At 43.4% G+C, this 288358-nt stretch overlaps 8 protein-coding genes across 12 annotated transcripts; 3 read left to right on the top strand and 5 right to left on the bottom strand.

The window, feature by feature from the left end:
* The first annotated feature begins 95399 nt into the window (after window positions 1–95399).
* LOC115203288 (bromodomain-containing protein 7-like) lies at window positions 95400–103226 on the top strand. Its single transcript, XM_029767848.1, has 16 exons — window positions 95400–95505; window positions 96531–96636; window positions 96814–96871; window positions 97460–97604; window positions 97786–97896; window positions 98243–98418; window positions 99281–99407; window positions 99567–99642; window positions 99845–99952; window positions 100344–100479; window positions 100815–100917; window positions 101017–101076; window positions 101761–101863; window positions 102161–102301; window positions 102665–102805; window positions 103063–103226. Exons 1-16 carry the CDS (start codon window positions 95500–95502, stop codon window positions 103122–103124), a joined length of 1659 nt encoding a protein of 552 aa, XP_029623708.1. The 5' UTR covers window positions 95400–95499; the 3' UTR covers window positions 103125–103226.
* Window positions 103227–103304: 78 nt separating this feature from the next.
* Window positions 103305–180416, bottom strand: LOC115203287 (adenylate cyclase type 2). 3 transcript variants are annotated; one of them, XM_029767845.1, is made up of 27 exons: window positions 179952–180416; window positions 143889–144764; window positions 129383–129580; window positions 127585–127752; window positions 127138–127287; window positions 125575–125735; window positions 122788–122899; window positions 122264–122391; window positions 120288–120446; window positions 120018–120150; window positions 119727–119915; window positions 119443–119483; window positions 118606–118665; window positions 115560–115637; window positions 115186–115255; window positions 111780–111877; window positions 111527–111611; window positions 110481–110618; window positions 110139–110243; window positions 109668–109852; window positions 109253–109367; window positions 109000–109158; window positions 107031–107177; window positions 106811–106918; window positions 106503–106617; window positions 105159–105283; window positions 103305–105005 (listed from the first exon to the last, which is right to left on the bottom strand). In XM_029767845.1, the coding sequence occupies exons 2-27, from the start codon at window positions 144051–144053 to the stop codon at window positions 104859–104861; spliced, it is 3339 nt and encodes a 1112-aa protein (XP_029623705.1). In that variant the 5' UTR covers window positions 144054–144764; window positions 179952–180416; the 3' UTR covers window positions 103305–104858. The 3 variants fall into 3 exon arrangements, with proteins under 3 accessions (XP_029623705.1, XP_029623706.1, XP_029623707.1); XM_029767846.1 differs by lacking the exon at window positions 179952–180416 and adding an exon at window positions 169186–169207; XM_029767847.1 differs by lacking the exon at window positions 118606–118665 and having other exon boundaries at window positions 179952–180415.
* A 3485-nt stretch (window positions 180417–183901) lies between these two features.
* Window positions 183902–216200, bottom strand: LOC115203286 (terminal nucleotidyltransferase 4A). Its single transcript, XM_029767844.1, has 12 exons — window positions 215373–216200; window positions 197379–197502; window positions 195076–195122; window positions 189333–189453; window positions 188131–188238; window positions 186602–186730; window positions 186189–186399; window positions 185805–185931; window positions 185554–185657; window positions 185168–185319; window positions 184882–185025; window positions 183902–184680 (listed from the first exon to the last, which is right to left on the bottom strand). Exons 1-12 carry the CDS (start codon window positions 215885–215887, stop codon window positions 184525–184527), a joined length of 1938 nt encoding a protein of 645 aa, XP_029623704.1. The 5' UTR covers window positions 215888–216200; the 3' UTR covers window positions 183902–184524.
* Window positions 216201–217473: 1273 nt separating this feature from the next.
* On the bottom strand, window positions 217474–224524 carry LOC115203283 (HEAT repeat-containing protein 3). Its single transcript, XM_029767838.1, has 15 exons — window positions 224247–224524; window positions 222967–223139; window positions 222550–222637; window positions 221873–221976; window positions 221553–221662; window positions 221299–221439; window positions 220801–221102; window positions 220363–220453; window positions 219982–220136; window positions 219692–219774; window positions 219295–219431; window positions 219056–219144; window positions 218755–218898; window positions 218411–218587; window positions 217474–218293 (listed from the first exon to the last, which is right to left on the bottom strand). The coding sequence occupies exons 1-15, from the start codon at window positions 224388–224390 to the stop codon at window positions 218180–218182; spliced, it is 2052 nt and encodes a 683-aa protein (XP_029623698.1). The 5' UTR covers window positions 224391–224524; the 3' UTR covers window positions 217474–218179.
* A 311-nt stretch (window positions 224525–224835) lies between these two features.
* On the bottom strand, window positions 224836–227660 carry LOC115203285 (nuclear envelope phosphatase-regulatory subunit 1). Of its 3 annotated transcripts, none has more exons than XM_029767843.1 (6): window positions 227565–227660; window positions 226718–226789; window positions 226418–226491; window positions 226168–226277; window positions 225442–225496; window positions 224836–225277 (listed from the first exon to the last, which is right to left on the bottom strand). In XM_029767843.1, the coding sequence occupies exons 1-6, from the start codon at window positions 227587–227589 to the stop codon at window positions 225236–225238; spliced, it is 378 nt and encodes a 125-aa protein (XP_029623703.1). In that variant the 5' UTR covers window positions 227590–227660; the 3' UTR covers window positions 224836–225235. The 3 variants fall into 3 exon arrangements, with proteins under 3 accessions (XP_029623703.1, XP_029623702.1, XP_029623701.1); XM_029767842.1 differs by having other exon boundaries at window positions 227553–227654; XM_029767841.1 differs by lacking the exon at window positions 227565–227660 and adding an exon at window positions 226945–227137.
* A 143-nt stretch (window positions 227661–227803) lies between these two features.
* Window positions 227804–229276, bottom strand: LOC115203284 (arylamine N-acetyltransferase, pineal gland isozyme NAT-10-like). The gene is made up of 2 exons (XM_029767839.1): window positions 229166–229276; window positions 227804–228903 (listed from the first exon to the last, which is right to left on the bottom strand). Exon 2 carries the CDS (start codon window positions 228895–228897, stop codon window positions 228025–228027), a length of 873 nt encoding a protein of 290 aa, XP_029623699.1. The 5' UTR covers window positions 228898–228903; window positions 229166–229276; the 3' UTR covers window positions 227804–228024.
* Window positions 229277–236419: 7143 nt separating this feature from the next.
* On the top strand, window positions 236420–240011 carry sdr42e1 (short chain dehydrogenase/reductase family 42E, member 1). The gene is made up of 3 exons (XM_029767837.1): window positions 236420–236551; window positions 236942–237007; window positions 237631–240011. The coding sequence occupies exons 2-3, from the start codon at window positions 236946–236948 to the stop codon at window positions 238727–238729; spliced, it is 1161 nt and encodes a 386-aa protein (XP_029623697.1). The 5' UTR covers window positions 236420–236551; window positions 236942–236945; the 3' UTR covers window positions 238730–240011.
* A 482-nt stretch (window positions 240012–240493) lies between these two features.
* Window positions 240494–277347, top strand: LOC115203281 (Wilms tumor protein 1-interacting protein homolog). The gene is made up of 8 exons (XM_029767836.1): window positions 240494–242581; window positions 261097–261198; window positions 266007–266074; window positions 271630–271692; window positions 272018–272148; window positions 272311–272362; window positions 272924–272992; window positions 274164–277347. The coding sequence occupies exons 1-8, from the start codon at window positions 241066–241068 to the stop codon at window positions 274314–274316; spliced, it is 2154 nt and encodes a 717-aa protein (XP_029623696.1). The 5' UTR covers window positions 240494–241065; the 3' UTR covers window positions 274317–277347.
* The last annotated feature ends 11011 nt before the right edge of the window (window positions 277348–288358 follow it).

The following is a 288358-nucleotide window of genomic DNA, read 5'->3' as shown; positions in this document are numbered from 1 at the left end:
TAATATGAATGGAACATACATTTCCTGAATTGATGCCCATCCTCGGAAGGGAAAAAGTCAATGGAGCATCTATTTCTTTAATGGCACTTATGTTTATTAAACACAAGAGACACAAACAGAGCTTAACCCATGAGATGAGCCTACAAGCCTCAGATGCCCTTGATGAGGAAAACTTTAACTGACATGTCAAGGTTTGATACTGCACACCTAAAATGTGTCAATCTTTAATTTCCCCCCATTTGAACATTTGGATCACTGGGGTAGCCTAACTTGATCTGTCTTACCTTGGACCCTGCGTTTGTTATTGTGATATGTGTGTGTCACGTCCTGGCCAGTATAAGGGTTAATTGGTATGGTACTTTGGTCAGGACGTGGCAGAGGGTATTTGTTTTATGTGGTTCAGGGTGGTATGTTAGTTAGTAGGGCGTTTGATTTATTATTTCAGGGTTTTGAGTTGTGGTCTATGTTTATGTATTTCTATGTGTAGTCTAGTGAGTATGTTTCTATGTTGGGTTAATTGGGGTGGACTTCCAATTGAAGGCAGCTGTTTGGTGTTGCCTTTGATTGGAAGTCCTATATTAGTTGGGTGTGTTTGTCTGTGCATTTGTGGGAAATTGTTTCTTGTTTTGCTGAGTGAGCCTTTCAAGACTGTTTCGTCGTTCGTTTCGTTTTGTTATTTTTGTATGTTCATTTTGAGTAAATAAATGTCAAGATGAGCGTACACATACCTGCTGCGTTTTGGTCCTCCATTTCCAACGACAAGCGTGACAGTGTGAGCACTGACCAGGGGCAGGTGTAAGGGTCTATGCTGCGTCTAGAACAGGGCAGGACTGGGACTTTGTCCTGTGCAGCCAGGTGGAAATCTCTGCTTCCTCCAGGAGCCGATCAAACACTCTCCCCCAGTTCCTCCCTGTCCATTTCCCTCTCAGCTCTCCTCTGCCTCTGTTCCTGTCCATCCCAGCCCTGTGGCCCTGCACTCCTGAAACGTTCCACAGATGTCTGCCACTCCACCTCCCTGAGTTAGCGTGCCCACTGCCTACTTTTCTTTCCACAATGCAGCGGTGCTGAGTTTACAACTACATACAAGGACATGTTGCTGGCTGGACCTGAACAATGAGCAGAAAACATCCCGTAACACACATGCACACACACAATGGCATGCGCGCACACACACACACCCCAGCAGCATCTGTTTGACTGTCTCTAGTCTTTCAATGCAGGCGCCAGCCTGAATAAAGCACACAGACACACACACACACACACACACACACACACACACACACACACACACACACACACACACAAAGGTCAGTTAGCCTCTGGACCCCAAAATACCCTCGCTACCCATCATCAAAGACCTTAAGGCCTCTCCTGTCGGCCATACCCCTTAGGAGACAGCCAGAACTTTATTTCCTGCAGGATATTGTTCACAAAGACAAAGTCAAACTTTCCGACAGGAAGCAAACCGTTCAGAGCACACTGCCGCTGTGTAGGGAAGGAAAAACACAGATCTAAGTCATTAAAGAAACATTCAGACTATTTATGACTTTCACTCTTCACCTTTGTTCTTGTTCATATTGTTTAGTGTGTCCTCCAGAGAATCCAAATACCACCAGCTTAGCACTTCAGGCCCTCAACTGTTCCTGGCTCTGAAGTCAAGCATCGAAGCTAGTAGTGTAGTTGTGAGCAGGGCTGGCTACAATACTTGAGGGTTCAAATGTTAACCTATTCCCTACCTCCATCCCAGTTGATTAGCTGGTAAAATGGCACCACTAACTCTGAACTGTTAACACGGTTACTTTTGGTAACCAAGTTTCAAATTGTATTAGTCGTATGTACGGGATAAGCATGGTATACATCGTCCAATGAATTTTAATTTTTTTTATTTCACCTTTATTTAACCAGGTAGGCAAGTTGAGAACAAATTCTCATTTACAATTGTGACCTGGCCAAGATAAAGCAAAGCAGTTTGACACATACAACAACACAGAGTTCCACATGGAGTAAAACAAACCTACAGTCAATAATATAGTAGAAAAATAAGTCTATATACAAAGTGAGAAAATGAGGTGAGATAAGGGAGGTAAATGCAAAAAAGGCCATGGTGGCGAAGTAAATACAATATAGCAAGTAAAACACTGGAATGGTAGATTTGCAGTGGAAGAAAGTGCAAAGTAGAAATAGAAATAATGGGGTGCAAAGGAGCAAAATAAATAAATACAGTAGGGGAAGCGGTAGTTGTTTGGGCTAAATTATAGATGGGCTATGTACAAGTAAAGTAATCTGTGAGCTGCTCTGTGCTTAAAGCTAATGAGGGAGATAAGTGTTTCCAGTTTTAGAGATTTTTGTAGTTCGTTCCAGTCATTGGCAGCAGAGAACTGGAAGAAGAGGCGGCCGAATGAGGAATTGGCTTTGGGGGTGACCAGAGAGATATACCTGCTGGAGCGCGTGCTACGGGTGGGTGCTGTTATGGTGACCAGCGAGCTGAGATAAGGGGGAACTTTACCTAGCAGGGTCTTGTAGATGACCTGGAGCCAGTGGGTTTGGCGACGAGTATGAAGCGAGGGCCAGCCAACAAGAGCTTACAGGTCGCAGTGGTGGGTAGTATATGAGGCTTTGGTGACAAAATGGATGGCACTGTGATAGACTGCATCCAATTTATTGAGTAGGGTATTGGAGGCTATTTTGTAAATGACGTCGCCGAAGTCGAGGATCGGTAGGATGGTCAGTTTTACGAGTGTAATGATTATCTTTAGGAGAAGTAGAGGAGTCAGGCGCAGGACACAGGGATCAATGTAAAAAAACGTGTTTACTTGAAAAATCAATAAATCTTCTCGTAGGAAAATACATATTGCGGAGAAACACCTCCGACCACACAAAACAGGAAACAATCACCGACAAGACAAACAGGAAATGCAGAGGTTTAAATAATGAACATAATTAGGGAAAATCAAAAACAGGTGTACACAATAAAGACAAAACCAAAGGAACAGTGAAACATCGATCGGTGGCAACTAGTAAGCCGGTGACGTCGAACGCCGCCCGAACAAGGAGAGGGGCCGACTTCGGCGGGAGTCGTGACAACGAGGGTATGTTTGGCAGCATGAGTGAAGGATTCTTTGTTGCGAAATAGGAAGCCGATTTTAGATTTAACTTTGGATTGGAGATGTTTGATGTGAGTCTGGAAGGAGATTTTACAGACTAACCAGACACCTAGGTATTTGTAGTTGTCCACATATTCTAAGTCAGAACCGTCCAGAGTAATGATGCTGGACAGGCGGGCAGGTGCAGGCAGCGATCGGTTGAAGAGCATGCATTTAGTTTTACTTGTATTTAAGAGCAGTTGGAGGCCACGGAAGGAGAGTTGTATGGCATTGAAACTCGTCTGGAGGGTAGTTAACACAGTGTCTAAAGAAGGGCCAGAAGTATACAGAATGCTGTCGTCTGCGTAGAGGTGGATCAGAGACTCACCAGCAGCAAGAGCGACATCATTGATGTATACAGAGAAAAGAGTCGGCCCAAGAATTGAACCCTGTGGCACCCCCATAAAGACTGCCAGAGGCCCGGACAACAGGCCCTCCGATTTGACACACTGAACTCTATCAGAGAAGTAGTTGGTGAACCAGGCGAGGCAATCATTTGAGAAACCAAGGCTATTGAGTCTGCCGATGAGGATGTGGTGATTGACAGAGTCGGCTGCACAGTATTGTTTCTTATCGATGGTGGTTAAGATATCGTTTAGGACCTTGAGCGTGGCTGAGGTGCACCCATGACCAGCTCTGTAACCAGATTGCATAGCGGAGAAGGTGCGGTGGGATTCGAAATGGTCGGTAATCTGTTTGTTGACATGGCTTTCGAAGACTTTAGAAAGGCAGGGTAGGATAGATATAGGTCTGTAGCAGTTTGGGTCGAGTGTCCCCCCCTTGAAGAGTGGGATGACCGCAGCTGCTTTCCAATCTTTGGGAATCTCAGACGACACGAAAGAGAGGTTGAACAAGCTAGTAATAGGGGTTGCAACAATTTCGGCAGATAATTTTAGAAAGAAAGGGATTGTCTAGCCCGGCTGATTTGGAGGGGTCCAGATTTTGCAGCTCTTTCAGAACATCAGCTGACTGGATTTGGGAGAAGAAGAAATGGGGAAGGCTTGGGCGAGTTGCTGTGGGGGGTGCAGTGCTGTTGACCGGGGTAGGGGTAGCCAGGTGGAAAGCATGGCCAGCTGTAGAAAAATACTTATTGAAATTCTCAATTATAGTGGATTTATCGGTGGTGACAGAGTTTCCTATCCTCAGTGCAGTGGGCAGCTGGGAGGAGGTGCTCTTATTCTCCAAGGACTTTACAGTGTCCCAGAACTTTTTTGAGTTTGTGTAGCAGGAAGTACATTTCTGCTTGAAAAAGCTAGCCTTTGCTTTTCTAACTGCCTGTGTATATTGGTTTCTAACTTCCCTGAAAAGTTGCATATCACGGGGGCTGTTCGATGCTAATGCAGAACGCCACAGGATGTTTTTGTGTTGGTTAAGGGCAGTAAGGTCTGGAGAGAACCAAGGGCTATATCTGTTCCTGGTTCTAAATTTCTTGAATGGGGCATGCTTATTTAAGGAAGGCATTCTCCACTGAAGGGATGAGGTCAATATCCTTCCAGGATACCCGGGCCAGGTCGATTAGAAAGTCCTGCTCGCTGAAGTGTTTCAGGGAGCGTTTGACAGTGATAAGTGGAGGTTGTTTGACCGCTGACCCATTACGGATGCAGGCAATGAGGCAGTGATCGCTGAGATCTTGGTTGAAAACAGCAGAGGTGTATTTAGAGGGCAAGTTGGTTAGGATGATATCTATGAGGGTGCCCGTGTTTACGGCTTTGGGGTGGTACCTGGTAGGTTCATTGATAATTTGTGTGAGACTGAGGGCATCAAGCTTAGATTGTAGGGTGGCTGGGGTGTTAAGCATGTCCCAGTTTAGGTCACCTAGCAGCACGAGCTCTAAAGATAGATGGGGGGCAATCAGTTCACATATGGTGTCCAGAGCACAGCTGAGAGCAGAGGGTGGTCTATAGCAGGCGGCAATGGTGAGAGACTTGTTTTTAGAGAGGTGGATTTTTAAAAGTAGAAGTTCAAATTGTTTGGGTACAGACCTGGATAGTAGGACAGAACTCTGCAGGCTAACTCTGCAGTAGATTGCAACACCGCCCCCTTTGGCCGTTCTATCTTGTCTGAAAATGTTGTAGTTAGGGATGGAGATTTCAGAGTTTTTGGTGGTCTTCCTAAGCCAGGATTCAGACACGGCTAGGACATCCGGGTTGGCAGAGTGTGCTAAAGCAGTGAATAAAACAAACTTAGGGAGGAGGCTTCTAATGTTAACATGCATGAAACCAAGGCTATTACGGTTACAGAAGTCATCAAAAGAGAGCGCCTGGGGAATATGAGTGGAGCTTGGCACTGCAGGGCCTGGATTCACCTCTACATCGCCAGAGGAACAGAAGAGGAGTAGGATAAGGGTACGGCTAAAAGCTATGAGAATTGGTCGTCTAGGACGTCCGGAACAGAGAGTAAAAGGAGCAGGTTTCTGGGGGCGATAAAATAGGTATAATGTACAGACAAAGGTATAATGTAGGTAAGGTATAATGTACAGACAAAGGTATGGTAGGATGTGAATACAGTGGAGGTTAACCTAGGCATTGAGTGATGATGAGAGAGATATTGTCTCTAGAAACATAATTGAAACCAGGGATGTCATCGCATGTGTGGGTGGTAGAACTGAGAGGTTGGATAAGGTATAATGAGCAGGGCTAGAGGCTCTACAGTGAAATAAGCCAATAAACACTAACCAGAACAGCAATGGACAAGGCATATTGACATTAAGGAGAGGCATGCTTAGCCAAGTGATCAAAAGGGTCCAGTGAGTAGTGAAATGCTTACTTGCAGGTTCCTTCGACAATGCAACAACAATAAGAAATAATAAAATATACAATTATGAACATAAAATAAATGGCTCAGTAGATATATAATAAATATTTTAGCATTAGTATAATACAGGAAGGCACAATTATAGTCCAATATTTACATGTGTATTGGGGAAGGGGGGGGGCAGTGTATAAACAGAGCAGTATAATAAGAGTCTGGTAGAAGCAGTTGTGATGTGTGTAGCATGAATGTATCTGTGTGTGTGTATGTCTGTGGGTGTGTGCATGAGAAGTGTGCATGTGTGCTAGGTGTGGAGAATCAGAGCAGGTGGTCAGTCCAGGTCAAGTGTTCAGCAGTCTGGTGGCTGGTAGATTGAAACAGTCTTTGAGCCTGTTGGTATCAGACCTCATGCGCCGATACTCTCTCCACGATGGTAAGGAAGAGAACAGCTCATGGCTGGGGTGTGTGGGGTCCTTGATGATACTGTGTGCCTTCCTCAGGCACCGTTTCGAGTAGATGTCCTGGACGGGTGAGAGCACGGTCCCAGTGATGAACTGGACTGTCTTCACCAGCCGCTGGTGGGCCTTGCGGTCGTGGACGGAGCAATTCCCTTACCAAGACAAGTTTCACTGCACTTTCCATAATTTGGACCTGAATGTGATTTATTAACAATTATCATTATTGTAAAAAACAACTATTTAGCTACACTTACCAAATATCAACCATTATGATGGGACTCAAGCTCCTCAGGATATTGTAGAGAGAGGGTCCCTCTGAGTCCTAATGAAAGAAGCGGGGGATCCAGTGATCCGTTACATGAGATGTTTTTTAAACACTGAGTGAACTGACCCCTGAAGCAGGGTCACTGCAGGATGCCCTGATGTCCAGCGAGCATGGCTCCACACTGCTCCACCCTCTCTTCTCCTGTGAGATGGGCAGTTGGATCCACACAATGAGACAATTCATCTCCCCAATGAAGTTATGGGTAAAGCTGTAGGGGGAGGGTCTGGCAGACAGCCCTGGCCTCTGTCTCAGCTGTGCTGGGTCCCCTTTGTCCAGGCGTGGGGGTGAGGTTGGGGGTTGGGGTACGGACGGTGAATGGGGGTCCGGTCTGTGAGGCCATTGATGTCATCTTACTTAATGCCAGCTAGGCTTTTGGTTGTGCTCTGGGAAAATGTTGCACGCTGCAGCGAACACTGGTGGATATCAGTTTATTTTATTTAACTAGGCAAGTCAGTTAAGAACAAACTCTTATTAATCTAGCAACCTTTCGGTTACTGGCCCAATACACTAACCACTAGGCTCTAACCACTAGGCTACCTGCTGCCCCAGTTGAGTGGAATGAAACAATCCCACGTGAAATGCTGCTGCTGAAGGGGAGGTGGCTTCTGTTCTCTGCTCCAAGACAGTGAAGGGAGAGAGATGGGAAGTGAGACTAGATGTGGAGGAAAGAGAGAGGGGGAGAGAGACAAAAATATAATTACTTGACACATTGGAAAGAATTAACAACAAAAAAATTGAAAACTAGAATGCTATTTGGCCCTAAACAGAGAGTACACAGTGGCAGAATACCTGACCATTGTGACTGACCCAAACTTAAGGAAAGCTTTGACTATGTACAGACTCAGTGAGCATAGCCTTGCTATTGAGAAAGGCTGCCGTAGGCAGACCTGGCTCTCAAGAGAAGACAAGCTATGCGCACACTGCCCACAAAATGAGGTGGAAACTGAGCTGCACTTCCTAACCTCCTGCCAAATGTATGACCATATTAGACACACATATTTCCCTGAGATTACACAAAACCACAAAGAATTAGAAAACAAATCCAATTTTGATAAACTCCCATATCTATTGGGTGAAATACCACAGTGTGTAATCACAGCAGCAAGATTTGTGACCTGTTGCCACAAGAAAAGGGAAACCAGTGAAAAACAAACACCATTGAAAATACAACCCATATTTATGTCTATTTTCCCTATTTGCACATCGTTACAACACTGTATATACAGTACACAAAATATGACATTTGAAATGTCTTTAATCTTTGCGAACTTGTGTGAGTGCAATATTTACTGTTCACTATTTCACTTTAGTTTATCCATTTCACTTGCTTTGGCAATGTAAACATATGTTTCCCATGCCAATAAAGCCCCTTGAATTGAATTGAGAGAGAGAAAGAGAGAGAGAGAGGTCATGATCAGATGAGCTCCTGCATTTTTCAGCATGTTCTTTAAAAAAAAGATAGATTTAGAGTTAGATAACTTGGATTTTTTTGTCAGGAACGTATATAGGGTGCTACCCTATACAACATAACCTTCACTCCAAATTAAAACTCAAAACCTACAACCTGATTTTGGACAGAATTACGGAATCACCTGGAAGGCTTACAACTACCAAAGATTACTATTCCAAAACTATACAGCAAATGCTCTGGAAAACAACAGAAACCTGAAAACACCATCCACCTGGAACTGGGTGAGTAATGTTTAGTCTGAAGCAATATTTTATTTCCAAAAGCCAAGAAGAAAAATACATTACATTACTTTATAAGGACTGAATGCTAAATAAAGGCTGCCAAGCTTGATACAACTTCAATTAGCACTGACGTGTCAAGTGAGAGGTGTCAAAGCCCTTTAGCCCAACAATGGCAGGAGAGTCGCACAGTCTACTCCAACCAAATGGAGAGGCCTTAGAAGCTGCCTCCCGCTGTTCAGAGGTAATTCAAATACAGTACCCTGTGTATGTAACGAATGATAAGGCAAGAAAAGATCACAAAATGAAGCTCCTTATGGAAAATCTAAAGACACTTTTTGCAGACTATTATAAAAATGGGCTATAAACTATCAAAATAAAGAAAGTCGCACACTGCATATATTAACTCCCAGCAATTTAATGGGTATTTACCAACGTTTTGCCATCACTGTGCCTTCCTCAGGGTAATGTCATGAATACTTGAACCAGGTTATGTTAGTAGTAGATGTTTTATAATCTACTATTATAAAAATCGGAACATCAGCAACCTCATCTTCCACACAAACCATCTCCTGGCATGGCACAGTGCTATATTAACCAGACCATCTCCTGGCATGGCACAGTGCTATATTAACCAGACCATCTCCTTGCATGGCACAGTGCTATATTAACCAGACCATCCCCTGGCATGACACAGTGCTATATTAACCAGACCATCCCCTGGCATGGTACAGTGCTATATTAACCAGACCATCCCCTGGCATGGCACAGTGCTATATTAACCAGACCATCTCCTGGCATGGCACAGTGCTATATTAACCAGACCATCTCCTGGCATGGCACAGTGCTATATTAACCAGACCATCTCCTGGCATGGCACAGTGCTATATTAGCACACTACCCCTCTGTTAAGAGGGGAGGGGGGGGTGTTAACGAGGGGTGGAAACTCAGGATAATAGACAACGAGGACTCTGAGTCAGCTAATATAAATCTCTATAAGTCTGGAACAGTATTGGTACAGGACAACCCCAAACAGTTCCAGCTGGACTTTCACCTAATCAAAGAATTAGCCCAGCAGGAGAAGCTCACCCTTGAAAAAGGTACCCCCACCCCAAGCGGGTCAGACCTGACCTCTTCATTATATAACCCCACAGACGAGCAACCCCAAGCGGAAAGTCAACCTCCCAGCACAGAGTACTACCCCCTCATTGAAATGAAGGATACATTTACCCAGCTGGAGGTAAGGCAGGTGGAGCTGGAACAGCAGGTGATTACACTCCAGTCAGCACAGACCCAGACAACAGTCCAGCACAACAACACCCCCTTAACCAGACCCGGAGAGCTGGAGATGGAGAGAGACATATCTGCACTCTGGACTGTGGTGAGACAATTTCAACAATATAAAAAACAAGAGCAGGAGAAGAACAGAGCACTAGAAGAGAGGATCAGATTGCTAGAGGAGAGGGTGAGGGGGATGGCCTGTTACAGAGAACAACCCTCTAGAGAGGTGGCCACCTCCGCAGAGAAGCCAGCAGAACAGCCCACCTCAGCTCCCGACAAAAGTCTCGATACCACAGCAGAACAGTTCACACCAGACCCTGACCATAGCGTCGACATCACAGCAGAACAGACAAATGAAGAACCCCAAGCCCAGGGGATCTCACCCCCTCTGAGCACCCCCCCCCCCTGTCAGCCACCCTGATAGCCCTCCTGACAACCGCCACACACCCACTGAGGACATACACAAGACACAGATTGTACTCAAATGAGAAATATATACAAGAAAAAACACTTTTTCCCAAACACAGTGTGTCTAAACTCTGGTGTCCAAACACCCAGCATGCCCTAGACCTTCTGTCTGAGGACCAACTAGGTTCACCTAGCCACATAATAATACACCCAGGCACAAATGACCTGAGAACACAGCAGGAAAGGGTGGCCACAGCACAAAAGGAGTGATTGAAAAAGCTTCTTGTACTTTCCCCAATGCACAATCTACATCCTGCTACCACGAAAAGACTTCCACCCTGCTACCATACAGCGGGTAAACGCAAGTATTTCACATGACAGTGCCTCAAAACCAAATATTTTACTGACCCACCACTCCAACCTGGACTTGAACAGCCTCTATGACCAGGTCCACCTATACAAGGCAGCAGTGCCCACCTTCGCCCGGACTTTAGCCTCTTATGGCTAGGGGGCAGTATTTTCACAGCCGGATAAAAAACGTACCCGATTTAATCTGATTATTACTCCTGCCCAGAAACTAGAATATGCATATAATTATTAGCTTTGGATAGAAAACACTCCAAAGTTTCTAAAACTGTTTGAATGGTGTCTGTGAGTATAACAGAACTCATTTGGCAGGCCAAAACATGAGAAGATTCCAAACAGGAGTCGCTCTCTCTGACCATTTCATGGCCTTATTGATCATCTCTAACAAAAACAGGGGATCTCTGGCATGACGTGACACTTCCTACGGCTCCCATAGGCTCTCAGAACCCGGGAAAAAGCTGAATGACGTAATTCCAGGCCCTGGCTGAAAAACATTAGTGCATTTGCTAAGTGGTCTATCAGCGGACAATGAGACTCAGGCTCGTGCACGAGACGACCCCATGTTTTTATTCTTTCGTTTTTGGACGGATACAACGACTCCCGGTCGGAATATTATCGCTTTTTTACGAGAAAAATAGCATAAAAATTGATTTTAAACAGCGGTTGACATGCTTCGAAGTACGGTAATGGAATAATTAGAATTTTTTTGTGACGAAATGTGTCGTGCTCGTAACCCTTCTTTACCATTCGGATAGTGTCTTGAACGCACAAACAAAACGCCGCTATTTGGATATAACTATGGATTATTTTGAACCAAACCAACATTTGTTATTGAAGTAGAAGTCCTGGGAGTGCATTCTGACGAAGACAGCAAAGGTAATAACATTTTTTCTTATAGTAAATCTGACTTTGGTGAGTGCTAAACTTGGTGGGTGTGTAAATAGGCTAGCCCGTGATGGCTGGGCTATCTAGTCAGAATATTGCAAAATGTGCTTTCACCGAAAAGCTATTTTAAAATCGGACATGGCGATTGCATAAAGAAGTTCTCTATCTATAATTCTTAAAATAATTGTTATGTTTTTTGTGAACGTTTATCGTGAGTAATTTAGTAAATTCACCGGAAGTTTTCGGTGGGTATGCTAGTTCTGAACGTCACATGCTAATGTAAAAAAGCTGGTTTTTGATATAAATATGAACTTGATTGAACAAAACATGCATGCATTGTATAACATAATGTCCTAGGGTTGTCATCTGATGAAGATCATCAAAGGTTAGTGCTGCATTTAGCTGTGGTTTTGTTTTTTGTGACATTATATGCTAGCTTGAAAAATGGGTGTCTGATTATTTCTGGCTGGGTACTCTGCTGACATAATCTAATGTTTTGCTTTCACTGTAAAGCCTTTTTGAAATCGGACAGTGTGGTTAGATAAAGGAGAGTCTTGTCTTTAAAATGGTGTAAAATAGTCATATGTTTGAAAAAGTTTTCGGATTTTAGAGGAGTTTGTATTTCGCGCCACGCCCATCATTGGATATTGGAGCAGGTGTTCCGCTAGCGGAACGTCTAGATGTAAGAGGTTTTAAGGACATCGCTCTCAAAAACAGCCCCAACACTTCACACAGGAGCAACAGATCAATAGACACCCTGCCCAGACCAGCGAGACACTCTCTCAGACCCGCGGGACCCCCCCCGGACCTACACATAGAGGACCCACGCTGAGAGGACCTACATCCAGACCACAACACCACCAGCCACATACACACCCCCACCCCATCAACACCCCCACCAAGTCAACCATGCCCACACACCATTTAGGTCCCCTCAGATCAGACCTATGCCGATCCTGCCCACCCCATGCACTAGAAGTCGACCAAATAATCCGAATGGCCGATTAATTAGGGCCGATTTCAAGTTTTCATAACAATCGGAAATCGGTATTTTTGGACGCCGACTTGGCCGATTAATTTTTTACATTTAAAAAAATATATATATATTTTTTAGACCTTTATTTAACTAGGCAAGTCAGTTAAGAACACATTCTTATTTTCAATGACGGCCTAGGAACGGTGGGTTAACTGCCTTGTTCAGGGGCAGAAGACAGATTTTTACCTTGTCAGCTCGGGGATTCAATCTTGCAACCTTACGGTTAACTAGTCCAACGCTCTAACCACCTGCTTTACATTGCACTCCACGAGGAGCCTGCCTGCTATGCGAATGCAGTAAGAAGCCAAGGTAAGTTGCTCGCTAGCATTAAACTTATCTTATAAAAAACAATCACTCAATCTTAATCACTAGTTAACTACACATGGTTGATGATACTACTAGTTTATCTAGCCTGTCCTGCATTGCATATAATCACTTAGGTACACGTTGCTCCAACCATAAACATCAATGCCTTTCTTAAAATCAATTCACAAGTATATATTTTTAAACCTGCATATTTAGCTAATATTGCCTGCTAACATGAATTTATTTTAACTAGAGAAAATGTGTCACTGCTCTTGCAACAGAGTCAGGGTATATGCAGCAGTTTGGGCCGCCTGGCTCTTTGCGAACTGTAAAGACTATTTCTTCCTAACAAAGACAGCCAACTTCGCCAAACGGGGGATGATTTAACAAAAGCGCATTTGCGAAAAAAGCACAATCGTTGCACGACTGTACCTAACCTTAAACATCAATGCTTTTCTTAATATCAATACACAGAAGTATATATTTTTAAACCTGCATGTTCAGCTAAAAGAAATGCAGGTTAGCAGGCAATATTAACCAGGTGAAATTGTGTCATTTTGCGTTCATTGCACGCAGAGTCAGGGTATATGCAACAATTTGGGCCGCCTGGCTCATTGCGAACTAATTTGCCCGAATTTTACATAATTATGACATAACATTGAACGTTGTGCAATGTAACAGGAATATTTAGACTTAGGGATGCCACCCATTAGATAAAATACGGAACGGTTCCGTATTTCAGTGACAGGAAAAACATTTTGTTTTCGAGATGATAGTATCCGGATTCGACCATATTAATGACCTAAGGCTCGTATTTCTGTGTGTTATTATGTTATAATTAAGTCTATGATTTGATATTACATTTACATTACATTTAAGTCATTTAGCAGACGCTCTTATCCAGAGCGACTTACAAATTGGTGCATTCACCTATAATATCCAGTAGAACAAACACTTTACAATAGTGCATCTAAATCCTTTAAAGGGGGGGGGGTTAGAAGGATTACTTTATCCTATCCCAGGTATTCCTTAAAGAGGTGGGGTTTCAGGTGTCTCCGGAAGGTGGTGATTGACTCCGCTGTCCTGGCATCGTGAGGGAGATTGTTCCACCATTGGGGTGCCAGAGCGGCGAACAGTTTTGACTGGGCTGAGCGGGAACTGTGCTTCCTCAGAGGTAGGGAGGCAGCAGGCCAGAGGTGGATGAACGCAGTGCCCTTGTTTGGGTGTAGGGCCTGATCAGAGCCTGAAGGTACGGAGGTGCCGTTCCCCTCACAGCTCCGTAGGCAAGCACCATGGTCTTGTAGCGGATGCGAGCTTCAACTGGAAGCCAGTGGAGAGAGCGGAGGAGCGGGGTGACGTGAGAGAACTTGGGAAGGTTGAACACCAGACGGGCTGCGGCGTTCTGGATGAGTTGTAGGGGTTTGATGGCACAGGCAGGGAGCCCAGCCAACAGCGAGTTGCAGTAATCCAGACGGGAGATGACAAGTGCCTGGATTAGGACCTGCGCCGCTTCCTGTGTGAGGCAGGGTCGTACTCTGCGAATGTTGTAGAGCATGAACCTACAGGATCGGGTCACCGCCTTGATGTTAGTGGAGAACGACAGGGTGTTGTCCAGGATCACGCCAAGGTTCTTAGCACTCTGGGAGGAGGACACAAGGGAGTTGTCAACCGTGATGGCGAGATCATGGAACGGGCAGTCCTTCCCCGGGAGGAAGAGCAGCTCCGTCTTGCCGAGGTTCAGCTTGAGGTGGTGATCCGTCATCCACACTGATATGTCTGCCAGACATGCAGAGATGCGATTCGCCACCTGGTTGTCAGAAGGGGGAAAGGAGAAGATTAATTGTGTGTCGTCTGCATAGCAATGATAGGAGAGACCGTGTGAGGATATGACAGAGCCAAGTGACTTGGTGTATAGCGAGAATAGGAGAGGGCCTAGAACAGAGCCCTGGGGGACACCAGTGGTGAGAGCACGTGGTGCGGAGACAGCTTCTCGCCACGCCACCTGGTAGGAGCGACCTGTCAGGTAGGACGCAATCCAAGCGTGGGCCGCGCCGGAGATGCCCAGCTCGGAGAGGGTGGAGAGGAGGATCTGATGGTTCACAGTATCAAAGGCAGCAGATAGGTCTAGAAGGATGAGAGCAGAGGAGAGAGAGTTAGCTTTAGCAGTGCGGAGAGCCTCCGTGACACAGAGAAGAGCAGTCTCAGTTGAATGCCCAGTCTTGAAACCTGACTGATTAGGATCAAGAAGGTCGTTCTGAGAGAGATAGCAGGAGAGCTGGCCAAGGACGGCACGTTCAAGAGTTTTGGAGAGAAAAGAAAGAAGGGATACTGGTCTGTAGTTGTTGACATCGGAGGGATCGAGTGTAGGTTTTTTCAGAAGGGGTGCAACTCTCGCTCTCTTGAAGACGGAAGGGACGTAGCCAGCGGTCAAGGATGAGTTGATGAGCGAGGTGAGGTAGGGGAGAAGGTCTCCGGAAATGGTCTGGAGAAGAGAGGAGGGGATAGGGTCAAGTGGGCAGGTTGTTGGGCGGCCGGCCGTCACAAGACGCGAGATTTCATCTGGAGAGAGAGGGGAGAAAGAGGTCAAAGCACAGGGTAGGGCAGTGTGAGCAGGACCAGCGGTGTCGCTTGACTTAGCAAACGAGGATCGGATGTCGTCAACCTTCTTTTCAAAATGGTTGACGAAGTCATCCGCAGTGAGGGAGGAGGGGGGGGGGGGAGGGGGAGGAGGATTCAGGAGGGAGGAGAAGGTAGCAAAAAGCTTCCTAGGGTTAGAGGCAGATGCTTGGAATTTAGAGTGGTAGAAAGTGGCTTTAGCAGCAGAGACAGAAGAGGAAAATGTAGAGAGGAGGGAGTGAAAGGATGCGAGGTCCGCAGGGAGGCGAGTTTTCCTCCATTTCCGCTCGGCTGCCCGGAGCCCTGTTCTGTGAGCTCGCAGTGAGTCGTCGAGCCACGGAGCAGGAGGGGAGGACCGAGCCGGCCTGGAGGATAGGGGACAGAGAAAATCAAAGGATGCAGAGAGGGAGGAGAGGAGGGTTGAGGAGGCAAAATCAGGAGATAGGTTGGAGAAGGTTTGAGCAGAGGGAAGAGATGATAGGATGGAAGAGGAGAGAGTAGCAGGAGAGAGAGAGCGAAGGTTGGGACGGCGCAATACCATCCGAGTAGGGGCAGAGTGAGAAGTTTTTGATGAGAGCGAGAGGGAAAAGGATACAAGGTAGTGGTCGGAGACTTGGAGAGGAGTTGCAATGAGATTAGTGGAAGAACAGCATCTAGTAAAGATGAGGTCAAGCGTATTGCCTGCCTTGTGAGTAGGGGGGAAGGTGAGAGGGTGAGGTCAAAAGAGGAGAGGAGTGGAAAGAAGGAGGCAGAGAGGAATGAGTCGAAGGTAGACGTGGGGAGGTTAAAGTCACCCAGAACTGTGAGAGGTGAGCCATCCTCAGGGAAGGAACTTATCAAGGCGTCAAGCTCATTGATGAACTCTCCAAGGGAACCTGGAGGGCGATAAATGATGAGGATGTTAAGCTTGAAAGGGCTGGTAACTGTGACAGCATGGAATTCAAATGAGGAGATAGACAGATGGGTCAGGGGAGAAAGAGAGAATGTCCACTTGGGAGAGATGAGGATTCCAGTGCCACCACCCCGCTGGCTCGATGCTCTAGGGGTATGCGAGAACACGTGGCCAGACGAGGAGAGAGCAGTAGGAGTAGCAGTGTTATCTGTGGTGATCCATGTTTCCGTCAGCGCCAGGAAGTCTAGGGACTGGAGGGTAGCATAGGCTGAGATGAACTCAGCCTTGTTGGCCGCAGACCGGCAGTTCCAGAGGCTGCCGGAGACCTGGAACTCCACGTGGGTCGTGCGCGCTGGGACCACCAGGTTAGAGTGGCAGCGGCCACGCGGTGTGAAGCGTTTGTATGGCCTGTGCAGAGGGGAGAGAACAGGGATAGACAGACACATAGTTGACAAGCTACAGAAGAGGCTACGCTAATGCAAAGGAGATTGGAATGACAAGTGGACTACACGTCTCGAATGTTCAGAAAGTTAAGTTTACGTTGCAAAAAATCTATTGACTAAAATGACGAAAATGATACAGTACTGCTGGCTGGTGGAGTAGGCTAGCTAGCAGTGGCTGCGTTGTTGACTTTGTTTGACCGTGTAGCTGGCTAGGTGTAGCTGGCTAGGTGACCTCGATAGTTTCAGTACTACACCTTGTCATGATACAAAGCAACTTTGTAGCTAGCTAACATAACACTAATCAAGACGTTCCTTTGTAATGTATTTTAGTTTCTACAGTGTTACTAGTTGGCTGGGTTTGGAAAAAATGGCGTCGCGGGGGACGGCAATAGCTGGCTAGCTAACCTCGGTAATTACTAAACTACACAATTATCAAGCTGTGACAAAGACAACTATGTAGCTAGCTAGCCAACACTGCACTAGTCAAATCGTTCCGTTGTAAAGTATTGGTGTCTACAGCGCTGCTGGTCGGTAACGGTTGGCTAGCTGTTGGCTAGCTAGCTAGCAGTGGATTAATGATGACTAGGTGTGTTGACTACGTCTGGCGTCGCGGCTGGCTACTTACTAATAATTACTCTAAACTACACAATTATCTTAGATGCAAAGACAACTAAGTAGCTGGCTCACTAACACTACACTAGTCAAGTCGTTCCGTTGTAATGTAATAGATAGTGCAGCTAGTCGGTGGAAGTTGGCTGGTTGGCTAGCTAGCAGTGTTGACTAGCTAGCTAGCAGTGATGACTACGTTAGGAGGACGAAGATAGCTAACTTCGATAATTACTCTAAGCTACACGATTATCTTTGATACAAAGACGGCTATGTAGCTAGCTAAGAAAATAATTGCTCGGATCAAACAAATCAAACCGTTGTAATGTAGTGAAGTGTAATATTACCTGTGGAGTGAAGCGTAGTGCGACTGCTCGCTCCAAACCGGAAGACAGATGACATATTGATAGAGCAGTCTGACTGAGTCTGACTGAGCGATGGCAGGCAGCAGCAGGCTCGTAAGCGTTCATTCAAACAGCACTTTCGTGCGTTTGCCAGCAGCCCTTCACAATGCATTGCGCTGTTTATGACTTCAAGCCTGTTAGGCTGGTGTAACCGATGTGAAATGGCTAGCTAGTTAGCCGGGTGCGCGCTAATAGCGTTTCAAACGTCACTCGCTCTGAGACTTGGAGTAGTTGTTCCACTTGCTCTGCATGGGTAACGCTGCTTCGATGGTGGCTGTTGTCGATGTGTTCCTGGTTTGAGCCCAGGTAGGAGCGAGGAGAGGGATGGAAGCTATACTGTTACACTGGCAATACTAAAGTGCCTATAAGAACATCAAATAGTCAAAGGTATCTGAAATACAAATTGTACAGAGAGAAATAGTCCTATAATTCCTATAATAACTACAACCTAAAACTTCTTATCTGGGAATATTGAAGACTCATGTTAAAAGGAACCACCAGCTTCATATGTTCTCATGTTCTGATCAAGGAAGTTAAACGTTAGCTTTTTTACATGGCACATATTGCACTTTTACTTTCTTCTTCAACACTTTGTTTTTGCATTATTTAAACCAAATTGAGCATGTTTCATTATTTATTTGAGGCTAAATTGATTTTATTGATGTATTATATTAAGTTAAAATACGTGTTCATTCAGTATTGTTGTAATTGTCATTATTACAAATAAATAAATAAAAAAAATGGCCGATTAATCGGTATCGACTTTTTTTTTGGTCCTCCAATAATCGGTATCGGTGTTGAAAAATCATAATCGGTCGACCTCTACCATGCACCCCACCCCCACAAAGAGGGCCTCAACATGGAAGTCACACATACGCCCAGGCCATGAGCGGGCAAACAGGCCCAACCCCGGCTCTTACACTAGCCCAAGCCAATGGTATGTACCAGATGCTCAGCAGGTTCTGCTCACACTTACTGGCCTGTGACCAAACCACACGACCAACAACATTGGACACTTTATGGAACACAAAGTCTTCACTATCTCATCCTGGAATATCCAAGGCCTGAGGTCATCTGCCTTTGGCCTAAAGAGCAGGAACCTGGACTTCATCGAAGAAATCGGAATTACAGACATTATCATCCTACAAGAAACCTGGTATAGAGGAGACGGACCCACTGGTTTCCCTCTAGTTTATAGAGAGCTGGTAGTCCCATCCACCAGGTGTGAAACAGGGAAGGGACTCAGGGGGTATGCTAATTTGGTATAGAGCAGACTTAACTCACTCCATTAAATTAATCAAAACAGGAACATTTTACATTTGGCTAGAAATTCAAAAGGAAATTATCTTAACACAGAAAAATGTCCTCATGTGTGCTACCTATATCCCCCACTAGAATCCCCATACTTTAATGAAGACAGCTTCTCCATCCTGGAGGGGGAAATCAATCATTTCCAGGCCCAGGGACAAGTACTAGTCTGTGGCGACCTAAATGCAAGAACCGGACAAGAACCTGACACCCTCAGCACACAGGGGGACAAACACCTGCCTGGAGGTGACAGCATTCCCTCCCCCATGTACCCCCCTAGGCACAACTATGATAACATAACCAACAAAAACGGGTCACAACTCCTGCAGCTCTGTCGCAATCTGGGGATGTACATAGTCAACGGTAGGCTTCGAGGGGACTCCTATGGTAGGTTCACCTACAGCTCATCTCTTGGCAGTAGTACTGTAGACTATTTTATCACTGGCCTCAACCCAGAGTCTCTCAGAGCGTTCACAGTCAGCCCACTGACACCCCTATCAGACCACAGAAAAATCATAGTCTACTTGAACATAGCAATACACAATCATGAGGCATCATAGCCAAAGGAACTGAGTAATATTAAGAAATGCTATAGATGGAAGGAAAGTAGTTTGGAAACCTGCCAAAAAACAATTAGGCAACAACAAATTCAATCCCTTTTAGACAACTTCCTGGACGTTCCTGAAACGTTCCACTGTAATAGGTGTAAACTTGGCAGTAGAAAATCTTAGTATATTTGACCTCTCAGCTTCCCTATCAAATCTAAAAATCTCAAATAGAAAACCGAAGAAAATTAACAACAATGACAAATGGTTTAATGAAGAATGCAAAAATCAAAGAAAGAAATTGAGAAACTTGTCCAACCAAAAACATAGAGACCCGGAAAACCTGAGTCTACGCCTTCACTATGGTGAATCACTAAAACAATACAGAAATACACTACGGAAAAAGAAGGAACAGCACTCAAGAAATCAGCTCAATGTAATTGAAGAATCCATAGACTCTAACCACTTCTGGGAAAATTGGAAAACACTAAACAAACAACAACACGAAGAATTATCTATTCAAAATGGAGATGTATGGGTAAACCACTTCTACAATCTGTTTGGCTCTATAACAAAGAACAAACAGCAAAAACATATACATGATCAAAGACAAATCTTAGAATCAACTATTAAAGACTACCAGAACCCACTGGATTCTCCAATTACCTTGAATTACATTTTTTACATTTTAGTCATTTAGCAGACACTCTTATCCAGAGTGACTTACAGTAGTGAATGCATACATTTCATACATTTCTTTTTTCTTTTTTTTCCCTCATACTGGTCCCCCATGGGAATCGAACCCACAACCCTGGCGTTGCAAACACCATGCTCTACCAACTGAGCAACACGGGACCGAAGATTGAATGAACTACAGGACAAAATAAAAACCCTCCAACCCAAAAAGGCCTGTGGTGTTGATGGGATCCTCAATGAAATGATCAAATATACAGACAACAAATTCCAATTGGCTATACTAAAACTCTTTAACATCATCCTTAGGTCTGGCATCTTCCCCAATATTTGGAACCAAGGACTGATCACCCCAATCCACAAAAGTGGAGACAAATTTGACCCCAATAACTACCGTGGGATATGCATTAACAGCAACAGAAAATCCTCTGCATTATCATTAACAGCAGACTTGTACATTTCCTCAGTGAAAACAATGTTCTGAGCAAATGTCAAATTGGCATTTTACCAAATTATGGTACGACAGACCACGTATTCACCCAGCACACGCAAATTGACAAACAAACAAACCAAAACAAAGGAAAAATCTTGTCATGCTTTGTTGATTTCAAAAAAGCCTTTGACTCAATTTGGCATGAGGGTCTTGTTAGGAGTGTGTATCGGAGGCGAAGTCAGGTGCAGGAGAGCAGAGTGTAGTGAACAGGCGTGCCTTTTATTCCGGTCAAAATGACAGCACAAAAATAACATAAAATGTGCACAAAACACGGAACATAGACAAAATGTAATGCACGTAACAATATCCACAATATCAAAATACACGTAACACAAACAATCCTACACAAAGACCTGATGGGGAACAGAGGAATAAATACATATGAATTGATTGGGGAATGAAAACCAGGTGGGCAGGGAACAAGACAAAACAAATGGATACATGAAAAATGGAGCGGCGATGGCTAGAAAGCCGGTGACATTGACCGCCGAACGCCGCCCGAACAAGGAGAGGAGCCGACTTCGGCAGAAGTCGTGACAGGTCTGCTATACAAATTGACGGAAAATGGTGTTGGGGAAAAAACATATAACATTATAAAATGAATATACACAAACAACAAGTGTGTGGTTAAAATAGGCAAAAAACACACATTTCTTCCCACAGGGCCGTGGGGTGAGACAGGGATGCAGCTTAAGCCCCACCCTCTTTAACATATATATCAACGAATTGGCGAGGGCACTAGAAAAGTTTGCAGCACCCGGCCTCACCCTACTAGAATCTGAAGTCAAATGTCTACTGTTTGCTGACGATCTGGTGCTTCTGTCACCAACCAAGGAGGGCCTACAGCAGCACCTAGATATTCTGCACAGATTCTGACAGACCTGGGCCCTGTCAGTAAATCTCAGTAAAACCAAAATAATGGTGTTCCAAATACAAATTCCATCTGGACACTGTTTCCCTAGAGCACACAAAAAACGATATATACCTCAGCGCCACAGGTAACTTCCACAAAGCTGTGAACGATCTGAGACAAGGCAAGAAGGGCATTCTTTGCCATCAAAAGGAACATAAAATTCGACATACTAATTAGGATCTGGCTAAAAATACTTGAATCAGTTAAAGAACCCATTGCCCTTTATGGTTGTGAGGTCCGCTCACCAACCAAGAATTCACAAAATGGGACAAAGACCAAATTGAGACTCTGCATGCAGAATTCTGCAAAAGTATACTCTGTGTACAACGTAGAACACCAAATAATGCATGCAGAGCTGAATTAGGCCGATACCCGCTATTTATCAAAATCCAGAAAACAGCCATTATATTCTAAAACCACCTAAAAGGAAGCGATTCCCAAACCTTCCATAACAAAGCCATCACCTACAGAGAGATGAACCTGGAGAAGAGTCCACTAAGCAAGCTGGTCCTGGGGCTCTGTTCACAAACACAAAAACACCCTACAGAGCCCCAGGACAGCAACACAATTAGACCCAACCAAATCGTGAGAAAACAAAAAGATAATTACATGACACATTGGATAGAATTAACAAAAAAAACAGAGCAAACTAGAATGCTATTTGGCCCTCAACAGAGAGTACACAGTGGCAGAATACCTGACCACTGTGACTGACCCAAACTTAAGGAAAGCTTTGACTATGTACAGACTCAGTGACCATAGCCTTGCTATTGAGAAAGGCTGCCGAAGGCAGACCTGGCTCTCAAGAGATGACAGGCTATGTGCACACTGCCCACAAAATGAAGTGGAAACTGAGCTGCACTTCCCAACCTCCTGCCCAATGTATGACCATATTAGAGACACACATTTCCCTCAGATTACACAGATCCACATAGAATTCGAAAAACAAACCCAATTTTGATAAACTCCCATATCTACTGGGTGAAATACCACAGTGTGCCATCACAGCAGCAAGATTTGTGACCTGTTGCCACAAGAAAAGGGAAACCAGTGAAGAACAAACACCATTGTAAATAGAACCCATATTTATGCTTATTTATTTTCCCTTTTGTACTTTAACCATTTGTACATCGTTACAACACTGTATACATAATATGACATTTGTAATGTCTTTATTATTTTTGGAACTTCTGTGAGTGTAATGTTTACTGTTCATTTGTATTGTTTATTTCACTTTTGTATAGTATCTACTTCACTTGCTTCGGCAATGTTAACATATGTTTCCCATGCCAATAAAGCCCCTTGAATTGAATTTAATTTAATTTAATTGAAAGGGCAGGCGGGAGATTAGGGGAGAGGTGGGAGGAGACTAAGAGGGAAGAGAAGGGGGCCGAGACAGGGAAAGGAAAAGGGGTGGGAAAATAAGAAATGTCTGATGCAAGTGGCAGATATTGTTCTCTCTGGACTCTGCACAATCCTCAGTTAGCTTTTTACCTGACATGGTAATATGACATTAATGGATTCACAATGTCAAGGACATTTCTAAAACCTCATGCTTATTGGACTCATTCCAGACATGGAGATCGCCCATCTCAAAAGACTGGACATCGACAAGGGTATTCTAAAGTAGATCTTAATGGAGTCCTCCTGGTTCTCTCTGAAGCAGTAATGCTGTCCAGCTCCTCCAAGCTGAGGAAAGGCGGGCCGGGTCAGGGCCGTACCAGGGGCCTCTAACCCTGCCAGTCTCCCCCGCATGTTGATAGACATCTGGACAGCATATGGGTCTCAACACCACCCTCCATGCTTTAACTCAACAGCCTTTACAATCACCTGTGAAAACACAGTGTGTGCCAGCTACTTACTTCACACTACAGTTACTTAACCCACTTAGTCTTATCAGAATGAAGGCATCGCCATGCCTGTGGACCAGGATTATACAGGCAAGCTGTTGGATGGTTTCAATTAACCTCTTTACTAAATCCCTGTTTCTAAGTAACTTGCTGTTACATTGACGTATTGTCATGCTGCGTACTGTTGTGGAAAACTCAATCCAAAGATTAGTCAGAGACTAATTTATAATTATAATAGTGAATCTTTAATAAACACAATCAGCTGCAAGGTAGATCCCTCTCTGATCGCAGTCAGGGAAAGAGCTTGAAGAATAAATGGTTACATGTCCCTTATATAGTGGGAGGTAACAATACAATCATATTGTTAAACAACAGTTATTTTATACAAGCAACAGTTCCAGAACACAATGGCCTTGTGTTAGAGTGCCAGGAGTCTATGACATGCATAACATCACAGTTCAACACAGAGCAGAGCATACACATGAACAGTTAGTGGCTTGCGAAAGTATTCACCCCCTTGGCATTTTTCATATTTTGTTGTCTAACAACCTGGAATTAAAATTGATTTTGGGGGGGGGGGGTTTGTATCATTTGATTTACACAACATGCCTACCACTTTGAAGACGCAAAATAGTTCAAGAGCTCAAGAATTTCCCTGTATTTAGCGCCATCCATCATTCCTTCCATTCTGACCAGTTTCCCAGTCCCTGCCGATGAAAAACAGCCCCACAGCATGATGCTGCCACCACCATGTTTCACAGTGGGGATGAGTTTCTCGGGGTGATGCGTAGTGTTGGGTTTGTGCCAGACATAGCGTTTTCCTTGATGGCCAAAAAGCTACATTTTAGACTCACCTGACCAGAGTACCTTCTTCCATATGTTTGGGGAGTCTCCCACATGACTTTTGGCGAACACTTATTGTTTTCTTTAAGCAATGTTTTTTTTCTGGTGACTCTTCCGTAAAGCCCAGCTCTGTGAAGTGTACAGCTTAAAGTGGTTCTATGGACAGATACTCAATCTCCTCTGTGGAACTTTGCAGCTCCATCAGGGTTATCTTTGGTCTCTTAGTTGCCTCTCTGATTAATGCCCTCCTTGCCTGGTCTGTGAGTTTTGGTGGTCAGCCCTCTCTTGGCAGGTTTGTTGTGGTGTCATATTCTTTCCATTTTTTAATAATGGATTTAATGGTGCTCCGTGGGATGTTCAAAGTCTCTGATATTTTTTATAACCCAACCCTGATCTGTGCTTTTCCACAACGTTGTCCCTGACCTGTTTGGAGAGCTCCTTGGTCTTCATGGTGCCACTTGCATGGTGGTGCCCCTTGCTTAGTGGTGTTGCAGACTCTGGGGCTTTTCAGAACAGGTGTATACATACTGAGATCATGTGACAGATCATGTGACACTTAGATTTCACACAGGTGGACTTTATTTAACTAGTTATGTGACTTCTGAAGGTAATTGGTTGCACCAGATCTTATTTAGGGGCTTCATAGCAAAGGGGGTGAATACATATACACGCACCACTTTTCCATTTAAAAAATAATAATAATTTAAACAATTTATTTTTTAAATTTCACTTCACCAATTTGGACTATTTTGTGAATGTCCATTACATGAAATCCAAATAAAAATCCATTTAAAATCCATTTAAATTACAGGTTGTAATGCAACAAAATAGGAAAAATGCCAAGGGGGATGGATACTTTTGCAAGGCACTGTACAACAGCTCACTCCAATTCTGCCACAACAATACTAAGGAAATGTAGCTTTACACCACCTACAGTGATATACGGGAAGCTCTGGTCTAAATAGATTCAACAATGGTTTTCAATCTCAACTCTGGTATTCCTTTCTCTTTGTACTGCCAACCAATATGTTCTGCCTGTACAAGAAGTGTTCATCTTAATGACATGTCAAAATGTGTTTAAATCCACCACATCATCTACTAGCTGTAGGAAACTGTTGGTTTGATATCTGATATTCTTGACAGCCAGGTATTTACAGGGCATTTCATTTCATCTGTAGCATATTTTATCTACCGTATCAACATTTATGCTTGATGTCCTGTATAAACTGAAAGAACCATGACCTCCCAATGTTAGTGGAGCTTAATCCATGATTAAGAATGTTCTCTGCCCTCAGTACAAATTTCTCCCTATCTGTAATCTGAGGAATGCTTTTTAAAACATTGCAGAGCTCCAAAAAGAAAATGAGACAAAATAATTCAGCCGAGACTAAGAATGTAATGTATACAGTATAACGGACTCGAATAACAACATGGTGGGAGACAAAAATGCAAGAATGCCAGGGTCTTTTTAATGGTTTTGTTTGACCATTGTATTTTGATGGCTTCTCAGGGTGTATTTCATTGCACAGGACAACCAGAACTGCCCAGGGTTCAAGTACAGGACAAACAGACAGACAGGCCTGCCCTATGATTCTCACGCATCCTATTCCCAGTATAGTGCACTACTTTTGATCCGAGCCCTATGGGCCCTGGTCTAAAGTAGTGCATCACATATGGAATAGTGTGTCATTTGGAACACAGTCACAGAGACTGAGAGCAGAGATAACACATGTCAAGGACATTAATCCTGTAGCGACTTTGTACTTGAGGTAGTTAAGGTAGTCAAGTGCAGGGGAGCAGAGATGTCAAAGTAGCGTCTTAGATAGGCAAGTCCAAAAATGGGTCAGGTACAATATCAATTAACGCCCAAGACATAGGAACAAACAGTCATTCACTGAAGGAGGAAAAAACAACGCTCCTTACATATCCTACAACACTGTACACATGTTAATAAACTGAGGAAAACCTCAACGAGCTACATGAAAATAATGCCGCACAAACCTAAGTGGGAAACAGGGGTAAATATACACACAGAAATTAAAGCAAATGAAAACCAGGTGTGAATGAACCAAAGACAAAACAAACGGAAAAAGAAAAATGGATCGGTGATGGCTACTAGGTCGGCAACGCCGAGCACCGCCCAAACAAGGAGAGGAACCACCTTCGGCGGAAGTCATGACAAATCCCATTTTCTTACTGTACTGCTGCTCAATCCTGACCTGTCCTATTTCAGCTCATCCTACTTTCCCCATATCTAATCCTAACTCCCTAATACCACTGCATGCTAGAGACAATATTCTGTAATGCCTGGCCCTTTATATAGTAGATGTCCAATATTTGAGTGCCGTTGAATGTTGTTAGAGGACCACATTAATTTCTCTCAGCCTGCCTGTCTGCCTGTCGGACTCAGACCTGAACCTGCTGGTGGGGCTAGTTGGCGGTTTGTTTTCTCTTGGTCTCAGGTTTTTCCTCCTGGTTTCATAACAGTTTGAAATTTTTCCCGTTGAGGAGGAGTCGAGGAGTTAGTCCTAGTGCAGGGTCGTAATTGGAAGCAGACCCAAAGAGCCCCAGTCCCAGCCAACATGCCTCCCCGGTGATGTCAGTGTTGGCTCTGCCGTGGAAAGAGGATGGAGGGATGAAGGGGAGGATAGAGGGGCGTGGCGGGGGAAACGTGCGGTGAGCCGGAATGTCTGAAAGGCTGCAGCAGGTCTCTAGTAGGCCACAGCCACAGCAGACGTAGCAGAACAACCTCCCCTCAGAGAGCTGTGGAAACAAGAGCAAAAGGGGGACACACACACACACACTGATACACACACAAACACTATCACGTCAGATACCTACAGCGAGAAAATAAAAAAACGTCCCTCGTTCAGAACTCAGAAAAAGGAACTGCAGATGTGTATCAAAGGTAATTACAGTGCAAGTCAATATTATGATAATACTGCTGCTCACAAGATCATTGGGTCAGGCCTGCCTCATTCTCATTATGAAATACCCTCTCTTCCTGCTGATTCAGTTAAATAGAGGATGATTATAACAGGCCCTCGATTCATTTATGTTATATGTCAATGTGACAGCTAATTATCCATCGTTCTATTTATCTCATCAAAGCCAAGTCAGTTGTGTTTAGCCTTTGTGGAAGCCCTTTGAGCACTAAGTAATAACAAGGCTGCCTTTTGTGTTGTGTTTTGTTTTTGAGGTCTCTATGATTTAAAATGTAAATGCTCCTCATTAAGCGCTTTGCTCCATCCTGGTAAAACACAAACTGCTCTGTACCACCCAGCGCTGCCATGACCCATTTCACTGCATGCAGGACATTTGCATGAAAGGACTGTGGAACTCGATGCCAAAATAAACATTAATTATAGCTGTCATCCACCATCAAAACAGCTGCAGCTTTGAACACCCCAGAGCAGCGGGCTTCAAACGCAGGCCGCCTTTAAAGGACTATTTCACATATACCAATAGCCTGGCTGAAATTAGACCAGCATAGGTTAGATCGAAAATCACCCCTGCAAATGAACTCCGACACCATGGAAAATTCAACAAACTCCAACTGCAAATCCTTCCTTATAGTGACAGATCACCTTGTTCGTGATATGACAACTTGTACATTTCTTAAGAAACATAATTAACGAAGAAGGACCTATGGCTAGCTAATGGTGTTTTAGTGTAAACAACTGATGTGCTAACTGGTCTAGATTTCACATGCCAAGGCAACTAGGAGCAGAAACTTCCCTCAGAGCAAATTAAGTTTTTTTCCCTCTAGAATACAGAGTCTGAAGTTGAATCACTGGTCAATAGTGTTTTTAGGGTCTGATAGTAATCCACTATGGCTTCTTTCCTTTCCTAATTTGCTCATGCAGTGTCCAAACAGTGCTCCCATCTGCCATGTCTCATTACTGCTGCAGCCAGTTCAGATTTAGGCTGATACACTGTTAATATTTCACATTATGCATAAAGAAGGTGACAGAGGAGGGAATGGAATAAGTACAGGAAAGTTGTGTTTTTACATGGACGTCATGTGAGAGAGCAGACAGAAAGAGGGAGGGAAGGAGAACGTGTCAAGAAATGACAGTGCAGGTCACTGTACATAATTAGCAGGACCTAATCAGATTTCATTTGATAACGTTACCCGGTATCTGCTATACAGTGAGGGAAAAAGTATTTGATCCCCTGCTGATTTTGTACGTTTGCCCACTGACAAACAAATGATCAGTCTATAATTTTAATGGTAGGTTTATTTGAACAGTGAGAGACAGAATAACAACAAAAATATCCATAAAAATGCATGTTAAAAATGTTATAAATTGATTTGCATTTTAATGAGAGAAATAAGTATTTGACCCCCTCTCAATCAGAAAGATTTCTGGCTCCCAGGTGTCTTTAATACTGGTAACGAGCTGAGATTAGGAGCACACTCTTAAAGGGAGTGCTCCTAATCTCAGTTTGTTACCTGTATAAAAGACACCTGTCCACAGAAGCAATCAGTCAATCAGATTCCAAACTCTCCACCATGGCCAAGACCAAAGAGCTCTCCAAGGATGTCAGGGACAAGATTGTAGACCTACACAAGGCTGGAATGGGCTACAAGACCATCACCAAGCAGCTTGGTGAGAAGGTGACAACAGTTGGTACGATTATTCGAAATGGAAGAAACACAAAAGAACTGTCAATCTCCCTCGGCCTGGGGCTCCATGCAAGATCTCACCTCGTGGAGTTGCAATGATCATGAGAACGGTGAGGAATCAGCCCAGAACTACACGGGAGGATCTTGTCAATGATCTCAAGGCAGCTGGGACCATAGTCACCAAGAAAACAATTGGTAACACACTACGCCGTGAAGGACTGAAATCCTGCAGCGCCCGCAAGGTCCCCCTGCTCAAGAAAGTACATATACATGCCCGTCTGAAGTTTACCAATGAATATCTGAATGATTCAGAGGACAACTGGGTGAAAGTGTTGTGGTCAGATGAGACCAAAATGGAGCTCTTTGGCATCAACTCAACTCGCCGTGTTTGGAGGAGGAGGAATGCTACCTATGACCCCAAGAACACCATCCCCACCGTCAAACGGAGGTGGAAACGCTTTGGGGGTGTTTTCTGCTAAGGGGACAGGACAACTTCACCGCATCAAAGGGACGATGGACGGGGCCATGTACCGTCAAATCTTGGGTGAGAACCTCCTTCCCTCAGCCAGGGCATTGAAAATGGGTCGTGGATGGGTATTCCAGCATGACAATGACCCAAAACACACGGCCAAGGCAACAAAGGAGTGGCTCAAGAAGAAGCACATTAAGGTCCTGGAGTGGCCTAGCCAGACCTTAATCCCATAGAAAATCTGTAGAGGGAGCTGAAGGTTCGAGTTGCCAAACGTCAGCCTCGAAACCTTAATGACTTGGAGAAGATCTGCAAAGAGGAGCGGGACAAAATCCCTCCTGAGATGTGTGTAAACCTGGTGGCCAACTACAAGAAACGTCTGACCTCTGTGATTGCCAACAAGGGTTTTGCCACCAAGTACTAAGTCATGTTTTGCAGAGGGATCAAATACTTATTTCCCTCATTAAAATGCAAATCAATTTATAACATTTTTGACATGCGTTTTTTTCTTGATTTTTTTGTTGTTATTCTGTCTCTCACTGTTCAAATAAACCTACCATTAAAATTATAGACTGATCATTTCTTTGTCAGTGGGCAAACGTACAAAATCAGCTTTTTTCCCTCACTGTATCAACAATTTCAACCTATGGTTCAGTCCAATCAATTACAAAGGATCAATTATGAACATGAGCTGTAAATATGTTCGCACAAAATAACACTGTCTATGGCCTATTGCATATGTCAACTGAGCTCAAAGTATCTTCTGTTCAAGGGTGCTCAGGATGTGATGCATCAACAGAAAAGTAAAACATCAGGGCCCTGAACTGACCACCATATCAGCTCTCTGAGAGCAGCATACCTCTCTCAGTCTGGTCCTTCCTTTCACACATTAACACATTGGTGTTGAGTACATTCATATTCAAAAGACCAAAATAAACATTGGTTTTGTCGCTGTATTTCGTTTGGAAAAGTAAAGCAGACTGGGCCCTGGAGTCTTTCTCCAAACACTGGAAGGTGCCTCGCTAGACACAAGGGAGATCACCAATTAAATGATCAAATTAACACTGAGTAGAAAGTGGAAGAAGAAGGGGGGGATACTTCAGACTTTCTGCTTTGAAGCTGGTGTTCTTTGGGAGGGATCTTCTCTGCAAATGTTAATCTACCCTCCATATTGCAGATTAGCTTCCCCTCTCTTCAAAATGTGACTGTTCTCAGTTGGTCAAGGTAATTCTGGCCCACTTAGCCAGCTTTGATCCAAAACTCCTTTTCACAGATCCTCCACGCAAGAGTTCAAACTGATTTTGTCACTGCCGACCACAGCCCTCCCTCTCACTAAGATTCAGACTAGAAGCTAAGCTCTTCCAAGCTGCCAAAGCTGCTGACAGCCAGCAGAGTTAAAAGCACTTTCTAATGCTGACGATCAGTGTGGATGACTAGCCGCTAATGGGTTGCACTCACACTTTTTTCTTCCTCTCTCTATATCTCTCTGTCTTTTACTTCAGGACAGGAAGAGTACTTTATTTCCTTTCAAGAAAATTATGAAGTTTGCAAATTATCTTGTTTGTTCTTGTATTCCTTTGGCTTTCTCTCAGACAGGGTGACAGCCCACTTTTAATGCGTTTTACCTTTTAAAGTCTCTCTTTTTCTCTTCGCTGTGATTCTCACTGCTCTGCTCTGAGCTGCAGGAGGATCGGGCTGAGACTCACAACAACAGTGCTTTACAGTAGCTAATGACTAACGCAACTATGGGACAGCAACAAAGCAATGCATAGTCACACTAGTGGAGCGATGGCATAGGGAGGGATGGTGATTAAAGAACTGGATAACAAGACTAAACCACAATATAGAGAGTAAAGACTAGGCTGTCTATGCATCTCAAAAATAATCTCAAGCCCTCCACTTCTCTTTCAGAAACCTGTTCCCTGTCATCGCGCTTCACTTAAAAATGTGTTACCACCACTGTCGACTTAATTCAGGAAATTGTTCCCACCCTGCTTCAGTTAACTTAAAGCCCTCTCAACTGATTGAAAACCTAACTGGAGAGACCTGTTCTGTTCTCACTCAGTCCATTTCACCTTGGTACCTGTGACAACTTAGTCTGTTAAGGTTGTCCAGTTTATTTTCTCTATATTCAACTCCTGACTAAATAAACAATATCAAAGTAATTTATCCAAAAGGGATCTATCGTACTGGGAAAGTGTTTTTATAATGAAGCCATTTGTCATCATCTAAATAACCCACACACCATAGCCTAAGTGCTGTTAGTTAATTGATTCATTCAACAGCTGTTGCACGGACAATTCTGTAGACTTCAAATTCTTTGGGCCCCCAGTTTGGCAGCATCTTTGACAAGAAAGAGCCCAGTAAGGCAGCAGGGTCAGTTCCCACAGTTTTGCCTTGCCTCTACCCTGGACCACGTCTATCTCTCCCTGAGAGAGGAATGTTCCCAGCTCCTCAGTGAAGGAAGCGCCATGCTTTCAACTGCTTTCAACTACCACACAAATATGCAAAAAATCTGCAAAGAATTTATGATTGTCCTCTGGGTCACATTTGCACATTTATGGCTAATGAAACCATTTTCAGTCGTTGTTTCGCTTGGTCTTTGGAGTGCAGCCCTAATGGTAATTAATTGATTCCTAACACAACTGTATGGCAATTACAACATTTCTGGGGAGAATTGAATGAATGAGGCTGCCAACATGTTCTGCATTTACAGCATAACCTTCATTTGAACAGAAAGCTGAATTTGTGATGTCTCACCATAGAGACTTCTCATTAGCAGAAAATGTGTCGAGTTGTTATTAATTGTGGAAAATTTTCAACCCTAATTTCCCTCATTTGCCTGAATAACAACAATGAAGACAAAAGACAGGCCACTTTATTTCACATAAGTTGTTAATGGTAAAACTCCTTAGACATTTGTTTGGAGTGTAAATAAGTGTCCATTCAACATCGTTCTCTTTCTCTAGTTTCGGAAAAATATATATTTTTAAATTAAGTTAAAAGCTGCTTTTATGCTAATGTCTAGCTTAATTGGCATTAGAAAAATTGCTCTGGCATGCTGAGGGGCTCTAAGATTAGCCAGAAGAGAAAGAACAAGATAAAGCCTTCAAAAGGCCCATTTCAGAGGAATTATGGTTTCCTTTGAACATCTTCCAAGTTTTAAATACATTAAAAGCCTGTTGGCATACATGTAAATTAAGCAGTACCAAAGCGTTCCAAAGAATTCATGGTGAATCAGGACCAAGGGTGCTGAGGACAAATGCAGGAGGAGAGCGGGCAGGAATCCTGCCATCTCCCAGAAGCCTCTCTTTCTCTCCCTTTCTTCCCCCTGTTTGCTCTATCCGTCTATTACTCTCTCTCCCTCTCCCACTCCATCCCTTCATCCATGGGCCAAGTGGCTTAGCAGATGAAAAGAAGAACGGTTTGGTCTGGAGCTCCCTGAGCAGCAGAGAGAGCCGGCCCATCGTCCTGCTCGGTCTGTCCAAGCCCAGTGATGGAGCGTAGCACCACACAAAGCCCATTTTAGCACCACTGAGGGACCTGGGAGGGATACCCCTGATTGCTGAGGTCAGTGGTCCAAGCACGGAGGGACAGACCTGGTTGTGCCAGTGGCCTGTAGTCGATGTAGTAGACAACATGTTATGCTTATTCCCACCACAGTTACGTCAATGATGAATATCTGGGCATTCGACCATTGGAAGATAGGGTACATCTACTAAATTCAACACATTTACAGTAGGCCCATCATGAAAACTGCAAATACTAGAGAGGAATGTGTGAATACCCCTGAATTCTATCACCTGCATGGCTTTGGTCCAGTTGAGTGTGATCAATGGAGATGCATACTGTAGCAGCTCTCATGCCTGGAGGAACACAGTACACACACACACACAGTACACACACACACCAGCTGTTGGGTTGAATCCACTGAGCCCCATATCTCCACATTCACACAGGGAAATACAAAACCTTCTCTGAGGCTTTGTGGTGCTCCTGGATCCCGGTGTGAACATGTGGGGGAAAGACATCCATCAGTGTCGAACAGACCTGGGTTCAAATACTATTCAAAATCATTTCAAATGCGTTGTTATCTGGGCTTCAATGAGCTTCCCTGGCTCAATGGAACCAATAGAACAGTCGCAAGAAGGAAAACCCTGAACATCTTTCACTCCAGGCAGAATAGATCAAACCCTAAAAGTTTTTGATAGATTTCAAATAGTATTTGATCCCAGGTCTGGTGTCCTAGCATGCATTCCAATGAACTTCAGATTCTTCAGATTGAGCTGTGATGTCATGGGGCGTGATATTGTGTTATCCTATCAGGGTGTGTACTCAAGAGCCAAAAGTTCCTGTGGTAGTTAGGGTACTCAGAACCTTGGTGCTTTAACACTTAGGCCACCACAATAACACCTCCATGCTAATTTTGGCAAGATAATAGCAAACAGGCAAGTAAATGAGAGGAGAGAAAGAAAACATTCCCTAAGTGATTGGGTTGTTAGCTAAATAGTGTTGACTAATGTTTTCCTCAGTAGGTGATTGGTTAACTTAATAGTCCTTTAGTTACACAAGTGTTGTGTATAATTAAGAAGAGTAAGTTAGTCAAACATTATCTTCCCCTATTACTTCCAATGTCAAAGTTGTTACAGGGAGATAAACTTCTAAGTGATTTCTTCCTTCATTTAAAAAGATGAGGTCATGTCTGATAGTTGAATATGCTGATGACAGAGAGATTGAACGTCCACATTTATGTTCTCCACTGTGCTTGATCAAATGATCTATTTTCCATTCGTCTCGAGACAAATAGTGACTTGAAAGCTCCAGAATCTTCAAGAGGCTGAAGGACTTCATTTAAAGTTAAGAAGATTTAGATCAAAAGGTTGGAGAAAAAACATTGAAACTCTCTGAAAAAACGTGGCCCTCACCAGTTTTAAGCTGTGCAAGTTCACGGCCATAGCAGGACACAGTCCATTCCTTCACAGTTTCAGGGAGATGAAAGGGGAGATTGTCTGCTGGCTGAGGACGCCAGGGCTCCTTTTGATTCGAGGCTAAGGCGCAGCGACGTCTAAAGAATGCCTGGCAAAGTTTGTTTTCTGAAAAACCTCAGAGATGCTTTTTGAAGTCCCCCACCATTAGAAGCGAAGCGAGCCGAGAGAATTTGTACAATGTTAATTACTTTGGCTTGCTGTGATTCAGAGCTCAGAGCTGGGGCCGCCATTGTGTTAGCTGAGCTGTTTGAGACCAGGCGAAAGGGGATGATGACAGAGAAGCCTCGCTTTGTTGGAACACTTGATCAACAAACACCCTGAAAACTGTAAACACCACGATCCTCTCCTCCATGTGTATCCAAATGTGATAATATATTTTTGGAGGGAGAATAGAAGAGCCCACACTAAACAATTGTTATGTTGTGTATCCCACTCTACCACCTGGTGAGAGACAATAGAGGACCGACTGAGCCTTTCCTGGCATCCCTTGTGCGTCCCTCATCAAATTCTAATTTTGGTTATCGTCATAGCAACTCAGGAGCGCATAGAAGAGAAAGTGTTCCTCTATTTTTGTGGGAAAGTGAGGTCACCTGTAAAGTAGCCTACAGACAGAATTATAGAATATGTAGCAGTTGGATTATATAAATCTGTCTGCAGATGATGGATATTGCTAAAGGTTCCCCAGAGACCTTTAATGATTAGGTTAGCCAGCTGTATAAATTGATGTTATGTGAAATGTGAGAGCCATATTAATGATCTTACATTTACATTTCCGTCATTTAGCAGACGCTCTTATCCAGAGCGACTTACAAATTGGTGCATTCACCTTATGATATCCATCTTCAAGAGAAAGTGGTGCATGTGTATAGAGGGACATTTTGTAAAGAGGGACATTTTGTAAAGAGGGACTGTAGCCTGTGTTTGAGAGAACATTTTGCAAAGTTTGAGTTCAATCACTTTTTATGCTGCCTGGCTCTGGGAGAAATCTCACATTTCTAAAATTCCGAAGCTTTAGATCAGTCTGACAGAGTATCTGTTTGAAATTAATCTGTCAAATAACTTTTCCACAAAAAAATGAAACCATGAGCTTCCATTGTACAGTCTTTCTGATGTAGATCTCAAAGTGTTTCCATGGTGATGAGGGGCTCTTTTATACTTGTGTGAAATAACTTTAGACATTCCCAAATTAACAATAATAGGAAACAATATTTAATCATATGCGCTTGCTTGTGTTCATGTCTACACATCAGAAAAGCCTGTAATTGTGATTGTTGCGGTTTATTTCAGCCGTACTTCCAATGCAGATCACTTTAATTGACACAGTGTTTCATCTTCAAACTACCTTTGACAATCAGCCGATTCAAGAGTATAATAATGACATAAACAACACATTTGAAAGGCCTGTGCTGTGATTCTGTAGAATGTCTCAAACTCCATTATCAGAGAGTACACAGCTTCCCTGTGATCAGAGCACCCCCAGACTCAGGCCGTCTGCTGGGAAGGCAGGAGGTAAGATTACAGCAACGTGGCCTTTTTATTTCACATTTATTTAGCCTTTGAGCTTCCGGGCCGGCACTCTCCAACACAACATACATTTTTCACAGAGCTAATTAACCAGGCAATCACTTAGAGACGTCTATCGGCAGGTTGGCTTTGTAGTCGTGTGGAATTACAAACTCCCGTCCCTAAGGAGACCGAGACTGCTATCACAATAGATCTGTTCAGAGTTCAGAGTCCCGGTGTTGTTATCTCTAAACTGGATCAATCCCCAGATGCCTTCTGTTCCCAAAACAAAACAGGCACCAAATCTGAGAGGAACAAGGAATTATAGGAGACAGTGTCAGTGTTGAAGGAATGGAGAAGTTAGGCTACAGCGTGTTGTTCTGCATATTCATCTGTCACCCCTTTTCCTCCCAAGAAAGGTTGTGTTGAAATGTTGGCGTGACTCTTGAGAGTCACAGAAGGGGTTGGGAGTGTCCTGTAGTGTTTTAACATGAGGAAGTTACTCCTCGACAGCACTCAACTGCTGTCCATCCTTACTCAAACACTGCATGGGAACAGCAGTTAATGGCACTGGGGAACTGCCTCCTCTCCTGGACTCACTCTCTGCACTGGGTGTCACCCAATCCAAGGACATACAGTACCTCTTCAAGCAGACACTGTGCCATCCTTTTTCTATAATATAAAATGATGCTGCAGATTACTGCATCTGACATCTCTCTCCCCTCTTTAATCTGTGAAATATGGGGTTCCACAATCCCATTTCAAGTTGGCTCTATCACTGTGCGAGTTTAGAGTTCCTTCCTGGAACATGTTGACAAAAGAGGTACAGTGTTTATGGCCTTTCTATCCACCTCCACCCACTCTACCACCCCTGGGCTCAACTCAGTCAGTAGAGACTGCAGCGTTGCATGTTCTATTACAGCGCACCCAGCACTCGGCAGCATCCGGCAATTTAGAGCCACACGCTAGTGCTAAGACAGCTGAAACAGAGCTGGGACTTAATCATTTACATTACATTTTACATTTAAGTCATTTAGCAGACGTTCTTATCCAGAGCGACTTACAAATTGGTGCATTCACCTTATGATATCCAGTGGAACAACCACTTTACAATAGTGCATCTAAATCTTTTGGGGGGGAGGGGGGGGGGGGTTAGAAGGATTACTTTATCCTATCCCAGGTAATCAAGATGATGTCTGAGAAAAGAGACATCTGGAAGCATTCTGACAGAGTACCAATGTGGCAATGTGGCAGAATGCATGGGGGGAGCTGATAACTGAAGCACTTTACTCAGGAACAGTGGCTGAACTCTATGGGGAGGAAGTTTTCCCAGTCCTGCATGCACCACCAGGGTTGGGGAGTAACAGATTACATGTAATCCATTACATGTAAGGGAATATAAAAAAACGTAATCCGTTATGTTACCACCAAAAATATTGAAATCAGATTACAGATACTTTTCAAAAACTAGATGATTACTTCTAGGATTACTTTTAAGAAAGAATGTTTCTGTAAAAAAATATTTGACACTTCTGTTTTCTCAATGACATTCAAATCAGCATTGAAAAAAGGTGCAATTTTAAGTTTGTTCCACCTGAGCAGGTCAGGGATCACTATGATGGACAGATCACAGGAAAAGAGCAGGAATAGGGTTTTGTAGGCTACGGTCCAAGCTATGTCTTGATATCAATAATAACTGATGTCCGTATCTCTGTAGACTACACCACTGCTGTCATCCTTACCTCCATGCTGTCGGCATCCAAAGATGAACCAACTTGAATAAACGCTTGGAGGTAAGGATGACAGCAGTGGTGTAGTCTACGGAGATACGGACATCAGTTATTATTGATATCTATGTACATAGTGCATTGATGTGAATCACACTGCTGCTCCCTCATTTAGCCATTTGTGCCTTACGAATTGGGGTTGTTGTGGATGGCTGTTCACAAATCTAAATGTGCATTTGAACCCAATAAAGTTTGAATTCAAGAAGTTTAAGCTGCCTATCAATCATTGTTTTTGAAACCAGTGGACAGCCAGTGAAAAATGTGCTCTTGCAACAGCTGCATAGTGCAGATCCCAGCCTATGGAATAAAAGTGGTGCTTTTATTGCTCAATCTAATTAATGCTGATTAAAAAATCCATAGGCCTAATGGACACATGCTCAAACTCGCACACTTTTGATAGACTTAAAGGGGCAATCTGTAGTTGCTACATCCATTTTGGATTTATAAATTATATATATATATATTAATGTAAATATATAATTTAATCGTATTATTATATGTAGTAGAAAGCGATGGGTTAGAAGAAGCCTACATAACCAACCCATAAAGTACAATTTTACATCCATGTATGGCCAGCTATGTAAACTTCAACATTGATTTATCCTGCAATAGATGTCGTTCAATTGGTAACATACGTTTTTGTCTTCTTCTAATGCTTCTTAAAAGGGGAAAGTCATCTAAAAGTATCTGAATTTAATCAGATACTATTACTAAATTTGGGTAATCCAAAAGTTACATTACTGATTACAATTTTGGATAGGTAACTAGTAACTGTAATGGATTACATTTAGAAAGTAACCTGCCCAACCCGGTGCACCGCTTGGTTTTGTTTTCTACGACAGAGAGAACGATGGGCCAAAATTAGGAAGTTAGGAAGAATTGATTTATTGTATCTAATGATGGTGATGGTAGTGTGTTAAGATCTACAGTATTTGTGAGAACTTGTGTTATCTGCCAGCAATAACAGCCTTGAGTCTTCTTGGGTATGACGCTACAAGCTTGGCACACCAGTATTTGGGGAGTTTCTCCCATTCTTCTCTGCAGATCCTCTCAAACTCTGTCAGGTTGGATTGGGAGTGTTGCTGCACAGCTATTTTCAGGTCTCTCCAGAGATGTTCGATCGGATTCAAGTCCGTACTCTGGCTGGGCGAGAGACTTGTCCCGAAGCCACTCCTGCGTTGTCTTGGCTGTGTGCTTAGGGTCGTTGCCCTGTAGGAAGGTGAACCTTCGCCCCAGTCTGAGGTTCTGAGCGCTCTGAAACAGGTATTCATCAAGGATCTCGCTGTACCTTGCGCCGTTCATCTTTGCCTCGATCCTGACTAGTCTCCCAGTCCCTGCCACTGAAAAACATCCCCACAGCATGATGCTCCCAGCACCATGCTTCACCATAGGGATGGTGCCAGGTTTCCTCCAGATGTGACGCTTGGCATTCAGGCCAAAGAGTTCAATCTTGGTTTCATCAGACCAGAGAGTCCTTTAGGTGCCTATTGGCAAACTCCAAGCAGTCTGTCATGTGCCTTTTACTGAGGAGTGGCTTCTGTCTGGCCACTCTACCATGAAGGCCTGATTGGTGGAGTTCTGCAGAGATTGTTGTCCTTCTGGAAGGTTCTCCATCTCCACAGAGAAACTCTAGAGCTCTGTCAGAGTGACCATCGAGTTCTTGATCACCTCCCTGACCAAGGCCCTTCTCCCCTGATTGCTCAGTTTGGCCAGGCAGCCAGCTCTAGGAAGAGTCTTGGTGGTTCCAAACTCTTTACATTAAGAATGTTGGAGGCTACTGTGTTCTTGGGGAACTTCAATGCTGCAGACATTTTTTAGTACCCTTCCTCAGATCTGTGCCTCGACACAATCCTGTCTAGGAGCACTACGGACAATTCCTTCAACCTCATGGCTTGGTTTTTGCTCTGACATGCACTGTCAACTTTGGGACCTTATATACACAGGTGTGTGCCTTTCCAAATCATGTCCAAATCAATTGAATTTACCACAGGTGGACTCCAATCAAGTTGTAGAAACATCTCAAGGATGATCAATGGAAACAGGATGCACCTGAGCTCAATTTCGAGTCTCATAGCAAAGGGTCTGAATACTTATGTAAATAAGGTATATCGCTTTGTCATTATGGGGTATTGTGTGTAAACTGATGAGGGGAAAAAAACAAATTTGATCCATTTTAGAATAAGGCTGTAACCTAACAAATTGTGGAAAAAGTCAAGGGGTCTCAATACTTTCTGAAAGCATTGTATGTACATATCTACCTCAATTACCTCGTAACCCTGCACATCCTGACCCGGTACTGGTACCCCGTGTAGATAGCCAAGTTATTGTTACTCATTGTGTATTTATTCCTTGTGTTATTATTTTTATATTATTCATCTTTTTTTCTCTCTGCATTGTTGGGAATGGCTCATAAGTAAGCATTTCACTATTAGTCTACACCTGTTTAGCAAGCATGCGTCAAATAAAATTGTATTTTTTTGTTCTCCAATCTCATTAAACATTTTAGAAAAAGGATCAGTATGGTTATCCTGGCAAAGGGGGTGTGCTGGAGTATTGAAAACAGTTATTTCGACGCCTATCTTTTTTAGGTTTTGTTTTATTACTTGTTAAACAAAATCTCATTCTTTGAGCAATTGTATTAGTATAAAATATATTTTTTGCTAATCTTTATCAAGGGTCTAAATAATTCCGGACCCCACTGTATATTTGATCCCAGAGGATATATGTGGTCTTTTGTCTGAAACTCTGGGTGCAGTATGTATCAGAGCTGGGACTTAATCAAGGTGATCGCTGGGAAAAGGGACATCTGGAAGCATTCTGACAGGTAGGCTACCAGTGGGACAGAATGCATGGGGGAGCTGATTACTGAATCACTTTGCTCAGGAACTGCATACCACAGGGTTCTTCAGCTGTCCCCATAGGAGAACCCTTTTTAGTCCCAGGTAGAACCTTTTTGGGTTCCATGTAGGGGTTTTACATGGAACCCAAAAGGGTTCTACCTGGAACCAAAAGGGTTCTTCAAAGGGTTCTCCTTTGGGGACAGCCAAAGAACCCTTTAAGGTTCTAGATAGCAACTTCTTTGCTAAGAGTGTATGGTAGAGAGAAGGATGGGCTGAGGTTGTGAAACGAAGAAGAATGGATTTATTGTATCTAATGACGGTGGTGGTAGTGTGTTAAGATCTACAGTATTTGTGAGAACTTGTGTTATCTGCCTATGTGCATAGGACATTGGCCAGCCTCGTCACATGGTGCATACATGGAGTGCTAAGGCGCACTGCCACAACATGCTAATTATTTAACCATTTGCTTGTTTCATGTCCCTCCCTCCCAAATAAAGCCAATCAAATCAATCAAACCAGAGACCATCTTACTGGGAGTTGACTGAGGGCAGACGAGATGAGCTCTCCTCAACCTACCCACTCACCCAGCCAGACACGCTCCAGCAGCCCTGCTCTTGTCTGTTGTTTTGACATGAGAGACAGGGCTACTATGACTCATTGTTGTCTGTCCATGGTGTCTTCCTTGCAGTTTTAAAGTGCTTGCTTGGCTGGTTGATGGGTGGTTCAACCCCTCTCTCTACCTCTGTGCTCGGCCTAGCTGTTGTTCTGCCCACTACATGCTTTTAGGAGATGTATAATGGGTTACAAACATTACTCACCCCCTCCATGTCCTCCTGCTGCCTGTCCTGCTCCACCCCATGTCAGAGCTGGAACTGTCTAATAACGGAAAACGTCACACTATTACAACTTTCAAATCACAATGTTTTTCCGTCCAAGTTAAGCATCCCTCCAAACTTTTGACGACTTTTCTTTATATGTGCAAGGTATTTCCGCCGACAAAGCCTCTACTTTTATTTCCGCCAAATGACCTAGTCAAGATTGCGCTAAAGTTCTGCCTACGGCTTAGTATGTAATGTTGCCGTAATGCTGATGTGGCATTGGCACGCACTACGCTCTTAAACTCAAGGGTTGCTGGGCAGCGCCCGTTACTACTATCCACCTGGCAGTTCTAAACTTTGCAAGACATGTCACTTCACCCATCTCTTCGCATAGACCACCATATGAATTGTTTTCTTAACCACAACTGGATGAAGCCATATAGAATTACTGTGTGAATAAATATCACTGAATGATGAAAATATTGGAATAAAGAAGGCTAATGCGTCATTGTAAATAAGAATTTGTTCTAAATTGACTTGCCTAGTTAAATAAAGGTTAAATAAAAAATTATGCAATTGAAGGCATCTAATTGTTGCTTACTGAAACTCCCAAAATCATCCAATTGTTATAATCAGCTTACATGTGTATGTCACAAAAAATTTCGTACTGGAGAGAAGACCAAGGCGCAGCAGGTATTTGGATACTCATATTTTAATTTAAAAAAAGGAGTAAAGTATCCACTGGACAAAACAATAAAGACGACAGCAACAGGTTTACAGGCTATACAAACGCAGTGCAAAAACAACTACCCACAATCCCAAAGAAAAACACACCCTTCTATATAGGACTCCCAATCAAAGGCAACTCAACACACCTGCCTTCAATTGGGAGTCCCATCCCCAACACAAACCCTTAACATACAAACAACCTGTCACATCCTGACCACAACTGATACAATACCTCCCTCTGCTGGTCAGGACGTGACAGTACCCCCCCCCCTCAAGGTGCAGACCCCGGAATGCACCTAAAAAAAAGACAACACAAAAAAACAATCCCCAACAAAACCAATAAACAATAAGGGAGGGTGGCTGCCGTCACCGACGGCACTGTGCTACACCCTCCCTCCCCAACCCACCTATCCTGGAGGTGGCTCAGGTGCAGGCCGTGGACCTCGCTCCACCTTTGGCGTCGTCCACTTCGGTGGCGCCGATAGCTGCGCCGGGCAGACGGGCCACTCGAGCTGACGTTGGCAGACGGACCACTCTGGCTGGACCGGAAGACATGCGTGCCACTCTGGCTGGGCCGGAAGACATGCGGGCCACTCGGGCTGGGCCGGAAGACATGCGGGCCACTCGGGCTGGGCCGGAGGACAGGAGGGCCACTCGGGCTGGGCCGGAGGACAGGAGGGCCACTCGGGCTGGGCCGGAGGACAGGAGGGCCACTCGGGCTGGGCCGGAGGACAGGAGGGCCACTCGGGCTGGGCCGGAGGACAGGAGGGCCACTCGGGCTGGGCCGGAGGACAGGAGGGCCACTCGGGCTGGGCCGGAGGACAGGCGGGCCACTCGGGCTGGGCCGGAGGGCAGGCGGGCCACTCGGGCTGGGCCGGAGGGCAGTCGGGCCACTCGGGCTGGGCCGGAGGGCAGTCGGGCCACTCTGGCAGACCCGGGCAGTCGGGCCACTCTGGCAGACCCGGGCAGTCGGGCCACTCTGGCAGACCCGGGCAGTCGGGCCACTCTGGCAGACCCGGGCAGTCGGGCCACTCTGGCAGACCCGGGCAGTCGGGCCACTCTGGCAGACCCGGGCAGTCGGGCCACTCTGGCAGACCCGGGCAGTCGGGCCACTCTGGCAGACCCGGGCAGTCGGGCCACTCTGGCTGATCCGGGCAGTCGGGCCACTCTGGCTGATCCGGGCAGTCGGGCCACTCTGGCTGATCCGGGCAGTCGGGCCACTCTGGCTGATCCGGGCAGTCGGGCCACTCTGGCATCTCCGGGCAGTCGGGCCACTCTGGCATCTCCTGACTGGCAGGCAGCTCTGGCGACTCCTGACTGGCAGGCAGCTCTGGCGACTCCTGACTGGCAGGCAGCTCTGGCGACTCCTGACTGGCAGGCAGCTCTGGCGACTCCTGACTGGCAGGCAGCTCTGGCGACTCCTGACTGGCAGGCAGCTCTGGCGACTCCTGACTGGCGAGGCTGGGCTGACACACTAGACGCCTGATGCGTGGGGCTGGTACTGGACGTGCCAGCCTGGAGACACCCACCTCCATGCTAGTGCGTCTAGCGGGAAACACCGGACTGTCGAGGCGCACTGGCGGTCTTGAGCGCAGGGTTGGTATCACCCCTTCCGGCTCGATGCTCCCCTCACCCTGACAAATGCGGGGTGCTGGTACAGGGCGGACTGGCCTGTGCGTCCGTATAGGCGAGATGGTGCGTACCTCAGCGTAACATGGCACCCTCCACCTCATAGGCACCTCCCTGTAATCACGGGTAGCTGGCTTACGGCTCTTCCTTGGCCTGGCCAAGCTACCCGTGTGCCCCCCCCAAAAAAATTATTGGGGGTGCCTCTCCGGCTTCCTCGCCAGCCGTGTTCCAGCATAACGTTCCCGTTGGTTCCTCTGTCCAGCTGCCTCCACTCTCCTGAGTGCCTCCACCTGTTCCCATGGGAGGCGATCCCTTCCGGCCAGGATCTCTTCCCAAGTGTAGACTCCCTTGCCATCCAGGACGTCCTCCCATGTCCATTCATCCACCCTGTTCTCCTGTGGCTTCCTCCTCTTCCGCTGCTTGGTCCTTTGGTGGTGGGTAGTTCTGTCACAAAAAAAATTCATACTGGAGAGAAGACCAAGGCGCAGCAGGTATTTGGATACTCATATTTTAATTTTAAAAAAAGGAGTAAAGTATCCACTGGACAAAACAATAAAGACGACAGCAACAGGTTTACAGGCTATACAAACGCAGTGCAAAAACAACTACCCACAATCCCAAAGAAAAACACACCCTTCTATATAGGACTCCCAATCAAAGGCAACTCAACACACCTGCCTTCAATTGGGAGTCCCATCCCCAACACAAACCCTTAACATACAAACAACCTGTCACATCCTGACCACAACTGATACAATACCTCCCTCTGCTGGTCAGGACGTGACAGTGTGGCAGGTAACCTAGTGATTAAGAGTGTTGGGCTAGTAACCGAAAGGTTGATGGTTCGAATCCCCGAGCCGGCAAGGTGGAAAAATCTGATTTTTTTATTTAACCTTTATTTAACTAGGCAAGTCTGTTCTGCCCTTGAGCAATGCAGTTAACCCCCAAAAACTGCTCCCCCAAGCTTATGACATGGATGTCAATTAAGGCAGCCACCCGCACCTCTCTGATTCCTTTAATGCAACTGACTAATAAGTATTTCCCTTCCATTCCCTTCCCCATTTAAAGCAATAACCTACCCGTGTGTGGTCAGCTGTTTCGTGCAGCTTTGTGACAACCGTGGGCTCTGGATAAATCAATCAATGTCAGATTTTTTTTTTTCAGTGAATCTCCGTTTTGATATTGGTTGGGCTAAGTAGCGGAGCCTAGTTAAAATCACTGGGGAAGCCAAGGCAGAAAAAAAGCCATATTACAACCTATGTGATAGTTGCGTTGTTTGCTCTATTACCTGATAGTTCATATGCCTTGACACCATGATATATATGTAACAGTATAGCTTCCGTCCATGCTGGTTAAGTGTGCCTTGAATTCTAAATAAATCACAGACAGTGACAGCAAAGCACCCCCACACCATAACACCTCCTCCTCCATGCTTCACGGTGGGAAATAGACATGCGGAGAGCATCCGTTCACCCACACCGCGTCTCTCAAAGACACAGCAGCACCAAAAATCTCTAATTTGGACTACAGACCAAAGGACAAATGTCCACCAGTCTAATGTCCATTATGCGTGTTTCTTGGCCCAATCAAGACTTCTTCATATTGGTGTCCTTCAGTAGTGGTTTCTTTGCAGCAATTTGACAATGAAAACTTGATTCACACAGTCTCCTCTGAACAGTTGATGTCGAGATGTGTCTGTTACTTGAACTCTGTGAAGCATTTATTAGGGCTGCAATCTGAAGCTGGCAACTCTAATGAACGTATCCTCTGCAATGAGGTAACTCTGGATCTTCCATTCCTGTGGTGGTCCTCATGAGAGCCAGTTTCATCATAGCGCTTGATGGTTTTTCCGACTGCACTTGAAGAAACTTTCAAAGTTCTTGAAATGTTCCATATTGACTGACCTTCATGTCTTAAAGTAATGATGGACTGTCATTTTTCTTTGCTTATTTGAGCTGTTCTTTCCATAATATGGACTTGGTCTTTTACCAAATAGGGCTATCTTCTGTGCAAATTAATTTATATGCTGATGACACTGTCATGTACTCTATTGCTTCAACGGCTGACCAAGCATTATCACTATTGGAGAAAGATGTTAAGATATTACAAGGGTCTTTTATACAGCTGAAACTTGTTTTAAATGCAAAGAAAACACATTTTATGATTTTTAATAGGTTCAAAAAGTTGGTTGAAAATACACTTGCTCTTACGAGCTTAGATGGTTCTCGAATTAATCAGGTATCTGCATATAAATACTTAGGGATATGGTTGGATGATAAACTGTCTTTTAAAATGCATATTGACGAACTTTGTAAACGGCTAAAAATGAAGCTAGGCTTCCTCTATAGAAACAGGACATGTTTGTCCTCTACAAATAGAAGACAAATTGTGCAAGCTACTTTTATGTTTGTTATAGATTATGGGGATATTATCTACATGCATGCTACGGCATCAACACTTAAATCGCTGGATGCTACTTATCATTGCACACTTAGGTTTATTACGGGTGCTAGCTACAGAACTCACCACTGTGTTTTATATCAAAATGTGGGTTGGACTTCGCTGTCCATGAGACGAGAACAACATGCTCTCGTGTTTGTCTATAAAGCACTTCTGAAGAAACTACCTTCTTATTTATCATCACTCATCAATATTAGAATTCCTAAAACCAGGTTTCAAGCATGGATTACACTTGAGGCCCATGAGATTTCCACAGAGTTGGGTATGGCTGCCTTTTCCTGTTACGCTTATTGCCTATGGAATAGCCTGCAGACTAAACTTAAACTTGAGATTCTTGTCCCCCTTGCCCATTTTAAATATTTATTGGAGGATTTTTATTTTTGTATTGCTTGTAACTGTTTCGGGTAATGCAAGTTCTTGTGCTGTTAGGGGAATAACCTGTGTAAATGTAATAATCTGCGGCTGTATTTTTTTGTGTAATCTGTTATCATTTTGCTTGTCTTGTGTAGTTTCTTAATCATTGTACCTAAACTGTATGTGTAAACATGTATACGCAGGGCCCAGCTGTAAAAGAGACCTTGGTCTCAGTCTGTGTTCCTTGTTGAAATAAAGGTAAAATAAAAAAAAATCCATGTGTTATTTCATAGTTTTGATGTCTTCACTATTATTCTACAATGCAGAAAATAGTAAAAATAAAGAAAAACCCTTGAATGAGTAGGTGTTCTAAAACATTTGACCGGTAGCGTACAGTATACGCTTTTCCTGCCTAAAATGCTCGCTCGCTAGCCTAACTTCCTTTCATGGGAAACGATTAGCCAGCTAGTTAACATTAGCCTACTGCATCTAGCTACATATTGAACTTCCATCCTCTCAGGCCAGAGGCACAATGTATGAGTTTATGGTTGGATCAGTATGGATAATTAAGTAAAACCACATGTCTGAATCCATATCTCCGTCCTTGGCTAATTTCGGAAAGGAACATTTTTTCCATCCATGGCTAGTTTAGGAAAGGAACAATTTTAGTTAGCTAGCTAGCCACCAGAGGAAAACAACACAACGAGATGCAACAATTCAAATTTTCTTGTCAATGACATTTGGATTGATGTGATTGGTCTGAAGCCAAATCCAAAACTGGCTTCCATTTACACTTTTTTTTGGTGCACCAGGACCATTCACAGTTGAGCTCACTTAGTTTAGCACTACGCTGACTGGCTATTATTATAGCCAAATGTTCACTGGCTTCCCTTGCATTCAACACTACGTGCAGCAACAATATACTCTTTTTGACCAGACAGCATCAAATAGATGGATTACACATACAGACACAGAGGGGCACTGTTTCTCTCGCTCAGATGCTTTCACTGGTAAGATACATTCAGCCTCTTGCGAAATGAAGGAAAATTATGAAACACAAAAAGACAAAAGATCAATTCATTTATGTTTGTTTCTTTTTTTATTGAAAAATGTGTTGGAAGCCTGTCTTCGCTTGGCATCCACAAATATGCATCACTGGTTAGGCTGCAATTATGCTGTGGAAATCTTAGCTACATTTTAAAAAAACATTTTAGTCATTTAGCAGACGCTCTTATCCAGAGCGACTTACAGTAGTGAATGCATACATTTTTTGTACTGGACCCCTGTGGGAATCAAACCCACAACCTTGGCGCTGCACACACCATGCTGGCGTTGAAAACACCATGCTCTACCAACTGAGCCACAGAGGTGAGTGCTGCTCATGATCGTCTTGTCTAGTTGGCTCATTTAATAGCACTGACCAGAACATTCTGCCAGCATGTTATGTAGCTAGTTAAATAAAGGTTGAATAAAAAAGTACAAATAAATAGCTTAACAAGTGGATTAGCCTAATTTGCTCTTCACTCAACGTGATTTTGTTTCACTGCATATTTGGTTAATTCTCTGGCTGGGCAAAAAAGTGGAGGTGGTATAGCTCATCTATCACTGATCAGAAACATTTAACATGTAATAATGTAGCATAAATCACGTGTAAGCTTAATGCTCGATCATGTATAGGCAACTCCAAAAGCCTGCAGAGGTTGTGAAATATGAACACGAGACTCATGCTTTTAAAAATAGAGATTGCTATTATTTTCCATCGGTATCATCATAAAGATGGCCTACACTCAATGTAAGACCCTACACCTGCTCCCTAACAAAGCGGAGTGAGGGTAGGAAAGAGATGAAACGTGAATCAAAAAGCATGGGCTTGCCTTAGGCTTTGTTTAAAAATATCCCTTTTTTTATATGACAGCGGTTCCACACATTCCAGTGACGCAAGTTAAATATTGATGCAAGGAAAAATGCTATTTGTATTTTATTCTGTGATATTTCATTATATTCTTAACCTACTGTAAAATAGCCTATCCTGTCTGTGTGTTGACTGTGATCAGGGTAGCCTAAGTGTGTCTTGTACTGTTGGAAGGTGAACCTTTGCCCCGGTCTGAGGTCCGGAGCAGGTTTTCATCAAGGATTTCTCTGTACTTTGCTCCGTTCATCTTTCCCTCGATCCTGACAAGTCTTCCAGTACCTGCAGCTGAAAAACATGCTCACAGCATGATGCTGCCATCACTACGTGACACTTGGCATTCAAGCCAAAGAGTTCAATCTTGGTTTCATCAGACCAGAGAATCTTGTTTCTCCCTGTCTGAGAGTCCTTCAGGTGCCTATCAGCAAACTCCAAGCAGGCTGTCATGTGCCTTTTACTGAGGAGTGACTTCTGTCTGGTCACTCTACCATAAAGGCCTGATTGGTGGAGTGCTGCAGAGATGGTTGTCCTTCTGGAAGGTTCTCCCATCTCCACAGAGGAGCTCTGGACCTCTGTCAGAGTGACCATTGGGTTCTTGGTCACCTCCCTGACCAAGGCCCTTCTCCCCCGATTGCTCAGTTTGGCCGGGCGGCCAGCTCTAGGAAGAGTCTTGGTGGTTTCCAAACTTCTTACATTTAAGAATGATGGAGGCCACAGTGTTCTTGGGGACCTTCAATGTTGCATTTTTTGGTACCCTTCCCTAAGATCTGTGCCTCGACACAATCCTGTCTCGGAGCTCTATGGACAATTCCTTCGACTTCATGGATTGGTTTTTGCTCTGACATGCATTGTCAACTGTGGGACCTTATATTGACAGGTGTGTGCCTTTCCAAATCATGTCCAATCAATTACATTTACTACAGGTGGACTCCAATCAAGTTGTAGAAACATCTCAAGGATGATCACAGGAAATAGGATGCATCTGAGCTCAACTTCGAGTCTTAATTTCGTGTCTGAATACTTATGTAAATAAGGTTTCTGTTTTTTATACATTTGCAAACGTGCATGGGAGAATTAAAATACTTATCTCACCAAGAATGTGGTAAAAATGGGATTGTATGAATTGGGCTCTAAAAAAACATAGGCAGATTCTTTTTTTAAAGGCAACATACGGTAAAGCTGTGGTATTCAAACTTTTTCAGCGGGGACCCAATTTTTTCGGCCAGAATTTCTGGGGACCCCATTGTTTTCCCATAGATTTCTTGTGACTGGACCCCACTCTAAATCTAATTACACAACCTGAAAATAGGTACATTTGATTTTTACATCAGCAAATAATCTTACATTTATTGCATTTGTCTCATCAAAATGAAAAGAAAGCAATGAATAAATGTACTCAATAAAATTGTATTTTTGAAATTATCTTTCTCAAAAACGTTTGTATATTGTCCCTTACAATAATCCCTCCCTCTACTGCAGTTCCCTCGCGCTAGGGTCACGACCCTGACTTTGAATAACACAGCCCTAAAGTCTGTCTGTAAATGTATTTAACCTTTATTTAACTAGGCAAGTTAGTTAAGAACAAATTCTTATTTACAATGACGGCCTATCCCGGCCAAACCCTGACGACGCTGGGCCAATTGTGCGCCCACCTATGGGACTCCCAATCATGACCGTTTGTAATACAGCCTGGAATCGAACCAGGGTCTGTAGGGGTGCCTTATTCCACTGCGCCACTCGGGAGCCGAAGTGTATATGTAATTACAAAGCAGTCAATGATTGTTAATATAATGCTTATAGGATAATTACAATGCAATTACACAGGTAAAATAGCATTTTTAAGAAAAAGTTGTGCCAATACAGGAGGCTAGACTTCCCTTTTCAAGGAGTTATACAGCAAAGTCCATTCTAGGTATTGTAACTTTGAATAATGAATCAAACATCTACAAGCACTCATTCCCTATGGGAACCGGTAATGACACATGGCCCCTCAATCCTCGTATGCACATTGCTGCTCTCTCTGTCTTCTCACATATTGAACACATCTGGAGAGCAGAGTGCTGCCAAGGCCAAACGGAATGAACAAGAATTAGCCTTCTACGCATTGATGTCATTGTTTGAAACCAGAGGCAAAAAAAAAAAAAAAAAAAACTCAACCAAAAATGTGAACAAAGGACAAAAGAGAAAATAAAGAAGATTTCGGTCCATTTGCTGTCAATATATCAATAAGATCAATAAGCTCAATAAGATACAGTTGAAGTCGGAAGTTTACATACACCTTCACCATGTCACGTCCTGACCAGTAAAAGGGGTTATTTGTTATTGTAGTTTGGTCAGGACGTGGCAGGGGTGTGTTTGTTTCGTGTTGTCGGGGTTTTTGGATATTGTTCTGTTTTGTATTTCTATGTTCACATTTCTAGTTGTTCTATTTCTATGTTAGTTTTGGGAACGACCTCCAATTAGAAGCAGCTGGTTGTCGTTGCTTCTAATTGGAGGCCAAATTTATATGGGTTTATTTTCTCTTGTGTTTGTGGGTGGTTGTTTCTTTGTATAGTCGTAGTACCGTACAGGACTGTCATTCGTTTTCTTGTTTTGTTTAGTGTTCAAAGTTAAATTAAAATATAAGTATGGACACTTACCACGCTGCGTATTGGTCCGATATTTCTTACTCCTCTGAAGACGAAGCATATGACACGCCAAATACATTTAAACTCAGTTTTTCACAATTCCTAAAATTTAAATCCTAGTAAAAATTCCCCGTCTTAGGTCAGTTAGGATCATCACTTTATTTTAAGAATGTGAAATGTCAGAATAAGAGACAATGATTTATTTCAGCTTTTATTTCTTTCATCACATTCCCAGTGGGTCAGAAGTTTACATACACTCAATTAGTATTTGGAAGCATTGCCTTTAAATTGTTTAACTTGGGTCAAATGTTTTGGGGAGCCTTCCACAAGCTTCCCACAATAAATTGGGTAAATATTGGCCCATTCCTCCTGACAGAGCTGGTGTAACTGAGTCAGGTTTGTAGGCCTCCTTGCTCGCACATGCTTTTTCAGTTCTGCCCACACATTTTCAATAGGATTGGGGTCAGGGCTTTGTGATGGCCACTCCAATACCTTGACTTTGTTGTCCTTAAGCCATTTTGCCACAACTTTGGAAGTATGCTTGGAGTCATTGTCCATTTGGAAGACCCATTTGCGACCAAGCTTTAACTTCCTGACTGATGTCTTGAGATGTTGCTTCAATATATCCACATAATTTTCCTACCTCATGATGCCATCTATTTTGTGAAGTGCACCAGTCCCAGAACGCGTCTCATACCTGAGCGGTGTGACATCTGCGTGGTCCCATTGTCACGGTTGTCGTAAGGATTGGACCAAAATGCAGCGGGAATATGTATACTCATCTTTTTAATTTGAAGAAGGAGAAACAACTAAATACATATACAAAAAAGAACAAAACGAAACAGTCCTGTCAGGTGCAACAAACATTAAACAAGGAACAACTACCCACAAATCCCATAGAAAAACACCCCTCTTAAAAAGGACCTTCAATTAGAAGCAATGAGGAGCAGCTGCTTCCAATTGAAGGTCCACCCAATAAACATCACATAGAAATAGACATACTAGAACTAATAGACTAACAAAGAACATAGCCCAACAAACCCCGAAACAGACAGCTCTGCATGGCAAAACATTCCCCATTTGTACTGCCGCCTGCATGCATGTACTCCCAGAGTTTCCCAAGGACTAAACCTGTGGCTATAAATGATATTCCCAACAAATGCTTTACGATGTGTGATGCTTAACATTGGGGGACACTATTAATGGTCGAGCCCACTACTGCATCAGTAAACTGATTTAAGCCATAGCAGGTGCCCCAGAGCACAGAGAGCACAGCAGAGTCACTGCACAAAGAGCGCTGCTGTCTCTGTCTGGGCTTTGTAGACAGGATATCCACAGATGTGGAGCCAGACCAGATGGCATGTACATCTGAGACAGAGCAGACAGCGGAGACACTAGAGACAGAGGAATAAAGAGACACAGAGATGGATGAGGGGACAAGGAGTCAGAGAGAGTAGTGGGGGAAAGAGAGGGCCAGAGCTCAGGCCCAGACACATATGTGAGCGGAGCGTTCCGAGTCGGCGGCCATGTGAGGGTGACATTTAACCAGCCCCCGACTCTCTCGCTCCCCATTGACTCACTCTGCATAGCCTACAACATGCCTGCAGGCTATTGGGGACAATGGCTGCCTTCTCCTTTAGCCGGCATCAAAAGAACAGATTAATGCAGCCACACGATCAAGGGGCCCTCAGAAGTATAAAACCAAAATGTAATATCTGAATTATGTCCCTGTGGTGGGCTCCAGCCCTGGACGTTATTCTCTAGTTTATACAGTACAAGCTGGCCTTGTCTTACCCCGCCAAACAGACCCCTAATCATTTCAGTGACATAATTTGTCTACAGAGAATGCAAGATATGAGAAAAAGAACATATTAATAAAATCAAAAATGCTTTTTTTCTTTGTACTGCGAGTGATGTTTTTTAGATCTGAACCGAGAACCCCTTGCAGTTGCACAACAATAGCACGAAGGGAATATCAGATGAAAGCATTAGCGATGTAAATAACTATTCTTCTGGTGAAAGTGAGAGAGCGAGAGCGAGAGAGCGAGAGCGAGACAGAGAATAATCCAATTAAAGGTCCAACGCAGCCTGTGAGAGACAGCCAGACAGAGCCCATTGCCAAAATATAATAATCAGGTGAGGGACAGACAGCTCTAATCTGTCTGTAAGTAAATGGATATACTTGGCAGGACGGGATGGCAGGACAGGCACACACACGCACACAGACGGACAGGCAGGCATTCGGACAGTACATCCCAAATAGAGCTGTATGACTCAGAAGGGAGAGGTGTACACAGCTGCAATTGGCAGATCTGAAGATGGTGATGATAAGGCCGACAGACACAGAGAGACAGAGACCCCTGGGCTGGTCCGGGACTCTATGTGATAGGATGACTTGTGTCCTCTCTTATATTTACCTAAGCTCTGCAAGTCATTCTGGGTGACAGTGTAGGGCTAAATAAAGATATAATATCAAGATGATACCATGAAGACATGAGACAGAAGGGCAGACAGCCAGGATGAGATAAAGATCTGGAGCTGAGAGTAAAGACTCCAGTACTCTCCACTCTGTTTGGGGAACTCTTAATGTGACTTCCTATCTCGGTGTTTAAACAGAGTTCTGTTGAAAGGAAGATCCATTTAACATGGACTTTCATTCCAATTTGTCTTCAAAAGAGGGTAAAGAAGCTCATTATGTAGGCTCTGCTCTTCCTTGACTATTAGATTGGCTAAGAAAGAGAAGTTAGTAATGCCTGCTTATCTCACAACCTTATGAGCACAGGATTAAAAGATCAAAGGCCGGACTTGGTTTAATATTATAGAAAATGTAAGCCCTTTATATACGCTTTTTAGACCAATGCCTTTTATCTACTTTCAATACTTGGATCAAAATAACCAAAAATTCATTTTCATTTCCATTTATTGTTCAATATGAAATTTACGTCCACACCTCTCTCATATATCCAGAGCGAGGAGCGAGGCAAGGCAGCAAGTGTCTACTGATGTATTTCAAAGAAGGAACCTTAAAGACCTTTAAGTCAGTTCACTGTTAATTTCACGCACTTCAAGACACATTTTAGTAAACATAGAACATAGAAACATGAGTTTAAAGGGAAACTGGGTTGAAAGTGAACCTGAACCATGCTATGCCATAGTTGGACTAGTCACTTGCGGTAGGCTATCCAAATTGTGAGTTAATGAAAAGATCCAGTAAGCACTCAATTACACACTTGAATGGGGACTGATACAAACACAATGACTTTCAAAGTGCTGGGAGATGGGAACTTTTTGTTCTCAGGGGCTGCGGGCCACTCTAAACTCTAACGAGGATGGATGTGCGTTCCTGGCACTCACTTCACATAGCAAATCCAGCTTTGCAGTCTGTCTGACGGCCTCATGCTCATTATTCCACCAGGGGAATATGCTCCAGCTCCACAACAACAAAAAGGGGACACTGACTTTTGTGGCAGACAGTGTGTCTCTGTCTCTCACTGAGGCCAACTAGGGTTGACTACAGAGAGTTTTCAAACCAACGACACTACAGTGTAGCCACTCAGCCTCAAACTTAATTTCCAGGAAGAAGACCTAGCTGGAACCGAGGGCAAACAGCATTGCCAGCTAAACAATGTGCTGCTACAACTTTGATGTAGTCATCTTTTAATCTGTTACATCGGCCACTTGCCAAGGCTTGAACATGCTCTGAAAATGGCCTGTTTGATGACTTCTGTAGAGCCTCGCTGATGACATCAACAAGCCCTCGTCCTTCGAAAGGCAGCAGCACAGACACTATGAGACACAGGGCCCAGTGAAATAAATAAGCCAACCCTGGAAGGTTGTTGGATACTGGTCAATCCTAGGTTTATGTAACTAACTTTGAAAGTTAAAAGGATATCCCACTTGTTAACACAACAGGCACTTCCTGCCATACTCGCAATAGCAATTGTGAAAAGCTCCCTGAAGATGGCCAGTATTCGAGTAGGCAGGCTATTGAAATCAATGCCCAGAGGAGCTGTTCAGTTTGAACAACCAAGACAACTACTGTAACGGGCTACATCTATAATGAAACCTACTTCAGAGATAATACTTGAGTTGTGTTCTTCTTTTTTTTTAATGAAACCTAGTGTTAGTCTGTCTCTTGAATTGAGGTAAAGTGTTCGTAGACTAGCATCAGCACCATCAGCTAGTAGCATCAGCAGAAGCCCTGTTGTCAGCTGTAGGGGATGCTGGTGCCACTCACTAGTATGTGACCCTCAGAATCATTTAGTACTGATGTGACAGCTGTGCTATTCTTAAAGTGAGTCATGCTGAGGCATGCAGGGCTGGATGTCACTCTGATTCCCTCTGCCATTTCCCCACAGAATGGCACAGTTGAGCTGTAGGCTACAGTATGTACAATACTATAAGTAACTGATTGGAAGGGCCTGAGAAAGGCTGTGTGTTAACAGATGTAGGATCTTAATTTGATCACTCTTTTGTTGCTGAGAATGTTCCTGCATAGCAGGAAATGCAAACGTGTAGTGTATTTGAGTTTTAAAAAGGCTTCTAAAGTTTGTCATTTCCACTTTGACATTTCAAACTTAATGTGCCCTAATTAAAAATGTATCACCCCTACAAAAATGTCAAATGAATTATAGTCCACATAATAATTCACATTTCCTGTTGCTGCAGGGTTGTTTTCCTGCTGTAGTAAACTGGCTCAAATTAAGTTCCTACATCTGTATGTTGAAGACGGGGCTTGAATGAAAAGCTCTCAGGGGCGTCCTCAGCTATGACGTTGTCAAAGGCAACAGCACACAGTGCAATACCCTGAAGAATGGATGACCTGACTGGTTATGCAGGATTTTCCTTTTGACGGTTTTGACGCTGGGCCACTGCACATCATTAATGGTTGAAAGGCTAGTGATTTGCACTTCACAGAGAGAGGGGGCTGTGTGCAGACAGTACAGTCTCAGGCTCTTCACACACAGACATCCCAGGCCTCCAGGTCCTTGTGGCGTGCTGTGGTGTGTAGGGGGTCAGGGTCGTCTCTCTTTCTCCTTTCTCCTTAGGTAACATCAACTCTGGCCCATCGAGATAAGAGGCACATGCTCTTAATTACCCAGGCTTTCAATCTCTCTCTCCAGCCTCCCTCCCTCGCACATCTGGCTTCAGCTCTCTGAGGATGGACAGGCCAATAAAAGCATAGAGGTCAGAGAGAAGTAGAGGGAGGCAGGAGGGGATGGGGGGAGTGAGAGAGAGAGGGGGGAGAAAGAACATGGGGCAGGAGAAGGAGATAGAACACAACGTAATGGGATAGGGGGTGAGGGCAGAGAGAGAGGGGGAGAGAAGCATGGCGGCAGTACACCTTGATCATATCAAAGCAGACATTATCCAATGTTATTCCAGTAGCAGTATAAAAAGATCAATCAATACATTCTTACCATCTTCCTCAATACCCAATTTACAGTAACTCCTTTTCCAATTATCCCTTTCTCCTTCATGTGTGAGATAAGACTCATGTTTAGATCTGGCAGTGATCCTTAGACCAAAAAACCCTGTGAGATGGACAGACCTACCGATACAAGCTGTGAATTCTGTGGGCTCCCTGTGTTGAGGCCTGCTCTGTTTGCCTTGGTGTAAGTACTGAGTAGGTCTTGGTGTAAGCGAGTATTGGTGTGAATGAGTTGGAAGAGCACAGAACAGGAGATAGTCAGGGCTGTGGATCATTACAGCTCGTTAGTGTCCCTGCTGCCTGCCCAGAGGCCTGGCGTGGGGCCTCTGTTCTGCTCAGAGAACCTCTGCTGAGATGGTGGGAGTGCGGAGAGGAAGGACGAGGGGAGGGATGGGGGGATGACGGGGGGAAGGGGTCCCCGCCACTTACAGCAGCAGCCCCAGAGACATATCCAAAAGATCTGCAGCTCAGCTCTCATTTCATCTGTGTCATCCCCACAGCCACTAGGCAGTTTAGCAGGGAAATGGCTTCTAAAATATACATCTGTCTTCATGTCAGCACATACCAAGCTCTCCTCAAATCCAATGCGTGCATACGCCCACAGGTTTTGTACGATCAATTCAAAATTTGAAACGTCAGTTGGTGGTGATGAGGCGTTTGATGTGAGCTCTATAACGAGCTATATAGTTCATGCTGCCTGGTGGAGAGGTGGATGGAACGAGGGATTGTTTACTCTCAGAGAATGAAAACAGTTGAAAATGGTCTGATGAGACGATTATGTTTGAACTACCACAAAAGGACTTCAACAAAATGTGCCGTCCAGCAAATTCAGCGCACTACTTCAGCATTCCTACAGTACTTTTTTACTCATACTATAAAGTATTTCCATTGGAATCAGAGAAGAAATATGACATGCATGCATGCATATCTACTGTTTGCATGGTCACGTTCAAAAGATATGCTTGCCATCAGTTTAGAACCTTGCATGAGTTAAAAACTTGCAAAAACTCTACAGGTAACTGCAGGTATTGTTTTTTTTTTTACTTTTTACCCCCTTTTCTCCTCAATTGGTAGTTACAGTCTTGTCCCATCGCTGAAACTCTTGTGTGGACTCGGGAGAGGCGAAGGTCGAGAGCCATGCGTCTTCCGAAACATGACCCAGCACTGCTTCTTGACACACTGCTCACTTAACCCGGAAGCCAGCCGCACCAATGTGTCGGAGGGAACACCGTACAGCTGGCAACCGAAGTCAGCATGCATGCGCCCGGCCGCCACAAGGAGTCTCTAGAGCACGATGGGACAAGGGCATCCCGGCCAACCAAACCCTCCCCTAACCCGGACAACGCTGAGCCAATTGTGCGCCGCCTCATGGGTCTCCCGGTCGCAGCCGGCTGCAACACAGCCCGGGATGGAACACGAATCTGTAGTGACGCCTCTAGCACTGCGATTCTGTTCATTCGTCCGCTGCGCCACTCGGGAGGCAACTGCAGGTATTGTTAAGCCAAGCAGATGATCTATAAATGCACATAGTTTATAGCCCTTTGTCCCATGTTCTTCTCCTTAAATCTTAAACAGTGTGCACTCTTCTGCTTCATGTTTTGGAATTGTAAACCCTCATTGTCGGCAGGTGGGGCGGCAGGTAGCCTAGTGGTTAGAGTGTTGGACCAGTAACCAAAAGGTTGCTAGATCAAATCCCTGAGCTGACAATGTAAATGTAAATGTTGTTCTTCCCCTGAATAAGGCTGTTAACCCACTGTTTCTAGGCTGTCATTGTAAATAAGAATTTGTTCTTAACTGACTTGCCTAGTAAAATAAAAAAATGTCTAGGAGGGGGCTACATGGGGCAGAGTGACTCCAGCTAACATGTAGTGTGTGCACAGTGGGGCCAACTGATGGGATTAGCATGTGAGAGCCCTGTTCCCCTACACATTCAATGTGTAGCCCCCTGCTGCTATGTTGTCTTACACAGCCTGACCTCTGGTAACTCAGCTCATAAACCTGCCCTTTTACACAGACTGACGGTCGGTAGGGCGCACATCTACCCCCCCCCCGCGCACCAGTGGAGGCTCCTCAGAGGAGGAAGTAGAGGACCTACAGTAGCCTCAGCAGCACTCTGTAGGTTAGCACCATGGTAGCGTCTGTCCTCCTCTGGGTACATTGACTTCAATACAAAACCTAGGAGGCTCTTGGTTCTCACCCCCTTCCAGATTTACACAGTAATTATGACAATTTCCAGAGGATGTCCTCCAATTTATCAGAGCTCTTGTAGCATGAACTGACATGTTGTCCACCCAATCAAAGGATCAGATAATTAATCTAGTACTGAAAGCAGAAGCTACAGATAGCTAGCACTGCAGTGCATAAAATGCGGTGTGTAGTTGACTCAAAGAGAAAAACAATAGTTGAACAGTTTTGAATTTTTTTTCCAAAATTAAGGAGAAGCAAGAGAGAGAGAGAGGGAGATACAGTCATGTGAAAAAGTAAGTACACCCCCTGGAGTTCTTTTTTTTTTTTTTTACATATTTGGACAGATGGATATGTAATCTTCACTTCAACACGATTTACAGATAAAGGTAACCTAATTTAACAAATGACACTGAAAGATTATACCTTGCAATCATTTATTCATCAAAAATCAACAGAAATTAAATTCCATGGTGCGGAAAAAATAAGTACACCCCTAGCTTCAATAGCTTGTGTTGCCCCCTTTGGCTGAAATAACTACACGTAGCCATTTCTTGTAACTGTCTATCAGTCTCATACATTGACTGGGGGGAATTTTTGCCCGCTCTTCTTTACAGTACTGCCTCAACTGTGTCCTGTTTGAGGGTTTCTTGCATGCACGGCCCGCTTCAAGTCCCCCCACAGCATTTCGATAGGATTGATATCTGGGCTTTGACTCGGCCATTCCATAAACCTCCATTTCTTATTTTTGAGCCATTCTGTTGTAGCTTTGCTTTTATGATTTGGATCATTGTCCTTTTGCAAGATCCATGTTCGGTTCAGCTTCATCTTTTTGACAGATGGCCTCACATTCTCCTCAAGAATTCTCTGGTGCAATACAGAATTCATGGTTGACTCAATAATGGCAGTTGGCCAGGCCCTGAGGCAGCAAAGCAGCCCCAAACCATATTGCCACCGCCTCCATACTTTACGGTTGGTATGAGGTTCTTCTGTTCAAAGGAAGTGTTTTGTTTTCGCCAAACATGGCATCTGACATTGCGGGCAAACAACTCCACCTTTGACTCATCTGTCCAGGGCACATTGTTCCAGTAGTTCTGGTCTTTACCCAGGTGTTGTCTGGCAAACATCAGTCGTGTATTGATATCATTTTTTTGAGAGCAGAGGCTTCTTCCATTCTGACCTCCCATGTAGGGCAAGTTTGTGCTGTCTCTTTCTGACAGTTGACTCATGCACTTCAACATTTATTGTGGCAAGAGAGGCCTGTAGATCCCTTGATGTCACCCTGGGGTTCTTAGAGACTTATATGAGCATCTTCTGGTCAGCTCTTGGGCTGAATTTGGTGGGACGATCTGTCCTAAATAGATTGCCAGTGGTCTGGAATTTTCTCCATTTGTAGATGAGCCGTGGAATGATGTACTTCAAATTGTTTGGAAATGGATTTGTAACCACTCCCAGACTCATGGGCATCAATAATCTTTCTTCTGAGGTCTTTTGGTCTTTTGATCTTGGCATGATGTGTTACCACACACCCATATGGTTAAGACCAAACCATACCAAGTTTCTAATCTCTATGGCAGGCTGGACCCTCCTAAGTTTCTCTCTAATGATTTTCTAATCATTTGCACCTGTTTTGGTGCACCTGATTCTAATTTTAGCAATTTTTGTGATGGTGAAAGTAGGGGTATAATACATTTTTCTGCATAAGGAAAATAGATTAGTGTTTATTTTAATTGCATAACATTTTCACCCCCAAAAAATGTGTGTGTGATTTGTTAAATTGGGTTACCTTTATCAATGAATGTGGTGGGAATTTAGCTCAAATATCATGTGTCCAAAATATGTAAAAAAACAAATAATCCAGAGGGTGTACATACTTTTTCACATGACTGTATATGTTTGGTTGTATTTTTTAAAACTTTCACTTTCACTTAGCTAGCTTAAGAACACATTCTTATTCACAATGACGGCCTAGCAGTCATGATATGAAGGTTTGGCTTGGTAAGGTTTTTCGCCTGGTCACAGATAAGCTGATGTGTTGTGCACTGAAGTCTACAAGTGAAGAGAAAAGATGAGAGGAGGAGAGCTCGTAGATACAGTAGTTGTGAGAAGGAATTATATATACAAGGAGAAAAGTGATTGTGCTGGTTTTTTTTGGGGGGGGGGGTTAGGGTTTTTTTTAGGGGTGGATCAGCTTAATATTGCGGAAAGAATATTGCTTCCATCAATGTAATTGTCTGCATCATTTCCAATCCCCCATATATTTTTGGGGTAAATATATATATCCATACACGCATGCATACATATACACATATATACATACACATACCTATATTGACATACATACTTTTTTAAAGAATATACGTTTATTATTATTCCCCGCAAACACTACCACCGATCCCCCAATTGGAGTAAACTAATAAACACTTCGGCTTTTACCTTCAATTTATTCATCTCATACACATTTTAAAGACAAAGCCTATTTTACAATAGTTATTTTTTGTTTGTTTTTAGTCCTTCCTCTATTTCTGATGTCCATCCAGTTTGATTTCTCTTTGTAACTGTGCTATTTCACAAAAGTTCTGAACCTATACACATTTTACAGACCCCGTATGTTTTACATGGTTTATCTTGTTATTAGTCCCACCCTTCAGCTCCATTCAACCCCTCCCATCTATCTCTCAACATCATCCATTTCGGATTTCTATTTGTCATATATTTTTCAACTGTGCTGTGATGCTTCACAAAACAATTGAACCTTTATTCTCATAGCTTCTACAGATTGTAAATTAAAAATAAACATTTTTGCTAAAATAATTATTATATTATTGATTGATTGACTATGGCTTTTCAAATCACCCAGTATTGCTATCTGCAGCGTTAGTTCTAGGCAAATGTTGCAATTCTTCAGCCATTCCTGGATCTGTGACCAAAAATGAGCTACATACGGACAGTACCAAAATAAATTATCTAAGGATTCTGCCTCCGCACAGCAGAATCTGCAGAGCTGGGAAGATTGTATCCCCCATATATATAACATTCTATTAGTTGCAAGAATTTTGTGTAGTAATTTAAATTGAAAAATTTGAAGTTTTGAATCCGGCGTTGTTTTGCGTATCAATTCATAAACCATGTGCCATGGAATGAGTACATCGAAAATCTCTTCCCAACTATTTTGCAATTTATATGGCACAGCTGTCAGTTTTTTGGTCCTTAAATGAAATTGATATATATTTTCATTTATCACACTTTCTTTAACCATTTATGTTCTTTAATACAGGGCCGACATACAAGTTCTTTACTTTTTTCCCCTTCTACTTGCCTCTTCCATTTTTGTGGTAATGCTGCAATTAATTGGTTGTAATTTTGGATAGAGCAGACATTTCCTGCATTAGCTGCATGTGTGACATCATTCCACCAGTCCTATTTCTAATATCATTCACAGAAAGTATACCTTTTTTATTACATTTCTTAGAAAAATACAGTTTTTTTAATAAATTACTATATTTGAATTTAACCACAATATTTGTTGTATTATTTGTTCTGTATTTTCAGGTGGATTAAACTGAAATTGCAACCAACTTTCTAAGGCTTGTTTAAAAAATAAAGATATTTTGGAGATTATTTCCTTTTCAAACAACCGAAAGTGGGCAGGTGTAATCTGAATAAAGGGAAAAAGGCCCTTCTTGAACATAGGATGAGACATTCGTACCAATTTACTAGAAAACCAGTTTGGATTTAAGTATAACTTTGGTATGACTGATGCCTTTAGTGAGAGGTCTAATGCTTTAATATTTAATCCTTTCTGCCCCCCGAATTCATATTCGTTATATAAATAGGCCTTTTTAATTTTATCTGGCTTGCCGTTCCAAATAAATCAGAATATTCTTTGTTCATAGGTGTAGGCAAAACCATAAGCAAATAGGTAAACTGTGATATGACTAAAGAGTTAATCAGGGTGATTTTTCCACAAATAGGTATTTTCCTTTCCATGGTAGCAAGATCTTATCTATTTTTGCTAACTTTCTATAAAAATGTATTGGAGTGAGATCATTTCTTTCTTTTGGGATTTGTATACCGAGTATGTCCACATCTCCGTCAGACCATTTAATTGGTAAACTACATGGTAATGTAAAATTTGCATTTTTTTGTGATCCAATACGTAATATCATAATTTGGTTTTAATCCAGAGAGGATAGCAAAAGTATCTAGATCCTCTATGAGGCCGTGGAGAGACTCTAATTGTGGTTTTGAAAGAAAAAAAAAAACATGAATCATCGGCGTACAATGACACCTTCGTTTTTAAGCCACGGATTTCTAATCCCTTAATATTATTGTTTGATCTAATCTTAACAGCTAACATTTCGATGGCAATAATAAATAAATATGCCGATAGTGGACAACCTTGTTTTACTCCTCTGATAGTTTAAAACTTTCAGAGATGTAGCCATTATTTACTATTTTACACCAAGGGTTACTATACATAACTTTAACCCATTTTATAAGAGATTCCCCAAAATTGAAATATTCTAGGCATTTATATATAAACTCCAGTCGTACTTTATCAAAAGCCTTTTCAAAATCAGCTATGAAAACCAGGCCTGGTGTCCCCAATATTTCATAGTATTCTATTGTTTCCAGTACTTGTCTTATATTATCTCCAATGTATCGTCCATGTAAAAAACCTGTCTGATTAGGATGAATAATATCTGACAATACTTTTTTAAGTCTATGAGCCAAGCATTTTTCTAGGATTTTTGCATCACAACACTGAAGTGTAAGAGGTCTCCAATTTTTTAAATGGACTGGATCTTTATATATACCATTTGGGTCCTGTTTCAGTAATAATGATATCAGACCTTCTTGTTGCGTGTCTGATAATCTACCATTTATATAGGAGTGGTTAAAACATGCTAATAATGGTCCTTTGAGTATATCAAAAAAAGCGTTGTATACTTCCACTGGTATGCCATCCAGCCCTGTAGTTTTCCCATCCTTAAAGGCCCCAATTGCATCAAGCAGTTCCTCCTCTGTAATTTGGCCTTCACATGAGTCTTTCTGTACAGATGTTAATTTTACATTATTATTAGGAAACAAATCCATACAATTAGTTTCAGTTAGTGGAGATGGAGGAGCCTGAAACGAAAACATATTCTTAAAGTACTTTACTTCCTCTTTCAAAAAATAATTTAGTGAATCATGCGTGACTCCATCATTTGTAACAAGTTTGAATACATTTTTTGGGGGAGCATTTCTATATTGAAGATTGAAAAAGATTTTGGTGCATTTTTCCCCATATTCCATCCAGTTCGCTTTATTTTTATAATATATTACACTGGATCTTTCTTGAATAAGTTCCTCCATTTCTTTTTGTTTTTCCTCTAACTTATTCTGTGCCTCTATGGTACCATTTTTATTGCTATCTAACTGTACTGTTAGTCCTTCAATTTCCTTTGTTAATATGGACTCTTTTGATCTAAATTGCTGTTGTTTTATAGATGAGTACTGAATTGCATGGCCTCTAAAGGCACACTTAAAAGTGTCCCATACAATAAGGCCTTCCCTGTAGCTCAGTTGGTAGAGCATGGTGTTTGCAACAACAGGGTTGTGGGTTCGATTCCCACGGGGGGGCCAGCACAGAACAAAAAAAAACGTATGCATTCACTACTGTAAGTCGCTCTGGATAAGAGCGTCTGCTAAATGACTAAAATGTAAATGTAAATAAGGGGATCTGCTGTACCTATGTTATGTCTGAAAAAGTCAGTAATAAATTCTTCTGTCCTAGTTCTAAACAATTTATCATCTAGTTGGCTTTGATTAAATTTCCAATATCCTTGCCCACGTGACAATTCTGTAAGAGTAATATATATGCCAATTATGTGATGATCCGACCGCATTCTGTCCCCTATCAACACTTTTTTCACTTTTCGTGCCAGAGAGAATGGCATAAGAAAGTAGTCAAGACGACTAGCTTGATTAAGCCTCCGCCATGTATATCTCACTAGGTCAGGGTATTTAAGTCTCCATATACCCACTAATTCCAGTATATCCATGACATTTATGATTTCCTTAAGTGCCTGAGGGTGATAGTTTGTAGTGTGATTTCCTTTCCGGTCCAGTTGTTTGGACAATTTGCACATTTGGATCAAAATTACTGTTAATTAAAACCATCACCCCTTTTGAGTTTCTTTGTCCATGAGAGAAATATATTTCGCACCCCCCCCCAGTTCTTTTTCCACAAAACTTCATATAAAATTGTTGAATGGGTTTCCTGTAAACAATATATATTATATTCCTTCTCTTTTAACCAGGTAAATACTGACCGTCTTTTCTTATTATCTGCTAGGCCATTACAATTGTAACTGGCTATACTTATTTCACCACATAATGAGACACAACTTTAAATTCTATTTATGAAAATATATGTTTGTAAACGTACCATTAAAAAGTAACATGATGATTGAGAGTCTATATAGCTGTACCATGATATTTGCATTGCTTCTAAGTAAACCTCCAATTGGTCCCTACTATTCCACCCGCTAAAAGCCTTCCTCATCCCTAGTTGGGTTGTCATCCCAATGCCCGGCAGACCATCCCCAATCCTCCGTATCCCATAGCCCTGAACAGACTGGGATCCATCCTTCGAAAAGAGCACACAGTGCCATTTACCGAATTGAAGTAAATCAATTACCAAATGCATTTCCATCGCCCTCACCTCGATTTGTATTATATATAGCTATGGATCATCCTCCATTGTCCCTAATATCTTTTACTCCTTCGCAACAGTTGTGGGATACACACATACACCCACACACACTCAACCCTTTCCCCCCACACCAGTAAGCTCACATTCTCAACAGTTGCACCATCCCAGAGCCCAACTCAAGAAAGGTCTTGATTTACAAATGCATTTACAGTTGCATTAGAAGCCTGCAAGACCGCGCAAAAAAAATGGGCAGAAATTGAGAGATTTTATTAATGTAACGGCTGCCGTAGAGAGGGGACCAAGGTGTAGCGTGTTGAGTGCTCATTGTGAATATTTATTTTAACTCAGAATACTAAAGACAAAATAACAAACAAACAGCCAACAGTTCTGTCAGGTAACAGATAACTAAACAGAAAATAACTACCCACAAACACAGGTGGAAAAAAAAAACCCTACTTAAGTATGATCGCCAATTAGAGACAACGAGGACCAGCTGCCTCTAATTGGAGATCATCCCAAAAAACAACAACATAGAAATAGAAAACTAGAACTAAACATAGATATAGAAAACATAGAAAAACACAAAACACCCCCTGTCACGCCCTGACCTACTCTACCATCGAAAATAGCATCTTACTATGGTCAGGACGTGACAATTAACCATTGTCACATCCTAGATGATGGAGGTCAAATATACACCTTTTCCCTGAAACACCCACAATACGGTCACCCGTATTGACCATATTCCCAAGCATCTCCATGCAGTCAGACTTTTGATTTTGTGCCACCAGGGTCGCAATAATATACCCCCTCTCTGAATGTTCGAGTGTGACCCCCTCCCCATGGGTTACTGCAGCTAGTGTTGCCAGCATTGCCACTGCCTGGGTGGGAGCACCCCACCGGAATCCCCACCGGCTAGATACAAGGTCGTCAAGGTTCTCATTAGCAGCTTTGAGAATTTCCTTGTGTAGTATGCTCTCCCTTTAGGGGGCTTTGGCTTTGCAGGACCAACCCTGCCAAGCGGGCTCAGAATCTTGAGGGGGCAGTGCTGCTCTTGGTCTCTGACCGCATTTTGGCTGCATAGAGACCGCTTACAGCAGGCACATAAAACAGTTAGCGACTTCTCCTTAGTATCTGGGTCATTCAGGTGGGTGTCTAGGGTATAGGGTTGTTGACCGTACCATTAAATTAGGATCATAAATAAATAATTAGATATAATTTATTTTAAAAATGTAGTTCCCCATGATAGGACAATAAATAAATTAAATGTATAATTTATTTTAAAACTGTTCCACCATGATAGGACAAGAAAGAAATAAATAAGACATATAATTCATTATAAAAGTATATCCATCATCTGAACAACATTGAATGCCCTCTCATACCCCGGCTCACAGCAATACATTGGTTCTGGGATATGCAACCATTTCATTACTCACTCACTCAACTTTCCCAAACATAACAAATAAAATAAAATGATAAACACATACCCACCATCCACACATACTGTGCCTTCTGTTTACTTAGTTTTTATCTTCACCATGTTGAATTAGTGCTTGTGTGTTCCAATTAGTTATATGTGAAGATATATACAAAAGCTATTTTTTTTATTGTATTGTGTAACACTTTGGGCTTCGTGGGTGTGGAGTCAGGCGCAGGAAGCAGGAAAATGTTTGGTACAATATGTAATTTAATAAGTACTGAAAACCGAGGAAATATGTCCAAACACAACAGGGCGAAACAATAACCCCGAAGTCCAAAATACATGTACCACAAAACATACAAAGTGACAACATGGAACAAGCCCGCACACAGAACAGGTGGAGAGGCGGGCTTAAATAATAAAAGTAATTACTAATGGGAAACAGGTGTAACTCATAAAGACATAACAGAAAAACGAAAAAGGGATCGATGGCAGCTAGTAGGCCGGTGACGACGACCGCCGAGCGCCACCCGAACAGGGAGAGGAACCCTGCCAAGTAGTTAGCTACCATTTAAGTCGCTCTGGATAAGAGCGTCTGCTAAATGACTTAAATGTAAATGTAAATGTAACCGCCCTCGGCAGTAGTCGTGACATATTGTTACAATCCATAACCGGGCTAGAATTGTGTTTCATTATTTTCCTCATCTATGAGAACTTTGTAATTTTTAAAATAACCATGGAGTAGTCTTTGTGTCTCTGAACAACTGGTTATCAATGTATAGTTTATCAACGTGCTGTTTTTATATGGCTGCTGTGAAAGTATTCATTCTGCCAATTCTGTTGAAAACGTTTCTTAAACAAAAGCAAACAGAACGAAACGGGGATAAACATACCTGAATTTGTCCAGTAGAAAGTCTCATTTGCAACTGTTGGACAAATGATTACACCCTAGATCAGCTAGATGCAGGCAAGAGTGTGCAAGGCAGTATTGAATGTGTCACTGTCTGTCACCTTGATTTCTCAAAATTCTCTCAACCTAAGCAGCTACATTGTAAACTTTAATTCATAGGTTAGGTTGTAGCAACCTCATGCTGGGTATAGGGGAAATTTGAGTATCATGTAGTAGCCTAAACCCATCGATGTTACATTGAGCTGGGTGAATGGAATATACAGTCATCCAATATGCTATAAAAGAAATAAGGCAATGCTCATAAAAAAATGTTTTTAAAACATTCTCCCTCATCTTAAATGGCACCGACCGCCACTGCCGTGCACAGTTAGCTACCACGTGGGTGGCTGCAAAAGGGAGGATGGGAGTAGAAACAGAGAGGGCAGTCAAAACAGTGTTGTGTAAAAGAAAATTGTATTTGTCACATACACAGTTTACAGCAGGTATAAAAGGTGCAGCGAAATGCTTGTGCACTAGCTCCCTCAACATTGCAGTACAATAATCAATATCAGTGGCGGCCCGCCCATTAGGACGTTAGGGGCGGCGCCCCACTTGTGATTGGTAAAGATGTGTTAAATGTCTACATTTTCCTGTTTCAAAAATATACTGTTCAAAACAAGCTGTTCAGTTACTTACTACTCTGCCCCTCAGTGACTGCCAGCAGCAGAAGCTCCACCTCCACGGGCACATAGGCATGCGAACATTACTTGGATTGTTTTGCCAGCTATTTGCTATGAGAGAGCACTGCTAGCACACTAGATCTCATGGCGGAACTGGTAGGACAAAAAAGCATGACGGTGGCTTATTGTTTTCCCCCATGTTGTTTATCAGATTCTACTGTAGCTAGGTGACAGGGCGACATGTTGTGTGGACTAAAACAGCATAAAACTGGGTGTATCACAGAGCATGAATTAGCCAGCTACAGTAATTTTGAGAAACAGTGAGAAATTGTTTGGTTGATTTTTTGTTAAAGTTATCTGCCTTTGATAAGCAGCTAGCCACTGTAGCTATAGCTAGCTGGTAGCTTGCTAGCTATTTATCTCCCATGCCAATTTCAAGTCTTTCAAGTCTAATATCTGACTGACTCAGAAATATAAAGTTATTTCAAAATGAAAAGTTAACTGGCTAGCGCATCATGCTTTTGACATTATGTTAGCTAGCTATCCCCAGTTAGATAATGTGTTTCCACTTATTGCATCTGCATGCTTGTCGCGTTCTTCCTGGTGCACTCATTCGTTCTTGACCTGGCTGCTCGTTCTAAATAGTATAATCTAATCTGTTCAAAACAGTGGCAGCATGTGCAGCAGTGGTCATTAGTGAAATAGGTATATTTATGCTTTTATTTAAGTGCACAGATCACATATATATATTCTCAAAGAAACTTCCAGTAGTTTAAAAACTTGGCATCATATTTCTGTCATGCTGCTTTGGTAACAACTCCAAACACCTCGCGCCCTGTGCATTCAGCCAATCAGCGGCCGCCACTGATCAATATCAATAATAAGAGTCAAAGCAAATAAAGTAAAAATTACTCTAAAATAAACAAGACTGCAAAGTTGGCTAGGAACTAGCAACAGGGCGACCGTGTCTGCCAGCGCCATCTTGTCATCAATGTTTAGCAAAACGCTTATAGGCCTACTGCACAATGCTATTTGGAGACCTCAAGGCCTAGGCCATTTTTAAAGAGGAATGTATCTTGCTGTGCATATGGAAGTGGGGAAACAAAGACATATTGTACAAACATGATAGACCAGAGGCCTGGAGAACATCAGTCAATAGACAACCAGACAGATGTTTGGGCAATATCATTGTGGACGCAACATCTGACAATCAAGCAATGAAATTACAGTTGAAAACAAGCTCATAAGCTTTCACTGTTGCAATCTCTCTCTAACCCCAAACCCACTCAACCCCCCACTGTCCACTGTGAACACCCTATTCTTAGTCATCCACTAACCCCCTTTTCCCTCTTTACACTGTGATGCAGCACACGTCACCTAGCTCTCTCCCTCTTCCAGGACGCTGGTGGAGAGGAGAGGGCGTGGGCCTCTGGAGCCCAGCGTTGCGCTGCGTCTCCCCTCAGCAGGCTCTCTGCCTCTCTGTGGGCCTCCCCTGGGGCAGAGGGAAGATTAAAACAAACAGGAGTTTAATCAGTAGGGCCCCCGCTCTCTCCTCCACTCAGCCGCCAACAGAAGGAACCCCTCTCCAGGAAGGCTGCCTCAAATCAAAGCTTCCTGCTCGCCACTCGCTGCTTTGCCGATCCGTATCACAACAACAAAACCAGCAGAAACAATTATTTATTCCTTTTGATGTGGGTTTTTGAAGTTACCCCATCTCCCCTCCTCCCTACCCCTACCCAGCCTGCTCCCCTCCTCCCTCTCTTTACCCTCCTCCTCTCTGCTCTCTCTCTCCCGTTTTTTAACTCCAAGGAAACAAGGTCACACAGAAAGCTTCTTTAGAGAAAGGAGGAGGCTTCTGCTTCTTTTTAAAGAGGTAGAAACTCGGGAATTATCAACCACCCACACATCTCTTCGTGGAAAGAGCAACTTTCTTGTTCGATCCAGTTCAATTAGAGGAAACATGTTTCTGTGCAATGCTCTTCCTTATAATGGGGTATGAAGCAGGCTGATGGTCTGCACACATCCTGCAGAGAAAGACTAGAGACAGTCAGACAGATGTTGCTGGGGTGAGTGTGTTTTTTGGGGAGAGGCTATGGGGGGGTGGGGTTGATATGCTTCTCTTCCATGGATGTGCATGGTGGATGTGCATGGTGGGGGTGTAATTGTGTAAACGTGTGCAGGAAAAGAGGGACCCAGTTATGGCTCAAAGCTTCAACCAAACCAACAGTAACGCCACCTGATAGTGATGACATTAATAAACAAACAAAAAATAAAAGAAAAAGGAATTGCAAACAATTGACCTTTTTATTACATAGTTGTTACATAGTATGACAAATAGTGATGGGGAAAAAATGTATACAGTTACATATCGCAATATTATTTTCAGTTGATATTATATCAATATTTGACTCCAAATAGATATACACTGAGTGTACAAAACATTAAGAACACCTTCCTAATGGACTCCGCAAGGTGTCGAAAGTGTTTCACAGGGATGCTGGCCCATGTTGACTGCTGGCCCAGTTGTGTCAAGTTGGCTGGATGTCCTTTGGGTGGTGGACAATTCTTGATACACAAGGGAAACTGTTGAGTGTGAAAAACCCAGCAGCGTTGCAGTTCTTGACACCAGTGCGCCTGGCCTGGCACCTACTACCATAACCCGCTCAAAGGCACTGTCACGACTTCCGCCGAAGTCGGTCCCTCTCCTTGCTCGGGCGGCGTTCGGCGGTCAACGTCACCGGCCTTCTCGCCATCGCCGATCCACTTTTCATTTTCCATTTGTTTTGTCTTTGTCTTACACACCTGGTTTCAATCCCCCAATTACTTGTTCATTATTTAACCCTTTGTTCCCCCATGTTTGTTTGTGAGTAATTGTTTGTCTTGTATACGGTCCGTTATTGTGGGCTCGGTATATTGTGTTGTATTTTGTGAATTACTTGAGTAAATACGTTGATTACTCATATCTGCTGTCCTGCGCCTGACTCTCTACACCAGCTACACACAGGCCGATTACAGGCACTTAAATCTTGTATCTTGCCCATTCCCCCTCTGAATGGCACACATACACAATCCATGTCTCAATTATCTCACGGCTTAAAAAATATTTTTTACCTGTCTCCTCCCCATCATCTACTCTGATTGAAGTTGATTTGACAAGTGACACCAATAAGGGATCATAGCTTTCACCTGGATTCACCTGGTCAGTCTATGTCATAATGTTTTGTACACTCAGTGTATATATCGTATGTGTAGGATATATCACGGTTGTCGTAGGATGAAGGAGCGGACGAAAGCGCAGCGTGTGTATCGTTCCACATTTTCTTTATTAAACTGTGAAACTATGCAATACATACAAATAAACTGAATGAACAAAAACAACAAATCATGACGAAGAGTTACAACATACACTTACTCACAATCAATCTCCCACAAACCCAGGTGGGAAAAACACCTACTTAAGTATGATCTCCAATTAGAGACAATGATGACCAGCTGCCTCTAATTGGAGATCATCCCAAATGAAACCCAACATAGAAATACAAAACTAGAACATAACAACATAGAAAATCTAAACTAGAAAAAAACCCTGTCATGCCCTGACCTACTCTACCATAGAAAATAACTGCTTTTTATGGTCAGGACGTGACAGTACCCCCCCCCCCCCCCCCCCAAAGGTGAGGACTCTGAATGCACCTAAAACAAAATCAAAAACAAAAACAAAAAAAGGGAGGGTTAGGGTGGGTGGCTAATGTCTATGGCGGCTCTGGTGCAGTACGAAGAACCTTCTCATCCCGCGGATCCTACAGCAGAGAAGGCGGCTCCGGTTCGGGGCGTAACCCCCGCTCCGCCCGCTGATCCCTCCGCTTTGTGTCACCGGACCCTGGATTGTTACCGAAGGACCCGGACCGTGGATCATCACCGGAGGTTCTGGACTGCGGACCGCCACTGGAGGTTCTGGACTGCGGGCCGTCTCAGGAGGTTCCGGACTGGGGATCATCGCTGCAGGCTCCATCCCATGGATCATCACTGGAGGCTCCGGGCCATGGATTATCACTGGAGGCTTCATGCCATGGATCATCCCTACAGGCTCCGGGCCATGGATCATCCCTACAGGCTTCTTGCCATGGATTATCACTGGAGGCTCCGGGCCATGGATTATCACTGGAGGCTTCGTGCCATGGATCATCACTACAGGCTCCGGGATGGCATCATCATAGGATGCAACCTTTCCAGCAAGTCAGTTCGGCAAATTTATGCCCTGCTAAAGCTGCCTCGGTCAACTGTAAGTGCTTTTATTTTGAAGTGGAAACGTCTAGGAGCAACAACAGCTCAGCCGGCGAAATGGTAGGCCACACAAGCTCACAGAATGGGACCGCTGAAGTGCGTAATGCATAAAAACTGCCTCTGGAAACAACGTCAGAAAAATACTGTTCGTCGGGAGCTTCATGAAATGGTTTTCCATGGCCAAGCAGCTGCACACAATCCTAAGATCACCATGCTCAATTCCAAGCATCGGCTGGAGTGATGTAAAGCTCGCCGCCGTTGGAGTGATGATTCAACTCTGGAGTGATGAATCACGCTTCACCATCTGGCAGTCCAACAGACTAATCTAGGATTGGCAGGTGCCAGGAGAAAACTACCTGCCCCAATTCATAGAGCCAACTGTAAAGTTTGGACGAGGAGGAATAATGGTCTGGGACTGTTTTTCGTGGTTCGGGCTAGGCCCCTTAGTTCCAGTGAAGGGAAATCTTAACACTACAGCATACAATGACATCCTGTGATGATGATTCTGTGCTTCCAACTTAGTTGTAACAGGGAAGGTCCTTTCCTGTTTCAGCATGACAATGCCCATGTGCACAAAGTGAGGTCCATACAGAAATGATTTGTCGAGATCAGTGTGGAAGAATTGACTGGCCGGCACAGAGTCCTGACCTCAACCCCATCGAACACCTTTAGAATGTATTGGAACGCCGGCTGCAAGCCAAGCCTAAAAGCCCAACATCAGTGCCCGACCTCACTAATGCTCTTGTGGCTGAATGGAAGCAATGTTCCAACATCTAGTAGAAAGCCTTCCCAGAAGAGTGGAGGCTGTTGTAACAGCAAAGAGGGGAACAACTCCATTTTAATGACCATTATTTTGGAATGATATGTTCGACGAGCAGCTGTCCACATACTTTGTAGTGTAGTGTATATATGCAGTAGCGTTATCTAGCACTAGCCGGTTGTACCTCGCCAAAACTCTGGTGTTTGTCATCCTATAGCTTGTTCTCCATATTCTTTTTAAATGGTGAGCCCTTTAATTTCCCTGACTGATCAAAACTTGTTTTCTCATGCTCTCTCATCTCTCTGAATCGCAGTATCAAATCGCAATACATATAGAATCGTGAGAATCGCAATACATAGCGTATTGGCACCTAAGTATCGTAATAATATAGTGAGGTTTCTGGCAATTCCCAGCCCTAATGACAAATGTGCACAGAGGGAGAGTTTGTATACGCATTGGCTTCAACAATAGATCTGTCACCCAGGTTAAAAAGAAAGCTGTTTTTCCAAGAGGATAAAAAGTTCTTAGAATTGCCTTTGCCAAAGTCTTCCCAGTTGAGTATACCACAACATCTGCTAGAGGTATTAAACGGCTCTGGTTCCTCATCAAAAGGTTTAGCAATGACCTCTTCAAAAAACAGATGGTAATCATGTTTTTATCATTTGCTGAAAGTTGTGATACACTAAATATAATTTGTATTTAGTTAGGCGCTACACAATTCAAATCTTAACAACTGTTTACCAAACATATTTTTTCAGGTCAGATATTATTATGCCAGGAAGAAACATCATTCAATATTCTTACATTTAGACTGATGTCCATATGGCACATACATTTGAAGTCGGAAGTTTACATACACTTAGGTTGGAGTCATTAAAACTCGTTTTTCAACCACTCCACAAATTTCTTGTTAACAAACTATAGTTTCGGCAAGTTGGTTAGGAAATCTACTTTGTGCATGACACAAGTAATTTTTCCAACAATTGTTTACAGACAGATTATTTCACTTATAATTCACTGTGTCACAATTCCAGTGGGTCAGAAGTTTATATACACTAAGTTGACTGTGCCTTTAAATAGCTTGGAAAATTCCAGAAAATTACGACATGGATTTAGAAGCTTCTGAAAGGCTAATTGACATCATTTGAGTCAATTGGAGGTGTACCTGTGGATATATTTCAAGGCCTACCTTCAAACTCAGTGCCTCTTTGCTTGACATCGTGGGAAAATAAAAATAAATCAACCAAGACCGCAGAATAAAATTTGTAGACCTCCACAAGTCTGGTTCATCCTTGGGAGCAATTTCCAAAAGCCTGAAGGTACCATGTTCATCTGTGCAAACAATAGTATGCAAGTATAAACACCATGGGACCACGCAGCCGTCACACCGCTCAGGAAGGAGATGAGTTCTGTCTCCTAGAGATGAACATACTTTGGTGTGAAAAGTGCAAATCAATCCCAGAACAACAGCAAAGAACCTTGTGAAGATGCTGGAGGAAACAGGTACAAAAGTATCTATATCCACAATAAAAATGAGTCCTATATCGACAAAACCGCCATAAAAAAGCCAGACTACGGTTTGCAACTGCACATGGGGACAAAGATCGTACTTTTTGGAGAAATGTCCTTTGGCCAAAATGACCATCGTTATGTTTGGAGGAAAAAGGGGGAGGCTTGCAAGCCGAAGAACACCATCCCAACCGTGAAGCACGGGGGTGGCAGCATCATGTTGTGGGGGTGCGTTGCTACAGGAGGGACTGGTGCACTTCACAAAATAGATGGCATCATGAGGGAGGAAAATTATGTGGATATATTGAAGCAACATAACAAGACATCAGTCAGGAAGTTAAAGCTTGGTCAAAAATGCGTCTTACAAATGGACAATGACCACAAGCATACTTCCAAAATTGTGGCAAAATGGCTTAAGGAGTCAAGTCAAGGTATTGGAGTGGCCATCACAAAGCCCTAACCTCAATCCCATAGAAAATGTGTGGGCAGAACTGAAAATGTGTGTGCGAGCAAGGAGGCCTACAAACCTGACTTAGTTACACCAGCTCTGTCAGCAGGAATGGGCCAAAATTCACCCAACTTTTTGTGGGAAGCTTGTGGAAGGCAACCCGAAATGTCTGACCCAAGTTAAACAATTTAAAGGCAATGCAACCAAATGCCAATTGAGTGTATGTAAAGTTCTGACCCACTGAGAATGTAATGAAAGAAATAAAAGCTGAAATAAATCATTGTCTCTACTATTATTCTGACATTTCACATTCTTAAAATAAAGTGGTGATCCTAACTGACCTAAGACAGTGAATTTTTATTAGGATTAAATGTCAGGAATTGTGAAAAACTGAGTTTAAATGTATTTGGCTAATGTGTATGTAAACTTCCTACTTCAACTGTATAATTTCATGATTGGGCGGATCTGTTTCACATTTACACCACTCTTAATGAGTTGAGAGATTAGATTCAAATAAATTCTGATGTAAAACTGAGGGGAAACGGCCATGATCTGCACATTGACTGGCTCTGTGTTGCAGAACTGTACTTCTCTCTATTGAACAGGCAGCCATTCTTCAGAATGAATTCATAATTTTAGGTTCAATATGTAGTTTTTTTGTCAAATGATTCATTTCAAGAGATTTGGGCAAAGACTTGCCCTGTCCCAGGACACCAAAAACCAATCACTACATGTCTCTGAACGTACGCTCCCCAGTGGCGCCCAGTTCAGAGCCTGCCCAGTACATGGAGTGATGACAGCCCACTCTATCTTTGACAGGAACCGGGCTGGCTGTGGCCTGCTGGCCTCTCCTTCAAGTGAGTTCCAGGAGCATGTTCATGTAACACTGCTGTCTGTCCAGTGCGCACTGAGTGCTAGTGCGCAAACGTAGTAATCCCAGTAAGAAAGATTGCAGGAACCTCTAAACGGTTTATGCGAACGTGAATACATTATGTTGAAAACAACAGTTGGCCATCTTGGACGCAGTCTCTAGTTCTTTTATACCCAGGGTGAAAGTAAGGCGGTACAGTCTGGTATGGCGTCCTGGCAAAATAAATAGTGGGGGTACGCCGTACCGGTAAAACATGAGCCTATCACAATAATGAAAACAAAATGTCAAGAAAACTGTAGACAATTAGACCACTTTTTATCATTATTACAAGTCAGAGGCATGACAAATGTGCAAATGGACTTGGAAAACGGGTGGTATAGTCTACGCTCCAAAATGCGATGTGGTTCCACAAGAACACTGACATTTTGCCAAGGCAGAGATGAGTGGCCAAAGCGCTGACAGCAGTGGATGCATAAATTCTGGCCCAATGACTATCGCCAAATGTCATTACACTTTGTGGTGTTTTGTGTAACAGAAGTCTCTTTCCATTCACCACTGTTTGGAGGTTGGTAATATGTTGCGAGTGGATGAACATGCGCAGGTAGCCTAGTAAAGGAGTCCTTAGAAGTGATTGTTTGACAATCAAAGGTAGTACATTTTAAAAGTTAAATGACAAATTACGACTAGGCCCACAGAGATCATATTGAACTAATAGGGATTCTATGATTAGGCACATATAGGAGCTCCCGTACCACAAATAAATGAATTCTACTTTCACCCCTATTTTAATATACTTCAATGCTATAAATACCCAACAGCCATAGTGAGGTTAGAGACTCCTTGGGCACATGTACAGTGTTTGATTTAAACTAGTGGCTCTTTCTACATGCCTGCTCCAGCAGATTGCATTGTCTAAGTAAATTTCAATCACATTTTTTACATTTGCAGCAATTCAATTTGTTGTAGTATTTGACAACTGTGTCAAAATTATTCTCACAGTAGGAGAAAGAAAGCTTTTGACATGTTATAAAATATTTTTGGTCTCATATTTTAAATATAGCATCAGTTTTATCACAACAGTGTAGTAACTCGGAACCCACAAAACTGTAAACATTCTAACTGTAAAAACTCTGCCATTTAAATAATGTTGTTGAAGAGTGATATTGAGCTTGTTAAGCATTTCATTTCTGTTTTATAAGCCTTTTTAATTTGCCTTTCAGTCGCCCATTTCAAATTGGTCTTTAATTAAACTCTAGCTAATTACACACCTCTTGAATGGCTCTTGAATCTTTCAAAGGAAAGTATGTAGGGAGGGCCTGGGCCTGGGCCTGGGCCTGGATGTGTTGTTGCTGAAAGTGAAACACCAGCTGACACCCAGACATTTTCAGCTTTCTGCTTTCTTTACTCAGAGCCAGCGACTACAAGTGTGCCTCCCAAATGGCACCCTATTCCGGATACACTGAGTGTACAAAACATTAAGAACACCTTCCTAAAATGTAGTTGTAGTCAGTCTGTCATGGAAAGAGCAAGTGTTCTAAATGTTTTGTACACTCAGTGTATAGTGCACTACTTTTGACCAGAGCCCTGGCTCTCAACAGTAGTGCACTATAGAGGGAACAGGGTGCCATTTGGGACACAGACCCCAAAATATACCTTCCCAAAATGGGATAGATGGAGGAAAACAGATTTGTGAGTATGGGATGAACTCTAGTCTTCACTTTATGACATTTTACAACATCATGTATAGTTTATATAGTAATTAAATTCCCAAAGTGGTACTAGTGTGGTACAGTAGGACTATACTGTCAATTTCAGGTGATACTATGTTAAAATGTAATTATCTAAACCCACAAGGAAGATATTGTTGCTATTACTGTATCTCCATAATAACATAAACAGGGGAAGGTGGCTGAGGACCAACTACAGATGGCGGACGACTGCTTTAAACATTAAAGCCTCCCAATGGGCACAGACATCAGTTTAACATATAGTTTTGATTTACATTTGGTTGAGTTGTCAACTAACGTGTATTCAACGTCCAATCAACAAAAACTGTTGCCATGTCAATGGATTTAGGTTAAACGTTGGGTGAAAAAAAGACAAAATGACCTTACTTCGATGAGTTTTTGCAAATTCAATCAGTTTTCCATGTTGATTCAACGTCATCACATAGTTTTTTGGGTTGAAATGATGTGGAAACAATGTTGATTCAACCAGTTTTTGCCCAGTGGTATATCAACCATCATCAACTGACAGGAGTAACAGTGTTACACGAAAGAGATGAATAACATATGTCATCATCTCACATTTAGCATGAACTACATAAGAGGAATCGTATAATCATCATAAGCACTTTGAAGAGATGTCTGTAAACAAAATAGAATCAGGTAATGACCTGGATTTAAAGCAACCTTGCAGAACCCATGAATATTCAAAAGAGGAAGTTCAAGAGGATCAACATTTTATTTGTCACATGCGCCGAATACAACAGGTGTAAATAAACGAAAGTAAAAATAAAAAGTAACACAATAAAATAACAATAACGAGCCTATATACAAGGGGTAATGGTACCGAGTCAATGTGCGGGGTTACAGGTTAGTCAAGGTAATTTGTACATGTAGGTAGGGGTAAAGTGATAATAAACAGCGAGTAGCAGCAGTGTAAAAACAAAGGGGATGGGTGTGTCAATGTAGATAGTCCGGGTGGCTATTTGATTAATTGTTCAGCAGTCTTATGGCTTGGGGAAAGAAGCTGTTAAAGAGCCTTTTGGAACTAGACTTGGCGATCTGGTACCCCTTGCTGTGCGGCAGCAGAGAGAACAGTCTATGTCTTGGGTGACTTTGGAGTCTTTGACAATTTTTGGGCCTTCCTCTGACACCGCCTAGTATATCATAAGGCTAGGCCCCTATTTTCTCCACTTCCTGTCTGACTGACGTGCCCAAAGTAAACTGCCTATTGTTCAGGCCCTGAAGCCAGGATATGCATATAATTGGTACCATTGGAAAGGAAACGCTGACATTTGTAGAAATGTTAAAATTATGTAGGAGACTATAACACAATAGATACGGTAGGAGAAAATCCAAAGAAAAACCAACCGGAAATAAAAAAAAATTGAGAGCCCATGCTCTTCCATTAGAACGTATAGGGAAAAAATGTAATCCAGCTCCCAGTATGCAATTCCTATGGCTTCCACTGGATGTCAGTAGTTTCAGGCTTGTTTCTTCCCAAACGAGGAAGAATTATGAGTTTTAGTATTGGGATACAGACTTGGTAATCAGTCTGTGCGAGCGACGAAGAGGACGAGCACCTGCTAATATCATTTTCCTATTGAACATACTTCTTTCCGTATGAAATATTATAGTTTAATTACATTTTAGGGTACCTGAGGATTAAATAGAAATGTATTTTGACCTGTTTTAACAAAGTTTAGAGGTAGCTTTTTGGATTCCTTTCTCTGCATGTTGAACAAGTGGATTACTCAAATCGATGGCGCCAACTAAACAGACTTTTTGGGACATAAAGAAGGATTTTATCTAATGGAACGACACTACATGTTGTAGCTGGGACCCTTTGGATGACAAATCAGAGGAAGATTTTCAAAAAGTAAGTGAATATTTAATCGTTTTATGCGAATGTATGAAACCTGTGCTGGTGTAAAAATATTTTGATGTGGGGTGCCGTCCTCAAACAATCACATGGCATGCTTTCACTGTAAAGCCTATTTTAAGTCAGGCAGTGCAGTTAGATTAACAAGAATTTAAGCTTTTAACCAATATAAGACACTTGTATGTACCTAAATGTTTAATATCCATAATTTGTATGATTATATATTTGAATTGCGCGCCCTCCAGTTTCACCGGAAGTTGTTCCACTAGCGGAACGCCTATCCCAGAGAGGATGGCAGGAAGCTTGGCCCCAGTGATGTACTGGGCCGTACACACTACCCTCTGTGGTGCCTTATGATTGGATGTCGAGAAGTTGCCATACCAGGTGGTGATGCAACCGGTCAGGATGCTCTCGATGGTGCAGCTGGATAACTTTTTGAGGATCTGGGGACCCATGCCAAATCTTCAGTCTCCTGAGGGGGAAAGGTGTTGTTGTGCTCTCTTCACGACTGTCTTGGTGTGTTTGGACCATAATAGTTTGTTGGTGATGTGGACACCAAGGAACTTGAAACTCTCGACCCGCTCCACTACAGCCCCGTCGATGTTAATGGGGGCCAGTTCAGCCCTCCTTTTCCTGTAGTCCACGATCAGCTCCTTTGTCTTGCTCACATTGAGGGAGATGTTGTTGTCCTGGCACCACACTGCCAGATCTCTGACCTCCTCCCTATAGACTGTCTCATCGTTGTCGGTGATCAGGCCTACCACTGTTGTGTCGTCAGCAAACTTAACGGTGTTGGAGTCGTGCTTGGCCATGCAGTCGTGGGTGAACAGGGAGTACAGGAGGGGACTAAGCACGCACCCTTGAGGGGCCCCAGTGTTGAGGATCAGCGTGGCAAGTGTGTTGTTGCTTACCCTTACCACCTGGAGGCGGCCCATCAGGAAATCCAGAATCCAGTTGCAGAGGGAGGTGTTTAGTCCTAGGGTCTTTAGCTTAGTGATGAGCTTTGTGGGCACTGTGGTGTTGAACGCTGAGCTGTAGTCAATGAACAGCATTCTCACTTAGGTGTTCTATTTGTCCAGGTGGGAAAGTGTGGAGTGCGATTGAGATTGCGTCATCTGTAGATCTGTTGGGGCAGTATGCGAATTGGAGTGGGTCTAAGGTTTCCGGGATGGTGTTGATGTGAGTCATGACCAGCCTTTCGAAGCACTTCTTGGCTACCGACGTGAGTGCTATGGGGCCATTTAGGCAGGATACTTTTGCTTTCTTGGACACAGTGACTATTATGGTCTGCTTGAAACATATAGGCATTTACAGACTCGGTCAGGGAGAGGTTGAAAATGTCAGTGAAGACACTTGCCAGCTGGTCCGTGCATGCTCTGAGTACACGTCCTGGTAATCCGTCTGGCCCCGAGGCCTTGTGAATGTTGACCTGTTTAAAGGTCTTGCTCACATCTGCTACGGAAAGCTTGATCACACAGTCATCCGGAACAGCTAGTGCTCTCATGCATGCTTCAGTGTTGCTTGCCTCGAAGCGAGCATAAAAGGCATGTAGCTCGTCTGGTAGGCTCGCATCACTGGGCAGCTCGTGGCTGGGTTTCCCTTTGTAGTCCTTAATAGTTTGCAAGCCCTGCCACATCCGATGAGCGTCAGAGCTGGTGTAGTAGGATTCAATCTTAGTCCTGTATTGATGCTCATATGTACATACTGTATTTTATACCATCTATTGCATCTTGCCTATGCCGCTCTGTCATTGCTCATCCATATATTCTTATTCCATTCCTTTACTTAGATTTGTGTGTATTAGGCAGTTGTTGGGGAATTGTTAGATTACATGTTAGATATAGCTGCACTGTCGGAACTAGAAGCACAAGCATTTCGCTATACTCGCAATAAAATCTGCTGACCATGTGAAATGTGACCAATAACATTTGATTTGATTTGATGCTTTGCCTGTTTGATGGTTCGTCTGAGGGCATAGCAGGATTTCTTAATGCAAGAATGATGACACGGGGCGGAGGGGTGGGCCTGGAAACAGAAGACAAAGGGCTGTGAGACACGGGCTTAATCCTAGACACATGGAACGTAGGGTGAATATGGAGGGTACGGGGTAACAAAAGACAAACAACAGTGGAACTAAGGACTCTAGAGATGGGGAAAGGGCCAATGAAACGGGGGGAAAGTTTGAGGGACTCCACCCGAAGGGGCAGGTCCCGTGTGGATAGCATATCATCTGCCAAATGTGATAGCAAGGAGCTGGAGTCCGGCAGTGGTCTGCTTGTTGACGACACCTGGAGTTGGGCTTGAGAAGCGCCGCCCGGGCTCTTCTCCAGGTACGCCGACAGCGGCGGAGGAACATCTGGGCCGAGGGTATGTTGACTTCCTGCTCTTGTACTGGGAAGAGCGGAGGCTGATACCCCATGGAACACTCGAAAGGGGAGAGTCACGTGGCAGAACAGGGAAAAGTGTTCCGGGCATACTCCACCCAGACCAGTTGTCGGCTCCAGGTAGTGGGGTTGGTCGAGACGAGGCATTTTAAGGTTGTTTCCAGGTCTTGGTTTACTCGCCGTTGGATTGGGGATGGAATCCGGAGGACAGGCTGGCCGACGACTCAATAAGGGTGCAGAATGCCTTCCAGAACTGAGACGAGAACTGAGGACACTGGTCGGAGACCATGTACAACGGGGGTCCGTGGATCCTGAAGATGTGCTGCACCATGAGCTGGGCCGTCTCTTTGGCAGACGGTAGTTTGGGGAGAGGGATGAAATGGGCGGTCTTGAAAAACCGATCCACTACCGTCAGAATGACGATGTTGCCATCAGACGGAGGGAGCCCAGTGACAAAGTCCAGGGAGATATGGGACCAGGAACGATGAGAGACAGGTAGTGGCTGAAGGAGGCCGGAAGGGGCTTGCTGCGGAGTCTTATTCTGAGCACAAACAGTACATGCGTCGACAAAGGCAGAGGCATTAGGAACCATTGTGGGCCACCAGAAACATTGTTGGAGGAAGGCAAGGTTCGACGGTAAGCCTGGAGGAATGAGCCCATTCCAGGACCCAGGACCGGACTGAATTATGGACGAACAACCGGTTAGCCGGTCCCCCTCCAGGGGTAGGCTGGGAACGTTGTGCCTTGTGGACCAGGGTCTCAATACCCCAGCCCACAGCAGCCACAAGGCATGAGGTAGGGAGGATGGTCTCAGAGTCAGAGGATGTGGCAGCGGGACTGTTCAGGCGAGAGAGGGCGTCAGGTTTAACATTCTTGGACCCTGGGCAATAGGAAATGGTGAAGTTGAACCTGGTGAATAACAGAGCCTACCGGGCCTGCCTGGAGTAGAGGCGCTTAGCTGTGCGGAGATATTCCAAATTCTTGTGGTCGGTCCAAACCAAAAACGAATGTTCTGCTCCCTCCAGCCAGTGTCTCCACTCCTCCAGTGCCATCTTGACCGCCAGAAGTTCTCGGTTACCCACGTCGTAGTTTCTTTTTGCAGAGTTGAGACGATGAGACAGGAAGGCACAGGGATGGAGGTCCTGGATGGATCGCTGGGACAGGATTACCCCCACTCCAACGTCAGAAGCATTGACCTCAACCACAAACTGACGGGACGGTTCCAGATGGACGAGGATGGGGGCTGTAGTGAACCAATGCTTCAGGTCCACAAAGGCTCTGTCAACCGCTGGGGACCATATGAACGGTACCTTGGGAGACGTGAGTGCCAAGAGGGGGGCCGCCAGGGTGCTGTAGCCTTGAATGAAACGCCGGTAGAAATTGGCAAATCCCAGGAAATGTTTTAGCTGCATCCTGGACGTAGGTTGGGGCCAATCCACTACCGCTTCATCCTTTTTTGGGTCCATCTGGACATTTCCTTCAGCGATTACATATCCCGGAAAGGAGAGGGTAGAACGGTGGAACTCGCATTTCTCTGCTTTCACAAATAACTGGTTCTCCTGGAGGCGCTGAAGTACTTGACGAACATGGAGGACGTGTTCTTGGGCAGAATGGGAAAAAACAGGATGTCGTCGAGGTAGACAAACACGAAACAATTTAACATGTCCCGGAGCACATCATTTACCAGGGCCTGGAAGACCGTGGGGGTGTTGGTGAGTCCAAACGGCATGACCAGGTACTCATAATGTCCACTGGCAGTGTTGAAGGCTGTCTTCAACTCATCCCCTTCACGTATATGTCATCCGTATCCGAACCAGGTTGTAGGCATTCCGAAGGTCTAGCTTGGAGAAGATGGTAGCCCCCAGAGAGGTTCAAAAGCTGAGGAGAGATGTGGTACGGGGTAACGATTCTTGATCGTTATGTCATTAAGGCCCCGGTAGTCAATGCACGGGACGCAGGGTCTTGTCCTTCTTTTCCACAAAGAAAAACCCTGCACCGGCAGGGGATGCAGAAGGACGGATGCCTCCAGCAGCCAGAGAGTCCTCAATATACTCCTCCATGGCCTTGGTCTCCGAGCCGGATAGGGAATATACCCGACCATGAGGCAGTGTGGTGCCTGGGAGAAGGTCAATGGCACAATCGTAGGGACGATACGAGGGAAGAGAAGTAGCCTGTGCCTTGCTGAAGACCTCCAGGAGGTCTTGGTACTCTGCGGGGACGGCAGAGAAATCCGAGGCTTGACTTAAGCCCTGAGGAAACCGTCTGCGCTGCTTTGAGGCAATGGGAATGGCAGAACGGACTCCAACCCAGGATTGAACTCGTGGGCCAGTCAATAACAGGGTTGTGTTTTTGGAGCCAAGAAAATCCCAAAACAGGAACATGGGGGGACTCAATGAGGAGAAGCTGTATAGCCTCACTGTGATTTCCTGAAACCCACAGATTAACAGGAACAGTGTTGTGGGTAACTCTACCAATGGAGCGGCCGTTCAGTGCTCTAGTGTCCATGGGAACAGATAAGAGTTGAGTGGGGATTCTTAATTCAGAAACTAGGGCAGCATCCATAAAACTCTCATTCGCCCCAGAGTCAATGAGCACCCGGAGAGACTTAGACTGGCCTGTGTATCTGACTCACCCATCGGCGATGATTCTCGAGGGAACTCGGGTGGCTTCGGGTCTTCTCTGAAATATTGCCTTCAGGGACTTCCGGATTCCTTCGGAGATGAAAGAGCAGCAGCGGATGAACGAGTGTGCCCAAGACCAGACCTCCTCTCACTCCTGCATTCCTGTAGACGCCCATCAATCCTAAGAGTAAGGGTGATAAGGGAATTGAGGCCCAGCGGCAACTCCCGAGCTGCTAGCTCGTCTTTTATTTCCTCTGAAAGTCCTTGAAGGAAGGTATTGAATAGGGACTCCGGATTCCAGACACTCTCGGCGGCCAACGTGTGAAAATCTACTGCGTAGTCTGCCACACTACGGGAGTCTTGACGTAATTCAAGTAGTTTTCGGGCCACCTCTCTACCGGATACCGGAGAATCGAACACCTTCCTCACCTCTGCCATGAAATCTTCCAGATGACGACAAATGGCGGATTGTTGCTCGCAAACTGCCATAGCCTAGGAGAGCGCCCTTCCCGACATTAGCATAATAATATACGCGATCTTCGACCGGTCGGAAGGGAACGAAGATGGCTGTAGCTCATAAGTAAGGGAGCACTGAGAAAGAAAACCCCAGCAGGTTCCAGGATCCCCAGAATATCACTCCGGAGGAGGTAAGCCGGGTTCTCGGGGAGCCAGGGTAGGCTGTACAAACCCACCACTGATAGTAGACAGGTTACTGGGTGGTTGGGAGGGCGAGACACAGATGCAGACATGGGAGGCAGATGGTTCGAGTCTCTGATATTTATTATAATCCAAGGGGCAGGCAAGAGAATGGTCGTCGAAAGGCAAAAGATCATAACAAGGTCAGAGTCCAGGAGGTACAGAGTGGCAGGCAGGCTCGAGGTCAGGGCAGGCAGTATGGTCAGACAGGCGGGTTCAGAGTCAAGGCAGGCAAGGGTCAAGATGGGTGACACCTGGAGGGGTGGAGACAAGCATAAGGACAGGTGAAACAGATCAGGGTGTGGCACATTATACTGAAGCCTATCTGCACTACCACGCTAAATATGTGTGGCTCTTAACCCTTGGAAGGATGGGGAATGAACGGGCAACCTAAGAAACCTGCACAATCTAAGTTTTGAAAGCTGGAATCATTAAGAGCTTTGACAGGCTGGCACAGTCCAGTTGCTTGTCAAGACGGTAGGGAAATCTGCACTGTAGGCCTACCATAGGAGTGGAGAATAGCTGCCCAGACAAACGGTAGCTAAGCTAACAAGTCCCCAGGCTCTGGAACAGAGAGGGGGGCTGCAGACTATGGCAGATCCATCCATGCGAATCTAGCCCACTGAGCAGCTCCAGCTTCGTACGCTTGCTGTTACCCCCAGTCTAGAGCTGGTCTCCTGGGACAGAGCTGTCTACTACATCCCCCATCACACCACGTCAAACATGTGGAGCATTAGGGATCAAAAAGAGTTTCAGAGAGAGGTGGAGAGGATCCTTGTTCCTAAATAAATCAATGGGATATACAGTGTAGCTAGTCTCACACGAAGAGTATTAGCGCCTATGTGTATCTATAGCAATGCCTAAATGAATGCACCATCCATACAATTGTTATAATCACTAAATATTCTCCAAGAATTTCGTCCCCTTCCAAATTAGGAGGAAGGTAGTCTTGCTTGTAAGACTCATGGTGCTACAAAGCGGCTGTGGGGAGAGACTAGGGGAAGATAACGTCGGTCTACATTTGACATTGTTCCCTTATCAATCATAAAACCATGGTACAACTGGGGAGAAGGAAACTAAATTACACTATGCTACGCCTTTGATATTGCTGGTATCATCAGGCATCAATGTGTCCCTGGAATAAGACATAAACCTGCAGTGAACTGGGAAGTCACTTTAAAGTCAGATGTAATTAGTCCAAATGAAGTGAGGGATCCACACAGCAGTCAGCAGGTGGCATATGAATACAACATGGAGGTGACAAAGACCTGAGTTCCTGTCTGATTAGTACTGTGGTTGACAGCAGACATCAGGCCTGACTGGCACATCAAAAGAAACTGCAACACTTGTAAGTAACTTGTGGTATTTATCATGCTTCCTTCCACCACTGAATTTACCCCATACCCCTACCTTACCTATCACAGTGTGTCCATTTTTCGACTCAATCGAGTAATTATTTGTTGTTCGCTGTGTTCATGTTTTTTTGGGGGCGTATCACAAAATAACTGACTTGATCATTTATCTGCAGATTCTTAAAAGAAAAAGTAAAGCGGGAAAGAAGAAGAAAGACTATCTTACCTCTCTACCTGATGTTCTTTTTGTGTGTGAGGCTTAGTCGGCCCTGGCTGCCTGCGCCTAGCGATCCCAACAATCCCTTTATCTGCCTTTCATTACGGTCTCACTCGCCCTCTTAGCAGAGCGGGTGTCTAGGAGAGACAGTCACTTTCTCCTAGCCTGTGATGTTCCTGCAGATTACAGAGGTGCTTTGAAGCCGCTGCACTCCTCGATGCCGGGGCCTCAGACAGACCCATGCATCTGCCAGATTGACGCCGAAGCAGCAGAATGGGGCAGAGACGCCCTCTGTTGATCTAGGCCTCTTTTGTCTTTCATGTGTCACATTCGGATGTCGCACCAAAGCCACACCTATGCAATCTGAATCTGCAGTGGGGCCCGCCTGCCCGAGAGACCAGCACACAAACACATAGACCAGATGTACGGACGGGATGGGGAGTAATGGGCCTCTGTAATTACTCTTACCTGTGGGCATCTGTCTAGAAATGAGACAATTACTGCGGTCGTCCCTACATGGTATTCTCCCTCTCTGCCAAGGCCTTGGAAATCACATTCATGTGGGCTATTTATTCCTTACCGGCAGATTTAATTTTATAACAGCGTAAGAGCATTAGAGGACAGCATGTAGGCTCATTTTCTAACAGTCCCGGTCAATGCTGCAGAAAGGTATAGATGTTACAACCCTTAGGGCAGTTAGTATAGCAGATGGTTCACTCTGATAAAATAGGCCTTACAGATTTTTGCCATCTTTAACAATTTGGGATGAGTCAATACCTCCTCTCATTATTGGGTGTCAAATTGGGAGTCACAACCTTTGGTTGGAATGTCAGGTTAACTCCCAAAGTTGGAAGTTCCTTCCCTGTAAAATGTGGAACGTCAACAAGTGCACAGACAGTGTTACCCCCTCATACAGTACCAATCAGTGTGTCTGGATGGTAAACTCTCATTGTGTTTGCAGACTCAGAGACCATTTCCTAATGGCTGCTTTACAGTTTATATGAACGTTTCATGCAGCTTAGGATGTGAAAGAGGACCATCACCAGGCTTTGAACACTGGTCCCCTGTGTATTCTCCCCACCCCAGGACCACTGTCTTCAGAGGCTAAAAGAGAAAATAGGCCAAGAGTGACATAAATCACTGGTTGAAAAGACACACACACCTCCTCCCCCTCCTTCTCTTTGTCATATACACATGCAGACACTGTCAACCCGCAACAAGACTCCCCCGCAGTCACACATCAGAGTACTCTCCACTTACACAGAAAATAACTTCCACATCCATTGAAATGGAGCTTTCAAAAACAGAAAAATACGTTAAAGCACCTTAAAGCACAAGACGTTAAACTACAAAAAACTGAAGTAAAGCCCAATAAAATATACATTACAGTAATTGGATCAGAGAAGACTAGGTCTGATGATGGGAAGCGGGAGATGCTAATGACAGCATATCAAATGACCTCATGCAGCACTTCAAACACGGCTCTGCATCGATTCTCCTCTATCTGTAGCAGGACATGGTACACTGGCTGTTGAAACTAGTTTTACAATATGTTTGAGCGAATAATCACAAATTCAACACAGTACAGACTACAGTAGATGATGATTTCATAACCATAGTGATTGATGTACAGTGCTTTGCTCCAAGTTGGAACTTCCAACACAGAGCCAGGTCATATCCAGTGACTCCAGTGGCTCAAGACTGTATTAGAGATATTGGGACATCTGCCATGGTGAATGTTGGGAGTAATACAGTCTTATAACAGTCTAACAGAAAACAAAAGCTACACACAAACACCGTGAAGGCCGTAGATAGGAGTAGAGTTAAACGTAATTCTGTGATTGAGTGAGTGATGGAGTCTCAAAGCAGCCATCACAGTGACAGATTGGCATCAGTCAGGACAGACAGGCAGGAGAGAAAGAACGATTGGCGTCGACTCTTTGATGTTTATATCTCTTTTATCTGATTGCTGGTTATACATTTTCAAACCCCGTTCGTTGTTGACAGACATGGTGACCCTAAACCATCATCTCTGTCACATCTGAATAGGATTCAGCTTGCTTCCCTTTGAGTTCGCAGTGTTTATCTCTGTCAGGGAACAACTGAGGTGCCATTCATTCTGTGTACACGACCAATAACATTTTCTTTGATTTGATTACATGCTTTCAGGTCATTTAGAAATAATTACAGTGGGTGAAAAAAGTATTTGATCCCCTGCTGATTTTGTACGTTTGCCCACTGATAAAGAAAGGATCAGTCTCTAATTTTAATGGTTGTTTTATTTGAACAGTGAGAGACAGAATAACAACAAAAATATCCAGAAGAATGCATGTCAAAAATGTTAGAAATTGATTTGCATTTTAATGAGGGAAATAATTATTTTACCCCCTCTCAATCAGAAAGATTTCTGGCTCCCAGGTGTCTTTTATACAGGTAACGAGCTGAGATTAGGAGCACACTCTTAAAGGGAGTGCTCCTAACCGCAGCTTGTTACCTGTAAAAAAGACACCTGTCCACAGACGCAATCAATCAATCAGATTCCAAACTCTCCACCATGGCCAAGACCAAAGAGCTCTCCAAGGATGTCAGGGACAAGATTGTAGACCTACACAAGGCTGGAATGGGCTACAAGACCATCGCCAAGCAGCTTGGTGAGAAGGTGACAACAGTTGGTGCGATTATTCACAAATGGAAGAAACACAAAAGAGCTGTCAATATCCCTCGGCCTGGGGCGCCATGCAAAATCTCACCTCGTGGGGTTGCAATGATCATGAGAACGGTAAGGAATCAGCCCAGAACTACACGGGAGGTTCTTGTCAATGATCTCAAGGCAGCTGGGACTATAGTCACCAAGAAAACTATTGGTAACACACTACGCCGTGAAGGACTGAAATCCTGCAGCGCCGAAGGTCCCCTTGCTCAAGAATACATATGCCCGTCTGAAGTTTACTAATGAACAATCTGAATGATTCAGAGGACAACTGGTGAAAGTGTTGTGGTCAGATGAGACCAAAATGGAGCTCTTTGGCATCAACTCAACTCGCCGTGTTTGGAGGAGGAGGAATGCTGCCTATGACCCCAAGAACACCATCTCCACCGTCAAACATGGAGGTGGAAACATTATGCTTTGGGGGTGTTTTTCTGCTAAGGGGACAGGACAACTTCACCGCATCAAAGGGACGATGGACGGGGCCATGTACCGTCAAATCTTGGGTAAGAACATCCTTCTCTCAGCCAGGGCATTGAAAATGGGTCGTGGATGGGTATTCCAGCATGACAATGACCCAAAACACACGGCCAAGGCAAGAAAGGAGTGGCTCAAGAAGAAGCACATTAAGGTCCTGGAGTGGCCTAGCCAGTCCCCAGACCTTAATCCCATAGAAAATCTGTGGAGGGAGCTGAAGGTTCAAGTTGCCAAACGTCAGCCTCGAAACCTTAATGCCTTGGAGAAGATCTGCACAAAGGAGTGGGACAAAATCCCTCCTGAGATGTGTGCAAACCTGGTGGCCAACTACAAGAAACGTCTGACCTCTGTGATTGCCAACAAGGGTTTTGGGCACCAAGCACTAAGTTATGTTTTGCAGAGGGGGTCAAATACTTATTTCCCTCATTAAAATGCAAATCATTTTATAACATTTTTTACATGCGTTTTTCTGGATTTTTTTGTTGTTATTCTGTCTCTCACTGTTCAAATAAACCTACCATTAAAATTATAGACTGATCATTTCTTTGTAAGTCGGCAAACGTACAAAAATCAGCAGGGGATCAAATACTTTTTCCCCCCACTGTATGTACTGGAGATCCTGGATGATAGTGCATTGCAAAAGCTTATAGAGAATAACATAGAGGCTGTATGACAATTTTCAATGGACAATAGCATAAAACTGGGTTGTCCAAGGTCATAAAAAAGCACTACCAATGTCTGTACAAAAATGTTACAACACGGTTCTATGGTATTCAAAAACTGTAGAAACTGGATTGTTCCAATGGCTTAAATTTCAAATGATGATAGTATTTTGGCCATACAGTGGCATTTAAACACTGTATAACTCAAGTGCTGATGGGTTGGTCAAATCCAAACCATGTGCAAGACAGATAAACCATTTCAAACCCTCTTCTGTGTCCCCCTGTTTGTGTTTTTGTTGTGAATGTATGGAGACCAAAAATGTTCATTCCATACAGGCCACAGAGTGGGAAGCGGTTTCCCATGGTTCCATTAGGATGCTGCATGCTTTCATGTGAAAAATAATCTCTGGGTCCCCTCAGCCCCTCTGTTGTGACAGGGGATAATGAATTTCACAACATCTGCCATTTGTTAGCCCTGTTCGGTGTAACCGATCTCCTTTTAATCCCGAGACGTCCATGGACTTCCAAAGCGTGTGCAGAGCCACAGATGAAATGAAACAGATGGATCCCATGGCCTCTCTGGGCTGGGAGTAGGGGTACAGAGTACAGACAGGCAAGCAGGCAGAGGATGGGGCTGGGAATAAGAGCTGGGGCTGGGGAGTAGGGGTACAGGCTGGGACACACGCTATACAGCTTTCTATTGAGTTACAGTACATCCCTTAAAATGCACTGAAAGTATAGGACCTCTGTCATATGTTTATAGGTATTCAGTGTAATGGTAGTGATTTTCAGCCATAATGTTAGCTTATTCAAGCTCTTTCCTCAAGAAAAGTGAAGATTTGACATGTCAGTGTTAAATGGTTTGAGCCTTATCTCAGTTTCAAGGGACACCGAGTACTGGACAGTGATTCTCTCTCCCCAAGGCTTGTGAGGGATAGAGAGTGACAACACAGGCAGATAATAGTCGAGACTATTGACAAAGAAGCTGGGACACTGCTCCTCCTTTAGGCTTCTGTATCAGAACTCACCAGACAGTATTAAGCCTGAGCTGAACCAGAGTGATGGGTTTTAAATCAACTGACATGATTTACCTCACTGCTTAAAACGGTTATCCTTAATAAGGGCAATAGAAAAATTGTGTTTGCTTGCGTGGGCCGGGCAGTGATAACGCTAAACTGTTTTGCTGTACAGATAGAATACAACTAAAATCCTCAATGATCAACTTTGAAATATAAAAATATGATCACTTCACAAAAATGTAAGAGGCGTTGATATCCAGATAAATTATATTTCGTTGAGGATTGTTTTGATAGCCATACATGATTATACATAGATGATTATACAAATTATACATTCATCAGAGCCTCAGAATCACCTTTCCATCTGAAAGGAAGGTATGGTCGGAATGGCCGATTCTGTTTCTTTTCGTTTCCACCAATTCTGAATATGAGAAACTGGATTCTCGGCCCCCATCCTCTGCCTCTTCATAAAACCTGGAATGTGCTTCAAAGAATGCACACTATCTTCCCTCCATGAATAAAACATCTGTCATTCATCGGCCTGCAAAATATGTGGTGATTTAACAGAGCATAACAGCTCTGAAGGGGATAGAGGAGGCAGAGCAGAAGCCTGTGCAGTGTCCTAATAATAAGCCATGTACAAGTGTTAGCTTAGACTATCTCTCCCTTTGGACAGTTCACAGTTTACTGGTCTTGGGCCCAGGCCAGGGCAAGTAAAACTCCTATTTGTGATCCATAATGACAATAGGAGTTATTACATGAAATAAAAACAATTCAGTGTTTCAAAGCTTGTTCACGTTAGAGCATTATTATCTATCGGCATCCACACAAAGACAGTCCTACAGAGAATTAAAGGCAGACTGGACTGGTGGAAATGTAAAGTAAACAATGTAGTGAATGGCCTGGGGGGGCTGCCTCAGGGAAAGCCAAACGTACAGTAAAAATGTGTCCTGGATCAGTTGGCCTTTTATGCTGGTCAAAGTGAAAAGTCACAGAGGAGGGGAATGGAAAGTGGGACAGGCAACTGCCAAGTGGAAGTTAGTGGGTCAAAGTTACTGTCTCTGGACCTAATTTATTTCTATACATTTTCTCTGAGTAAATTCACTTATTCACTCCCTATGTCTCCAAAGTGAGGGGGTGGAGGCTCCAAAAACAAATAGGTGAGAAACAGTGGTCTAGCTGTCTATCCTAGTTGGCTCCAGAGAGGGCATGGAGGGGAAGCCTGTTACTCACACATCAGAGGCTACATTCACCCTTCGTTCCTCTCTGTCAGGGATCCCTCTCGGCTCTGCCTGACTGTTCGGGCCAGGGGTATCTAAAACCTTAGGGTGCTTCACCTTTCTAAAGCAAGTGTCCATTTATTATTATACAAAATTACTCAGTAGGAGGATGTGATGACGTCAGAGAGAGATAGGACACTCACCTCATTACCACCGATACATCTACGATAATCAATCATTTCAATAAGCATTTTTCTACGGCTGGCCATGCTTTCCACCTGGCTACCCCTACCCCGGCCAACATCTCAGCACCCCCTGCAGCAACTTGCCCAAGCCCCCCCACCCCCCTTCTCCTTCACACAAATCCAGACAACTGATATTCTGAAATTGTTGCAACCATTTAGAATCCCACCGTACCTTCTCCACTATGCAATCTGGTTTCCGAGCTGGTCATGGGTCCACCTCAGCCACGCTCAAGGTCCTAAATGATATCATAACTGCCATCGATAAAAGACAGTACTGTGCAACCGCCTTCATCGACCTGGCCAAGGCTTTCGACTCTTTCAATCACTGCATTCTTATCGGCAAACTCAATAGCCTTGGCTTCTCAAATGACTGCCTCGCCTGGTTCACCAACTACTTCTCAGATAGAGTTCAGTGTGTCAAATCGGGGGGCCTGTTGTCTGGACCTCTGGCAGTCTCTATGGGGGTGCCACATGGTTCAATTCTCGGGCCGACTCTTTTCTCTGATTATATCAATGATGTCGCTCTTGCTGCTGGTGATTCTCGGATCCACCTCTACGCAAACGACACCATTCTGTATACATCTTCTTTGGACACTGTGCTAACAAACCTCCAAACGAGCTTCAATGCCATACAACACCCCTTCCGAGGCCTCCAACTGCTTTTAAATGCATGTAAAACTGACTATCCTACCAATCCTTGACTTCGGCGATGTCATTTACAAAATAGCCTCCAACACTCTACTCAGCAAACTGGATGTAGTCTATCACAGTGCCATCCGTTTTGTCACCAAAGCCCCATATACTACCCACCACTGCGACCTGTATGCTCTCGTTGGCTGGCCCTCACTACATATTTGTCGCCAAACCCACTGGCTCCAGGTCATCTATAAGTCTATGCTAGGTAAAGCCCCGCCTTACCTGAGCTCACTGGTCACCATAGCAACATCCACCCGTAGCACGCGCTCCAACAGGTATATTTCACTGGTCATCCCCAAAGCCAACACTTCCTTTGGCCGCCTTTCCTTCCAGTTTTCTGCTGCCAATGACTGGAACGAATTGCAAAAATCACTGAAGCTGGAGTCTTATATCTCCCTCTCTAACTTTAAGCATCAGCTGTCAGACCAGCTTACCGATCACTGTACCTGTACACAGCCAATCTGTAAATAGCACAACCAACTACCTCATCCCCACATTGTTATTTATCCTCTTGCTCTTTTGCACCCCAGTATCTCTACTTGCACATCATCATCTGCACATCTATCACTCCAGTGTTAATGCTAAATTGTAATTATTTCACCTCTATGGCCTATTTATTGCCTTACCTCCCTACTCTTCTACATTTGCACACACTGTACATAGATTTTTCTATTGTGTTATTGACTGTACGTTTGTCTATGTGTAACTCTGTGTTGTTGTTTTTGTCGCACTGCTTTGCTTCATCTTGGCCAGGTCGCAGTTGTAAATGAGAACTTGTTCTCAACTGGCCTACCTGGTTAAATAAAGGTGAAATAAATTAAAACATTTAAAAATCAACAAATGTACTTCAGGCCTACATTGCTTCTGATTCCGGTGTCCAGTTTAGAAGTCTTAGGAAAACCTTGAGACCAATACTGTGTTAATCACACCCCCTACAGGTGACTAAAGTTAATACATTCTTATGTCCTTATATATATATATATATATATATATATATATATATATATATATATATATATATAAACTTTATTTAACTTGGCAAGTCAGTTCACAACAAATTCTTATTTACAATGACGCCCTACCCGGTGCGCCGCCCTTTGGAACACCCAATCACGACGGGATGTAATACAGCCTGGGACCATTTCTGACACAATAAAATAAAAATACAGTAAAAACATACAACACGGACACGTTAGGTAGGTTTGGCTTATCTACAAATAAACATTGCACATGGTTAAAAAAAATAATGTGATTTTACCTCCAGCCAACGTGCGGCGCTGCACCAAACAAGCACTCTGCAATCGATTGCTATCCCTTCCAGGAGAGGAAACAAACAATAACATTGTTGTTAGCTAGCGTAAAGATTCTAAACATAATATGCTTATATTATAAGCATAAAAAGCACAAGTCTGAAAAATATGAAGGTAAGACACATTTAGATCGCCAATGCGCTGGTATTGGTTGAATTCCTTGGACAATTAAAAGGCTTGAGCTTCGGTTAGCTAACGCATAATCACCCATTTGAATTCACTGCAAGTTAGCTAGCTAATTTATCCAGCTAGCTTAGTCATATGATATGTACCGAGCTCGTTAATGTTATCTAATTGACAGATGTTAAAATATAGGTATCTAATTCGATTATTGCTGTCCGTCTTATCAGTTATCCAAATGCATTGAACCAAATATTGAACTTTGAAATGGCTAGCTAGCTGCTAAGTTATACTAATTTACATATTGTAGCCAGGTAGGGAGGTAACGTTGTTGTTTGCAACATAGCAAGTTAAGTTAGCTAACTAGTTAGATACCTCACAGTTGAGCTAGCCGGATGGCGAACTGTCAGCAGCAACTTGAGTTGGTTACGATCAAATATTTGGGACTATACATAAAGTTAACCCAATGTGTCCCATCTACAGAGTACGGGGGGAGACCACTTAAATTGGTTCTCAAGGTTGCTGGAAATGAGGTGACGACTAGAAGCTCGAGCTTTGAAAACACATTTGATGAACATCCAGATTTAGAGAAACACAAGAAAAAGAAGAAAAATGATAAGGAAAGGATCGATACCATGTCACCAGTTGATGACAAGAAAAAGAAGAGTTTGGGAATCCATATTTTCATTACAGCCCATGTTTACCTTTGTACTGTTTGAGGGGAATGTCTAGGGGAGACTAGCTGCCATTTCATTCCATGGCATGCCATGGGTGGTACTAACTGACTAAACTCCACCTATGTTTAAGTGTCTGATGAACTCCACCAACTGAGTGGAGCAGAGACCATCCTGTTGGGGAATTCAGCTCTGACCACATGGATTTGCCCAAGAGCCCAATACTTAAAAAACGTTGAAGTGGCTTTTGATTTTCGGAATTCAAAAAGGGGTTTATTTGGCCAATAGACTGACTCCTAGGTGATAACTTAAGTGTCAACAAACATGTTTATATGGTGCATTTAGATGACAAAGAAGAAGGGACAGGGCGCTGATACAGACTGGGAAGATAGGGAGGCGAGCAGGGCCCCTATCCATTCAGATCTGGCATCCTCCTTGAATAAAGTGGAAGGTAACTTACGTGCCAGTTTCTACAATGGCTGCCACTTTTCCATAATCCTTTCTTGGCCTTTAATTTCTATTGATATATGAAGTAATTTTAACCATTATTCATCTTTCTTAATCTCGTCTTCTTTACCCACCTCACTCCCGCACTCTCTCGTATGCTTTTTCTCTCTCTCATTCTCAGAGAAAGAACTGACCCCACTGCAGGAAGCCTTGAGTCAACTCATCAGACGGCTCCAAAGGTGAAGCTTGTTACTAAGAAATTGTCGTTGAATTGATTAGCAGCCTGTTTCCTCTGGTCTAAACATATCCCGATGCCCCAGGGTATTGCACCCCTGTGTAGGGTGCCGTCTTTCAGATGGGACTTCAAACGGGTGTCCTGACTCTATGGTCAGTCAAGATCCCATGGAAATTATCATAAGAGTAGGGGTGCAGTGGTCTAAGGCACTGCATCTCCGTACTAGAGGCGTCACTACAGACCCTGGTTCGATTCCAGGCTGTATCACAACCGGCCGTGATTGGGAGTCCCATAGGGCGGCTCACATTTGGCCCAGCGTCGTTAGGGTTTGGCCATTATTGTAAATAAGATTTTGTTCTTAATGACTTGCCTAGTAAAATAAAAACCTGGTGTCCTAGCTAAATTCTCGATCTGGCCCTCATATGGCCACCTAATCATCCCTAGCTTCCAATTGGCTCATTCATCCCCCCCTCCTCTCCCCTGTAACTATTCCCCAGGTCGTTGCTGTAAATGAGAATGTGTTCTCAGTCAACTTAAGGGTTAAATAGATGTTGCATTGAGGCCTAACAAAGCAACTGACTTTCTCTTGTAGGAAAGACCCAAGTGCGTTTTTCTCGTTCCCTATGACTGACCTCATCGCTCCTGGCTACTCCACGATCATCAAGCGGCCCATGGACTTCGGCGCAATGAAGGAGAAAGTCAAGAATGAGTATTACGAGTCACCAGAGGAGCTCAAGGTACACCTGTCAGCTGCACTACCTTCTTGACAAATAGCTTTCAGGATAGCTTTATTTAGTCTGTCATTCTAAAGCAGTGGATTGATTGACAATCAAGCCTGAAGTGTTGATTAAATAGAAAACTAATGTTAAACATGTGCAGAGTCCAGTGACTGACTGCCGTGTGTCTCCATTGATACAGGTGGACTTCAGGATCATGTGTGAGAATGCTATGATCTACAACAAGCCAGAGACCATTTACCACAAAGCTGCTAGGAAGCTGCTCCTCTCTGGCATGAAGATCCTCCGCCCGGTAAGGGGAGTGCCTTTACAGAAGTAAATTTGACACATACATATGGGATCTTCCCTTGAGAATGGGTTTTTAGTCCTGGATTAGGCTTAATCTATGTATAGGAAACGGGCCATACATTGTGTGCCTGGGTGAAATGATCACTAGTTGCCACATACAAACAGCAGAGGGCACCATATTCATACCCCTGAATGTTTAGATATGAATTTTCACCACAATGTTTTTTTTGTTGTTGATAATTGGGGCCCCAGAAGACTAATCACAAGACCCTGAGCTTGGAACAAAAACAGATTGTGGCGTAAATTGCGGTGAAACACAGTCAACTCTTGTCTCTCTCGCTGTCCCACAGGAGAGGCTTGAGAGCCTGAGGCAGAGTATTGAGTTCATGGCTGACCTAGAGAACCCAGCCAACCAGTCAAGTAAGACTGGAGAGGAGGTGGGAAACTCAAGCATGGACCAGTGTAAAGACGGCCCCAGCCCCACAGATCTTAGCCAGACTGCCCAGTCTGCACCAAACACTCCCAGGTACCGTGATAACTTTACCCTGCACTTGAACACCGACAATATGCTTTTAGTTATTAATTGCTAATTGCTTGGAGAGTCATCATATATGGATATCGATCTCGGACACAATTTACATAAACTAATATATAGACTTCAGATGGGGGTTACAGTGCTTGTTCATAGCTTAGACTGTGAGAAGCTGTTCTCGGCCATTTACCAAACACAGATTCCAACCAGGAAGCAAGCAAGCAGTATTACACACTAATGTTAATAAGTCATGGATAGTGTCCAAGTGCTGTGGGCTTATTCTCCCAAGTGTTTGGTTGATCAGTTCTTTCCACAGACTCTGGCTGGAGGATGAGCGATAATGAAAGGAATGCCTCTGAGCGTGTCAGGTCTTGTGTTCATTCAGCACCTTTCACACCAATCACTCTCTGAAACCTACGAGTTGTTGTCCTTGTAAACCCCACTGAGGTGTAATGGGTAGAAAATTCTGTTTTCTTTAAGGTATTTTCTTAACTGCTTTGTTGGTTAAGGGCTTGTAAGTAAGCATTTCACTAAGGTCTACACCTGTTGTATTTGGCGCATGTGACAAATACAATTTGATTTGAAATGCTGTCGTAAATAACAGACTACAGCATGAGGACTTAAGATTTGATGTGAAGGTTTGATTGAAAGTATACTGGCAGCATATTCATTGGGAACATGTACTGTAGCTATAGCATGAAATGTATTCTCTATTAGATTTAGATGTTATGACTGTTTCAAAATGTATTGTAATCACTAATGGCTGCCAGCAAAATAAATTCCTATGAAACCCTATGAATCAGTTAAGTTCAAAGTCTCCTACTCCTCTATACTCTGTGTTCTCCAATACTTCCAGGAAAGACAACGACTCCAAAGACGAAGTGTCCAAGGTCGGCAGTCAGGCAGAGAAGGAGCTTGAGGAGATCCGCAAGCTCATTGATGATTCAGGAGGCAAACTGTCCAGCAGAGGGCTGGAGAGTCAGGTGAAGGCTACAGGCTATGGAATTGGCTTAAACTGTTTAGGCCAACCAAGCTCTCTTACCCCATCTACTATATAGGAAATGTATGGTCTAATTTAGTGAACATATTCATTTATGTTCACTAATGTAATAATACAACTATTGTTTTATTTGGTTATGTAGCTGGACTTTGAGAGGAGAAAGTCTGATGGTTCCACCACACTGGCAATCCTGAACCCGGTCGAACTTGTTGCTGGAGGTAGGTCCAGTCATAGTCACGGCCGCAATTAGCTAGTTGCACTATATCCATTTCTATTTGTGCAACATGGGGAAAACTGGAATCCATGATTGATTCCAACTGTCATCAACTCTATCTTTCTGATGAACCTAACAAGTGTAATGAAATCATCAGCTTGTAATTGTAAATGAGCCTCTTTCTCAATCAACTCTTATCTCTACAGATGTGGGCTACTGCCCTGTGAAGCTGGGCATGATGTCCAACCGGCTGCAGAGTGGCATCAACACCCTGCAGGGCTTCAAGGAGGACAAGAGGAACATGGTCACACGAGGTAAGCTGAAGGGGCCTTAGTGACTAGGTTTAATAATTAAAAAGCTTTTCTTTTATCGATTTCCATCGTCTCCCAAGAGTGGCTGAATAACCTCTTTTCATCTGAGTGACTGAACCCAGAGCTTGTATAGAAACACATGTATGAATCCAATGTTCAACCAACATAAATACCAGTCTCAATGTATCAATTTATAAATCCATTCATGGGCAGCAATTATTTTTCCATAAGATTTGATAAGGTCATGTAGCCATGTCAGATTGTGATTCTATAAAAATCTGTTTTTCATAGTCCTATAAATGTATCTCTGTGAGAGGCTGACCTCTCAGCCTGTGGTCCTGTATCTCCATCAGTGTTTACGAGCTATAATGTAATCCAATCCCTGCTCTCGCAGTATCGTACATGAACTATGGTCCGTACACCTCCTACGCGCCCGCCTACGACTCGAGCTTCGCCAACATCGGGAAAGAGGACACTGACCTGATCTACTCCTTCTATGGAGAGGAAGCCAGCCTCCAAGGATCTGAGAGGTATGCATGTTGCTCCTCATCCTCCCCCTACATTACGGTGTAATATTATGGTCCAGATCTGACATTTACAAGGGCCTACTTTACAGTAAATAATTCCAAACAAAGCTTTGAGCATTCCAGCATGCTCATAACAGTCCAGATGTCCCTGTATTTCATTGGCTTTGTATATGAGTAGGCATTTTATGGTTCTGTTGGCGTGGATGAGATTCACTGTGGTGGAGGCTAAAACCACATGGTAAACCTGATACGACCCTACTGCTGCTTCTGAGAGGAGACCAAATATGACTAGCATATACACACACACTGATGTAATGTGTTTGTCATTGTGTCTGCAGCCTCTCGGAGTTCCTGTCCAAATCGGAGGAGCACATGTACAAACTGGCAGACAACCTCCTGGACGCGTTGACTAACGGGGAACACTCCAAAACCCTGAGAGAGGTAGAACCATTAAGCATGTATCTGCATGGGAATTATATGGCTATGGTTATTTTAACATTTCTTTGGACAATACTAACTTGATGTGTTCTTACCCGCCAGACCCGTCCAGATGAGAAAGAACCAACAGAAACCTCTGAGACTGGAGACAAGGACATGGAGGTAAGTCTCAGATACACTAAACGTGGACAACCTCAGCAGATAAAGGACACACACCACACCCTAGGTCAACTACACCCAGCTGAAGTGAACCCCAGCTAACCCGCCCCACCCCACCAACAGTGTTGGATAATATTAACAGCTTCTGCACATGCCATAGCTGTTCCAGCTGTGTCAACATGGCAGGCTCGTTAGCTAGCTGCTATGATCCAACACACAGAACATTTCCCCTTCAAAACACTGCCTCTCTCCACCAGCCCCTGAGACCAGGTCTGTTCACGCACTCTCTGTCAGGGATGTGGAAATGTCTGTTTTCTTTCTGCGCCCCCTTCGTTGGGCGGCTGAATGGCTCCTCAGTCACAGCAGTGTAGAGGCTGGAGGAAAGAAAAGCATCAGGCCTCTCTTAAGCACACAGCAGCTCTATACCTGGCTGTTTGCTGTGCTTGGCTAGCATCCAGTTTATCCTCATTCCCTGGTTGGGTGTTGCTGCTGCTCTTTATTTCGTTAGATTTTTATTGGAAAGGGACTGGCAGAGGTATCAACTGGAGCTACTAGAAAAGAGCTGGCCTGGCTGATGCCTCTCCTTTCAGCAATGCAATTTCAAAGATTCACTGACTGCCGCGCTGGCTGACTTGGAATCCAAACAAAAATGCTTTTACTAACCTAACCCTTCCGTTTTTCCCTCAGGTGGTTGAACCCGACGCTAGCAAGCAGGCTGTAAGCAGGCTAGCCTCCCTGGGCTCTGTGATCGGCTTGGACTTCCAGAATCCACCGGACCTCCTCTCTGAGGGTAAAGATCAGCTTTAACTGGCCAAAGGGCAAACCCCAACAGCATGCCAGTTAATTCTAAAACTACTGAGAGCCAAAGAGTTACATTTTAAATCCCCTAGGCTTAAACCCTTCCTCAAGGTAATTATTGAGGCGTTTCTGACTCCTGCAGCTTCTCTGGGCTGTTGTAGGGCATGTGCAGTCCCAGTTGAATGTAGTCTATGAAGATAAGAGGGAGGATTCAAGAAATAGAACCCATTGTAGATGACCCTGCACAGGTCAATGCAAGCTTCCTTTATGCTGTGTGTGTGTGTGTCAGAGACCCAACACTTCCAGCAGAAGTTGGATGAGACTACAAAGCTCCTCCGCGAGCTGCAGGAAGCGCAGAGGGAACGCTTGAGTGTCAAGCAGCCCCTTAACATCTGCCTGCTAGCCCCAACCACCAAGGAGCTGCAGCTGGGTAACACTTTATTTTAAAGAATGGAATACCACTGTCTATTTTATTGGGGGGGGGGGCTCTGATTCAATTGGGTTGGGTAAAATGCGGAAGACATCTCAGTTGAAGTCCATTGTTGTGCAGCTCACTAGATATCACCTTTCCCCCACAAGTCTTTGTTTGGATTCAAGCTTTGGTTTGAACCCTGTACAAATAGTGCAAACAGAAACAGTTATGACTAAACATGAATTTCTCTGTCAAAGCTATTTCCTTTTGACTATCTTAATTCCAATGGAAGAAATGCCTGGGCCATCCATTTCTCAGCTATACCACTATCAGTGATCTTTATTTGGACTCCAATATAATTTCCCATTTGTCTCCCTGTAGCTGAGAAGGTGACTGGTAACCTGGCCCAACTGACCAGTCAGGTGGCTCCAGGAGATGTGAGCAGTGTGTATGGGATCAGGAGGGCCATGGGCATTGCTCTGCCCCTAGAGGCAGATGAACCACTCATAGACCTCACCACAGGTAGGCTTAAACCACCCGGCATCAGTTTCCCTGGTTATTTAGGTCATGGGTAGTAAACATTCTAACCATATACTGGTTGATTTTTGGGAATGTGTTCAGTGAAGTAGTAGGCCTACTTGCAAAACTGACTTACCTTTTTAATTGCCCCTGAGCTGGTAAAGTTGTATTGAATGGTGTTAGTGTATATAAACAAATGTTATGGCTACATATGAATTGAAATCTCAAAGCTATTCCCTTATGTCTCATTTTGATTTCAGTGGATGCTGAGCCGATGGATACCGTGCCTGAAGTTCAGCAGATTCCAGTCATCGCAGTATAACGGAATTTCACAGCAACCATCCTCTTGATAACAGCCAATCTCTGTTGTAGTGTACAAAAAGGTTCTTTGTTTGCATTTCTTTTAATAAACCTTTTATATTAAGCCATTTGTCATTTACCTTATCCAATCTGTTATTCCTTGTCTTTATAAATTGCCTTTAGCAAAACAATCGCAACTGTACAAAATGCAAACTCACATTTATTCCTCAGACAGCATAACATGAAAGCAACATGACAGACATGGACACATTCGTTTGGCAGTCAGATGTTGAGTAAGACCACAGGACAAGTCAGTTTTCTGAGGCACAGAGAAGAATGTATCTTAAAAGGTCTAATGCAGACATTTTAAATCTATCAAATAATTTATGGGTACAAGTATGTTACTAACAGCTTCTAAGCTAAATTTGCTAGGACTGTCCGTGGAGAGCTGAAAACAAGCTGTTATTGGCCGAGAGGTTTGGAACTCTTTCTTATTGGTCTTAGCTAATTTACTGCCTGGCCAAAACTCCATCCCACCAAACGGGCTGAAATTTCAGGTGGTCTTTTCAAAATGGCATTGTCATTATCACGGTATTCTAACCTAATGTTAACTGCAACAATAACAGACAGTTGATTGTTTGACAGCAGGTTTAGGTATAAAGTAGAATGTTAGTTTGACCAGCGATTCCCAAAAAGCATATGCTGCCTGTCTGCACATAAGACACTGCAGGTTAATGTTGGCAAGTCAATGCAATCTATACATTTACAACTACTATGGCTGAAGTATACTGCACAGCACTGAGTTAGGCTCCCAAGACAATTCTGTTTTGTTTCAGTCAAATTAAACTTTTCATAAAGTCAGCAGAATGTTTTGTTTTACTCATTGATTGTAGTGCATATAGCACTTATTCTTCATCAGGCATGTGTTCTAAGCTTATTTGAAATAAATTGGTAAACAGTACACCTCAAACTGTCCATTACACAGTAATAATTTCCACAGAGCGTTGAAGTGCAAGTTTAAACTTCTCTGCTGTTTTGGTTCCGATGCTGCCACAGCATGAGGGGAACCTGTACACAAATTGACTGAAAGCGAAGTCTTGCATCTCACTAATCGCAATATCTGCGGTGCAGCTCGTGACAATGTAATTTCCCTTAGTCTACCTTTTAAGGTCTAGAAAACCATGACAGTATGTACAGTACACTTGTCACTCCACATGCAGCAGAACTCACTCCATTGTTTTGGTCACCATTTGCTTGATAAACAGCTCAGTTTTAAGAGCGGACTGAATGTTTTTTGTGCATCATGATTCCAGCAAGGTTCTAGGAATATCAGGTGATAGAATCCAGTATGACGACGACCAGTGCTTGACGTAACCTCCATGTCACTCTAATTGAATGCACACATTGGAACTGGAACTCCAAAAACAAGTCAGCTGCAGTAAGAATTAATTTCCAATAAAGAATATCCCAAAGGGATTCCTGGAAACATGAACAATCTGAAATATAACCTCTAGGACCACAAGGTCATGTCTTCAAGTCTTGTTCTGGTCCGGTCAGGATCATCGCTGACTGAAGCACTGAGATGGATTATATTTGTGTGCTCCGGTAGGTTTACTCTAAGAATGTTAACTTATGTGCGTTCGTGTAATTAGTCTGTGCTGAATGCTAGACTGTGTCCTGGGATGTCCTGCCACCGACCCAGCATACGCAACCAGGCCCAGAGTCCACACACACAGTAGTGTGCTCACCGTAGACCTCAGCTCAGGCCCATTCCCTGCTGCTTGCTCATGTCCGTACACACAAAGAAGGTTGTCAGCTCGCCTTTTCCCTTGACGTTGATGAGGCCTCGGCACTCGCAGGAGTAGCCCAGCTTCTGGAGCACGTCCGACGTCTCCTCTGTGACCTGGAGCAGAAACAGACACGAAGCAAGGAACAAGACACATTACTATGCTGAATGTATGCAGCCATGGTTTTTGTATGGTTATAGTTAATCTCTCCAGCCAGACTAGCAAGGACAATACTGTATGACTGACAAGACTAGGTTGTTGTACTGAACCTGAATCTTGCCCAGCTCTCCAGTGCTCTCCATCCTACTGGCCACGTTGACAGTGTTGCCCCAGATGTCATACTGAGGTTTTCTGGCTCCAATCACCCCAGCAATGACAGGCCCATGGTTAATGCCTGTGAAAAGCAGGCAGACAGTGACACATAACAAGATACCTGCTGTGAATAAACCAGTCAAATACTGTAGGGAAAGGGGGATACCTAGTCAGTTGTACAACTGAATGCCTTCAACTGAAATGGGTCTTCTGCATTTAACCCAACCCCTCAATCAGAGAGGTGCGGGGGGGCTGCCTTAATCGACATCCACGTCTTGGGCGCCTGGGGAACAATGGGCTAACTGCCTTGCTCAGGGGCAGATTAACAGATTTCTACCTTGTCAGCTCAGGGATTCGATCCAGCAACCTTTCGGTTACTGGCCCAGTGCTCTAACTGATGACACAGAAAACAAGTGGAAATAAATATTTTCACTAACAGGGTCTAACAACTACCATCAGCTTGTCTGGCCGAGCCAACCACAGTGAGTCAAAACCATTTTACATTTCCATTTTAGTCATTTAGCAGAAGCTTTTATCCAGAGCGACTTACAGGAGCAATTGGGGTACCTCAACGGCACATCGACAGATGTTTCCCTTAGTCAGCTCGGGAAGTCGAAGCAGCGACCTTTTGGTTTCTGGCCCAAAGCTCTTAACCGCTATGCTACCTGCCACTGCTGCCAGTTGTTCAGACAGACCATTTGTTAATGTTGGAATCTCTGCCTTTTAATTTGAAAAATCTTCCAGGGAGAATTATGTGGACTTCATTTGTTATTTCGATTTTTCTTGGGACACAGATGTGAAAATTCCTTTGATGCACCAGTCCTTTGATTTTTTTAAATTGTATTTCATGCCAGCTTTTTGTGTTCATGTATTAAAACCCTAATGTGTGCTTTTATCTCTCGAGTATTCTAAATGTTTTCCTAAAGTCTGGGGGATCTGCTCAGAATAAGCTGTCTGAGAACTATGTCACAACAGTACACAGGGAGACCAGCGGTATTATGGAGAGTCAATGTTAGCTATTGTGGACAGTTGGAAAGAATGTCCTCCTACGTGATTAGCTAGATAGGGTATCGTAGGGCCAGGTGTGTTTTGTTCTATAACTAGAGCTCCCAATTTCTCCTGACCAGGTCAGGTGCAGGTGTTCAGGAAAAACTCTTAGCACTAGAATAACAACCAATGAAACCCGAATAAAGATGGATAGAACCAGACACATTGCAGACGTAATGGGTAGTTAATGTATATGGTACTAGTTAATGAATATAGTTCATATATGCCCAGGCCATTGCCCAAGCTTTACTCACCCACACGCAGCCTAAAACTGTTGAAGGAGTGTCTGTTGATGCCGTCCAGCTTGCCAATGAGGGCAATGGCAAACTCTACCATGTTCCCTATCTGTGCCTGCTGCCTATCTCGATCCTGAAACAACACAGTTCATCATAAAGTCCACACACAGGACACTACTACTGACATACACAACTTTATCTATACTGCGTTGTTAACCAGGTTTTATGGTAAAGTTCTACAGTATAGAAAATCAAAGGTATGCACAGTTGCATGCTGTGTAACCCCTCCCTTTCCACATGACCTGGGTCAAATAGTTAGTAGCGACCTGGTTATTCTCCTGTCCTGGGGTGCCACTCAGCCCTGCGGCCGCCATATAAGTGCTTCCGATGGTCTTGATCTTCTCAACTCCACTGAACTTGGGCTTGGACAGCAGCTGTGTGTGGGTAAACAAGTAGATGTGTGAGCCAGGGTTAGCTGTTTACTTATTTCTATTACTGGGACACGTGTCATTTTAGTTCATTGATGGCTGCCAGCGGTTCTCTGACCTCATCAAAATCTGCTATGATCTCATTGAGGAGCCTCAGACACTCCAGACCTTCCTTGTTGATGTCACACTCCGTGTAGAACTCTTTGAAGTCCGGTACCGAGGCGAACATCACGCACACACAGTCATATGACTTGTAGTACAGATCCTGAGGAGGAAGCAGGGGTACAACTTAAGAGGCAATGCCATGTAGGAACACTAAGCAGAAGAGCATAGACATACAACTTCACAACAGAGATATAGGGAAGTTTCAGGTTCACACAAGAAATATTAGGAGACATTAGAGCACAGAGCCACATCTTTGAGAGAAAGCCAATTCAGAATGATGAGAGGGACAGACACCACAACAGTCCCTCCAGTGCCAGACGCTCCTAACTGTTTTCACTGTGTTGACATCTGGCAAGGAAATGGCCAGTGATTAGGCTGTACAAGAGGAGCCAATGTTAAACAGGGCCTCTAAAACCCATTCTCTGGGAGAGAGGGAGACCATCGAAGTCCCATGCTTCTGCTCCTAGATGTCAAATCTCTGAGGAAAACTTCATAGCATATTTATACTCATTTTTTTCCCCCTCATGCTTTTTGTTGTGTTGTTTATTTGATTTGACACTGTTGACACTGTACCATCCATTGGGATTAGTATTGTCAGGTTTATGCAGTGTTGAAGCTAAGCTGATGAGCACTCATCTTTAACAGCGAAAGCAGCTTCAGTACAGTACTTCTCAGGCTGTAACCTACATGTCAAACACAAATAGCTGTTATGTTGTGTTTGTGCTTCCAGAAAAACATGTCAAGAATAAATAGTTCAACCAGATTTATTCAAAGGCTGAATTATTTCTCCGTCACTAACTTTAATACCTTAGTCAAAATGTGTCAGTGTCCATGGTGATTTAGAGGTAACACATAACCCTGTGACTAGGCTGTGGAGAGTCAGATTGAGGGAGACATCATAGAGGAGGGGATGTCCATGGCCTTCAGCAGTAGAGGTAAAAGTAGGCCAAGATCTGAATTTCTACAAGTTTGTCATATCTTATGAAGTAAGACAAAAAATATATTACAGAGTATTGTCCATCTTGTTTAGAATAAACATTGTGAATTTCTTTTAACTTTAATTACAGCGTTTTGATTAAGTGACTCTGCTTATCAGTGGTTTGTCTAGTGTGTTTATGTCTGTATCATGTGGACTATTTGAGAGTGGCTGTGAGTAGGGGCAGTAGGAGTTGAGGACGTTGATGTGAACTATTTGAGAGTGGCTGTGAGTAGGGGCAGTAGGAGTTGAGGACGTTGATGTGAACTATTTGAGAGTGGCTGTGAGTAGGGGCAGTAAGAGTTGAGGACGTTGATGTGAACTATTTGAGAGTGGCTGTGAGTAGGGGCAGTAGGAGTTGAGGACGTTGATGTGAACTATTTGAGAGTGGCTGTGAGTAGGGGCAGTAGGAGTTGAGGACGTTGATGTGAACTATTTGAGAGTGGCTGTGAGTAGGGGCAGTAGGAGTTGAGGACGTTGATGTGAACTATTTGAGAGTGGCTGTGAGTAGGGGCAGTAGGAGTTGAGGACGTTGCTGTAAGAATGCAGTGGCTCTGTCTCTACCATGCTGACACAAAGATGACATCACAAATCACAATTGCGATGAAGGGGCTGATTCATGGAGCTGTGAGTTGGTAGGTGGAGTCAGGCAGGCACTGATATACGGTACAATGATCCATAGAAGTGGGACCGCCCTACCCTGGGGGTTCCATCCCTTAACCACACTACTGGAAATCGTAAGAAACCATTTACGGGTAAATCCAAAAGATTCCACGACTAAGTGTTTCCCACTAAGCTTTAGTGAGTGCAGGCCAGTGGAGATGGGACCCCAGTGCAGATAGGAGGAGGAGGGGAGGATGAGTTGGACTCAGTCGACTACCAGTCATTCATCCTGGACTCCTACCTTGTACTTCTCAGTAAGTAAAGTGTTTGTGAGGAATCCCACCTCGTTCTTTTTATTCTCCCCGACAAACAGTGCAGCCACATGGGCCGGCAGCACGTTCTCCAGGAGCAGTCGATTCAGGTTCTCCCTGGTCTCAATCTCATCCTGCTCCGTACGATTCTTGTTCTTCAGAAGGAAGTCCTGGCGGAAGCATGACTCATTCTACAGGACAGAAGTGATGTGGCCATTTAGTAGTAAAAGGAAAGGGGACGGTGAAGAGAGGGCCAACAAAGAAGAGAAAGGAACATGTCCTGACCTGTTGTGAGATGATGAGCATGGTGACCAGGAACAAGGTGATGTATATGCAGCTCATCATCTCAGGGTGTTTGACCAGCCCCAACACTCTCCGGATGGTCCCAGAGTCCTCAGTTCTGGAACACAGAGCTCAGGGATTAGAGGTAATCTAAAGTAAAGCTCAGTATAAACCAGGCTGGATACAGTACCAGGTGTTTTATGCACAGTACAGAACAGGGTTGGGGTCAATTCAGTATTCAATTCAGTAAGTGGATTGAAATTCAATTAATGAATTGAAACAACCTTCAAAGAAAACAAATGCGCAATTTTCAGAAATGACTTAATTATATATACACATCTTTTATTTCTTCCTGAATCACTTCCTGAATTGAAAAATAATCTACCCCAGGCCTGGTACACAACACATGATATAGTACCTGTTTTCATTGAGTTGGTTGTAAAGCATGCGTCCATAGCAGCTGAAGAGACCAGCCTTGGCGCTGAGTATGATGATGTAGTAGGCTGTGGAGGCCAGGATGAGGAAGACCACTTTGAGCTCAAAGCTCACCCTCAGGAACACTCCACAAGCTATAAGAGCCAGGATACAGCTGAACACAGAGTACTGAGAGAGAAATAGAGAGATGGAGAGACAAATAGAGCGAGAGAAAGAGAAGGAGAGTGAGGAGACGATGAAAACCATCAATGAAAAGTGACAGTTCTTAATTTCAATGTTTATTATTTGTAATTTATAATTTTTATGTGAAATGGCTGAGTATATATTTGCAAACAACAATAAAAACACTGAAATTGAAAATATAATTTCATAACTGTGTGTTGCAAGCGGGCCGTGCTCTATCAACTGAGCTACAGAAGACCTGTTAGTGAGGGATATTGTAGGCATCACTCACCGGCAGGTAGAACAGGCTGTCTGGATGTTGCTCACTGGAGTTGTCAGATCGAATCAGATCAGGGTTACTATTGATTTCACACGGTGACTTCGTCTGGATGAAGCACTAGAGGGAACAAGATTTGATTGATAGTTAACCGCTAAGTGGGTCTGACTGAAAACAAAAAGGCTGTAAAGCATGTGTTACTGGCATGTCTTTTGATGATTTGATGTTCTTCTTACAATAAGAAGCTAATGCTCTTGTTGCTATTAAAAGTTTATGTAATTGCATGTACACGTGATGGCATTCTGTTCTATGTTTAATCAGTGAGCTGTGAGATAGTGAGTTGTTGCGTTAACTTACCAGGTTGAAGACTGCTAGGATGATGATGACCGCAGTGGTGATAGTGACCAAAGGGAGGCGCACACACGGCCTCTTGACCACTGCCTCGGACACAGCAGGCAGCCACTGGCAGGACGACAACTTCTCCGGAAACAACCGCTGAGGGGTGGGAGGAGCGAGGCATCCAGCCATGGGAGAGGAGGAGTGGATAGGAGGGGGAGAGGGGAAGGCATGAGTGTGTATGTGGGGGGGGTGAAATGCATGGAAGAGAAGAGGTGGATAGGATGGGAAGACGGGGACAGGTGAGTGTGTATAAGTTGGGGGGGGTATAAGTGAGCATTAAGATAAGCGAGCATGTGACATTGATGACATCATCCATGTTGAGACAATGTGTGACTTACTAAGTCGCTCTGGATAAGAGCGTCTGCTAAATGACGTAAATGTAAATGTAACACAGCAGCACTGAATGTTCAGTCTATTTTCAGAAAGACAGGATAATACACTGAGTGTACAAAACATTAGGAACACCTGCTTTTTCCATGAAATAGACTGACCAAGTGAAAGCTATGATCCCTTATTGATGTCTCCTGTTAAATCCACTTTAAATTAGTGTAGATGAAGGGAAAGAGACCTGGTTAAAGAAGGTTTTTTAAGCCTTGAGACAATTGAGACATGGATTGTGTATGTGTGTCATTCCGAGGGTGAATGGGCAAGACAAAAGATTTAAGTTCCTTTGAATGGGGTATGGAACAAGGAAGGTGTTCCTAATGTTTTGTACACTCGGTGTATCTCTGACGAGTGAATGTAATAACTACACTGCCTGTCTGTCTGCACCATGGCATTGAGATGGTATGCACCAGCTGTTTCTGGCCAAATAACAGCAACGCACAGCTTCCCGGGGATAAATGGAATAGCTTATGCAACCTAGGCAGAAAGCGTGTTTCCACTGTCACAGTAAGAAATACACACAGTACACACACGCACCCCACACCCACACACAGTCAACTAAGCCTTGTCCTGTCCAGAAATAGGGCTTGTTGTGACCTCAGCCTAAAAGTCCCACTGACCTGCAGGTGACCTGCAAAACAGATGCCCAGGGTCAACAGGAGGACACAGGCCAGCACTCCAAACGACATTCCCAACATTTTGGAACTGAGGGACGGGAAGGGAAAAGATCCAACACTGAATACCAAAAGTTCAAATATTGATTGTCATGCCATTATTGTTCCATGGTTTAAGAGGAAAAGTATTATTACTACTGTACCTGGCAATAGCGGTTGAGAAATATGTTTCTTATAGCCACAAGGGAAAATCACTCACTCTTTTGTCACAAACATCTGAACCACAAAGATGCAGAAGAAGATGAAGGTGGCACAGCCGATGTAGTGCTTGAACATGGGCAGATCAATGGCTCGGTACTGGGGAGGAAAGAAGAAGTCATGTTTGAACCTCACAAATACTAAGAACACAGTTTTTACAGTATGTATAGTGCATTTGGAAAGTATTCAGACCCCTTGACTTTTCCCACATTTTGTTACGTTACAGCTTTATTCTAAAATTGATTAAAAAAAATATTTCTTTATCAATCTACACACAATACCCCATAATGACAAAGCAAAAACAGGTTTTTAGAAATGTTTGCAATTTTATTAAAAATTAAATAAAACCATTTTTACATAAGTACTCAGACCTTATACTCAGTACTTTGTTGAAGCACCTTTGGCAGCGATTACAGCCTCGAGTCTTCTTGGGTATGAAGCTACAAGCTTGGCACACCTGTATTTGGGGAGTTCCTCCCATTCTTCTTTGCAGATCCTCTCAAGCTCTGTCAGGTTGGATGGGGAGCGTCTCTGCACAGCTATTTTCAGGTCTCTCCAGTGATGTTTGATCGGGTTCAAGTCCGTGCTCTGCCTGGGCCACTCAAGGACATTCAGAGACTTGTCCCGAAGCCACTCCTACATTGTCTTGGCTGTGTGCTTAGGGTCGTTGTCCTGTTGGAAGGTGAACCTTTGCCGCAGTTTGAGGTCCTGAGCGCTCTGGAGCAGGTTCATCAAGGGTCTCTCTGTACTTTGCTCCGTTCATCTTTCCCTCGATCCTGACTAGTCTCTCAGTCCCTGCCGCTGAAAAACATCCCTACAGCATGATGCTGCCACCACCATGCTTCATCGTAGGGATGGTGCCAAGTTTCCTCCAGATGTGACGGGCTGTCATGTGTCATCTAAGCGGGCTGTCATGTGCCTTTTATTGATGAGTGGCTTCTGTCTGGCCACTCTACCGTAATTGCCTGATTGGTGGAGTGCGGCAGAGATGGTTGTCCTTCTGGAAGGATCTCCCAGAGCTCTGTCAGAGGGACCATCGGATTCTTGGTCACCTCCCAAGACCCTTCTCCCCCGATTGGTCAGTTTGGCCAGGCGGCCAGCTCTAGGAAGAGTCTTGGTGGTTACAAACTTCTTCCATTTAACCTGTCTGGGCTAGGGGGCAGTATTTTCACGGCCGGATAAAAAACGTACCCGATTTAAACTGGTTACTACTCTTGCCCAGAAATGAGAATATGCATATTATTAGTAGATTTGGATAGAAAACACTCTGAAGTTTCTAAAACTGTTTGAATGGTGTCTGTGAGTATAACAGAACTCATATGGCAGGCAAAAACCTGAGAAAATTCCAAGCAGGAAGTGGCCTGTCTGCGAATTTGTAGTTCTCCTTTTGCTTCTCTATTGAAACTACAGGATCTGTGGGGTTACGTGACACTTTCTAAGGCTTCCATTGGCTCTCTAAAGCGTTCAGAAAGCAGATTGAGGCGTCTCCTGTCTCTGGGCAGAGTATAGGAGCACAGTTTGTCAGTGGACTGCCTGGTGACTAAGAGATTGGAAATGCACGTTCACAAGACCTCGCCATTTTTTATTTTGTCCTTTGAATGAATACACTATTGTCCGGTTGGAATATTATCACTATTTTACGAGAAAAATACCATGAAAATTGATTTTAAACAGCGTTTGACATGCTTCTAAGTACGGTAATGGAACATTTTGAAAAATGTTGTCTCAAAATGCGCTCGCGCGTTACCTTTTGGATAGTGACCTGAACGCACGAACAAAACAGAGATATTTGCACATAACTATGGATTATTTGGAACAAAAACAACATTTGTTGTGGAAGTAGCAGTCCTGGGAGTGCATTCTGACGAAGAACAGCAAAGGTAATACAATTTTTCTAATACTAATTCTGAGTTTAGTGTGCTCCGAACTTGGCGGGTGTCAAATTAGCTAGCCGTGATGGCTGAGCCATGTACTCAGAATATTGCAAAATGTGCTTTCGCCGAAAAGCTATTTTAAAATCTGACATAGCGATTGCATAAAGGAGTTCTGTATCTATAACTCTTAAAATAATTTTTATGTATTTTGTCAACATTTATCATGAGTAATTTTGTAAATTCACCGGAAGTTTTTGCTGGGAATGCATGTTCTGAACATCACACGCCAATGTAAAAAGCTGTTTTTGGATATAAATATGAACTTGATTGAACAAAACATACATGTATTGTATAACATAATGTCCTAGGAGTGTCATCTGATGAAGATCATCAAAGGTTAGTGCTGCATTTAGCTGTGTTTTGGGTTTTGTGACATATATGCTTGCTTGAAAAATGGCTGTGTGGTTATTTGTGTCTATGTACTCTCCTAACATAATGTAATGTTTTGCTTTCGCTGTAAAGCCTTTTTGAAATCGGACAATGTGGTTAGATTAACGAGAGTCTTATCTTTCAAATGGTGTAAAATAGTCGTATGTTTGAAATATTGAAATTATTGTATTTCTGAGGTTTTGTATTTCGCGCCACGCTCTTCCACTGGCTGTTGAATAGAGTGGGACGCTAACGTCCCACCTAGCCCAGACAGGTTTTAAGAATGATGGAGGCCACTGTGTTCTTGGGGACCTTCAATGTTGCAGAATTGTTTTGGTACCCTTCCCCAGATCTGTGCCTCGACACAATCCTGTCTCGGAGCTCTACGGACAATTCCTTCAACCTCATAGCTTGGTTTTTGCTCTAACATGCACTGTCAACTGTGGGATCAATTGAATTTACCACAGGTGGAAACAGAATGCACGTGAGCTCAATTTTAAGTCTCATAGAAAAGGGTCTGAATACTTACGTAAAAAATGTGTAATAAATGTGCTAGAATTTCTAAAAACCTGTTTTCGCTTTGTCATTATGGAGTATTGTGTGTAGATTGATGAGGGAAAAAATTATACATTTTAGAATAAGGCTGTAACGTAACAAAATGCAGAAACAGGGAAGGTGTCTGAATACTTGCCAAAAGCACTGTAAGAACATGTGTGGTCTTTGTAGGCTAATCAGAGATATCAAGAGATTGAACCAAATAGATTCTGATATAACATTTAACATGTTGTAAGGGTTAGGAACTAAAATTTCAAGTACGAATATTTTTCTTTATACTGCATCTTACATAAAGGCTCTTGACATTGCCACTGTACAGATGTACCTGTTGTATATTAGGATAGTAAGGCTCCTTTCCACAGTGTATAGAGACCAAAGAGTCTGTCAATTGGTAGTTACATGTAGTAATTCCAGAGACAACTGATATGTCTTTATATTGTATCTATAAGGTTCTAGAGATGTTCATTGTGGAGATGTACCTACTACAGTGTATACTAGGACAGCAATGCTCCTCTCAACGGTGTCTAGACAGCTCTGAGACAGACTCACCTGTTTCTCCAGCTCTTTCTTAGGGAACCACACAGCCAGACTGCTAATCTCCTCAGACTTCACCCACTGCCTGGAGGTCACACGGGGAGAGAGCGTGAGGAAGAGTGTGTGAAAGAGTGAGTGGGTGTGTGTGAGAGCGAGCTCTCTATTTTACAACTCAATATGTAAAATACATTTTCAGATAGCTTTGACTCGTCTTTGTCAATATTATTCACAATTGGCTAAATAATACTTTTCTCAAGGGATATGTTGGTGGCTAGGAAGATTAGATAACATTAGACCCTTAACTCTTGAGTTTAGGCTGAAGCTTGTGGTCCTACCTAGTGACTATTCTCAGAATGTCTTTTGACTATTTAGTGACTATTGAGACTCACTTGCTGCTGAGCTCATCGATTGTGGTGGTCATCTCATTGTGCAGCTCCTCATCAAACTTGCTCTTCTGGGACTTGTTCCTGTAAAACACTCAGACAATAAGGAAGAGGTAGACTAGCAGACACACAGACAGAGACCGACAGACACAGACAGACAGACACAGAGACCAACTGACACAGAGACACAGAGACCGACTGACACAGACAGACAGACAGACAGACAGACAGACAGACAGACAGACAGACAGACAGACAGACAGACAGACAGACAGACAGACAGACAGACAGACAGACAGACAGACACAAACAGACCAGACAGAGACCGACACACCGACCAACAGAGACAGACTGACACAGAGACCACAGACAGACAAACAGACAAGACACAGACAGACAGACAGACAGACAGACAGAGACAGAGAGAGACACAGGGACCGACAGAGAGAGACACAGAGACCGACAGAGACCGACTGACACAGACAGAGACCGACTGACACATACAGAGACCGACTGACACATACAGAGACCGACTGACACATACAGAGACCGACTGACACAGACAGAGACCGACTGACACAGACAGAGACCGACTGACACAGACAGAGAGAAGACACAGAGACCGACTGACACAGACAGAGACCGACTGACAGACACAGACCGACTGACACAGACCGACTGACACAGACCGACTGACACAGACAGAGAGAAGACACAGAGACCGACTGACACAGACAGAGACCGACTGACAGACAGAGACCGACTGACACAGACAGAGACCGACTGACACAGACAGAGACCGACTGACACAGACAGAGACCGACTGACACAGACAGAGACCGACTGACACAGACAGAGAACGACTGACACAGAGACCGACTGACACAGACAGACAGAGGCCGACTGACAAGAGAGACAGACAGACATACCCACACACAGACAGACACATGGACAGAGACAGACAGACCAACTCGCAGACAGACAGATTGACCGACATGCAGACCAACCGACAGGCAGACAGACAGACCGACCGACACGCAGACAGACAGACCGACCGACCAACACGCAGACAGAGAGACACACCGACGAGCAGACTGACCGACACACCGACGAGCAGACTGACCGACACACAGATCGACCGACCGACACGTAGACAGACCGACACGCAGACAGAACGACAGACCGACACGCAGACAGAACAACCGACCGACACGCAGACAGACCGACCGACACGCAGACAGACCGACACGCAGACAGACCGACACGCAGATAGACCGACCGACTGACCGACCGACCCACAGACAGAACAACCAGACCGACACGCAGACGGACTGACCGACACGCAGACGGACCGACCAACGGACACGCAGACAGACCGACCGACGGACGGACACGCAGACAGACCAACACGCAGACAGACCGCCGACAGACCGGCCGACTGACCCGCAGACAGACCGACCGACTGACCCGCAGACAGACCAACCCACAGACAGACAGACCAACCGACACACAGACAGACCAACCGACACAGACAGACCAACCGACCCGCAGACAGACCAACCAGACCGACACACAGACAGACCGACCGACCGACCGGCCGGCAGACAGACCGACACACAGACAGACCGACCGACGGACATGCAGACAGACACGCAGACGGACTGACCAACCCGCAGACAGACCGACACGCAGACAGACCGACCGACACGCAGACAGACCGACCGACCGACCGGCTGACAGACCAACTGACCGACCGACACACAGACAAACAGACAGACCGACCGACCCGCAGACTGACCGACCAACCCGCAGACCGACTGACCGACCCGCAGACAAACAGACCGACCGACACACAGACAGACCGACCGACGGACATGCAGACAGATACGCAGACGGACTGATGGACACGCAGACTGACCGACACGCAGACAGGCCGACCGACACGCAGACAGACCGACACGCAGACAGACTGCCGACAGACCGACTGACTGACTGACTGACCCGCAGACAGACCGACCGACTGACCCGCAGACAGACCAACCCGCAGACAGACAGACCAACCGACACACAAACAGACCGACCGACCGACCGACCGGCAGACAGACCGACCGACACAGACAGACCGACACGCAGACCGACCGACATGCAGACAGACAGACAGACACACGCAGACAGACTGACACACGCAGACAGACTGACACACGCAGACAGACAGACCAACCGACACACAAACAGACCGACCGACCGACACGCAGACAGACCGACCAACCGACCGGCAGACAGACCAACCGACACAGACAGACCGACACGCAGACCGGCAGACAGGCAGACAGACAGACAGACAGACAGACAGACTGACACACGCAGACAGACTGACACACGCAGACAGACTGACACACGCAGACAGACTGACACACGCAGACAGACTGACACACGCAGACAGACTGACACACGCAGACAGACAAATGGATGGATGCTGGTAAACCAGCCAAGGTCATGCAGGTTATTCAGTCCCAGTGTGCTGTGCAGGGAGGCAACTGGTTTAGGCCATTCTCAGCATTAGTGGAAACAGAGAGAAGGGGTGTGTGTGTCATTCATTCTATAGTGTGTGTATGTGCAGGATGTTGTGTGTGTTAGTTGAACTCTGGTGACTGAACAGTAGTCTCCCAGCAGTACCCATGCTTCACCAGGAAGGAAACACACACACAGACAGACAGAGACACACACAGACAGAGACACACACACACAGTGTTTATAACAGCACATAACTCCAGTGGGAAAACAAAAAGACACACTTTAAACACTAGGGAGTGGTTACTATGCCCTGCTTGCTTTGTAAAGGCGTGGGAATCCCTGTGATGCCCTGTTATACAGAAGAGGGAGGCAGCTCTAGGCAGGATGGGGGGGTAGGGAGAAGCTCTAGGCAGGATGGGGGGTAGGGAGAAGTGTTAACCCAGAAAGAAGGGTTGGAGGTTAATGGTGAAACATCAAGATTCTCCTCCTCCACTCAGAAGGGAGCAGTTGCGTTGTGAGCCAGGCTGGCACCACTCACTTATAGGTGCTGAGCGGAGGGGCGGGCGAGGAGAAGGGCTCCTCGACAGACTCATCAAAGCTGTCAGGGACCAACAGTGAGAGATAGACACATTCAACATGGTGACATCGTTGTCGCTGTATGGGACTGTTGTGTGTTGTATGTGAGGATTCATGTGTGCTAAAACAACAAATTTCTGTCTCCATAGAATGGATCAAATATTAATAAAGCTTGTATTGTAACTGAATAAAGAAACTATTGTGTTTTTATTAAACATGACATGAAGAGGGACTGTTCCTGACCAAATGAAAGAACATAGGAAGGACCACCAACCACATCGGAAGCAACATAGCCGGTTCCTGTTAAGTGTCCATTCACAGTATCGGTGTCCACTAGAACCACAGCCGAGACAAAAGGTCTTACGGGGCAATTTTCTTATTTCCCTGTCCTGTCTACTGCACTCACAAGTGGTTCAGCTTTTGTCAGTAATGGGGAAAAAGAGACAACTTCTAAGCCCTTTGCGACCAAACTTGATGACCTTATAAAAAGTAAATGTGTTTGTGTTTTTATATACAATATGTGTAACAATAAGTGGACTTACAAATCGCTTAACATTCACTGTACAGTCACTGATCTGTTGTTTGCATTTGGTAATTCCAAAAAAAGAACTGGCTTCCTAAATACACCTCCACAACCATAAACACCCACTGTATCAACAGACTGATGCATAGCAGGAGCACTACTCCAGTAAGGAGAGTCTGACGTCACCACTCTGACATGATGCCAGTTCAGGGCTCTTGTTAACATATAAACAAATGAGCTCATCCTCTCTGTGTTCTCAGACTTGGCCTTCCTTACCTCTCAGTGATCTTCGAGTGAGTTGTGCGCAGAGGGATGTCCTAGAAACATTTTTAAAACAACTGTTGTTAGACATGTCGTGCGTAAAACAGCAAGAAGTAAAACAGCATGTAAATATGCCATCAACAGTCGCAACAGTCTTCCACAGGAAATACTTATGCTTGTAGCAATACATTTAAACCTGTTATGCTTGATGTGTAAAGTGGACTATTTCTCTTAGAGGAAGTATGCCTGGTAATCTTTCCATCAGTTATAATGCAGTTGCCCCCCCAGCCATCACTCACCTTGCACCGTAATTTTCCATTGACCATGGTGTCTGTGGTGTACCCCTCTCTGCTCTGTAGGTGGGCGAAGGGTTTGACGGCGCCCCAGGACTCCAGGTAACGGGTCATTCTCACTGACGCCCGCATCTTCAGCCCGTCATTCACACGCGGCTTGGGCATACTGCGGCTGTTCAGAGCCTGGTCCTTAGACTGATGACACACACACACGTTAAAGAGGAGTACAGTCTCATATATACAGATAAGGCCCTTGTCAGGGATTCTGGAGGTAATACATTAAATCAGGTAGCTCACCCGAGGATCGATGACAAGGTATGTCTGTATGTTGAGCTCCTTCAGGTAGGCATCTCTTAGCCCACCGTTGCCCTCCTCCACCTCATAGGCCTTGTTCAGGTGCTTCAGGGTGGCCTCAGTGATGTGGACACGCCTGATCAAGACAAAGATGGGGGTTACTATTAGTAAAATGGACTTACTAGGACTAGGTTACTACTAGTAACTTAATAATGAATGCCACCATTAGGATTAAAGATTTACCATACATGGTTAACTCAACTACTAACATACCCAGGTAAGCCTCCAGACTCCATATAATTGGCCAGGGTGACATCATGTGACCAAACGTCAAACTGCCACTTGCGGAGACCAATCACACCGCAGAGCACGTTGCCGGAGTGAACGCCCACTCTCATGTTGATGTCCACACCTGTGGCCTCGCGCACCTGTCTGAGGGGCGGGATCAGAATCTGTCAGATGTGTGTGTGGGTGTTCATTTAGGTTTCCCTGGGATTCCTTCTTATTGCTTTGACATCAGAGCCAGCTGAACAAATCAACTATTTCCTTGTTGTCATAACATGCGCACACATGCATACTGACGCCACACATACTCACCACATACGCTGCTGCTATGATCTATTATCTATCCTGTTGCCTAGTCACTTTACCCCTCCCTATAAGTACAGTACATAACTACCTCGATTACCTTGTACCCCTGCACATCGCCTCAGTACTGGTACTTCCTGTATATAGCCATGTTATTACCTCATAACCCTGTACATCGCCTCAGTACTGGTACTTCCTGTATATAGCCATGTTATTACCTCGCACCCCTGTACATCGCCTCAGTACTGGTACTTCCTGTATATAGCCATGTTATTACCTCGTACCCCTGAACATCGCCTCAGTACTGGTACTTCCTGTATATAGCCATGTTATTACCTCGTACCCCTGAACATCGCCTCAGTACTGGTACTTCCTGTATATAGCCATGTTATTAACTCGTACCCCTGAACATCGCCTCAGTACTGGTACTTCCTGTATATAGCCATGTTATTAACTCGTACCCCTGAACATCGCCTCAGTACTGGTACTTCCTGTATATAGCCATGTTATTACCTCATACCCCTGCACATCGCCTCAGTACTGGTACTTCCTGTATATAGCCATGTTATTACCTCATACCCCTGTACATCGCCTCAGTACTGGTACTTCCTGTATATAGCCATGTTATTACCTCGCACCCCTGTACATCGCCTCAGTACTGGTACTTCCTGTATATAGCCATGTTATTACCTCGTACCCCTGAACATCGCCTCAGTACTGGTACTTCCTGTATATAGCCATGTTATTACCTCGTACCCCTGAACATCGCCTCAGTACTGGTACTTCCTGTATATAGCCATGTTATTAACTCGTACCCCTGAACATCGCCTCAGTACTGGTACTTCCTGTATATAGCCATGTTATTACCTCATACCCCTGCACATCGCCTCAGTACTGGTACTTCCTGTATATAGCCATGTTATTACCTCGTACCCCTGAACATCGCCTCAGTACTGGTACTTCCTGTATATAGCCATGTTATTACCTCGTACCCCTGAACATCGCCTCAGTACTGGTACTTCCTGTATATAGCCATGTTATTACCTCATACCCCTGCACATCGCCTCAGTGCTGGTACTTCTTGTATATAGCCATGTTATTACCTCGTACCCCTGAACATCGCCTCAGTACTGGTACTTCCTGTATATAGCCATGTTATTTTTTACTCGTTATCGTTATGGACTGTGTATTTATTCATTGTGTCACTATTTCTATTTTGTATTTCATTTATCTTTAACTCTGCATTGTTGGAAAAGGACCCTTAAGTAAGCATTTCACTGTTAGTCTACACCTGTTGTTTATGAAGCATGTAACAAATTAAATGTGATTTGATTGTCCAACAGGGCAGAGAGAAGCCATGATAAAGCCTTCCTTTGACAGACCCTCCAGAACACCTGATTATAGAACTAACTCACTCTCATAACCATCATTGACCCAGACGACTCATATCAACACCTACTACTTAGGCCAGAAAGTCCCCCTTTTGCATTATACAATAACACTACCCTCCCTACCTGACTAACATAGTTTATTTACTATACACTATTTATCTCACAATCTAATGAGAATACATGTTGCTAAAGTCCTGGAACTAACCAGAAGGATCACATGTTTTAGTAATTGTTTTCCCCCAGAAGGCCTTGGGGCTCCTCTGAACTCACTTGATGGCCTCACACATGTCCAGACCCATCTTCACACAGTTCTTGGCATGCATGGGCAGGGAGACAGGCAGGCCAGACACACAGTAGTAGCAGTCTCCCAAAATCTTGATTCTCATGCACTCGTTCTCCTGAAGAATAAAATAGAAAAATACCACAGACCATGAAGATCATCCAAGAAGCAGACATGTCAACTGGATTTAGCATTAACACAAACAAGGCATCAGAAGTTCTCCTGAAGAACCAAACACACAACACATCCATGCGTGTCCAGCCCAACAACTACATGTACTTGTTTTTAACTATCTGAGATGATCTGTGTCATGAAACGCACTCTATAAAATAAATATATTATTATTTGAATTATGATGAAGCAAGTACTGATTAATGCCACATAAGTGGATTATGCATTACCACACTGTCGTCTTATCGTAATAAACGTAAAAGTGTAGCTAAATATTAAATAAAAGCTGAAAAGTCAGTGTTAATTTAACTAAAGGTGCAAATCTTATAAATAATTAACTCACCTTTGCAATCTGGTCAAACTTCCCAAACAGCTCGTTGAGCATGATGACCAGCTCCTTCGGAGAGCAGTCACTGGCCAATCGGGTGAAGCCCACAATGTCAGCATACAGAATACTGCAAAAAGACAAAAGCCAAGGGTGTGTTCATTAAAACACACGGTTTGCAAAGAAAACAAGAAGCATTCATTATTGGACAAGTTTAGATAGTCCCTCCCTGTTGCACACAGTTTCCAAGCATTTTCTTGCGATTCATGCTTACTGATCACGACCGACTCATGACATATGGGGTTCTTTGACATCAGTGTCATAATGATGTCTGGCAGCATGATGTGTAGAGAAATCTGTTGTCTGCATGGATACGGCCAGGCTGGCCGCTACACTGATTAATCCCTCTGATGTTGTTGTATCACTAAACAAGAGTGTCATTGTCAGATAACGGTTGACTCCTGGGGTGTTGAAATGGAGTGGGGATAAATGATTACAGCTGGAGGTCCTAACCTGGGTGAACAGTAATCCTAGGGGGCTAGAGAGGAGAGGTGAAGACTGAGTAGAAGGGAGATCGTGCTAAGGGGTTTGGCTCTAAGACATAAACTACAGCAGTATTTCCCCTATATTCATTTAGCAGCATCGTTGCCTCCACTCCAAAAGATATGATAAAAAGAAATATATATACAGTACCAGTCAGAAGTTTGTACACACCTACTCATTCCAGGGTTTCTTTATTTTTACTATTTTCTATTTTCTGCTATAAGCTTGTTGTGAGCCCTATCCTCCACACAGAGCACCTGACCCAGGCCACCACACATTCAGCCGCCACAGCCTAATCACTGGCTCATTACTAGGGCTCAGAGGGCTAACTGCTGCCAAGGTCAGTCCTCATTAAAGTAACTAACGTTAGCCTATTGCTCGCCTGGCAGACCAGAGAACCATGGCCGCACAGTAACTCTGACTGACAACAACCAGGTGTTTCCTTGGAAAGAACATGTCTGATGACAAGCATGTCTCATGTCATTACAAGGATCAAATGGGGAGGTGGTTGGTCTATAATTTACAGTAACACCAAAGGGCTTAAATGAGGATTCACTCACTAGCCGAGCCACAGCAGCACATGATACAGTCTGATCTTCACAAGGCCTTCTCATATCAGACAGTTCAAATGTCCCTCCTTTTCTATGAAATCATATTTATTATGGGCCTAAACTTATCAACAAATCAACCAGGTAGTTACAAATGTCAGTTTGTCAGGCTACTGAGAAGATCGAAGAGTGTTGCTGTGTTGACATTAATTTGGGCAACAATTGGGCTCCCTCTCTCTCCAGGAAGGTAGAAGGTACAGTACAGTCTGTAAGCAATTACAGAGTCTAAAACTTAGGGAATCTATTGAGCCATCTGCCAGGTTCACTGGATAGGCTACAAAGCCAATGTCTGTCAGCACTTTCTAAATGAATGCCCATAAAACAAAAGGCCTCATCTGGGTCAGTGCTCAGCTAACACTGTCGTGCTAAATTCCATGAGAACTGACTGGGCATTGTGAGTGTAAAAAGACCTCCCAGAGCAGGGATGGGCAACTCCAGTCCTCGGGGCCAGAGGATATCAGGGGAAATAAAATTAATACAATTAGAGAACACAAACTATACTAACTATTCAAAGCACACATGCAAACATATGATTTAACCCAGTGTTTTACCCAAGGCTCAGACTTTTGTTTCCATCTTTGCGGGCAGCACCCGGGTCTCACTGGGCCATGGATCCGGCGGACCTGCTCTTACTTGGGGCCAAAGCCAGGCCACTGGTACTTTTCAGCTGGCATTTACATAACAATGGCTGTGAACTTTAACACCTTCTCACAAAGAAACTGATTCTGCTCAAGTCCCTTGCTATGGAAACACAATTTCAAAATCAAAATTTGTCACATGCGCCGAATACAACTGGTGTACACCTTACAGTGAAATGCGTACTTACAAGCCCTTAACCAACAATGCAATTTTAAGAAAATAAAACAAAAAAAAGTAGGACATAAGAATAACAAATAATTAAAGAGCAGCAGTAAATAACAATAGCGGGACTATATACAGAGTCAATGTGCGGGGGCACCGGTGTCGAGGTAATTGAGGTAATATGTACATGTAGGTAGAGTTATTAAAGTGACTATGCATAGATAATAACAGAGAGTAGCAACAGCATGGAGGGGGGGGCAATGCAAATAGTCTGGGTAGCCATTTGATTAGCTGTTCAGGAGTCTTATGGCTTGGGTGTAGAAGCCGTTTAGAAGCCTCTTGGACCTATACTTGGTGCTCCGGTACCACTTGCCGTGTGGTAGCAGAGAGAACAGTCTATGACTAGGGTGGCTGGAGTCTTTGACAATTTTTAGGGCCTTCCTCTGACACCGCCTGGTACAGAAGTCCTGGATGGAAGAAAGCTTGGCCCCGGTGATGTACTGGGCCGTTCCTTAGTATGACATAAGGGTGTTTACACTTGTGTGACACTAGTGTTAAAGTTGAAAAGCAGAAAAAGAGCCAAAATGTAAAGGCAGGGAAAGAGAAAATCAAAGGCTAAAGCCAAAAGCGGAGTTTCATTCAAGAGAACATTTGGGTTGGGGAAATATTTTCCATGTGTGTTATTTGGTAGACTGAAAACCGTGCTTAGTTTGACAGGCAATGAGTGACATGCAAAGGATAGGATTCTACTGCGTTTCTTAGTAATTTTCTTAGAATATAACAGGTTATTTCAACATGCTGTATGTTTCTCAGTCATATTCTTAGTCCTTGACAGGCTATTGTTGTACTGTACCTGACGTTCTCGTGTCTCTTGACGTAGAGACTGTGGAAGTTGTTGTCTTTGACGAGTCGTTGCTGCTCTTCTTTGTCCTTGCAGTCTTGCAGACGCTCCATGATGGCCAGCTTCATCTTCATGGAGATGTAGACCGGCAGCACAGACTGCAGCAGGTTCTCCTACGCACGCACACACACGTTAGCATCAACACACCACACCCACCCAACCACACACACTGTCCGATGGACAAAGGGTCATGAACCTATCCAATCTGGGAGAAACCCAATCTGAGTATCAACCAGCTGTCAGAGTGTCTTGCTGATCTGGTAACTCCACTAACAAGGGCCCCATTCACTTAGATTACTGTTAAAAGCTTTATAATCATTGTGCTGCCAGTCCGGTTGTACAGCCAGTCAACAGACAGATAGAACATTGCATTGAGAGCCTCTGGAATGGAATAGAGTCAGGTGAGATGGGAATCTAAGAAGTTAATAAGGAGATGTCTCAGGAAATAAATCTTCAATCCCTATTGACCCCATCATAATTCCCAGACTACCAGACTACTCTCTTTCCTCTCTGGTTTGGCTGCATCCATGTGGGGGAAGTTACCCCTAGGTACAGATCTAGGATCAAATCCTAACCTTAACCATTAGTGGAAGAAACGTAAAACTGACCCAAGACCAGTGTCACGGGGCAACTGGTTAGGCCTATATACTCTCCCAGATAGATTACCACCTCCTGGTTCAAATGACTGGAGCAGGTTTTCCAGTAAACCGTAAAGCATGGAAAGTCATTCTGCACAAAGTGGCCTTGATTTGGTTCAGTCAGCTCAGCTCTGTGCTGTAATTGATCTGGCAGATTCTATCTTACTGGGTCTAGAGAACAATGGCATAGTGCTCAGCTTTGAGACCCATTTCAAACCCTCCCTTCTCTCTTCTCTTTATTTACGGTGCCTGTGCTCTTTGGCTAACCCCTGTGGCACTGCTCCTTTTTTCGGGCTCAATACAACGGAGTAGAACAGAGGCGGTTCAAATGTTAACAATTATATCATTCCATTCTGTCCTGCTAGGCAACAGAGCAGCCAGCAGCCTCCTCTCTCTCATGGTGTGTGGTGTCACTTCCTAAGCAACTATTATTACAAATGAAAAACATTATGGTTAAAGAGCCATTTGAAACAGACATCCATTTTTACTAACGGAGCACACACAGACATCTACTTAAAAAATCATTACAATTACATTTTATTTGAGGGGGATTTGATCATCGTAATGAAAAATACAAGCTAGAAAACAACAAGGCTGCTGGTCTTAAATTAAGTAAAAAATTAATCAGTGCTATTATGATAAAACATTTTAGCCTAACACTATAAACTTTTATTAGTCTTTCATACTTCCTGTATTTCAGTCGGGTCAGCCACTGTTCAGAAAGAGACACCAAAAGCATCTTATTCAACCAGACCAGGATTTCTGATACAGTGGGAGATTGCCCTCGCCAAAGAGGTTTCTAATCTCAAGGGTCTTTCCTTAAAGATGAAATAACTAAATCAAGAAGATAGCGGAGTGTCTGATAAGATGTTCTCACCTGTTGTCTCTTTTCTATCTCCAGCTTCATGCGGATGCCCAGACATCTGAGTGTATCCTGGAAGGTCTGTCTTAGTGCTCTCTCCATCAGGACCTTATGGAAGGCCCCCACCCCACTGCCACACAGAAACACCACCGCATTGGACAGCAGCTGGGGACAGAGGGACAGACATTACAACCTAGCTGCACAGCATAAGCATTTTATTGTCTGTTTTCAGAGAAATGTGCCTTACGCCTTAAAAATGCCAACACAGGACATAAAAAACAACACAATCTCATTGAAGCATACATGACACGAGTCATTAACACACACACACACACACACACACAGTTTTCTATAAACAGGAAGTATCTAAAGCACAACATCGTGAACATACATATCGTTATGCATCACCAGGAGATCATGTAACATGTATAATTGTTACTAACAGCATAACTAATAACACACCTGATTGGCCAGAAAGGGGCTGGGATCTTGGGTGTTGAAGACAGTGAGGCGTAGAGTGAGGACCATGATGTGAGAGAGTGAGGAGATTACACTGAGCACCACAGCATAGCACATCTGGAAAGGCAGCATGGTGTACACTGTGAAGATGATGAACAGGAAGAAGGGAACCTACAGGAGAAAAGGAGAGAGAGAGATAGGTCAGACTGATATGACATGAAACACTGTGTGGGGAAAGAGTCTCGGATTGGCAGCACTACCCAAAGAACAAGTGGTTTTACTGGACAACTGTCACCTCAGTGTACTGGCAAGATATGCTATAGCTAGGCAAATATACCTTTTTGATGCTTCTGTTCATGTGTAATGTACCTACAATATAATGTAGGTACACTCAGAGGCCAGTTTATTAGGTAGGTCACCCCGTTCACGAAAATGGTTCGCTCCTACAGACAGTGAGTCAAGTAGCCGTGGCTTGCTATATAAAGAAGGCAGAAAGACATCAATGCATTCAGTTACTGTTCGATTGAACGTTAGAATGGGCAAAATAGGTGACCTAAGCGACTGAGCGTGGTATGATCGTCGGTGCCCCTTTGCCTCCAGAACAGCCTGAATTCTTCAGGGCATGGATTCTACAAGGTGTGGCGTTCAAAAGTTGCTCAATTGGTATCAAGGGACCTAACGTGCGCCAGAAAAACATTCCCTATACCATTACACCACTGCCAACTGATGTGAATTTCAATTCACATCAGGTTTTGTTTGTTATCACATGGAGAAGGCTGCGTGCTCTGTGGGGTAGATCTTAAATCAGATAACTTCTTCAGGGAAGGAAACAGAAACTGTGTGAATCGTAATTCTGCAATAATGACCAAAGTAAGGATTTGGTGTAAGCAGCATGAGTCCATGGCCCCATCCTGCCTGGTGTCAACAGTACAGGCTGGTGGCGGTGGTGTAATGGTGTGGCTAATGTTTCCCTGGCACAAGTTAGGTTCCTAGATACCAATTGCACAACGCTTGAACGCTACACCTTATAGAATCCATGCCTGAAGAATTCAGTAAAGGTGGGTCCGACCCGGTACTAGATGGGTGTACCTAATAAACTGGCTGGTTTTGTAGACGGAGGAGAAGAGTAAGAGGACAAAGGAAGTGGGTGTCATAGAAATACAACATTATGTTAATCACATTACTTTTATATAAGAATGTATTCCTATATTAGTACATTCACATTGTTTTTCTTAGAGGCAACAGAATAGGGTTCTTTGAACTCTCATGTGTCTGTGTTAACGCTGACAGTAGATTTACCATGGCTTGGTGATAACCTAAAGACTGCATTCCATTCCATGATTAGTGTCTGTGTGCCTGTCTGTCGGTGCCAGGGGGACCCAATCTCCTGTTTACTTATCCCATATGGCAGATTAATACTGGACTCCATCATTCTGAGGGAAGGGCTTAGAATCCTATGTTGGATTAGTATTTCTTCATAAACAAGCAGTAAATGAACTAGACATATATCTGTTGCATGAGAGCACAATGTACCTTTGTATAATTTCATGTATCCGTCTTCGTCACAAGGACTCAGGAACACTATGAAGAGTTGTAACTGAATCCCATTTATTTGGGCTTTAACTCTACACTATTGGATGACCATTAACACTCTATTACTGCAGTAATTATTAATAAGGTGTGATGGTTTTGAAGAAATCAAAAACAAAAAATGTCTTCTTTGATTAGAATAATTACTACATTTATTTTGAAAGCCAATAGGTTATGTCGTGCAACCTTTATTTAGAGCGAGAGTGTATACCTGGTCCCAGGGCAAGATGAGGGGTCCGCTGAAGATGAAGGTGAATCCCATGGTGAGGTGAGTGGCCCAGACCACCAGACCCAGCAGTCTCCTCCAGTGCTGGGTCAGGGTCTCTGTACACACCAGCACAAACACAGCCAGGAACACACACAGGCTGCAGCTCACCACGCTGACAAATGCACAGTGCTCCTCCGCACTCTGAAATGGAGAACATAACACACACTGAATCACAATTATGGAATTTACATTATACTCTACATTGAGATATACACACAGTCATAGACACTGATGCCATATCCATCTACACACAGCCATACAGACACACAATGCTCTACTCCTCTAATGAAAAGACAAGGATTAAAAAACAGGCTATAATATACATTCTGTCTGAGGACAGGTTTTGAAGTGTTATATAGATCAGGTACAATGATATGTCTAAACAACATTCACTCAACTTCTCTTCAACATCATTCAAGTCCCTTTATTATGCCTATGTACGGTCTAGTCATGAGACTGGCTCTTATCTAATTCAGCATCGTGGCTTATTCAGGCTTATTGCACATCTGTCTCTGCGTCATGTCCTGTTGCTAGAGGCCACAGCATCTTCCTGATTGAATTACACTGAGAGGGAAGAGGAAGGCTCAGATATAGATTTCTGGTCTGTGTGTGTGTGTGTGTGTTTGCATATACACTTGCGTCAACTTGCGTGCATTCCAGTTAGCGAGAAAGCAAGAGAATGGGAAAGAGTTAGATGCCAAGGAGAGTGGGAATGACTGTTTAAAGGTCCCTGAGCAGAAGGCCATCTCGGCATTGTATATTGAGCATGCTGGTTTCCATGGTAGCGAAAGTGAAGGCCTTTACTAGCACATTTAACTACGGCCACACCCACTAAATCGACCTATAGGAGACTTGTTCATTTCCTTTTCTCCTTTATTTTCAGATGGAAGGAAGTAGTGAAAGTCTATACAATTAGAGAACAGATTGCTTCTGATCCTCTCCTCTTGAAATCTCATCTGAAAAGCAATGACCCAGGTGGGATCTGCTCAGTCTCAGCCTACCATAAGTAAATGTTTACATCTGTTGGGCAATGCAATTGACATCAGGTTTTGTTTGGTATCACATGGTGAAGATTGCGTGCTCTGTGGTGTCGATCTTAAATCAGATCACTTCTTTAGGGAAGGAAACAAAACCGTACGAAATGTAATTCTGCAATAACAACCAAAGTAAACCCACAAGAACATACACTCTCTCTAGTGTCCGTTGGTGGGTTAAGTTAAGTTATGTAAAATGAGGACCACTTTAAAAGCATCCTCTCCGTGCTCTCTTTGACTCTCTTACACTCTCTGTACTCTTGTTAGAAGCTAAAGTACTTTATTCACCTAAAAACAACAGGGCTTTCAATAGGCCCTTTGTTCAATCTGAGCCCAACTATCCTGTTTAAGTACCACTTAGAAAAATATGTTGCCCTCACTGGTGCCCTCACTGGTGGGCTCATGGTCTCTAACAGGTAGTCTATCTATCCACGGTGGAGAGGGAAGTTATACAAGTTGAACACAGTGACTACAGTTGAAGTCGGAAGTTTACATACACCTTAGCCAAATACATTTAAACTCAGTTTTTCACCATTTCTGACATTTAGTCCTAGTAAAAATTCCCTGTCTTAGGTCAGTTAGGATCACCACTTTATTTAAGAATGTGAAATGTCAGAATAATAGTAGAGAGAATGATTTATTTCAGCTTTTATTTCTTTCATCACATTTCCAGTGGGTCAGAAGTTTACATACACTCAATGAGTATTTGGTAGCATTGCCTTTAAATTGTTTAACTTGGGTCAAACATTTAGGGTAGCCTTCCACAAGCTTCCCACAATAAGTTGGGTGAATTTTGTCCCATTCCTCCTGACAGAGCTGGTGTAACTGAGTCAGGTTTGTAGGCCTCCTTGCTCGCACACGCTTTTTCAGTTCTGCCCACAAATTTTCTATGGGATTGAGGTCAGGGCTTTGTGATGGCCACTCCAATACCTTGACTTTGTTGTCCTTAAGCCATTTTGCCACAACTTTGGAAGTATGCTTGGGGTCATTTACCATTTATTTTGGTATTGCCCTCAGGTAGCCTGTTTCTGGTCTCAGATTCAGGAATGTTTGAAAATGCATAGCATTGATCTAAAATTGACCATAGAAATAGTACCGTTAGGGGACCTGGAAAGACCGGGTCAGTGAATTACTAATATACTAATAGTCTTAGTAAAAGTATGTATCTTCAACTCGCAATCTGTGGATTCTATTCGATTAGATAGATTGAAATTGTACGTTAAACATCACAGCATAGTTCAAAGATATGTGTTGCGTAGGAACTCAAAGTGGGTGGCCAGCAGAGATAGATGGGATGGGCTGATGGAAGCTGAGGGTTGGTATGTGGAATTGGAGACAAGTGGGAGTGGAGTTGCTGTGTGAGAGATAGAATGATGGTCAAAGATAAAAGTTTTTTTTTAAATTGTGAAAATAAAAAATCATAAAAAGTACATTTGAATGACACTAAGTGCCAGTGTTTTTACAACTAATGCCGGTTTGCCTGAGGGTGATGCCGTGCAGGTGTTTGTACACATGCATATGCACACACTCTCATTAAAATAAACAATTACAAGAACACACACATACATATAATAGTGCCAGACATGCACACAAACATATATAGTTGGCATTGCTGTAATGATTTTAGCTGTCCTTGATGTCCTTTGTTTTAAATGTAATATTATAATTTTTTATTTTTTGCATTGTTGTTTTCTTCTGTTATTCCCTTTTTTCTCTTTAGTTCATTCTCTTGGTTGTTGGTGCATTGGGGGGGTTCTTGGGGGGTGGGGGATGGAATTAATTGTATTTATTTTTAATTTTTTTCCTGGGGGGGACTGTGGAAGGGGTCTCAAATGGTTGAGGGAGAGCTATTGGGGAACTGTGGGGGGCGCTTGGAGGGTTCGGGTTCACGTTTTTTGGCCTGGTGGTAGATCGGTAAACATGCCCTTGAGCAGGGCATTGCCCCTGGATGCTTCTGTGTGTCGCTCTGAATGGGAATCTGTTGGGATGACTGGTATGATGTAGTTATTGAGCGGCGCCACTGCAAGTATATTGTATGTTTAGAAAATTCTATAAATAATTAAAAATAATAAAATTTAAAAAATATGCTTGAGGTCATTGTCCATTTGGAAGACCCATTTGCGACCAAGCTTTAACTTCCTGACTGATGTCTTGAGATGTTGCTTCAATATATCCACATAATTTTCCTTCCTCATGATGCCATCTGTTATGTGAAGTGCACCAGTCCCTCCTGCGGCAAAGCAACCCCACAACATGATGCTGCCACCTCCCATGCTTCACGGTTGGGATGGTGTTCTTCGGCTTGCAAGCTTCCCCCTTTTTCCTCCAAACATAACGATGGTCATTATGGCCAAACAGTTCTATTTTTGTTTATCAGACCAGAGGACATTTCTCCAAAAAGTACAATCTTTGTCCCCATATGCAGTTGCAAACCGTAGTCTGGAGCAGTGGCTTCTTCCTTGCTGAGCGGCCTTTCAGGTTATGACGATATATGACTCGTTTTACTGTGGATATAGATACTTTTGTACCCGTTTCCTCCAGCACCTTCACAAGGTCCTTTGCTGTTGTTCTGGGATTGATTTGCACTTTTTGCACCAAAGTACGTTCATCTCTAGGAGACAGAACGCGTCTCCTTCCTGAGCGGTATGACGGCTGCGTGGTCCCACGGTGTTTATACTTGCATACTATTGTCTGTACAGATGAATGTGGTACCTTCAGGCGTTTGGAAATTGCTCCCAAGGAGGTCTTGGCTGATTTCTTTTGATTTTCCCATGATGTCAAGCAAACAGGCACTGAGTTTGAAGGTCAGCCTTGAATACATCCACAGGTACACCTCCAATTGACTCAAATTATGTCATAAGCTATCAGAAGCTTCTAAAGCCATGACATCATTTTCTGGAATTTTCCAAGCTGTTTAAAGGCACAGTCAACTTACTGTATGTAAACTTCTGACCCACCGGAATTGTGATACAGTGAATTATAAGTTAAATAATCTGTCTGTAAACAATTGTTGAAACATGACTTGTGTCATGCACATGGTAGATGTCCTAACTGACTTGCCAAAACTATAGTTTGTTAACAAGAAATTTGTGGAGTGGTTGAAAAACTAGTTAATGACTCCAACCTAAGTGTATGTAAACTTCCGACTTCAACTGTATATCACACTTATCCTCACAGGCCTGTGCACTTAACAATAGGCATTAGCCTACACATGCTAACTAACCTGCCACGAAAACATTAGTGGTGGGTTCTACGCCATCAAAAGGAACATAACATTCGACATCCCAATTAGGATCTGGCAAAGAAATACTTCAATCAGTTATAGAACCCATTGCCCTCTACGGTTGTGAGGTCTGGGGTCCACTCACAAACCAAGAACTCACAAAATGAGAAACACTAAATTGAGATTGCATGCATAATTTAGCAAAAACATCCTCTGTGCACAACATAAAACACCAAATAATGCATGCAGGGCAGAATTCGGACAATATCCGCTAATTATCAAAATCCAGAAAAGAGACGTTAACTTCTACAACCACTTAAAAGGAAGCGATTCCCAAACCTTCCATAAGAAAGCAATCACCTACAGAGAGATTAACCTAGAGAACAGTCTCCTCAGCAAGCTGGTCCTGGCGTTCTGTTCACAAACACAAACAGACCACACAGAGCCCCAGGACAGGAACACAATTAGACTCAACCAAATCATGAGAAAACAAAAAGACTATTTACTTGACACATTGGAAAGAACTACCCAAAAAACCAAGCATACTGGAATGCTATTTGGCCCTAAACAGAGAGTACAGTGGCAGAATACTTGAACACTGTGACTGACCCACAAGCAAGGAAATCAGCATAGCCTTGCTATTGAGAGAGGCCGCCGTAGGCATAGCCTGTCTTCTTCTCAGGTATGTGCCCACAAAATGTGGAAACTGAGCTGCACTTCCTCACCTCCTGCCAAATGTATGACCATATAAGAGACACATATTTCCCCCAAAGAATTTGAAAACAAATCCAATTTTGATAAACTCCCATATCTATGATGTGAAATACCACAGTGTGCCAGCACAGCAGCAATATTTGTTGATCTGTTTCCAAAAGAAAAGGACAGTCAGGGAAGCAAACACCATTGTAAATACAAACTACACTGAACAAAACTATGAACGCAACATGTAAAATGTTGGTCCCATGTTTCATGATCTGAAATAAAAGATCCCAGATATGTTCCATACGCACAAAATGCATATTTCTCAAATTTTGTGCACAAATATGTTAACATCCCTGTTAGTGAGCATTTCTCCTTTGCCAAGACAATCCATCCACCTGACAGGTGTGGGATATCAAGAAGATGATTAAACAGAGTGATCATTACACAGGTGTACATTGTGCTGGAGACAATAAAAGGCCTCTCTAAAATGTGCAGTTTTGTCACAACACAACGCTGCAGATGTCTACATTTTGAGGGAGCGTGCAAGTGGCATGCTGACTGCAGGAATGTCGACCAGAGCTGTTACCACTGAATTGAATGTTCATTTTTCTACCATAAGCCGCCTCTGTCGTTTTAGAGAATTTGGCAGTACTTCCAACCGGAGTCCACATGTAACCACGCCAGCCCAGGACCTTCTTCACCTGCGGGATTGTCTGAGACCAGCCACCCGGACAGCTGATAAAACAGTGGGTTTACACAACTGAAGAATTTCTGCACAAACTGCCAGGAACAGTCTCATCGGCGTGCTCGTCATCCTCACCAGGGTCTTGACCTGACTGCAATTCTGCGTCGCAACCGACTTCAGTGGGCAAATGCTCACCTTGGATGGCCACTGGCACGCTGGAGAAGTGTGCTCTTCATGGATGAATTCCAGTTGTTTCAACTGTACCGGGCAGATGGCAGACAGCGTTGTGTGGGGGAGCGGTTTACTGATGTCAACATTGTGAACAGAGTACCCCATGGTGACGGTACGGTGGGGTTATGGTATAGGCAGGTATAAGCTACGGACAACAAACCCAATTTCATTTTATCGATGGCAATTTGAATGCACAGACATACTGTGACGAGATCCTGAGGCCCATTATCGTGCCATTCATCTGCCGCCATCACCTCATGTTTCAGCATGATAATGCACAGCCCCATGTTGCAAGGATCTGTACACAATTCCTGGAAGCTGAAAATGTCCCAGCTCTTCCATGGCCTGCATACTCACCAGACATGTCATCCATTGAGCATGTTTGGGTTTCTCTGGATCGACGCGTACGACAGCATGTTCCAGTTCCTGCCAATATCCATCGACTTTGCACAGCCATTGAAGGAGTGGGAAAACATTCCACAGGCCACAATCAACAGCCAGATCAACTCTACGCGAAGGAGATGTGTCGCGCTGCATGAGGTTAATGGTGACTGGTTTTCTGATCCACGTCCCTACCTTTTTTTTTAAGGTATCAGTGACCAACAGATGCATATCACTATTCCCAGTCATGTGAAATCCATAGATTAATGAATTTATTTCAATGGACCGATTTCCTTATATGAACTGTAACTCAGAAAAATCTTCCAACAAAAATATAAAACGCAACATGCAGCAATTTCAGTTTATATTTATCTGTCTATTTATTTTCCCTTTCGTACTTCAACTATTTGCATAGTTACAACACTGTACATAGCCAGCAATATAACATTTGAAATAATTTCAGATTATTTATTTCACTTTTGTTTAATATCTATTCCACTTACTTTGGCAATCTAAACATGTTTCCAATGCCAATAAAGCCCCTTGAGAGAAAGACCGAGAGAAATCTGAGACTAGGAAGTGATGGAAGTCTCTCTCCATCCATATATCAGCGTGTCTGGGTTCTGAAAGCAGCACAATGACAGGAAAGTGAGGGCTCGTTTTCCTTTAGGAGGGAGCAGTAATGAGACCTGATGATGGACCTAGTTTGGCATCAACACCTGAACGAGAAAAGTGCTACAGTGCCTCAGGCCCTGCCAATGTCAACAGCATGAGTGTGTCCCAAATGGCACCCTTTTACTTATACAGTGCACTACTTGTGACCAGAGCCCTAGTCAAAAGAAGTGCACTTTATAGGGAATAGGGTGCCATTTTAAGAAGCAACCATATCATCGTTCACTGGCCCTAACTGACTGAAGCCCTGTAAAACAACACATTTCACTGCACCTATTCCGTGTATGTGACAATAAAGTAATCACCCGTCAGTTTATTAGGTACACCACCCTGTTCACGAAAATGGATTGCTCCTACAGACAGTGGCTTGCTTGGATCGCTCCTACGTGGCCGTGGCTTGCTATATAAAGCAGGCATCGAGGCATTCAGTTGCTGTTCGATTGAACAGCTAGTGACCTATGCGACTGAGCGTGGTGTGATCGGTGCCAGGCGACCTCCTGGTCTTTTCACGCACGACAGTGTCTAGGGTTACCGAGAATGGTGTGACAAACAAATAACCTCTAGTCAGTCAGCAGTCCTGTGGGCAAAAACAGCTCGTTGATGAGAGGTCAAAGGAGGATGGCAAGAATCATGCAAGCTAACAGGTGGAACACAGACAGGCAAATAATGGCATCCAACTGGCCTCACAACCGCAGACCACATGTAACCACGCCAACCCAGGACCGCAACATCCGGCTTCTTCACCTGCGGGATCATCAGAGGGTGGGATGCTGAGGAGTATTTCTGTCGGTAATAAAGCCCTTTTGTGGGGAAAAACTAACTCAGGTTGGCTGGCCCTGGTTCCCAAGTGGGTGGGCCTGGCTCCCAAGTGGGTGGGCCTATGCCCTCCGAGGCCCACCCATGGCTGCACCTCTGCCCAGTCATGTGAAATCCATAGATTAGGGTCTAATGAATATATTTAAATTGACTGATTTACTTATATGAACTGCAACTCAGCAAAATCTTTTCAATTGTTTAATTTATATTTTTTAAATGTACTTCCCCCTCAGCTCAGACCTGCAATAACTCTCATAACGGTCCTCTTTTATTAAGGGAACCTACAGTACACTCCAGTTCAAAAGTTTGGGGTCACTTAGAAATGTCCTTGTTTTCCATGACAACATACGTGAAATTAGTTGCAAAATGAATAGGGAATATAGTCAAGACATTGACAAGGTTATAAATAATTATTTTTAATTGAAATAACTGTGTCCTTCAAACTTTGCTTTCGTCAAAGAATCCTCCATTTGCAGCAATTACAGCCTTGCAGACCTTTGGCATACTAGTCGTCAATTTGTTGAGGTAATCTGAAGAGATTTCACCCCATGCTTCCTGAAGCACCTTCCACAAGTTGGATTGGCTTGATGGGCACTTCTTACGTACCATACGGTCAAGCTGCTCCCACAACAGCTCAATTGGGTTGAGATCCGGTGACTGTGCTGGCCACTCCATTATAGACAGAATACCAGCTGACTGCTTCTTCCCTAAATAGTTCTTGCATAGTTTTGAGTTGTGCTTTGGGTCATTGTTCTGTTGTAGGTGGAAATTGGCTCCAATTAAGCGCCATCCACAGGGTATGGCAAGGTGTTGCAAAATGGAGTGATAGCCTGACTTCCTTCTTCAAGATCCCTTTTACCCCTGTACAAATCTCCCACTTTACCAACAAAGTACGTCCAGACCATCACATTGCCTCCACCATTAATGCTAGTTAGTGCTAGTTTGACCACCAGAGGGCATCTTTGAGAAGCATTTGATAGCCTTCAATAGTGGCTGTACTAGAGAATTTAAAACCTTTTCTTTTAAGAACATAGTATATGGGACTGATTTTAAGACATTTTGCTTTATTAACCTGTTTGGGATAGGGGGCAGTATTTTCACGGCCGGATAAAAAACGTACCCGATTTAATCTGGTTACTACTCCTGCCCAGAAACTAGAATATGCATATAATTAGTAGATTCGGATAGAAAACACTAATTTGAATGGTGTATGTGAGTATAACAGAACTCATATGGCAGGCCAAAACCTGAGAAGATAATATACAGGAAGTGCCCTGTCTGACAATTTGTTCTCCTTCTAGGGCATCTCTATCAAAAATACAGCATCTCTGCTGTAACGTGACACTTTCTAAGGCTTTCATTGGCTCTAGGAAGGCACCAGAAAGTGGAATGAGAGCTCTTCAGTCTCTGGGCAAAAAACAGCAGGGGTTTTTGTGAGTGGTCCTTCTGAGAACAATGACACTGAGGCGCGCGTGCACGAGACGACTCCGTTTTTTTCTTTCAGTGTTTGAACGAATACAACGTCGCCCGGTTGGAATATTATCGCTATTTTACGAGAAAAATAGCATAAAAATTTATTTTAAACAGCGTTTGACATGCTTCGAAGTACGGTAATGAAATATTTAGACATTTTTTGTCACGAAATGCGTCGGCGCGTCACCCTTCGGATAGTGACTTGAACGCACAAACAAAACGGAGCTATTTGGATATAACTATGGATTATTTCGAACCAAAACAATATTTGTTACTGAAGTAGAAGTCCTGGGAGTGCATTCTGACGAAGAACAGCAAAGGTAATCACATTTTTCTTATAGTAAATCTGAGTTTGGCGAGGGCCAAACTTGGTGGGTGTCAAATTAGCTAGCCGTGATGGCCGGGCTATCCACTCAGAATATTGCAAAATGTGCTTTCACCGAAAAGCTATTTTAAAATCTGACACCGCGATTGCATAAAGGAGTTCTGTATCTATAATTCTTAAAATAATTGTTATGTATTTTGTGAACATTAATCGTGAGTAATTTAGTAAATTCACCGGAAGTTTTCGGTGGGTATGCTAGTTCTGAACAAAACATGCTAATGTAAAAAGCTGGTTTTTGATATAAATATGAACTTGATTGAACAAAACATGCATGTATTGTATAACATAATGTCATCTGATGAAGATCATCAAAGGTTAGTGCTGCATTTAGCTGTGGTTTTGGTTTTTGTGACATATATGCTAGCTTGAAAAATGGCTGTGTGATTATTTCTGGCTGGGTACTCTCCTGACATAATCTAATGTTTTGCTTTCGCTGTAAAGCCTTTTTGAAATCGGACAATGTGGTTGGATTAACGAGAGTCTTATCTTTCAAATGGTGTAAAATAGTCATACGTTTGAGAAATTGAAATTATAGCATTTTTAAGGTTTTTCGTATTTCGCGCCAGGCGCTACCATTGGATATTGGCGAGGCGTTCCGCTTAATTTGATTAATATGATTGTGTTTCTATCCCAAGAAAAACAAAAAACCCTCTGGGTTTCCATTAGATTGGAACGGAAAATATGGCGCTGTACAACGTGACGGTCGGGAGTAGGTTACAGTACTGGGCTATTTAGCTAAAGAATCCCTGTGTGGTGCGGGCACGCGGGACACCGGGTTCAATTCCCTGATGGGGAGGAAGGAGTAGGCTGTCCTTGTAAATAAGAATTTGTTCTTAACTGACTTGCTTAGTTAAATAAAGGTTACACTAAGAGCATAACATTTCTACACCCTAATTGTAGTCTAACCAATAGCCAAACAGAGATTCAGTGAAAATAAAAAAAACTCCTTGATTTATCAAGACCAGTCCCCATGCTTGTCTCAGAGCATGAAACGGTGTTAAAATAGTTGTAGGCTATTGCTTCAAATCCTATTGCTTCTAACTGCAATATGTTCTTTAAATAAGACCTACACCACTTTTAACAGCAAATTGCTCAACACGAGTGAGACTCATGTTGCCTACGGTAGGCCTACAGTATATTGAAAAATATGATGTGACTCTCTGCCAATAATTACATATAGAGGATTGGAGGATTCTAAATTAAAACCAAAAGCTGCCTCATGGGTCTCCCGGTGGCGGCCGGCACGGGTATTGAACCTGCATCTGTAGCAACGCATTTTGCACTGCGGGAGCACCCATCCACACAGTATCAAAATACAGAGAGGTGTTGGTAAAGGAATATTGTCCTGCCAATAGCCCATAATGGGCTATTATTATACAGTACATGGTGTCCAGGTCAGGATAACCAAAATATGTATTTATTAAAGACTATCAGAAAGAATGTTGGTACTTATTTATTTTGATCTAAAGCCATGAATGAGTGAGTCACTCAGCTTTATGTAGGTGCTGGCTATATGACTGTGCCATCAACTTGATAATATATAACGATATTTTGGAGGTTATTTCGTTTTCAAAAAAACTAAAGTGAGTGATTGTAATCTGAATAAAAGGGCAAAATAATATTTGTTAAGGCCAAAACAGAGAGAAACGCTGGGCCAATTGTGCACCGCCCATAAAGGCCAAAATATAGCCCTGCTAATAGCCATAATGGCGCTGTACAAGGTGACCGTGTGTGTTTGAAAGAGTATTTTCCAGTAAGCAACAATTTGTTTTCCTTTATTAGACAACTTCGTTCCAATATTTTTGTAATTCAGTGATATTTATTCCCATAGTAATTAGTTATGGATCCATAACTAAATAAACACTGGCATTTTGAAAGAGTATTTTTATCATTATTTTATTAACGAAAGCATAAAGATGCTAATGAAGAAATACAGTACAGTATATGCTTTTACATTTGGATAATAAAGCATTTAAAGCATTTTGAAGATATAAGCCACCTGCATTTGTTTATTAGGCTATAGCAGAACAGCATAACGGCCCTTGCTGTGCCTGGTGAGCAGTTGATCAAGTTCTGTTGTCAGAATAGGAATGTAAATGTCAGGGTGAACCGACGATGAACTCGCCAGGTATGTTGACTCTGCCTGTAGGAGGTAGAGTTCCAGAGCTCACAGGTGTGCCTGGCATGGATTGTGACTCCATCTCGTTCCTCGCCCTCTTCAACACGTCATTCTCTGCCTACGCCGCCTGGCTCTGGACCAATGCATCAGCTGCTGCCCGTGTCTCTGCCCTCCAATAATGTTTCTCTTTCTGTTGGTCTGCCTTCAATGACTCGATCTCGGTCTTCAAAGTTAGAATCTGATCCAGAATCTAGCAAAACTAACCGCTTTCTTGGCAACCATGTGTTTTTTCAGTGCGGCCCGTTGTCCAGCCCTTTGTCCACTGATCTCAACGGATGGTTGTCGGCATGTTTGTATGCTCTGCAAAAACACATTCACGTTTTAGTACGCAATCTTTTTTTTACTTAACTGTTATTTAATTATGGATTTTATTACACAGTATGCCTACACATCGACAGGCTATATAATTATTTTATTTTTTAAAGAAAATGCTCTGAAACCAAAACACCTTTAGTTTTGGTGATCCTCTCAGCTCCGGCTCATTTTCAAGTTCTCTCGTGGTTATGGTCCTAACCCTGGAACGGGTAGCACCATAGAAAGACGCTGGCTTGATGAAAACAATGTCCATTTTGTCTGTTCTCTTTGGTCCCAATGTCATTTTTTGCAGGTAGGGGGATGTTCACACCTACAGTAGCCGGGCTATAAAGAGTCTATTGTCCTGCTAACTGGGCTGCAAGTGTTTTAAAACCTGTTTTCAAAATGCCACCAACTGTCCATCACTACTGTAAATAAAAACACAGCATCTTGTTTTCATTCTTTATTGTAACCACAATGTCACAAATAATTTGTATCTACCTTTCCAATTACTTTTAGAGTTTGGGATTTACAAATGTGTCCTTTATATGTCATTTTTTGTTAAATCCACTTCAGATTAAAGTATAACTTTTGAGTGACGCCTTTAGTGAGAGGTCTAATGCTTTAATATTTAATAATATCTGCCCTCCCAATTCATATCTAAGGGGCATTTTTCATGCCATTAGTTGTTACATTGTTTTAGTTTGAATGTGCAGACTTGCACTAAGAACAGTGGGAATGTTTCCCTAGCCCCTTAAAGTGTTGCTCTGTGCTACCCAGTGTGGCGGGGTGGGTGGCCACCCCCCTTCCCCCTTCCTCCTCCTCCCTTCCCCATGGGCTAGGTCTGTCTTCTGTGCGCTGTGGCCCATCCCGTGCCCCCTGCCCTCATGACTTGAACCTCGCGCGCCCACCGCTGTTTCAGTGGATACAGCTGGAGAACTGCAAGGCAATCCCATTGTGAGCCGTGACCAGTATGACCAATATATATTATCCTGCTAATAACAGGGTTAATAATATATCTGTGAGAATATCCAAAGGGGCTTTTATATAATTCTAAATGAATAATAAATCAATTTATTTAAAAAAAATAACAATATTTTGGAGATGGTTTTGTTTTCAAATAACGTAAAATGAGTGAGAAAAAGGCCAGTTTGTTATTTAGAATATTTTCTGTTTTTCGAGGGAGAGAAACCAAAAACCTACAGTCATCTCATGGGTCTCCCAGTCGAGGCCGGCACGGGTATTGAACCAGGATCTGCATAGCAACACAGCTTGCAGTGCTATGCAGTGTCTTAGACCATTGCACTACTCAGACGCTGTACCTCATGCCTGGTCGGGAGTGGGCTACAGTACTACAGTAAGACCAAAATAATGTAATAGTTTTAGTAAGTAATACTGAAGTCGTGCACAATTATCAGTTTCTATTTAGGTTTATGTCACCCATTCATTGTCAGTTAGAGACACAGTAGGACCCAAAAGCATAATCATTGCTCTAACTCCCCCTTGCGCTGGTCTGGAGCAATGAAGTGGTGACGCAACGTACTGTACTAACCCTCAAATTACCTCCAAGTCCCGCAGCATAATCGCAAAACTTTTAGTGGAGCAACCACTGTATGTAAATATCCATTAAAAATCAGCTGTTTCCAGCTACAATAGTTATTTACAACATTAATAATGTCTACACTGTATTTCTGATCAATTTGATGTTATTTTAAAAATGGACAAAAGATATGCTTTTCTATCAAAAACAAGGAAGTGACCCCAAACTTCTGAACGGTAGTATAAGTGCTGCTTTACGTTTTGTGTGTCAGAGTGATTACCTACTGCTCTACACAGTCGTGTACTCGTAACCTAAAATGTCTACTAAAACTCTAGACTGGTGACCTGCTACACAAATACAGTGATTACCTGCTTCTTAAACTCTGAAGTCTACACCAATAACATCATCTCTAGTGTATTGCTACGCCTTGCCACAGACTGTTGTTGAGGAGAAAAAAACTAAGACCTCTAATTCAGTATATCTAGGCACAGTTATTGTACTACAGAAAAATAACATACTACAATGGTGTCTTTAATGTGCTAATCTCCATATCTCCACCCATTATCTAGAAACTCATCCCGAGAGGACATCACACCCCCTCAGGGGACATTACTAAGTCATTCAAAAAAGCTGTAATTAGCTGGGCTCTGATGTGTAGCATACTGTCACTTCATACATGGGTAGGTGCACACACACTTCTAGGTCTCGGTAGATGACGTCACTTACACAATAGCCGCTAGCTAGCAATTCCACATCAGCTCCACACACACACACACACACACACACACACACACACACACACACTCACACACACTCACACACACACACACTCACCAGGTGCAGGGCGAAGAAGAGGATGATGAGGACTCCGCAGAACAGCATGGAGAGGCCCAGTAGCAGCACCAGAGGCTGGTACTGGCTGATACAGGAGAACTTCCTGTACAGGGCCTCATGTTTCAGCTCCTGGTCATTTAACAGGTACTTCCCTTTAGCCGGCATGGTGGTGCTGACCTGTTCACTACTAAAACCCTGATAAAAGGTTACGGGCCGAAACACGCTGGTTTTAACAAAGAAGCATTTCTATCAACTTGCACTGTCCTCTAAGAGTTGCTGAATTTCCTCTCCACTTTTGTCCACCACTCCTCACACAGGTATGGTAGGCAGGGAATAACGCTGAAAACACTCCACAGTTTAGGGCAGGGTAGGAGCCGTCTTCTGCTGCGACTGAGACAGACGTGTGTGTGTATGTCTACAGATCCACGCATCCAGGTCGGCAGGTTTGCTGAGGTCTTTTGGTCATACTGCTCAAGTGCAGTTGTCGATTTTCTCCCTCCAGGGCATTTTTAATATGTACCTCTTCTTTCACTCACAGGTTTTGAACTTTCTTTCGCTTGCTTTTCTTTCACTCTCTCTTTCTCCCTCTTTTATCTCCCTTTCTGCATTGGCAGGCAGACCCAGTTCATCCTTGCCAGCTACTGTGTTCCATTCTTCAGTGGGGTTGAGTAATGATCCCAGCGCTGAGAGAAGAGACCGGGGGAGAGTCTAGTGAAAGAGGAGAGGAGGAGGAGAAAGAGGGGGGGAGCCGGGGAGGAAGAAAGAGGGGTCGTCAAGGATTCCTCCAGGATTCAGGATTCTGTCCCATCAGTGCTGAGCGGGCAGAGAGAGGGGCCCAATGTAGCTCCACCCACTGGAGCTGGCACAGTCAGAGGCCTGGGGAGGAGACAACAGAGACAGACTGGGTGAACTTACTGGAACCACTGATAAAGACAGAAGTAGAATGAAATAGCAACCCACAACACTTGAGGGGCATGGCTCTTCAAAGCACTTTCTCTTGTTGACATGTCAGAAAATGTTGATGCACTCACTAAGCTTGTTAAGTTTTAATAAACAGATTACATTTTTATATGGCATAAAAAAAGTACAATTTAGCAATGTGATTTGAAACTACATTACTGTCTGCCAAACTGTACACAGTGAGAGTACAGTACAGTGAGTCCCTTCATATGGCAAAGACAGACTGTTGTTTTAGCCAAGGGTGTAAATATGTATACACAAGTGAGTGAATCTTCAATCCTCATTCAACCCAAGCCCTGCAGTAGTTCCCACGATCAAGAAAGCCTGGTTTGTCTGTATTCAGTCCCAGCCCCAGTCCTCAGTCTCTGTCCCGGTTTGGCCACAGCTCCATGGAGAACTGCCATGATGACACCTAGCCCTTCTAATAAATTAGCTCTCCATGGAGCGCTTTACTCGAGAATACGCCATCAAGGGAAGAACTCTTGCATCATGAAACATCACACTGGCCTCGACTTCATTTTCTTCTATTTTATTAATTTTACTCTGACAAAACACATTCAGCATTGTGGAGTTTAAACGCTAGCCAAGAGTCTCAGTCTATGTCTGCCAAGATGTTTACCTTAGCAACCAATCATTCACAAGAGTTTAAGGAGATTGTCATTCATCGCTTTAATACGTAACACATTTCAAAGATGGACAAAAATAACTTATCCACTCTGAAAGAAGCATATTTTAAATCTCCGGCACTGGGGTATGGCCAAACCGTTCTTCTTTACGTGAAACTGCAGTCTCGCTAATGATTAAGGACATGAATGCAGCCCCTTAGAAGTTACATTAAATATCAATAAATCAAGGTGTATTAACCTGTAGGAAAATAAACCAGGTCTATGTTTTGTTAGGATCTATTGGCTGGGCAGAGTATGTACTTTGCTCCTGTCTTAATGAGCACAGAGCAGAGGCCACTAAAGCCAGTGAGTATATGAGGAGTCTGATTCCCCTTAGTCGGTCTGCCCTTGCTGGCTGGCTCCCTGGCACACAGGAAGTTTGCTCAGTGAATCAGAGGCTACGTTGTATTTACAAATCTAAGGCAGAATGAAAAATAATTTGGGAGGCTCTCGTCTCAAGCACGAAGTAGGAAGTATTAGGCATCCTTTCTGGTTGGTTTAAAGAGGGCCCAGCGGCTGGTCTTTGTCTCACCTGATAATAAAATCACAGAACACAACAGCACAGCTACAATATGGGCGTGACCGTAAACCATTGGGCTCAGAGATTGATTATGATGTCACCTCTCATTTCGGAGAAGGGATTACATTCTTGGCTTCATAAACAGGCTGGTGTGTTTGGGAGGCGCTAGATGTTGCTGGGTTGAAACAATATGAAATTATCCTTGCATAAAGTTAGTTAATATAAACCTCATCTCAGCAGTTGCTAATAGTCCTGACTCCTGGACCTGTCCTAACAGTATGAAGCATTGTTGCCTGTTTGTCTTTTAGCATGGCAACTGCAACAGTTGCCATGTGCCATAAAATAACAAAGGCTGATGAGATTATGTACCTAAAGGCCAGAGAGGGAGGGACACCTGTTGGGCTGTGTGATTGGATATCCCAGCCAGCCAACCACTCAGATGCTCCAGTCATAGTGACAATCTGCTCTGTCACAACAGGCCGTGTGTTGATGGAGGTCCGGTCAGCGATTTACAGCCTTGCTGTTTAACTGTTCCTTTTATTACTATAAGACTATTACTGCCAAACATCTAACAACCCTTTACCCAGCCCCTATCCTGTACTACCCAGGCTATCCTGCAGTCTGACTAACAGACCGAGTTAGGGAGTTAAAGCAGAGGACGAGGTAAAGCATATACTGGTAAGGGATCCTTCTCTATTAGAAAACAGCTGGGGCCCTGAGGAGATCAGGGCCCCTCAGATCTATGATATACACACACTATTCATATGAAGGAAATTACTCCTTCAAAAAGAACACCCACACAAAACACTACAAGCCTTACATCAGACTTGTTGGGAAATATGAGATCATTTCTCTGATTTAGCTCCTTCAGACCTTTCAACCCACAGGCTAGATGACTGCTCATGCACGTAACCAGAGTAAACAGTAGGGAGGGTGAATGAATGGGAGGATAACCAGGCCCCAATGGCAGACAGTAAAGGACCAAAGGTCCCATTTTGTCATGGCTACTCATCTCCTGGATAATGCAGCACAGTAGGTTGGTGTTATCACCCTTAAACAGGGAGACTTAGAGAGTAAGTTATGAGTCCGCAGTGAGAGATACAGAGGCAGAGATAGACAGATGGAGATAGACAATGAGCCACGACTGTGAGGGAAGTCTAAATAGACCATTAAGGGTGGTACTGTTAGAGAATGGTTCTGGGACAAAGGAACGGTGAAACGGCACTGAGAAAGTATATCTCAGAGAGCAGTCAGGGGAGACTTATTATCTAGAAGGCTCTCGGGAACTTCTGCTTATCAATGAAACTCAGGATGATGGTTCTCCTTTCAATATGCACATCTTCCTGTTCACTTAAGCCAGGCAGCTCATGACAAGAGGGTGCTCTTTCGCAATGTCTTTTTCGTGCTTTTCAGTGGCTTTGTAGCCTACTTTGTCTTACTCTGTATGTTGGTTAAACCGGGATCACTTTCATTGTCTGACATACTGTCTGTGTGCATTCCAATGTTAGGAGGTCAGGACAGTAAGGAAATAATGAAGACATTTGGAGAGCAGTCTCGTACTGGGGCAGATGGCCCAGTTCCCCACGATGTTAACAATCAGTGAATAGGTCTGTCTCAGTCAGACAGTAGGATACTAGTACTGATCATTCCAGGATGTTTTGTCCAGAGGCAGCCATTTAACACCGCCATAGAGCGCTTGTTTGTGAGACAACGGCTTGATATTACAGCTCCCAGCCCGACAACCTCTTTATGTTCCAATTCTAAAGTTGCCATGGCAAAGGACCGATGCAGCGGATCTCTGTCTGTCTCTGCCGCTGAGTGGAGTCGTGCGGAGCAGTGCTGGAATAGCGGCCTGGCTTGAATAGGCTGGAGTCTCTCAAGAACAGGATGAATAGCAGTAACTGCACTGCATTGTCTGGGAGGCCTTTCTCTCTGAAAGAGCTGAGGCAAATCGAGGCATTCTCACAGAGGCCTCGCAAACTGGCGTCATTTGACTCCTGGAGCAGCCGCAGCACAAAACTACAGACGTCATCGCCAACCCAGAGCCCAGCCACCGAGATTGAGAATGCACATGGCTGCTGTCGCAAACTGGCAACGTGCATTAACACAAGGTCATAGAGGACGTGAAGTTCAAGGGACTGGATGTCGTCTTCTCTTTGGCCTCGCGACATGTGAAGGCTAGGAAATGAAAAAAAGTTGCCACTACAATTGAAGGGGAGCAAACTATTTTTGACCTGGTGGGATTGTTGTGCAGGAGACCACCATTCATACTACATTTTTATGAGTCAGAGTAAGCCACAGCTGGGCAATTCCATGATTTTTCACATTTAAATGTACACCACCATTCAAAAGTTTGGGGTCACTTAGAAATGTCCTTATTTTTTAAAGAAAAGCACATTTTTTGTCCATTAAAATAACATCAAATTGATCAGAAATACAGTGTAGACATTGTTAGTGTTGTAAATGACCATTGTAGCTGGAAATGGCAGATTTTTTATGGAATATCTACATAGGTGTACAGAGGCCCATTATCAGCAACCATCACTCCTGTGTTCCAATGGCACGTTGTGTTAGCTAATCCAAGTTTATCATTTTAAAAGGCTAATTGATCATTAGATCAATGCAACATGCAATTATGTAAGCACACCTGAAAACTGTTGTTCTGATTAAAGAAGTAATAAAACTGGCCTTCTTTAGACTAGTTGAGTATCTAGAGCATCAGCATTTGTGGGTTCGATTTCAGGCTCAAAATGGCCAGAAACAAAGAACTTTCTTCTGAAACTCGTCAGTCTATTCTTGTTCTGAGAAATGAAGGCTATTCCATGCGAGAAATTGCCAAGAAACTGAAGATCTCGTACAACGCTGTGTACTACTCCCTTCACAGAAAAGCGCAAACTGTCTCTAACCAAAATAGAAAAGAGGTGTGGGAGACCCCGGTGCACAACTGAGCAAGAGGACAAGTACATTAGAGTGTCTAGTTTGAGAAAGACTCCTCAAGTCGTCAACTGGCAGCTTCATTGAATAGTACCTGCAAAACACCAGTCTCAACATCAACAGTGAAGAGGCGACTCCAGGATGCTGGCCTTCTAGGCAGAGTTGCAAAGAAAAAGCCATATCTCAGACTGGCCAATAAAAATAAAATATTATGATGGGCAAAGGAACACAGACACTGGACAGAGGAACTCTGCCTAGAAGGCCAGCATCCTGGAGTCGCCTCTTCACTGTTGACGTTGAGACTGGTGTTTTGTGGGCCAGTGTGTCTATGTATGCGGATGACTCAACACTATACACGTTAGCTACTACAGCGACTGAAATGACTGCAACACTTAAAGAGCTGCAGTTAGTTTTCAGAATGGGTAGCAAGGAATAAGTTAGTCCTAAATATACTGCTCAAAAAAATAAAGGGAACACTTAAACAACACATCCTAGATCTGAATGAAAGAAATAATCTTATTAAATACTTTTTTCTTTACATAGTTGAATGTGCTGACAACAAAATCACACAAAAATAATCAATGGAAATCCGATTGATCAACCCATGGAGGTCTGGATTTGGAGTCACACTCAAAATTAAAGTGGAAAACCACACTACAGGCTGATCCAACTTTGATGTAATGTCCTTAAAACAAGTCAAAATGAGGCTCAGTAGTGTGTGTGGCCTCCACGTGCCTGTATGACCTCCCTACAACGCCTGGGCATGCTCCTGATGAGGTGGCGGATGGTCTCCTGAGGGATCTCCTCCCAGACCTGGACTAAAGCATCCACCAACTCCTGTACAGTCTGTGGTGCAACGTGGCGTTGGTGGATGGAGCGAGACATGATGTCCCAAATGTGCTCAATTGGATTCAGGTCTGGGGAACGGGCGGGCCAGTCCATAGCATCAATGCCTTCCTCTTGCAGGAACTGCTGACACACTCCAGCCACATGAGGTCTAGCATTGTCTTGCATTAGGAGGAACCCAGGGCCAACCGCACCAGCATATGGTCTCACAAGGGGTCTGAGGATCTCATCTCGGTACCTAATGGCAGTCAGGCTACCTCTGGCGAGCACATGGAGGGCTGTGCGGCCCCCCAAAGAAATGCCACCCCACACTATGACTGACTCACCGCCAAACCGGTCATGCTGGAGGATGTTGCAAGCAGCAGAACGTTCTCCACAGCGTCTCCAGACTCTGTCACGTCTGTCACGTGCTCAGTGTGAACCTGCTTTCATCTGTGAAGAGCACAGGGCGCTAGTGGCGAATTTGCCAATCTTGGTGTTCTCTGACAAATGCCAAACGTCCTGCACGGTGGACGTCGGGCCCTCATACCACCCTCATGGAGTCTGTTTCTGACCGTTTGAGCAGACACATGCACATGTGTGGCCTGCTAGAGGTCACTTTGCAGGGCTCTGGCAGTGCTTCTCCTGCTCCTCCTTGCACAAAGGCGGAGGTAGCGGTCCTGCTGCTGGGTTGTTGCCCTCCTACGGCCTCCTCCACATCTCCGGATGTACTGGCCTGTCTCCTGGTAGCGCCTCCATGCTCTGGACACTACGCTGACAGACACAGCAAACCTTCTTGCCACAGCTCGCATTGATGTGCCATCCTGGATGAGCTGCACTACCTGAGCCACTTGTGTGGGTTGTAGACTCCGTCTCATGCTACCACTAGAGTGAAAGCACCGCCAGCATTCAAAAGTGACCAAAACATCAGCCAGGAAGCATAGGAACTGAGAAGTGGTCTGTGGTCCCCACCTGCAGAACCACTCCTTTATTGGGGGTGTCTTGCTAATTGCCTATAATTTCCACCTGTTGTCTATTCCATTTGCACAACAGCATGTGAAATTTATTGTCAATCAGTGTTGCTTCCTAAGTGGACAGTTTGATTTCACAGAAGTGTGATTGACTTGGAGTTACATTGTGTTGTTTAAGTGTTCCCTTTATTTTTTTGAGCAGTGTATTTCCTAAACTAAAAGCATTGTATTTGGGACAAATCATTCACTAAACCCTAAACCGCAACTACATCTCCTAATGAATAATGTGGAAATTGAGCAAGTTGAGGTGACTAAACTGCTTGGGATAACCGTGGATCAAAACAACAGTAGCTAAGATGGGGAGAAGTCTGTCCATAATAAAGCGCTGCTCTGCCTTCTTAACAACACCATCAATATGGCAGGTCCTACAGGCTAGGGGTCGACCGATTAATCGGAATGGCCGATTTCAAGTTTTCATAACAATTGGAAATCGGTATTTTTGGACACCGATTTGGCCGATTTTTTCCCCCACCTTTATTTAACTAGGCAAGTCAGTTAAAAACACATTCTTATTTTCAATGACGGCCTAAGAACAGTGGGTTAACTGCCTTGTTCAGGGGCAGAACGACAGATTTTTACCTTGTCAGTTCGGGGATTCGTTTTTGCAACCTTCCGGTTACTAGTCCAACGCTCTAACCTCCTGCCTTACTTTGCACTCCACGAGGAGCCTGCATGGCAGGCTGACTACCTGTTACGCGAGGGCAGCAAGAAGCCAAGGTAAGTTGCTAGCTAGCATTAAACTTATAATTAACGATCAATCTTCACATAATCGCTAGTTAACTACACATGGTTGATGATATTACTAGTTTATCTAGCGTGTTCTGAGTTGCATATAATCGATGCGGTGCCTGTTAATTTCTCATTGAATCACAGCCTACTTCGCCAAACGGGTGATGATTTAGCACTGTCGTTGCACCAAACCTAACCATAAAAATCAATGCCTTTCTTTAAAATCAATACACAAGTATATATTTTTAAACCTGCATATTTAGTTAATATTGCCTGCTAACATGAATTTATTATAATTAGGGAAATTGTGTCACTTCTCTTACGTTCCGTGCAAGCAGTCAGGGTATATGCAGCAGTTTGGGCCGCCTGGCTCGTTGCGAACTGTGTGAAGTCCATTTATTCCTAACAAAGACCGTAATTAATTTGCCAGAATTGTACATAATTATGACATAACATTGAAGGTTGTGCAATGTAACAGGGATATTTAGACTTAGGGATGCCACCCATTAGATAAATACGGAACGGTTCCGTATTTCACTGAAAGAATAAACGTTTTGTTTTTGAAATGATAGTTTCCGGATTGAACCATATTAAATGACCTAAGGCTCGTATTTCTGTGTGTTTATTATATTATAATTAAGTCTATGATTTGATAGAGCAGTCTGACTGAGCGATGGTAGGCAGCAGCAGGCTCGTAAGCATTCATTCAAACTGCACTTTCGTGCGTTTGCCAGCAGCTCTTCGCAATGCTTCAAGCATTGCGCTGTTTATGACTTCAAGCCTATCAACTCCCGAGATTAGGCTGGTGTAACCGATGTGAAATGGCTAGCTAGTTAGCTAGGTGCGCGCTAATAGCGTTTCAAAACGTCACTCGCTCTGAGACTTGGAGTAGTTGTTCCCCTTGCTCTGCAAGGGCCGCGGCTTTTGTGGAGCGATGGGTAACGATGCTTCAAGGGTGGCTGTTGTCGATGTGTTCCTGGTTCGAGCCCAGGTAGGGGCGAAGAGAGGGACGGAAGCTATACTGTTACACTGGCAATACTAAAATGCCTATAAGAACATCCAATAGTCAAAGGTATATGAAATACAAAATGGTATAGAGAAATAGTCCTATAATAGCTCAACCTAAAACTTCTTACCTGGGAATATTGAAAACTCATGTTAAAAGGAACCACCAGCTTTCATACGTTCTCATGTTCTGAGCAAGGAACTTAAACGTTAGCTTTTTTACATGGCACATATTGCACTTTTACTTTCTTCTCCAACACTTTGTTTTTGCATTATTTAAACCAAATTGAACATGTTTCATTATTTATTTGAGGCTAAATTGATTTGACTGATGTATTATATTAAGTTAAAATAAGTGTTCATTCAGTATTGTTATAATTGTCATTATTACAACAACAAAAAAATTGCACATTTAACTTTTTTTTTAAATGAAAAAAAAAAAAAAAAAAAAAAAAACGGCCGATTAAATCGGCTTTTTTTGGTCCTCCAATAATCGGTACCGGCGTTGAAAAATCATAATCGGTCGACCTCTACTACAGGCCCTGGTTTTGTCGCAACTGGACTACTGTTCAGTAGTGTGGTCAGGTGCCACAAAGAGGAACTTGGGAAAATTGCAGTTGGCTCAGAAGAGGTAAGCACGGCTGGCCCTTAAAAGTACACAGAGAGCTAACATTAATGACATGCATGTCAATCTCTCATTGCTCAAAGTGGAGGAGAGATTGATTTCATCATTACTTGTTTTTGTAAAAGGCGTTGACAAGCAGAAGGTACCAAGCTGTCTGTTTAAAACACTAGCACACAGCTCGAACACCTATGCATACCCCACAAGACATGCCACCAGAGGTCTCTTCACAGTCCCCAAGTCCAGAACAGACTATGGGAGGCACACAGTACTACATAGAGCCATGACTACATGGAACTCTATTCCACATCAGGTAACTGATGCAAGCAGTAGAATCAGATTTAAAGAGCAGGTAAAAATACACCTTATGGAACAGTGGGGACTGTGAGGTAACACAGACACATGCATGCACACACACACACACACACACACACACAATTACATATGCACTATCCACACATGGATTTTGCGTTGTAGATATGCAGTAGCGGAGTATGGGCCTGAGGGCACACATTGTGTTGTGAATTCTGTAATGAATGTATTGTTATGTTTTTAAAATTGTATAACTGCCTTAATTTTGCCAGACCCCAGGAAGAGTAGCTGCTGCCTTGGCAGCAGCTAATGGGGATCCATAATAAATACAAATACCACCTATTGGTACCCATCGACCAATAGGTGCCCTTTTTTGCGAGGCATTGGAAAACTTCCCTGGTCTTTGTGGTTGAATCTGTGTTTGAAATTCATTGCTCGAATGAGGGACCTATAATTGTATGTGTGGGGTACAGAGATGAGGTAGTCTTTCAAAAATCATGTTAAACACTATTATTGCACACAATGAGTCCATGCAATTTATTATGTGAATTGTTAAGCACATTTTTACTCCTTAACTTATTTAGGCTTGACATAACAAAGGTGTTGAATACTTAGAGTCAAGACATTTCAGCCTTACATTTGTTATTCATTTGTAAAAATGTCTAAAAAGATTCCACTGACATTATGGGGTATTGTGTGTAGGCTAGTGACACAGTATGTAATTGTAATCCATTTTACATTCAGACTGTAACACAACAAAATGTGGAATAAGTCAAGGGGTGTAAATACTTTCTGAAGGCACTGTATATCAAGAAAATAAGTGCATTTCACTCAGGGCGCTGCATTCAGTCTCGTTTAACCAGGCTACCAGAGTCAACTAACTCACCACACAACAGGACCCTGTCTGCACGGTCTCACAGCTGACTGAAATATGTACAGTAATGCACTGTCCTCAAATTAGATCAGGCTCCCCCTCACCCCCAGTAGCATCATCCAGTGGTATTGAATTAGCTTGGTGCAGCAGGGAGAGCTGCCGAAAGACAATGACATTAACAGGATGTTATCTCAGGCTGTTTTCAGCTCTTTACTTTATCATAGCTTGTTTATGATAAACACAGGAAGTGCAGGCGAGAGCGAAAGCGTGGGTCAGATGCCGGGCCCTTGTCACACACAAGTGTTTCACATTCACTTCCACAAACGCTGTGTCACATATACACAAGTGGAGCCATCCATTTTGTTACGACACACATACACAAACACAATGAATGATCCTGAACAGTGATATTCATAGAAAATGAATCATTAAAAGCCAATATCTAGGTTGAATCAGTCAGACTGAGTAATTTCTTGTTCTCTCAAGATGTAGCTAGTTATGGACATGATGAGAACCACTGCTTGCACATTCAATATCATAAGTGTTCCTTCCTTCCCATACTGAATAATCAATAGCTCACTGTGCATGCGAGTAAAGCATTTTTCTAAAATGGAGACAAAAAGAAAACACTGGAGGAGGAAAGAATATGAAAAGGAAAGAAAGAAGAGAGCATTGTTTCCAGTCAGTGCAGCCAACCACATCCCTATTTCTGGTTTCATAACCCCTCTGTTAGCAGAGCCAGGCCAGGCCGAGGCGTGCTGGCTAAGTGCCCCAGCCCAGGACCTCCCAACCCCTCCCATCACAGCAGCCTGCTAGGGTCTGGCTCTGGGCCCCTCTCACGGTCCTCCCTGGCCCTGCCTCCACCACCACGGCACTGATCATGGAGCCATAATGACTACTCAGTATGCTAGCCAATGAACTACTGACACCGCCTCAGAGAAATCTCAGCAAGTACATCATAGAAATATTATGAACTACACACTCAAAACCATAAAATAATCCCAACAGAGTGCAGTACAGTAGATTATACAACGGGTGGGTCTAATCCTGGACGCTGATTGGTTAAAATCGCATTCCAGACAGTGTCTATTCCACAAGATACCACTGGCTAAATCTATGACATTGAAATGCCTATTTACTCTGTTCCATCTGACTGTGCAATCCACTGTCTCATCAACCTTGCCAAGCAATTTACATATACGTTGTAAAAAAGCATCTAGACATTATTTTCCATTTCTTTTAGACTAGCATTTGTGTTTCAACAGTGGAGAATTGTAATAACCTTGGTCTGTCTCTCCGACATTTGCAACATTGTTTCAACTTTGAAATTCGATCTCCACCGTAGTAGGCTCCTCTCCTTGTTCGGGCGGTGTTCGGCGATCGACGTCACCGACTTTCTAGCCATCGCCGCTCCATTTTTCATATTTCTATTTGTTTTGTCTTGTTTCCATACACACCTGGTTTTCATTATCTAATCACACTGCATGTATTTAGTCCTCTGTTCCCCTCCATGTCTTTGTGTGTAATTGTTATGTGTGATGTTTCAATGGCTATACTTTTGTACATGTTCCGTGTTTTGATGTCATTTTGTGCCCATTTCTTGACCGGAATAAAAGTGTGCCTGTTAAATCTACTTTGCTCTCCTGCACCTGACTTTGCCTCCCGTACACAGCAGTAACAGCTGTCCTATGAGCGTAGCGGGAGTTGGGACGAGACAGACTGGCAGCTTTTCTCAGCCAGTCAAAATCATGAAATCAGCATAATTTTTATGCGTATTTACAAAGAAATGTCAATAGAAAAACACGAAATGCAGCTAGTTTGCTGTCATTCCAGCTTCAGTTTGAAGTGATTGTGTTAGCCATCTCTTCTGAACAGTGGCCTGGCGAGAGAGCAAATGTTCTATGCCAGGCGAAATCGCTCATTTTTATAGATGTATCCCCCCCAAAAGAAATTCACTGGAAAACAGCTTAAACAAACGCAAATGCAGCTACTTTATTCTGGCTGTGTGAGGACAGACGCTGGAGACGAGAAGCAAGTACAGGGAGTGAACATTTAATGAAACACAGACAGGAACAGAATACAGACAGTGTCTGGACTGGGGAAAACAAAAATGACAATAATGTTGACACGGGGATGAAACAGACAGATATAGGGAAGGCAATAAAAAAAATGAAGGAGCCCAGGTGAGTCCAATGAGCGCAGATGCACGTAATGATGGTGACAGGTGTGCGTGATGAAGGGCAGCCTGGTGCCCTTGAAGGCTAGAGAGAGGAAGCGGGAGCAGGCGTGACAGTACCCCCACCCCACACCACCCTCTAGGAGCGCCACCTGGCATCCCAGAGGCGTGGGCGCCAAACGAGCCGGCAGAGGCATGGGAGCCCGACGAGCAGGCCGAGGCGTGGGAGCCCGACGAGCCGGCCGAGGCGTGGGAGCCCGACGAGCCGGCCGAGGCGTGGGAGCCCGACGAGCCGGCCGAGGCGTGGGAGCCCGACGAGCCGGCCGAGGCGTGGAAGCCCGACGAGCCGGCCGAGGCGTGGAAGCCCGACGAGCCGGCCGAGGCGTGGAAGCCCGACGAGCCGGCCGAGGCGTGGAAGCCCGACGAGCCAGCTGAGGCACCACCGGTTCCAGCGTCACCCTGACCCGACGTCACCACCAAAAACTAAAATCAAGAACCCCCTGATGCTTCAAATAATGGTGTCAGCATTCTGTGAGGACAGCCCCTGGAGACGAGAAGCAAGTACAGGGAGTGAACATTTAATGAAACACGGACAGGAACAGAATACGGACAGCGTCTGGACAGGGAGAAAACAAACACGACAATGCTGACATGGGGATGAAACAGAGGAAACAGACAGATATAGGGAAGGCAATCAAAACGTGAAGGAGTCCACATGAATCTAATATGCACAGATGTGCGTTATGATGGTGACAGGTGTGCGTAATGAAGGGCAGCCTCTCGAGCTCCAGAGAGGGGAAGCGGGAGCAGGCGTGACAGGCTGCAATGTTTGACGTGAATGTGTTAGCCAAAGTTGACAAGCTAGCAAGCAAGGAATAAGAAGGTTGCCAGCCATCATGGCAACGGAACATTCCTAACAAACGACTGGAACAAAAATACTTAACGACTGGGTCGTGTCTCTGGCAACTGAACCAATAGAACGAACAAGCATAGTATGAATAAATAAATAAATAAAAATGAATAAATTCATCAAAATAACGTTAATGAAAATATGTCAATCATTATTTGATTATGTTGATAACCCGTTGTATAAAAGTGATAATGCCCTCGAAGCAGGTGTTTGGAGGATACATTAGCATGGTTTGCAACAACACCCATGCCAATATATCCTCCAAACACCGGCTTCGAGGGCATTATCACTTAAGTAGATTTGAAGTCTAGACAGTGTTGACCTCTGCTACTGAGGTGTTGTAGGGAGAAAGGGAGGGAGACACCAGCTTCAGCACCAGCTAGGCTTAATGAGGGTAATTTTCCATGGTGCCATACAGTGAAGGGTGTTGACATGGCCATATGGTCCATGTTTTTAACACTGAGCTGTCATAACCTGGTTGTTGTAAATTTTCCAATGAATCATATGAGTCAGTCAGTTGGTGAACCAGTCACAACTCGACTCCCTTTTCCAGCGAGTACATGAACATACCGGACAATATACATTTTTTTATACCAGTGTTGAATGACATACAGTGAGGGAAAAAAGTATTTGATCCCCTGCTGATTTTGTACGCTTGCCCACTGACAAAGAAATGATCAGTCTATAATTTTAATGGTAGGTTTATTTGAACAGTGAGAGACAGAATAACAACAAAAAAATCCTGAAAAACACATAAAATGTTATAAATGGATTTGCATTTTAATGAGGGAAATAAGTATTTGACCCCCTCTCAATCAGAAAGATTTCTGGCTCCCAGGTGTCTTTTATACAGGTAACGAGCTGAGATTAGGAGCACACTCTTAAAGGGAGTGCTCCTAATCTCAGCTTGTTACCTGTATAAAATACACCTGTCCACAGAAGCAATCAATCAGATTCCAAACTCTCCACCATGGCCAGGACCAAAGAGCTCTCCAAGAATGTCAGAGACAAGATTGTAGACCTACACAAGGCTGGAATGGGCTACAAGACCATCACCAAGCAGCTTGGTGAGAAGGTGACAACAGTTGGTGCGATTATTCGCAAATGGAAGAAACACAAAAGAACTGTCAATCTCCCTCGGCCTGGGGCTCCATGCAAGATCTCACCTCGTGGAGTTGCAATGATCATGAGAACGGTGAGGAATCAGCCCAGAACTACACGGGAGGATCTTGTCAATGATCTCAAGGCAGCTGGGACCATAGTCACCAAGAAAACAATTGGTAACACACTACACCGTGAAGGACTGAAATCCTGCAGCACCCGCAAGGTCCCCCTGCTCAAGAAAGCACATATACATGCCCGTCTGAAGTTTGCCAATGAACATCTGAATGATTCAGAGGACAACTGGGTGAAAGTGTTGTGGTCAGATGAGACCAAAATGGAGCACTTTGGCATCAACTCAACTCACCGTGTTTGCAGGAGGAGGAATGCTGCCTATGACCCCAAGAATACCATCCCAACCGTCAAACATGGAGGTGGAAACATTATGCTTTGGGGTGTTTTTCTGCTAAGTGGACAGAACAACTTCACTTTATCAAAGGGATGATGGATGGGGCCATGTACCGTCAAATCTTGAGTGAGAACCTCCTTCCCTCAGCCAGGGCATTGAAAATGGGTCGCGGATGGGTATTCCAGCATGACAATGACCCAAAACACACGGCCAAGGCAACAAAGGAGTGGCTCAAAAAGAAGCACATTAAGGTCCTGGAGTGGCCTAGCCAGTCTCCAGACCTTAATCCCATAGAAAATCTGTGGAGGGAGCTAAAGGTTCGAGTTGCCAAACATCAGCCTCGAAACCTTAATGACTTGGAGAAGATCTGCAAAGAGGAGAGGGACAAAATCCCTCCTGAGATGTGTGCAAACCTGCTGGCCAACTACAAGAAACGTCTGACCTCTGATTGCCAACAAGGGTTTTGCCACCAAGTACTAAGTCATGTTTTGCAGAGGGGTCAAATACTTATTTCCCTCATTAAAATGCAAATCAATAACATTTTGAGATGCGTTTTTCTGGATTTTTTTGTTGTTATTCTGTCTCTCACTGTTCAAATAAACCTACCATTAAAATTATAGACTGATCATTTCTTTGTCAGTGGGCAAATGTACAAAATCAGCAGGGGATCAAATACTTTTTCCCTCACTGTATACATCAGTAAGTCAGTGAACCAGTCACAACTGAGCTTCCAGAGAGCAGAAGCTGTATTTATTTCCTCAGAATGAAAATTATCTAAGTACATGAACGAATATATCGACATCAATATTATGCATACAGTATGTGCTTTCTACTGTATAGACTGTGTTTACACAGCTGCAAACTGGGCAGGTGTGACTTTCCATAAGCATATGAGTCCACTGTATACTATAGTAGCAGCACTTTGTGTGTGTGTAACGTCTAGGCCTATATCTGCACTCTCCTGAACATGAAGCCAGGCTCATAATGTGACTAAACTCTGGTCCGATAATACGAGAATGTTTGTGTTTATGACCAACTATGATGTTTAGTGATGCATTGAACAAAAATGCTCTTCTGGGACCATTAAACATAACCTACTGTGCATGGAAACTGAAACCATACTCACACTAAATTTAGGCTGACCTAAAACCTAGCGCTGGTACAATAACTGAACATCATCGATATCGACCAAACCGTCCACTTATCGTGGGCATTTGGCTGATATTGTTCATTACGATAAATGACCTATAGGGGCCTACTAGAGAAATGTGAGGTTTAAAATGAAATAAGTTTCCTAATATGGGTGATTGTTAATGGTACAATTGATAGATGCAACATTAGAAGTAGTTGTAGTTTCAATAACTACTAATATAAAAAAAGTTATATGAAAAACTGTGATGCACATTAAATGTCATAAACGTATCATTTAATTTACCGTTATCATGATAAATTTACTGAATTATCTGGATATGGATTTTTATCCATATTGCCCTGCTCTACTAAAACCCACAGCTGGAGAAAAAAAAACGGCCATAGCCGTGGGAAATACATTTTTTATTTAATTCTGATTTGTCGGGGTAACAAATCAGAATTAAATAAAAAATGTATTTAAAAAATAAATCTCACCAAAGTAGTGCATTGGGCCTTTATTATTCCAGTAAGAGTGAACCAAAATAGCAGTCAGCAGCACGGGGAGAAAAATGCACATCTTCCCGCGGCCATTTATATAACCTCTCTCCTAGATATAGTGTTTGTAGAGCAGGGTGGTGAGATTGTTTGTAATCAATATCAAATTAAGGCCAGCCAGTCTTTCACAGATGTGATTTCTTTATCACTTTAACAAAGGGTTTGTTACGCAATAATTGAAGAGCCTTTGATTACTATTGCAACACTTGGTAACACACCCACACACAGTTATCACAAAGCATCCATTGACCCTCACTAATATCAATCAGACAAGACTGACCAATCTAATGTTCAAATGCAGCAGTTCATTACTGTAGCACTAGACAAAAGCTTTTAGATCAGAGGATTAAAATTCCCCCTGTGAGTCTGTGCACAGACTGACTTCATCCATCCCACCATACTATTTACTTCCTAGTACTAGTGTACAAGGCCCATCATTTGATCTGGTTCCACACACAATTCAGATTCTCATTGCCCCGCCACCCCACAGTCTCTCCAAAGGCTGTCCTGAAGTTTAGTCTCTAATAGAGTAGGCATGTGGATTAGGCCTACTAGCCTGGTTAAAACAGACAGAATGCCGCTCATAGAGATCCTATTAAATTACTATAGTGTTCCAATTCCTAAGGTCTATGACGCCACTACACTCAGGCGCTGTAGTTTTCAGTCTGGTTTAGCCAGGCTAGTGGATTACAGCTTCACCACAAATCAAAAAAATGTAATCCTCCAGTAATTCCTCCAGAGCAGCAGCAGCTGAGGGTCTTAGGGCTCTGGGTCAGGCAGACGCTGCCTGCGGGTAGGTCTGATGGCCACATCTGTCCTCATTTTGGGGCTTTACATATACAGACAGTTCACATCAGTTAAATGATGCCTTGTCGTGAGGAGAGATGGGCTTATCGTACAAGCGTCTTTCGGTGCTTGAAAAGCACTCGGGAAAAAAACATGTTTTATCACCAGGCATAGCTGGGTTCAAATAAATGTGCATTTGAAATACTTATTTTCATTGTATTTTAGTGTTTTTAGCCTACTATTTGAAACTATTATCAAATACATTATTTCAAATTACCCTAGGACCAAACAGACCAGGGTTTAAAAGCTACAATGTAACGTTTTGGGCTACCCGGCCAAATTCACATAGAAATGCAAGTTATAGATCTTTAATTCTCATTGAAAGCAAGTCTAAGAAGTGGTAGATTCTGTTCTATGTGCGTTATTTCTATGCTTCCCGTTCTTAAGTTTCATTTTTGCATCTTTTACTTTCGGCTTTGTTCAACAGCTTCAAACAGCTGAAAATACAATATTTTGGGTTATGGAAAATATATTTCACAGAGGTTTAGATGGTACAATGACTCTCTACACAATGACTGATTGTTTTGTCACAAACTGAAATTAGGCTATTAGACTTTTAGCAACCAGGAAATGGCACAGCGATTTCTGCATAGTGCATGTTTAAATGCATGTATTTAAATATTTGTATTTGAAAATACACTCGACTGTGTATTTCAGTATTTTCAAACACATGCCAATATTCAACTACTTATATTTTCTAAGAAAACATATTCAAATACTTACTTCGAGATGTTTTTGAAAGTAATTGAAATACCCTAAATTGTATTTAAACCAATGATGTGTAGAAATCCAGGACTGTGGATGCTATGTAAAATGGCCAATGAGAGGCTTTGAGGCCTCCAACCACCATATTGGCACTCCCCAGAAGGAGCAGACCTCCATAGGAATGAATGGAATTCTACAGTAATTCAATAAATTACACATTTTAAAAAGCATTTCTTTGTTGTAGTAGGGTCAATAACATTAGTACGCCTAAAAAATATATTTTAAGGAACATGTCATTTTGTCTTTTAAAATTGTCATGTTCACTTCCCTTAATATAATTTAAAAGTATGCATTAAGGTGTCTGTAGACATTAATAAATGCATTTCTATCGCTTCCCAAATTATTATTTTTTTTAAACAATTGAGGAGTACCAAAATGGCTGCACGGTGGCTTCAAAACAGCGCCCCCGTCAGTCATCTAGGGTTAATACATATCATTAATTTGTACCCAGGTCTGTTAAAGGGACGGGGGTTAGGGGTTACAGGAAAGCACAGCAGTACGTAAAATACGTAGACTTGAGCAAACATTTTGTGATTTCTGACTTGTAACATCAGCAGCAGTCAAGGCAGTGACACTGGTGACTTGATCACAGAAAGGAGACAGACAGTAATGTCATTCAGGCTTGGTGGCCTTTAAGTTGATCTCATAGGGCGTACAATTTGTCCTCTTTAAGATGTAGAAACCACTTAGAGATGTAGAAGATGTAGAAATCACTTAGAGGTGAACAAGTCTTGAAAGAGGTGGTGCAGACTGCCTGTTTGCACAAATAGAGGAGTCTATGCGGTGTTGTAAATCAGAACACTATCGGAAAAAGTAGTGTTCATTCTGAGCATACCGTGAAAGCCTGAGGCAGTGCTTAGAAGCTTTACTTCCAGTTAATGCCAAACATGTCAGTGCATTGATGTATGTGTGTGTTTGAAAGGAGTATGTGTAAATGGCAGCTTGTGTGTATGCAGCATGGGAGACTTTAAAAACTTAGTGACGTGTGTAGTGGGGATTTGACAGCAGGGAGTGATCGTCGGTCACCCCCATCTGCCAGAGAGCCAGAACACTCAAAGCTAGCAGCAGCTGCTTGGCCCAACTCCAGTCCTCCAGACTCAGCCATTGAGGACCAGACCAGAGAGTCTACACACCCTCCGGGCAGGGCCGCAGAGCAGGGCCAGAGGACAGGGCTACAGAGGACAGGGCCAGACAGCAACAGTTAAGCATCAGCCTCACTCTTTTACTGGAATTGTGATCCCCTGCTGATGACAATAGCTCCAAAAGACAACGTTGGAGAGGGCAACTCTGCATGTGCCTTAAGTGTAGCAGAGAGCACGCACTGTTAGGTTCTCAATTACAGCTGTGCTGCGGAGAACAACCAACCAGACAGCAGGAATGACGCAGGAAAAGCTCAGGGACCACAGGGAGCTCTCATTACCCTCACTGCCTCCTCTGAGGACTACTGGAGTGGATGTGGATGGAGCCGGGAGAAGACTAACGCCTAACGCTTCCCTCTTTCCTCCCCATCCCCAATGTGCACGAGTCCTGTCATCATTGTTGATTAGGGCACACTCTCTGTCTGAATCTGTGTGATTCGTTGGGGACTGCCCAGTGAATTATCACTAAACATCCTGATCCTAGGATGGAGTTTTGTATCTACACTAATATATCCAGTTTTCCTCTCAGGTCTTGAGCCTTACACTACTTTGTCTCCTGTTGCCACGGAGACTCACACAGCTCTCAATGCACCCCTTGTCTGTGCCAGCGGGCAACCCATATGTGCAGAGCTAGGGTTACAGTTTGTTTTTTAAAGCTCCTCCTGTATTCACCAAGTAATGTGACCAAAAAGGACTCAGTCTAACAACCACACAGTCAGGAATGTCTGAAGCGACCAGCACCCTTCCTGGTGGAGAGTTTCCTACTGCGGTAGAGAGTTGAGCTAAAGGAGAGGCTACTCTCTATAGCTGGGTGTGTCTGGTGTACCAGGGGCTGTGGTGGGGCTGGAGAATGGAGATGACAGCCTACTCCTCCGCCTCAACACGAGTCATTGCCAGATGCCCTTACTCAGTGTTTCTCAGCCAAAATCATACAAGTGTGAAGTGTACACTCCAAGTGTTACTTCTAGTAGTATACCATATCAACATGGTAATGACTCATTTCAGTGGTATGATCTTGACTGGGTGCTGTTAAATCACCACAGGATAGGATACCAATGAAACATCTTTCCAGGAAATAGGCAACAGTATACCAATGAGCAACCGAGCTGTATTTAGTCAGAGGATGGAGGATCGTTCAGCCCAAACACCACAGGAATTTCCTCCTTTCACTGGATTCCACAGCTCCATTGTCCAGAACCTTCACTGGTTCACTTACCGGCTGGTGTTAGAAAACTACAAAAACACACATGCTCACTTACTCTTTCGCTACACAGATGTGTCTAATTAAAAACTGGACGCTGACTTGAAAATGGCACACAAAGAGCCATTATTCTATGCCAGGAGTATATAACTCTTACCCTCCGAGGTCCGGAGCCTGCTGGTTTTCTATTCTACCTGATAATTAAATGCACACACCTGGTGTCCCAGTACCTGATTAGAGGGGAATACTTTTTTTAAGAGCAGTGGAACAAGCTTCGAAGTCCAGATTTTAATTTGAGGGTTCCATGCCATTTAGCAGTTTCTACCTTTTAGAAATAGGGTATTATCCTTCTCATAGCATTCATCTACACACCAGAGCAGTAGCATACATTACTCTCGATACAGCTGTTATAGTCCTCTTTCCTAATTGTATCACCTCTCATAAGTACAGCTTGTTTGGAATGAAAACCATGCCTACAGTAGGAGTAATGTCAAATCAAATTTATTTGTCACATACACATGGTTAGCAGATGTTAATGCGAGTGTAGCGAAATGCTTGTGCTTCTAGTTCCGACCATGCAGTAATATCTAACAAGTAATATAACCTAACAATTTCACAACAACTACCTTATACACACACACGTGTAAAGGAATGAATACGAATATGTACATATAAATATATGGATGAGCGATGGCCGAACGGCAGAGGCAAGATGCAGTAGATGGTATAGAGTACAGTATATACATATGAGATGAGCTACCTCTGCGGAAGCACAGTTCCCGCTCAGCCCAGGCAAAACTGTTCGCTGCTCTGGCACCCCAATGGTGGAACAAGCTCCCTCACGACGCCAGGACAGCGGAGTCAATCACCACCTTCCGGAGACACCTGAAACCCCACCTCTTTAAGGAATACCTGGGATAGGATTAAGTAATCCTTCTAACCCCCCCAAACAAAAAGATATAGATGTACTATTGTAAAGTGGTTGTTCCACTGGATATCATAAGGTGAATGCACCAATTTGTAAGTCGCTCTGGATAAGAGCGTCTGCTAAATGACGTAAATGTAAGGTATGAAAACATTATATAAAGTGCCATTGTTTAAAGTGGCTATTGATACCATCTACTGCATCTTGATGTAATTCAATGTATAGAGTACAGTATATACATATGAGATGAGTAATGTAGGGTATGTAAGCATTATATAATGTGGCTAGTGATTAATAATGGAAAAATGGATGTAATCAATTTAAGTGGCTAGAGTTGAGTCAGGATGCTGGCAGCAGCCACTCAATGTTAGTGATGGCTATTTAACAGTCTGATGGCCTTGAGATGGAAGCTGTTTTTCAGTCTCTCGGTCCCAGCTTTGATGCACCTGTACTGACCTCGCCTTCTGGATGATAGCGGGGTGAACAGGCAGTGGCTCAGGTGGTTGTTGTCCTTGATGATCTTTTGGCCTTCCTGTGACATCGGGTGGTGTAGGTGTCCTGGAGGGCAGGTAGTTTGCACCCGGTGATGAGTTGTGCAGACCTCACTACCCTCTGGAGAGCCTTATGGTTATGGGCGGAGCAGCTGCCGTACCAGGCGGTGATACAGTCCAACAGGATGCGCTCGATTGTGCATCTGTAAAAGTTTGAGAGTGTTTTTGGTGACAAGCCACATTTCTTCAGCCTCCTGAGGTTGAAGAGGCGCTGCTGCGCCTTCTTCACCATGCTGTCTGTGTGGGTGGACCAATTCAGTTTGTCCGTGATGTGTACGCCGAGGAACTTAAAAACGTTCCACCTTCACTACCGTCCTGTCGATGTGGATAGGGGGGTGCTCCCTCTGCTGTTTCCTGAAGTCCACGATCATCTCCTTTGTTTTGTTGACATTGAGTGTGAGGTTATTTTCGTGACACCACACTCCGTGGGCCCTCACCTCCTCCCTGTAGGCCGTCTCGTCATTGTTGGTAATCAAGCCTACCACTGTAGTGTCGTCTGCAAACTTGATGATTGAGTTGGAGGCGTGCATGGCCACGCAGTCGTGGGTGAACAGGATGTACAGGAGAGGGCTGAGAACACACCCTTGTGGGGACCCAGTGTTGAGGATCAGCGGGGTGGAGATGTTGTTACCTACCCTCACCACCTGGGGGCAGCCCGTGAGGAAGTCCAGGACCCAGTTGCACAGGGCGGGGTCGAGACCCAGGGTCTCGAGCTTAATGACGAGTTTGGAGGGTACTATGGTGTTAAATGCTGATCAGTAATCGATGAACAGCATTCTTACATAGGTATTCCTCTTGTCCAGATGGGTTAGGGCAGTGTGCAGTGTGACGGCGATTGCGTCGTCTGTGGACCAATTGGGGCGGTAAGCAAATTGGAGTGGGTCTAGGGTGTCAGGTAGGGTGGAGGTGATGTGGTCCTTGACTAGTCTCTCAAAGCACTTCATGATGACGGAAGTGAGTGCTACAGGGCGATAGTCGTTTAGCTCAGTTACCTTAGCTTTCTTGGGAACAGGAACAATGGTGGCCCTCTTGAAGCATGTGGGAAAAGCAGACTGGGATAAGGATTGATTGAATATGTCTGTAAACACACCAGCCAGCTGGTCTGCGCATGCTCTGAGGACGCGGCCAGGGATGCCGTCTGGGCCTGCAGCCCTGCGAGGGTTAATACGTTTAAATGTTTTACTCACGTTGGCTACAGTGAAGGAGAGCCCGCAGGTTTTGGTAGCGGGCCGTGTCAGTGGCACTGTATTGTCCTCAAAGCGAGCAAAAAAGTTGTTTAGTCTGTCTGGGAGCAAGGCATCGTGGTCCGCGACGGGGCTGGATTTTCTTTTGTAGTCCGTGATTGACTGTAGACCCTGCCACATACCTCTCGTGTCTGATCCGTTGAATTGCGACTCCACTGTCTCTATACTGATGCTTAGCTTGTTTGATTGCCTTGCGGAGGGAATAGCTACACTGTTTGTATTCGGTCATGTTTGCGGTCGCCTTGCCCTGATTAAAAGCAGTGGTTCACGCTTTCAGTTTTGCGCGAATGCTGCCATCAATCCACGGTTTCTGGTTGGGGAATGTTTTAATAGACGCTGTGGGTACAACATCACCGATGCACTTGCTAATAAACTCGCTCACCGAATCAGCGTATTCGTCAATGTTGTTGTTCGAAGTTATGCGGAACATATCCCAGTCCACGTGATCGAAGCAATCTTGAAGCATGGAATTCGATTGGTCGGACCAGCGTTGAACAGACCTGAGCGCGGGTGCTTCCTGTTTTAGTTTCTGTCTTTAGGCAGGGAGCAACAAAATGGAGTCGGGGTCAGCTTTTCCGAAGGGAGGGCGGGGGAGGGCTTTATATGCGCCGCGGAAGTTAGAATAACAGTGATCTAGGGTTTTGCCGGCCCTGGTAGCACAATCGATATGCTGATAGAATTTGGGGAGCCTTGTTTTCAGATTGGAAAGATTGAGGTATGTAGGTACTGTATGAGTTGTAATAGCATGTGTATCTTACACCCCCCCCGCTTTCTCTATCAACCACCTGTGGATTACCCGGCAGTGGTTCTGACAGCATTTAAATGCCTCTAATATAAGAACATAGAAACCCAGACAACAGCATCAAGGCAACCAAGGTTGAGCAAACTTAATTTCTCCTTTCTCGGGCTCTCATTCTCGCTCCCTTTTTCCTCACAGTCACACACACAGAGCACATTTACGGAACTGATTAACCCCACTTATTCTTGCATTCAGAAGCAAAAAACAACAGAGACATGGTTAAGTGTATTACAGAGTGAAAATGTCAATAAAGCCACTAATTCACATGCATAATCAGCTAACAATGGGACAAATGAATCAACAAATTAATTCCGATGGCTTTTGCACACTGCATCCAAGCATGTGGGTCTACTTTGCATCAAAAAAAAAAACCTTAGTCAACCACACACACACACAGTCTCATTTCCTTAGCAACCGTGATTCATTTCCCTGACAACAGGGCAAGGACATCTTCATAAAGGGAAGCTTCAACAGCTGCAACAGTCAGTCAGCCTCAGTCTTTGACAAATTATGTCAGTGAAAGCAATGATTGATGTCGTTACCGGAGCACAAAATATATACATTTATCTGTTTTCTGGATAATTCTGTTAGAAGCAGGCTATGGTTTTGTATCCGACAAGGACCATGCCATTTTCATTTCAGCCCACCAAGGTCAACTATGTTGCAATAGGCTTAGAATTCCAGAGGGTTACAATACGTTCATATATTGAAAAGGGGATCGACCATAGGCCAGGGGATTCTTTCATCAAAACAGCAAGACAATTTCTATAGCTAAAGGTTATGCTTTGTCAGCTGGAACAGGGTTTCCCAAACTCGGTCCTGGGGCCCCCCCTGGGTACATGTTTTGGTTTTTGCCCTAGCACTACACAGCTAATTCAAATAACCAACTCATCATCAAGCTTTGATTATGTGAATCGGCTGTGTAGTGCTAGGGGGGGGAAAAAAACAAAAAGTGCACCCAGGGTGGGCCCCAGGACCGAGTTTGGGAAACCCTGAGCTGGAACATACTTAGTTGGCTTGATGAGTAATGTATTACATGAAGATGTTCCAATTCACCTCTGACCTTACCTGAAATCAAAGCTCTTCTCTCCACTGTCAGGTAGAGCCCAGTACATCACATACAATTGATGACAGTCCTAGTCCTTGTGTGACTGACAGCATGATAAAAGGATGATGTGGGGTGGCGGCCACATCTAGAGGATCCAGTTGCTCGCAGGGCAAAACACAAAAGCATCCATTTGCTCACTGTGGTGCGGTCTTCTCAAAACAATAGACCAGCCAAAGTCCATCCAATTCCTGCATCCCTTCCTGCCTCCTCCAGCTTAGGGTCAGTGTGTTCCTCACTATTCAGCCAAACAGGTCCTCAACAACCTCTCTTCAAACAGAGACCCAATCATGAAAAATCAGTCATTAACTAACCGAGCACAATGAGGGTCTGTTGAACACGTTTCCAGTCTGCAACCGTCCCTCCAGCTACTGCAAACCTCACTGTGGCATGCAAGAAATAACCATCTGAGAGAGTACAGTACATCCAAACAATAACAACAATCATACATTACAGTCCAGGTCCACTACACAACCTGTAAGACATAATATTGCATCGTTAGACTCACTTCGTAATAATGAGAGCTTGCATCTTTTACATTAGTAATGCATTGTACTTCCATATTAGCAAAGTATTCAGATAAATACTCACCAAACCAAGGACCGCACCCTCTAACCCTCCAATAGGACAGTAATGGCGATGAGGTCACCCCACTTATTCATACTTATTTGTTCAACTCAAAATACCAACTCTGACTAATCCCCAAATGGCATAGTCTTTGATAAAAAAGGACACCCTGCTTTCAGCTAAAATACTGTAGCTAGGGGAGCTGTGAAAAGCTTGGCATCGTCAAATGGCACTTATCCAGTTAGGGCGCCGTCATAGGCATAACACAATGTCCTTGAGCCGCAAGCATAAAGAACGCAAAAAACGGGATCGAAAAAGAGAATAACACCCACACACAGAGATACACACCCACAATCATACGCTAGGCAGAAACACACAGTGTAAACGCACACATTGACTCAGACTACTTACACACATGCATAGAGTTGTCATCACTAGAGCATATGTAGAAGTATTTGTAGCTAATTGCAAACACAAGCACACAGACTGAACTTTTATCCATCCCAACATTTAGGGAGTGTGAGTTCACGTTGGAATGTTTTATCGCCCAACCCCGTGATGGTGGATTCTAATGAGTGGTTTCACAAGGGCTACCAGTGGTTTCCTGGAAATGGAACAATTAACTGGACAATAACGTGAAGAGCACTTCCTCCACTGATGGGATGGAGTACTCTAAGCACCACATCACTATAACACCCATCCAATTCAAACGGGAGAAACAAATGAGCCCTTGCAACAAAGACCCATTTATGTTAGTTTACAAAAGTTATGATATGGTCAAATATCACATTTTTGGAATGAGTATACCACATCAAGTCTCATTATTGAAAGACTGAAAAAGAAATGTGACAACACAATTATGTATTATGTAGTTTTTAATTTCATATCTCCTTGCCATACTAATAATGATTCATTAAGTCCATCATTTTTTTATTTTTTATAAATGCACATATGGTTTTTAGTCTATAGGATTCAAATAGGCCTATACGCCCCCAAGGCAGTATCATTGAGTGGGAGTGTTCTCAGCTCTTCAGGAGACTGCCGGTGCTCAGAACTGCAGCCCGGGACAGAGAGGCTCAAGGTAATACTAGCTGGATGAAATCTGTATGTAACAGCTGCTATACTGCATATTGCAATGCTACACACTGACATCCAAACATCTTGCATTTCGATGCATCTGCAAATCTGTGTACGCAAAAATAAAACTTTAAATTTGATCTTTTTGGTAAAACATTGAAATCTAAAGCCTATTGGAAAAGAAAAACTGGCACATGCAAACTAATCTGGTCACGACTTGTTTGAAAGTGTTAAAAGAAAGCACATCCTCAGACTGTGGGTCTGCTTTAGGGGAATTTTACTAATCTACAATGCCGCCGGAAAATATTCAGACTCCTTGACTTTTCCACATTTTGTTACGTTACAGCCTTATTTCAAAATGTATTAAATAGTTTTTTTCTCCCTCATCAATCTACACACAATACCCCATAATGACAAAGCAAAAACAGGTTTAGACATTTTTGCTAAAAAACTGAAATATCACATTTACACAAGTATTCAGTCCTTTGTTGAAGCACTTTTGGCAGCTAACACAGCGTTGAGTCTTCTTGGGTATGACGCTACAACCTTGGCACATCTGTATTTGGGGAGTTTCTCCCACTCTTCTCTGCAGATCCTCTCAATCTCTGTCAGGTTGGATGGGAAGCGTTGCTGCACAGCTATTTCCAGGTCTCTCCAGTGATGTTCGATCGGGTTCGAGTACGGGCTCAAGGACATTCAGAGACTTGTCCCGAAGCCACTCCAGCGTTGTCTTGGCTGTGTGCTTAGGGTCGTTGTCCTATTGGAATCTGAACCCTTGCCCCAGTCTGAGGTCCTGAGCACTCTGAAGCAGGTTTTCATCAAGGATCTCTCTGTACTTTGCTCCGTTCATCTTTCCCTAGATCCTGACTAGTCTCCCAGTCCCTGCTGCTGAAAAACATCCCCACAGCATGATGCTGCCACCACCATGGTGCCAGATTTCCTCCAGACGTGACACTTGGCATTCAGACCAAAGAGTTTAATCTTGGTTTCATCAGACCAGAGAATCTTGTTTCTCATGGTCTGTGAGTCTTAAGGTGCCTTTTGGCAAACTAAGCGGGCTAGAATTGTGCTTTTTACTGAGGAGTGGCTTCCATCTTGCCACTATACCATAAAGGCCTGATTGATGGAGTGCTGCGGAGATGGTTGTCCTTCTGGGAGGTTCTCCCATCTCCTCAAAGGAACTCTAGAGCTCTGTCAGATTGACCATCGGGTTCTTGGTCACCTCCCTGATTAAGGGCCTCCTCCCCCGATTGCTCAGTTTGGCCGGGCGGCCAGCTCTGTGTAGTCTTGGTGGTTACAAACTTCTTACATTTAAGAATGATGGAACCACGGTGTTCTTGGGGACCTTCAATGCTAAATAAAAAAATTTGGTACCCTTCCCAAGATCTGTGCCTCGATACAATCCTGTCTCGGAGCTCTACGGATAATTCCTTCGACCTCATGGCTTGGTTTTTGCTCTGACACTGTCAACTGTGGGACCTTATATAGACGTGTGTGCCTTTCCAAATCATGTCCAATCAATTGAATTTACCACAAGTAGACTCCAATCGAGTTGTGGAAACATCAAGGATGACCAATGGAAACAGGATGCATCTGAACTCAATTTTGAGTCTCATAGCAAAGGGTCTGAATACCTACAGTTGAAGTCGGAAGTTTACATACACATTAGCCAAATACATTTAAACTTAGTTTTTCACAATTTCTGACATTTAATTATTGTAAAAATTCCCTGTCTTAGGTCAGTTAGGATCACCACTTTATTTAAGAATGTGAAATGTCAGAATAATAGTAGAGAGAATGATTTATTTCAGCTTTTATTTATTTATTTCATCACATTCCCAGTGGGTCAGAAGTTTACATACACTCAATTAGTATTTGGTAGCATTGCCTTTAAATCGTTTAACTTGGGTCAAACGTTTAGGGTACCCTTCCACAAGCTTCCCACAATAACTTGGGTGAATTTTGGCCCATTCCTCCTGACAGAGCTGGTGTAACTGAGTCAGGTTTGTAGGCCTCCTTGCTCACACATGCTTTTTCAGTTCTGCCCACAGATTTTCTATGGGATTGAGGTCAGGGCTTTGTGATGGCCACTCCAATACCTTGACTTTGTTGTCCTTAAGCCATTTTGCAACAACTTTGGAAGTATGCTTGGGGTCATTGTCCATTTGGAAGACCCATTTGCGACCAAGCTTTAACTTCCTCACTGATGTCTTGAGATGTTGCTTCAATATATCCACATAATTTTCCTACCTCATGATGCCATCTATTTTGTGAATTGCACCAGTCCCTCCTGCAGCAAAGCACCCCCACAACATGATGCTGCCACCATGTGCGTCACGATTGGGATGGTGTTCTTCGGCTTGCAAGCCTCCCCCCTTTTCCTCCAAACATAACGATGGTCATTATGGCCAAACAGTTCCATTTTTGTTTTATCAGACCAGAGGACATTTCTCCAAAAAGTACTATCTTTCTCCCCATGTGCAGTTGCAACCCGTAGTCTGTCTTTTTTATGGCGGTTTTGGAGCAGTGGCTTCTTCCTTGTTGAGCGGCCTTTCAGGTTATGTCGGTATAGGACTCATTTTACTGTGGAAAACGATACTTTTGTACCCGTTTCCTCCAGCATCTTCACAAGGTGCTTTGCTGTTGTTCTGGGATTGATTTGCACTTTTTGCACCAAAGTGTGTCTCTCTCTAGGAGACAGAACGCGTCTCCTTCCTGAGCGGCATGACGGTTGCGTGGTAGCATTTTGTTTATACTCGCGTACTATTGTTTGTACAGATGAAAGTGGTAGCCTCAGGCATTTCAAAATTGCTCCCAAGGAAAGAACCAGACTTGTGGAGGTCTACAATTATTTTTCTTGTGTCTTGGCTGATTTCTTTTGATTTTCCCATAATGTCAGGCAAAGAGGCACTGAGTTTGAAGGTCTGCCTTGAAATACATCCACAGGTACACCTTCAACTGACTCAGGCTAATTGACATCATTTATCAGCCTTTCACATTAAATTCTCTGGAAACATCTCTGGTGGACATTCCTGCAGTCAGCATGCCAATTGCATGCTCCCTCAAAACTTGAGACATCTGTGGCATTGTGTTGCATGACAAAACTAGAGTGGCCTTTAATTGTCCCCAGCATAATGTGTTCCTGTGTAATGATCATGCTGTTTAATCAGATTCTTGATATGCCACACCTGTCTGGTGGATGGATTATCTTGGCAAAGGAGAAATGCTCACTAACAGGGATGTAAACAAATGTGTGCACAAAAATTTGAGAAATAAGCTTTTTGTGCATATGGAACATTTCTGGGATCTTTTATTTCAGCTCATGAAACACTTTAAATGTTCCATTTATCTTTTTGTTCAGTGTACTGCCAATGGCCTTTTGAGGAAATCTACCTCGATATTATTGACGGACTCAGAAAGTTGAGCCATTTTTGACAGTTAAAAAGACCACATAACAAGTCTGTCCTGAGGTAAACTAATGAGTCACAGCTCCCTCAGACTTGTCCATCAGTGTGTGAGAGAACAGAGATGACATTCAGACAAAGGCCGGTGCCTGACATTCCTCCATTACATGACACTCAGCAACTCCTTATATACAGACTTCTCGTATGGATCCAGGCAATTAGCCAGACCACCTGGTCAGAGGTTAGTCCTGGGGTCTGTACTGAGGTCTCTTTTGTTCACATCAAGAGATGTTGTCAACAACTTTTTATTTGACACGGGGAAATTAGCCCGTTTGATTTGGGTTTGGTGGTGATTAGTGCACTCATCAACGATTATCCAAGTTGACTACTGGAGTCACAGCAAAAAAATCATATGACAGCCAAACTTAGCTACCATACCCCGTACTGCACAACCTAAGCATATGCTGGGAATAGATGAAGGAGGTCAACCCTTCCATCTAGTTTCCCTCCTCTATGTTGCAACCATTACATCCAGTAATTCTCCAACAATTACATCCAGTAATTCTCCAATCTGCTAACAGTGGTCTGGTAATCATCATTTAAATGAGGTGTGAAGACTGCCTGCCTGGCTGGCTACTAAGGCACATGCTAGGTAGGTAGTGGCACACCTCACAAAAGGCAGCACAACACGCAGTCTGAACCAAACTCTGCTGACTGCAGGTGTTCTAGGCTGTAATAAGAGTGTCATTGACTGTAGAGTAGCTGACTGAGGAATAGAGGTAGTAAGACTTGAATCATTATAGAGTAGCAGACTAGAGGCTCAGTCTGTCCTGATGCAACAACAACTGTGATAATGGCAGGCTGAGTCAGACAGACGGCCAACTGTCTGTTGTGTCCTGACTCCTGGCTGAGCAATGAGCTATATCCTAGTCAGTGTGCCAGCTCACAGTATGCCAGTAATGATACAGTTATTAAACAAATGTTTGCAATGGGTCCCATGTGGCTCAGTTGGTAGAGCATGGCGCTTGCAAAGCCAGGGTTGTGGGTTTGATTCCCACGGGGGACCAGTACAAAGAAAATTATGCACTAACTACTTACTGTAAGTTGCTCTGGATAAGAGCGTCTGGTAAAATGACCAAAATGTTTTCAGAATATACAGTATTATTGTTAGCTGGACTAATTTGTATATAAAAGGGCATACCTTCAAATCTAAATAAAACAAATAACACTTGATGTACATAATGATACTAGAACTTCAACAGGTCAACAGTGACGTGTTGTGACCTACAGGTAATGTGATTGTTTTCATTAAATCAAAGTCAACCCTCTCACAGAACACATTACATTAGTGCATGTCTGTGACAAAGGTAAATTGTAAAGTTGGGCCTTTTATTACAGAGGAGTTAAGAACAGCCTAAGGTTAGTATGTAGATGATCATATTGAATGGTCTCTTTTATCCTTTAGCTGCTTCGGAGGAACCATGCTCCCAATAATGTCGTTCTATGCCCCTCTTTTTTAGGGGGTAAACTTCCTACGCTTACAGAATACAAAAGAGGTGGATATCCTGGGAGCGACAACAGGGGGACTTCAACCAAAAGGTCATGTCCACCCAACGGTCCTTTGACCTCACAGCTATGTCGAAGGGAACAGGTATGGAGAACACGACTTGCCAAGCGGCACACTGCAAATAGATCAAACACGTTCTGCGTTAGAGCATTCAACAGCAATGGAACGCTAAATGCACAAGTTATAGCCTACATCCAACCCCCTCCTAAATTATATTTTACAACCAGACATAAGAGAGGAATAAATCCTCTACCAAAACAACAATACGTCTGCTACATAAATGTCATTACTCACCTAGAAACTGTGTTTTTTAATGAATAAACCCATTGTTTTAGTAAATTTTCATATCTCACAGAGTGTATAACATTTGTCAGTCTGTGTTGCATGCGTACAGTATGATCCTGATGGGTGGGTGGTTGTGGTGAGGGCTGTGGTGCAGCAGGATTAGTAGAAGGCCTTGGCTGGAGGGCCTGCAGTCAAAGATAATTAGTCAGATTAGTCATCATTGTGTGTTCCCAGGGATTAGCACAATGGCCACACTGAAGCCTCCTCATGTCAACCAAGAGAGGGGGGGGATGGGGGGGAGTGAGGCCGATCGAAGGCGATGGGCATAGTGAGACGGAGGACAAGAGACCTCACAATCAATTGTGTGTGTGTCTCGGTCTGTGTCTGACTGTCTGCGTAAACAGTGCTCCAGCTAGGGGGCTTTGGTAGGGGGGCACAAATTCTTCCCCAGGAGATAGAGGAAGGAAGTCTTTAGCACTAGGGAGATGTAGATCTGTCTGGACCCCACCCAAAACACAGCGATAAGAGAGAGGATCAGGCTGGGGCCGGCTAAATCATCATCATGCCAGTATCTGCTCCGAGGCTGAACTTTCATTATTTTATAAATTGGAACACACAAAGTAAACTCTCTGTGAAACACTGATGTACTAAAGCAAATGGAGCATTTTAAACTCTCAGGGGTTCCAGGAGGTGGAGGAGCGGCACTAGTCTTCCACACAGGAGAGCTCGTAGGGGAGAGTGTGTGTACATGTTTCACTACGCGGGGGTGGCTCTGACAGATTGTGGCGACCCCCGTTCTCAAGAGATCCTGCAAACAGACACTTTCACTTCCTGTTGTAACTGCCTGTATATCTTCACTGTCTGTACTACAAATGGAAAGGTGTTGAATTCAACATGGCGCTGCATACAGCACGTCCCTCATGGTGTCTTCTTCACCCATACTGTCGGTTCCATGACCCAGTTGAATATAATTCTTCCTCCGATCCAGTGGAATCAACAGCTAAACTCTTTAATAGATTTCTTCCCTTTAAAATCAGGCCCCTAAAAGTTAAGGATTTTAGGAAAGTTAATAATTGCTGACAAATCAGAATATTTGCCTACAATATGGTCCAACACGCAAACAAACAGGGTCAGACAGACAGCCATACAAGACAAACACCCCATGATGTAGGAAAAACAACAACTCAGGCAAAACAATGATTAGAGATTCAACACAAAACTCTCAATGAGGATAGAGAACCTGGCATCTGTCCAGCCAGTGTAGACTTGTTCCTCAGTGTAGTACTGAGGCCTGCTCTGCTCCGTCCCAACTCTTCAAACTGTAAAATCTATCAAAGTACCAGCCTTCCCATAACTACCGCAGAGCAGTAGACATCACATTACGGAGATAACACAATAGACAATTACAACATCAATGGAAAATGTTAAAACACTTCACTGTTTAGACTGCTCTACTACATGGACACTAAACACCGACATTACAGTGACTGACTGATCCATGAGCAGCAAGCCCCTGCCTAAATGGGTCTGTCTGTCTATTTAGTTCTGACACTGGCAGGTGCATACATTTCTCCACTGAGTCAAAATGACAATGGGTTAGTGATGTAATCAGCCAAACGATGCATATGCAAAGCCCAATGTATGCACTGGTGACATCTATATGCAGATGGTTCTTCTTTGCTAGCGCAGACGGAGCAGTTTCACGAGACATTGAAATGGCATCAATACCTTGGGCTTACGAGTCTACACGCAGTTTTATATTATATGCAATTCACCACACAAGGGAAATTATCCAGACTGAGGATGGTTCTGTTGGGGTTGTGCCAATGCACCATTCTGACCCAAGTTGAAGGCACTAAAGTCTGCAGTGGCCAGCTGTTACACCCAGCTGTGCAGCAAAGGATGAGACAAGATATTGTCGTCTTATTTGTCACGTTCACTGTAACTTGCATAAGCCTGTTTAAATCCAAATTCATGCATAGCCATGATTGTTTTTTTCCAATTGAATTACATGGGAAAAAGATGTCAGTGCTCCTTATTGTTTACCCAATCAGATTTGCATTGATTGCATGATAGCAGCATCCATGTTGTCCATAACCTGAACAGTATATTGTTCTTTAAGATTTTATATAACAGGTAAACACCCATTTTGCTCTTTACCTGTGAAAGCACCACTGAAGGTCAAGCCAATAATCATTCCTCACAAATCGAAAGCTCTTGTAGACCAGACTATTTGATCTGCTCTGAGTTCATTCCTGGTCTGTCTGCTACAATGACAGTTCATCAGAGCACAAACAAAGAGATGACTAGCCCGGTTTCTAGACCAAGCATGTTACCCGTATTGCAAGGCTGATTAGCTAGGATAAACAGGTGTGAAACACAGACTGAACGCGCAAAGCGAGAACAACCTGGAATCCATGTTTGGTTTTGCTTTGGAGGAAGGGATGGTAGCATCTAACAATTGGATTTAATTATTTCCTGGGCACCGTTCGCCGATGCTTTCCGAATCAGAACTATCCGACCAAAGCGTTGCCAAACAGGCACATGTCGGTAAACGCGTCACACAGTGGTATAGTGTTCTACTGCTAGTCCCGAGATGCATACTTGGACTAGAAACTTGGGTTAGGAAATGCCCAATTTATACCCCCAGTAAATGTAATCTTTAAGCTAGGCTCTTTTCCATAAAAATAAACCTTGCTCAATCTCATGAATACAATTTTTGGTAGCCTACTAAGGAGGGAGAACCTCAGTTGTTCTTTTTCATTCTTCCAACAATTTTTAGGAGTCAAATACAGTAATACTCTCAGATTTGGAGGCCATAAGGGGCAAATCAATGCACACCACTCACTGTATTTCTAATTGTAATATATGGTATTATTATCTGACGAAACACTGGAGGCTTTCAGATTCCCTGTTTTTGTAGGGAATACGGGGAAGATTCATCCTGTTTATCTCCCATGGGCAGGCCACTGAGAAACAAAGGAAACCTGATTAGCTGAAAGGGTAAATATCAGGCGATAAACCCTTGAAATAATATTCGTAAAAGAGATACTGCTGCATATTTATAAAAACATAGCCTTTATTATTTCTTAATGGGATCGTTTTTAGATGGACATGTCACAGACACTACAGATCTGGTTCTACATATTTTGATAAATATGCCCATAATTATTATATAGGTTACCATTTGGCAAATCAAAAACTGATTGTAGGTTGAATAGATTATTAGATGTGTACATGAGCAAATCTTTTTTATAATGCGCTACAATACAAAAGGTAGGTCCCCACTTATTAAAAAGAGGACAAGGTAAAGTGAATTCAACGGTCTTCAAACGAGATACGCTTTTACTGGTCTCTGTTCTTTAGACCAGGCCTGCCCAATTCCGGTCCTGGAGGGCCGAAACACTTCTGTTTTTTGTTTCTACCTGGTAGTTAATTGTACTCAGCTGGTGTCCCAGGTCTGAATTAGTCCATGATTAGGAGGATGAAAACCAGAAGTGTTTCGGCCCATTAGGGCCGGAATTGGGCAACCCTGCACGAGACCGACTGGTTACCTCCTACAATGTATTACCTCTCAACTAAAGTACTTACGTAAAGCGAAGGTGTGCCTGCGATATGTGGTGGGATTCGTAGGCTACATTAAAACCAACATTGTAACACGGATTGACAACATACAAAATAATATACTTTGAAATGTGCAACCCAAATTTATGCTCAGAAAATGTGACAACTTTTTACACTGGGGTGGCCCACCACAAAGAGAAAATGCCTCTCAGTAGTTTACATCGTCTTAACACTTGCGCAAACCCAAATTAAGAATGCGTTTTACCTGTTTGTAGGTAAACGTATACCGGTTGTCTCCAAATATAGAATGAACGTATTCTAGAGACGACTTCGTGGTGGACGAATTATTCTCTTGTCCACTCTGAAAATTTAGTTCCACCGCGAGCGAAATGTTCTCTGGGTCTCCGTGCGTATTCTGCGTGCGCTCTTGAGGGCTTGCTTTTGAATGCGGAAAAGATGTTCATCAAGTAGCTGTCGTGTACTCACACCCACATTTAAGAGTGAACAGAAGATAGTTATATCGGTTTTGCCAAAGCCATTCCACTCTCATGGATCAACTGATTGTTAGGCGTTTATGGGTTGCACAATTATGTAACAACTGGGGGAATATCAATCAAATGCGTCTCACTGTGTGAAATACAGCTCATCATGGTAGTGAGGGACATCTACTGCCAGTCTACATAGCAGCATTGCACTTTGTCTTCTGTGCTGTGTGAACACTTTCCCAATAATGAATCTACTTAAAGAAAGCAACACCTATCAAGGGAGACACGTGCTGTGTTTATACCGGCAGCACAGTTAATTTTCCCCCCACTAATTGGCCTTTTGACAAATCATCTTTTCACGTCAATATTTTTTTCAATGATGATCAGATTAGTAAACAAACTATCCGAATTGTGCTGCCTGTGTAAACGCAGCCCACGTGTCTCCCCAGATTGGTGTTGCTTGCATGATTTTGTCTTTCCATCTATTCTGTTACCCTTCCTTCCTGTTAGGGGTGCAGGAATGAAAAACCAGGGAGCAGCAATATACCTTAAAAGGACATTCACCAGGAGTTTCAATTATTGTACTGTGGATTTTATTGCATGGATTTGAATAGCTGTATGAACTACAATTTGGATGAGTCGATACAGTTTTGTTGAAGTATTTGCAGTGAGAAGATATGATTCCAGATTGTGATGGCACAGATGACTCATTCAGTGTTCCCTGACTTGTTCCCTAAGTGTCAAATCAAATTAACAGATACATGCTGCATTTATGTCCAAACTGTACTTTCCCAGGACAATATTTTTTAACCATCTAAAAAAATGACCAAATATGTTTAACATATTTGCTAAAATACTAATTGTAGCTAAAATTAGACTTTCCTATGTGTATAAATGTAATTACAGCCAGTGGATCATCTGTGTTTCCCCAACCCTGGTCCTTTAGTACCCCCAACAGTATTGTAACCCTGGACAAGCACACCTGACTCAGCTAATCGTCAGGCAGGTAGCCTAGTGGTTAGTGTTGGGCCAGTAACTGAAAGGTTGCTGGATCGAATCCCCGAGCTGACAAGGTAAAAAAATAAATAAATTGGTCCTTCTGCCCCTGAGCAAGGCAGTTAACCCACTGTTCCTCAGGTGCTGAAGATGTGGATGTCAATTATAGCAGCCCCCCACACCTCTCTGATTGAGGGGTTGGGTTAAATGCGGAGGACACATTTCAGTTGAATGCATTCAGCTGTACAACTGACTAGGTATCCCCCTTTCCCATCAAGCCCTCATTGAGTTGTTTGTCAAAGGCTACAACAAAACTGTGTACTGTGGGGAATCCTCGAGGACCAAAGTTGGGAAACAGTGATTAGCTAGTGCACACACAGTGCATTCAGAAATGACTTCTTCCACATTTTGTTAGTCTTATTTAAAAATAATCTACACACAATACCACATAATGACAAAGTGAAAAAAGGTTTAGAAATTATAAAAACTTATTTACATAAGTATTCAGACCCTTTGCTGTGAGACTCGAAATTGAGCTCAGGTGCATCCTGTTTCCATTGATCATCCTTCATGTTTCTACAACTTGATTGGAGTCCACCTGTGGTAAATTCAATTGATTGGAAAGGCTGTCTATATAATGTCCCACAGTTGACAGTGCATTTCAGAGAACACCCCCCCCAAAAGAAACGCGAGGTCAAAGGAATCGTCCATAGAGCCCCGAGACAGGATTGTGTCAAGGCACAGATCTGGGGAAGGGTCCCAAAACACACAGTGGCCTCAATCATTCTTAAATGGAAGACATTTTGGAACCACCAAGTCTCTTCCTAGAGCTGGCCGCCCAGCCAAACGGAGCAATCGGGGGAGAAGTGCCATGGTCAGGGAGGTGACCAAGAACCCGATGGTCACTCTGACACAGCTCTCGAGTTCCTCTGTGGAGATGGGAGAACCTTCCAGAAGGACAACAATCTCTGCAGCACTCCACCATTCAGGCCTTTATGGTAGAGTGGCCAGACAGAAGCCACTCCTCAGTAAAGGGCACATGACCGCCTGCTTGGAGTTTGCCAAAAGGCATCTCAAGGACTAGATAAACAAGATTCTCTGGTCAGATGAAACTAATATTGAACTCTTTGGCCTGAATGCCAAGTGTCACGTCTGGAGGAAACCTGGCACCATCCCTACGGTGAACCATGGTGGTGGCAGCATCATGCTGTGGGGATGTTTATCAGCGGCAGGGACTGGGAGACTAGTCAGGATCGAGGGAAAGATGAACGGAGCAAAGAACAGCGAGACCCTTGATGAACCTGCTCCAGAGCGCTCAGGACCTCAGACTGCAGCGAAGGTTCACCTTCCAACAGGACAATGACCCTAAGCACACAGCCAAGACAATGTAGGAGTGGCTTCGGGACAAGTCTCTGAATGTCCTTGAGTGGCCCAGCCAGAGCCCAGACTTGAACCCGATCGAACATCTCTGCAGACCTGAAAATAGCTGTGCAGCAACGCTCCCCATGCAACCTGACAGCGCTTGAGCTGCAGAGAAGAATGGGAGAAACTACCCAAATGCAGGTGTGCTACGTTTGTAGCATCATACCCAAGAAGACTCGAGGCTGTAAATCGCTGCCAAGTGCTTCAACAAAGTACTGAATAAAGGGTCTGAATACTTATGTAAATGTTATTTCAGTTTTTGCTTTGTCATGGGGTATTGTGTGTAGATTGAGGGGGGAGAAACAATTTAATACATTTTAGAGTAAGGCTGTAACGTAACGATGTGGATAAAGTCAAGGGGTCTGAATACTTGACTGTAAGGTATAAATACAGTATGCAGGTGCCAGTTGTGAAAAAAAAGAGTTGAATAATGCCACCATCTACAGGTCAGTTGTGGAACTGCAATCAAAGGTTGCCATTTCAGCAAGGGGTTGTTGACACATTTCCAAAGAGGTGTTTGTTTGCATTATATTAGGAACAAAAACATAAAGCCAACCAAAAACTCAGCCCCCTTTTGAAATAGACCAGCCACATATTAAAACAAAATGTCACTTATGACTCATAAAATGGTTTCCAAACTAACTTGGTCATTCATCACTGAAAGGGAGAAAAAAAATGAAGAGAAAACATTGGTACTGTACCTGACCAATTATACTTCCAATATCCCCACTAGTCCCATCCAAATATAAGACGCAAGAGTATGGGCTCTAGTGTTAATACCTATAACGTGTATAGTACTATATATTCATATAACAATAAATACATGAACAAATACATTTTCATAATGGGTAAATTACCAAAGGGAAAAGATTACCTCACACACCTATGGCTCTTTGACATATTGTAGACTTTCTAAAATCATTATGTCCTCTAACTGTAGTTCTATGAGTCTGGGAGAACCTCTAAAAACGTCACTGTTCTAGTATAGAGCTGTGTGTATGAATGAGTGATTTGTCCCCAGCCAGCCAGTAATCTATAGGGCTGTGTGTGCACGCATTACCTGACTAAGGCCAACCGCTAACACTGTTTGTGCATCCAAAATGGCACCCTATTCCCTATTTAGTGAAAGTAGTGTACTATATAGGGAAGGGGGTATAATTTGGAAAGAAGCCTATCAACACATTGAGATAGCAGCCTAGTAGAAATAGAATGCTGATGATTTATGTTGGTAATGGAACCCAAATCTGCCACTACTCAGATTAGCAGGCAAATGTGCACATCTACGTTTGCCTTGAATCAGTATTATCCTGTAAAAAGTCAGACAATTTATTTATAATTTTTTTTGCAAAAAAGATTTTCCCACGTTTCTTTTTGTACAAATCTTCATATAATCTGCTTACACAACCAAAAAAATACCCTCCCATCAACAAAAACGAAGTTATCGTCTCCACTTACAGATTCCATTTTGGGGTTTAGTCTGTCAATCTGTGTACATTTTTTTTTTCTTCTTCAATATAACATTTTGTACATTTTTGTAATTTGTATTTTATTCTTTTTTTAAAAAACTTTTCTTGCTGAAGTAGGTTCACCAGCCAAGTTCCAGGTATTGCTCATCAAAATCCACATTACTTTCCAGACACTTATTCCACAAACACCAGATGGCGCTATGGTAAAAGGCAAGATTTGTAGGTACTGGATGTGGTGTGTAGCTCCACTGTAGAACGGGTTTGTCAAGGAAGAAAATAAGCATTTCTTTCAAGAACTAAGCCCCAGCATTTCCCATTTCTTTTTTTGGGTTATTTTTCAGCTATAAAAAGTTGCGTGTCGCTTGAGAGAAGGAAAATCCTTAATACTACTCCTCAGTCAGTGTGTGGTCTGGCAGCAGAAGTGGGACAGTCAGGCTGTCAGTCTGTTGCAGAGCAGACCAAGACAGCTCTATCTGCAGAGGTCCTGGGCCTCTGAGTGCTGCTGAGGTTTCCTCTTCTTGCTGTTGCCCTGGTAGTGTGGCTTGCTGCTCGGGTGGCTCTTGATGTTGGATGAGTTCTGCTGGACGTGGTGGGTGTTTTTACTGGACGAGCGGAACAACCTGGCCTGGGAAACAAGACACACACACCTAGTTAGATCAGTAAACAGATCACTGGTAGGCCTATAAGTGCCATTGAAATGTAAAATCTAAAAGGTTATCTATGTACCGACAGTGTTGTAATGCTCAGGTCATAAAAGTTCAAGGCATTTGTAGGTACAGTAAGAGTTTTTCAGTGGTTGACTTTGGCTTCGTCAAGCTGACCCTACCTTGCCCCCCTTGTTGTCAGTAGGAGTGCTGGTGGTGTGGCACTGTGTTCTGTGATTGGTCACGCCACCTGAGGATTCTCTGTGGGCGCTGGAGCCCCGCCCAGGCAGCTGCTTCACTGTCTTACAGGGCGTCCCGTCAGAATCCTGGGGACAACCAATCACAACTCAGTACATCAGGTCAGCAACCAATGGGTGCATTGCAATAAATGTAGTTTTAAAGTTGATTTCCTCAGGTATTGTGGTTTTAGTGTGCACACACGGTGTGTTTGAGTGTAATAAAACTCACGTCACTGGAACTGGATACCGTGGAGGATGAGGATGACACTAATGAGGAGGAGTTGGAGGAGGTCTTGCTGCGAGATGCAGTCACCTCCTCCGTCAGGTTGTTGTTGCACTCGTCCAGCTGCTGAGGCTTCACTAACAGTGTGACATCATTTCCTACGGCAACAGCACATGGACAAACAGTGGTAAGATAATGTGTTTCAGATCGACTAAATAGCAGTCGGACTTCACTGATCTACAAATCACCTTGGATCCCAAACTACTTAAAACGTAATTAAGATGACCAATTTTGAACCTTGCCTTACTGAAACTGATCCCCTAAAACACACTGACTCATCTCGTTAGATCTGAGACCGTGTCTAGACTCACAGTAGTACTGTGAAAACATACCATTCAGGGCAGGTTCATTCTGAGACTGTGGTCCCCAGAGCTTGGTGATCCAGTCCCTGTACTCAGCCACTTCCTGGGTCACCCGAATTATTCTGCCGAGTATACTGGAAGAAAGAAAATAGGACATTAGAAGAACTTGTTTGCAGTGGTTCAAATATCAATAGAGTATTTAATAAATAACTTAAGACAGCTGCCAAAGAATGTGAGAGCTGTCGTTGGTTAAAGCGAGCCCTAGCTCACCATCTCCTTACCTCTCAGACTCGTTGTTGGGGTAGTACTTGGCAATGGGCGATACGGCGTGGTTGAGCACTACGTAGGCATAGTCAAAGGCCTGCTTCACCTGCAACACACCGTATGAGCTGCGGCCAACGTCGTTATCTGCAGGAAGCAAGAGGCATGGTTAGATCACCTCTATTTGGGAAGTGACAGATGTCAGACATTGTCTGATATTTCACCCTTTTCTATGGGCACCTGGGACCTCTAGCTGTCTTATTCATGGCCGTTAAAGTGTGTGATAGATTCTTAGGTTCAGTGTTATCAGTAGCTGACTGATGTTACAGATCTTGAGTGTCACAGTGCTAAAATGAGGTATCACCTGTGTAAGTGCACCCATGCTGAATGGAAGGCCTTGTTACCTGGTGCTAGGGGGTCCTCAATGAAGAGCATGGAGGGCCTGTAGAGGTCAGTGCATTTCTGAACCTCATCTTTGGCCACGTAGCTGCCGCCATCTTTGATCCGGATGCCCGTCTTCAGGTAGTTGAAGTGGCGCCCATAGAGCTCAAAGAACTCTATAAGGAGAACGCCCACGTTGGCATTGGGGCTGCACGCATCTTCTCTGTAGTGAAGCTGAAATACAAGGGCAGAGGATAAGAGGTCAATTGCATAGAGGAACAAGTCAAATCATTTTAGTTTACTGAATGAGAAAGACTTAAAATGTGTCAAAAGTCTATTATAGACAGTAAATTAGTCTGTTAGATGCGATCTATCCTGCACTGTGTGTGTGGGCTACTTGAGAGAATAGCAGAAGATAAGAGCAGAAGTCTCTCACCTGCAGGAAGCTGACAGCCATAAGGAAGAGGCTGTAGGAGCCGATCCCTCCAGTGAAAACCTCGTTCAGATCCCTCTGGAGCAGGAACTGCTTCAGCACCAGAACCAGCTTCGGAAGCACTGGGTATTTCTTATGGATAAAAAAACCATGTGGTTAAACCCATGGTTATAGTGCTCTCTAGAGGGGAATGTCTCAGACTAGGACATTGGGTATGGCTGGATTGAGGAACTGAGGAGACGTAGTTAAGTGTATTAGCTACTGCCACCTCATCAGAACCCAAAGAACCTGACATAAATATACAACTATTTTATTTCACCTTTATTTAACCAGGTAGGCCAGTTGAGAACAATTTCTCATTTACAACTGCGACCTGGCCAAGATAAAGCAAAGCAGTGCGACATAAACAGAGAGTTACACATGGGATAAACAAATGTACAGTCAATAATACAATATAAAAGTCTGCATACAGTGTGTGCAAATAAAGTAAGGAGGTAAGGCAATAAATAGGCCATAGTGGCGAAGTAATTACAATTTAGCAATTTACACTGGAGTGATGTGTAGATCAGGATGTGCAAGTAGAAATACTGGTGTGCAAAAGAGCAGAAAAACAAAAACAAATATGGGGATGAGGTAGGTAGTTGGTAGGATGGGCTATTTACAGATGGGCTGTGTGTACAGCTGCAGCGATCGGTGAGCTGCTCTGACAGCTGACGCTTAAAGTTAGAGGGAGATATAAGTCTCCAACTTGAGTGATTTTTGCAATTCGTTCCAGTCATTGGCAGCAGAGAACTGTACGGAAAGGCGGCCAAAGAGGTGTTGGCTTTGGGGGTGACCAGTGAAATATACCTGCTGGAGCGCATGCTACGGGTGAGTGTTACTATGGTGACCAGTGAGCAGAGATAAGGCCAGGCTTTACCTAGCAAAGACTTATCGATGATCTGGAGCCAGTGGGTTTGGCAACATATGTAGCGAGGACCAGCCAACAAGAGCATACAGGTCGCAGTGGTGGGTAGTATATGGGGCTTTGGTGACAAAACGGATGGCACTGTGATAGACTGCATCCAATTTGCTGAGTGTTGGAGGCTATTTTGTAAATAACATCGCCGAAGTCATCGGTAGGATAGTCAGTTTTACGAGGGTATGATTGGAAGCATGAGTGAAGGAGGCTTTGTTGCGAAATAGGAAGCCGATTCTAGATTTAATTTTGGATTGGAGATGCTTAATGTGAGTCTGGAAGGAGATTTACAGTCTAGCCAGACACCTAGGTATTTATAGTTGTCCACATTTCTAAGTCAGAACCGTCCAGAGTAGTGATGCTTGTGTCGGGCGGGCAGGTGCAGGCAGTGATCGGTTGAAGAGCATGCATTTAGTTTTACTAGCATTTAAGAGCAGTTGGAGGCCACGGAAGGAGTGTTGTACAACAATCTATGCGTGCTAACTGTCAAGCCTGTTTCATCAGCTAGCTCTTTTACCAGACTGCATTAGGTAAAAGCAATGTATCCTGAATAAGAGATGCCTGCTTCACTCACTTTTTTGTAGTCTTTGATGAGAAGGGCAGCTTTGACTCCGTTCTTCACATTGAAGCTGATGTCCACCTTTACCTCTGTGCGGAAGTCTGTCAGCTTGATGATGGGTACCTGGAACAATGGAACATAGTGATGAGGATGGATTTACACATACAGTCACTCGAGGCAATGACACTGCACAGTTAGTATGCATGCACAACGTGCGGATCACTCAACACTATACACGTCAGCTATCACAGCGACTCAAATGACTGCAACACTTAAAGAGCTTGTTGGCAATGAATAATTTAGTCCTTAATATTTCAAAAACTAAAAGCATTGTATTTGGGACAAATCATTCATTAAACCGTAAACCTAAACTAAATATAGTAATGAATAACGTGGTAATTGAGAAAGTTGAGGAAACTTAACTGCTTGGAGTAAGCCTGGATTGTTAACTGTCATGGTCAAAACATATTGACAACAGTAGCCAGGATGGGGAGAAGTCTGTCCATAATAAAGCGCTACTCTGCATTCTTAACAGCACTATCAACTAGGCAGGTCCTACAGGCCCTAGTTTGGTCGTAACTGGACTACTGTTCAGTCGTGTGGTCAGGTACCACAAAGAGGGACTTAAGAAAATTGAAATTGGCTCAGAATAGGGCAGCACGGCTGGCCCTTGGATGTACACAGAGAGCTTACAATAATATGCATGTCAAGCTCTCCTGGCTCAAAGTGGAGGAGAGATTGACTTCATCACTACTTGTATTTGTGATAAGTATTGACATATTGAATGCACAGAGCTAACACCCATGCATACCCCACAAGACATGCCACCAGAGGTCTCTTCACAGTCCCCAAGTCCAGAACAGACTATGGGAGGCGCACAGTACTACATGGAACTCTATTCCACATCAAGTAACTTATGCAAGCAGTAATATTACACTTAAAAACATACAAATACACCTTATGGAACAGCGGGGACTGAATCAACAAAGGCACAGACACATGCATACAAACACACGATAACATATGCACTATACACACACGTACACATGGTTTTTGTGTTGTAGATATGTGGTAGTAGAGTAGGGGCCTGAGGGCACACACTAAATATGTAGTGAAATCTGTTATAAATGTATTGTAATGTTTTAAATGTATAAAACTGCCTTAATTTTGCTGGACCCCAGAAAGAGTAGCTGCTGCCATAATAAATACAAACATACCGTGGCCTTGTCCAGCACTTTGATGGAGTTCTCGTCAGTCACGTTTTTCTTCCTCAGGGCCTCTTCCAGGGTCCAAAGGGGCAGGTTTTCCCAGTTCCCAAATACCACCAGATCGATGTCACTAGGAAGTGGAGTAAGTAGTAGAGGTCAGAGCAACATCACATTCAGATCTGAAGAGAGGACTCTACAGTTCACTTTCACACACAGCTTATTGTCACTAATCCAGTCCCCAGTCACAGTGTTGTGTGTGTGTGACGTCAGAGCGGAGAGCAGTCTGGCTCGTCAAGAAACAAGGTTAAAAAAGGCTTTGGATCAGCAGTGCTAAAATTACCACAGCCTTAATCCCAAAAAACAAAGGCAAATAATTACACCATGGCCAGCCACATAACTCTTTCTCCATATAACCACTCACAAAGGGGGGAATTCTGAACAGAGTTAAACGTGCGTAAATGTAACATTATTCCCTTTTTATGCACTTCTCTCTATGCGTATGTATTCTGACCTTGAACTTAAAGGAAAATTCCACCCAAAAACAAACTTTTGGTATTTGTTTCATTAGTCCATTGCTGATAGACCCAAAATGTTTACCATGTCAGAATTCAAGTTTAAGATGTATAACTTTAAAAATACAGCCGGTATGATGTATTTGGCATTATATGATGCAAACACAAATCATATTGACATTACGCGAATGAATAAGGCAAGTCTGAATACCAAATACTGATTAGTGTGTAGGAAAGGCGTGCGTAGAAAAGGCCTAAGAGCTTGCCCACATGGCACAGACGTCAGTTAAACATCTAGTCAACTAAGGTCAATTAAATGTGAAATCAACAAAAACATTCACCAGTCATTGGATTTTGGTTAAAAAATAAATTCCTATGGGCCTCCCGAGTGGCCCAGTGGTCAAAGGCTCTGCATCGCAGTGCTAGCTGTGCCACTAGAGATCCTGGTTCGAATCCAGGCTCTGTCGCAGCCGGCTGCACCCGGGAGACCCATGGGGTGGCGCACAAATGGCCCAGCGTCGTCCGGGTTAGGGGAGGTTTTGGCCGGCAGGAATGTCCTTGTCCCTTCACACTCTAGCGACTCCTGTGGCGGGCCGGGCGCATGCACGCTGACACGGTCGCCAGGTGTACATTGTTTCCTCCAACACATTGGTGTGGCTGGCTTCCGGGTTAAGCGGGACAGTAGTGGAGAAGGTGGAAAGTTATGTTCCTGGGCGTACACATCCCAGACAAACTGAAATGGTCCACCCATACAGACAGAGTGGTGAAGAAGGTGCAACAGTGCCTCTTCAACCTCTGGAGGCTGAAGAAATTTGGCTTGTCACCAAAAACACTCAAACTTTTACAGATGCACAATCGAGAGCATCCTGTCGGGCTGTATCACTGCCTGGTACGGCAACTGCACTGCCCTCAACCGTGAGGGAAGTGCAGTCTGCACAACGCATCACCGGGGGCAAACTACCTGCCCTCCACCCGATGTCACAGGAAGGCCAAAAAGATCATCAAGGACAACAACCGCCCGAGCCACTGCCTGTTCACCCCGCTATCATCGAGAAGGCGAGGTCAGTACAGGTTAGAGGTCGACCGATTATGATTTTTCAACACCGATACCGATTATTGGAGGGCCAAAAAAAGACGATACCGATTAAATCGGACGATAAGTGTTCATTCAGTATTGTTGTAATTGAGATATATATATATATATATGACAATTACAACAATACTGAATGAACACTTGTTTTAACTTAGTATAATACAACAATAAAGTCTATTTAGTCTCAAATAAATAATGAAACACGTTCAATTTGGTTTAAATAATGCAAAAACAAAGTGTTGGAGAAGAAAGTAAAAGTGCAATATGTGCCATGTAAAAAAGCTAACGTTTAAGTTCCTTGCTCAGAACATGAGAAAATATGAAAGCTGGTGGTTCCTTTTAACATGAGTCTTCAATATTCCCAGGTAAGAAGTTTTAGGTTGTAGTTATTATAGGACTCTCTCTATACCATTTGTATACTGCTCCAAAAAATAAAGGGAACACTTAAACACATCCTAGATCTGAATGAAAGAAATAATCTTATTATATACTTTTTTCTTTACATAGTTGAAAGTGCTGACAACAAAATCACACAAAAATAATCAATGGAAATCCAATTTATCAACCCATGGAGGTCTGGATTTGGAGTCACACTCAAAATTAAAGTGGAAAACTACACTACAGGCTGATCCAACTTTGATGTAATGTCCTTGGAGTTACATTGTGTTGTTTGAGTGTTCCCTTTATTTTTTTGAGCAGTGTATATAGTTGAGTATTGATTTTAAGAAAGGCATTGATGTTTAGGAACACATTGGTGCAACGACAGTGCTTTTTTGCGAATGCGCTTGTTAAATCACCCGTTTGGCGAAGTAGGCTGTGATTCAATGATAAATTAACAGGCACTGCATCGATTATATGCAACGCAGGACAAGCTAGATAAACTAGCAATATCATCAACCATGTGTAGTTTACTAGTGATTATGTTAATATTGATTGTTTTTTATAAGATAAGTTAAATGCTAGCTAGCACCTTACCTTGGCTCCTTGCTGCATAACAGGTAGTCAGCCTGCCACGCAGTCTCCTCGTGGAGTGCAATGTAATCGGCGTCCAAAAATGCCGATTACCGATTGTTATGAAAACCAGAAATAGGCCCTAATTTAATCGGCCATTCCGATTAATCGGTCGACCTCTAGTACAGGTGCAACAAAGCTGGGACCGAGAGATAGAAGCTGTTTCTCAATCTCAGGGCCATCAGACTGTTAAACAGCCATCACTAACAGAGAGGCTGCTGCCAACAGACTCAAATCTCTGGCCACTTTAATAAATGGACTTAATAAAAAGGTATCACTAGTCACTTTAATAATATCCTACAATACTCATCTCATATGTATATACTGTACTCTATACCATCTACTGCATCTTGCCTATGCCGCACGGCCATCGCTCATCCATATATTTATATGTACATATTCTTATTCATCCCTTTACATTTCTGTGTATAAGGTAGTTCTGAATTTTTTTGATTTCTTGTTAGACATTACTGCATTGTTGGAACTAGAAGCACAAGCATTTCGCTACACTCACATTAACATCTGCTAACCATGTGTCTGTGACCAATAAAATTTGATTTGAGTCAAGAAGCAGTGCGGCTTGGTTGGGTTTTGTTTCGGAGGATACACGGCTCTCGACCGAGTCCGTACGGGAGTTGCAGTGATGGGAAAAGACTAACTACAAATTGGATACCACGAAATTGGGGAGGAAAGTTTTTTTTAAATAAAGTGAATACAATTACGAAATTCCTTTACGTTGATTACTTTTTAAAAATCAAATCAGTTTAGTTTTTAGTTGATTCAACGTAATCACAGAATCTTATTGAAATTACGTGGAAACGTTGATTAAACCCATTTTTGCCCAGTGGTTAGTTTTTGTAATTTAACCCCATACATTTTGCAAATATATTCATTTTTAAACTGAAATACCTTGTTTACATAAGTATTCAGACCCTTGGCTATGAGACTTGAAATTGATCTCCGGTGCATCCTGTTTCCATTGATCATATTTGAGATGTTTCTACAACTTGGAGGCCACCTGTGGTAAATTCAATTGATTGGATATGATTTGGAAAGGCACACACCTGTCTATATAAAAGGTCCCACAGTTGACAGTGCATGTCAGAGCAAAAACCAAGCAATGAGGTCAAAGGAATTGTACGTAGAGCTCCGAGACAGGATTGTTTTGAGGCACAGGTCTGGGGAAGGGTACCAAAACATTTCTGCAGCATTGAAACTCCTCAAGAACAGCGGCCTCCATCATTCTTAAATGGAAGTTTGGAACCACCAAGTCTCTTCCTAGAGCTGGCCACCTGGGATAACTGTGCAATCGGAGGAGAAGGGCCTTGGTCAGGGAGGTGACCAAGAATCCGATGGTTACTCTGACAGAGCTTCAAAGTTCCTCTGTGGAGATGGTTGTCCTTCTGGAAGGTTCTCCCATCTCTACAGCACTCCACCAATCAAGTCTTATGGTAGAGTGGCCAGCCGGAAGCCACTCCTCCATAAAAAGGCACATGAAAGTCCACTTGGAGTTTGCTAAAAGACACCAAAAGAGACTCAGACCATGAGAAACAAGATTCTCTGGTCTGATGAAAGCAAGATTGAACTCTTTGGGCTGAATGTCAAGCGTCACGTCTGAAGGAAACATGGCACCAGCCCTACGGTGAAGCATGGTGGTGGCATGATCATGTTGTGGGGATGTTTTTCAGCAGCTGGGACTGGGAGACTACTCAGGATCGAGGCAAAGATCAACAGAGCAAAGTACAGAGAGATCCTTGATGAAAACCTGTTCCAGAGCGCTCACGGCCTCAGACCGGTGTGAAGGTTCACCTTCCAACAGGACCACGACCTTACGCACACAGCCAAGACAACGCAGGAGTGGCTTCAGGACGAGTCTCTGAATGTCCTTGAGTGGCCCAGCCAAAGCCTGGGCTTGAACCCAATTTAACATTTCTGGAGAGATCTGAAAATAGCTGTGCGGCAACGCTTCCCATCCAACCTGACAGAGCTTGAGGATCTGCAGAGAAGAATGGGAGAAACTACCCAAATACAGGTGTGCTAAGCTTGTAGCGTCATACCCAAGAAGACTCAAGGCTGTAATCGCTGCCAAAGGTGCGATAACAAAGTACTGAGTAAAGTGTCTGAATACTTATGTAAATGTCCTTCCCCCCATACATTTGCAAAAATTTCTAAAAACCTGCTACTGCCTTGTCATTATGGGGTAATGAATTTTAGAATACGGCTGTAACCTAACAAAATGTGGAAAAAGTCAAGTGGTCTAAATAATTTCCCGAAGGCACTGTATCTAGCCTAACAATGAAGTGTTTAATTGTGAGGCTAAAACAATTCGACAAAACAGTTGCATCCATGAGTTTATAATTTTTTTTAAAATGTCAATTAAAGGTCTGCCAAAGTAAAAACCAGATAAAAAAATGTATTTATATGAATGCAGTAACTACAGAAATTGTTTGTTCACTGGGAAATTAATATCTAACTAGTCAGTGACAACTGTGTGGAGTTTGTGACAGCAACTGAGTTTATTACAGTATCATAGAAATTATAATCCGCGGATTTCCTATGATCTTCTATGCAGAAGAACCCCTTACCTTCTAACGGCGCTAATGAGTGTCAGAGAAAAACAGAACAGCTTTTCATAGATGGCTTTAATAGTTTGTAACTCAAACCATTTGGACTCCAGACGTTTTTATAGAACAGACGAAATCAAAATGGTACAACCCAGAAGTCTGTAGCTCAAACACACTGTTTAAAAGGGGTTAGAAGTCCAAAACACACCAGCGATAAGATGGGACTCATTGGGTTAAGGGTCAGTTTACACTCACTAATGGTGCACGGGTCAGCTGTTTGTTCACCCGCACCCTATTGCTAATAACCCATCCACAGCCGCCCAAGTATTTGTGAATCTAAGGTCCGCAATCGGCCCTAACCCGTATTTTTTAAGATATTGTTTTCTCTTTATTCAACCCGCCGCCCACCCGCCCTTCATCCACACAATATTTAATGACCCTGAACCCGACCACCCCACGGTTATATCCGCAGGGTCTGCAGGTTATGAGTCAACCCGCATATCACCAACATACTATAAGAGAGATTACGATAGGAAGGCCATTATGTCCATTACTTGAATCAAACAGCTTACCTGGTTGGCAGATAGAGGCCCGTGCTGAAACTCCCAAACACTTGAACCTGTAACCAAATCAAACGTGTTATTCATTGATTTCACTTATCAATGAGATAAGCCGAGCTATACAGTAGCTTTGAACTGATACAACGGCAGGTCATTTGTTACAAAATAAAGACAAATGATTTGATTTCTGTCAAGTCACGTGATATGCTGCTCTCCTGTGACAACAGTCTGATACTTGGGGACAGGTGTCAACTAAAGCAATACAATAAGTGGGGAGAGAGTGGGGAGAGAGTCTAACGGGCATCAACTTATTTCACCTTTTCTGCAAGTCGGTGCACAGTCATTATCTGACAACCATGCACTGTTCTTGGGTGCAAAAAATGGGAACAGAACAAACCATTACTACTGTAGTTATGAGAAAAAGGATAAAATTATGCTTTAAAACGCCAACAGTTTGGACAAAAAATAAATGAAATAAGCTTTTTATTTAATGCGTCCAGATTCCAGACAAATATCCCGCTTTATCTGAGCTTTGTGGGCATTAACCAATGTCACATCACATAACAGTATTTCACATTGGTTCTGAGGGCTCAAAAATAGCCTTTGCTAAGCCTTAAACCACCCGTTATTCCCTTAAACCTCCCTCCTGGGCTGAGCCCCTGCCTGAACCGACCAAGGGGGTTAAAGCCTGGGCTCCAATCTGCTTACTTGAGGTGCATTAGGCAGGGCATGTGATTGTGATGTGGGTGGAAATGAGAGGGGTGATGGATTGCCACTGTGTGGACGAGTTCCAATTCCAGTGAGGGGGAACACACAGCCACACAGGTCCCCAAGGTGAACTTAACTCATGGCTCGGCTCTCTACTGCATAAAGAGCTAGTAGTCATCACTTATATTATCGAGAGACAGGGTGAAGTTAGAGAGGGAGAGAAAGACATGGTGGCCGCCTCCTAGACTAATTATTCAGCTATCTGGTGGGTTCACAGTTGTTCAGTTCACCCAGTCACAGACAGGTCTCGTTTTGAGTATGTGTAAGAGGTCAGGTGATTGCTGGGAGTTTTAGTCCTGTTCTTGTTATGGACAGGATCTTAACTGCTCTCCTGCCTCAGTGGATAGAGTAAGAGGTAGGAACAGTGCCAGGGACAGCAGTGGGCTTTTCTGTCTAGCTCAGGGATGGGCAACTATTTAACATTTTTTGAGTTCATTTCCTGCGTACTACACAATTTTCCATGGGGCAGAGAGAAAAATGAGCAGTTTTACAGCGAATTCCCTGTAATAATAAATCTTTTGCCATAGGGTGAAGAAATTAAATGTTTTTATATGATGTCTGAGTGAGAGTGACTAACAAAATCTATGTTCCCCCCGGTTGGTAATACGACCATGAATACTACAAGATAGCTGGCCACTAGACATTTTAGCTGACATGGGCTAATTGAGTTACTGTCAGTGACTGACATAAGAGAACTGCTGATGTACAACCACATTACAAAACTGTACCTTGTGTATTCTACTATTCCAACCCAACAGTAAATTGAGACCCAGACTGAGATCCTAAACAAAAAAATAATAAAAAAGTGATCCGCGGGCCTACAAAACGGCAGTTGTCCATCTCTGGTATAGCTTGTAAAGCTGAGAGCAGACACACACAGCTCTATCAGCAGGCTCAAAGTCAGCAGGAACAAGGACACCTGGAGCACTGTCGATTACAGGCCAAAATATAACAGCAGGGAGATAAGAGCGGACCGACCAGGCGGTTTTAGAAATGGCTGCTGGTCACACGCCCCACCATATATGGCCTGTCTTTCATCATCATTACAGCTCAGCCCATTGGGAGAGAAAATCACTCTCCCCTACAGAGTCACGACTCCTTTCAGACAGCTATAGAGCCAGCCAGAGAAAGACTAGAAAGATGTAGTGACAGCATTTCTACATAGAGCAGCAAGTTCTCAAGCTGTCTCTGGCAATGAGGGGAATTTGTATAATGAGGGAACAGGAGATTGTGAGAATCTCAAGCAGCTCGCCGTGTGGGTGAGGTCTGCCTGTGTTGCTAGAAACCACTTCCATTCCAAACCTTTGCTCTGCCTGTCACTTCTAGTAGTTGGTGTTGGCCTTTATGAAAGCATGAACTCTACATGGTTGCAATATTTATTTGAACGATGACCTGTATTAGTTGAAAAGATCTGGGCCCAGGCTATGTTAAAGTTTCAACAACCAGAGGAGTCTGCTGTAGACTAATAACGGTCAAACAGATCTGGGACCTGGCTAGGCCTGTATGGGCTTAGGTCTGGAACTGTAGCGATGTGAGTGATCTCTTACGTCAGCAGTGGGCCACAGGTCTTTGATGACCCTCTCGATCCTGTCCACCACCTCCATCCTCATCCTCTCCTCCTCCGCCCGAGGAGACATGTGCTTGTAGAAGTCATTGATCTCCTCATGGAGCCTGCAGAACACAGAAAGAAAACAGGGTTAGGGAGGGAAACAAAGAGACGGAGCGAGAGAAAGAACAAAAGGAGAAAGTAGCATGTTCATGAGGATAGTAGGAGTCTGAAATAGGTCAAGACACTGACAAAGATAGATGGCAGAATATATTGTAAGAGAAAAATCTAAATAACAGGTCTACAATACATCATTTATTATGCCTGTCAATGCAACTTGTAAACAACTTTCACCGGTAGCTTACTGAACAGTCACCAGAGACAATTACCCCGACCTACCATGTAATGGAAATGGTGAAAACAAAGACAATTACCCTGCCCTACAATCTAATGAAATAGAAAAAACAGAAATGAAACTTCCTCAAACACACATTTGTGGAGTTAATTGCAAAGTATCATTACTACATAAACTGGCTTCTTTACCGGAGGCGTGTTATGTTAAAGGCTAAGTGCCAACACCTGTGTGCCAACAAACTGTAATCAAGTAGCATCTACTGAAGACTGGAAGAAATGCATTAACTGCAGGATTATGACAGACAGGCTGACGTGTGTGAGAAAAGATCACAAAGCCACAATAATGCAATACATCTACACCTTTGGTACAAATCTAGGGCATATTCCCACTGTTAGGGGTATGGACCAGTTCTTCACTGGTACCAAAAGTGTTGGCATAAATGTAATTTCCCTTGCCTAAGGTAAAATTAAAGAGTTTGGGAGGACAATGCTAATAAGTACAAGTGTTGCTGTCCTTGAGTTAAAAATGGGTGCTTAACCAACAAATCGACTTTACTAAACGATCAACAATGCCGCAGGGTCACTTCCCTTCCCCCCGATAGTCAGGTAAACTTGGTCCTTGGCTGGGTGGGTATGAATGCCAGGGCAGGTTTAGGGAGACCAGGGACTGTGGCAACTGTCAGATATATTACACAAAGGCACAGAGACAAGACCGTGACTGGGCCAGTAATTGACTGACTGATGGGTTATTTCTGCCTGAAATTCACCCTGCTGTCTGTCTATTATTAAAGCTGCAGATTGACCAACACTTCCACCCACAGGGCCTAGACCAGAGGCTATATCAATAACACTAAAGACTGGGTCACACAAACATTCACACGTGGTACTGATTGCCACCCACACACACGGTGCAGCCTAAGCCAGCTGCCACCTCAACCTTTGACCCAACCAACACACGTCCTTGTTGTTCCAAACGCTACTGGTTAGCTCTTGTATGTTCTGGCCAGTGCTTAGTGTGGGGACAGGAAGCGGAGCAGGAACAGAATGGAGAGGAATCAAGCCAGTCAAAGGGGATTGGAGCAGACAACACGTGGACACGAGGTCTAATACTCAGTGACCAACCAACACAGTAAGGCCGTAGGGAAACTCGGTCACGGGAGGATAAAATACTTATTCCCTTTCCTAATCTTTCAAAGGAAACTATTAGCTTGAGTTGAATAGCAAGCTGCACATACAGCATTATGATTGTGAGTAGAGCAGAGGCAGCAGTCCTGTTGTGTGAGCAGCTGTAATGTGAGTGAACACCACATACTGGAGGGGGTGTACTAGAGGCTAGGACACCAGAGGGCTGGGGCTGTCGTGGACTGGCAGTGGAGCGGGTCACTCTGCCCTGGCTGCCCCTTTACTGGGTCTGTTCACACACACACACACACACACTCCCAGTCAACCACAGGGCCATGTAAACAACACAGCACCCAGCCAATGACAGGCCTGCAGCACAGCTTCCTTTGGCAGGAAAATCAAAGAGAGAGTGGGAGAGAAATGGTAGCTACTTCTGAGCTTGTTTAACCAAGCTGTGTGCCTGAGAGGGCTCAGCTGTGAGAAACACTAGTAGCTACTGTAGACGATTCAGCCTGCCTGTCATTTGCGTTTCAGGGTTTTAGATAAGTCTTCCCTGGCGCTTATAGTAGTCTGTGTTTCACCTAATCCTCATCGACACCCAGACAGACATTCCTGGTGTAGCAGCCAGGAGTCTAACTGAAGGGCCATGACCCGGTTAAACCCCAGCCAACAGCCGCCCCAATCACCAGCCTGTCTGTTGGCCCAATCTACACAGCAGTCCAGCCAGCCAGACAGTCATGCCAGTTCAATGCCATCAGTCCCTGGGTAGAAGTACTCCTCCCTGACGTGATGATACCAGGCCTTTCAAGCTACATCACTGCAGGTGTTCATCCTCAAACAATGATCCCTTTATATTCACACAGAGGAGTGGATCACACAGCTTGTAATATAAACAATAGGCTGGTAAACTAATCTAACTTCTACACCTTTCCTCACCCAAGCACCAGCCTCTCCCATTTTAAGTAGGCCAAGCTAACTCCTCAGGGCAGGCACGTTAATTGTGTGTGAAGATACCCACCATGAGGTTCCCTGTCCTGAGGTACCATGAGCTGTTTTTCTGGACGGGCCAGGGCCTCACATTACAGTGTATTCTGAGCTGACTGAAGCAGAGCACTATGCAGGGGATTCCATCCTTATCTTTCTATTTGTCTCTTAATTTCTGGTGTTGGTCAGACTGACATGGGAACAGGAGTTAAGTACCTTCAACACGTGACACACCCACACACAGCAACAAGCCCACAGATACACACTGCAGAGGCAACCTGGCTGACAGCATTCATCACGCCCAGCCAGTCACTACAACAAAGACTACACCGTGAACACACACGTCACATATTGATTTAACGCGCAGGCCACACTCCCTTCCATACACTCCCACAGAAAGTCCATAGTCAAACTTTTGTCACACGTAGCACACAATGACTGATACACTTATCGGGGGAGATCAAACAAATCTTCCACCAATTTGGAGGAGATGGCAATAGAAATGTAGTATGTGTGTCTGCCAGTCTCCTACACTGTGCTTATAACAAACAAAAAACAGAGTCCGTTTCATTTCAGAGAGTCAGCCTCAGCATAGGCTCTCTATTCCAGCTCAGTTTCATTTCAGAGTCAGCCTCAGCATAGGCTCTTCTATTCCAGCTCAGTTTCATTTCAGAGAGTCAGCCTCAGCATAGGCTCTCTATTCCAGCTCAGTTACATTCCAGAGAGTCAGCCTCAGCATAGGCTCTCTATTCCAGCTCAGTTTCATTTCAGAGAGTCAGCCTCAGCATAGGCTCTCTATTCCAGCTCAGTTACATTTCAGAGAGTCAGCCTCAGCATAGGCTCTCTATTCCAGCTCAGTTTCATTTCAGAGAGTCAGCCTCAGCATAGGCTCTCTATTCCAGCTCAGTTTCATTTCAGAGAGTCAGCCTCAGCATAGGCTCTCTATTCCAGCTCAGTTTCATTTCAGAGAGTCAGCCTCAGCATAGGCTCTCTATTCCAGCTCAGACCAGTGGTGCTGCTAAGTTTCATTTCACAGCAGCAGTGTCTGTCTGACTGGCTGTCCATGTGAGAGGAGAATGGGTTTCGTTTCAGGGTTAAGCCACATCGTGTCGTCACCCAGGGAACCGGCTGAAACCAGGGGGAGCAGCCCAGTGCTTTTGGAGCATGTGAAAGAAACAAAATCGCTCCTTCCTGAATCCTTCTGGATCACATTACAGATCACACATCCTCAGCCAAAGGAACAGAACACAGACCCTTGGCACTTGGTATCAGAGAATACGCCTGCCTTAATCATATGGAAATTGTGTAATCGCCTCAGAGCGAGCAGGGCTTCCAGAGAGCTGAGCCTGGAGAGAGCAATTAGGCTTCACACACAGCAAGAGAGGGGCTCCTGTGGAAGGCAGAGCAGGACTAGGCAAACCCATTTGGGAGCCCTGGGTTTAGAGGAATGGCTTTGCAACTGAAACAGGCAAAATCTTTTCCAAGATATAGATACTGTAGTGTGCTACTGAGCAGCAAGTGCCAGTAGGTTTCTGAGGCAGCAGAGTAGGTGTGGTGGAGGAAATATGTCTTCACATGAAGGAGAAGGGGGGAGAAGCATAACTTCAGGGTCTCATCTGCAAGTTCACTGTTGCAGTGGCAGACTGGTACTGCTTATTGACCAGCTGCTCAGATGGACTGACAGTGTAAAGGTGTGTGAGAGTCAGAGGGCAGGGCATGTGTCTTGAGTTCAGACACAGGCAGTAAAAGACACAGGAGAGAAAAATCTAAACTGGCTGCCAAAGTGCCTTTGAGAAAGGAGAGGGTTCGCTGGCAAATGGCTTTTCGGATGTGCAAGGCCAGCCCCCGGGTTTAGAATGGCCTCCACCGAACAGCATTAGAGCAACCAGCTATAAATAGTGCAGAAGGACCAGGGACAGAAATAACAGGGTACTGTACCATGCCCATGTTTCATAGCGCTGCCAGAAACAGTGAGAGACACGTCATCCAGCAGGCATTCTCTTCACGTGAACCTGCAAAAACTTCCCTCACTCACTGCTTTAATAATAGACAGTCCCTCTGTTGGCAGTGCTACATGTGTAAATATGCCTCTCACACAAAAACATGAGTAGGCTAGCAATATGCATAGTCAGACACACAGAGAGAGAGAGGAAAGGATGTCAACCCAAACCACACAGTGAACATAGGGTGGCCAATTCATTAAGCTTTCATCAATGCCTGACTTATCCTCCAGCAGCACTACGGTGGCTCAGACTGGCTACCATAACCAGAGGATTTGGGTTAAAGACAAGCGAGGGCTACGAGGACCCCAGTTGTCCCTGATCATTAGTGACCTTCTTGGCCTCAGTGGCGTTATCTGGCACACACTAGCTGTGGTTGAAACCATGTGTTTAGTGCTGAAAAAAAAGCTCCCGGCTCCACAGGCTCCAAAACATCTGTGGACTACACTTACATTACACCATCCTCTTCAATTAAAGCCCTAAGGCTCAATCCACCATAACATCTAGGTCTATATTCAAAAGTACAGAGACCCATGGACGGACACAGACATCATAAGAACAATCGAATAAAGATCAATTGGGACAAGATCTTGGGCTACCCCAAGTACAATCTGCAGACACACTGCTAACAGATTTGAGCCATTAGCACTAAGCTAAACATTAGTAACAAGAGTCTAGTCTACTCAAACTTGTGTTTGGTCTAAACATACTGCATGTCCTCTGATATCCATGAGAATTTCCACTCCATCTCTGAGCTCACAGGCAAGACTCCAAATCACTGCATGACCCTAGTCTGCCTGTCAACCAAGTCATCATGGCTCCTTCCACTGTGTGAGGACTTTGAAAAAAGAGCCAGGATGCAACATGTGATTGGCAACCTATCAGACAAGCATAGAGATCTGTGGTATACATGTTGCATATTGAGTTCATCAAGACTGGAGTAGAAAAGAGAGCACACGGTGTGCTTTCATCATTAGTCTCATGGCATGAAGTGACACCTGTATCTAGGTAGGTTTCTCTTAATCTGCCTGGCTGAAAAGCATTTATACAGGCTTATGAAAATGCAATTGCCAGAAATGTTTAACTACATATACTTAAATACAGTGAAAAAAAGACTAAAACATCTAATACTTTAACAATTACCATAATTTGTACAACAGAAACGGCCACCAAAGAAACACAGCAGTCTCCAATTGAAACCTATTGTCAAAGAGTATGACAGTCGCAAAAGAAATAGGATTGTCTTTCAGTATTGATTTTGTCTGGGCTGTACCAAAACAAGAAACAATCTACCTAACTAGCTACCCCCTATGCTGTTCAGACTACATTAACTCGACCGGCTTTCAAATTGGCCAGAAAGGGAGAAAATATCAAAACTTTAAGCACATGGGATTGCTGAGATACGGAGGGTTTCCCCACACGTGCTGGTAGAGGGAAGGGTATATTACCCACAGTCCAAAGGACCAGCAGCACATATAGCTCGCTGCAAGTCCTCGCCTCACCCCCTGGCTGTATGCCAGAAAAGGGGCACGACAATGGCCTTTTCTCAATTCGATTTGTAAGACATGCTACTTATAATTTTATCTTTGACATGTCATTTTAAACTGTTTGCATGCTTTTCTCCTTCAAGAAAACAATAGCTGATTCAAAGGGGGTGTGGCAGACTTCAAAACTCTTCCGTGAAGGACTCCTCACCAAAAGGAGCCTATTGAGGAGGAGCAAACTCCATTGGTATCTCTGACAGCCAGTACAGACCGCGCTATAGCTCTATGAGTGGCACTGTGTTGGGGTAACAAGAGGTGATATCTGGAACCTGCAACTGTGGGACTTGGATCATACATCTCAGAGATGGTTCTAAATACAATAATGTGCCTATACTGATAGTCACCGAGCAATTAGCAGCACATTTAGATGGCCCAAGGGGTCAACATTGTACTAGAGGTCAACCGATTATGCTTTTCCAACGCCGATACCGATTATTGGAGGACCAAAAAAAACCGATACCGATTAATCGGACTATTTATTTATTTGTAATAATGACAATTACAACAATACTGAATGAACACTTATTTTAACTTAATATAATACATAAATACTATCAATTTAGCCTCAAATAAATAATGAAACATGTTCAATTTGGTTTAAATAAAACAAAAACAAAGTGTTGGAGAAGAAAGTAAAAGTGCAATATGTGCCATGTAAAAAAAGCTAACGTTTAAGTTCCTTGCTCAGACATGAGAAGATATGAAAGCTGGTGGTTCCTTTTAACATGAGTCTTCAATATTCCCAGGTAAGAAGTTTTAGGTTGTAGTTATTATTGGAATTATAGGACTACTTCTCTCTATACGATTTGTATTTCATATACCTTTGACTATTGGATGTTCTTATAGGCACTTTAGTATTGCCAATGTAACAGTATAGCTTCCGTCCCTCTCCTCGTTCCTACCCGGGCTCGAACCAGGAACACATCAACAACAGCCACCCTCGAAGCAGCGTTACCAATGTAGAGCAAGGGGAAAAACTACTCCAAGTCTCAGAGCGAGTGACGTTTGAAACGCTATTAGCGCGCACCCGCTAACTAGCTAGCCATTTCACATCGGTTACACCAGCCTAATCTAAGGAGTTGATAGGCTTGAAGTCAAACAGCGCAATGCTTGAAGAATTGCGAAGAGCTGCTGGCAAAACGCACGAAGGTGCTGTTTGAATGAATGCTTACGAGCCTGCTGCTGCCTACCATCGCTCAGTCAGACTGCCCTATCAATATCAAATCATAGACTTAATTATAACACACAGAAATACGAGCCTTAGGTTATTAATATGGTCGAATCCGGAAACTCTTTTAGAAAACGAAACGTTTATTATTTCAGTGAAATACGGAACCGTTCCGTATTTTATCTAACGGGTGGCATCCCTAAGTCTAAATATTCCTGTTACATTGCACAACCTTCAATGTTATGTCATAATTATGTACAATTCTGGCAAATTAATTACTGCCTTTGTTAGGAATAAATGGACTTCACACAGTCCGCAATGAGCCAAGCGGCCCAAACTGCTGTATATACCCTGACTGCTTGCACGGAACGCAAGAGAAGTGACACAAATTCATATTAGCAGGCAATATTAACTAAATATGCAGGTTTAAAAATATATACTTGTGTATTTATTTTAAAGAAAGACATTGATGTTTATGGTTAGGTACATTGGTGCAACGACAGTGCTTTTTTCGCAAATGCGCTTGTTAAATCATCACCCGTTTGTCAAAGTAGGCTGTGATTCGATGAGAAATTAACAGGCACCGCATCGATTATATGCAACGCAGGACACGTTAGATAATCTAGTAATATCATCAACCATGTGTAGTTAACTAGTGATTATGTGAAGATTGATCGTTAATTATAAGTTTAATGCTAGCTAGCAACTTACCTTGGCTTCTTGCTGCCCTCGCGTAACAGGTAGTCAGCCTGCCATGCAGGCTCCTTGTGGAGTACAATGTAAGGCAGGTGGTTAGAGCGTTGGACTAGTAACCGGAAGGTTGCAAAAACGAATCCCCGAATCCCCCCTGAACAAGGCAGCTAACCCCCGTTCCTAGGCCGTCATTGAAAATAAGAATGTGTTCTTAATCTGACTTGCCTAGTTAAATAAAGGTTAAATTTAAAATGGGGGGGGGGAGAAATATACAAATAAAAACCGGCAAATCGGTGGCCAAAAATACCGATTACCGATTGTTATGAAAACTTGAAATCGGCCCTAATTAAAATCGGCCATTCCGATTAAAATCGGTCGACGTCTACATTGTACAAAACTAATATGGCACTGTGTAACCGCTGACCTCAACACATAGGACCAAGGACAGGGTTGTGTTCAATAGCGCACATGTAGGGCATACTGTAGCAAAGAATAATGAAACAAACATTTCTTATTGGACAAGTTCAGATAGTCCCTCCCTCTTTCACTCCATTTTGGTAAGTTTTCTTCCATTTTGTGCCTAGTGAACACAACCCTGGTCTTTCCACAGCTAGTTGTGTGTGACAGCACAGTGCAGCCATACTATTTTAGGCAGTCAGCTCCACTCACACACCAAGAAAACTTCTGGGTCTTTCACAACAGCTTTTATTTCAGTGAATCAGAGCTGGCAGAATGCCATTGCTTCTCCAGAGCTCATTGGATGGAGGGCACTGGGACTTCAGAGAAAGAGCTCAGGTTTCTCTCCTAGAGGGGCGGGTTTGTTTTGGGAGAGCGAAGCCAGGACATGCTCAGCGTGTGCGGCATGTAAACACAGCACCCCTAATACATGGAGGCTGGACCTGCTGGGCTCAACCAAGCAGTCCAACAACTCTGCATGCATACACACACCTCCGCCCCTATCCGGCCTATCACCACCCCCGCAACCAACAACATTGCCTTACTCGTCCAAGGAAAATCATTCATCTTCTCCCACCCTTTTCTTTCTCCTCCCCATCAAATTGTGTATGCCACAGTGGTCACAGTCACACGAATGTAACATCAACCCCTTGACTAATGCGAGCCTGAATAGGCAATCCCCCAGGTATCACAAGCAAAAGGAAAATGCACCTGGATGTGAATTTTGTACATAATGTTTCTGCCACCGTATCTTAAAGCAAAAAAAGAGCTTCTGGATACCAGGACAGCGATCACTCACCTTGGATTAGACAAAGTTTTTTTCATCAATAAGCAGGACGCACAGGATATACTCCAAACACCTGACAAGGCCAACATCCCAGTTATTGGCAAGAGGAAGAGACGTAGGTACAGAGGACACAGAGCAGGGTGCCTCGTAAGGACCCGCAGAAGGCGAGTGGAAAAGCTGCAGTTACCGTCAATATTACTCGCCGACGTGTAATCATTGGACAATAAATTAGACGAGGTAGGATCACGAATATCCTACCAATGGGACATCAAAAACTGTAACATGTTATGTTCCACAGAATCGTGGCAGAATGATGATATGGATATTCAGCTTGTGGGATATACACTGCACCGGCTGGATAGAACAGCACATTCCGGTAAGACGGGGGACGGTCTGTGCATATTTGTTAACAACAGCTGGTTTTCATCTATACTTTTCGTGGCTGTTTATTTACCACCACAGACAGATGCTGGCACTAAGACCGCACGCAGGCAGCTGTATAAGAAAATAAGCAAGCAGGAAACTGCTCACCCAGAGGCGGGGCTCCTAGTGGCCGGAGACTTTAATGCAGGGAAACTTAAATCAGTTCTACCTAATTTCTATCAACATGTTAAATGTGTAAGGACGTCATCCCCACAGTGACTGTACGTACATACCCCAACCAGAAGCCATGGATTACAGGAAACATTAGCACTGAGCTAAAGGGTAGAGCTGCCTCTCAAGGTGTGGGACTAACCCGGAAGCTTATAAGAAATCCTGCTATGCCCTTCTACGAACCATCAAACAGGCCAAGCATCAATACAGGACTAAGATTGAATCGTACTACACCTGCTCCGACGCTCGTCTTATGTGGCAGGACTTGCAAACTATTACAGACAACAAAGGGAAGCACAGCCGCGAGCTGCCCAGTGACACGAGCCTACCAGCCGAGCTAAATCACATCTATGCTCACTTTGAGGCAAGCAACACTGAGGCATGCATGAGAGCATCAGCTGTTCCGGATGACTGTGTGGTCACGCTCTCTGTAGCCGACGTGAGTAAGACCTTTAAACAGGTCAACATTCACAAGGCTGCAGGGCCAGACAGATTACCAGGACATGTGCTGACCAACTGGCAGGTGTCTTAACTGACATTTTCAACATGTCCCTGATTGAGTCTGTAATACCAACATGTTTCAAGCAGACCACCATAGTCCCTGTGCCCAAGAACACTAAGGCAACCTGCCTAAATGACTACAGACCCATAGCACTCACGTGCGTAGTCGTGAAGTGCTTTGAAAGGCTGGTAATGGCTCACAACACCATTATCCCAGAAACCCATGACCCACTCCAATGTGCATACCGCCCAAACAGATCCACAGATGATGCAATCTCTATTGCTCCACACTGCCCTTTCCCACCTGGACAAAAATAACACCTACGTGAGAATGCTATTCATTGACAACAGCTCAGCATTCAACACCGTAGTGCCCTCAAAGCTCATCACTAAGCTACGGATCCTGGGACTAAACACCTCCCTCTGCAACTAGATCCTGGACTTCCGGACCGGTGCCCCCGCACATTGGCTACCCGGAATATCTGCATTCTGTCCCGCCACCCGCTCTTCTATGCTACTGCTACTCTCTGTTTATCATATATGCATAGTCACTTTAACCATACCTACATACTACCTCAATCAGCCCGACTAACCGGTGCCTTTATATAGCCTCACTACTGTATATAGCCTTGCTACTGTAATTTTTCATAGTCTTTTTTACTGTTGTTTTTATTTCTTTACTTATCTATTGTTCACCTCAAACCTTTTTTTATTTTTACTTAAATTAAACTGTTGGTTAGAGCCTGTAAGTAAGTATTTCACTATAAGGTCTACACCTGTTGTATTCGGCGCACGTGACATATTTTGATTTGATCACGTTCCAATTTTGTGCTTCCCAGCCAGGGATTTGGGGAAGAAAGCTGATGAAACATTTCCAAAACCAGAGATTACAAGCCTGAAAAACACTTTCTGAAAGCGACACTATCAGTTGGCAGATGTCTAGGCTTTACATTTATATATTATGAAATATCTGCTCATAATGCAGCTCAGTAACTAAGCATTGTGAGCAGAATAAGAACCAGGAGTTTGAGAGACCGAACCTGGTTGTGACTGTGATCCAGGCTGTACAGTAAAGGTTGGGGTATTAGAGTAATCACTAAGGAATGTCCTTATGCAAACAGTGTGCTTCATATTACTATAAATGAGGATCAGCCTGGCTAAGACTTTGCTCTGGGCTCTTGCATGTTGCTAGCCTACGCTTGTCAGGCACATAGAAGAGAAGAAAAAAAACACCTCTACACCTCAGCCTTTAAAACAATACCCCACCCACCTCAGGACTTCTCGCTAGTTTAAACTAGTAAGAACTGCATTTCTGAAATAGCTCTGTGTCACACTAAGATTTTATAAACTAATTGGTCAATATGTTTTTTCAAGACAGACCAAAACAATGATAAGACAATGCACCTGGATGGTTGTAAAGCAGCACATTTCAGTTCAGCATCATGTGTCTGGGGAAATACCGTCTGTCATTATAGAGAAAATGGTTACAGTAACCTAACCTCTATATCTGCTTTGTACCAACCTGACATATTGATCATAATCAGTAAGCTAGTATAGCCAACCTATATGAAAGACAGAGTGTACTCGGGGCTCCCGAGTGGTGCAGCGGTCTAAGGCACTAGATCTCAGTGCTAAGGGCGTCACTAGAGACCCCGATTCGATTCCAGGCTGATGCCACCCGACCGTGATTCGGAGTCCCATAGGGTGGCGCACAATTGGCCCAGCGTCGTCCGGGTTAGGGTTTGACCGGGGTAAGCCGTCATTGTAAATAAGAATTTATTCTTAACTAACTCGACTAGTTAAATCAATCAAATGTATTTATGAAGCCCTTCTTACATCAGCTGATGTCACAAAGTGCTGTACAGAAACCAAGCCTAAAACCCCAAACAGCAAGCAATGCAGGTGTAGAAGCATGGTGGCTAGGAAAAACTCCCTAGGAAGGCCGGAACCTAGGAAGAAACCTAGAGAGGAAGCAGGCTATGAGGGGTGGCCAGTCCTCTTCTGGCTGTCCCGGGTGGAGATTATAACAGAACATAGATGACCAACAGGGTCAAATAATAGTAGTCACAGTGGTTGTAGAGGGTGCAACAGGTCAGCACACTTAAATAAGGGTTAAATAAAAATAGTTGAGTTCAGACTCTACTAAGAGGTCTGGACTAGGGGTCGACCAATTAATCAGAATTGCCGATTAATTGGGGCCGATTTCAAGTTTACATAACAATCGGTATTTTGGGCCACCGATTTGCCGATATTTTTATATATATATATATATATATATATTTTTTTTTTTAACAAGGCAAGTCAGTTAACAACACATTCTTATTTTCAATGACGGCCTAGGAACGGTGGGTTAACTGCCTTGTTCAGGGGCAGAACAACAAATTTTTACCTTGTCAGCTTGGGAATTCAATCTTGCTACCTTACGGTTAACTAGTCCAACGCTCGAACCACCTGATTTACATTGCACTCCACGAGGAGCGTGCCTGTTACGCGAATGCAGTAAGAAGCCAAGGTAAGTTGCTAGCTAGCATTAAACTTATCTTATAAAGAACAATCAATTAATCAATCATAATCACTAGTTAACTACACATGGTTGATGATATTACTAATTTATCTAGCCTGTTCTGCGTTGCATATAATCGATGCGGTGCGCATTCGCGAAAAAGGACTGTCGTAGCTCCAACGTGTACCTAACCATAAACATCAATGTCTTTCTTAAAATCAATACACAAGAATATATTTTTAAACCTGCATATTTAGTTAATATTGCCTGCTAACATAAATTTATTTTAACTAGGGAAAATGTGTCACCTCTGCAACAGAGTCAGGGTATATGCAGCAGTTTGGGCTGCCTGGCTCGTTGCGAACTGTGTGAATACTATTTCTTCCTAACAAAGACAGCCAACTTTGCCAAATGGGGGATGATTTAACAAAAGCGCATTTGCGAAAAAAGCACAATCGTTGCACGACTGTACCTAACCATAAACATCAATGCCTTTCTTAAAATCAATACACAGAAATATATATTTTTAAACCTGCATGTTTAGCTAAAAGAAATCCAGGTTAGCAGGCAATATTAACCAGCTGAAATTGTGTCAGTTCTCTTCCATTCATTGCACGCAGAGTCAGGGTATATGCAACAGTTTGGGCCGCCTGGCTCGTTGCGTACTAATATGCCAGAATTGTACATAATTATGGCATAACATTGAAGGTTGTGCAATGTAACAGGAATATTTAGACTTAGGGTTGCCACCCGTTAGATAAAATACGGAACGGTTCCGTATTTCACTGAAAAAATAAACGTTTTGTTTTCGAGATGATAGTTTCCGGATTCGACCATATTAATGACCTAAGGCTCGTATTTCTGTGTGTTTATTATATTATAATTAAGTCTATGATTTGATATTTGATAGAGCAGTCTGACTGCGCAGTGGTAGGCACCAGCAGGCTCGTAAGCATTCATTCAAACAGCACTTTCATGTGTTTTGCCAGCAGCCCTTCACAATTCTTCAAGCATTGCGCTGTTTATAACTTCAAGCCTATCAACTCCCAAGGTTAGGCTGGTGTAACCGATGTGAAATGGCTAGCTAGTTAGCGGGTGCGCGCTAATAGCGTTTCAAACGTCACTCGCTCTGAGACTTGGAGTAGTTGTTCCCCTTGCTCTACATTGCTAACGCTGCTTCGAGGGTGGCTGTTGTCGATGTGTTCCTGGTTCGAGCCCAGGTAGGAGCGAGGAGAGGGACGGAAGCTATACTGTTACATTGGCAATACTAAAGTGCCTATAAGAACATCCAATAGTCAAAGGTATATGAAATACAAATCGTATAGAGAAAAAAAGTCCTATAATTCCAATAATAACTACAACATAAAACTTCTTATCTGGGAATTTTGAAGACTCATGTTAAAAGGAATCACCAGCTTTCATATGTTCTCATGTTCTGAGCAAGGAACTTAAACGTTAGCTTTTTTACATGGCACATATTGCACTTTTACTTTCTTCTCCAACACTTTGTTTTTTAATTATTTAAACCAAATTGAACAATGTTTCATCATTTATTTGAGGCTAAATTGACTAAATTGATAGTATTTATGTATTATATTAAGTTAAAATAAGCGTTCATTCAGTATTGTTGTAATTGTCATTATTACAAACAAACAAAAATAAAACAACCGGCCGATTAATCGGTAGCAGCCTTTTTGGGTCCTCCAATAATCGGTATCGGCGTTAAAATCATAATCGGTCGACCTCTACTCTAGACCCAAACTGTTATAGACCTATATCCATCCTGCCCTGCCTTTCTAAAATCTTCGAAAGCCAAGTTAACAAACAGATCACCGACCATTTCGAATCCCACCGTACCTTCTCCACTATGCAATCTGGTTTCCGAGCTGGTCATGGGTGCACCTCAGCCACGCTCAAGGTCCTAAATGATATAACCGCCGTCGATAAAAGAGAGTACTGTGCAGCCATCTTCATCGACCTTGCCAAGGCTTTTGACTCTGTAAATCCCCGCATTCTTATCAGCAGACTCAATAGCCTTGGCTTCTCAAAAGCCTGGTTCACCAACTACTTCTCAGATAGAGTTTAGTGTGTCAAATCGGAGGGCCTGTTGTCCGGACCTCTGGCAGTCTCTATGGGGGTGCCACAGGGCTCAATTTTCGGGCCGACTCTTTTCTCTGTATATATCAATGAAGTCGCTCTTGCAGCTGGTGATTCTCTGATCCATTCACGCAGACGACACCATTCTGTATACATCTGGCCCTTCTTTGGACACTTTGCTAACAGACCTCCAAAACGAGCTTCAACACCATACAACACTCCTTCCATGGCCTCCACCTGCTTTTGAAACGCTAGTTAAACTAAGTGCATGCTCGTCAACCGATTGCTGCCCGCACCCGCCCGACTAGCATCGTGTGGATGTTGGCAAAGTTTGGATTCAAGAATAAAAGAAACGTGCGCGGTTGCATATCGAAGCGATTCTGACCCTTTCCTTCTGATCGTGGGTCCTCAATGGCGGACACTGCGCAGCCGCAGATTCGCACAGAGTGAAATGGTGATTCGAAAAGGGTGGAGAAAGTGTAGTTCTTGCGCAAGAGCAGAACATGTTACTTGTTGCGTAACAATGGGAGATTGATGAATTATTTTCACAGAACATGGAGTACACACACTGAAATAAGTATGTGGGAGGTTTGTAATAAAAAAAAACTAAAATAAACCGACCTTAAATGGTTACTTCATGTCATGACAGGACATTCTATCCATCAGGCTGATAAATTTAATTTCCATTACTTCAAAGTATGAAAGCAGCATATCAAAGTAGAGGCAATATACCAACCTACAGCAGTGCCTTCTCCCTTGTCAATGAAACCACCATTGCTGAACTATTTTATAAATCCAAAATCACAACTTGCTCCCTTGACCACTGCCTTAGTTAAGGCATGCCTCTCTGTTCTCTGCCTCCTGGTGGTCAAAATTAGTAAAACTAAGTGCATGCTCTTCAACCGATTGCTGCCCGCACCCGCCTGACTAGCATCACTACTCTGGACGGTTCTGACTAAGAATATGTGGACAACTACAAATACCTAGGTGTCTGGTTAGACTGTAAACTCTCCTTCCAGACTCACATTAAGCATCTCCAATCCAAAATGAAATCTAGAATCGGCTTCCTATTTCGCAACAAAGCATTCTTCACTCATGCCGCCAAACATACCCTCGTAAAACTGACTAACCTACCGATCCATGACTTCGGCGATGTCATTTACAAAATAGCTTCCAACACTCAGCAAATCGGATGCAGTCTATCACAGTGCCATCCGTTTTATCACCAAAGCCCCATATACTACCCACCACTGCGACCTGTATGCTCTCGTTGGCTGGCCCTCACTACATATCCGTCGCCAAACCCACTGGCTCCAGGTCATCTATAAGTTTGCTAGGTAAAGCCACGCCTTATCTCAGCTCACTGGTCACCATAGCAACACCGCCCCCCCTCCCCAGCAGCGCTCCAGCAGGTATATTGCACCCCAAAGGCAGCACTTCCTTTGGCCGCCTTTCCTTACAGTTCTCTGCTGCCAATGTCTGGAACGAATTGCAAAAATCACTGAAGCTGGAGTCTTACATCTCCTTCTCTAACATTAAGCATCAGCTGTCAGAGCAACTTACCAATCACTGTACATAGCCAATCTGTAAATAGCACACCAGACTACCTCATCCCCATATTATTACTTACCCTCTTGCTCTTTTGCACCCCAGTATCTCTACTTGCACATCATCATCTGCACATATATCACTCCGGTAATAATGTTAAATTGTAATTATTTGCGCCTCTATGGCCTATTTATTGCCTACCTCCCTACATTTGTTCACACTGTCCATAGATGTTTCTATTTTTATTTTATGTTATTCAAACTAAATTTATTTATATAGCCCTTCTTACATCAGCTGATATCTCAAAGTGCTGTACAGAAACCCAGCCTAAAACCCCAAACAGCAAGCAATGCAGGTGTAGAAGCACAGTGGCTAGGAAACACTCCCTAGAAAGGGATTGACTGTATGTTTGTTTATGTGAAACTGTTGTTTTTGTCGCACTGCTATGCTTTATCTTGGCCAGGTCGCGGTTGTTAATGAGAACTTGTTCTCAACTGGCCTACCTGGTTAAATAAAGGTGGTTAAAAAATTATAATTTGCATCTGCCCAGCCGCTCCTCTTTAAAGTGAGGCAGAACTCACTGATTTCACCTAACTTTTCCACATAGTCATTAAGAAATAGATTTCTTCTTGGGGTTGTGGTTAGATGTGGGTATGTTATGTTTGCTATATGTACTCTGACAGTTATCATTGTTTGTTCCTATTCCCCAAACAGCCACCCTATGACGACTTTGGCTAAAGGAATAAATTGTGTTTGTGATGCCAAAGTTAGCTCACAAATGTGAGGATGTGCGAGTTGGAAAAAACCCACGCTGTTTAATAAAAGAACAAGTCTTGTTCCTTCAACATAACATTGGCGACGATGTCGTATTGTTGTCCCATGTAAAGAAGTCAGTATATCTGCTGTCTAAAGAAATAGGTGGATTTCTTAAATCTAAATATGGGAAAATACTGACTATGACCAAAAGTATACTATCTACACCTTTTAGTACATTTGGAACTAGAATATATGCTTCTGACTTTTATATCAACCAGATAATTGTTTTTTCGGTTTTAATCCTGCAAATTGGCAACAGTGAAACAGACGAGAAATACCAGCATCAGATAGGCAGGCTTAGCCTGACAGTGAGTAACATGTCAACTATCAAGAAAAGAGTTCTGCATTGACTATGCTTACCTAACAGTACTCGTGCTTTTAGCTAAATGTCAGTCGGATTTGATTTTTTGCTTTGCTCGTCAGCCTAGCGAACACATGCAGATGTTGGCAACCACGAGGTAGCTAGCTACCAAGGTCATAAAACAAACTACTGGAGGTAGCTAACTAGCTAGTTAACGTTGACTGTCCCATTGCCTTCGACTGACCTTAGCTGGTTAGGAACGTCCCCCAAAATGACGGATAATGACACGTGACGGTCAAATCGGAACGCCTAAATATGGCTATATTGTCTCTAACCATAGGAATATGTGCGCTCACTTCATCAGCCAAGTTAGCCGGCTGGCTAGTTGTCTAACCAACTAACGTTAGTGTGGCAGAGATAGATAACGTTAGCTAGATAACGCGTGATTTATAATTAACTTGTGACGTTATATTAGCTAGCTAACGTTACTTGTAGCTAGTTTTTATTTGTGTCATTTTGTTTCTTACCCCAAGATTCCTTCAGAGTAGTTCTTGACTTTCCATGGTGTTCCCGTGTAACCACAGCCTCCGGTCTCGAGACTACTGTTGAATCCATAAGTACTAGCCTTGTTGTCTCTTTTCCTTTTGTTGGGGTGTCCTGAGACCCCAGAGACCCGAGTACACACTTGCCCCCCTGCGCTGCCCCTCCCCAACGATGAACGGTTGTTGTGGTTGTTATTAGCTTCCAACGGAATAAAGTCTCGTTGTTCTACTACATCTCTGTCTTTCGTTGAGTTGGACATTCCCTGGTTCCGGGGTTCGCTGTTAGTGACAGCTCCGTTCTTGCACGAGATCACGTTACCCAATGTCCCGTTGATATTCGATTTCGGACTGAGGCTTGACGTGCCAGACAAACTACCCGTGTTACAGTTGTTATTGAAGTACAGATTCCCCAGTCCTTGAGTTGTTTCCCAAATCTGCATCCACAGGCTGTTGGCTGGCCCACGTTGTTCTGGCTGAAACCAAGCGATTCTTGGATCCATCAAACGACACTGCAGGCACACTGCCCCAGAGCAAGGCTCAGTTCGTGTAGCTAAAGCTAGCACGGTAGCTAGCTAGCCTCACTCGTAAGCTTCAAGCGGACTAACGTTAGCTAGGTAGGTTACTTCAAATTGCTATAAAATATCTAAATCTGCCATCCATGAATTAAAACAAATATCAGATATTATTATTATACAGTAGGCGACGTGTGGATGTTGGCAAAGTTTGGAATAAAGGAAACGTGCGCCGTTGCATATCGAAGCGATTCTGACCCTTTCCTTCTGATCGTGGGTCCTCAATGGCGGACACTGCGCAGCCGCAGATTCGCACAGAGTGAAATGGTGATTCGAAAAGGGCGGAGAAAGTGTAGTTCTTGCGCAAGAGCAGAACATGTTACTTGTTGCGTAACAATGGGCGATTGATGAATTATTTTCACAGAACATGGAGTACACACACTGAAATAAGTATGTGGGAGGTTTGTAATAAAAAAAATAAAAAATAAACCGACCTTAAATGGTTACTTCATGTCATGACAGGACATTCTATCCATCAGGCTGATAAATTTAATTTCCATTACTTCAAAGTATGAAAGCAGCATATCAAAGTAGAAGCAATATACCAACCAACAGCAGTGCATTCTCCCTTGTCAATGAAACCACCATTGCTGAACTATTTTCTAAATCCAAAATCACACCTTGCTCCCTTGACCACTGCCTTAGTTAAGGCATGCCTCTGTTCTCTGCCTCCTGGTGGTCAAAATTGTAAATGCATCTCTCACATCTGGCATTGTTCCTACTCCTTGAAAAGAACGGCTATAACTCCCATACGGAAGAAACAGGGCCTGGACCCTGAGATCCTCACAAACTACAGGCCAATCTCAAACCTCCCCTTCCTCACCAAAGTGCTTAAGTGGGTGGTAGCATCACAAATCCAACAGAACATGACCTCTCATGGACTTTTGGAATCCAACCAGGTCGGGCTTCCGGTGCCTTGGTAAAGACTCCCTCCCACTCCATGTCAGAAACTCACAATGCATACACATATTCAAGTCCACACTAAAGACAGACCTCTTCACACAGGCTTACCCATAGTCTCTGTTGTCTTAGCTTTTATCTTCTGTCTAATTCACTTCCTTGATTGGTCTGTCATGTTTAGTGTTCTCCATGGTTAATCTGTCATCATGTTTAGTGTTCTCCATGGTTAATCTGTCATCATGTTTAGTGTTCTCCGTGGTTAATCTGTCATCATGTTTAGTGTTCTCCATGGTTAATCTGTCATCATGTTTAGTGTTCTCCATGGTTAATCTGTCATCATGTTTAGTGTTCTCCATGGTTAATCTGTCATCATGTTTAGTGTTCTCCATGGTTAATCTGTCATCATGTTTAGTGTTCTCCATGGTTAATCTGTCATGTTTAGTGTTCTCCATGGTTAATCTGTCATCATGTTTAGTGTTCTCCATGGATAATATATCACCATGTTCAGTGTTTTCCATGGTTAGTCTGTCCTTATGTTTAGTGTAACGGTACTTTTACATACTTATTTTTGCTTTTTATCCTGCTGATTTTCTTGTGTATAAAATGACTTTGGGTGTCGTGAAAAGCACAAAATACATTTTATTTTATATTCTCCCCAATATCAGAACAAGGTAATCAATTTACTTTCAGCAACCCAAATCATGTTAACTAAATCACCTTGTAAATGGATGGCGAGTTCTGCTTTATTCATGACATCTCACATGATCAGTTGACACTGGGCCTATCCATCTCATTTTCCATGACAGCACAACATGACACCAGACTCATGACATGGGGTCAGTTAGCAGATTCTTGGGTGAGAAGCACATGAATACTACAACTGGTCATTCCTAACATGGAGGGCTACAGTATGATAGTGTGTGATGTAAGAGTTGGTTGATAAATATGTGTAAAATAAACCATATGTTCTGTCAATTTCTTTAAAATACAGCACATTGAAATGTACTTTTATACATAAAGTAAAATAATTTGTCTCTATGTACTGCAACATTCATTCATTTAAAATAGCGCACATCCTTTTTTGTACACAATCATGTAAACACTCACTTACCAAGGACAATAGTTACGCATTTCAGTCAGAATGTTAAAACAAAAAGATTAACATCTATATAACTGATTTTCATGTTGGTTAAGGGATAGTTCACTCCAAAATGATGATTTTTGGACTGAACTGTCCCTTTAATGAGGGTCTATTGTACTGTATATTCTGAGTCATTTCATCTCATGTCAGCCAGATGGTGTAGTAGTGTCAGGCTGCTGTCATTTTTTCACCACAGTCTCCAGGTAGCCAATAAACCTTCTTAGGTTGACTTTGATGTTGTCCATCACACACAGCTGCTCAGGGCTGTACTTTCCCTTCCCCTCTTTACGAATCTGCACACAGAGGACATATAATAGAGGACAGGAAACAGCAACGAAACAGATGACAACAGTGATTTGCATGAAGAATGCATACAAACTGTTCCTGGTGATGGGCTGCAGCTCTATTACCTTAGCCTTGAAGACAGGTTGAATTGCCTTCAGAGCAGACAGTAAGTTGATGTTTTCAGCTGCTCTCTCTGCCTCGTCTCCATCCGCAAAAACATCAAACAGAGCATCCAGGGCCTCTCCACAAACCACAAGGTTGGCATCCTTTGTTGCAACTTGGAGTAAGGCATTGCCAATCATCTATAAAAAGATATTGCAGTGTTATTACATCATGGTCACAAAGCCAAGATGGGTTAATAAACCATTTTTTTTTTTTAATTACAAAAATAGTTAATTCTGAAGTAATCATTAGCTATCTAAAACACATTTCATACAAACAAAAACTAGGGATGAAAATAATAAAGTACCTGCAGAGTTTCAGCTGTCCCCTTCTCTTTAGCCAGTGTGCTTCCTGTGATGCCTAGGATGGCCAGGGCATTCACCCTCACACTGACCACATCACAGCGGGTCGCTGCCTCACTCAGGCTCATCATCTGCTGGGGGGTCGTACACTGGCAACACACACACACACAGACATAAACAATGAGTCATCCAAGAGACATGTCGGGATAGTGCTGTGGTACTATATAAACTAACAGACAGATGACAGTAAGGCTAGGTAAAATGTACTTCAGAGGGAAACTCCTCTGCTTCAGTCAGCTGTCTTACCTGTGGGACTTTCATATAGGCTATGATCTGTAAGAGGGATCGCATGGCACTGGTAACTGCCTCAAGGAATTCCTCCTCCTTAGGGATCTCTGAGTAAGCAAATTAACCAAAAATAAATGATGAATGAGACAATTACTCTCCTTTTGTTAAGGTCATTGCTAAGAAAGTGAATCAACCTTCCTAGTAAAATAAAGATTTAATACAAATAATGAAGAGATGGTACGACATGTAGATCTAACCTGGAGGACTGAAGACCAGTGTTGACAGGTGTTGTGCAACAGCCTGAAGAGCAGCTGCTCCCCCTAGGGACTCAGCGTCCATAGTAGACAGCATGTTGTGAAGGCACGTCAGGGCCCTGTACTGCACCTGATGCATCCTGGGGGAAAATTGAATTTAGTCAACTCCTAAAGGCAGGTAGCGATGTGGTAAACAAAGTGTACACCAGTAATGCCATTATAAGCCAGAAAAATAGAATACCTCAATCAACTGGGGCCGTACATTGACACATATTGGTTCAGTGTTACTTGGATCATGACAAACCACTCAAATTATCTTGTGATCTAGTATATCACAGAATATCTAGTGTCTCATTCTTTAAGGGCAAAGAAAATGACACCATGCTAGACAGATAATTACTTTTTCATCAAGATTTTCCAGGTGGGATTGTGACGACATACGTCCATGGCTTCGCTGCTGGGGAACTTGGTCTTCTTGAGAACCTTGAACATATAGAGACATGGATGGTTATCACCTTCATACAGTGTAGTGGGTATAACAGAGACAGTAGGAACACTCATTAGTCTAGTACCATGACATTACTTATTTTATATTTTGCATGTGAAAACAGAGGGAACATTAAAAAAAAAGACAAACATGAGAAGTGAAGTGAAACAATTATGCTAGGCGAGGAAAGAAATCCCCCACACCTTCTCTGGGATGTTGTGGTTGATCAGGGCCCCGTGGACCTCAGCAGACAGACACAGTGGGGACAGGAGGCTGGTGTTCCCTTCAGAGAGGCCATCAGGACACATCTCACTCTCGTCGCTGCTCGACGCCTCCTCCCACTCATCGTCTGACGGGTCTACAAAAAAAACACACACACAATGAGCCACAACAGCCGACGTACACCTAAAAAGCAACAAAAGCTCATTTTAAATCCTAAATATGCATTTGAGCATTAAACAGTAAAAATGCTGTCCTCTTATCTATGAACATGTACCAGACAGCTGTGTCAAACAGTAATGAAAACAAAGCCCCCCAGGTCAGTACTGCTCTGCTGCCCAAACACTGCTGCCCACAGCACTCACCATCAGAGCAGCACATGTTGACGATGATCTCCAAGGACGTCTGTTGGGCTGTCAGCAAGGCCGTCGCCTCCCTCAGCTCCTCCTTGCCCCTCTGGAGAAAGAAAAGTTGACTATTGACACTGCAGCAGGGACACAGCCACCTCTTTACGTCCCTGAGTAAACCCTGCTGTGTCCCTCTTCCTGCCTGCTGAACAAAGCAGTATCTCCCTGAGGAGAGGGCCACTACAGCTCTGAATACCAACTGAAATACTCTGTGCTGCTTCATCAATATTCAGCTGTTTCACAGAATTTAACAGTGAGGAGTCAGGTACGTACTCTGAATATTAAAAACTGAAAATGCAATACTCTTTACTCAACCCTGTCACTTTGGATCTCTATAACCATAACTCAAAAGGGTTTTGATGGGTTTGTTTCTGAGTGAAAAAGGACAGGACTTACAGGCAGGAGGTCAGAGAAGTCTTTATCTATCTTGGTTGCCTTTCCATTCCTCCTCGGTCCAACCCCCTCCTCATCATCATCCTCCATCTCCTCTACAGCCATATTCCCTGCAGCTACCTGGTGGTCCTCCATGTTCCCTGCCTCTGAGGCAGTGGCACTTTGGGCCACCTCAGCCTGGTGGAGCTGGGGTATCAGCGTGCCAGCATCCAGCTCCAAGCACTGGGACAGGGTGGCCATCAGGGCGTTGAGGGTCTGGGCCTGGCGGGCCGTGGGCAGGCTGCTCTTCAGGTTCCACACTGACCCTGTCAATGGACGGAGCACAAAGCACACAATGAGCACTGGAATCAGACTAGTTATTTAGTTAGGCTATTAACAAACAGCTTCCAAACCCTGATTCTGACTTTAGTCAGAGAATGAATGCAGAGTGAATGACCGGTTGACATTGTGAGGTAAAAGAAATCTGTAAATAATGTGACAACAAAGATGTTGTAGCCATACCTGCAGCCAGTGTCCTGAGCAGTGTGTGAGCCATGTCCACCTGTGAGGATAGCAGCACACTCTCTAGAGTCCCTAATACAGCATTGTTCATACTACACAGCAACTCTGCGTTGTCCTCAGTCACTGTGTGCAAACAGTGGGCTAAAGACAAAGAGGGAGCAGGGACTTAGTACAAAATACATAATCAAATCAAATATTTAAAATGGTGAAAATGCTCATTAAAGTCGTGTGAAAATTGGTTTGATGAGACTAACCTGCAGACAAAGCCAGCTTGATATTGTGAGTGTGCCGCTCCAGACACTGTAGGATAACAACCAGAATGCCTGCTTTGTTGAACACAGAGAGTGCCTGGCTACTGCTCTCACTGACAGACAGGGTGATAATGCAACAGGAGTATGGTGTGAAAGAACCATAGAAACATTGGCAAGCGAACAGAATTTAATAAAATGTTGTATCTCTATGGGAAGGCTTCTCGACGCATGTCCAGATCACTAGGTGGACCGACCAGCTGACATTAGTGTTACTACTACTGTTACTACTACTGTTACTATTACATTTAGTACTTTTTTCTTACCAGAGATTCCACAGCAAGTTAACTGCTTCATTGGCTACATCTTCCACTGTGTTTTTCTGCCCTTTTATCGAGAGGGCAGCATTGGTCTCAAACCCAGCACAGCACTGTGAAGAAACAGTACTGGGGTTCAGACACTTTGAAAACACCAGACCTGGGTTCAAATACATGTGTATTTGAGTATCTAGTATTTAATATACTTTTTTTCTGTGAGTATTTTCAAATACACAGCCCAGAACAAGTACCTATATTTGAGTGTTTGAATGGTCATTTGTAAAAACCAAATAGGCTACCAAACTGCATTTGAGAGAATTTTCAAATTCTTATTTCAAATGCTGTTTCCAAGTGTATTTCCAAATGCATTAAAATATTCAACTGCTTGTCTTTTCAAATAAAATATAGGCTTAGCTATCTTAATACTTACTTTGAGTGTATGTGAAAGTAACAGATGTTTGAAGTAGTATTTGAACCCAGGTCTGGAAAACATACAGCCCTATAAAATAGCTATGCATTGATGTGACTAACCATCAAGGAATGGAGGTATGTAGGTGCTTCACTTTTCAGAAATGCACACCATGAAATATGTTGTTCAAAATGTGAAAAAACATAACCTTTGCACAGCAGCGCCACACTCATAAATACATCAACTTTAAGGAATGATTTACGAGGGAAGGCCTCACCTCTCGAAGCAGAGCAGTCAGAGGAGTCATGACGTCCTGTTTCACCATGTCGTCACACACCTCATGACCTCCACAGGCACTCAGGTTCCTGATGTGAGAAGAACAATTCACTCAGTCTTTGAACAATAACTATCACATCAGTGCTAACAGTTAATTGAGGGTGTGGTATTTCAAAAGGACTCTCTGTGTCTGTTTAGCAAGCCAAAGCATCCTTCACTAACCTACTTCTGTCTTACAGCACATAATGGCTTCAACAACCATCTACATTCACATCTAACATTTAGCACACTCTCTGAACAATCTAGCAATATCTGATAGGCTTGATCCTCAGTCCAAACTCCACACGATCCCTCTCACATCTCTGTTAAGTGGCTAGTACTGGGCAGTGAACATTCCTTTGGGAGGCTGAGTGCTCACCTGAGTGCCCCTGTGGCAGTCTCCCTGACGGCCAGGCTGCGGTCCAGCATTAGGGGCCCGAGACGTCTCACCGCATCCCGCTGGAGGAAGCCTGGGATGGTCTGGCTCTGCTGCACCACACGTGATATGCTGGCACAGGCAAACTCACGCACGTCTGCACTGGGACTCTGCAACTAAACACATACAGTATAAACAGGGGTTATTTGGATATTCACTTTTTCATACCATCTGTGTTCTTTTATCTTCCAGTTGTATATGTGGGAAACATTGTTTAGTGGCACTGAACTACATTTTACAATGTACTGAACAAAAATATAAAATGCAACATGCAACAATTTTACTGAGTTACAGTTCATATAAGGAAATCAGTCAACTGAAATAAAGCAGCCATGGGGTGGCCTGGGAGAATGAGTTTTTCCCCCACAAAAGGCCTTTACTAGAGAGAAATACTCCTCAGTTTCAACTTCTGTCCGAGTGGCTGGTCTCAAACGATCCCGCAGGTGAAGAAGCCGGATGTGGAGGTCCTGGCCTGGTGCGGTTTCACCTTGTCTGCGGTTATGAGGCCGGTTTTACGTTCTGCCAAATTCTCTAAAATGACGTTGGAGGCGGCTTATGTTAGAGAAATGAAAATTCAATTCTCTGGCAACAGCTCTGGTGGACATTCCTGCAGTCAGCATGCCAACTGCACGCTCCCTCAAAACTGGATAGATCTGTGGCATTGTGCTGTGACAAAACTGCACATTTTAGAGTGGCCTTTGTCCCCAGCAAAAGGTGCACCTGGGTCATGATCATGCTGTTTAATCATCTTCTTGATATGCCACACCTGTGGATGGATTATTTTGGCAAAGGAGAAATGCTCACTAACAGAGGTTTAAACAACTTGTCAACAAAATGAAATATGCTTTTTGTGCATATGCAAAACTTCTGGGACCATTTATATCAGCTCATGAAACATGGGACCAACACTTTACATGTTGTGTTTATATTTTTCTTCAGTATACTTCTTTGAAATATTAATGAATATATATTTTTTTTTGGGGGGGGGGCACATTTGAGCGTGAATATAAAAATATGTAATAACACGTGTTTTTACCTGTTGTTTTTTTGCATATGCGGCAAGGTCCTTAAGAAGACATTTAATTTGTCTTATGGACACATTGGTAAACATCGACATGCCTATGAAATTCATAACTGCCCTGCAAGCATTTATAAAATAGAGTGCAACATATGATCAAATAGACCGAAATAACAGTACTGTTGTCAGATCTTGGGGCTCTTACTTTCTCCAGTAACTCCCCAGCTGGAGAGTCGACTCCATCAAAGACTTCACCGTGGTCCTGTTCCATTTCCTTTACAGCAGTTACCGACAGTCCCTCTGCGGTGAACTGTGGACGTCTAAATTTGTTAGTCCTACTTTTGCCCATAGCTTATTTCGATTAAATGCGAAGCGATATTGATCTATCATGTAGTAGACTGTCACGCTCTCAGGTTTCGCACCATTTTAAGACGTGTGGAACATCCGTGGAGATTCGTCCGGTGCCGTAAAATGGTGGTTAGTCTCGCAAAGCAGAAGGGGTGTCGTATTTATGTCGCAAAGACGAGACCAGGACACCGTTTTTACACTTTACAGATTAATCCTTCGACTCCCTTTGAAATAATTATCGGTCTAACATGGCTGGAAGACCACAAACTAATTTCCAATGAATATAGTTAAACAATGCTTAAACATGAATACAATAAAAATAACGGTAAAGACAATTACACACTGAGATACTTTCAAACAAGTTGTACGCGCGTTCACAATCTGAAGCAAAAGCATAGCTCAGTCTACAGGTTGCAACCATATACTACAGTAAATCACAGGAAACATCTTGATACAAGTATTTATTAGGTATATAACAATTAGTTTAAAAATAGAAAGATTTATCTAAAACAAATGCATGTAACCATTACAAATAAACACATCTGAACTCATGGAGAATGAGTTATGTCAAAGGGTGTGTGAGCCCAGAAGCAGCTTTAAGGGAAACCATAACACTGACTGAGATGCTGTTAAAAAGGCGTTTGATGTCCTCTCCCCTCACAATCCTTCATTAATACGTAATGGAGCACATCAACATAATCACCCCTCTGTATTTCCCCAATCTCCTTCCTTCTTACGTTAATTCAGATCCTCCAAACAGGATTCTGGTCCTTGTGTCAGTCTGTCGTTCAGTGGCAATCAACAGTCATTAAGAACATTTATTTCCCCACCTCTCCAAGTTTGTGGTTATTGTATGTGTGGCCGTGGTTTGAGAATTAGTTTCCCCGTCTGTAAGAGACATAACCATCAAAGTCAATAGAATGCATAGATGTACAGGCAATAATTCAAAATCATACTTTTAAATGATGTAATGGATGACCAAAAACATGACAGCTGAATTGAATTGCTTAGGAATTAAGGTAATCTCAACAAAGATGATTTATGCAACTTACATCATCGCAGGACATGTTGTATTCTGCTAAAACTGTCCGACAGCGAGCTGCAATACTTGAAGAGAGTGAGTTAAAGGAGAATTGTCCTATTTCTGAAGTAAATCTCTATTTTTTTTTATGTAAATGGCATGTTATAGAAGGGTCCAGACACTTCTCTTGTGATTTGGCTTGTTTTTGAGGAACTAACCACAACAGCAATTCAATTTCTCATTGCTTGTTGTGCAGTATCAGAGCACACAAAAGACATGAACAAAAGAAACAAAAAACAACAACACCCTTTTGGAAACAAATGCGCTCTCAGTATAGTGATGTATAGGATTATTAAGGCAACCAGATCCATAGCTGTCATTTACCATTCAACAATATCACTACTTCCTTAAAGGATTATTTTCAGTAGTGATGTAGGTCTTTAGATGTTATACACATGAAATTGTGTCATTTCGAACTTTATCCGCAACATTTTAATCAAGTAGCGCTGTTTCCCCCACGCAGCTGTGCAGGCCGAGCGACTCCCTATAGTACACGGATATAGCCCACGCAACACAGCTGGTAGAAGAAAAGTCTTGAGTTGCACAAAATGGAATATAACGTTGCGGATAACGTTATGAATGACACAATTTCATGTGTACAACATCTAAAGACCTGGGTCACTATACTGAAAATTCTCCTTCTTTGTAATCCTACTGAATAAATTAAGTGTGGAACTTTAAACAAGAGGAAGGATACATTGATGGTGCAACGACTCGTTTGTGTATTCCAGCAAAGAACAGAGCGATCAAAGTGATGCAGCTGATGGTGAAAAACGGATGGTTCCACAACGATGAGAAGAAAGACACCTGAGAAAGACAGCCAGAGGTACAGAGAGATTAGACAGGCAAACACACACAACCAAACTAAAATCAAACACACTGATCCGTGTGAAAGGTATCCTACTTTATCACATACACAATCAAGCTGCCATCATTAACATACTGACCTTCTGTGTGTCAGGGTCTATCAACCAGTTCCAGGCTCCAGTTGCCGTACAAACAGAGATAACTATTAGAATCACTGAAACAAAATGGGAGATATTGAATTATATCACCATAAAAAAAAAGTGCCAGAATAATTTAGGCCTGAATCCTTTACAAGAAAATACTCAGGCTGGGAGGCCATTTACTCTTGAAATGTTACTGATTATGGTTTGACAGTTGCAGTGTACTCATTGATTATAGTTAGACCGTTTCAATATAGTCATTCATTATGGTTAGACAGAGCTGGAACTACAAATACTTACTTCGCCACCTCCCAGTTGCAGGTTGCAAACAGGAGACGTATTCTGTTAATCTTCTCTCAAAAGCTTTTAGATCTGCAAAAACAAGCTGCGCGTCAGGGCATTCATCGACATTTCTACCAATGTTCTTGATCAAAACTACACAGAAGGAACATACAATATCATTTATATGCGCTGTGCTTGATTGGTTTGGAACCGATGGAGTAATCCAAAACGTAAATTAAGCACACCTGCATAGTAAAGGCTCTGATTCCACTGAATTGCTATTGGAAGAGTAAATTGTAGCTTCATAGTTAACCGTTACATCTTCACGAGGACGCCTGTCCAAAACGACGGAATTATGTTTCGTTTGGACTGGCAAAACAAGCCTATAGTTAACGACTTTGAGATATCCAGGTTATGAATAGAATCAATCAAATGGGGTAAAGTATGCGGATACGTTTGCATTGGTTAACAGTTCTGGCAGGCGTGCAGCGGTGGTCTTCTGGGGCTAACAACTACTGGTATGCTAACTATTTATAGCATAACTAGCTAGCCGGCTAATTAGTGTAGCTAACAAGCCTTTGTGTGAATTTATTTTGTACAAGTTAATGTCGAACCCCCGCGGAGGGAAACCAGCAAAAATGTAATTAGCTTGAGTTAGGTATTTTGACTAATTTACCAATTAATGTCCTTTAAGAGAAAAGGTTAGCCTAGCTAGCTACGTCACCGCGGCTGACTAACAAACGACTCAAGTGAATTGTAAAGGCACGTTTGTCACCGTGCGTTTTACTTCAAAGCGAAACTTCACTTATAATAAAATGCATCATGATTTGTGAAAATAAATGAATTTGCTTGCCATGTTGACTACCTTCGGCCTGTTCCAAGGAATTCATTGCTCTTCTCTCCGGCTGGTGGATGTGCTAGCTAGTTCTCCTGGGCAATTGGGAACAGGCGAAAACCTTAACGTGGATTGGCCGATTTCGGAAAACGTATAGTGATTGGTTTAAACAAGCAACTGCTACGGCGCAACCCCTAGTACCTACTCAACCACTCTTCAGATATTATCTGAAAGTTGGTCGCAGAGACTAAATAACCATTAAATATGTATTTGTTTAAAAGCATGTTTATTGACTGTTCAAAGACGGCATTAACAACTCTGGTGAAATATTTGTTTTAATATTGACAGAATACTAAATATGTTTTGTAAATCTCACTGATCCTGTTGTGAGGAATCTTTGGTCAATGTAGCAGCAACTAGATTTGCCTTTGCCTAGGCTACGTTACAATTACATCAAATTAAATATGAAATGTTACAGGCAATCAAGTTCTTAAATAGTGTAGCCAGCTTTGTTGTTTATGGGAACCAGCTTGTTTGCTAACAACACATTAAACATTTCCTTCAGCACTTTATCCACATCATCATCAGATATGTCTTTCATATCCAAAACATCAAAACCCTCCTGGTTGTTGTAGGTGACCTCACTGAAGGTCCAGCCAATTAGAGCTCTGAATCCTGTAGCAGTCTGCAGTGAGCAGATGGACTTGTTGGTGAATAGAGACTTTGGATCTGTCTGAAGGCAGTGGGAAGTCTCTAGGAAATTATCAACCCCACGGGGAACCAGGGTGAAGCCGTAGATCTTCTTGGTTGAGCTCTTGTCCACTAGAGGCGAGTTGGTAAAGGCCTCATTGAGAACCAGAGGCTTTCGACCAGTCTTCTCCAGGGTCCACAGGTCTCCATCTTGTATGAGACGGAAGACACCAGGGGATTGTGGCTGGTCCTTCCCGGAGACGAGCTCAAGAGGGTACCATATTTGGGAGGATGCCCCAAAGCTCACGTCTGCAATGTAAGCAGTCCCATCAATAACTACCTTGTTGATGAGGTGAGAGTCTTTTGGGCCGAACTGGTTTATGGTGTTGTTGTAGACTCTTGATCCCAGTGTTACTGGATTATAACCCATCTCTTTTAGTACCCAAGCAAAGAGGAGGTTATTCTCACAACACCAACCCCCCCGATTGCTCCTCACAATCTTATTGAAAATCAACTCATGGTCCATAGTGATCTTCTCACCACAGTGAATGCTGAGGTTTTCAAATGGTATTGACATCACATGGTGTTTGTGGACCTGGTTCAGTGTTTCAAGGTCTGGTTTAGAAAATGGGCCGTAGAACCCGATCCTCTTGAAGTACTCTTCCAGATTCATTTTTTCCTAAGAGTTAACAAAACAAAGACACTGCATGAGTTTATGCTCTTGCAGGATTTACGACTACATATACAGAAACTGACATCCGCTAATGTCTCATTCACAATTTGTTTTTCACATGGAGTAAGATCCTATTTTCAATTGAAACACCACCACGAAGGCATTATCCTTGAATTGAAGGATAAAGGATTAAAGAATAGACAAAAACCTGTGATACTACATGGAGGCATGGGCAGCTATTTTTCATTTACATTTGATGATTACTTACTTTCAAAGGCAGTGAAAAAGTAGCTTCTCAAACTACTGCTCGCTGTTCAGAGTTCTTCAGGGCAAGAAGGGCAAAGCAGTTGTGCATTAAAAGAGATAAGAATGCCTCTTACATGATTAAAACGGAGCACCCTAGACTTTGCTCATGTACTGGAAAGCAATGCTAAAGGTCACGAGTGAGCCTTGCATAAGGGACCTCACTTGTAAAACACTGGAGCCTTGTGGTTAGTGATGGGTCGTTCGGGAACGAGTCGGCTCTTGTAGGTGAACGTTGGGAGCCGGCTCGCATATCAGAAGAGCCGAATCTATTTATAAAAAATTAAGATATAAAAAATCTAAAGATTTAAATTAATAGAATTAACTAATTCAAAGAACGAAAAAAGAAATAAAATAATATAGGCCTAAATGCTCAAGTGCACACACATTCGTTCTGACTGTCTGCTCAGGCTAACAACCTCACCTGTTGTTCCTGTCAATCAGACACGCAGTGTCAACCAATGAACCAAAGATGCATGAGAGGGCCGAGCTAACTCAGTCACACACTTAGCATCCGAGGAGAGAGGAAGGACAGCTGTGAAAATAACATCTGTAAAATGAGTCGGAAGCACAGTAGCATTTGGATTGCATTTTAATAATGTAGACAATATTAGAGCATAGTGTAGAATTTGCCAAAACAAAATCTCATATAAAGCCGGTTCTACGCACAACCTACACCGGCATATGCGAACTGTGCACCCAACTGTGAAGCTAGCTGTTGCGGAGCTTCGAGAAACTAGCGGGCCTGCTAGTGATAGTGGTGGAGCCAGCACCTCCACACGTGGAGATGTATCCACTCAGTCAAGTAGGCCTACTCCGCGACCCACAGCAACGCAGTCTTCTATGGACCAGTTTATGCCCAAGTCTGTCTGTAGCAAAACAAGGCCAAATTGATATTGCATTGGCTAAAATGATTGCCACCGATTTCCAGCCATTTTCGATCGTGGAGGACAGAGGATTTATAAGTTATAGCAATAGTCTAAATCCAATGTACACAATTCCAAGCAGGAAAATCCTTTCAAAATCACTTATTCCACAACTGTACGAGAGCACACAGGCTTCAGTGCGGGAAAGAGTCCACTGACTGCTGGACATCAAGGGTAACCACTTCTTACATGTTGGTTACATGTCACTTCATTGAAGATTTCTCGATGTCTAGCTGTCTTCTGGACTGCTTTGAGTTCAGGGACAGACACACCTCAGAGAACATGGCAGAGGAACTGTTGAGAGTGGCCAGAGAATGGCAAGTAGATGGAAAAGTGGTCTGTTGTGTTAGCGACAATGCAGCAAACATAACCAAAGCCATGAACATTATAAAATGGACTCATCATCCATGTCTTGCCCACACAATCAACCTGATTGTAAGAGATGCTCTGAAGGTGATGATCCCCTCTTGACCTGGCCTACTTGAACTGTCCTTGCGTGCAACTTGGTGCATAATCTAGGGGAACAACATCACTCTACTACATCAGCGTAGTGTCCAGAGCATGGAGGCGCTACCAGGAGACAGGCCAATACATCAGGAGACGTGGAGGAGGCCGTAGGAGGGCAACAACCCAGCAGCAGGACCGCTACCTCCGCCTTTGTGCAAGGAGGAGGAGGAGTAGCACTGCCAGAGCCCTGCAAAATGACCTCCAGCAGGCCACAAATGTGCATGTGTCTGCTCAAACGGTCAGAAACAGACTCCATGAGGGTGGTATGAGGGCCAGACGTCCACAGGTGGGGGTTGTGCTTACAGCCCAACACCGTGCAGGACGTTTGGCATTTGCCGGAGAACACCAAGATTGGCAAATTCGCCACTGGTGAATTTGGCGGTGGGTCAGTCATGGTGTGGGGTGGCATTTCTTTGGGGGGCCGCACAGCCCTCCATGTGCTTGCCAGAGGTAGCCTGACTGACTTTAGGTGGTTAAATGCCCGCACTGTAAAGGACGCTCATCCCCTGCCTCATCAGGCTGATGTACTGGCCGCGCTGGGAGGTAATGCCTTCTTCAGCACAATGGACTTGACGTCAGGGTATTATAACGTGCCACTGCATGAAGAGGACAGGAAATACACAGCCTTTTCCTCTCCTTTAGGTCTGCACGAGTACAATCGGTTGCCTCAGGGCCTATGCAACAGCCCGGCTACGTTTATGAGAATGATGCTGACCATCTTTGGTGACCAAAACTTTCTAAGTCTCCTTTGTTATTTGGATGATCTGATGGTTTTTCCTAAGACTGAGGAAGAGAGTCTGCAGAGACTTGAGATGGTTTTTCAGCGGTTGCAGGAGCACAATCTTAAACTGTCTCCGTCTAAGTGCAAGTTTTTGAGGAGGTCTGTTAAGTTTTTGGGTCACATCATTTCTCAGGAGGGTGTAGCCACTGACCCTGCTAAAGTTCAAACCATTTTGAACGTGACTGAGAGCGAGATGATGGAGGCTGATGGTGTCACTCCGTCTCCTAGCAAAATCCGTTCTTTTCTTGGTATGGTAGTATACTATCAGCACTACATTGAGAATTGTTCCATGGTTGCTAGGCCATTTGTTTCAGCTAACTACAGGTCAGAAGAAGCCTAGGAGAGGCAAGGGTGGGAGGAGGCCTGGTCCCTCTCGCAGGCTCACTGCTGCAGACTGGACTGCTGAATGTCAACTCGCTTTTGAAGCTTTGAAATCAGCACTAGTTGACCAGGCCCTGCTGGCTCATCCAGATTTTTCTCAGCCATTTTTACTTTCTGTGGATGCATCTACTAGTGGTTTGGGAGCTGTACTATCCCAAGTGCAAGATGGGACGGCAATAGCCAGGCCAATAGCTTTTGCTAGTAAATCTCTTAATCATGCACAATCCAAGTATCCTGCTCACCGACTGGAATTTCTAGCCATGAAATGGGCCATTCATGATAAATTCAGCCATTGGCTGCGAGGGCATAAGTTTACTGTGTGGACCGACAACAATCCACTCAAATATATTCTTACAAAGCCGAGACTTGATGCATGCGAGCAGAGATGGGTTGCAAAGCTGGCTCCCTTTGACTTTGATATCCAGTACATACCAGGTCCCAAGAATGTTGTTGCTGATGCCTTGAGCAGAGAGCCATTTGTCCGCTCCACAGTTCTGCACCGACTGACAAGAATTCCATATGATGTCCTGCTGGAGGAAGCCAGAGGTCTTCGAGTGGATGATGTTCAAGACATGTTCCGCCTCTCCTGTGAACAGCCCGAGGCTGGTTATGGAACGTCTATGGCTCCTGGGAGTGAATTAAGTAGAGCTGGAGACGATGTCAGTGGGTTGGTTTCCTGTGAAGAGGTGTCTGCTGTCCTCCATGCTCACCGCCGATGGGATGATGGTGCCACAGTGAGGGCCATCTCACATGCACAGCACCTTGAGAAGTTGATGTCCATGGGTCAGAGCCCTTTACCTGTCTTTACACACAAGGAGCTGTATGATAACCAGTCACTGGATCCTGTCATCAGCAGAGTCATGTTCTTTGTAGATAGAGGCCGGCGCCCATCTAGGAGAGAGCGAGTCCTTGAAGCTAATGAAACAGTTTATACTCTAAGACAGTGGGGAAAACTCACCACGCGGTTAGGGATTCTGTATCGTGTCTCAAAACACCCAGTGAGTAAGAAGAAAATATTCCAGTATGTTGTACCTGTGTCTTTGAGAGGCCTTGTGTTGAAGGGAGTTCATGATGATGCTGGTCATCAGGGTCAGCAGCGCACATTGTGGCTTACGAGACAGCGGTTTTACTGGAACTCTATGGAAAAGGATGTCAAGGAATACGTGGCCCACTGTAAGAGATGCGTGTTGAGTAAAGCACCTGAGCCTGAAGCAAGAGCTCCACTTGTCTCCATTGTGACAACGGCACCTTTGGAACTGGTGTGTATTGATTTCTGGACTGCAGAAGATTCAAACAACAAGTCTATTGATGTGTTAGTAGTGACTGATCACTTTACTAAGCTGGCATGTGCGTATCCGTGTCCAAACCAGTCTGCTAAGACTGTGGCTCGTGTTCTCTGGAATAATTTCTTCTGTGTTTATGGGTTTGCTGATTGTATCCATTCTGACAGGGGTGCTAACTTTGAAAGTTCACTTATTGCTGAATTACTTCAGTTATCTGGTGTTGGAAAGTCCCACACCACACCTTATCATCCCATGGGGAACGGTCAAGCAGAACGGCTAAATCGCACGCTGGGTGGGATGATTAGAGCTCTGCCAGCTAGGTCCAAGGCTAAATGGCCTCAGATGTTGAACACATTGACATTCTCCTATAACTGCACTGTTCACGAGACTACTGGGTTTCCGCCCTTCTTCTTGATGTTTGGACGCACCCCTAGGTTGCCAGTAGATGTTATGTTTGAAAGTGTGCTGTTGGATGGGGACACGGTCGATGTGGATAAGTATGTCCAGTCTTTGGGTGAGGATCTGAGAGAAGCCATGACATTGGCTCAGCAGCATGCAAGTAAGCAACAAAAGAGACAAGCCGAGGTCTACAACAGACGGTCGAAGGGTCATTCGGTAGAGAAGGGAGACAGAGTTCTACTTGCTAACAAGGGAGAGAGGGGCAAGAAGAAACTGGCTGATCGCTGGGACAGTGCGGTGTACATAGTTGTTGCGAAGAACAGCTCACTGAACACATATCGTATACAGCACCCTACCACTGGACGCATCAAGACGGTGCATAGGAACCTGATTATGCCAGTCAACTTTCTGCCTTTGCCTTCATGGGAGGAACCTGAGAGTCACGGATATCTATCGAGTGGTGACGTGTTCTCTGAGATGTCTGCAGCGTCCAGCAAAATGGATGGGAGTGACGCAAGGACTGTCCACTGGGTAGCAAGCCTTCCTGAGTCTTCTGGGAGGATATTCCAAGAAGATGGTGTAGTCCCAGTTGATGGAAGTGAAGTGGAACGGCCATATGACGTCCCCTTGAGTGAGGTGTGCTCAGTAGAAGTGGACCAGAGAGAGATTCCCAAAGCCTACAAGAGTTCTGATGGCGAAACTCCATTCAGTGGGGATGGTGCTGTGACAGATGTTGTTAACTTGGTTGAAGATGCTTTGTCAGTGTGGTCTGTGGCAATCTACCAGGATTCTGATCAGTCGTCTGACACTACTAGTGTTGAGTCTGTAACTGAAAGTGTGCTGGCTCCGGATAGGCCGAGTTGTAGTATTCCCCAACCTGAGGTTAGACCTCTGAGCACGGTTAGTGCTGTCCGTGACATTCCTGCTAGGTTTTTGGGTGAGGGTGTTCGGACTAGACTAGGTAGATTTATTAAGCCAGTGGATAGGTTAATCCAAACTATGTCTACACAGGAAATGAAACCGTTCTTGGTTTCTCAGTGACGGTAGGATATTGCCTACCTTTTCATTTTTTTGTGTGTATATGGTAATCTAACTGGGTCTTAGAGTGATTGGTGGGTTGGTCTAATATTTTTGACAATTCATGTAACCTTGTGTGTAGTTCATCAGTATAAAATGTATTTGGCATTTTTTTGTATACGGTTGAATAAGGGATTAGCTACCTCTTATTTTTCCTAATCCTTCGCGGGATAGCTTTCCAGCTGATCAACCATTTGTGGGTCTAGACTTAAGGGACTACACTGGGTTACTCCGTCGCTCTGTGGGTGTGAATTTTTTTTTTTTCTTTTTCTTTCTTTGCTTTGTTACCTTCGAGGTAATGTGTTTTGTGCCTATAATCTAGTGTAAAACAGTGGGGGTGAATGTAGTAGAGTGATGTTGTTCCCCTAGATTATGCACCAAGTTGCACGCAAGGACAGTTCAAGTAGGCCAGGTCAAGAGGGGATGTTAATAATTTAATAACAATAATAATAATTCAATGTGTTTTCTTTATTTAATTACAGCAGCATAGTTAATGTTATTTTTCGGTGTACAAACATTTTTTGATATCTATATTGTAAATACACCTAATTGTAAAAGTTTGTATATTTTGGTTTGGTCCATCGCGGGTTATCCGTACTTACGGACCCTTTTATCGTTCTCTTTTGCCGGACCTTCAGCTAGCAAGGTGCCCGAGAGCTGTGACTGCACCGAGGGCTAACCTATTGTGTGTTGTCTCTTCGTGTGCAGGACCAATAAACATGATTCAACCATCATAATTCCAGTTGTGGCAGTGTCCTGATTAAAAGTACACAACGCAGAACGAACCACGTTACACTGACAGACACAGCAAACCTTCTTGCCATAGCTTGCATTGATGTGCCATCCTGGATGAGCTGCACTACCTGAGCCACTTGTGTGGGTTGTAGACTCCGTCTCATGCTACCACTAGAGTGAAAGCACCGCCAGCATTCAAAAGTGACCAAAACATCAGCCAGGAAGAATAGGAACTGAGAAGTGGTCTGTGGTCACCACCTGCAGAACCACTCCTTTATTGGGGGTGTCTTGCTAATTGCCTATAATTTCCACCTGTTGTCTATTCCATTTGCACAACAACATGTGACATTTATTGTTAATCAGTGTTGCTTCCTAAGTGAACAGTTTGATTTCACAGAAGTGTGATTGACTTGGAGTTACATTGTGTTGTTTAAGTGTTCCCTTAATTTTTTTGAGAAGTGTACATTAAAAAGTTATACTTTAAATGCAAATGTTTAATAGCATTCTTTTTCATAACAAATCAATGCATTTTTAAATACATTGTGGTTAAGGTAGAGTATGATTTCATTTAATTAGAATTGTTTTAACAGCAATCATAGTCAAACTATTGCAAACTATTTGACTTGAAAAAATACAAAACGTATTTTTTTTAAGGAGTCATTTGGGAACTAAAAGAGCCTCTTTTTGGTGAGCTGTTGTACATTTCAGATACACTGAAATTGGATGTTCCTGTGACAACATCCTGAATGAGGTCCCTGGTGCTCCCTCGGACAACATATAAAATCCCTGATATATGGGCTCCCGAGTAGCACAGCGGTCTAAGGCACTGCATCTCAGTACTAGGGGCGTCACTACAGACCCGGGTTCGATTCCAGGCTGTATCATTGGGAGTCCCATAGGGCGGTGCACAATTGGCCCAGAGTCGCCGGGTTAGGGTTTGACCGGCAAGGACGTCATTGTAATTAAGAATGTTCTAAACTGACTTGTTAAATAAAGGTCAAATCAAAAAATGTTAAAAAAAATTCTCTACCCTGTCAATAAAGAGGAGGAATTACCTACCACGACAAAAGTGCAAAGTAGGAAGTTTGCGTAGCTCATGCACTGACAAGTCATGAAACCGCTCGCAGTTCCCTCCAAGAATTCCACTAGCTCCGCCCAAGGAAGTTGTTTGTAAAATAGTAACAGCCTGTCACACCGATTAATTAATGAATTCAAGCATTGATGCTGGACAAACGATAAGGTTGCTACGTTATAACGCCAAGGTAAAAGCCAGTTTTCAATTGAAATGAAAGTGTTTGATGTTCGATAGCCTAGATCACAGCCTGTAGACCAGTGAAATATGTCAGCGATCTGATTGATACGGTACAGGTTACACAACTGTCATTGTCGTACTCTTATGTAGCTAAACTAGTTTGCATCAGATGTTGCGTTCATGAAGCTAATGTAGCCAAACGTCAAGGAAGCATTATCAAATAATAGGCCACAATCTTACAAGTATGGCTACAGTAGACGTGATGAGGTTGTTATACTGCTGGTTGTTATACGTTTCGGCACGTGTCTCTTTTACAAATTCAATATGTTAATTTATGCTCTCTCTGAAGGTACTGTGTGGTGTTATTTCAAGCACAATGACCTTCACGTTTTCTTTTCAGTGAAATGGAAAAGGCGCGAATATGCACGTTTTTGATTACCGGTGGCAGTGGATACTTTGGTTTCCGGTAAGCCCATCAAAAGATAAATATTTTACATTATTTGTTGCCTGTACATAGTCTTCATCTCATCAATACAGAAGAGAACTTCTACATTACCAAGTGAATGTGCAAAATAATTCGTTAACGGTAGTTCTAAACCCCACTAGGGGGAGTTATCATACCAGTTATTCTGATGATGTTATTCACTGTTGTCTATTTATTCTGTGTTACTTACTAAAGTGGCAGAACCTTATCAATCCATCAATTGAATCCCTGCTTACAACAAATTGTTGTGACTTACTAATGGTAACTTCATAAGCAGTGCTTAACTTGGACAGGAGCTCACCGGAGCTGAGTACCGGCACCTCAAATGTTCTACTGCTTAAGCTCCTGTTCCTTTTATAGAATATGAGCTCAAAAGTATTGTGGAGCTCCTGCACCTAAATATAAACAGTACTGGCACCCAAAATGACTATCTGCACCTATTTCAGTCCAAGTCAAGCACTGTTCATAAATAGGCTAATGACTTTCCTATTTTGTTTTTAATGTTGAACTGAACATTCCTTGAATATCCCTCACAACATGTGCAAGGTTTCCCTATACCCAATATTCCAGATTAACAGGATCACTCTATTCTTCATTTCTTACAGCCTTGCCTGCTCACTACATAAAAAGGGAGCTAAAGTCATTCTGTTTGATATGAGCCCACCCAGCCTAGAGGTTCCAGAGGGCATTGTGTTCCTAAAGGGAGATATTCGTGAATATGCTCAGGTGGAGAAGGCGGTCACTGGCATGGACTGTGTTTTCCACATCGCCTCCTACGGCATGTCTGGCAGGGAGCAGCTGAACAGGAAGCTGATTGAAGAGGTGAATGTCCAGGGCACAGAGCATGTCCTCATGGCCTGTGTAGAGGCTGGAGTCTCCAGGCTCATCTACACTAGCACCTTCAACGTAGTGTTCGGAGGCCAGGTGATTGAGGGTGGTGACGAAAGCCTCCCCTACCTACCTCTCCATCTCCACCCCGACCACTACTCCAGAACCAAGTCGGTAGCTGAGATGGCCGTGATGAAAGCCAGTGGTACAGAGCTGAAAGATGGGACAGGTGTTTTGAGGGCCTGTGCTCTGCGTCCAGCAGGTATATACGGGCCTGGCGAGCAGAGGCACCTGCCCAGGATCGTTGGGTACATAGAGAAGGGGATATTCAGGTTTGTGTATGGAGATCCGAGAAGTTTAGTGGAGTTTGTCCATGTAGACAACCTGGTGTCTGCACACGAACTGGCTGCAGAGGCTCTGACGTCAGAGCACCAGCACCGCTCTGCTGGACAGGTATACTTCATCTCAGACGGAAGACCTGTCAACAACTTTGAGTTCTTCAGACCTCTGGTGGAGGGTTTGGGTTACTCTTTCCCCAAACTACGTCTACCCATCTCTCTCATTTACTTTGTTGCATTCCTCACTGAGATGATTCACCATCTCATCGGCCCGATCTATAACTTCCAGCCTCTGCTCACACGCACAGAGGTGTATAAGACCGGCGTGACGCATTACTTCAGCATGGCGAAGGCCAAGGCCGAGCTGGGTTATGAGCCCCAGGAGTATAACCTGGAGGAGGTTGTGCAGTGGTTCAAGAGTAGAGGTCACGGAAGAAAACCTAGGGGTTCACGTCTCCAGCAACTGATACTAGATGGTCTTATATTAGCAGCTCTAGTAGCTCTGGCCCTCTCATACCTCCCAGTGGTTGGCAGTTAATCAGCAGGCAGTAATAAAGTGATACATCTCAATGGCACATTTAAATGTTGAAACTTGTGCTATACTAGTGGTGATGGATTGTTTGGTTTTCCTTTTATTAATTACAATGTTGGCAGTTTGTAAAAAAACTAAATAATATTATTAACCTGGAGTAGACCTGTTAAAATTAAAGACCACATACCCTTGTCTTAATAAATGACCATGATTGTGTTTTGTTAAATTCCAACAATGGGGGTGGCAGGTAGTGGTTAGAGCATTGGGCCAGTAACCGAAAGGTTGCTAGATTGAATCCCGAGCTGACAAGGTAAATATCTGTCGTTCTGCCCCTGAACAAGGCAGTTAACCCACTGTTCCCCGGTAGGCCATCATTGTAAATAAGAATTTGTTCTTAACTGACTTGCCTATGTTAAATAAATATATACCTAGTTAGATATACTAACTTTCTCTAAACTTGGTTCAGATGTCTATTGGTACAAACAAAATTTGGTCCCACTTTAAATGAAGTACAACTTATAAAGGCTTTATAAATCATACATAAAGACTAACACTGCATAAATGCTTAAATAATCATCTATAAGCATATGTCATAAAGGGTGACAACCATTCCCACTGTAGGGTGAATAGCCAAATGTAACAACACACTTATGTTTATACACCATTTAATCAGTATTTCTTTTTTTATGTAACCTTTATTTAACTACACAAGTCAGTAAAGAACAAATTCTTATTTTCAATGACTGCCTTGTTCAGGGGCAGAACGACAGATTTTTACCTTGTCAGCTCGGTTACTGGCCCAATGCTTTAACCACTAGGCTACCTGCCACCCTGATGACATACGCTTAAAGATGATTTGTGACGCATTTATGTAGTGCTTATGAAGCCTTTATGTATGCTATATGAAACACTTTATAAGTTGTACTTCATTTAAAGTGGGACCCAACATTTACATTGGTTTTGTTTTTACATCTCAATTGAAGATGGTAATAAGAAATATGACGGACAATGTATTGATGTTTAACACACAAGACTTTATGCTTTTTTTTATACTGTACAACTTTGAAATGTTTCATGATGACCACCAGATTTTTTAGTCAATGTGTAATATATTTTATCAGGTCTGCTGCTGAATTCCTAACCTTTCTGGTTGTTTTGTGACCAAATCCTAATGGGGATCAATCATTTGTTGGTATTTGTAATAACATTTCCTATAAGGGATATTTTTCTTTATTTTAGTTGGATAATGGTCTCATAATATTATTGAATAAAAGTACATGACTGACCAGCCTGTGATTTGTGTTTCTTATGAGTTGCACAAAGTAATAGGCTAACTTCATAAAAAATTGGGGACAAGTCTTAGCTTAATCATCACACATTATATTCACTTTTTTGTAACTTGTAAAACCAATGTTTTTGAGAGAATGCAATATTTTGCTGTCAAGAACAAAATCATAAATGCGAGTCATGCGACAAATAAGAGATGCATAATCTTGGTGGCAAAAGCCCTTTGTTGATAGACAGAAGAGAAGCCTTCCCTGCATTCGGCATCTAAACTGTGATACATTGTGTCCAGCACTTAAACTTTGATACTTGTCCAGCATGCTCTAGAAACAATCCATTCTAAATTCAGTGAAGCCGTTTCTGTCCCTAAACCGAAAAGGGCAAAGGGAGTTGGGCCAGGTGAGACTGGTCCTTTGTGCAGTTTTTTAAGGCTGAGATGAATACAGCCATACTCTCTAGGGACAACTCTTTTTCAAACTCAGGCACCCCCTTGCTGAGTTGGTCGCAATCATTGTTTCGCTCCAGCATTAACCACATTCCAGAGAGGCGGAGTGCACCCCGTCCACTTCCTCGCATTCCTTCTCCACAAACGAGTCCCTTGCACTAAATTGTGTTTAAAATGTGTTTTGGCGCAGCCTGTGTCTTTTAATATGTAAGATGTGGCTGTTAGTGGTGCATTGCAATATTTTCTCGACCTCAAATTTAAATTTGAGACTCTTGGAAATCTGGAGAAAAACTTGACAAGGAAAAATTCCTCCGCGCAGCGCGCCATTGACTGTAAAGACCTTTCAACTTAACAAAAACTGAAGTTGACAAATGCGTCCTGACGTTGAAACTTTGTGATAAGGGTTTATGTTTTCGAAGAAAAAGATCATGCACCGCTTCGAGATGTCCAAGCACACTGGCTGTTCAGCAAACAGGCGACGATGCCTGGATTGAGCCTGCGTTTTGTTATGATTTCCAAGTGAAATGCAATTACTGCTATCTCTCACTCGGTAGTCGGTTTGTGGACTAGTGCGCTCTTTCTCTGAACTTGTTCGTCGCCTCCGGAGCAAACCATGGATCACTATGAGGAAGATTTGGGACTCCGGGCGTGTAAATTAATGGAGGACCTTTCCTTATATGAAGCATACAAGGATGGAATGTACAGTTCAAGGAGGGACATGGTTATCAACCCCGATTTGGATTTTTCGTCTCCAACGATACCCGAGCAGAAAAGTAAGACAATGAATGGCAACTCAGTGCCTCAGCAACAGATACACACCGTTGAGAATTACATGTCTGGGAATAAAGTGTACACTGCGGCTCCCGTGCGCCCCGTGAATGGCAACAGAGCCGTTCCTGTGGATTATTGCACCCCTCAAAGAGACATAGTTTATCCTAATGAAGATAGCTATTGCACCAAATCCGAAATTGCTTTGCCGTGTTATAGCGGCGCGTCCGAGCGACACAGGAGGTACTCATTGGAGGTGCTGGGGCATAGGTACAGCACTGGTAGCGCGTACGATGGAGTGGTTTTGAACAAGCCAGTACCTTCACCTGGCAACAGATGCAACAGTATCTGTGTTACCACCAACCACGACGGCAGATATAATGCAACCAGCCCGCGGTCCAGTTTCGTATCCTCTCTTTCCTCCCAGGAGCAAAGCAAACATGCAAGCCCGAGGTCGAGCATCAGTAGCCCGCGCACGAGTCTGGTGGTACCCGGGCAAGACAAGTATACGAGTCCCAGGTCCAGTCTGGTACACTGCGAAGGGAGCAGTGCCCTCAGCCCCCGATCTAGCTATGCAAGTACAGCCAGCGACACAAGTAAACATTCCAGCCCAAGGGCCAGTCTGAACAGCTATGACTGCTGCAGTAAGCCCAGCAGTAACCGCACCAGCGGCATCAGTATGGGCTACGACCAAAGGCACATCAGCCCCAGGTCCAGCACAGCGAGCCAGTATTCTTGTACCACCAGTCCACGCTCTAGCTATTCCGATTCGCGTTACATGCCTGTGGAGAACCATGATCTGGAGGGTGCAGTTTTGCATGGCATGCCGGTGGCCAGTCCCCGGTCAAGCATCTGCAGCCAGGACGGGTGCGCAAGACCCGGGACAATAGCTAACTGCGTCGTTAGTCCCCGGTCCAGTATCTCCAGTCACAGTTCCAGAAGTTCCCGGAGCTCCAGGGGATCTATGAGCACCTACCCAGATCTCCAACTGCCTTCACCCAGGTCCTCAATGCTGGGGACTGGTTTGCAGGAGGACATACTAACACAAGATTGTGGCGATACCAACGGTGTTCATAATCGTATCCATCTCCAAGCGCTCTCTGGGATGCCAGAGGCCCTGCCACAGCATGCACCACAACAGTCAACCCAGGCAGGGATGAATACAGAGGTGACCGCTGGATCACCATCATCTTCTTATGGGCTCCATACGAAAACACCAGCCTCAGGGCAGAGGTTTAAACTACCTTACCAGGTGACCCCGTGCCGGGAAAGTGGCCCAAGCCAAGCAGAAAGGAGTCTGGAAGCACTCACCTTGGAGCTGGAGAAGGAGTTAGAAATGCACATGAAAAAAGAATACTTTGGTAAGTGTAACTCCTCCTATGAACACTGTTGATTATAAGGAACACTATGAGAGTGCAATGAAGTGAGAATAAAGCTTTAAAATAGAAAAACAAAAAATGAAATGAAACAATAATTTGATTGATCTTGGCATATCTTTTTTTAGACTACTTGTAAACTTATGACAGCTCCCTAAACATGTCTCAACAAGAGGTCAGAATTAAGCTTTTCTTACACAAAGTCAAATGAACTAGTCAGGTAGAAATGTAAAAGCGCCAGACTACATCCTCCACGTTCCATGTGTTTGGTGGTCTGATAATAACCCTCATGGTTATGAACTTGAACTCTGGTGCCCTGTGGTCCATACATGTGTGGAAGATAAGTCAATTGATGGGCTTCACTGGGTGACTTCATCTTCAGCTGGGTCACTAACCTCATTATAGCTGAGCACATGTTCATTGGCACAACACAGGACAGCACAACACAGGTCAGGCCATGGATATTTGGAAACATTTTCAATTATAACACCTCATTTTATTGCTTGACACAAACATCTCATCACTGGTTCTAGTTGATTTACCTAATAAATATTTTCCCTATGATAATGTGTTTACACTGAGGATCATTTTAGTTTATTTGAAGCATGGGCTTTAATGAGAGCAGTGCAAAAACTAAACATACATTTTTCAAGTTTAAGAATATTATCTTCACATTACATTTTGTGTTGTCATAATATTTGGTGTGTTTGATAGTGTCTGGTATCGTGGGAGGCTGAGGCGGCGTTAGGCTAACTGGAGCATTAACTGAGTGATCAGGCCCATTTTGTCCATGGAGCCAGCTGATTGGTCAAACAGTGTTGTGGCCTGGCCACAGCAGCCCTGCCACTGATCAATCAGAACTGGCTGGTCACGCCTGAGGTAGCCCTTTGCCTCAAGTCCTTGGGTGTTTTATGAGGTGAGGTGGGAGTTGGGGGAATGTTGTCCAGAGAGCTACTGGGGATCCTTTTCATTATAAATCACAGTCCTGATCTCCATCTCCATACCTTGCACTGCAAGTGTAATAACAATAGTGTAAGAACATAGTAATAACAGCCTAACTACATTACATAGTGACATAACAGGAATTTTCTTATGTGTAACAAGTCAGGTGTTATTAATTGTTGTTACTCATGTTACTACAAAGCAGCTATTTTGTAGTGCTAAGTAAATCCATTGTTTACTATTCCAGTGTAGTTGTGGAGATGGTAAAGTTTGTCTGTTAATCGTCATGCTGTAGTTAAAAGGGGGCGTTGAACACGACTTCAGCCTAGCTTCACTGAGCTTTGTTGTCATCTCATCTAGTGGCTGGTTGCAACCTTAACAACTAACATGTATTCTATCATGCCAACAACGACTCCCTCTGTGGCAGATAAGAGTGGCTTTTGCAGGGAAATACACATTTCTGTTTTGGCAGAGCTAACGTTTACACAGCGCTGAGTGGGGCTGAATGGAACCTTCTGTTCTGTCCCAGGGAGCGAGTAGATACCCTTCAGTATGTGATACCCTTCAGTGATTCAGTGGTCTTGCTGCTTGGTGAAAACGCCCGGCCAGTCGGACACTGCAGCGGGCATTCTCTGGAAGACTTCTCTCTGCCGTTTCTCTCTGTGCATTCCATAAGATAGAATTTTTTTTTGTTGCCTTTTTTCTCCATGAGTGCTCTGAGCTGTAACTTTTTTGCAACATATTCCCTCCCTGAGACTTGAAATCATTGTTTTTGAAGGTGTAAACTCTCCCCTCCCACAGGAAAAGAAGGGAGAATCAATCCACCTTTTGAATGTGCTGATGAACAAATGGCTGCGGTCTGAGAACAGAACAGTGGTTTGATTTTGTTTTCCTCCAGTGCGCTGGCTGGCTCAGAGTGACGCTGAGACGGCTGTTCATTTGTCACAGAGGAGCAGGTGAGAGCTGTAGAATGCAGCAGACAGAAGCCCCTCACACTACGCTGGGCCGAGAGAGAGAGAGCCGGCTCTGTTTCCATGGCGATAGTGGAGAAATTGATCGCCCGGGCTTTGAGGTCTGTGCTGTCACACTGCGTTGCTCTGCTCTGTGCTTTGCCTAAATGCAGGCCCCTGTGTGGCCTCTGTTTGTTGTGGTGGCGAAGGAGCTGTGAATCAACAGCTGGCCCGGGACAGACCAGCATTGAGGCCTCCAGAGCAGAGCCGCCCCGCCCCCGGCTCGCCCCCGCCCAGACCCCCCCACGAAGCCCTTCATTAACCAGCCAGTGGGGAGTCGGGCAGCACCAGACACTTGGCACATGATCTTGGCTCGCGGGCCAGACATGGCTGTCGGGGGTCAAGTCTGATCACCTGCTCAGAATAATAATGACGGTATAGTAATTTTACATGGTTGACTCAGAAAGGGTTTGGTCAACTTGTACTGTGTTGGTGGTGGTGTCAGTCACCCCAACTCTCAACTCTCACTGCAGCCGCTCTGGAGGCCAGTCTGAGCTACATGTATGGCTTAGAGCTAAATGGAGCCGATACAGTTGCTCTTTTGACAAATACACTTATGAATACACAAAACACAAGGCAGCCAAATGTTTTAGGGTCATTGGTAACTCTTGTGTTAGTTGATATGTGAACATAGCTCACATTAATGATACATGTTCATGATGCGTTAGCTTAATCACAAATTCACTCTCATTAATGAAGTGTGAGTATTTTAGCTCCCTATCATGAATATGGGAAGCATTTAGAGTGCTGCCATTACCCTTCCAACAATAGACCATGAGTAGAGAGAACACACTGTCCCTGGCCTGCCTGAACAACAACAGAACACAGCATAATCACTTAAATATTTTCAGAGATTTTCAGACAGTTTCTGCCTCATTTCCAGTTTCATGCCATTTCTCAAACATCTAGGTTTTGGACAAACATTGCAGTTCATCAACATAATGATTTCAAGTACTCAAACAAATTGAATGTTACTATTTCTTATTAATTCCATTCTTGCTTATGTAGCCTAATAGTGTATTTCATATGGCCCCAACAGTGGTGTACTGCTATTTTTAGGTGAGGGAGCACAAAGAAAATATGTATATTACATCATTATTTACTCAATCAATGTTTGTACTGACAGATGTAGCCAATTGAATAGCCTATCATTATAGAATATGCATAAAATGCATTCTCCAATTGCAACATCTGCCTTTGCCTAACCATATTGTCCAAAGAAAATGTTAGATTTTTAATACTCTCAAACACAAAGTTAGGCATAGGCTACCTCATTTCAAATAGGCCATCATCACTGTCCATCGTGAATGATTATTCAATATCACATTTTACAGCTGAAACATCCAAACTGCATCTCCATGCCAATCATTTGTTTGATCTCAATCAGTTTCATGGGAATATGCAATTAGAGCTTCTTGAATTAGCCGACTGTTTTATGAGCCAATTAGAGTAGATTGTGATAGCAAACTATTAGCCTACTGTTTTATGAGCCAATTAGAGTAGATTGTGATAGCAAACTATTAGCCTACTGTTTTTTGAGCCAATTAGAGTAGATTGTGATAACAAACTATTAGCCTACTGTTTTATGAGCCAATTAGAGTAGATTGTGATAGCAAACTATTAGCCTACTGTTTTATGAGCCAATTAGAGTAGATTGTGATAACAAACTATTAGCCTACTGTTTTATGAGCCAATTAGAGTAGATTGTGATAGCAAACTATTAGCCTACTGTTTTATGAGAGAATTAGTGTAGATTGTGATAACAAACTATTAGCCTACTGTTTTATGAGAGAATTAGAGTAGATTGTGATAACAAACTATTAGCCTACTGTTTTATGAGAGAATTAGAGTAGATTGTGATAACAAACTATTAGCCTACTGTTTTATGAGAGAATTAGTGTAGATTGTGATAACAAACTATTAGCCTACTGTTTTATGAGAGAATTAGAGTAGATTGTGATAACAAACTATTAGCCTACTGTTTTATGAGAGAATTAGAGTAGATTGTGATAACAAACTATTAGCCTACTGTTTTATGAGCCAATTAGAGTAGATTGTGATAACAAACTATTAGCCTACTGTTTTATGAGAGAATTAGAGTAGATTGTGATAACAAACTATTAGCCTACTGTTTTATGAGAGAATTAGAGTAGATTGTGTTAACAAACTATTAGCCTACTGTTTTATGAGAGAATTAGAGTAGATTGTGTTAACAAACTATTAGCCTACTGTTTTATGAGAGAATTAGAGTAGATTGTGATAACAAACTATTAGACTACTGTTTTATGAGCCAATTAGAGTAGATTGTGTTAACAAACTATTAGCCTACTGTTTTATGAGCCAATTAGAGTAGATTGTGATAACAAACTATTAGCCTACTGTTTTATGAGAGAATTAGAGTAGATTGTGATAACAAACTATTAGCCTACTGTTTTATGAGAGAATTAGAGTAGATTGTGATAACAAACTATTAGCCTACTGTTTTATGAGCCAATTAGAGTAGATTGTGTTAACAAACTATTAGCCTACTGTTTTATGAGAGAATTAGAGTAGATTGTGATAACAAACTATTAGCCTACTGTTTTATGAGAGAATTAGAGTAGATTGTGATAACAAACTATTAGACTACTGTTTTATGAGCCAATTAGAGTAGATTGTGATAACAAACTATTAGCCTACTGTTTTATGAGAGAATTAGAGTAGATTGTGATAACAAACTATTAGCCTACTGTTTTATGAGAGAATTAGAGTAGATTGTGATAACAAACTATTAGCCTACTGTTTTATGAGAGAATTAGAGTAGATTGTGATAACAAACTATTAGCCTACTGTTTTATGAGAGAATTAGAGTAGATTGTGATAACAAACTATTAGCCTACTGTTTTATGAGAGAATTAGAGTAGATTGTGATAACAAACTATTAGCCTACTGTTTTATGAGAGAATTAGAGTAGATTGTGATAACAAACTACTAGCCTACTGTTTTATGAGAGAATTAGAGTAGATTGTGATAACAAACTATTAGCCTACTGTTTTTTGAGCCAATTAGAGTAGATTGTGATAACAAACTATTAGCCTACTGTTTTATGAGAGAATTAGAGTAGATTGTGATAACAAACTATTAGCCTACTGTTTTATGAGACAATTAGAGTAGATTGTGATAACAAACTATTAGCCTACTGTTTTATGAGACAATTAGAGTAGATTGTGTTAACAAACTATTAGCCTACTGTTTTATGAGAGAATTAGAGTAGATTGTGATAACAAACTATTAGCCTACTGTTTTATGAGCCAATTAGAGTAGATTGTGTTAACAAACTATTAGCCTACTGTTTTATGAGAGAATTAGAGTAGATTGTGATAACAAACTATTAGCCTACTGTTTTATGAGAGAATTAGAGTAGATTGTGATAACAAACTATTAGCCTACTGTTTTATGAGAGAATTAGAGTAGATTGTGATAGCAAACTATTAGCCTACTGTTTTATGAGAGAATTAGAGTAGATTGTGATAACAAACTATTAGCCTACTGTTTTATGAGAGAATTAGAGTAGATTGTGATAACAAACTATTAGCCTACTGTTTTATGAGCCAATTAGAGTAGATTGTGATAACAAACTATTAGCCTACTGTTTTATGAGAGAATTAGAGTAGATTGTGATAACAAACTATTAGCCTACTGTTTTATGAGAGAATTAGAGTAGATTGTGATAACAAACTATTAGCCTACTGTTTTATGAGCCAATTAGAGTAGATTGTGATAACAAACTATTAGCCTACTGTTTTATGAGAGAATTAGAGTAGATTGTGATAACAAACTATTAGCCTACTGTTTTATGAGAGAATTAGAGTAGATTGTGATAACAAACTATTAGCCTACTGTTTTATGAGAGAATTAGAGTAGATTGTGATAACAAACTATTAGCCTACTGTTTTATGAGCCAATTAGAGTAGATTGTGTTAACAAACTATTAGCCTACTGTTTTATGAGAGAATTAGAGTAGATTGTGATAACAAACTATTAGCCTACTGTTTTATGAGAGAATTAGAGTAGATTGTGATAACAAACTATTAGCCTACTGTTTTATGAGACAATTAGAGTAGATTGTGATAACAAACTATTAGCCTACTGTTTTATGAGAGAATTAGAGTAGATTGTGATAACAAACTATTAGCCTACTGTTTTATGAGCGAATTAGAGTAGATTGTGATAACAAACTATTAGCCTACTGTTTTATGAGCGAATTAGAGTAGATTGTGATAACAAACTATTAGCCTACTGTTTTATGAGAGAATTAGAGTAGATTGTGATAACAAACTATTAGCCTACTGTTTTATGAGAGAATTAGAGTAGATTGTGATAACAAACTATTAGCCTACTGTTTTATGAGAGAATTAGAGTAGATTGTGATAACAAACTATTAGCCTACTGTTTTATGAGCCAATTAGAGTAGATTGTGATAACAAACTATTAGCCTACTGTTTTATGAGAGAATTAGAGTAGATTGTGATAACAAACTATTAGCCTACTGTTTTATGAGAGAATTAGAGTAGATTGTGTTAACAAACTATTAGCCTACTGTTTTATGAGCCAATTAGAGTAGATTGTGATAACAAACTATTAGCCTACTGTTTTATGAGCCAATTAGAGTAGATTGTGATAGCAAACTATTAGCCTACTGTTTTATGAGAGAATTAGAGTAGATTGTGATAACAAACTATTAGCCTACTGTTTTATGAGAGAATTAGAGTAGATTGTGATAACAAACTATTAGCCTACTGTTTTATGAGCCAATTAGAGTAGATTGTGATAACAAACTATTAGCCTACTGTTTTATGAGAGAATTAGAGTAGATTGTGATAACAAACTATTAGCCTACTGTTTTATGAGAGAATTAGAGTAGATTGTGATAACAAACTATTAGCCTACTGTTTTATGAGAGAATTAGAGTAGATTGTGATAACAAACTATTAGCCTTGTATTTTGTTTCAGTCAAAGGGTATATCCTGCCTAGTGGCGCTGTTGAGTTGGAGCATGTGGATTTCTTTTGAACTATTCAGCTTCAGCTAACCATCCTAAAATGTCATTAGAAATGAGAAGGTGTTTTTGGTGTAACAATAACGTTATATGCCTACTATGCTATTATATTTGGTTTTGTTATGTGAAATTGCTAGACATGGATTCAGCTTTGTTCTAACTTTACTAAACGAGTATCGTTGTGTGAAGTGATAGTCTTCTATTTGTAATAATAGTAATAAGTGATGAGTATTCGGTGTAAGCAACAGATCTTGATGAGATTTCATTTTAAGCAATTGGAGCGCTCTTCGTAGTGTTGAAAGGACAACGCCAGGAGCGCACAATGATCTTAAAGTAGTTGAACCAACTTGTGGTGCTGAAGGATAGCTCTGCCATTTGGCCAGTTCAGGAACAAACAACTACGTGGTATAGCTATTTGGTTATAGCCTAATGTAAAACAAGTACTTAGTTTAATATCATTGCGCTGCTTGCGAGGAGAGTTTTATTTCGAGTAGGCGTTTCATTGTATTGTGTAGCTTACATGCTGTATCATAAATAAACATTGATTTGATTTGCTTGAACGCAATCAATATACCCTATTACAGAATAAAAGAAAACAGAGGTGAACTATCAATTCATAGAATTTATTTGCATAGATTGAACATATTATTAAATCAATTGACCAAGAAGTGAATATAAATCATTACCGTGTAGAATTGCAGGAAATGTTTTTTTAAACCACCATAAAATCAAGCTGTTAGTGTGACGTATTCATGCATCACAATAAACTATAACCTAAATGCATAATTTCCTCAAACTTGGCCCAATTCACAGTTCCATTTGCCCATCCTAACATACCAAGCTAGAATGGGCCCTGCGTCTCAACTAATAGCCAATCTACTTCCAGAGAAGGTCAGGCTCTCAGGCTTTGCGGTGGCCACTCTGGTTTGGCTGTCCTCGGCAGAACGATGTTGCTGTGACCAAGTGGTCACATATCGTTCTGGGTTTCACTGCGGAAGAGGGGTCCATGGAGTTTTATGAACATCAAGGCAGACACACAGGGAAATTTTGTTTTTCAATGTTCTCATTGGGCCAAAGTGGTCCATCTTCCGACGGGCTTCCACAGTGCACACACACAGCTTATAGTTAATCATTCTCACCACCAGAGAGAAGAAAGGGAACAAAGCACCATTTACCTACCTCTAGGCTGCTATACATATTTATTTGGTTTGTCATTCTATTGTTTTTCATGGAATTTTTGTGGTAATTAAATATAATTAATTTCAAATTTATCAGAATTAAAATCTTCCAGAAATAGTTTTACCATCTGCGTGTATTTTCAAATTGAAAAAAGTGAGGGAGCGCCACTCCTTCACGCTCCGGCAGCATTACACCCCTGGTCCCCAAAGGTGTGGAACTCTCTGAGTTATGGGCAGCATCACTGAGTGTGCTACTGACGATGAAGGGCAATGTTCTTTCTTCTCCACATGTGTCCAGTGGTGTTGTTCTGTCCTGAGCACACTGGACATGATGTACCCACGGTGGAGGCACCAGGGACTTGGTGATCTGGTTTAAATTAAGAACAAATTAGACTTTTCCTGCTCAGTCCCTCTTTCTCCCTAGCCCTCTCCCTAGTCCCTTCAGTCATGTAAAACACTGTCCACATCCGTTTGAGAGGGCCTTTTAGGCTTAACAGCAACATTTATGGGAAATCATCTCAAGTCAACTTGGCTCAAAATGTCATGAACTTTTCCTTAGCTTGTAGCAAGTTCCCTACTCTGTTCAGTTTTTCCTGTCAAGCTTTCCTTCCTCAGGGCAAGGCTTCCACCTTGGGAGATGAAATGGACATGTACCTGGCGGTGTGCACATGGACATGGTCCATTGTTTTGTTTACAATTCTAACTGAAGCTCCAGCAGGACTGTACTATAGAAGTACAATGGAAATAAGCAAAGCCTTAAACTTCAGTGGAAATAAAGTATATTGGAAAATTAACAAAGGCAGAGAGAGAGGACCGTATTGAGGCAGTTGCTCCTATGAGTATTCAGAAGATATCAGTTCAACAAAGCCTCTAAGAATGTTGCTCTATCCTACCTCATTGTCAGCATATTCCCCTGCAAACATCTCAGCACCGCTATCTGTCTCGTAGTCAGATACCGTAGTAGACAGAGGAGGCTTCAGGCAAGTGCATGAGTCTGGAATGCAGCAGAATGGGACTGAGATAGCTGGAGGAGACCTTGGTCTGGAGAATGCACAATAAACTGTGTGTGGGGGGGTTGTGATAATGACCTGCTTAGCAGAGATATCATCAAGTGGTGAGAGTCCACACTCCCTCCAAAAATCAACCACCCTGGAGTGCAGACTCCCCCCTACCTTCCCCACCTCCCTATAACACATTTCAGCTCTACTCCCCGGAAGCACTTGGTCCTTGCACTCAAAGTTCAGACACTTTGTGATCAGAGACCACAGATAGCCTTTGCCTTGCAAACCTTGTGAAGATTTGTCACTGCTATCTTCACATTTCTCCAGCCTGTATCTCCTAGGAACAGCCATCTTTTCAAAGCAGAGCAGAAGAGGTGCAAGTGTGGTACAGATGGTATAATAGAGGTGCCATTACATTTTCAGGACCTGCCATTATCAGTGCAGATCCATGTGTTTAAATTGTATAGCTGCCAACAGTTTGTCCACACTGTTCATGGAATTGTTCGATGCCAATGCCCCAATTATGGAAAACAACTAAAACATGCTCAGAAATATTCCTGGAAGTTCTGGAACAGTGGGGGAGTATTAAAAGACCATTAGCAGTGAGATACAGGGACATTGGCAGACCATACTAGAGTAGTATGCTGGGCTTGGAGTTTGTAGGTAGTACAGATCGGTCAGCAGCCTTGGCGTAATCAAGAGAGTCTAACTGCTGTCAGCTGAGGCAAGGCAGATTATAGTCAATGACCATGTTTACATATATATATATAGACTATATGTTTTATTGTCACATACACATAGTAGTACGGTTAAGAACCTTGCTGAAAGCTACTGGCCCAATGCTCTAACCGCTAGGCTACCTGTAGCCCTACATGCACACCAATATCCCTCTTTTTGAGTTGACGCATATAAACATATCTGATTACAATAATCCAAATAAGCTCCTATCCTGGTTTTAAGAAACCCAGATAAGATGCCTGGGATATGCTGATCTTAGACAGGATACTGTAGCATGTAAACATCTTTTCCCATTTACTGTTGTTTAAACGGTCTGCGCAGACTCAGTTTCACATAGTATCAGCTTTGAAGTTCAGATGGGAAAAGTTGGGATAGTTGGGAGAGTAATTGAAGTCTGGACACTGACTGTAGGCCTCACATGTAGCCTATTATAATATTTACTCATGCAGAATTATTTGTTTCTTGCAGTAAAATGATAGACCAAATGTTAATTTTGTCTCGGGAACAGGAGTGGAGAAATATAATTTTTTTCTTTAATCTTGAGAAAATGTGAATGCGTACTTAGGTACCTGTTGTACAGCCGAAACGTGAAATTTATTCCAAGACGAAATGAATTACTGTCAGAAACATGTTGGATTGTTTTCACAGCTTTTAATTTCCTTAAAACTGGTCAACAAACTCCCCGGTCCATAAATGTCCTCGCTCTGCGAGAGAAGCATAAATGAAAGAAAACGCTAGCGATGTCAACTAGATTATTGATAAAGCGTTCATTCTATCGATGTATGACATCATTCTGGTGAGCAAGGCTTTATTTGGTGTTCTAGAGCATCAAGGAATGACAGAAGAGAAGATGCATGTATATAATTATAAACTAACAAAGTTGACTAACGAATAGCCTTCCTAATGTATAAGCAGAAAAATATCTAATGAGGGGTACAAACTTTTTTTCTGCACCCCATTTCCAAAAATATTTTTGCCATCCTTGGCTAAATTTGCAATATTCGGTTATTTATGGATACAGGGATACTCGTGGGTGGGAAATCAAAGGTGCATGTAAACAGCTTATCCTGAATAAATCAAATCAAAGTTTATTTGTCTCGTACACAGATTAGCAGATGTTAAAGCAGGTGCAGCAAAATGCTTTTGTTCATAGCTCCAGCAGTGCAATAAACAGTAAATACTAATACACAAATAAGAACAAAAGAAGAACCAACAAGAGATGAATAAATATAAGAAAAATAAGACCTTCACCAGGATATGAGCTATTATCCAGAATACTGTGCGCACGTTAACATTGTCAGAGTGCTTGTGGTTCAAGATCTGGAGTCTTCAGAAACACCATGGAACACTCCAATCTGATATCTGGTTCACTTTTAGTACATCTAACTAGTTGAGGTGCTGGACAGATACAAATAAAAAAAAGTCTTCAACTCCCACACAAAACAGACAATATTTCGACCCCACTGGTATCTTTTTCATGTTCAATTTTAGGTGGTTAAATAACTACACTTTGCAGTCTTCTGCGTCTCTCTTTAAAGGGAATATAGAGATAATATGGGATCTACCAAATCTGGACAGTAATATTTTATTTTCTTGCCAATGGCTATTCTAGATATTTATTTTGGCCAAGCTGTTGTGATTAAGATGATTCATAGTTTGGCTATGTATTGTTATCAGAGAGAATAGCCCTAATTTTTCCTCTTATCTTTTCTGAGTGCAGGAAGAGCGTCACGAGTTTAAGTTGGAATAGGAAATGCCAATATTTGACTTTGGTCCAGCTGAATGACTCTTGTTGAAAGGAAAACATGTGGGCCTAACCTTTAGATAGCCTTGGGGTACCGTAGTCCTTAATTTTTTAGAGTTTCATACAGCGTGCGAATTACGGAGGATGAATGAGACATGAGCTCCTCTAAAGGCAACAAAAGTTCACCTTTGGGAGGGTCGTTAAATGTTTATAATTTGACGAGATGCGCGCCAACAGCAAGACGCATCAATCTCACCGGAGAAAGCATCCAAGTGAACGAAACAGCGCCTGTCATACTCTTTTTGGCCAGACAGCATCAGATACATGTGATACACATACTGAGACTGAGGGCCGCAGTTTCGATCACTCGGATGCTTTCTCAAGTGAGTTAGAGTCAACCACTTCCTAATTGAAAAATTATGAAACCTTATTGAAACATTATTTCATATGATTTTTCTTTTTTTATTGTTCACATTTTTGGGAAAGTATGGCTTCCATTGGCATCCATGAATACACACACACCACTGTAGTAGGCCTAATGACAATCGCTGAATGTCATTATGGTGTTTTTAACAGATGTCTCTTTCCTTTCATGAAATGACCTGTGCACAGTGCACTGTTTGGATGCTGGAATTATTTTAGAGTGGACGAACGTACGCTGCCACAGTTAGCCTACTTTTTGAAGTGATTTGTTTGAGAATCAGATTTAAACATCATTACTGGGTGTGTTCATGCCACATTAAAATGTAATGCATTTTTGTCTTTACTATTTTTGGTCATTTTTGTCTTTTTTGTCTTTACTATAAAAAAAACGTCACAGTATAATTCACACTCTGATGTCATAGATGTAAAAAGCAGGGATGGGGTCGATTCGGAATTTTGGAATTGAATTAAATTCAAACAATGAATTTGAATTGACCACACCCCACAGGAAGCAAAATTTTAATGGAATTTGATTTGAAGGAAGTAGAATTGAATTCAAAGCAATTCAACTGAGAAGTGAACATGAAAGTCAAATTTATTTGGGGTGTGGCTATTTCAAATTCAAGAATTGAATTGGAATTAAGAGCAATTCGCAACTACAGAATTGACCCTAACACAGAATTGACCCTTTAGACTCGTACCCGTATACGGATTGAAAATGGTAGACTTGGACACTGATAAGCACCTGAATTGTAATGGAGTGGCTGTACAGTAATATGCTATACATGACGTCAGAGCTCAGGGTCTCTGTATGGGTTTTAACTGACAACCATTCTGAACTTGAGCGAATAAAGTGTTGTATCTGTAAGAATTCACCTCACCTCTGTCCCAGACTGGTCTTCCCTGGCTGTCTGACCCTGCTGGGACCCCTGTCACCATTTGACACCCTGCTAAGACATGATGAGCATGTTGTGTACTGACCGCACTAGAGGGCTGCATTCGCGCGGGATGCATGTGGGATCTGCGGGTCCCCACAGAGATCAGGGCAGCGTGGCCAGCATTTTTCATGCTGCAGGCGGGAGCAGGCGGTCAGACAGACGACTTTGGGATGAAAATATTTTTGTTGTCCCACAAATTATTTTAATACGGTCCTCTTTCTGCTTGGTATGCATTAGCCTACCTATTGTATTGAAAGCACATATTTTTTTTTCATTATTCACACGCAGCTTCAACTTCAGTAGCCTACTTGACCTAGTTGGGTGTGAGAGTTCAAGTGTGCCTAGTGTGTGTGGTCTCATTGAAATAGAGTAGGCTTCCTACATAGGTGGAGAAACACGTGGCAGTTAATGAATATGAAATTAACTTAAATATGTAAATAAATATTGATAATGAAAAGAAGTGAGTCGAAGTGCAATGAAAAAATGTAATCATCTGTCACGGTTGTCGTTGGTGAAAGAGGACCAAAACGCAGCAGGTACGTGTATGCTCATCTTGATTTTTATTAACTACAAAAATGAACATACAAAAATAACAAAACGAAACGAACGAACGAACAACTACAAACAGTCTGGTAAAGCATACGGCTTACACACAGAACAATCACCCACAAATAACAACCACAAACACACCCTAATATATGGGACTCTCAATCAAAGGCAGATAGACAACACCTGCCTTCAACTGAGAGTCCCAACCCCAATCAACACAACATAGAAACACACTCACCAGACTAGACATAGAAATACATAAACATAGACTATAAACCAAAACCCCGGATATACTAAATCAAACACCCTTTAACCAAACACACCACCCTGAACCACATAAAACAAATACCCCCTGCCACGCCCTGACCAAACTACAAAACAATTAACCTTATATACTGGCCAGGACGTGACAGTACCCCCCCCTTAAAGGTGCTACCCCGGAAGCACCTTAACAAAAAAAAATAACCCCAAACAATACCCAAAAGAAAAATTCCCCCTTACTAAAGGGAGGGAAGGGAGGGTGGCTGCCGTCAACGACGGCACTGTGCTACACCCCCCCTCCCCAACCCACCTATTTTTGGAGGTGGCTCCGGCTCAGGCCGTTCCAGGCTGTCTGGGCAGTCTGGCAGCTCGGGACAGTCTGGGCAGTCTGGCAGCTCGGGACAGTCTGGGCAGTCTGGCAGCTCGGGACAGTCTGGGCAGTCTGGCAACTCGGGACAGTCTGGGCAGTCTGGCAACTCGGGACAGTCTGGGCAGTCTGGCAACTCGGGACAGTCTGGGCAGTCTGGCAACTCCGGCAGTTCAGGGCAGTCTGGCCACTCCGGCAGTTCAGGGCAGTCTGGCCACTCCGGCAGTTCAGGGCAGTCTGGCCACTCCGGCAGTTCAGGGCAGTCTGGCCACTCCGGCAGTTCAGGGCAGTCTGGCCACTCCGGCAGTTCAGGGCAGTCTGGCCACTCCGGCAGTTCAGCGCAGTCTGGCCACTCCGGCAGTTCAGCGCAGTCTGGCCACTCCGGCAGTTCAGCGCAGTCTGGCCACTCCGGCAGTTCAGCGCAGTCTGACCACTCCGGCGACTGTTGACTGGCGGGCAGCTCCGACGACTGTTGACTGACGGGCAGCTCCGACGACTGTTGACTGACGGGCAGCTCCGACGACTGTTGACTGACGGGCAGCTCCGACGACTGTTGACTGGCGGGCAGCTCCGACGACTGTTGACTGGCGGGCAGCTCCGACGACTGTTGACTGGCGGGCAGCTCTGACGACTGTTGACTGGCGAGGCTGGGTTTACGCACTTGAAGTTTAGTGCGGGGAGCGGGAACAGGACGAGTCGGACTGGGTGGACGCACTTCCGGGTCCGCACGAGAGACAGGAGCTGGAAACCCAGGGCTATGGAGGCGCCCAGCCGGTCTAGATCTTACCTCCTGCACAACCCGCCTTGGCTGGATGGAACTAGTAGCCCTGTACGAGCGGGGTGCTCGTACAGGGCAGACTGGGCTGTGCAGGGGCCTGATGGTAGCCGTGCGTAGAGCGGGAGTTGGGTAGCCTGGTCCTCGGAGGCGTACCGGCGACCAGATGCGCTGCGCAGGCATCCTCCTACCAGGCTGGATGCCCGCTCTAGCACGGCACCTGCGAGGGGCTGGAATAACTCGCACCGGACTGTGCGTGCGTATGGGTGAGAGTGCGCTTCTCAGCGAAACATAGCGCTCTCCACCCCATACGCTCCTCCATATAACCACGGGTAGCTGGCTTCCGGCTCTTCCTTCGCCTAGCCAAACTACCCGTGTGCCCCCCCCAAAAAAATTATTGGGGGTGCCTCTCGTGCTTCTCCCTCAGCGCGTCTCTGGCCTCGTACCATCGCCTCTCCGCCTTGGCTGCCTCAATTTCCCACTGCGGGCGCTGATAATCCCCAGCCTGATGCCAAGGTCCGGCCCCGTCCAGAATTTCCTCCCAAGTCCACTTCTCCCGCCAGTCCAACTCGAACGCCGTCTGCTCCTTCCTCTGCTGCTTGGTCCTTTGGTGGTGGGTGATTCTGTCACGGTTGTCGTTGGTGAAAGAGGACCAAAACGCAGCAGGTACGTGTATGCTCATCTTGATTTTTATTAACTACAAAAATGAACATACAAAAATAACAAAACGAAACGAACGAACGAACGAACGAACAACTACAAACAGTCTGGTAAAGCATACGGCTTACACACAGAACAATCACCCACAAATAACAACCACAAACACACCCTAATATATGGGACTCTCAATCAAAGGCAGATAGACAACACCTGCCTTCAACTGAGAGTCCCAACCCCAATCAACACAACATAGAAACACACTCACCAGACTAGACATAGAAATACATAAACATAGACTATAAACCAAAACCCCGGAAATACTAAATCAAACACCCTTTAACCAAACACACCACCCTGAACCACATAAAACAAATACCCCCTGCCACGCCCTGACCAAACTACAAAACAATTAACCTTATATACTGGCCAGGACGTGACATCATCTTTGAAAATGATTACCCATTTATTTGTCTCTGCCTGTAAATCGTCTTCCTAAAAGGTAGGCTGTATCCTATTGGACTATGCAAAACGTAGCAAGTGTCGCTGTCATCATTTTTGCTGCTTCCACTTCAGTAGCCATACCTGCGAGCTCAGGTGCACGTTTGGTCTCAATTAAATAGAGTAGCATGGGGCAGTCATCTTTCCAAGGAAATGTACTTTCTAAATAGGCCTGTGATTAGGCTATAGTTTACTACATTGCCTAGAAATAGGCCTAAATATTTGAATACCCATATTTCTCAGTCTGAAAATCTTCCCACTCCTAAAAGGTAGACTATAAAAATAGCTCAAGAGAAAGTACAAGTCTCTCCAACTCTGCTCTCCTCAAACTACATTTAACATATTGACTGATATAGCCGGGTAATACAATGTAAGGGCCATTTGAGAATCTCTGGTAATTTAACCTATTTCTTAAGTTTCTTAAGTTGTGCATTTGATATTTCCTATAGGGCGCAAAATTGCTGGGACCATGGCTGGCAAGTGAGCTGTGTCACATATGCCTAAAATAACATTGCGAGACTGTGGTAGGGTTTGGGACCAGTTCTTGCGGTAGCGGGTTGGAGTCGGACAGAAGGCCAGCGGGTGCGGGCAGGAGTGGGATGATAAAAACCGGTCCCATGCAGACCTCTTCTGTGCACCATGACAGTGAAGCCTGTAACTTTAGAGCTGTTTATTACTGTGTCAGTGTGAAAAATCGAGAATTAGCTTGGGAAACTGACAGATCAATAACGTTACATTGACAAACTGACTAATACAACTCACATTGCACTGAAAAAACGTCAGAATATCAATCTTCAATTGTTTGGCCGATGGTTTCATCGTTTGATTCAGGCCTAGTTTGATTGAGGAAAAAATAATAGCAAATGTAATCCAACTTTTGGCCAGCTTTCTCTCTGACGGTACATCAACTGGTAAAAGCTTGTCAAGTTCATTTTTAAACGTGACAAAACAAAGGCTACAAAACATGTCCATACAAACAACTGCTGTTAGATAGTAATAATAGCCACCTCATATCACTATCTGACAGATAACTAGAGGCTAGAGCTGGCCTGGCTGTGGTAGCTACTCACTAGCATAGCTTTTTCATTTAACTCAGTCGAGAGGGGATGAAACATTTGCTAAAGCACACAGTTCCCTCATTTTGTATCTCATTCCAATAATAAAACTGGGGGGGGGGGACAAAAATGCAATTTTAGAATGTGGGGGGGATCTCATCTTTAGTCTAATAATTTTCCCATAGTCTCCCAACTGTTCCCTTTTAATTGCTACCATGATTATGCGTTTCCATCTTTTTTCTGTAAGAACAGATTTAGCCCAATCATATAGGCCAATCCCCACCTGTCAAAAAGAGACAACCTGTTTCTATAGCAGTGTAAGTCCAGCACGTATTTTAAATTGGCTCTAGAAAGCATCATTGCCTTGAAATACTGCCAGAATAAAGTGTTAGAGAGAGGACTAGATGATGACACTCTTTCTTCATTACTGTCATCATGGGAGGAAGGTGGTGGTGGGGGGGAAGTCAGTCCCCTGTAGGGATGTTGTGTCCTGTAGGCGTGGTGACCCTGGACTCACCCCACCCAGGCTTTGACCCTGCGCTCACTGTGGAATGTGACCCCGGCGGAGGCCATCTTGTGCGTGAGAGGAAAGTAGGGGAATCATTAGTCCAATGCTATGTCCAAATAGTTATCACAATTTATCTTCCTTCTCTCCTTCCTTAGTAAAGGTTTACCATTAACCTAAAGAGAACCACGTAGATGAAAGTTTGTAGTCCACACCTGTGGTTAATTCACCTTTTTTCCTCTAAATTGTCTAGTGTTTGCAGGTCAGTGGTCGTCTGCAGCAAGTAATTATACCATCTGCGTCCGTTGGGACATAGCCCACTAACTTTTGCTGAGTCACTTTGTCATTGTGCCACATTAAGAGAATGCTTCCTGCCAACCCCTAACACCTCTGGTTAATGTATTTTTAATTTAGATACAACATAGATCAATGAACCTCACAGAGACACATTAGTTTGGTCCAAGTACTGTATATACACCCTTTATAGATCATTGACGGAACATGGAAGTTACTAGCTAAAGCAGTTACAATGACGTGTACTTTACTGCTGTATGAAAGCTTAAGTAGGATTCATGATGAATATGTTGATGATAATGGTTGGCAGGTAGCCTAGCGGTTAAGAATGTTGGGCCAGTAACCGAAAAGTTGCTGGTTCGAATCCCCGTGCCGACTAGGTGAAACATCTGTCAATATGTCCTTGAGCAAGGCATTTAACCCTAATTGTTCCTGTAAGTCGCTCTGCCTAATGACTAAAATATCAATGTAAAATAATGACGATTATGTCAACAGATGTTAACCTGTGTCTCTTCCCTGCTCCAGGTATCTGTATCAAGTGTGGGAAGGGTGTGTATGGAGCCAGCCAAGCCTGTCAGGCCATGGGGAATCTGTACCATACCAACTGCTTCACCTGTTGCTCCTGTGGTAGGTGTATATATCCCTCTGTCCACTACTCCTACTCAGCACCTGCATCATTGGCTGGCATCACAGATGTCCTGTATTTTCATTTCTTAGCACAACATTGATGTTGGTTGCCAGAGTGTCTTTGGGAGTTATCAGCAGAATGCTCTATTCTCTATTTGACAGGAACACGGATGATATATTGGAACGAGTGGGTTGTAGAGACGGCTGTTGAATCTGCAGTCAACCTGAAAAAAATGTGTTTATGCATGTTGTGTATATGTGCGTGTAGGGCTGTCCTGTCACCTGACTCCAATTGTCCTCTCTTGTTTCAAGTGGAGACGAGGGTGAAGTCAGAGAGAGTTTGGAGCAAGGTTGCTTTCATTCATGCTTTGATGTACATGGATGCTGATCCCTTAGCTTTGGAAGAAATGCATATAACTAACATGTAACTGAATACATATATTTTCAGATGTATTGTGTGGTTGAAGAATGAGGAGCAGTGTTTTCAACCCCTCTGAGATGTTTAGTTTTAAAGTGCCTGCAGATCTCTAAACACACCTAATGATGTATCAGCTTATTTGTTGACAAACGGTTTTTGTTTTACTTTTTGACTAAAATGCCACAAACGTTATTCTGTAAGAGTCAGGAGCTCCGTAGCAGAGAGAGTTCAGTTCTCTGAGACATTGCTGGCTGGTAGCCTTGGGCTTTGTTTAACCATGCATAATTGAGCCCTCCTCTTGGCTTGCTCCTATGGTTGCACCCTTTTTTCATGAAATGGCCAGGAATGCAAACTACCCCCCTCCACTTCAGCCGGCCTTCCCATGAGGACCTCAATCAGACAGTCACAAAGTGTACCAGGCCTGCTTATCAGAGGGGGCCGGCCTGGCATGGGCTCTGAGCAAACAACACACACATAAACACACACACAGATAAACACACACACACACAGAAAAATGTGTGCGCGAGTAATTACACGCTCACACACCATGCACGCACACACACACACACACACACACAACCCCCCCCTCCCCTACCCGCCCAAACATACCCACACACACCTCCTCATTACTTTACTAGTCTCAACTATACAGTCATAAGACATACCTCTGTGGCCAGTCTCCTGTTTATTTCCTGTACTGGTGTTGACGCCCAGCTCCTGACTGGATCACCAGCCACTTCCTCCTTCCACATGCCTTTTGTCTGCTAGCTCACATGTATCCATGCCTTTAATGGGGCATGCTAGTGATTAACTAGTTACATATGTGTTACTGTAACACATCCTGCTAGTGCCTCTCACACCAGCCAGGAGAAAACAGCCAAGGGCCATGTATTTCTGAAACCTGTTTATGATGCATTGTGGTTTCCTCAGTCACTCACCAGCTGCACCTGGCTGGCTGGCTGGCTGGCTGGCTGGCTGGCACAGGGCACACAGCTCAATGTAGTGCTGTCTGCTGTCTGGCTGGGGTATTGTAGCTGGCTGCAGTAAGTAGAGTTAGCCTGGCTATTCCCCATATAAATATAATCTAGTCATTCTATTTCTATGCTACTCCCTCATCTGAGTGTAAATTGTGGGATCTGGCCAAGGTTTTAAATGATGTACAACAGCTTGGTAGTGTTGCCCATTCTCCCTTCTGCTTTTGGCGATGGTTCGACTACTTGATCATGACTTTGGCTGTGATTTAGTGGTGGGGGAGTTTCTGAGAGAGACTGAGCGGGTCATGGTTTTATCCTAGCTCTTAATGATATTAGAGAGACTGAGTGGGTCATGGTTTTATCCTAGCTCTTAATGATATTAGAGAGACTGGGAGATTCCATAGCTTCTGTGTTTTCTATTTGAGAGATGTGCTTGTGGCTCTGTTGGTGTCTTAACTTGGCTGTTCTCTTTAAAGAGAGATTTACTTAAAAACAATTTGGAAGCAGCAGCAGGTCAGCACATGCTCACGTTGCCGGGGTCGAAACATTCCTGTCTGAAGTCCCGAGCAATCTGAGTGAGTCACTACCTCCAGCATCCTTCTTTTACTTACCACGGTACTGGGCAGGCCCTCCCTCCGCCTCTCCCTCTCTGCCTCCTCCCCCCCAGGTCCCCAGGTGATAAAGGCCCACTTGTTCTGAGAGGAGAGAGTGGGAGGAGAGGGAGGAGAGGGAGGAGAGGGGGAGAGGGAGGAGAGGGGGAGAGGGAGGAGAAGGGAGGACAGGGAGGAGAGGGGGAGAGTGGGTGGAGTGGAACCTGAGAAAGTACAACATGCTTGATGTTTCCCTCCTACAGGAATAATATGTAGATACTGAACATATGGGGATTTGGGTACAGTTGAATTTAAAAGAGATGGTAATTTAGGACATTATTCAGATTCTTGTCTTGGCTTAGCAACTATAGTTTTTAAAAAAGTTGCCTGTGGCCAACAGCCAGGTAATTAAAAGTCAACATAGTAGCATAGGGATTTTATATGTTGGAATTAACATGGCCAGGCCAACTAGTGACCTTGTGTAGTGAAGTCCTGTGGCTGGTTTTGGATCTCGAGGGAGAGTCTTAACAGTGAGTAACCTAACCACTGGCAGTTTGTAGACTCTGCACCTCACAGGGCACAATAACATACCACTTAAACGGCAGAGGGGCCAGTGAGGACTGGAGCTCCACAGCTGAGCCCAAACTAAACCCAGCCTGCATCACACTGTTGTGGTTTTAGGAATTTAAGATCAGTGAGGGATGAAATCACTGTAACGTGAGGTCATTGTGATGTGAGGTTGTTGTCTCAAAGGGGTTGGAGGGATGACACAGGTCCAATGACATGTCCAGATGCCGGGCTGGTTGGCACCAGGAGTAGCAGTCAGCAGTGCTACAGTACCGCCACCAGGCTACCGCAACCAGGCATCCATGACTGCTCCACAATCTACCACACTGACCACATGATCACAAGACTTTGATTGCTGGAGTATGACTCACTAAGGATTTTATTTGACCAGTTCACTGCAGTTTGTTGTAGTGCTCTAAAATGATTTCTGAAGGGTTACATATCTAGCTGAGAGAATCGCTCCCATTATTTCAAGATGCACAGCCCTTTATATGCATGTCTGTGAAACGCAGCACTGAGTCATGGGAAACCAATGTTGGAGCTGTAAAAACTAAGTACAGTATCTTGAGTGTAAAATCCCAATCAGGGAGCCATTTGGTCCTGAACTCCATGGAAAATGCCACATGTCCCACCATGCTCGGGGGCTGTGAGCTGAGGAGAAGAGGAGAGGAGCCCTGTGCCCCAGCCCACTGCAGCCAGCCCAGCACTTTCCTCTCCTGTGACAAAGGCTAGAGGGAGAGAGGGGGAGGCAGGGAGCCCTCCCCCTCTCTATTAGGGAGAAAGGGTGGTGGAGGGGTGGAGGGGGGGTTGAATGGGACCAACTAGTGACCTCAGGCAGAAAGAATGTCCCCGTTTGCTCAGGCGGCCCGCTCCCTTAGCAGAGCACCACAGTCAGCGAGCGCCGAGGGCTTTGTGTTTCACCTTCCAGATGCACTCGCCAGAGCAAAGGTCACCAGACAGACACACAGCAACATGCCCCAGCTCCGGCTCACTGGGGTGTTGTTGATTTGAATGTAATGGTTTTTATAAGTTTAGTCACTCTGAATTAAAAGAGCTCCTCCTCTGTAGTCAACAGGAAATATGTTTTTTCTCTCTCGTCTAGCCTCCAACTCTAAATGCTAATAGTTTCTCGCTTTCAGTCTTAAGTCTCACCTATTGTGTGAACAGCATTCTTCGGCTGCTATAGCCATTTATGGGGGTGTTAATGTATTGCTATCTCCCAGCAATGTGACACTGTGTGTGAAATACAGCGATTGCATACATTTGGGTGTAAAAAGGGGGACATGTCTTTCCCAAGCCGGGACACCCATACAATCAATGGCAGCTCAGGACGGCAATTAAATCTGACTAATCCTGCAGATTTATGAGCTCCGTGCGCTCTGTCTGCCAGGCTGAAGTCACTGCGCTGCCAGAAAGAGAAGAGACTGCTGCTGCCATTTAGTGCATTTGAATGGGCATGCATTAAGAGAAGCATCGCAGGGGGCGCAAAGGCCAGGGCCAGTGGGAGTGAGCAGTGAGGAGATCTTTCCTTTTAGGTGGAATTCCCTTTTATCCTGTGGAATTTAGTGCTACTGTGCTGATGGAGCCCCAAAATGGTGACTTTGGGGAGGGACTGACTGTTAGTATGGCCCTGGCTATACCAGACATGGGGAAATCCTTTGCTCAGGCTCCTATATTTAGGCTATGGTGGTGTGTGTGATTGTGTGTGAGCTGTACACAATGGCAGGGGTGGTGGTGAGGAGGGGTGAGGAGGAGGGGGAGTTTGTAAAGCTGCTTGGGCCTGGTCTGGCCTGGTCTGGATGGTGGGGCTGTATTGATTGTTTGCTGGTTTTAAGTAGAAGGAGTCCCGTGGGGATCAATGGATGACCAGAGTGTTGAAACAGTAATGTGGACCTTGAACGAGTAACCTACATTATGCTACTATCATCTGCTTTGGTCACTGGTGTTTCCTGTTGACATCTGTTATTGGTGTGGCATTAATGGAACAGAGAGGAGTCAGGGGAGTAGGAGGCAGAAAGTCAACTCCCATTTCTGTTTATTCTCAACAATGCCGTTTTGGATAATGTATTTAAAATATCATCAGGAGAACCCCTGGGGCATTTCAGCATTGTTCAAAAGGCTGGAAACACTATTTCCTTGATGTATTAACTTTCTTATAGCCTACGGGTTGGGTGAACTCACATAGCAACACTTTGACAGGGTCTGATACAGGAACACTTATCCTATATCCCAGCTCACACACTTACTTCTCTTCTTCAGGGAGGAGGCTGAGAGGGAAAGCTTTCTACAACGTCAACGGCAAGGTCTACTGTGAAGAGGACTTCCTGGTGAGTTACAACATCTGTTGTCCCTGCATGCCTCCTAATGCACATGCATTTAGGTTTATGTTATGTTCATTATGCAGATTTCAGAGGTTGAGTTCTCCATGTCCTTCATACACACTCACCCCTCGATGACAGACTTGGGAGAGGAGCGGTTGCCCATTCTAAAACCCTCCAGAGGAAACACACGTTTCACTGCTACAATTAAAGTTAAGCACCACCCCTCCAATTCCCACAAATTTCCCCAAGGAGCACAATTACCCCACTGCTCCCATCCCATTACTCCCCAGCACTTAGAATTATAGAGGGAGGCAGAGTGGCTGTGGGCAGCTGCAGGCCTCAGACTGCCTCATGTATGATGTATCCATCTGCCCAGGTTGGACACAATGGGAAACAGACACAAGTTATTAGTATGTATTGATCTCTTATAGACATCCGTCAATCTATAATCAGTAGGAACAAGGTGTTTTATAGCAGTTGTTTTTGTCTTCCAAAAAGATACAGACTTATTGTTTATTACTACTGAATTAGGTTGTTAGGTTGCAATTTACTTACTTAATGTAAATGAATCACTCCATTACACATAGACATTGCCCATTGGCCCCTAAAACAGACTTTCAATTTGCTCAGAGGATGAGTGCTAAGAGTGGTATTGGGTCTCCTCATAATGTAGATGTAAAGAATAGATCCTAAAGGGGTCAGGTGGTGGATGTGACAATCAATCAATCAGATGTATTTATAAAGCCCTTCTTACATCAGCTGATGTCACAAAGTGCTGTACAGAAACCCAGCCTAAAACCCCAAACAGCAAGTAATGCAGGTGTAGAAGCACGGTGGCTAGGAAAAACTCCCTAGAAAGGCCAGAACCTATGAAGAAACCTAGAGAGGAAGCAGGCTATGAGGGGTGGCCAGTCCTCTTCTGGCTGTGCCGAGTGGAGATTATAACAGAACATGGCCAAGATGTTCAAATGTTCATAGATGACCAGCAGGGTCAAATAATAATAATCACAGTGGTTGTCGAGGGTGCAACAGGTCAGCACCGCAGGAGTAAATGTCAGTTGGCTTTTCATAGCCGATCATTCAGACTATCTCTACCGCTCCTGCTGTCTCTAGAGAGTTGAAAACAGCAGGTCTGGGACAGGTAGCACGTCTGGTGAACAGGTCAGGGTTCCATAGCCGCAGTTGAAACTGGAGCAGCAGCACGGCCAGGTGGACTGGGGACAGCAAGGAGTCATCAGGCCAGGTAGTCCTGAGGGATGGTCCTAGGGCTCAGGTTCTCCAAGAGAGAAAGAGAGAGAGAATTAGAGAGAGCATACTTAAATTCACACAGGACACCGGATAAGACAGGAGATATACTCCAGATATAACAGACTGACCCTAGCTCCCCGACACATAAACTACTGCAGCATAAATACTGGAGGCTGAGACAGGAAGGGTCGGGAGACATTGTGGCCCCATCCGACGATACCCCCGGACAGGGCCAAACAGGCAGGATATAACCCCACCCACTTTGCCAAAGCACAGCCCCCACACCACTAGAGGGATATCTTCAACCACCAACTTACCATCCTGAGACAATGCCGAGTATAGCCCACAAAGATCTCCGCCATGGTACAACCCAAGGGGGGGCGCCAATCCGGACAGGAAGACCACGTCAGTGACTCAACCCACTCAAGTGACGCACCCCTCCTAGGGACGGCATGGAAGGGCACCAGTAAGCCAGTGACTCAGCCCCTGTAATAGGGTTAGAGGCAGAGAATCAAAGTGGAGAGAGGGGAACCGGCCAGGCAGAGACAGCAAGGGCGGTTTGTTGCTCCAGTACCTTTCCGTTCACCTTCACACTCCTGGGCCAGACTACACTCAATCATAGGACCTACTGAAGAGATGAGTCTTAAATAAAAACCTAAAGGTTGAGACCGAGTCTGCGTCTCTCACATGGGTAGGCAGACCATTCCATAAAATTGGAGCTCTATAGGAGAAAGCCCTGCCTCCAGCTGTTTGCTTAGAAATTCTAGGGACAGTAAGGAGGCCTGCGTCTTGTGACCGTAGCGTACGTGTAGGTATGTACGGCAGGACCAAATCGGAAAGATAGGTAGGAGCAAGCCCATGTAATGCTTTGTAGGTTAGCAGTAAAACCTTGAAATCAGCCCTTGCCTTAACAGGAAGCCAGTGTAGAGAGGCTAGCACTGGAGTAATATGATACATTTTTTTGGTTCTAGTCAAGATTCTAGCAGCCGTGTTTAGCACTAGCTGAAGTTTATTTAGTGCTTTTTCCGGGTAGCCGGAAAGTAGAGCATTGCAGTAGTCTAACCGAGAAGTGACAAAAGCGTGTATTAATTTTTCTGCATCATTTTTGGACAGAAAGTTTCTGATTTTTGCAATGTTACGTAGATGGAAAAAAGCTGTCCTTGCAACAGTCTTGATATGTTCGTCAAAAGAGAGATCAGGGTCCAGAGTAACGCCGAGGTCCTTCACAGTTTTATTTGTGTCAGGTGTGTGCGTACTGGTAGCAAAGTCAGGTGCAGGAGAGCAGAGAGTTGTGAACAGGCGCACACTTTATTGAGGCAGGAGAAACCAACAGACGGACGCAACTGCGTCAAAACCTCCAGCCCATAGGCAAAAGTGAAAACGCGCAAAACAGTCACAATAATTTATGTTTAACAATAAACATCTTCGTGAACAACACGGTATAAGCAAACCAGTCTGGTGCGTCAACAATAAACACGTAACACAAACAATTTCACCCAAAGACACGAGGGGGAACAGAGGAATAAATGCATGCAGTGTGATTGGGGAATGAAAACCAGGGATGCAGGGAACAAGACAAAACAAATGGGTCAATGAAAAATGGAGCGGCGATGGCTAGAAAGCCGGTGACGTCGACCGCCGAACTCCGCCCAAACAAGGAGAGGAGCCGACTTCGGCGGAAGTCGTGACAATTTGAGACGACTGTACAACCATCAATATTAATTGTCAGATTCAACAGAGTATATTTTGGTTTCTTGGGACCTAGAACAAGCATCTCTGTTTTGTCCGAGTTTAAAAGTAGAACATTTGCAGCCATCCACCTTCTTATGTCTGAAACACAGGCTTCCAAGGAGGGCAATTTTGGGGCTTCACCATGTTTCATCGAAATGTACAGCTGTGTGTCGTCTGCATAGCAGTGAAAGTTAACATTATGTTTCCGAATGACATCACCAAGAGGTAAAATATATAGTGAAAACAATAGTGGTCCTAAAACAGAACCTTGAGGAACACCGAAATTTACAGTTGATTTGTCAGAGAACAAACCATCCACAGAGACAAACTGATATCTTTCCGACAGATAAGACCTAAACCAGGCCAGAACTTGTCCGAGTATACCAATTTGGGTTTCCAGTCACTCCAAAATAATGTGGTGATCAATGGTATCAAAAGCAACACTAAGGTCTAGGAGCACGAGGACAGATGCAGAGCCTCGGTCTGACGCCATTAAAAGGTAATTTACCACCTTCACAAGTGCAGTCCCAGTGCTATGATGGGGTCTAAAACTAGACTGAAGCATTTCGTATACATTGTTCGTCTTCAGGAAGGCAGTGAGTTGCTGCGCAACAGCTTTTTCAAAATCTTTTGAGGGGAATGGGAGATTCGATATAGGCCGATAGTTTTTTATGTTTTGGGGGTCAAGGTTTGGCTTTTTTAAGAGAGGCTTTATTACTGCCACTTTTAGTGAGTTTGGTACACGTCCGGTGGATAGAGAGAGGTTTATTATGTTCAACATAGGAGGGCCAAGCACAGGAAGCAGCTCTTTCAGTAGTTTAGTTGAAATAGGGTCCAGTATGCAGCTTGAAGGTTTAGAGGCCATGATTATTTTCATCAATGTGTCAAGAGATATAGTACTAAAACACTTGAGTGTCTCCCTTGACAAAGTCCCTAGCTTCCTCAGAGTATTGACCACCAGCTCTGCCCTGTCATCGGGGCAGATGGTCTGTCTGGGGGGGTTAAAGGGGAAGCCTGGTGTCCCCCTCCCCCTACACCCCTCACCACCCCATCTCCACCTGCTGCCCCTGTTCCACATTACCCTCCCCCTCCTCTCATCAGGCCATGACCCCAGGGTCATGTGCTTTGCAGATGGTCACTATGGGACAAACATAATGATGGTAATGCATCACATTTAAATCCCTCATTGACTTCAATGTGATATCTTATGTTCAAGTTACACACCGGGTACATCGAGTTCGGGTACATCTCCTTGTGTTTGTGGTCCAGACTTTAGGAGACCACCAATAGTAGAGAGCTGAGGACTGGATGTGTGCTGTACTCCTTCTGTTAGTAGTAGAGTGCTCTGATGGGTTTGGTTTAGGACAGGTATCGTTACAGCAATGCCACTGGTCTCTCATATACATCTCAACAAAGAGAGGAGACAAAGGAAAAAGGACCAACTCCTTTCACATCAATATAAAGAGAGCAGCAGCACCCCCTATAGATGGTGTCATTTAGGCTGTACTCTGGGTCCCTACATTTAGGTCATAGTGTTAGGGGTTCTCAAACCAGGGTTGGGGTCAATTCCAATTGAATTTGAAATTCCAATTCCATTCTTGAATTCACTTATGAAGTGGAGAATTTACGTTGAATTCAAATCAAATTGGAATTAGACTATTTGGACTGTTTGAATTGAAATGGTATTGAATATTTGTAAATTTCCCAGTTATTGGAATTAATGCACTTAGTATCAAAAATGGACTGCAGAATTTGTTTTAAATCATTTTAACTTGTATTTCTATATTTCCCGTATAAATAACTAGGCTGTCTGAACAATGACATGATCAGCCTCTATTAGAATTTGTGGAATTCTTCAGGAAAATATTGAATTGGGAATTTAATTATTGGAATTAACCTAACATTGGAATTGAGAGGAATTGAATTATCTCTGAATTCAAAAAGACTGACATACAATTAAAACTGAATTAAATGGAATTTACAGCGAGGATGTCACGATTGTCGTAGGAAGGAGCGGACCAAAGTGCAGCGTGTGTCGTTCCACCTGTTATTTACACTGTGAAACTATGCAATACATATAAATAAACGGAATAAGAAAACAACAAACCGTGATGCAGAGGTGAAACATACACAAACTCAAAAACAATCTCCCACAAACCCAGGTGGAAAAAAATCCTACTTAAGTATGATCTCCAATTAGAGACAACGAGGACCAGCTGCCTCTAATTGGAGATCATCCCAAACAAAACCCAACATAGAAATACAAAACTAGAACCTGACAACATAGAAAAACGAAACTAGAAAATCCCCCTGTCACGCCCTGACCTACTCTACCATAGAAAATAACAGCTTTCTAAGGTCAGGACGTGACAGAGGAGTTAAATTAGAATGTAATATGTGGAATTAACACCAACCCTGTCTCAAACACTTAAAGGTGTCAAATTTAGCCATCGTCTTTTTTGTAATGCTGCACTCCCAAGTCTCAACCAAACACAGTTATATGTCACCATGTAACAGTTTCCATTACTACATGTTAGAATCATAACAAACCCAGTGATAAGTCTCTTTTTTATCTCCCACAGTACTCTGGCTTTCAGCAGACAGCAGAGAAGTGCTTTGTATGTGGTCACCTCATCATGGAAATGGTAAGAAATAACCTAATACTGTAGGAGGGCTTGCTAGATAGTGATACAAGACAATCAGCAGAACAGTAATCCTGTCCCTCTCTGGGATTTCTCTTTAGAAGAACTGTATCTCTTCTTGACATGTGGCATCATACCTCCTAGTTTAGTTTTGTTTCTGTATCTGAATGCCAATGGGCTGGTGTGATTGACTCCTACTGAGAGGCCTCAATCTCTAGCCTTACTGTTGTGTGTGTGTGTGTGTGTGTGTGTGTGTGTGTGTGTGTGTGTGTGTGTGTGTGTGTGTGTGTGTGTGTGTGTGTGTGTGTGTGTGTGTGTGTGTGTGTAGATCCTGCAGGCACTGGGAAAGTCCTACCACCCTGGCTGCTTCCGCTGTGTGGTCTGCACAGAGGGTCTGGACGGAGTGCCTTTCACTGTGGACGTGGAGAACAACATCTACTGTGTTAAAGACTACCACACGTAAGGGCATGTGTTTCTCATAGATAATGCCAACATGTGATGAAGTCAGCATGCAAGAGCTTCTTCATTCCACAGTACTCTTTAAATCCTGGTTTGTGCTGAAACTGATATAAATTATACAGCATGTACCAAGACTTGGCTTCTACTCTGTTTCCCCCACAGGGTCTTTGCCCCAAAATGTGCCTCATGCAACCAGCCCATCCTCCCTGCTCAGGTAATGATGCGCCAATGACTGCTTGTATCCTCTCAGCTCCTGGTACTAGTTGTTGTCAGAGTCATATATAGTATATATATACTGTAGAGGGTTGGGCCAATGCGGTTTCTGTCTGAACGTTCTGAGATTGCCATTTTCTCCTCCATAGCAGTTGTGTGATAATTGACGCTTCCGTGCTGTGCTGTTTATTTCTGATAGTTTTCAAAACCTATGAAGATGTCCAGTGAAAGCAGATGAGCAATTAGTTGACACCACAACACAGTACCTACGTGGATACACCTTATCCCGAATGCTAATCAATAACAAATGCTAATCAATAAAAACGTCTGTTTAATTCGCTGCTCTGTTTTGCTTGTTTACAGCGGGTCATTTCATAGGGAATTGTCGGAGGCGCTCTCGTATTGTTACATCTCCCACATTTTGAGAATAAAGGCACTAATGTGGCATCCCTTCTAAAACCAATGGCATCTGTTCTGACCCACCTCTCTTAATATACAGCTCTGGTTGTTGGTGCCAGTGGAGTGGTGGGGAGGGTCTGACTGACTGTGTGTTTCCTGACAGGGCTCTGAGGAGACCATCCGGGTGGTGTCCATGGACAAGGACTACCATGTGGAGTGCTATCACTGCGAGGTGAGACTATGTCATTACCACCCTGTTTGTGTGTCTTGTCTTATTTATGTGTTGAACGTAGCCAGCACATTGGCTATGATCATTAAACGTCTGTCCACACTGCTATGGCAGTGTGGGTGTGTGCACTACACGCACAAACTGAACCTCAGTGAGAGGCAAACCAATGAGGTGACTCATTGTCCAGGCACATTCCAGAGATGAGCTGTGGGAGAGCAGAGGGTAGGGCTGATAGCTCTGCACTCAGCTGGACATCAGACCAGGGGTTGTTGTTTGACTACCCTGGAATCTCAGCACTCTGAGAGACCGCTCAGACCACTTACTCACTCAGACACATGTACAGGAAATCATCCCACGTGACCTACAAACCTCAGTGTAATCAAAGTAATTAGTGAAGTCAGCCAAATTGAATTCCTGACAGTGCATTCATTAACACAGCAGTTTAATGATAGCTGTGTCAAGTGTGAGTCATTGTAACCAGGGCTCAAATAAAGTGTATCATTGTAAGTGTGTGTGAGTTTGATCAAGAATTCCATGTTTAATGGCAAAAGCTGGTTGACTCATTTCATTATCACACATTCCAGGGAATAGCTCATATCCCGTCTAGGTATTAGGTATTATGTAGACAATAGGTAATCATTCAGCAGCCTCTGTGGGGTTGATAGTCGGGAAAAAACGGAAAGTACGGAGAAAAAAAAATATGTATGAAATGTATGCATTCACTATTCATGTATGCATTCACTATGTAAAAAATGTAAAATAGTCATTACAGGGGTCTAAAGTCCAGGTTGGCAGGGGATGGAAAATTCATCACATATTTAAGAAATGGTTAAGAGCCCCGTATGTAATTATTATTTATTTAACTAGGCAAGTCAGTTAAGAACAAATTCTTATTTACAATGACGGCCTACCAGGGAGTTAATAACTGCCTTGGTCAGGGGCAGAATTACAGATTTTTACCTTGTCAGCTCAGGGATTTGATCTAGCAACCTTTCGGTTACTGGCCCAACGCTCTAACCACTAGGCTACCATGCCACCCCATGTAAACTTGACGGGAATACCCATCAGTGGCCTCTCATATCAGTCGAGAGTTATAAAAGGTACAGTACATATCTGAAATATGCTCAAAGGCATTGGATGGGTGTATATAATATTTTCCTTCACAAATGTCCAGGACTGTGGCCTCCAGCTAAACGACGAGGAGGGTCACCGCTGTTACCCCCTGGATTGCCACCTGCTCTGTCACAGCTGCCACATCCGCAGGCTCAAGGTCCCAGTGCCCGGCCACCAGCCACCCAGCTACCCACTACACGTCACTGAGCTGTGAGAGGGCAGGGTCGGCGAGGAACCAACCCCAACCCACCAATGACCCGCCTCCCAGGTGACCTGAGACAACATAGCAGAAAGAAGAAGGAATCCCCCGCCCACGGAATCCCGGGAACTTCGGAACCTCTTCTTGCATGACAGAACAGAACAGAGAGACCCTGGGAGACTTCGCTCTCTACTTGCCGGCTGTGCCCTGGGGAGAGGAGATAGATACAGGGCCATGGACAAGTCACAAGACCGGGCTGGGAGAGAGTCCACGTCTCTCTCTCTCTCTCTCTCTCTCTCTCTCTCTCTCTCTCTTTCTCTCTCTCTCTTTATCCGTTTTTTTCTCCCTCCTTCCTCCTTTTGGTCTGTGAACAGTGAAGCAGGCTGAGGCCCCAGCCCACCCAGAGGCCTTGGCTGACATCAGCTCCGTGACCCCTGCACATTCATCACAGTGGGGACTGGCCTGGATGGAGAGAGGGGGCCACTCTCTCTCTATCCCTCTCTCCATTGCTCTCTTTTTTCCTCCCTTTCTGTTTTCTTCATTCCTTAGCGCTGAAGCCCTATGCCATGATGCATTTACTGCTCCTCTGTCAGAGAGAGAGAGAGAGAGCTGGACATCATCTCTGCCAGGAGGCTGAGAGGCCATGAAACAGGCCGCTACATAACATTCCAGCACTGTCTGGCAGGGTTAGAGGGTTGGACATGCTGTGCCTTCAGAGTGGCCTTCCACTGAGAAACCTCACCGCATGGTGACAATGCCACAGTCCAACTAGCTACTGCTCCTTTTGGCTATGCAAGGGTACCGAGTCTACCAGCAACAACTGAGCGCCTTCATGTGACTCTGTGACACACTGTCCTGTACCATCCCTTCATGTGACTCTGTGACACACTGTCCTGTACCATCCCTTCATGTGACTCTGTGACACACTGTCCTGTACCATCCCTTCATGTGACTGTGACACACTGTCCTGTACCATCCCTTCATGTGACTCTGTGACACACTGTCCTGTACCATCCCTTCATGTGACTCTGTGACACACTGTCCTGTACCATCCCTTCATGTGACTCTTTGACACACTGTCCTGTACCATCCCTTCAAGATGACTCTGTGACACACTGTCCTGTACCATCCCTTCATGTGACTCTGTGACACACTGTCCTCTACCATCCCTTCATGTGACTCTGTGACACACTGTCCTGTACCATCCCTTTGCTCCAGTGCTCCTTGGCATAGCGGATGTTCGTGGCACCACATGCGCTGTCAGTAGCCAGTAGCCAGTAGCCACAGCGCTAGCCTGGGCTGGCACTCATTCCACTTAGCAGTCTTAGAAGACGTGACCACGAGAGATTCACAAGCAGTGTCTCAACGATTATATAACGAGAAAAAAAGTTAGAAGCACGTAGATTGTCTTTTATACATGCCTATATATTTTGCAGACATTTTCCACATAAGATTCTAGAAGTGTAGTGTATTTTTTTTTGCTGCATTATTATTATCAAATGGAATCGGAGGCCAAACGAGCTGTCACAGTCTTAACGGTCCTCTGAAGGGTATTGGTCCGTTGTTTAATTTCTCCTCAAGGACACATGTCATAGAGGCCTCTGTGTTGTCGCTCTGCTTGGTCATGCGATCTACAGACCTGTTAACATGTACAGTTCCACACACTGGTTATTTGACCCATATCGTCGCACTGAGTAAGTGAGTGTCTGACCATCGAGAGTCCCCACATATCCTCCTCATGCACACGTTACTGTGTCATACCTACTGGTTGATCTGATTGTCTGGTTGGTTGTGGGAGTTGCTGGACCAACCCATGTCTCTGGGGAATCCATCCCCCGTGTTTTCCCTCGCTGGTTGTGCCGTTGTGTGCGTCTGTGTGTGTGTGTGTTAGTTTGTTGGTCTATAGACACTGAGTGTACAAAACATTAAGAACTGCTCTTTCCATGGCATAGACTGACCAGGTGAATCCAGGTGATGTCACTTGTTAAATCCACTTCAATCAGTGTAGTTGAAGACAGGTTCAACCGGATTTTTAAGGCTTGAGACAATTGAGACATGGATAGTGTATGTGTGCCATTCAGAGGCTGAATTGGCAAGACAAAATATTTTAAAGTGCCTTTGAACGGGGTATGGTAGTAGGTGTCAGGCGCAGAAAGGATGGGTTAAGGCTCTGACTCAGGCATACCCAGTACCTGCTCACAGTAGCCTAGTCAGAGGAACTGTCCTCTCATACTACTGAATCTAACAGACAAGGAGGCTGACGTAGAGATTACGGAGAGGAGGGGCCGACACAGGCATCATGTGCTTTCTGATGTTTCCCTCGATGAGATTCTTTGGAATGTAGTTATTAGTGTATGTTTGGCAAACTGTTGTTTATTTTCTGCTCTGCTCCCAGTTGTACATTTACAAAAGTGAAAAGGGCTAGTATCCCTGGAGAACATGTTTTTGCTGGGAAATTCCCTTTGATGGTAGATAAACTGAATCTCAGCATAGTATGATGAGACTCCTAGTCAAGGAATGTGTAATATACTTGAAGAATGAGGCAATGGCATTTTCTGAACTGTAGTATGAATAGTACGACCCACTCATATCAATCTCAAATCATTTTTCATTAAAGCAGAAAATGTTTAAACTTGACAAGAGTTGATCCCCTTTCAGCATGTTATAAAACACCTCTTTTTAAAAATACTACTCCAATTCCATTTCTATTGCATAGCACACAGCTAGTTTCCCCATACCTGTGCATAAAGAGGCTAGTTTTTCTTTCATCCTCTGTCATAAATCACTCTGAAAGTGAAGACCTCTCTCTCCTACCAGTAGTTTTCAATAAGCACATATGACACCTCTGTCACATCACTTTTGTATCGCTTTTGTATAAGTGTTTGATTACCTAGATGGTGCATAAAAAAGGAAACTAGATTTATTTATCTAAACATGAAAAAGTCAAAAGTTATTTAATGTATTAAAAATCGGGACGTATCATTTAACTGTAGATTATATAATCTGCTTTTTAAATAAAGTGGTTTTGTAGCTAACTTAAACCAAATGATGATGTCTTTTTTGTTGTATATGAAGTCATGATAATTTCTATCCAAATGATGGCACTTTGTTGAACTACAACCCAAATACCTTGTAACCATACTATTACCATGTTATTACCATTTTATTGCATGCTGTAATGTAGTGCTGCCAATGGACATAAATTAACAACGAAATGTGGTAAACTTAGAAATGATATGGGAATGATTTAGCCTGAACTTGGGAGTGATATGGACAACTGGCTTTCCCATGGCCGTGCCTTGTCTCCCTGTGGAGAAGATGGATGCTGAAAAATCCCAGCTTTGGATGAAAGTCCCATGCTGTTGTTCATGCCGTCAAGTTACCTCTGTGTACTCAGAGATGTTTGTTCTAGAAAGATATCATCGTCAGATCAGAGCTACTGTAATTGTGGTGTGTAATTACATCCCCGCACGCAAGTCTCTCCAGCAAGTGGTGTGATGGAGGATCCCTCAGAGAGCAGAGCAGAGAGCAGCCCCCACCGTGGTATGTACTGTATGATAGCTCTGGTCCTGACAGGCATCACTGATAGGGCAGTCTGGGGTATTGTTGGCTCTGGAAGTAAACAGTCCATCTGCACTTTACTGGAATCGGAGGCCATATGTATCAAGCATCTCAGACTGCGATTGCTGACATAAGTTTATCTTTTGCCCATTGTGATCTATAAGGCAAAACAGATCCTAAATCAGCACTCCTATTCTGAGACGCTTGATACTTACAGCCCCAGACCCACATTACTGGGCTTGTTATGGTTACTAAGTTTTAGTTATGATGAGTTGGGGATGACCATCAACTCACTCAACAAGTTCTGAATCTTAAAACGAGATAGAAGTATCTAACACACACAGACAATCTGCTCCGGGTCTGTTTCTGCTCATTTACCCTTTGTTTTCTGTCTATAATCAGGTTTAAATAACACTACAGGGATTATAAACTGAAACAAATTACTAGGCTGTCAAGATGAACAAGAAGATGGCACCCCCGCGGTTTCCTATTGTACAAGTGAGAGGATTTAAGACAGATTCTTAAATTAACGTCCTGTTGGACTACATTTGTGCCAATTGGAGCATAAAGTAGGATGATTACTGTAATGCTCCTCTTAAACTCTTGAGTGAGTGAATCCCCCAACTTTATAATACCTCACAATAACCACACGCCTGGAGGAGCCACCTCAAGTATACTGCACAAATACCACACAGTCACACATTGGGCCTATGGAGATTTGGTTTGCAAAAAAAGTGGTGTTTGATATATTTTTCTTTGTGACAGTCTCTGAGGTTGTTAAGTGTGTCATCCCACTTGACAATTTATCATTTATCCTTTGGCATCACATTAGGTCAGAAATAATCACATAATCAGATACTTTGAAATGACATTTTTTTTATTCACTATTTGCTGTGATTGCAGCATGAGATTCTCTGAGATTACTTGTATTCCTTCATTTGGGTCATGTCATGTTCATGATTAGATGTTTATAGAGAAGTAATAATACTTTTACATTTGTAAAGAACTTTTCATTATAGATGGAAAATCTCAAAGTGCATAAAATAGAAAATAGAAATGATACAATGACTACGAGGTTAAAGTGCAGACTGTCAGCTTTAATTTAAAGGTATTTTCATCCATATCGGGTGAACCGTTTAGAAATTACAGCACTTTTTGTACATAGTCCCCCTGTTTAATGGGACTAATAGGATTGGGGCAAATTCACTTATACTGTATGTGTATTGAAGTAGTCAAAAGTTTAGTATTTGGTCCCATATTCCTAGTACGCGATGACTACATCAACCTTTTGACTACAAATTTGTTGGATTAATTTGCTGTTTGTTTTGGTTGTGTTTCAGATTATTTTGTGCCCAATAGAAATGAATGATAAATAATGTATTGTGTCATTTTGGAGTCACTTTTATTGTAAATAAGAATATAATATGTTTCCAAACACTTCTACATTAATGTGGATTCTACCATGATTATGGATAATCGTGAATAATTATGAAATGAAAGTTACAGGGGCATAAATATCATACCCCTCTCCAAAAATGCTAACCTCCCTGTTATTGTAATGGTGGGAGGTTAGCCTGTCTTGGTGGTATGATATTTGTGTGTCTTTCTCACTCATCATTATTCAGATTGATTCAGGACTATCCATAATCATGGTAGCATCCACATTAATGTAATAGTGTTTAGAAACATATTCTATTCTTATTTAGAATAAAAGTGACTCCAAAATGACACAATACATTATTTACCATTAATTTCTATTGGGCACAAAATAATCGGAAACACAACCAAAACAAACCACAAATAGTCACAAGCATGATGTAGTCATTGTGTTCTAGGAATATGGTCCCCTAAAATGGGGGGACCATGTACAAAAAGTGCTGTAATTTCTAAACGGTTCACCCGATTTGAATCGAAATATCCTCATATTAAATCTGACAGTCTGCACTTTAACTTCATAGTCATTTTATTATTTATTTTTTATATTTTATTTTATGCACTTTGACATTTTTCTTCTGTAATGAAAAGTTCTTTACAAATGTAATAAAGGATTATTATTACTATCATTTCAAACCCAAAGTGCTGAAGTACAGAGTACAGAGTACAGAGCACAGAGCACAGAGCCAAAACAAAAACAAAAATGTTTCACTGTCCCAATACTTTTAGAACTCACTGTACAGTGCATTCGGAAAGTATTCAGACCCCTTGACTTTTTCCACATTTTGTTACGTTACAGCTTTATTCTAAAATGGATTAAATTATTTATTTTCCTCATCATTCTATACACAATACCCCATAATGACAAAGCAAAAACAGGTTTTTAGTAATTTAGGCAAAAAAAAAAAACTGAAATATCACATTTACATAGGTATTCAGACCCGTTACTCAGTACTTTGTTGAAGCACCTTTGGCAGCGATTACAGCCTTGAGTCTTAAGTATGACGCTACAAGCTTGGCACACCTGTATTTGGGGAGTTTCTCCCAATCTTTTCTGCAGATCCTCTCAATCTCTGTCAGGTTGGATGGGGAGCGTTGCTGCACAGCTATTTTCAGGTCTCTCCAGAGATGTTCAATCGGGTTCAAGTCCGGGCTCTGGCTTGACCACTCAAGGACATTTAGAGACCTGTCTCGAAGCCAGTCCTGCATTGTCTTGGCTGTGTGCTTAGGGTCATTGTCCTGTTGGAAGGTGAACTTCAGCCCAGTCTGAGGTCCTGAGCACTGATTCTGGAGCAGGTTTCCATCAAGGATCTCTCTGTACTTTGCTCTGTTAATCTTTTCCTCGATCCTGACTAGTTTCCCAGCCCCTGCCACTGGTAAAAACATCCCCACAACATGATCCTGCCACTACCATGCTTCACCATAGGGATGGGGTATTGTATGTAGATTGATGAGGAAAATCAACAATTTAATCAATTTTAGAATAAAGCTGTAACGTAACAAAATGTGGAATTACTTTCCCAATGCACTGTATATAGGCCAGCAAATAAAAATGTGTCTTAAGCCCTTCTTTAAAAGCCCCAGAAGCCTGAACAGCCCTGAGATTGTCAGGAAGGGAGTTCCAAAGGCGTGATGCGTGGGAGGGAAAGGCACGGTCTTCCATTGTCCGGAGCCGGGTCCTGCGTGCATGAAGCATTTTGGCTTGGCTTGACCATAGGGTGCATGGAGGTTCATAGGGGGAGAGTAGATTCCCTTTTTAGGGCTTTGTAGAACAGGAGGATCATTTTTAAGTCAATTATTTGAGGGACAGGCAGCCAATGGAGGTCAGCAAGGATGGGGGTGATGTGGGCACACTTTGTGTTTGTGTCAAAAGCCACGCAGCACTGTTTTGAATGAGCTGTAATTTATGAATTGAGTGTAAAGGCAGGCCCCCAAATACTACATTGCCAAAATCAATTCTGGAGAAAACGAATGCATGGATAAGCTTTTCTGCATCAGAAGTGGTGAGACAGGGTCTTAGGTGGACTAAGAGACAGAGAGAGCAGGGTCGAATTTCACACCCAGGTTGGTGATGACTGAGGAGAGGCGAATGATGTGGCCATCTACATCAGGGAAGATGCTGCAGGAGTTGGTGATCTGCTGTGGGGGGCCTATCAGCATTACCTCTGTCTTGCTGCTGTTGAGTTGGAGGAAGTTATTCTGCATCCAGTATTTTACCTCTTCCAGACAGTTGGACAAGGTTGACAGAGCAGATGCTGTGTCAGGGTTTTAATGTAAACCTGTGTGTCGTCTGCGTAGTGAAATTGGACACTATGTTGTCTGAAGATCTGGCCAAGTGGGAGCAGGAAGAGAAGGGTTCCTAGCACCGACCCTTGTTAGACACCGCAGGTTATGGTGGACTCCTCTGATCTTGCCTCACCAAGGGGGAATTACTGCTTGCGGTTAGAGAGGTAGGATTTGAACCAGTTTAGGGCAGTCCCACAGATGGTTGTCTGAGGCGCTACAGTAGAATGGTGTGATCTACTGTGTAGAAAGCAGCACTTAGAGTACCAGTCAAAAGTTTGGACACCACTAGTCATTCAAGGGTTTTTCTTTATTTGTACTATTTTCTACATTGTAGAATAATAGTGAAGACATCAAAACTAGGAAATAACACATATGGTAGGTTCAGGAGAATATCTGTATCTGCAGCCATGAGCAGGTCATTTACAACCTTCACCGATGCTATCTCAGTACTGTACATGGGCCTGAAGCCAGAATGGAGAGCCCCATGAAGCTGGTTAGTGCTGAGGTGTGAGGGAAGTTGAGCTGCCACTATCTTCTCCAGGACTTTAAATAGAAGTGGGAGGTTGGAAATAGGCCTGTAGTTTGAGTGGAGGTCTGGGTCAAGGGATGGTTTCTTGAGCAAGGGCGTGATGGCAGCAATTTCGAATTGTGACAGCACCTGCCCAGTGTGGAGGGACTTGTTGAACAGGTTGGTTACAAACTGGATGAGAGCGGCTGAGCATGTTTTGAACAGTGATGTTGGAATAGGGTCGAGGGGGTCACTGGTAGTTTTAATTTTTGAGATTAGTTCTAACACAGCAGAAGGTGAAAATAGAGCAAAGTCGCTAAGAGGATGAGCAGATATAGGTGGTGGTGTAGGAGCCAGAGTGAGATTAGGGTTGGAGGATACAATGTTTTTTCAGATGGTGTTGATTTTAGCTTTGAAGAACTCAGCAAATAAACTCAGCAAAAAAAGAAACGTCCCTTTTTCAGGACCCTGTCTTTCAAAGATAATTCATAAAAATCAAAATAACTATCTTCCTTGTAAAGGGTTTAAACACTGTTTCCCATGCTTGATCAATGAACCATAAACAATTAATGAACATGCACATGTGGAACGGTCGTTAACCTCTTACATCTGCTCCAATATCCAATGATGGGCGTGGCGCGAAATACAAATTCCTCTAAAATCCGAAAACTTCAATTTTTCAAACATATGACTATTTTACAGCTATTTAAAGACAGGACTCTCGTTAATCTAACCACACTGTCCGATTTCAAAAAGGCTTTACAACGAAAGCAAAACATTAGATTATGTCAGCAGAGTACCCAGCCAGAAATAATCAGACACCCATTTTTCAAGCTAGCATATAATGCCACAAAAACCCAGAAGACAGCTAAATGTAGCACTAACCTTTGATGATCTTCATCAGATGACACACCCAGGACATTATGTTATACAATACATGCATGTTTTGTTCAATCAAGTTCATATTTATATCAAAAAACAGCTTTTTACATTAGCATGTGACGTTCAGAACTAGCATACCCCCGCAAACTTCCGGGGAATTTACTAACAATTTACTAAATTACTCACGATAAACGTTCACAAAAAGCATAACAATTATTTTAAGAATTATAGATACAGAACTCCTCTATGCACTCGATATGTCCGATTTTAAAATAGCTTTTCGGATGAAGCACATTTTGCAATATTCTAAGTACATAGCCCAGCCATCACGGGCTAGCAATTTAGACACCCGGCAAGTTTAGCCTTCACCAAAATCACATTTACTATAAGAAAAATGGTCTTACCTTTCCTGTTCTTCGTCAGAATGCACTCCCAGGACTTCTACTTCAATAACAAATGTTGGTTTGGTCCCAAATAATCCATAGTTATGTTCCATCAGCGACGTTTTGTTTGTGCGTTCTAGACACTATCAGAATGATAAATAAGGTTCGCGCGCATGGCGCATTTCGTGACAAAAAAATTCTAAATATTCCATTACCGTACTTCGAAGCATGTCAACCGCTGTTTAAAAATCAATTTTTATGCAATTTATCTCGTAACAAAGCGATAATATTCCGACCGGGAATCTGCTTATCGCTAAAAAGAGGGAAAAACAGAAAGGCGGGGGCGGCCAGTGCACGCGCCTAAGCCTTTTGTCTGCTGATAGACCACTTAGCAAAAGCGCTCGTGTGTTTCAGCCAGGGCTTTGAATTACGTCATTGAGGTTTTTCCCGGGCTCTGAGAGCCCATTGGAGCCGTAGGAAGTGTCACGTAACAGCAGAGATCCTTTGTAATGAATAGAGATGACAAAGAAGGGCAAGAAATGGTCAGACAGGGTACTTCCTGTATAGAATCTTCTCACGTTCTGGCCTGCCAAATGAGTTCTGTTATACTCACAGACACCATTCAAACAGTTTTAGAAACTTTGGAGTGTTTTCTATCCAAAGCTAATAATTATATGCATATTCTAGTTTCTGGGCAGGACTAATAATCAGATTAAATCGGGTACGTTTTTTATCCAGCCGTGAAAATACTGCCCCCTAGCCATAAGAGGTTAAGACACCAACAGCTTACAGACGGTAGGAAATTAAGGTCACGGTTATGAAAACTTAGGACACTAAAGAGGCCTTTCTACTGACTCTGAAAAACACCAAAAGAAAGATGCCCAGGGTCCCTGCTCATCTGCGTGAACGTGCCTTAGGCATGCTGCAAGGAGGCATGAGGACTGCAGATGTGGCCAAGGCAATAAATTGCAATGTCCTTATTGTGAGACTCCTAAGACAGCACTACAGGGAGACAGGACTGACAGCTGATCGTCCTCGCAGTGGCAGACCACGTGTAACAACAGCTGCACAGGATCAGTACATCCGAACATCACACCTGCGGTACAGGTACAGGATGGCAACAACAACTGCCTGAGTTACACCAGGAATGCACAATCCCTCCATCAGTGCTCAGACTGTCCGCAATAGACTGAGAGAGGCTGGACTGACGGCTTGTAGGCCTGTTGTAAGGCAGGTCCTCACCAGACATCACAGGTCCTCACCAGACAGCAACAATGTCACCTATGGGCACAAACTCACCGTCGCTGGACCAGATAGGACTGGCAAAAAGTGCTCTTCACTGACGAGTCGCGGTTTTGTCTCACCAGGGGTGATGGTCGGATTCATGTTTATCGTTGAAGCAATGAGCGTTACACCGAGGCCTGTACTCTGCAGCGGGATCGATTTGGAGGTGGAGGGTCCGTCATGGTCTGGGGCGGTGTGTCACAGCATCATCGGACTGAGCTTGTTGTCATTGCAGGCAATCTCAACGCTGTGCGTTACAGGGAAGACATCCTCCTCCCTCATGTGGTACCCTTCCTGCAGGCTCATTCTGACATGAGCCTCCAGCATGACAATGCCACCAGCCATACTTCTCGCTCTGTGCGTGATTTCCTGCTAGACAGGAATGTCAGTGTTCTGTCATGGCCATCAAAGAGCCTGGATCTCAATCCCATTGAGCACGTCTGGGACCTGTTGGATCGGAGGGTGAGGGCTAGTGCCATTCCCCCCAGAAATGTCTTGGAACTTGCAGGTGCCTTGGTGGAAGAGTGGGGTAACATCTCACAGCAAGAACTGGTAAATCTGGTGCAGTCCATGAGGAGGAGATGCACTGCAGTACTTAATGCAGCTGGTGGCTACACCAGATACTGACTGTTACTTTTGATTTTGAAAGGGACACATTTGTTCAGGGACACATTATTCCATTTCTGTTAGTCACATGTCTGTGGAACTTGTTCAGTTTATGTCTCAGTTGTTGAATCTTGTTATGTGGTGGAGGAGATATCTGATGATGGAAAACCATGTCCTGGGATTTCCTCTGTTATTGTCAATCATAGCGGAGTAGAACGTGGAGTGGGCTTATTTATTGATTTGAAATAACAAGCCCGTTGGTCTTTATAGGCCAGTTGGTGGACAGTTAGGTCAGTACTTCTCTACAGACACTCTAGCTTGCGGCCATGGGTCTTCATTCTGCACAGCTCCTCTGTAAACCATGGGGAGGACCATTGGAAGAATACTTTACATGTTTTTTCAGGGGCAAGGCTGTTTAAGTTGTTCCTTAGAGCGCTATTATACAGGTCAACTACCTCATCAAGGGTGGACTCATGACAGTCAGCTTGGAGGGCAGTGCAAACAGACTCCTGGAAGACGGACGTGTCAAGGGACTTGACATTTCTGAATTGAATAGTGTGCTTGGGCGGAGCTGAAGTGCAGTAGTACTCACAGACATTGTCACATCTCTATCTTCAGATACACCTACCTCATGTATATCCAGGTCTGAGGCAGGGACATCTCCAGTGATAATGAAGTCTAGTGTATGTCCACGATTGTGTGGAGTTGTTGGCATGCTGTACCAGGTTACGACAGTTCAGGAAGTCAGTGGCAGAGGAACATTTTCTTGAATCAACGTGAATGTTGAAATCAACTTGGATAACAACATTGAAGAGGGTAGAACACAGAGAGGTGAGTAGCTCAGAAAACTCTGTAGTAAAAGAAACTGTGTTGGTTTTAGAGGGGCGATAGATTAGTATCACACTGGGGGGATGCCAAGAGTGTGCAAAGCTGTCATCATGGCAAAGGGTGGCTACTTTGAAGAATCTCAAATATAAAATATATTTTGATTTGTTTAACACTTTTTTGGTTACTACATGATTCCATATGTGTTATTTCATAGTTTTGATGTCTTCACTATTATTCTACAATGTAGAAAATAGTAAAAAATAAAGAAAACCCTGGAATGAGTAGGTGTGTCCAAACTTTTGACTGGTACTGTATATATTTTTTAAATAAAAAAGTAATATGTCCCCCCCACTTCTAAATCCAACATTGCGCCCCTGCCGTCAAGCATAATAGTCCCAAGCCATTGTCACTGATGAACTCTTGTACGAGTAAAGTCTTGTTTGTTACAGAATGCGTATTAAACTGTGCCAGTCTTAAAGGGGCTAGAGTGAGAGGCAGAACATGGCCTTTTTTAACTGGCTGCAGAAAGTCAGAATCTGCACTGCATAGAGGGGGAAGAGGGGGAGGTGTACAGTTCTGTACTGACTATTTTGGCTCATGAATGGATTTCCTACCGCCTTGCTATCCTCGATGTTTGAGCTTTTTCCGTAGGATTCCAAGTTGAAGAGGTCCTTTTTTGAGTTCCTTACGCAGGGTTTGTTTTATCCTCTTCAAACTATGAAGGAATCTTCCTAAGTAGAAGATGCCAATGTGCCCTATTCCTGTACTACTAATAGGTGAAACTTTTCAATGCAGGCATTCAAAAGAAAACAATCAGCTAGCTTTACTTTGTTGATGCAATTTTTTGTCCGATTTCAACATTAAGGTAAAAAATTATAAGATACAAATTATCAATACTTGATTAGCTACTCAAAAACAAAAATGTATTCAACAAAAATGTACATTAAAAAACAATTAAAACAATAAATTACAATGAAAATATCAGAACAATCAGCCTAGGCTGCCATAAAAGCACCATGGCAACAATGCCTTGATTCTCTGTCAAGTGTACAGAGAATAACATCAGTATACACAATTAATGCTATTCTGAGTGTAGAGAGGTTTATATTTGTCATACAAACTGAATTGCCTGACTTTGCTTTTAAAGTAGTGAACAGAATAATTTTTGAACAGGAAATGTGCTGCTTTTGATTTCGAGGTATTCCCCCTCTGAAGTCCAGAACAAAGGCTGTTAAGGCCTGAGGTTGGTCAGTCAGCAGGCCTGGAATTCAGGAGCGGTTGGTTGTGACAGAACAGAGCCTAGAGCTAACATGGATTGGGAAAATGTTTATCAGGGCCAGTGCAGAAAATGAAGGTCAGCACAGGGTTGAGATAGAAAGCATACAAACTGACCCGCTGGACTAGAGTTTTGGGATGGTTCCAAGGACAGGTTCAGTGGCAGAATGTATTTACTTCTGCCGTTTGGTACTTCTGTGTAATGGATAATGGGGTAGGCATTGCATTGGGCAGGATTGCAGGAACTGGAGGTAGGTAATTTAGGTACTGTTATCCCCTCAGGCCATCTCTATTTCAGACTGTATTGGTGAATGAGTGGGCAGGTAGATTTCACTGGTAAAATATGTACTTACAATAGAGCTCATCCAGGGTCAGACGCGGAGGAGGACGTGTGAGGTTCTTACCAAGCTTCCTAAAATACACCTCATCCCATCCAGATAAGTCACAATCAATGTCATTGTAATCTGTTATGACTAACTGAGACATGCTCAGGTATAATTCAGTATGGGTGTGTACTGTACTGTATATGTGTAGGCGTAAGCAGCAGCAGAACAACAGCTGAGCGCTTCTGAACAGTCATGTTCAGTTCAGTCTTCGTGAGGAAGAACTCTGGTGTTGGTTGACAGCTCCAGGAGTTGGGGCACAAAGCACTCTTTATGTGTGTGTGAGGGTACTGCCCTGTTACTCAGGGAGCTCTGTGTGTGCGGTATAGCTGGAGCCCCAGGGACCCACTGTGAGGTGAGATATGTTACACCATACAAAGGAAGCCTTCCCTCTGGAGCACAGAGATCCCTCCACCACCAGGAGCCCAGGCTGAAATATGCACACAGCAGAATGACCTCATACCCAACATGATTCTATGGTTACAGACACGTTAGTCTGTGGTGTTGTATCTAAAAGTGAACCAATGAAATGTGTTAGATGTTAAATACTTAACTAGTTAAACATCAGGACGTGACATCTGACCTGTTAATATCAATGTGCATAACTGTCCTCTATGACCATCAACA

Source organism: Salmo trutta, chromosome 12, assembly GCF_901001165.1.
Source record: "Salmo trutta chromosome 12, fSalTru1.1, whole genome shotgun sequence".
Lineage (NCBI taxonomy): Eukaryota > Metazoa > Chordata > Actinopteri > Salmoniformes > Salmonidae > Salmo > Salmo trutta.
This window is presented reverse-complemented; position numbering and strand designations above follow the sequence as displayed.

Coding starts and splice junctions, on each gene's coding strand:
- LOC115203285 (XM_029767841.1), bottom strand. CDS start 227,005: ATGAAGCTACAATTTACTCTTCCAATAGCAATTCAGTGGAATCAGAGC. Junction 226,790..226,944: donor TCAGAGCCTTTACTATGCAG/GTGTGCTTAATT, acceptor TTGTTTTTGCAG/ATCTAAAAGCTTTTGAGAGA. Junction 226,278..226,417: donor TAGACCCTGACACACAGAAG/GTCAGTATGTTA, acceptor TGTCTTTCTCAG/GTGTCTTTCTTCTCATCGTT.
- LOC115203283 (XM_029767838.1), bottom strand. CDS start 224,390: ATGGGCAAAAGTAGGACTAACAAATTTAGACGTCCACAGTTCACCGCA. Junction 223,140..224,246: donor CTGGGGAGTTACTGGAGAAA/GTAAGAGCCCCA, acceptor GTATGTGTTTAG/TTGCAGAGTCCCAGTGCAGA. Junction 221,977..222,549: donor TGACTGCTCTGCTTCGAGAG/GTGAGGCCTTCC, acceptor GTTTCTTCACAG/TGCTGTGCTGGGTTTGAGAC.
- LOC115203281 (XM_029767836.1), top strand. CDS start 241,066: ATGGATCACTATGAGGAAGATTTGGGACTCCGGGCGTGTAAATTAATG. Junction 272,149..272,310: donor TGTGTTAAAGACTACCACAC/GTAAGGGCATGT, acceptor TTTCCCCCACAG/GGTCTTTGCCCCAAAATGTG. Junction 272,363..272,923: donor AGCCCATCCTCCCTGCTCAG/GTAATGATGCGC, acceptor GTTTCCTGACAG/GGCTCTGAGGAGACCATCCG.
- sdr42e1 (XM_029767837.1), top strand. CDS start 236,946: ATGGAAAAGGCGCGAATATGCACGTTTTTGATTACCGGTGGCAGTGGA. Junction 237,008..237,630: donor AGTGGATACTTTGGTTTCCG/GTAAGCCCATCA, acceptor CATTTCTTACAG/CCTTGCCTGCTCACTACATA.
- LOC115203287 (XM_029767845.1), bottom strand. CDS start 144,053: ATGCCGGCTAAAGGGAAGTACCTGTTAAATGACCAGGAGCTGAAACAT. Junction 129,581..143,888: donor TCTTCTTCGCCCTGCACCTG/GTGAGTGTGTGT, acceptor TCTCCATTTCAG/AGTGCGGAGGAGCACTGTGC. Junction 107,178..108,999: donor GGGAGAATAAAAAGAACGAG/GTGGGATTCCTC, acceptor CTTCCTCCTCAG/GATCTGTACTACAAGTCATA.
- LOC115203286 (XM_029767844.1), bottom strand. CDS start 215,887: ATGGATCCAAGAATCGCTTGGTTTCAGCCAGAACAACGTGGGCCAGCC. Junction 186,400..186,601: donor TGGCTGTCAGCTTCCTGCAG/GTGAGAGACTTC, acceptor CTTGTATTTCAG/CTTCACTACAGAGAAGATGC. Junction 185,658..185,804: donor CCCAACAACGAGTCTGAGAG/GTAAGGAGATGG, acceptor TCTTTCTTCCAG/TATACTCGGCAGAATAATTC.
- LOC115203284 (XM_029767839.1), bottom strand. CDS start 228,897: ATGAATCTGGAAGAGTACTTCAAGAGGATCGGGTTCTACGGCCCATTT.
- LOC115203288 (XM_029767848.1), top strand. Junction 97,897..98,242: donor GCATGAAGATCCTCCGCCCG/GTAAGGGGAGTG, acceptor GCTGTCCCACAG/GAGAGGCTTGAGAGCCTGAG. Junction 101,077..101,760: donor CTGGAGACAAGGACATGGAG/GTAAGTCTCAGA, acceptor TTTTTCCCTCAG/GTGGTTGAACCCGACGCTAG.